This window comes from Salarias fasciatus, chromosome 17, assembly GCF_902148845.1.
Source record: "Salarias fasciatus chromosome 17, fSalaFa1.1, whole genome shotgun sequence".
Lineage (NCBI taxonomy): Eukaryota > Metazoa > Chordata > Actinopteri > Blenniiformes > Blenniidae > Salarias > Salarias fasciatus.
Window position 1 is genome coordinate 5,033,438 of NC_043761.1, and position 287,604 is coordinate 5,321,041.

Genomic DNA, 287,604 nt, shown 5'->3' on the forward strand with positions numbered 1-287,604 from the left:
GAGTTACGCATCCATGTGTGTTTGCGAGCGCGCACGTGAGAACGCCGTGTAATCCCTTCATCCGCTGCATTCCTGAGATGGCTTGATTGCAGCGTGGCTGAAGTTGACTGCGAAGCGCTGAGCCATGCCGCCCGCTATCTCCTCCTCCGGCGACATGCGCCGCCCGATAAGGACTGAATGATGGCGGCGAACCTGAGTCGAAGGGCTTAGGGATTAATCTCCATGTTTACGTGCCACTGCGGCGCCGAGCCGAACCACCGGCGCTCTTCATTTACTGTAGATCTGCTGCCTAATGGCGCCTGCTGCTGCCGCCGCTGCTGCACGTCTCATACATGGCCAGTCACCAGGAGCTGCGTTCAACAAGGAAAAGAAGAAGAAAGACTTTCTGATTGGGCGACGTTAAGGCCCACAAACTGAGACTAATGTGGATTTCAAATAAGAAACACCATGTGTGCGCTGAATTGAGCTAAATCTCACTTTTCTGAAGAAATACATCTCTTTATTTAGCCTAAACCCATTTGGGAGAGCGTTCTAACTCAATTACCTCAATTCGATCCTGGCTGGCCGTGGTGCAAGAATACCATTTTAGTAGTATGAAATCAATGTGCCTCTGTTGGATTCAATTTTCATCATTTTTAAGTGTTCTCAGTTCATTTTCAGTCTGTTCTGTCCCCGATCGACACCGCCTCTGGATCCTGTACTTGCAGCCATGTGAGCGCGGGCCTTCCCACGTTCCTCCACAGCTGCGAGCGGCGGGCTGGATGGAGAGAGCGGCGGCTTAGAGAGCACGCAGAAAGAAGGAGGGCACAGCCAGATTACAGGCTCCCATCCATATGGGCTGGAATACAGTTTTTTTTTTTTTTTTTTTTTTTTAGAGGTGGGATTAATGCTGCCATGCTCTTAAAACCCTCCAACTACAAGTGAATTGATTTATGAAGAACTGCCACTCCCACAGACCAGCGTGTCGGGGGAGGGCTGGAAACTCAATCACTTCCTGTTAGAACTCACTGGATTTAATAAATCTGCTCAGAGGAAGAGTTTTTTCTTCCCTTCCAAAGGTTGGATGACGGCGGTGTAACATCCTCACCAAATCAACCAAACTTCCCCATTTTGTGTTTCCTTTTGTTCCTTTTTCCAGTCACTTGTTAAAACACTTTCATTTTCTTTTAACTGTCTGAAAGTTTCACCACAGATGATTAACTGAGTTTGATCTCCAGACTGCGGGCTGGGTCATACAGACTGGACATGGAGGTCATGATACAGGGATGGATGGGTGAGTGGATGGATGATAGATAAATGATTGGATGGATGGATGATAGATAAATGATTGGATGGATGGATGGATAGATGATTGGATGGAGGATTAATGGATGAGAGATGGATGGCGGGATGGATGAATGGATTTATGGATGATTGGATGGATGGTGGGGTGGATGGATGGATGGATGGATGGATGGTCATGTGAGTGGGTGAATAGATGATTGGATGGATGATTAATGGATGGTGGATGGATGGATGGATGAATGAATGGGTGGGTGGGTGGATGAATGGATAGATGGATGGTAGGATGAATGGGTTTGTGGGTGGATGGATGGATAGTAGGATGAATGGGTTTGTGGGTGAATGGATGATAGATAAATGATTGGATGGATGGATGGATGGATGGATAGATGATTGGATGGAGGATTAATGGATGAGAGATGGATGGTGGGATGGGTGGATGGATGGATGGATGAATGGATGGATAGATGGATGGATGGATAGATGATTGGATGGATGGTGGGGTGGATGGATGGTCATGTGAGTGGGTGAATAGATGATTGGATGATTGGATGGATGATTAATGGATGGGTGGATGGATGGATGGATGGACAGATGGATAGTAGGATGAATGGGTTTGTGGGTGGATGGATGATAGATAAATGATTGATGGATGGATGGAGGATTGGATGGAGGATTAATGGATGAGAGATGGATGGTGGGATGGGTGGATGGATGGATGGATAGATAGATGATTGGATGGATGGATGGATGGTCATGTGAGTGGGTGAATAGATGATTGGATGGATGATTAATGGATGGGTGGATTGATGGATGGATGGATGGATGATAGATGATTGGATGGATGGTGGGGTGGATGGATGGATGGATGGTCATGCGAGTGGGTGAATAGATGATTGGATGGATGATAGATAGATTGGATGGATGGATTATTGGTGGATGGATGATGCATGATGGACAGACAGTCATACTTCTCGTTCACACGTGAAGCATTTTATTTTGGAAGTCTTGTTAAATAATGATTTTCTCTCATATTTTGACTAAAACTCCTTAAATCAACTCGCCTTCACCGTCAGAGCACATTTAAAATACATAGAATTAATTATTTGTGCTACTTAAGCTTCTTTTATTTTCTTTCATGTTTTGTCTTTTCTTATGCTCGGTGTTGGTCTCTCTGAATACTCTGGTTTCTTCCCACAATCGAGTGACGTGCATGTCGAGAAATGACGTCCATTTCTATCACGAGAACAATTAGAAATGTGCGTCTCACAACACGATGAAGATATGATGAAGTTTTGCAGATGAGGGACACAAACGTCTCCAGTGAGGCAACAGTCAGAATAAATAAATGACTGTCAGTACACAACTCATTCCCTCCCCTTAAACTTCACGAGGGAGCAACTGACAGCTGATGAAAGCACAGCTCAGAGAGAAAAAAAAGGTATACAGGTCTTAAAACTGTAGTTATTTTTTTCAACAAGACAAGTTGATGCAACAAATGTGCAATTTTCTTCGCGGGAGCTGGAAGCGAGGTAACGCCGGGGCGACAGCCGCCCACAGCTCCCAGTGCCTGCTGCCGCTTGGTGCAACTTTTATAATTAACTTTCACAGCTCAGGATGTTCCCCGATTGGAGTCTCGCTCACAAACTGCTAGATATTTAGATTTTATAACCAGATTAAAAAGTCTGAATCGATATTTCTCAACTTTCATTGAATTAAAACCAAATTGAATGTGATGGAACGTCAGTATGACACAAAAATATAGAAAAAAATGTAATTATAGATGAGAGAATTAACAGCAGAGAGGGAGATGTCTACTTTAAGGCTCAATTCTTTCTAACTTCTGAATTTTTAAACTCATTTCACTGTGTTTCATTGATAAATATGACATCTAAAATGAATCTTAACAGCGATTCCTGACATTTCAGCACATATTTGCATTTAAAACACACATTGCTGTTATCAGTTCTCTTCGCCACAGCGAAATTCACATCATATTGAATAAAACATAACTTTAGATGGATATTAGCTCGCAGTTAATTCAAAGTGAAGCAAAAAAAAACTCTATATTTCCTCTCATTCATTCTAGATAAAAGCGCCACCCTGCTGTTTATTTGACAGTAATGACATGAGCTGCAGCCCTTCACTTAAAAATCCGTCTTCATCTCCTCTTCTCCTGACTGCCGTACATCAGCGGGATAATCAAGCAGGCAGAGTGGCGCTCACCTGTGTTTACCTCGCTAAATAATTAACTGTCATAAGCAGTTTATGGATTCGGCGCCGCGGCGATTCCTCAAAGCAGAATTCATTCAGCTGCAATAAGCCGTTGTGATGTATCACTTATTTTTTAAGCTGTGGATAATATTGACTCAAATAATTCACAGGCCTCTCTGACAACTGCCGCATTTCCAAACGTTAAAAAAGAAAAAAAAAGAAAAGGCCGTCGTTATCTTCAGACTCATTCGATTAGGAATTCATGTTGCGATTCTCCGAAGCGGAGATGAGTCGTTTGGAGATAAAGTTGAGAAATTGCCTCCAACTCTTTGAGGAGTGCAGTCGGCTGACTGATGCTGCTGAGACACTCGCAGGACGGAGAGGTCGAGACGATTCCAGAGAACCTTAGAGTCTGCTCTCTTCTCCAGAGTGGAACACAGAGGGCGTTTTGAAAATGATGTAATTAGCATGCCGGGCGAAAGCATCTGCTGAGCATGCGCAGGACTGCTATTGTGAGCAGGAGCAGTAGCAATATTTCAGAAAAGTTGAGTTTTCTCTGGTTTCCATGGAGACAGAGTTGAAGTTTTTCCAAAAAGTTGCGATTCCAGTAACTCCGAGTGTCGCCGTTCTGTAAAACGACACTAAAAATGCAACAAAAGTGTTGCTGTTCCACTTAAAAACTTGGAAATCATCAAATCATTTGCTCATAAGTCAAAGAATTTCACATTATTTCGACACGATTTCAGTGTCTGATTTAAATGATTTCCCTTCATATAATGTGGTTGTTGGATAAATTGAAAAAAGTCTCAAAAAAACAACAACCCAGAATGTTCTGGAACAGATCCAGCAGCTATGAAGCCATCAGAGCATTTCCTGGAAAGAGCTTTTTCCTCCCAGAAGCATCTGATGGAAACAGAAATAGAAACAGATAACTTGAAACATCAGCTGGATGTGTTACTCAACGGGGGCTCCTCACGGCCAGGGGGTCAGGTCAGGTGGATTATGGGTATTTACCAACAGCTTGCATGCTGACGGAGTAAACAGGGTGGAGGTCATGTGGCGTGACCACTGTGGTGGAGAGGAGAGGCGCGCAGACTGACTCAGCTGATCGAGAGTCTGCTGAACATCTCCGATCATTTCCACAAACATCCCCCGGCGGTGGGTGGAGGCGCTTCGTGATCAATTCAGCAATTTGCATTTTTGTGAGGATCCCTTAGATTTAATGCAGCTGCGGGTAAATTTAGCTATGACTGTGGATTTTCACATGGATTATTTCTTCTTGTTTGGAGGATGAGGAACCCTCTGTGTGATTGTTCTGCACTGCAGATCGGTGATCAGGGACAGTTGGAGCGTTTTCAGAAAGCTGCGTTTTCAGTGGCTCCACAACACACAGTAGGGATGTGAAATATGCAACAAAAGCGTGAAGATACTCAAATCCCAACTTAGATCAGAGGAATTTGATTTAACTTTATTAGTTTTAGTATTTTGTCAGTTAACTCCTCATGAAATGATGCTATTCAGAAAATGAGATACTAAATAACAATTTAAATTTTTTTTTATAAATGTTCTCACAGTAAATATGAATGAGTCTTCACAGCATGAAATGAACTCATTGTAAACATCTTCAAAATAAAGAAATATGACAATATAAGCAGAAAATAAGGTAACATTTACAGAAAAAGATAAAAATAGACAAGGTTTCACAGTGATTGTGTCTTCTGGGAGTGCAGAGGTTAAAAAGAAGAAAGAAAAAAAAAACCTTCATTCCTACTTCCATACAGACATTTCCCTCCATACCATGCAAAGCAAACTTTACTCTGTCCTGCTCTCGTACTTGAAAGCATGTGACTCGTCCACACGTGCTCTTCTGGTTTGAATGGAGACTTTTTGGCCCGCTCGCGGAGCGTTGCGTAACGGAGCCGAACAAAGCTCCTCCTGCAGAAACTACATCCAGTTCAGAGTTCGCCTTCTCCTGAGGATCCGTGCAGGAGCCCCGGAGCGGCCTCGCATGACGCGGCTGAGTCCTTCACCTGCCCGGAAGAGGGAGGACAGCTGAAGTTTTTCCCTTTTTGGAAAGTTACGCACGCGGCGGTCATGCACTCCGCCGTGCGTCGTTGTCACTACGCTGCGCAGCGGGGCGGCAGGAGGCTCGCGAGGGCTTTTTACGCACCGCAGGAGGCTCGCGGAGGCTCGTGGGCTGCAGGGCAGCATGCATCTGCAAGCCCGGGGACATGCGCGGCCGCGCACGGCTGCAGGAGCTTCGCGTCCGACGCCGCGTACGGACGAGCGTTCAGCGCAGCCAGAGACCACCCGGAGAGCTTCTGGGAGGGGGCCGCGCAGGACGTCAGCTGGTTCAAACCCTGGGACAAAACCCTGCGCGTGGAGGATCCTGTGTTTCCAAACTGGTGGGTTTCAGAGGGAAGCATCTGCAGCCTCAAACAGCTGGGACAGTGGGAGAAACGATGGATCACAGTGAAGAAAGTGTCTCTAAACACAAGTTTAAAATCAAAAAAGTGCATATTACACCTTCAGTATGCCACTGCCGTTGAAACAACAGTGGATCTTATTCATTCCCGATTACACTGAAGTGTAATCCACAGTTTTCCAAAGGGAGTTGGGAAAAGTTTGGGGAAAGATTCATCAATTTGCCTGTAGTTTATCTAAAATTCCATGAATAGCAACTGACAGAACTGACAAAAGTAACCAATCCCATTGCTAAGAAGAATCACACCTACGTTTAGGATAAAAATACTCGTTAAAATGATCCAACTACATAAGAAAACAGGTTATAAACTGGCTGATCTTCATATAAAATGTTAGTAGTCAAGATTTGACAAAAGCACTTGCAGTTTTTACTGAAGTGGACTACTTCAAGTGATAGTACAGATACAGAATCTAGTTAATCTTCAACTTTCTGGATGGAGGTTGACTTTTTAATGGCACATTGAACCTTTTCACACCTTTGCTCACATTCCACGTGAAACAAATTTAATTAAATCACTAAAGAATCAATAATTTTACAACAGTAAGATCAGATATATGGAGCGGTGCTGATTTCTTTGAAAATGTTTTCCATGATGAGATCAAGATCATATTTAAAGTATATTTTTTTACAGCAAAAGTTAAAGAAGTTCTTGTTTATCTGTGTTGAAGTCAGTCTCTCATTCGAGCAAAAGACGTAAATACAGGTCATTGAGTTGATCGCTCCCAATTGGAAACTAACTTCAAGTAAAAAATACTTAGGTCAGATAGATCATTATTATAATTTTTAGTTTTCTGACAAAACGTGTAGATATACATCGGTTTTGATAATGAAATTATGAACTTATTTTTTTCAATGAAGTCTTTTTTAATCTCGACTTTTCAAAGTCATAATAATTAAAAATGAAGATAATTTAACCCTCTATAGAGCTCACAATGAATTATGTAGAGTTTTTAAGTCTTTCATTCTTTTCATTGTTATGATTTTAACTTTTCTGAGTCACTGTAAAGAAAAAAAACACATTTAAATGGTCTTTATACATTTTAAACGATTAAAGTCACTTCTAAACTCAACATCTATCATAAAATATATCTGCCTTTTCATATATTCTGTAGCTATTATTCGCTGAAAAGAAATAATTTGTTAACATATATTCCCACTGGCAGTGTGTTAAATGTTTAAAAGTGAGTTTTGGCTTTGATCCTGGCTGTGGAATATATTTGCATGGCGTTAATATTAGATTACAGATGCAGTGTGTCTGCTGCGCTGTCATTTTAAGTCCCCATGTTTTCCAACTCTTTCGGCTGATTGCCAATATATGCACATATTTTCCCCCCTCTTCTCTGGCGGAATTAACATATTATAATTCACTCTAATGCAAATGCTCATTCACAATGCAAAATTATTCATCTGGAAAATGGGAAAACGACTTTAAAATATAGGCTTAGAAAAACATTACGCGTTTATTTGGATGTAAATTTTCTTTTTTAAAGTATTCAAACAAGCTGAGATTATGTTCTCCTGACATATTCGGGCGTAATTTAGACACACACATATACAGTGAATGTAGAATTACTGTACTGCTGCAAGTTTATGCTGAAGTTTGTATTACTATGGTTGTATTTGAAGTTTTATTTGCACATATTGCAAACTGTTTTTGAGCTTTCAGGACGCTTCCTCACTGAAACTCACCTGTTAGATAGTTTTTTATATTATTGGAAGCATTTTTCTCATTATTGCATGAATTAGGTGGAAAATCTCGTCTTACCATCATTAATGTGTTGTTAAACGAATCATTGTGTTTCCGTCAGGTTCGTTGGAGGAAAGCTGAACATGTGCTACAACACCGTGGACCGCCACGTGGAAAGTGGGCGTGGCGAGCAGCCGGCGATCATCTACGACAGTCCGGTGACGGCGACCAAACAGATCATCACGTACAGGGAGCTGCAGGAGCAGGTGAACCAGCTGATTAACGCCTGGACAAGAAGTCCAGTCATTTCCAGACTTATCGTGAAGTTGTGAACAGTCCCTGATGCGGTTCAGCCCGTTATGTTGAGCCGTCCTCGGTGTGGTCCTCCAGGTGTCCAGGCTGGCAGGAGTGCTGGTGAAGAACGGGGTTCAGAAGGGAGACCTGGTCGTCATCTACATGCCGATGGTTCCTCAGGCCATGTTCACCATGCTGGCCTGCGCCCGGATCGGCGCCCCGCACAGCCTCATCTTCGGCGGCTTCGCCTCCAAGGAGCTCTCCGTCCGCATCGATCACGCCAAGGTGAGCGGAGATCCATCCGTCCACAAACTCCGAACCAATAAATCCCAAATTAAAGACCGTGAAGCGTCGATTCAGGTTCAATGAATCATGAACAGGGCCACTGAGTCCACATGCAGAATATGAAGAGTGAGTAAAGATGAGCGTGATCATGCAAATGTGACTGTTATAATAAAAGTGCGACCTCTGACCCCTGAGAAGACCAGAAGCGGGCCAGAGGCTTCCATTCTCTGGTCTTCATGTGCCGTCATCAACGTTTGTCCTTTATCCTCAGAAATATTAGCGATCTGGGAAAAAGACGCCCGAGGCTTCTCAGTTTCATTAACTCCTGACGAATCGTTGACAACAGAAATCTCTCCGCTTGCTTTTCCCTTTTCGCAGCCGCTGACGAAGATGTCACTTTCAGCCGCCATGAGAATATTTACCCCGGCGAGGGTTGAATTAATAACCTGTGCTGACATTTCTCAAGATAATGATTTTATTTATTCTTTCGTGAGTGATATGTTTTCTACAGATATTAAAGAAAAAAACAGGCGAAACGGTGTCATTTAGGATCAAGTGTTTAAACTTTAATCCTCCAGGTACATTCTACTATTTCTCCCTGAATTACTTTTTGATGAAGAGCCGCAGACAATTTAAACATGATTTTCTGGTTTCTTTCTTTTCTTTCAGGGGACTGTAATCATCTTTTGGTGCCAGCTTGACCCCCCTGGGGGTATTTCAAGGCTTTCTTTTGCTGCTCTTTTCAGCACAAGCTCACTTGCGTGACTTTATAGTTCAGCTTAAAAGTCTGAAACCTGAAAGGCTAAAAGTTAAAAGACTGAAAGGTTTAAAGCCTTAGCTGTTGGACTTTTAGATTGTTAGTCTTTTAGCCTTTTAGCCTTCAGACTGTTTCCCTTTTCCATTTCATGCACATCTGCAGTTTCTGCCTGCAGCATTTCAGAAAAGAGAAAATTCATGGCTTTGGTTGATTTGTAGTAAATTTTCCTTCATTTATGTTTTATTGTGACAGACTTCTACAAGGCAGCTGCCAGGTATGAAACCAATCAGGCTGTCAATCAGTTAACATTTGGAATTAATTGCACAATTAAAAGAAGAGGAAAAAAGTGACCTCTTTTGACACTTGTTAGGAGTAAATCTCCCACAATGTGGTTAAAATAAACGAGTGAGCGTGTCAGTGTTCCACGGCGGGACCAGGAAGTGACTCTGAAGTCGCATGGAGTCTCCGTCGAGTGCACCGAGGCTGACGGGACAAAACTGTCAGCTGGAAATATCCGTGGTGACTGAGTGGGTGTCAGGAGGGCGTCGTCACCTTTGCATTATTGAATTAAATGCAGACAAAGCGGCGGTGACCCTGCGGGAGCGCCTCGGGCGTCCTGCAGCGGCCGCGGCCTTCTCCAGCATGTTAATCAGGCGGATTCATTCCACTAATGCCTCTTTAAAATGCAGCGAAAACACCTTTTAAGTGAGATGAACTCTGGAAAAGTGCAGAAGAGAACCCTCTCCTGTGTAATTAAATTCTTAAATGGTGATTTTCTTGCAGCCCAAGCTGATGGTCACGGCTTCGTTTGGCATCGAGCCGGGGAGGCGGGTGGAGTACATCCCTCTGGTGAAGAAGGCGCTGGAGCTGAGCTCCCACCGGCCCTCCAAAGTGCTCATCTACAGCAGACCCAACATGGTGACAAACTCCCACTCCTCACACCAATCAGTGCAGATCTCTGTGTATATGTTTGTTTTACCTGCATGAAGAAGAAATCTGCTCTCTGCGTTCTGGAGCCAGCAGGTCGAGGTCGAGCGCTTCTCGACGAGTCTGGCTCGGATCTTTCATTGTAGTCAAAAAGCAAACGTATTTCAGGAGGCCGGAGGCTCGATTTGCCGCCTGTCTCCACCTTCAGACTCCCGGGGATGTTAATGGTGTCTGAAATCTGGACACTTTTATTGAAACCAAAGAGAAAAGGTGCTTTTGTCTCCCGGTGTGATTAAATATTAATGAAATCTCAGGTATCAAAGAGAATTGTAGCTTGAAATGAGAAAGAATGTCAGAGTTTGGAGAGGAATTAGCATAAAAGCTAAAGGGACTGTGGTGAGAGATGGGAGCATTGCTGCGATTTATTCTCCAAAACAAAGATTGAAAGAATGCTTGTCTGCTTTTACAAACTGAGATTCTTCTTTTGGCTGCTCCTTTCAGGGGAATCGTCTTCCTCCATCTTCCGTCTTCATGTCTTCCTCCTCTTCTTCGTCTGTAGCTTCCTTTGTCCATCGTCTCTGCCGTCTCTGCTCGGCACGAACCAGACCATCTTAGCCGTGATGGCAGGTTTCACCTTTAACCTCTCTGTCCTGCGATCCTTCACCCCCTCCTTCACACACCTGTTGTTTCTGCTGACCTTCGTAACTCCAGCTCAGCCCTTCTCTCCAGGTTTCCATCCTGCCAGCTTTCCAAAGTGAAAAACAAGCTTTTGAGCCATTAAAAAAAACCATTTAGAGACATATCTGGCATCCAGCATTTCAAAATTTAACAGTAAAATTGATTACAACTTTAATTTATTCAGAAGTCTTTAGGCCTAAAATGCACCTCTGAATGCTTCAAAAGGTTTTAAAGTCAACTGAACCATCAGGAATATATAAGACTACCAACTGCAAGGAAACAGTAAAAAGATATAAAACATGCAACTTTACAGTAGCAGATGGAACTGAGTGAGTAGTGGTTAGGAAGGAAATTCAGATTAATGCTGAAAAAAACCTTCATCAGTACAGTGTTTTCCAGATTTTAAGGTTAAAGTGATATTTATCTTGTAAACGGCCGTTTCTTTTATCACTAAATCTGATCCAAGTGTGATGGAGACAAATCAAAATGATAAAATGAACCTTGGAAAGTTCAGCTGTTGTTTGTGCCTCAATAGTTCTCAGCTATAATGAAGAAAATGAGTTTGTTTATTTGAAAAAGAGGTTAAAATCATCTCTAATAACACAGGCGATGCGATGCTGCTCCTGCTTTATTCTTGTTTGAGCTAAAATTCCAGCAGCTGACCTTTAAAGAAGCTGTAATTCATCACTAGTTGCAGTTCCTAAACCTTTCAATGAGGCATCACGGCTGATTCGCTGTGAGGAAACCGAAGCACTGATGAGTGAACGAACCCGGTTTGTGTGTTTGTGTTTCAGGAGAAGGTCTCTCTGGGCCCCGAGCTGAGTCTGGACTGGGATGAGGAGATGGCCACGGCCAGACCCCACGACTGCGTTCCTGTGGCCTCCAACCATCCACTCTACGTCCTCTACACATCTGGAACCACGGGAACGCCAAAGGTGCCGTCTTCACGGGGTCGGAGTGTGGAGAAATGGAAATGCCTTGAACGTTGTTACCTGGGTTACGGTTAAGCGCCAACCTGCTCTCCATGCTGTGTTTCTAAAAAAACAATTACCCACTCTTCATTTCCCATTGACTTGCAGTGATATATTAGGAGCGGTGTGTGCTTCTCAGATTGTTCACAGTTCCGCCGGCGGAGGCGGACGTCACTTTGACAACAGCCGCCGAGCTTTGGATTGTTATTAAAATAGAGCCGTGGAGGAACGTGACGTCAGCCCCGTGCGGACGCTCTGGGTGACTCATCTGATCTTTCGCTCTGCAAAAAAAACAATCCAAACAACACCAGCACCACATTCAGCGAGACGGCAGACGTCCACGGCGGGGGGCGGGGCGTCTCGCAGGAGGAATCACCTGCAGGCGCTTCACCATGAAGAATCCCCGGCTCTGCTCAAACAGCATCATTTCGTCTTTGACCAACAGATGATATAAAACATCCTCCCGCTGGATGCTTTCTGCCTTTAATAGTGCAGTTATTGCCAGTTTCCTTTCTTCCCCTCTGCGAGCTGCTGTGAGTTTCTTCGCTCATTGCTGCAGGGCAGAGCGCAGATTTAAGAGGGAAGACCAACAGTTTTAGGAATGTTTAGACAGCAGCAGCATCATCTCATAAAAGGAGGCAGATAGTGGCGCCGGTTTGAGAGTCAGCCGTTCGGAAACAGCATTTCCCCCCCCCCCCCCCCATTCAGAAATTGATATTAAAGCCCTGCGTCTTTGCTTAGTGCAGCACCTGTCAGCGGAGTGATGTTGTCCTTATCTCTCCCCCCAGGGTGTGGAGCGAGACACTGCAGGCTGCGCCGTCATGCTGAAATGGACCATGTCAAATATTTATGGACTCAGTCCTGGAGATGTAAGGCCATAAAGCATCCTCCTCTGAGTTGGTGTCATTCTGGAGAACAAAGAGCAGGGAGTCATGGAGGGGGGGGGGGGGGGGGGGGGGGCGAGGGCGAGCTCTGCCCTGCAGAGACCCTCTCATTTCCATTTAATACACAGTCATGTTTCCTGCATGCGGAGGTGGCGTGAGGACGTCCTCCTGTCCGCCGTCCAGACGTGTGACTCTGTGTGTGGACGTGATTGGTTGCAGGTTTGGTGGGCGGCGTCGGATCTGGGCTGGGTGGTGGGACATTCCTACATCTGCTACGCTCCCCTGCTGCACGGCAACAGCACCATCCTCTACGAGGTGAGTCGGCGCCCGGAAAACTCTCTCACGCCGTTGCGGGGCAAACACAATCATGCACGACTTTCCTGAAATGTTGAAACAGCCAGCATCACACACTCAACATGCTGACCGCAGAGTTTTCTCTGTTTCTGCCATTTCCGTGGAAACGGACAAAGTTTCACTCCTCTGAAACGACAACGCAAAAAATGTTGTCATGTAAACTGATCCTCAGTAAAACTCTTCACTCAAAATTACAACGAATATACTTTTATTTTGCTGGAGTTGCACAAACTTCCACTGAAATCAGTTAGCACACATGGCGGCAGATTCCTTGAGCTACTGTGAGGAAAATGTGCAATAGATGACAGTTATCTTCACATGGACTCGCACTGAATCACTCTACATAATTCACATGAATTTTTCTAAAATGTTCATGAAACACAGTCTGAATTTGTGCAACTGTTAATTTTTCATGTTGAGAGGCTGAGCCTGTCTGTCCAATGGTTTCATAGTTTTTGATTTGAAATCATTTCACAGCCTTTTTTACTTCATTTTCAAAAAACACTTAATGTGACTGAAAATATGTAATAAATTATTACATTTTGAAAATGGTTTTATTATCTTTATTACATTGAAAGTATGTCAGTATTGATCATTGACCCAATTTAAGTTGTTTCTATTAATAAATTCCAACTAATCTGATCTTTCTCATGATATTGTATAAGGTATTTTTCATTTCAGCATGAGGTTTGTTGTTTTTGTCCAGTTGGGGTTAAAATCTGGGTTTCTATTAGTCACTCATTGTATTCAGTTTGTGTTTAGATTTAACACTGGGGCTTTGGGGTTTGTGTTAATACTTTCCCAGACTGGCAGTGAGTAAATATTTCTGCCGTATTTTGTTGTAAAACAATTTTTCCAGCATCCGAGTAATAAATTTGATTAAACTTTCCATTAATTTCTGGATTAAGCCACCAATTAGAAGCTGAGAAATGAGCCTTCATCAAAGAGTGAATTAGAATTTCTGTTATTTGTCCTTTTCTGTTTTAATTAAAAGCGACTGTCAGGTTTTTCTTTCTCTCTATTTTCTGCATGTTTGCATCATTTCGGCGCGTCGTGTTCTTCCCTCGGAAAAGCGTCTCGCTGGTGAAACTGCTTACGACGCCACGTGTGTGCAGATGATGGAGAAAGCGCCGGCGCACGGCAGCACATGCATCTTCTCGAGACGTTAATGGCGACGTGCATTTTCATTTTCCACTCGGCTGATGCCGTCAGTTTGCGCCTCTGTTAAGTAAAGCGGAGTTTCCACAGTGTGTGTGTGTGTGTGTGTGTGGAGAAGGGAAGATGCGAACTTTCATGTTATGTGAATTCGGAGTGTCCAACCTGGTTTACAAACTCCTTACAGCCTGTTTCGTCCTAATCTGAGATTATATCATGACTGAGCTCAATCCGTGGGTTTGAAGAGGTTGTATTGATTCTGTCAGCTTGACGTTGGGAGCCACTGATTTTATTCTATCTGGCTTCCTCTCACCTCGGAGGAGCGAATTAATGTGCCGTTTCCTGCGGCTCTCATTCAAAAGCGGCCCGTGTGTTTTCACTGTAACCTTTTCACTCGCCTCTCTGATCGCGACACACAAACAAATATTTATGCGGCGCCAAGTGACAGCCAGGGCTCTCCGCTCGCCGTTTGCCAATCTTCTTCATCCGCGGTTGTCTTGCTGGGACCGGATCGGCAAAGACCAGAGGCACGGTGGAAATTGCTGTCTGAGGTCTCTGCCTGCAGGCTTTTCTTTTGTCTATATCTTATCTCGGCGGCAGATAGTGCCCCTATTGTTCCAAGCCGCACACTTTTGGCCCATCTGTGTGGAAAACAGCCTTTTTCCCCCCGTTTTAAACAGCTGCTCCATGAATATTAATTACTTTTACTTGGCGCTGGGGTGCGTTAGAGAAATATTGCTGTTAGGGTTTTGGGCATGAATGATAATCTCTTTATTTGATTTGGAGTTTTCATAACTGATCGAGTGGAGCGCCACGTCGCGTTGGGAGCTAATCGGCCGCCGCTGTGCTTCCAGGGTAAACCCGTGGGGACTCCGGACCCCGGGGCCTTCTTCCGGGTCCTGTCCGAGCACGGAGCGGCGTCCATGTTCACGGCGCCCACGGCCATCCGGGCCATCCGTCAGCAGGACCCCCACGCCGCCATCGGGAAGAAGTATCCCCTGACCAGGTAAACGTGAGGGATATTTCACACGGTGACCTCTAGTGGTGCATGCAGGTGTAGTGCTGTGACAGTACAGCGGAAAAAAATCTCCATTATTACTGGATTTGACCATGTTTCGTGTAGAATTTAAAGTGAAAATGAGTTCGTGAGAAACTTTATGCGGGATTGAAGGAATCCAGAGAAACTGTTACCATGATGAAGACAACAAAGAAGGCTGATTGTGGGATAAAAGTTTCAACATTTACCATGAACATGGAAAGGAATGCATCTCAGATCATAACGGATTGTTTTTTCCTCTTCATAGTGGATTGATGTGACTCATACTAAGGTGGAACAATTCAAAAACTATAGAAACTATACAAGATGGCAGTAAAAAAAAGATCAATTAAAAGACAGAAGAATCAGAACATGAGAATAAATAGTTCAGAAATTCAAAATGAGGCTTTTTATAATGCATTTGGAATAGTACGTTTTGTGCTTTTCACACATTGGTATGAAATTGCGCCATAATGACCTTTAACTTAAGGCTTTAAAGTTTTTCTTTTTTGTGCCACAGAAAATATGTGATGACAATGTCAATATTTTCACTAAAGCAAAGAAATGCTACTGAAAATAGCTCCAATCTCAACATTAAGCCAATTTCAATGACAATTTCTGGTGAAAAATACACTGAAATGACCAAAAAAAAGTTATTTTTCCCCTCCGATCTCCCCTGACAGCACGGCTCTGAGGCTAGTTCCCTGTCTCAGCTTGGCTCTCAGTGTTGTGTATCGATGTTTTCGTTTGTTTTCTTCCATTTTGACACTCCTGGTGTGTGTTGCATCTCACCTGGGAAGAATAAATGTGTGTGTGAGATTTGAAATTTGGAAATTTACCATATATGTGCTGCTCCAACAAAGATTTTGATTCTAAAATGCAGGTTTTTACATAAAAACCTTGCAGGTGATGTTTATTGTGAACGATTGCTGTACAGTGTGTGCACACACACACAAACACATACACACAGTGAGTATATAAATCTTCATCTTCCGCCTCTTTGACGATGATGGACACTCCTGTCAGGACGCCTGATGGATTCCTGGATGGAGACGGAGATAATCTGTTACTTTCTGATGAAGTCGTTCTGTGAAGTGAGCAGACAGCAGCCGTGGGCGTCGGCGCCGGCGCCGTACGGAAGCCTCTCGGGACGGATGGCGGTGCGCCGGCTCCGCGTATTTCACCGCCATCGCTCGCCGTCCGCAGCCCGGCCTCACAGTCATGCAGCAGTTGGTCACGTGGATGAACTCTGACCTCTGTGAATGATCCTGGCCTCGTGTGTTCATTCCGTGTGCCGTGCTGGATGTAAAACCTCGCCGTGATCGCCGACAATATTTCCGCTCTAAATATTGCCGGCGTTCGTTCGTCTTCTGCGCTGAGCCGCGATCCGTCATCTCCGTGTTTCTTATTCATAATGTGTCCTCTCCCCTTCAGGAGAGCCGAGCTGCTGAGCGATCGCCACGTTTTATTTCCTCTCTGAACAAAACATGTCACAGTGATACAGAGGCGGCAATAAAAAAAAAAAAGCAGCGCTGAAGCATGCTTCCATTTTTTCCTCGTTTTTATCGTCTGAGCGAGACGTTTTGACAGCTGATGGAAAACTCATACATGTATGCATGGGTGTGTGTCTGTAGTGAGCATTTTGATGGAAAAAAGCTGAAGATGGAATGTATTCAATGATCACATCTTGTGTGGCGTCTCGCACTGACTTACTCATTTAGCAAGTCCTGAGTTCCATCAAGGCTCTGTTTACACGTTTTGAGGTGAAAATGTCAAACTTTCGTTGTGTTTTGGGTGTCTGTTTCCATGACAACGGTGATTTGAGTCACTGAAATTGTAACAATTTAAAAATGTTAAGACTGTCTCCATGGAAACGGGAAAATGGAACTTTCTGAAAACACTGGGGCTCCTACATCTTCTTCGTCACGGTACAGTGAGACACGGAGGCCGCCATTTTTCTTACCATCTGTCTACTGGGCATGTGCAGAAGACCTTGGATGTGGTGTTTTTTTTTCCATTAAAACTTTCAGGTAGTCAATCACATTTTTTGTCAGGATCCATTGCACTTGATTTTTTAATTCATATTTAAAATTGTGTATAGGTTCGAATTTGCACAGTCAGCCTTTTTGCCAGAACCGTGCTGCATGTTGCAGTAACGCTTTAATCGGCGTTGGTGCAGCCCTTGTGTGAACTCGGGCGTCGACCTGTGGTCGTTGGTCACAGAAAATCACTCTTCGTGCACGTGGACGAAGATCATTGAGCTGAGGAGAAAGATCAGGGTGTTTGGAATAACTGGAATTCCTTTCAGTTTCAAATTACTTCATTTTAAAGTTAAAAAAAAAAAACACTTTAAGTGTATATTTTCACGGTGGGCCTGGGGTCAAAGCCTTTTTTTTTTAAGAATTACAGTAGAAACAGACGGTGCCCTCCGTGGTGTTTTGATGTTGTGTCCGACGAGGCAGGTAAATATGCGGGCCTGGACTTCCTCATGCGCGTTCACGAGAAGCAGAGCTTTGAAGCGCCGCCCCTCGACCAATCAGGATAGAGCCTCAGGGGCTCTTCTGATTGGTCAAACATACCGGGAGCGGTCGAGACTCGTTTTCAGCTCAGAACAGAGACAGATGGAAACGCTGCGCCCTCGCGGTAGTGCAATTATACTACACTCCTAAAGCATTATCAATGGATACTCTAACATTTAATCCAAAGAAAACAAAAAAATTAGCATTGACTAGCCAAAATCCTGCCTACGGCACCTTTAATGAAATGTTCTTGTTTGAAGTGGGCGTGTTAAAAGAAGCAGTAAAACCTCTCAGAGCCTCGGGTTACCTCTATTATCGCGCTCACGCTTTCACGGTGGGGAGACTTGAAGTGGTCATTTGGCGCAGCTCACATGCGCCGTCTGTAGTTTATTGACGCGGAGTAATTGACTCCCAACGTGAGTCCATCCAGAGATAATGGGCCTTATCAATGAGTCGGAGGCGTGTCGCCGGTTGCCATGGATGTGGGAGCGCACGGCGTGCACGGCTGCAGACGCCGTGTCAGCTTTATAGATTTATTTTGACTTCTCTAAATGCTTCACTCATAACAGTGACGTGGATTTATATCTTTAGACACGAAATGTGTTTAAATCAACAGGTGGTTCGATTCTCCTTCAATCCCCCACAGTGACACATACACGTGCACTTTGCCACACTAACCTCCTGCAGCATTTCAGCGGTTTGTGGCCTCAGATTTTGACCTTTGCCACCAAGAAGTGGCCTTTATTTTGGCTTTAATTGCCCATTTCAAGGCTCCCGTGCACAGATCAGTGTTGCCTTATCTTTACAGATCAGCCTGTAAAAGCTGGTTTTCCTCTTATCGTTTTGTTGGACCGTGACTGGACAGCCTCATTATGCACGTGGACAGTGTGCATGAGTAGTTTTTGAAATGTAAGTCTAGATGACCTTTTTGTTCACATCGAATGACATTTCCAGCAATAAAACTGCAGTTTCCAAACAATACTATCAGGAAATCATTCCTCGTCTTCTATACTGCTTTATGTGAGGGGAATATGTGGACTAGAACTATTTATAACTATTTTTACATCATGATTCTTTAATTTTTCCTTTATTTGCCTATTGCGTTGAGAATGTTAAGTTATAATCAAATTATACTTCTTTTTTCTACCAAAGGTGACACAAGCAACATAAAGAGCAGATCCAGTTGCTTCTTCTATTCTCTTAAATTAATAGCCTTTGCTATTAATTTAAGAGAATAGAAAGGGTTTTACATTGACAAAGATAAACCGGGGAGGGCCGGAGGGTGCTGCAGAAAATGAGTACAGGCTAATCTACATAGTTTATAAATGAGCTGACTTATAACCAAAACAAATCTGTTAAAAGTCAAACTAATTAAACATAAATACGACAGCACCCTGGCTCGTGTGTGTGTGTGAAACACCCTGAACAGGCCAGCAGTGGAATATCCAATGGAAGTTTATCAGTAAAAACATCACTTTTATAAAACTCTATGCTGCCGTTCATGAAATCCAACAAACACATTTTTTTAAATAACATATTTTCCTCTGCATATGTTTGCCTCTTCAAATGGTACAACGTGACATTGAAGCTGAGTTTTTTACAATCTTTGAGAAGGGTTATATTTCTGTGTGTCGTCTCCAGATGTGTGCAGCCGTCCCTGGAACCGTGGGAGAGAATACTGTGGGGGAAGTCAGCGAAGCGCAGAAGATAGAAAATGTATTGTTTTGGATCACTAGTGGGTCACGGAGGGAGGATTTTATTGGACTCAGGGAGTCACGGTCAGCCAAACCATTAAGAATCTGAAGATTGCAATAATCACGTTGCCTTGGACATTGGAAAGGAAACTCATTGGTGTTGCAGAGAAGTAACAGAACATCTGCACTCTGTAGACGTTAGAGGTGAAGGTTCCCCGTGGCTGCTGTACATGATGGTGCGTTGGCATCAGCTGCATTTTATTACTGCTTTTTGAAGCACAAGTTTTGGAGGTTTTGTTGAGGTTAAATTTCTCTAACAAAGCAGACACGCTGAAAGTATCCTAATTGTTATTTAACTGGAAGTGTTGTAAAGCTATAGTGACGAGATTGTTTCCACAAAACGTCTCAACAAGTATGGTGTAGTCAAAGACTACCACTTAAGATGTTTATTTTACTGCTCCACAAAGTCCAGTAACATGAAAAAAAAATGTGCAAAAAGAAAGCATTTGCAGAAGGCTTTGGTCTTTTCTGAGCTCTTCCATTTCTCCTTGATCACAACCAATAAACTCAATATTCACAGTCAGTTACCTGCATCTGGACATTCAGTTCACTCAAACCCCGTAGAGCTCTGCCCAGCTGTGTTGAACTCTCTTTCAGCAGCCGACATGGCTGCTTTATCCTCCCTAAGCTTCTCCCACTGGGCATAGCAAACAATATAGTACATTTACAAAAGGCATAATTGTGGCCCTTAAGTGAAAAGAAAATCATATTAAACAAGTCTGAGAGAGAAATAATGAGCATCTCGTGAGTATAGGGCGTCTCTCAAGTTCTTATAGAACACTTAAATTACAGAAAATATAGATAATTGGTCCGAAAATTCACAGCAGCTGGTCGGGTGGCCTTTTCCCGCCCAGTGCCCCTTTAAGACTGAGGCTGCAGCAGCGCCTCTGTTTGGCCGACTGCTGCTAGAACACCCGGAAACAAGATGGCGTCTGGTGAGTGTTTCTCCTCCGAACCTGAAATGAAAGAGTAGGACTGTCCAGTGTGCCTCAACTGACCTACACAACTGTTTTAGGGAGAATCATGGTGGGAGTTTTGCAAGTGGCGTCGCAAACGAGGAAGTAGTGAAGGTTGTAGTCCGTGCGTGTGTGTGTTTTTTTTAACCTTTAGATACCTCAACATTAGAGAGATAATGGCGCTTTTCCACCAGTACCCACTTGGCCCTACTCCGCACAGTTCGGCCCTGGTATTTGCACGTTTCCATTATGTTTTAGTACTTCATACCACAGAAACCATGGACGCCTCTTTCACGCTGCTGTGGATTGGAGCCGTGTGCCTGCGTGGCGCCGTCTTGCAGCGGTGGACCTGGCTTCCACAGCACATTGAGAAATGACAAGTTTCGGCATTAAAGTGATCACAAATTATCAGTTTCCAACTTCTCTTCAGGTTTTTTTTTTTTTTTATATATATATAAACTTCAGACACGGAGGAAACAAAGACATGAATGGAACAAAATGGACTCTTAAATTGTTCAGGCTAGAGGTTTTTATTTAGAGAATTGGTTCAAGGATTTGTATTGTACTTGTTATTGATATCATTGTATGATTATGATCATTATTATTGGATTGTTTTTTTATATATACATATATATGTATATATGTATTACCATTATTAAAAGTAATATTGAAATTTGAATTTGAATTTTATCACTGTTATAATCAGTATTGCTATTTTCATAGTTGTTATACTATAGGTTATATTAACTTTGATTCATATTGATTTTCAACATGATAAATACCATAAAAGGAGCAACATGCGTCTCATTAAAACCATCTGCATATCTATGAAACCCTGACATTATTTCACTTTGGGAATTGTGCTATTGCCCATTGATTGCACGTTTTGTTCTGGCCACGGTGTTCAGCATTAGCATCTCTCATCCATCTTCTTCCCAGTACATCTTCTTTTGGTCAAGTTTAGCGTCCATTGAAGTCATCCACCGTTATGAGAAATTAAAAGCTACTATTCAACAATTTTAATGTGGAAGAAAAACCTTAAAAATCTCAAAATGTATCAGAATGATGTGATGATTTGGTGTCAGTTTTTGGGATTGATAATGTTCATGGTTTGTTGCAAAACATGATCAGTAGGATGAAGCAATTCATGTACTTAATGAATTTAAGCCAAAACAGGGTCTCCACTAAGTTATTTCAATTCCAGCATCTTTTCCAGTTATATTGTGTTGGATTTTGCTTTTAAAACATCCAAGCATTCTGTGTCATAGCTGCATGTGTGACATTAACAAATCATATCATTTAGAAATCTATGGAAAATTACAGTTCTTGTTTGTCGCATAAAAACTCTAGTTTCCTGTCGCGTTGCTATGATGACACCACCCGCACCAAGCCGGTATTGCCATATGTATAGCGGAAAACAACAGGGGCCAAGGGAGGCCAAAGCCAACCGTGCAGAGTAAGGTCAAGCAGGAATGAGTGGAAAAGCTCCAATAACAGAGTCCTATAGTGGGTAAAGGTATATTTACTGAACTAAAACAAGCATCCAAAGGGAAATACAGTTGAAAAATAAGTAGGGGAAAAGTGCAATTCCCTATTTTTTCCCCCAATGTGACATTTAAAGAAAAAAAAGTCAAAGTGCTGCAGAATTTGTAAAAAGAGACGCTGCTCAGAGCAAACAAGGACTCACCTCATGTGCCCTGCCAAGTTTGACTGTAAGGAGATAAAAAGCGTTCCAGGCGGGTTCTACAGTGATCCCTGAGTCAGCAGGACGGCTTCAATTTATCTATCTGTCCAGACGAGTGGAAATGATGCTTCAGCCTCAGCCAGGAGCTGAGGTGTTACTGTCTTGAAGACTGAATAATCAGGATGGAGAAGCTTTTCCCTTTACAGTACTGAAGCATTGAAGTCCACGAGACCATAGGAAATATAGAAAATCTCAGAACTATTATGATTTCAGTTCTTATAACACAGAAAAGTTCATGTTAATAAATGATCCACCTTCAAACCGACACTTAATATTCACTTTTCATTGTAAAACATGTTGAAAATCTTTGTGGTTTTATAAGTTGCTGCCAAGTGTGCTTCTCCCAGTCCGATGGCGCCTAAAATAAATATTGTACACTTCAAGCAGTTTCCTCCTGTAATGTCACTGTGATTATAAAGGACTACATTTAAACTGATGCACTGACCCAAGCAGCAGTGTTCTCCATCTTTTTTGCAGCTGCAGCGTGTTACACTGCTTTATAAAAACATATTCAGATCTGCTGTATGAGCGCATTAAAATGAAAACACCTCCCTCCACTTCCCCATTGCCACTGATGTTTTTTTTTTTTTGTTGTATTTTTAATGCCCAATTTCCTTGGACGATTGACTCAAAAGGTGAGGGATTGTGACAGCAAAAACTTAACCATCACTAGGATTGAATTGGGAACAATCAGAACCAGCTGGAGGGTCTTGGACTGTCAGAACTGTGTCCTTGCGGCGCTTCCTGCTACAGTATCTGCTTTTCCAGATATCCTCAGACACACTGCGGCACTGTGGGTGGGCTGTTGCTGGTTTGGCCATGTGTATCCCTGAATGCTTTCTATTTGAAGATCTGCTGCTGCAGACTGTAAACTTTCCCTCTGTGCGCGCTGAAAAGACGTGTCACCCGTCAGACGAGTCTTTATTTCCTGTCAGAGCTCTCAGAGAGAGATTTGGATGTGTGCTTCAGGGGGGGAAATAAAATCCTTTCATCAACGGACCGGATCTGAACTCATCACGTCCGCTCCTGCGAGGGACGAGATCTGTCATGTTTCCCGCAGGTGATTGACAGGTGTGTTTTCTCTGTCCTTGCAGCCTGCGCTCGTTATTCTTGGCAGGAGAGCGATGCGATGTGGAGACTCTGGAGTGGACCAAGAGGAGCTTTGGGGTTCCTGTTCTGGACCACTGGTGGCAGACTGGTAGGAAGGATTTTCATTTCAGAGAAGTTTTGTGTTCACGTACGTCCTATTTGCTTTGTGCTTTCAAGCCATTTTCAGAAAGTGTTTTATTTAAATTGATCTTCTAGCTTCATCAGCGTGCAATAAGTATAAATGTGGATTTAATTCACCCACTGACAAAAACTTGACCTTGACAGAAGTCATAACTCTCCCAGGAAATCACTTTCATACAAAAAAGGAAGGGGGAAAAAAGAAAGTCATCTGTCCGTCTGGGGCATATTTCATCACACACTCGCCTCTGATTAATCCCTTTAATGTTTTGGATCACAGGCCGGGGGAACAGGCCTCTTCCTGCGGGGTGATTATTATGGTTGAGTCTGCGCATTTGAATTTTAAAGCTTCTATGAGAACCGATTAATTCCCAAGTGATTTGTCATCATATGCACGAGATTTCTGCACCTCGGGCAGAGTTAGACAGGAATATGCAAACATCGTTTAACCTGAAACATCATCCCTACACTTAAAAAAAAGTGAAGAGAAAAGATTCAGATAGGAAATATGCACCAGCAGCAGGACTGCACTTCGTAAATCAGATTAATCTAAATATCATGGAAGAGTGAGAGAACTGGAATGCTGTGAAGAAAGCTTGATATCATTATCGCTATCGTTACTTCAACAACCAACAATATAATCAAATATGACATGTTTACTTCATATTGTGCAGGCCTTTGTATAGATTTGGAATTCTGTAGATGTGAAACGTAGTGTGAAACCAAGGTGGGAATGTGTCTTGTTGTATTGATTGTCTTAAACCTGATTGGTGGTTTATCGTACTCTCATCTTGTTGTGGAAAGTGACCAAAACTTTGCAGTTTGGCATAAAAATGTGGCGTCCACATTCTTTATCCTCCAGCTGACTGACTCCACATGGCAGCTGTGGCCATCTGTAATTGTACATTTTAATTCTAAGCCTCATTCTTGAGCGGTTGAGACGATCCGAGCCTCTCGCATTGCAGGTTTCCATCATTCCAGTGTTATGCCCCCAATCTTCCGGCACGTCTTTCTTTCCCGTGTGCCGGGGAACAATGATAAATGTTTCGGCCGCGGTGAAAGAGGACAATTGGATGTGTCTTTGTTTTGTAATATCCTGTCTGTGCAGATGGAAGATCAATGCTGGACAAGACCAAATTTCTGTGTTAAATATGGAATCAATACTGTTGGAAGGCCATCGACTTTGAGCGTTTGCACGGGCGATGCACTCGGATCTGAGCGCAGATTAGCCCCCTCGGCTGATTGGTCTGGCCATCCTCTGTTGGAGTGCCTGGAGCTCAATATTGCAATACTGCAGAAGTGTGATTCATCAGATTGGTCTCTTGGGTTCAGATTGATGACCTTACAGTCATTTCATGTTCAAGACCCATTTAATACACCTGGAGCTTCTGCCTTAGCTCCCAACATACACTGAAAGCTAAAAACGGCACTTTAGAGTCAAGTTTATAAACGGCCTTATCTCGATTTTGAACATGTTTTGTGAAAGGTTGGTATAAACTGGTTGTTTTGATCAAAATGATGCAGTAATATTGAAAGATTTCAACCATTCATCACAAATCCCATAAAACAAAGTTTCGATACCAGGTTTGAGGTTTGTGAATCAACACAAAGCAAAGCTACTAAAACTGTGAATGGTTCCACATCTTCACCAGAACCAAATGAAATCTCCTCTCTTCTCTGGATCATGACTGTTATTGATCAGAAAAGATATTTTTTTGCTTTATTAAGCTGTGTAAAAGAAACTTTTTTGTGCTTTGTTGAATATCTGAATGCTCAGGAATTCACTAAATTCCCAGGTGTGACTTTGTCTGAAACACTAAATAGCACTTGGCAAAATAATTACCATATGTGTCAATATATTTGTTTTTATTTGTTTAATTCCTTGTTTTTTCCCCACTGGCACTGAGCTTGAGATGTGTTTTGCAATCAAGACTTAGTCAAGGTAGTCTAAAGTCTAAAAGTTAAAGAGAAAACTATAAAACACAAAGAAATTAAAGTTAAAACCTGAAAGGATAATCAAAGATACACAGGGTGCAGGATATGAAAAAACAGTTTTTCATCAGTTTGGCACCTGCAGGAGCTTAGCTGGTAGCTTGAACAGAGTTTCAACGAATCAAGGTTTTCTTTCGCAGTTTACCCAGCATGCATGGCTCTCCTGATAGCCTGGCTCACTGAGAGGTCTTTTCCTGCAGATTAGTCTGAAGAGGTGTTGTTGACTCCTTATATGATCTCTGATTCTCTACTAAGTCTGTGCTTCTCTTGAGCATGTGCTGGATTTGAGTTGGACCAGTTTTCCACGTGGACCAGGACCCCGGTTTGACCACTGCTCTCGATCTCATAGAATAAACACTGTGTGTGTGAGAGACTTTGATATAAAAAGTGCATGGAGTTGTAGTTGGACTCAATTAAAAACGAATTAATTAAGGCCTTTCTATTTAATTACTTCCAGTTAATCACATTTTAATCTTAATTTGCAACATTTTCCAACTGAAATGGCTGAAATAATAAAAAAGCTTACATATAATGGTTGGAATTACTGTAAATGGTTTGAATAAATTGATCTTTTTCTTCTTGTTTTTTTTCACCTGTTTGCTTGCTTTGTGCGTTGGTCAGCCTGAACTGAAAGAATGATCTCAGGTGTATTGAGGGACATTTCGAGTGTCTCAGCACGTTCTTTTTTTCTGTAATTAGATGACTAAATGATTGTGTGATGAAGATTTCTGCCGTCGTGAAGACACAAATGGTTCGTTTTGACCGCAGTGATGCTGCTGTCCTCGGCTCGCCTGCTGTTTGTGAACTCTGTTCTCAGATATTTTCTTAGATGACATTTTCGTCCTTGTGGGGACTGGTGATTTGTCTTTGATGACACACATTGCTCAAAGAGCCAAACCCCCCCGCCTTCGACTAACACAGGGTCCAACACTGATGAAATAAATGTGATATATCCGCTCAACCTTTAGAGCATGTTATGACAATACATTCTTTCCTCACAGCTCATCCCACACATGTCTGTAACGCCGTGATTCACCACTTTGTCAGGAATTCCGGATGACCTTTCTGTGTCCACTTCTGGTTGGGAGAGATAGACGACCTCTCAAAAATGCCAATATTTCGTGTCTCGGGGAGGACAGGCTGTCTCGCCGGAGACGAGGGGTTACGTTGGGTCTGTCTGCTGATTGATGCCCCCCCGGGTGGCGATCATCCCGCCGCCGGGTTGGGCCGCAGCTACACGTATATTTGCCGATTAGCAGTTTGGTCACGGAGGGTTTAAATCAGTCGTTTTGTGCAGAAGTGCAGCGACGACAGTGACGCTCCCCACGCTGATCTTTTCTCTCAATGCTCTCTGCTAAGCGTCGCCGTTCATTCTAGCGGTGTGAAAGTTGATGAGTGATCAACAGGCAGCCGTTCGGACACCCAAACACAGCTCTATGGCATTTGTAAGCGCGTTGCAGCTGTGTGATTTAGCTGTTTACCCGCTTTGGTGCACGGCATGCCATTGCTCTTATGCCTCCGTGGTGGATTGAGTCTCCCAGGCAGCGCACGGAAAACACACATTCAGCTGCTGATTCCCATCTTTCCCGTTCTCTGCTTTCACTGTTTGTGAGATAACATTTCATTTCACTTGAGTGCATGGGTGTTTGTATCACAGTGGAGTTTGAACTCCGCTTCCTCTCCTCTCAATTCACACGTCCAAACCAAATCCTGTCACACTCTGTGGCTATCTGCGCCGGGTGATTTATTGAGTTTGGAGAAAAACCTCTGGCGCCCTCTTGATTTCTGTCTGGATGTGTAAATCCCATCGGGTTCCTCGCCCTCCTCCCTGCTAAACTCAATAACTTGGCAGCTGGTGGCCAGCGCTGCAATCCAAATGTGTTCTGCACTTTTTCACGGTGGAGTGGCTGGCTCGCCACTTCATTCACTCTTGGTTTCTTGGACGCCAGTCGACTCCGAACGGCTGAAAGAGACTCTGCCATGGCATGCCTTATGCATTATGTAATCATTTGCAGGGAGAACTTTTCAATTTTTTGGTAATCACCTGTCTGAGTTGCCCCGTCCATCCTTGCTGCAGCTGGATATCTTCCGAACAGAAGAGAATAAATCAAGAATTGATTGCTAAGTGGTTCTCAAACTTTCACCATTCAGCTCTTCCAGGGAAAAATTAAGACTTGCCCTAATAGCAACTCGTAGATGACAATGGAGAGATGGATGCACCTTATTTGAGGATTATTGATAGGCAGACATGTCTTTATCCTTCATAGATACATAGATACAGCCAATGAAGGATACGGTTTTGTTTTCAAATATTTCATGGTAAATTTTGTACCATTTTGTTTTATTAGAAATTGAAGCTATAGAAATATAGTTGACTTTACTCCAGTGGAAACTTTCATACGTTATTTGGTGCCACATGTTGGGAATCAATGATTTTGTGTGTCTTTCCTAAACTATTAATTGACGAAGAAAGTTGAAAACAGCAAGAAAAAAGTGTTTATAGTAACATTAAATTGTTGTTTCACCATCTTGTAGCAAACCGTTTGTCCGTCCGTCCCTCCATAACTCTGCACTTCCATCCATCCGTCTTCATGGCGTTCTAATGGAGAATTCTTTTGTACACAGAGGTCAAATCAGGTTGTTTTCATTTCGGAGGACTGAATGTCAGTAAAAGCCGTAAAAGTCCAGGCTCTGACCGGGCGCCCCTGGTTTTTACGTGGCTTCCTCCCACCTGGGCTGAGTTCACGAGCCGACCTGCGGGGAGCGTCACGTTGCGCTGTTGCAACTCCGGAGACATCGATCAGGCAACTTTCGGCGAAGTGGAGGCCTTGACAACTCTCCTTCATCTTCCCCTCCAGCACAGGAGAAGAAAGTTGGTCAATGGAAAGCAGTTTAGCATTCAAGGATCATTTACTTCAAAATGTGCATCACTGAGAGGAGAGAGACAGAGGAGGAGGAGGGGGGGGGGGGACTCCTGGAGAAACTCATTACAATCAAAACGCTCCAACAACAAAGTTTGTTTGCATGTCTAATCTATCCAGTCCAATCATTTTCTAATGCGTGACATTTCTTTTTCAAGATCTTGTTGTGAACACTTTTTTTTTTGTCGTCCTTAAATATTGATACATCTACCTCGTATGAGGCTCTGCTTTTAGCCGTCACCTGACAAATGGGTGGAAATCGAACAGAATCCATCACCTGTGCTGCGGCTCGTAAATCTCTCCAGGTGCAAGCCCCTTAATCCAGGAATGTAATATTCAGCAGCCGAAAGCTGTAATCGATGGAGAGAAAACGGGCGCGGTGAGGGATGATGGGACGAGGAGCCGAGGGGGAAGTGTAAGCAGAGTTAAATGGGCTCCCTCTGAGTGTCGGCGACGGGGTATCGACCTACCTGGATGATGCACAGGTGGGGTGGAGAGTTATGTGCAACTTGCTGGAGGTTTTTAAAACTGCAAATAAAAAGTCACTAGTTACTAGAGAGCGGTTCACACTGTGTGGATTACTCAATAGTGAAATAAAATTATTCAGTATTGTGGTGAAATTTTGGTGATCAGAATCGGTTGGATTCCATTGGAGCTCAAAGTGCCATATCGCATGAAAATGAATATTTTAATGCTTTTTTTTAAGCAACAGCACAGTTCATGAGATGAAGGCTTGTTGGTCGGTGAAGGTACACAAGCAGGTTCGTCCCAAGGGAGGAGAATCAAATACCCGTCTTTGAGTCTGCAATCATTTCTTTGGCAGAAGAGCAATAAAATCCACCTCCCCTGGACGGCGATTAAAGCTGCCTCACCGGCACGCCGGGGAAACCAGTGCCAAATATTAAGTGTTTATTTGGCTGCTGCGTTTTAAAGCGGGTCAACGCTGTAACTCACTTTTTTTTTTTTTTTTTACACGAATCCATGCTTCAGGATCCATGGCGTTGCGTTGCCATGAAGAGAGGAGGTTTCCAAGTGGACGACGGAAGGATCGGCACACCGTGAAAGTGTCAGACTGTCATGAACCTTTGACTCTGCGAAGTGGCACGGTTAAATGATCAAAGGTTATAAATAACAGCTCAAAAGACAGTATATTTTAAGAGTGTTTATCGAGGATAGGTCTGAGGATGGTGAGTTCAGGCTTCCAGCAGAGCTTTTACGCTCTTCAGGGGGAAGAAGCTTTTCTCTCGCTGGCCTCATGAACCGAGTCCGCCGGAGGGGAGGTGGCAAAAAGACCAGCCAGACCTGAACTCGTTGGCTCTGCTTCTCAGAGCGAATATGTTCCAGCGATGGGGATCGGAAGCAGCTGGAAACGTACAGATTGGGGTTCTTCTGTGATGAGCAGTCTCTGAGTGGGACGGAATGTAGGAAAACTCACTTTAAATGTGAAAAAAACCCACAACTGTGTTAAAATGTGAGATTTTTGATAACATTTGGATCAGTGCCCTGCGAGCTTTGGTGTCTGACGGAATATGAGAGCCCGTTCTCCATCTCCTCGGTGTAACGCCGCTTTATGATCGCCGTGCAATTCCTCATTTATCAAGCAGAATACATGTTTGCCAGCGAGCGCCGAGAGATGCATGGCCTGATTCATTGTCTGCGACACCGTCTCCCGCCAGCAGCAACAGTTCATCAGCTGCGCTCGGCTACTGCTAAAGATTAAAAGCAGCTCGGGGTTTTGTTCATTATTCCATCGGTCCCTGGAGGCTTCCCTCCACCTTGCAGCCGGCGGCGCTGATTGGTAAACAGTCGCTCGGAGAAGCCGGAGTCTCTCTCGCTCTCTTCAGATCTGGGGAACAAAATGAGAGGAAGCTAGCAGACACTAACAGCTAGTTTGCCGTGACGGCGCGTCACAGACAGGAGGTCACAGGTCTCCCTTTCTCGAAGATAAAAGCTTTTTCCAGCCCGGCTTCAGATTAGGCCGATTTCAGGAGAGGGGACAACATTTTCAAGTGTCTGAGAACTTTGTCCACCAGACACTCGAAATGCAACCAGAGTGGCTGAAAACATGACGGCAGAAACGACACCAGTGGTTCTTCTGCACATGCTCGGTGAGGGATCCTCAGTACCTGTGATGAATTAAACAAGAGACAACCTGTTGGATTCATGTCAGCCCTTTATTCATCATGTTGTAAACCAAAGTCTGGTCTGAGGGCCCATTACGGCCCCAGCTCAGCCTTTCTGCGGCTGTCTTTAGAGTTTGTGTATCATTTATGTCAACTGCTCAGAGCAGGCTGTTTTTCCTGAGGAGACTTAAATCCTTTGACGTGTGTGGTGACATGCTGTACATTTTCTACCAGTCTGTTGTTGCAAGTGCTGTTTTCTTTGGGGTTGTCTGTTGGGGTGGCAGTATGACAAAAAGAGACAGCAATCGGCTGGACAGACTGATCAGGAGGTGTGTGTCTGTGATGGGGAGGAAGGTGGACTCTGTTGGAGCAGTCTTGGAGAGGAGGATGGGGGCTCTAATGCAGAGTATCTTGAGGAACTCCAAACATCCACTGCACGACACAGTTGCAGCTCAAAAAAGTGAGCGGAGTAACAGGCTCCTGTCATTGCGCTGCAGAACTGAGCGCTTCAAGAGGTCGTTCATCCCCTCAGCAATCAGGCTGTATAACAGATGTGCCTGAGCCAAACTAAGTACAATCCGAGCACTTGTATTTATTGTACTGTTGTTATTTATTTGCATGTGAATGATCTGTGTGCTGCTGGACACCGGAATTTCTCCCTTGGGAGATTAATAAAGTTTTTATCTATCTATCTATCTATCTATCTATCTGCCTCTGTTGTAGAACAAGACGCTGTGCTCTCACCCAGAGTTGAGTGTTTTTCTGAGACAGAGCCACAAAGAAGCGATGCCGGTTCATTGTCTTTCGTGTGCAATCCTAAACGTCTCACATTCTTGCCATGGAGGTTTTTCGTTCTGGCTAACAAGCTCGCTGACAAGAACTTTGACTAATTCCACCAATTTAGCCCCTGATTGCTCTCAGACTGTGGAACGCTCGCCGCCGCTCGCCGCTGCACCAGAAATGAGCTTTCTGATCCGGGGCGGAGGTGATTGGTGCGCTTGTTATTCCCGTGTGCGGCGGACTCCATCAGTCCTCGGCCCCCCTCCTGCCCTCCGACGTGCTGATTCATCCCGCTCCGTCAGCTTCTCCTCCTCCTCTTTTTTTTTTTTTTTTTTTTTTTACCTGCACTTTCCATCTCTCCGCCTCCCGCCGGGCGCACAGCTGTAGACACGCGAATTAACCGAGCGGCGGCGAGGCGCGCTCGCTTCGCGCTCCTCGAAACCACCTGATGCGGGCCGACGGCCCCCGACGCGCACACGTGCACAGAGCGCCTGCCACGATGAGCGCCTGATAATAATCTGTGTGCTATTTTAGGAGCCGAGTGCCATCGGTGGCGGGGGCGGAGGGGGCCGGCGACGAGGGTTGCTGATGTCACCGCCGTTGCCTGGCAACAAATGTGCGTTTCCAGTCCGCGGGTTTCGGCTGCGAGCGCTGACGTTTTGACCCGCGGCGGCGTTTCAGGTGGTCGGCGCTCGGCGTTCGAATCCTCCCCCCCCCCCCTCACCCTGATGACGCCGCATGCCTTTCTACACTCACAATGGTGTTTTATCAAGAAGTGACGCCGACGTGCTGTAAAGCGTCCGTTTGGCCTTTCAGGGGAGGTTTCCTCTCATCCCTCTGGTAGCACAAAGGTCTGCGAACGGCCAGTTTAAAAAAAAAACACCATCCTTTCTCCCTTTCTTTGTGTCTCTGAAGGAAAACAGCCCAGCATTTACTGACTTTAAAGACAGCTCTGCACCGGATCAGCGGGGTTAATAACAGATCTCAGCCTGAACTGGAGGGGCTCCGCAGGAACGTCGCCGCCCGCAACAAGCCGATTTAAATCTGAATATAGCTCAACCTGTTTCACTGCGGGTGAAACGGTTATGTTAGTGCCGCTAACCTTTTCATGGCTCTCCTGAGGACGGCGCTTTGATGGGGATAATAGAAAAAGACGAGATAAGTTTTTCTTTGATTCCTATCTGTCGAACATCCGCGGAGCGACGCGTTAAATATGAGGCGGTTTTATAGCTGCATGACAGAAGGTACAGTCTGACCTTTCAGATGAAAAGATGCATTTTACTTTAACCAGTCGGATGGACAAAAAAATATTCAGTCTTAAAGATCAGTATATGGTTGTGTGACGAAAACCAAACTAGTTTGTGTTGCTTCCATGAAATTAATAAAAAAATGTTTCCGTTTCATTCCGTTTGTAAGTTCATTCTGAAGACGTTAGTCTGGGTTTGCAAACATGAGTTTAAATTACTTCCTATGACATCTGTCTGGATTACCTGTAACTACATTAGTCTGGGTTGGTTAGTTGTAACAGTCTGCATTAGTTAACAATATTCTCATATATTGAGAGGAAAAATGTACTTTTTTTTTTTGTGCTGCAGCAAGAGCTCCACCGTCATTCCTGAGCAGACACATGTATCTAGTTTCCATCAAGTTTTCGAGGCATTAGTTTCAGATCGGCCTGTGATATTGATATAAATGTCAGGAACGGCGCAGCAGTTCAAAGATGTTTTGAAGCGCAGTTTTTTGATGTTTGATTTGAGTCAGTTTTCAAGCTCGGCAGCCTCGACTTTACACCTCGTGTCATTCTGGGAAAAGCGTGCCGTCGCTCCCTCGGCCTCATTAAGTTGCGCGGAGACAGTAGCGCAGATGTCGCGGCTCCTGTAATTACATCTCGGAGAGCCGCGTCGGTGTTGCCTTGTTGTTGTTTACTGTCATCTGCTCTCTAACCTGGGAGTGTGCATCAAATTCAATTTGCAGGCACTGTTGAATTTGTCTGCCGAGTTTTCTTTTCTTTTTTTTTTTTTTTTGAAGGATCGAGACAAAGGTCTTTCATTAGCAATTTAAGCAGTGGATTTGTATGCAGAAACTTCGTGTTGAACTAAAGAACTGCACTGTTTGAGAAGAGATAAGGGAAGTGAAGGCAGAGCTGATGGGAAAGTGCTGCTTCTGGAAGACGAGTGGTTGCAGACATGTCATTTCTCTCTTTACCGTTTCTGCTGTTTCTTACTGTTTCTCACTGTTAATGAGTTGCTGCCATGAGCCATTAGCTTTAGCATTAGCATCCTCTCAAGCTTTTATGCTGACAGTTTTCATCAACTCCTGCTTTGAAGTAAAATTTTTTTAGCAATATTTCTGAAATAGGTGTAATTTTTTTTGGTCTGTTTTAATTTTTAAAACAATTCGTTAGAGCATTTTAACTTCAGTCTGAAAATCTTGAATTTCTTCACCTAAAGCTGAAGGATGCAAACCTTCGTTTCCAAAACCAGTTCAGTAAGTGTCCTCATAAAGGATTTACTTCACCGTTTACTCTTCCACACGCGTTTCGTTTCCTTTTCTACGTCTTTACTTTCTGTTTCCACGCCGGCGTTGCTTGGCTGGCCGAGCTCGGGGTCTTTACCTGCGTTTGGACTCACCAGCCGACTGCCAATGACGGTTTGAGAGCGAGCAGGGCTAAGCCGTGCTATCCGGCTCAGGCCGCTAGCAGAACTAATCCCACAGTTTTCTCATAAGAGTCGTGTCTCAGTTGTTCACGAGTTTCTGGGAGAAAGTTGCAGACACCTGCCGGAAGCGTATCTGCTTCAGATCCACGCCGCCTCTTGGTTATCTTGATTGCATTATTATAATCATACAGAAAAATGATTTTTTTTTTGAGGGGGTGAAAGCTTGAAATTGATTCCCTCCTTTTGTGTTTTCTCACACGCGCCGTCTTTGAGTCTGACCTTGGGTCGGCTATCTTTTTCAGCTCCTGACCAAGTTACCCCAGCAACCACACATCACCAGGACAACCTCCGGCGCCGCGGCGCATATGTATGATTCACAGAAAAATCCCCCCCGAGCCGCATCTGACAGGGCTTTGCCTCCCGCACATGACACATTAAGTGCTTTCAGTTTGTTTGTGCCGTCGCACGCCACTGTAGGTAAGAGTAACCTTCCCCGCTGACCTTCACAAATGCACTTTGTTTCTGGTTTTGCATTCATGCCGGCGCTCGAGGTACTCATCGCGACGGGTCTAATAGGAGTGGAAAGCACGGATCTGTCCACGGGATGCGCCGCTCACCTGACCGTGACTCTTGAGTTGCATCAGCGCAGCAGCGAGATTAAAAACAGGCAAAGGGCCGGTGCAGAGGCGGAGATCTGAGGCCACTTCAGGGGATCGGTGAGAGCTCCGGCACGTTATCGCCCCCGGGGTTACGCGGTAATCTTGTCTAAACGTGTTCCTAATTAGGCCCTCGGAAAGAAGCAGCGCAGGTATGCGGAGCCTTACTTTTCAACCAATTTAGTGCCATTTTCAGCAACAAGCACTGTCCTTGCAGCTCTCCTTGGATCTGTGTCCGTCCCTCGAGGCGGGGTGTCTGCGTGCTGCGTTTCCCCTCTCCGCGTTTACACCCTCATTTCCTTTGTCTGCCTGCCATGTGAAGGCAGCGGACTCGGTGTTTATGCTTCGGCACCTTCGCGTGCCGTGTCTGGAGGCAGTATGATCGTCCGCCCATATGCCCGTGCCGGACCAGCCTAATTTCCTCAGTTTATACTGCAATCACGCTTCCTATCTGGGCAGATATGAAACGGATTACTACCTTAAACCCTTTATATTGCGCTCCTGTAAAGACTCCACCGTCGCATCCCCGGGAAAGGCAAGCCTTCATCATGTGTTTTTTTGGTTGAGTCTTAATGAAAGGTGACTTCTTGATATCCGCCCTGAAACTTATCCCAGAAGACCAGATGAAGCGCACAATCTGCATGTAAACATATTCGGCCAATCAGACCAAACCTGACTGCGCCATCATGTACTTGCCTGGAAAAACATGAAGACCCTGATCATTTCAGGACAAACATCAACAAAAAAACTCAACTGAAATCAACAAAGCTAACGAACTACTCCTTGTCTGAACCTCTGCTGGTGCGGGGAAAAGAGAAAGAGCACTGTTTTTCTGGAAGAACGCCTCTCAAAGCACGAAGACATTCACATCATCTACGTAAGTGGTTTTGTGGAAGCATCTGATCTGACCCACACGCCGCTGCATCACCTGCAAACCAAGCAGAGACGCCCAGAGGAGCGGAAAGACTGAGTGCCATCTTTGTTTTAGGTTTTTTTTTTTTTTAGGTTTTTGTTGTTGTTTGTCTTCCCAGAGCAGCAGTTCCTCTCCAACCTTCTCGTAATGAGCACGTCTGTTCGATAGAGCACCTTCCGAGTCGGAAAAAGGTGCCATCGTATCGCCTACCCCCCCCTCAGCCCATTCATCACACTCAGAATGCCTCTCACTAGCCCAGCTCATCTCCAACAGGTCGAAGGAAGATTGATTTGTTTGTGTACGGTGTGGAGGAGAGAGTGCGAAGGCGGCGAGGAGGAGCAGCAGAAAGGGGAGAAAAGAAAAGTGGGGGAAGTGAGAGCGGGCGAGAGTCTGATGACGGCGAGGACGGATGTGTGCGCTCGACAGCAGCCTGCAGATGTTTCCACTCCTCTTCCCCCCCCTCCGGCTCTCACTCACCTGTCTCAGCCGGCGCTGTCTGCCGTTCTTATCCAGCATATTTAATCTCCGGCGCGCAGTGTGACCGGAATAGTCAGTGTTTTGAGGAAGATTTCATCTTGACCCAGGATGGTACATTTTAGACGGATAAGCCTTTTGGAGCAAGTTGAGTTTTTCAGTGGAGGGGGAAAAGTAGTTTATGATCCATGTTCAACACGCGGCGTGGTTTTCTGAATTTCACTTTAAACTCTGAAAACGTCAATTTTTTGTTTGAAAAGGAGATTCAGCTGGCTTCCCATCACTTCAATTTGCAGACTTTATTATAAGAAATGTTGTGCTGTGTAACTCATTCCGTCAGCCTCCTCCAGGAAGCAGCTCCAACTCCATGTTTCCGTGCTCGTCGGCGCTCCGTCTAAACGTCGCCATGGTGACGACAAGCAGATGAACCTGGAAGCAGATCGCTGCGCAAAACAGCCCCGATGCATGCAGAAGCCATTTTCAATCACACATGCAGTGCATTTATATGAGCATGCGTTCTAGCACTTTTATCTCTTTGAAAATCAGGCCCAGTGCTGGCACCAATGGCAGCCATATTGGAAAATGGCTGCCAATCGGAAACCTCTTTCTGTGCCAGTTTTGATTTTTTTGCATCACATTTTGAGCGTTCCTCCGTTTATCTACATTGTCAAAGCTTATGCTTTGTGAGAACCACAACATTTAACATGTAAATATATATATATATTTGCCTTTATTAAGACCAGAAACAAGCGTAAAATCTTGAAAATGTGGCGTGAAGACCACATTTTCAGCGCTACAGCGCGACCTTCCACTGTTCTATGATGTCTCCGTCCTGGTGCCTGACTCGGAAGAAATTAAATGTCTTTGTAAACCTCTGAGTCAGCTGTGGGAAGCCGCTGCAGAGCCCGTCAACTTCCTATAACTCATGTGAATTGTGAGACCAAATGTCGAAGTGATGCATCTGATTATCAGTGCAGAAATCTGGGCTCAGTAAATGTTTAATTTACAGCCTGGAAGCCGCTCGGTCCATCCCGCCCACCAGCATGACTTGTAAAATGTCAATGCCAATTACATTGTCTTTTTCCATTTGAGTTTTGAATTTACTGGCTTGGCGAGTCCGGGCGCTCGCTGTCGACGCCAGGTTGAAACGCTCCACTCGAGCTGCCGCGATCGGGCGCTGGAGCAGAGTGTAATCGACACGCGGCGGAGCTTTTAAAGCAGCATTCTGAAAGAACTGAAAGAACCGGCGATGTAATAGGTTCCTCTCAAAATACCACGAATGTGTAATCACTCCTATACTGACATTTTTGCATTTTTGTTTCAGAAAAGTTTTGCGTGTCCAAATAAGTGACAGTAAATCTTATCTTAATTCCTAAATGCTCAAACGGCTGTAATGAAATCAGCGCTGATAAATGTACAATGGAGCCTTTTCAATTATTCCATTCTGGAGGAATTTCTCTTCACGTTCATTCAGAGCAAATTGGCAATAATTTCTCATTGAATGAAGTGATTCACTCACTGCCAGATTAGATTGTCTTCGTGCTTCAGTCCTCAAAATGTCGTACAGAAAGAAAGTGAAACCAGATAGTTTGTGAAGCACAAAGAGATCGACATCTCCAGAACGAAGACGACAACAAACAGCCAGACTTCTGTAAAACGGGGGTTAAGATGTCTGAACAGAGAGCAAAGCTTTAAAGAAGCCAAGACTTCCCCGTCCTCACCGGCTCTGCCTCCGGAGAAAAGACACACATCAGGGTGTCAAACTCAGTTTGGTTCAGAGGCCACACTCTGGATCGGTGAAATTCGGCCATGACAGCCTTTAAATTGAAACTTTACAGTTTATCTCTGTTGTGACAACGTGTTCAAAATGAGTAAAACCAAACAGCTATGACCAAATATGACTCCAGTCTCAACATGAAACCAACTTTAATGAAGCAATGTTGCATCATGGGTGTCTTTCCAGACCCCCTCAGACAGCATGGCTTTGATGCTAATGCCAGTTAGCTAGCTTTAATGCTAGCATTAGCTTCTAACCTGCTTCCAATTAATGGTAATAATAATAGTAATGATCTCAACAAACAACCAAAACATGCAATAATGATCAAAACAGAATGAATGGATCAATCAAGAAACAAAGAAAAGGAAGAAAAGTGATTTTTATCCTCGTATCTTATGAAGATCATATTTTTTTTCTTGAACTGTTTCATGTTTGGACATTTTCAGCTCATCATTCAGACGGTTCCAAAGTTTCACCCCCCAGACAGAAACACAAAAGCTTTTCCTTGTACTTCTTACTTTTAGATTTTCAAAATAAAATAATCCCCATGATCCCCCTCCCTCTGATCGAGCACGCCCTGAATATTTCCCGGTTAGTTGTTTGTTTCTTTTGCTTTGAACCTGATTTGTTTGATCTTCTATTTGATCGGCGGACTTGAACAAGATTTCAGGTGGAAATGGAAATCTTTGGTTGCGTTTCGGGTGTGTGTGTAAGAAGTGAAACGGTGACACTGTGTGTGTGTGTGTGTGTGTGTGGATCCCAGCGCAGGGCGTGGTGAGGATCCCAGACGCTGCCTCGGGGCGGCCCGGCGCCTCCTGATGGCCTGCCAGCCTCGTCTGGGCAGGAAGTGGAGCGTGGTGCAGCGGAGCCCACAGCAGCCGTCGTAGTTCCGAGCCGTGCGGGTTAATGCGGCTCGCGGAGGCCGCGCAGCGGGACGCCTCCACTGCTCTGACCGGCCGCTGTTTCAGGCTTTGGCATAAAGACGAGTGGAAGGAAAAAGCTAATTTCTTTGTCATGTTGCATCAGCGAGGCCGCCGGTCTGATGGAGCCGGTTTGTTCCTCCCTCCCTCCTGATTAAAGACATGAATTTTAATGAGGCTGCTTCACATCTGTCTCCAGAAACGGGCTCAGCCATCACCTCCTCCTGCGTGGGGTTGGGGAGCTCGCTCACGCCCCCCGCTGGCCAGGCGGGGAAACCGGTTCCAGGGTACAACGGTGAGGAAAACTCACGCACGCACGCACGCACATCCTCACTTCCAGTTCCACCTCCTGAATATGAATATGAACCGTTTTCTCCAGTCACCGTGATCGACGACGACATGCGGGAGGTGAAGCCGAGGACTCTGGGTAACATCGTGGTGAGGTGAGCTGGGTGGACGTCTTCGCCTTGGTTTAATCTCATCCGTCGAATTAGAAAAGAGCTTTAAACACACCGAACCTGCAGATCGAGTCTTCAGACTCATCTGGATTAATAAAAACCCGGATTATGTAATCCAGAGCTTCTCTTTCAGACTCGGATTAGGACCATCAGGACTCGGATTATTTGTTGTAAAACAAATCGAGATTCTTTGTACCGTATAAAACTGTCAGTTATTTTAATCTAGAATCTTGTTAAAGTTGTTATTCCTCTTTACGTATCATAATCTCTTGGTGTTTCGTGAGCTCAGATGATCTTCAGGTTTGGGTTTCAGTGTTTCAGTCTTGGTTTAACGGGCTGAAGTTTGTCCTCCGGTCGTCAGGCTGCCGCTGCCGCCCGGCGCCGCTCTGTCGCTGTGGAAGAACCGAGATCTGTTCAAGGAACTCTACTTCTCCAAGTTTCCGGTGAGTTTCCTCTGCTAAAAGACACAACTTTATTCACCTATTCAGAACATGTCCGTGTTTATAGTGTTTTTATGGTGAAGGGAGAATTCTCCTGCTGGCGTTTATTCACTTATTTGAGGAGGAAATAATCCTTGGTTTTTTTAATCTCAATCAGAATTTAAATATTGTTATAAAAGTGTTCATTTACGACAGGCTGCCAGATGTTCTCCAGTGTTTACGTTCATTGAAACATTTAAAATGATCTTGCTTACATGTCCTTTCAAAACCGTTATAACATTTATATTATTTTCTGCTTTTTCAACTTAAATTATATTTTCTTTTTCAATAATTTTATTAAATCTTATATATTTGTACTTTTTTTTATAGAGTATTGAGTGAAATGTGATTTTAGTAAGTTAGTTATGTGTGTTTTCTTTTCCTTTTTGATCATCTTATCATTTTCTGTTTCAACAATTTCATTATATTTGAAATGTTTGTTTTTCCGTCTGTTTTTGACTGTCTTAAATGATAATAACTTAATTGTTCTGGCACTTTTCAAAAGCAATTGCAAAGTGCCTGACAGTGAAAGAAAAATGAAAAACAGAACATAAAATAATAGAATGAAAATGAGCCGTCAGTTAATAAAAAGCCATATGAAAATAGAAAAATATGATGCGGTCTGTCTTTTTTTTTTTAATTTTTGTCTTAAAGTTATCTTTTACACCTACAGATTTTCTTATTCAGTATTTTTCTTTCAATTATTTTGATGTAGATTATTTATGTTGATGCATTTTTGATCAGTTTTCCTTCTTTTTCATTGATCATTGGAGTCAGACTGCTGCGGCTGTCTGGCGGTGCTGTTGCAGGGCGCCGGCGCCCCCTGCTGTTGAAATGTGGACATGGACCGCAGAGCTCTGAGCTTTCAGTGCAGCTGATGCTGACAGATGTTTTAAAAGTTAAACCGCGCCCCCCCCCCCCTCCCCCCTCCCCCCTCAGGGTTACTACGACACGATGGACGCCGGCTTCGTGGACGAGGACGGCTTCCTGTACATCATGTCTCGCTCCGACGACGTGATCAACGTGGCGGGACACCGGCTGTCCGCCGGAGCGCTGGAGGAGGTGCGGCCGCCCCCGCGGTCAGGTTCAGCTCTGAGGAGCTGTGTTCCTCACACATTCAGGTGTGTGTGTGCGTTTGCAGGCGGTGCTGCTGCACCCCGCGGTGGCGGACTGCGCCGTGGTTGGCCTGGACGACGCCCTGAAGGGCCACGTGCCGCTGGCGCTGTGCGTGCTGAAGCACGGTAAAGAGGAGGACCCCCGCTGTGAGGAGCTTCCTGTGGACGAGACCGTCCGACTGACCGTCTGACCGGCCGCCGCCGCTCGTGTGTCTCAGGTGTGCAGGAAGCAGAGGAGGAGCTGGCGGGTGAGATGGTGAGGCTGGTGAGGGACGCCATCGGGCCGGTGGCCGCCTTCAGGAAGGTGCTGTTCGTCCAGGGATTGCCCAAGACGCGCTCCGGAAAGATCCCGCGCTCCTCTCTGGCCAACCTGGTCAACGGGAAGCCCTACAAGGTGAGTCCAACCTGCCGGGTCCACCCGGCTGACCTCTGACCTCCACTCTCCAGATCAGTCTCATGAAGCTTCAGACAGCTGTTTTTGGAAATAACATGGACGTGTTTTCATGCGTCTCTCCAGTCTGCAGGTTAGAAAACCTATTTATCAATATTTATCAATTTTCATTAATATAGCCTTACCTCTTATTTCAGTTGAAAGTTTTTTTTTTTGCAAGTTTCGCAGCTTGATAGTCTTCTTTTAAAAAAATGTAATCCTTTTTTAATTTTTTTTTCTTGCAATTTCCCCTAATGGATAGTCTTGATTCCTTTTTTTTTCAATTTATTGAACAAATTTTTGTCCAATTTTTCAGTCATTGGTGCTCTTACCATAGCTGTGCCTCCTTCACTCACTTCACACGTTAATTTACTTGTTTCTCTTTAGCTTTTTTTTATTTATTCAACCTTTAACTTTACTCATTTCTTTCAACTTTTTTTTTTTTTACTTTTTTCAGCTTTTTCAATTTTTTTCAGCTTTTTTCAGCATTTTTTTTAACTTTTTTTTAGGTTTTTCAGCTTTTTCCAACTCTTTCATCCTTATTTATCTTTTTTCTGCCTTTTCAACATTTTCCAACTTTTTTCAGCTTTTTAACTGACTTGAGCTTTTCTTCTCGAACTTTTGCATTACAGCTTAGCATTTTCATCTCAGCATTCACACTTGCATTTTCTTCAGGAAATGCAATTTTTTGTAGTACTATTGTACTAGTGTACTATTCTACTTTTTCAACTTTTAAAGTTTTTTTTCTTATCTTCAGCTTTCTAAATTTTTTTCAACTTTTTGGGGTTTTTTTTTTCCAACATTTTCTACTTATACACTTCAGGGTTTTTTCAACCCTTTTCAGCTTCAACTTTTTCAACTTTTCTTTAACTTCTTCTGCGTTACAGTTTAACTTTCTTTAGCTCAGCATTCACACTTGCATTTTCTTCAGGAAATGTAAATTTTTCTAGTTTTCTTTGCAGCCTTACCTCGTTTAATTCAAAATATATATTTTCATAATTTAGACTCATTGACATCCTTACCACCTTTTTAAAATTAAATCAAGATATTTTTCTTGCAAATTTCCCTTACTAATGCTCTTAGTCTAGCCTCCTTTTTTTGTTTAGATTATTTTCAATTGTTTGGTGTATTTCACTAATCAACACTATAACCTTGCCTCCTTTTATTGGTTGAAATTATTCCCAAAAAATTGTTCTGCAACTTTTCACTAATGGATCTTACTGTAGCCATACGTCCCTTTTTTAAATGCAAGTTTCACTATTTTACAAGTATTTGAGCTTGCTTCACATTTCCGACAACAACAGAATGTGCAGCCACTCTACCTCTTTGTGGTTCTTCTGCTTGTTTGAGAAAATGTTTTTTACTCCTTTGCAAAGATTTTTCTGTGAGAATTAAGTAATTACTACACAAGCGGTTCCACTTGATGTTCCTAACGAATTTCTGTTTTCTGCAGATCACTCCGACCATCGAGGACCCCGAGGTGTTCGGCCACATCGAGAGCCAGGTGAACGCCGCGCTGCGACCCGCTGCAGCCTGATGCCACCCGGCTGGACGAAGCGAAGTCACTCCCTTTATGACCAGAGCTGCTAGCGTGAGCATTTAAGATCAATGATTCTATTTCAGTGTAATCTGATTACTGTGAAACGGCTGTCACGGACGTTAGAGAATGAAGAAAACTGACACAATAAGTGTTTTTTTTTTTTTTTTTTTTTTATTGACAATGAAAATTTGTTTGATCACCACTTGACCAAAATACAAGTAATAAATAAAAAAAGAAAAAAAAAATCAATATGGACACGAAATAAAAATGATTCATCGTTCGTGCAAATCGAAGATGTAAAAAAAAAAGAAAAAAAAAAAACTTTTTGCCATCGGAAATAACTAAAAGACAGAAAATGCGGGCTGTAGGAGGCGTCGCCCCGGAAACCAAGAGTCACAACGAATGGAAGTCACAGCAAGCAACAGCGTTTTTTAATTTTTCTTTTGAACTTCTTCACCTCACTTCAACATGGTCATAAACACTCGACACACACTATGAGCTAAAGCGTCTGTCTTTCAGTTATTTCTTCAGTTTTCGGAGCGGATGGATTGGAAGAAAAAAAAAAAAGGCTGAAAGTGAACCGAACAGCACAACCAGTGATTCCCACCAGAGTTTATTTTTTTTATTTATTTTTTTTTTTGAGTCCTTGGCTACTTCTGTTTGAAGCCGCTGTTTGAAAGTGCTTATGGAGCTCCTTTGATGACCACTAGAGGGCGGCGTTGTTTCCACATCGTCTTCATCATCAGCACAATGAAAAAATAAAACCATATCTACAAACTTGACGTGGAGGTTCGGGGGACGGAGACTTTAAAGAGCAGCATATATTAATCTATGGTCCACTAAATGAGGTGGCAGAGACGATTCTTTTCCTTTTTTTTTTTTTTTGCACAAACTCTGAACATCTTTTTTTTTTTTATACATAGATGTGTGTATATATTAAAAATGACATATTTATAATAATTTACAGATAACCTACACATCTCCTGTAGAAGAAATACACAGTACATTATGCTCCGACAAGTTACTGTACATGTAAAAGGTAGAAACGGGGCGGCCTGCGGGAGATTAGCACCGGCAACTGGTGCCCACGTTGGAGGAGGGGGAGGAGCTTCAGGAGGAGGAGCGCAGGGCTTCTTGGCAGTGCGTGTGGTCAGACTGGGTCTCCCCTCGCCGGTCGCCGTTCAGAACTGCACCTGAAGAGGAAACGGTGAGTTTCAGGCTCGGCTGAAGCGGCGATTTCGCCACATTTCCGGTGAAAATGAAGCATTTCTGTGTTTTAGTTTGATTAAACTTTTGCATACATTTCAACGCTCTGGAAATCAAGTTTTGGAATCCAGTAAACAAGAATCTGCATGAAAAGAAAGAAGTTTTTTTTGCAAACTTCCTGTTTTGTCAAACAGCAGTTTGTGAATTTTGGGCCCGTCTTGACGCCTCTGAGCGACCGATCGAACTGACCGGAGCAGACTCCCAGAGTTGAAATGTGCAAAACACTCATTTGCAGATGCAGCATATTTCAGACCAGAATTTTTCACACATTTGGAGTGAAAATAAAAACTTTTTTTTTTAAATTCTTCAGAGGTTTTAGCATCTGCAACGAAGACGCTTCAGCTCGTTTAAACAATGTCGGCGTTGAAGCTTTTTCAAGCTGCTGTGTTTTCAGAGACTCCGAGGAAAGTTTTGAGTTTTCAACATTTCGCTTCAACTTTCTGCCACCAGAGTTTTGAATTTCATGCAGGACGATGAGAAGGAACTCTCCTGGAGCGGGTTTTCATCCAGGTGTGTTGCCATGGTAACCGCTGCCTGACCTCTGACCTGTTGATGCATCATGGCCTACTTATATTTAAGCGCAGAGATGGCCAACATTGCCTCTAAGTTTCTAAATTTGATAAATGTTGCACCTCAAGATGTTTTTGAATAAAATCATAAATTCTTGAAACAATATCTATTAAAGAAAAAATGTTTTACAACAGAAAAAGTTCTAAAATACACTCAAATATGCAAAAAACGAATTAGGATCCACTTCTCTCGTAATGCCACTTTCCCACCACTAGATGGAGTCAGACACTTGAGCTTCACTTGAGAAAACAAACTACAGTGTTTTGTGTGTGTGGGAGTAAAACACTGCAGGAACTTCCACGAGATCAAGAGAGAAAAAGTTTAAAACCGACGATTTCCTCTGGTTCCAGGCGGACGGTTCAGAGTAGAGCTTATGTTTATTTCCAGCTTTAAAAATGGAACTGAAGCAGAAAGACGGGATTTATTTGATTCTCTTTCACTGAATCTCAGTGTAATATAACAGTGAAAAAAAAGACCAAGTGTCTTTGTGATGCCTTCGTGGTCTTTTAAACCTCTTGTTCTGTAAAATCCATATTGTGTCTGTTACTGGTGTTCTACCAAGTTACCTATAATATAGGCTGATATACTGTTTCCGTATAGTTTAATTCACGGGTGCGAGGCGCCGTGGCGAGGCCGCGTCCGTCTGCGTCCAGGACGAGCGGCGAGAGGCCCGAGTGTGTTCTGAGGGAAAGCGGTGTGGTTTGGCATGGCGGAGTCTGTGTGGGGTTACATACAGCGTACAGTTTAAGCTGGCTCTCTTCCTCCTCTCAGCAGGAGTAGGTTCTCACCGTGGAGCTGTCCAGCCGCTGTACCGTCGCCGGTCCGACTGTAGGGGGAGACAGTGAGGGACATGGTCAAACCCCGGCGGCGCTCCCCTTCTCGTGACCATCGTTTCAGGTGAAAACGCGTTGTGGGGGCGTGTTTACACGACAGCGGCGCAGGGAGCCGCTGGAAATGTAACTTTTTGAAAACGTCAGCGAGACTTTCTGGAAATAGCAAAGAGTTCTTCTTCACACGCAGAAGCAAATAACAAACAAGGCGGCCATATTGGTAGTTGACAGTCACTGTGATAATCCCACTGCAGATGTTAAGTGTGTGTGTTTTTATTTTATAAAAATCCAACAGCCTGCTAACACATTGTCTCTGCGGTCGAACATCATTTTTAGAATGTTGTTCAATACAAAAACATGCGTTTTCACTTGAAACGTCGTGTAAACGGGTCCCAAAGCTCCACCTGCATCAGATTCCCCCCCTCCCACACACACACACACACACACACACACACAGCGGCGAGTAATTTTGGCGCCGCCCTCGGGCGGGGGAAGCCACGGATCACTCATAGGGAGAGTGTGTTTTGAGTGGACGGCATCAGCGGTCGGACCGGAGTGTGTCGTGGACGCCACGGGACCGGGGAGCACAGAGAGACACACACACACCGCCGTCGGGAGCACTTGGTTAAAGGAGAATGCCGGCCGAACCGCCGGAGCTGCAGGATGATTTCCAGCCGTGTATAACAACCCGCTGATACACTCTGCATCCTGCTGAGGGGCCATTCGGGTTTATTACAACACACTGCTGCTGCAGAAATCTGGTTGTTAAGGAATATCTTCACTTTACATAGAGTTTCTGAGAATTATGGCCACTGATTTACTAAAATAAACGAGAAGAGATTATATATTTGAATGTATTAACTTCCTGTGAGTTAAAATGCTCTAATTGGGGTGTTAGGTGTCCCTCCTGGTGCTGTACTCGGCCCACTGCTGTAAATCAGTGTTTAGTTTTAAGGACAAGTTGGATAATTAGGGCTTCAGCTTGTGTGGTTTTTGGATTCCAGCTTTATCATACTGATATCCTATATTAGAAAAAAAAAACATTAGAAAGTCCTGCCATGCCTAAAAAGAACACTAAGTTCTGTGAATATCTGTAGTTTGCTCAGCGAAAGTCTTGCTTTTCTGTTTTTAATTTGCAAAGTGAGCCCTTCAATCTCTGAAAATTATGTCCACTAATTTAATAAACAAACTCTTTAAAGGTTCTATATTTAAATTCATGTTAATTAGAATGTAGTAATTCAGTGTTATTGGGTGTGTTGTGGAGTTAGGCGTCCCTCCTGGTGCCTTACTTGTCCCACTGCTGTAAGTTAGTGCGAGTTGTACCTTATGGTTTTTGGATTCCAGCCGTTTACAGTAACATCTGATATGAAAACATGAAGTTCTCTGAATACTTCAGGCTTCTTTTTCTGTTCTTTGTGGTCGAGAACTTTTTTTTTCTCAAGTATGAGAAAAATTTCCATTTTTTTTTAAATAACATTAAATCATAGTTTTGTAATAAACCGTCATGGCCCTTTAATAAAACCCCGTTTCAGCCGGCGTCCTCTTTTAACAGCGGAGGGAGGGGATGAGGGGCGACAGAGTCAGAGTTTTAGTTCTGGAAACATCCAAGACGAACTGTTCACCTATGTAAACCTCCTGATTCAGGCCCACTTACATAGCGCCGCTCAGCCACCTGCACGTTCTGACTTCTACTGAGTCGACTGGAGGGTTTGACCAGCAAGCATGGCTGCTCGTCCATAACTTGACCCCCTGTTGGTTTATTTTACGACCAGGGAGGCAAGGCAACTATTTTGCAGCTCTGCAAAACAACACCCTTGGAGTTGCGTTTTAGGACAGATTAGTAGAGAAAGAGGGCGAGTGGCGAAGAGGAGGGAGGAAGACGACGCTCAGGGCTGACAGGCCCCGAGCCTTCAGGAGGGGGGTGGGGGGGTGGGGGGGGCATAGCTGACCTTGAAACCAATCCAAATACATGTCGTCGGGACTGTCGTCCAGCGCCTCATAGAGGACTGCAGAGCAGCCGTCACGGAGAGAACAAGAGACACAGTCAGAAGCAGGAAGCGCTGCTTTAACCTGCCCGGGCGACGGCCGCACGCCGCTGCCGCTCGGCCTCGGACCCGCACGTTTCAGCAAGCGCCCGCTGCAGTCGAGCTTCGGGATCGGGGGCGGCGGCGGAGGCTCACCGTCGGGGGGCAGTCTTCGGGAGTGGCCGGACGTCGCCGTGAGCCGGAAGCCGGCGGGGAGCGTCTCTGCCGAGCCGGGCATCATGCTGATGCCGTGGACGTCCCGGGGAGGGAACTGCCGCCGCCACGACGGGCCCCGGTAGCCTTTATCGTCACACTGAGGGGGAGGCAATCAAACCGTGTGAGAAGAGAAACTGTTGTGTCACATAGTTCAACATGGAGCCGCTTTGTTTCTCACCTCGTCCAGTCGCCTGTCGGTCCCCAACGCCAGCAGATTATTATACTCTCGCTCCAGAATCTGACGTGCCTGAAGGGAGGGAGCAACAGAAAAAAAAAATGGAATAAATAAAAATACAATCTCATTTTCACAAGGCGGGATATTTTTAGCGTCGCGGCCACGGAGGCAGCTGACAGGCCGCGTTATTCCTGCAGCGGATCCCATTTTACCCGAGTAAAGACGGGACGAGGCGCCGCGCCAGGCCGACAGTTGGCTAATCTGCATGTTCTGATTTAGATTGCAGCGGCTTCTGAGGACTGATACCCACATTCCGCTATTTCTGGACCCAAAGCTGGTGGCTGGTGGTATTTCTGTGCACGATTTAAACCTTTTAAACTGGCAAAGACTGAACAAAAAAATAAATAAATAAAGAACAGTCATCCTCACAATGAGGATTTTCTATTTTTAGCCTGGAAAATCTGTTGAGCCAAACCTTTCATGATGATTGAGCTTTAAGGCTGAAAACGTGTTGCTTTACTGTATTTCTCACAGCAGAACTACATGAACACTTATCATGAAATCACTACACACTGGATGATATTGACCAAGTTAACGCTCACGATATGACGACTTTATTTTAAATCCTTATTTTGACTTCACTAATATTACTTTGCTGCTCATAAACACTTAACTAATTAAATTACTTCACATTTTATATTACATATATTTATTTAAAGCCCAAAATATTAGTGCAGCAATTAAACTACTTTACAAATTATTTGATTTTGCAATTCATATTATGACTTTTCTATTCCTAATACTGCTTCACTACTCTCAATATTCCTTATATATTTACTTAACAAAATGCTGCTGATTGTTTCAATACTTCATGATTAGCACGTTAATCGCAATAACCGCGATTAATTTTCTAAATTGTAATTCAAGAAATACAGTTATGGCTTTTTTTTAATTTAAAATCTGAGTTTGAGGTGGACTTTTTTTTATGAGTTTGTCTAAACGGCACTTTTTGAAAGAAAATATAAAAAAAAGAAATTCTCTGTTTATTCGATTCCCAGTTTTGAAATACAAAACAGCAGCATCTCAAACAATTCAAAATTTGATTAACTATGGAAACTATCCAATTAATTGCAATGAGAAAATTAATCTTTTGACTCCTATTTATCTACTATCTTGACTTCTTCTCTATTCTTTTTTCAATGCAAACCTTTCTGACTCTCCAGTGCTCTCGAGTTTTTCATTTGGTCAATCTGTCTCACCTGAGTGTTTTGCGTGGGGATCTGGAGAAGTAGCGCCAGGCTGCTGTAGTCGAAGTTGTCGTCGAGGGCGACCAGAGCGCCGTGCACGCCGCTCTCCAGCAGGATGTTGGCGTAATCCCTCAGGCCGATGCTCTGCACCCAGCGGATGACGCGCTCGTTGCTCCACACCAGGACGTCTGCGGGGGGAGGGGTCAGAGGTCAGATGTGGCGGGGGATTCGGATTAGGACAGGCTGGACTCTACTCGCCTCTCATTTCGTGCTGGCTGTGCTCTCGACGTCTCTCCAGCTCCTTCCGGTCGTAGTTGAGCTTCTTCAGACACATGATGCCGTACTGTAAACTTGTTCTGAGGCCACACAGACACACGCCATCAAGGTTAGCCACAGACATGCTGACTGGGCTTCTTTCCTCACAAAATGCTGGACTGAAGATGATGAAGTCATCTATTTTTTTATAGAAACCTGCTGCAAAACACAATCAAATGTCCAAAAGATGATTGGACGTGGGTGTTGTCCGGGTGTGAGGGTACCTGTGGAAGCTGTCCACCATCTTTAGATGCACCCGCAGGTCTTTCTTGGTGAGGTGGTCCAGCATGCGGGCGTCCACGAGGCACTCCATGAAGTAGCTGCGGTACTGAGGTAGTCCTAGACTGGGCAGCCACTCGTTCCCGATCCACTCATGGTTCATGTCACCATAAGCGAGAGTCTGAACGGGAGAGAAGGACCGGGATCAGAGCCGCCGTCGATTCAGGCGCAGCTTCAACACTGCAGGAGTCCGTCTGCTTACCTGAGCCCAGCTGCCTTCTTCAGACTCGGATTTCTGAGGAAAGGAGACAAAATGACAAAATAAGAGCCTCTATGTTGATATGACGAGTGGATCGGAGCGTCTCCCAATCCGTGTTGTTCTTGTCCGTCTCCTGAGCGTGTACAGAACTGATATTCGCTGCATCGACGCTCATTTCAAACGGTTAAATTATGTTAAACGTCATTGTTGTCTTTCTGAAAATGTGGATAATGCATTCAGGTAAATTTCATAAAATTCCAATGACAATGCAGTTAAATAAAGTGGCTGTAAAGTAACTATAATAGCCTTAGAAAACTTTGTTTTTGATTTTCACTCGTCTGCACGACACTAGTTAAACGTGATGAAGTTTTGTTGTATTCAGAGTTGTGATAAATACAAACACGTATGCAGATGATGTTAATGTCTTGGTGCAACGTTGTATTAAAAATACCTGTTTGTTCTCTTGCTCCCAGTTTACATTCGATGTATTGTTAATTTTGTAGTTTTTAGTCGTTTCCCTTTGATTTTTGGTCACAGTGATGTTTGGATAAAAGTAGCTTCATGAGCACGGCTGACTGCTAATAGTTTCCCATTCAGAGAACTTGCTTCTCATCTGTGATTTCCATATCATGTCAGATTTAAGGAAGATCTCAGCGGGGTGAGTCAGAAGAAGATCGTTAGTCGAGACCAGAGTTGAAGGGTGGAGTTAAAACAGTTACAACATGCTTCCTCAGTGTCAGGACAGAGCGGAGGGACTGACCGTTTTGGAAGGAGCTGCCATGGTCTCCATCTCCTCATGGGTCACCCATACGTTGCCCGACGGCTACAAAGGGCCCGAGGGAGAGAGCGGCAGCGGGGCGGGTAGTGGAGGTCCGGCAGGAGGGGCAAGCAGTGTTAAAGAAGAAGAGCAGCACCACTGTAAGCCAACAGTGTTATAGCACCACAGTCAGAAGATGAACGGCCCCCAACGGAGCCCCGTCGCCGGGGGGAGAGGGGGTGGGGTCGAAGGGCAAAGGGCAAAACACAGGACAGCATCACAACACACACGACAGCAGGCATGCACAACACGGGACTGAACGGTTAATACATCAACATCAACACACACACACACACACACACAGGTTAGCTGTTAGCATGCTAGCGTCAGCTAACGGACGGCTCCTTTCAAAGTAAGACCTCCAGATGGCTTTCCGATACAGCAGATGGATTATTGTCAATATTCAAAAATCCATTATTTCCATCTACATTTCGCTGATGGCTTCATTTTAGACAGCTAATTGGAATATCACAAAACATTCAAGATGGTGTGATCTGTGATGAATGCAGATGTTGACAGTTTGGTTTGCTCTTAAAAAATATAATCAGAGGAAGGAAAGAAAATTAAAGGAAATACAAAGAAATTCAGAGAAAGTACAAAGATAATCTGAAAAATACTTCAAGGACATTTGAGAAATAAAAAATCTAAAAGGAAGAAGAAAATCAAAACTGAGAAATTTGAAAATCTAAAAGAAAGATCTAAAACAAAACTAAAAGGAAAAGAAATCTGGGGGAAAAAAAAACAACTTAAAATCAGAGAAAAAAAGAATCAAACTAGAAAGAAAATTTAAGAAATTAGAAAGAAAATCAAAGAGTAGCATTAGCACCACTTAGTCACAAAAATGATCATTTATATTCTTTCGTGAGACAAAATGACGATTAACAGTTGTTACTGCTGTAGCCTGACTTCATTCTTCAAATGTATATTGAAGCTACTTTTTTTTTTTTTTGAGTTACTCTTTTCTGTAATTAAAAATAGGAATATACACAAAACCAAATAAAAACACTTGCTTGGGGATGTTTTTGTTATAGGTTTGATGGAAATGTGGAAAAAGCTGAAGTTGGAATGTTTTCAGCTCAAGAAATGTTCACTTCTCATGTTTGTTGTGATTACTGAGTTTTGTAGGTTATATTTGGACCTTCTGGGCTGTTGGGCTACATTCAGCCTCATGAACGATTCTTTTGCTCATGCCTGACAGGAAGTGTGCTATTTTTCTTCCCCCACTTGTGGAAACGCGTCGGCCCTGCGCCTGCGGCGAGACTCACGGTTCTGGAGGTGGGCGGGGCCGACGGGCTGGTGAGGGAGACCATTTCCTGGATGGCCAGCCGCAGTTTGAGGCGGTGCAGAGGGTTGCTGATCCCGATCTCTCTCTGGATCTCCGTGTCGGACAGCGCCGACATAATGGCGCCGCTCTTCACGTTGGCACGGCACGCCGCCACGTACCAGGCCGGCATCCCCAACCACAGCTTCACCACACGCAGAGGGACAGAGGAGGTCAGAGGTCAGCAGGTGTGCTAAAACGTACGGCACATTTCTGACACCTCACACATTTGCTCTTTATTTCCTGCACAACTTACGAACTTCGAGGATATTTTAAGCACAATAAAAGCCTGCATGATTTTTAGTGTTTCCGCCGATTCCATGGAAACAATGAATTTCGAAACTTCTTTGTTTATTGAATTCTCCCCTGCTGTTAAACTAAATATGACTGTACCTCAAAAAACATGGTTAAATAGTACACAAACATGAGCATAAGTTAGATACTTAGAATTAAGAATAAGAGCTGCACCTACAGTCTTTAAATTATGCAACATGAGATCCAATTATGTACAATATTAGCAAAGGAAAATGATAATCTGAGGGATAAAAGCGTCATGTTTGAGACCCGTGTTTACAGGGTTAATTGAAATGTTTGTGTTGAGGTTTGGTGGAGTCGTGACGGGTGCAGACCCTCCGCCAGACAGAAGGGGGCAGTGTTTCTACATCTAGACTCTTCATGAAGACTGACGGCTAAATCATCACCCTTCCTCCAGACAGAGTGATTTACCTCCAGCCAGGCGACGACGGTGGGGCCGTCCCACTGGGCGAACGGTAAACCCTTCCTCCGGGCCTCCTCCAGGAGCTCATGTCTGAGGGCAGAGGAGAGCTGGCATGAACACACGGACACACACTCGTCCTACAACACACACTTGAGCAGCCTCTTGAACTTCCTCCACAAGTTCGCAGATCCCCGCAGGTCTGCGTGAACAGAACAGGAGAGGACGTGCAGTTTACTGTCAGTCGAGCCTGGACGGCCACACACACACACACACACACACACACACAGACACACAGCACACACACCTGAGCCAAGGACTGGCTGAATCTCCCTTCCCTCTAACATGAACATTTCCTCAGTTTCAGAACGTCTTCATTTAACGTATGATTTCATTCAAGTCCGATTTCCGTGAATGTAGAGTGCTTGGCACTTTGTTCCGGCTGTCACCCCGGACGCCCGGAACAACTGGGTTCAGTGGCTCAGCATTCGGCAAGACTGTTGTCAAACCATCAATAAGTGAAAAATTGGGGGGAAAAAAATAAAATTTTCTCTTAATATCGGCTTTAAAAAAGTGGTAAGACCAATTTTTTTGTGTAAAATCAACAAAAAAAAATTCTTTATTTCTACTTTCAAAAAGTGGTGAGACCATTTTTTATGAAAATTGGCAAAAAAAAAAAAAAAAAAAAAAATTTGACTTTAAAAAAGTGGTACCATTTCTTAGTGCTGTCAGGCGATTAAAAAAATTAATCTAATTAATTACAGGATTTGTAATTAGTTAATCTAATTAATCGCATTTTTTAATCTCATATCTGCTTAAGGCCCCAAATAAAGAATTTAAATTCTAGGACATCACAAAATGAATTGTAGTTCATGATTAATCGAATGAATACACTAAGAAGAGAAGATTTGTAAATCCACATATTTATTAGCTCACTCAATACAGAAATTCTAAAATACAAAAACAATGTCTTGTTTCTAAATAAGGCAACATCAAGATAAAAAGTCATGACAAACATGACAATGTTTCCAGGAGGCTGATGCAAATCAAAAACTCCAGTATCTGGTGCAAAACTGTAAGCGTGGGCTGTCGCAGTGAGCTCACAGAAGCACTTGGAACATTAATACTGGAACTCATCCGGACGTGTTTGGCTTTAAATGATACTTCAGGCTCGAGCAGCTTCGGTGATACGAAAATTCTTTTTGTACACAAGCTACAAATAACTGTGTTTTTGTTGACGGTCCCGTCTTCATTTTTCTTGTAAATAAATTTGCCGTTCAAAGGTCCTTGCAAAGATGTGCTTGCTTCTGTCCCAGGGTCCACGGAGTCCATTCCTGTAGTCACCGCGGTTTGTATTGTTTTGACTGGCGACGCATGCGCGAAGCGACGTACCACTGCCATGTATGGGTGCTGCGAAGGGCCAATATTAAAATGTTCACGTGCTATAATTACCTCCGCCAAGGAGGTTATGTAATCACGTCGGTTTGTTGGTTGGTTGGTTGGTTTGTTAGCAAGTTTACAGAAAAAGTAATGGACGGATTGCAATGAAACTTTGTGGAAAGGTGGGTCTTGGGCTAACTTAGAATCCATTAAATTTTGGTGATGATCTGGATCACTGTCTGGATCCAGGAATTTTTTAAAGGATTCTTATCATTGAGCGAGAGGGCAGTGTTTCACATAGTTGGCCAGGCCCGCCGACAGGGGGCCTGTGCGGCATGAGCGCGCCGCGCCGCATGCATAATGTTATTTATGTGCTTCGATGTGCACCTGGCCGGGCCAGTGTTGAATGTTGCTTGAGCGTTGCAGCACGTAGTGGGGTAAGAAACCGGGAGTTGTGGGCGTTCAATGGTGTTAGCATTCGGCTAGCGGAGTTAGCATTCGGCAAGCGGTGCTAATGGCGGCCCGAACCTGTTTGTCACTATTGCTCAGTGACTTACAACATTGGCAGCGGCGTGGTGCATGGTGTCGATCTATTTTCAAGTATTGCACTTCAAAGATGACAGTTCATATTCACTTTATGAGCACGGGGAGTAGGCGAGTAGGCGCAAGGCATTCTGGGAAATGTAATTTTTGACTGATTTCAGTCGTCATTGTTATTTAGATAGATGTTGCAAACTTTATTTGCTTGAATAATGATTACATTCAAGTAATTGTATTGTGATGGTTTATTTTTTTTATTGTATTTCAGGTTTATGACCTGTGGTCATTTTGGTTGAATAAACAAAAACAAATGACAAACACGAGTCACAATATAGTGTGCATCCTGTTATATATGGTGTTCTTACTGTTGATGGTCACTGATTTGACCTGTGGCGGAGGTCTGCGCTGAGTACCAAATTCTAGTTGATCATGTGTTAAATTTTATAACACGTTAATTTGCGTGGTAATTAATTAATCTAATTAACGCGTTAAAGTGACTTCCCTACCATTTCTCATGAAAATTGGCAAAATATTTTTTTCTTAATTTTGACAAAAAAAAAATGGTAAGGCTATAGTCAGACCATTTTTCATGAAATTTGGCAAAAAAAAAATATTTTGTCAATTTTGACTTTAAAAAAGTGGCAAGCGTATAGTAAGACCATTTTTAGGAAAATTAGCAAAAATAAATTTTTTTCATAATTTTTACTTTAAAAATGTGGTAAAGCTATAGTAAGACCATTTTTATGAAAATTGTCAAAACAAATTTTTTTTCTTAATTTTCACTTTAAAAAAGTGTAAAGGCCATTTTTCATGAAATTTGGCAAAAAAAAATATGTTCTTTATTTTGACTTTAAAAAAAGTGGTAAGGCTACAGTAAGACTATTTTAGGAAAATTGGCAAAAATAAATGTTTTTCTTAATTTTTACTTTAAAAAGGTGGTAAGGCTATAGTAAGACCATTTTTAATGAAATTTCGCAAAAAAATATTTGGTCAATTTTGACTTTAAAAAAGTGGTAAGCGTCAATGGGACGAGTTGGCAGCGGCTGTGGTCGAGTTGGCACTGTCTGGGTGCTCAGAATTTTTCTAAGAATTATGAAATTATGAATTTATGAAAATTGGCAAAAAAATGTTTTTTCTTAATTTTGACTTTAAAAAGGTGGTAAAGCTATAGTAAGACCATTTATCATGAAATTTGGGCAAAAAATTATTTTGTCAATTTTGACTTTAAAAAGTGGCAAGTGTATGGTAAGACCATTTTAGGAAAATTGGCAAAAATACATTTTTTTCTTAATTTTGACTTTGAAAAGGTGGTAAGGCTATAGTAAGACCATTTTTAATGAAATTTGGCAAAAAAATATTTTGTCAATTTTGACTTTAAAAAGGTGGTAAGGCTATAGTAAGACCATTTTTAATGAAATTTGGCAAAAAAATATTTTGTCAATTTTGACTTTAAAAAGGTGGTAAGGCTATAGTAAGACCATTTTTATGAAAATTGGCAAAAAAATGTTTTTCTTAATTTCAACTCCTAAAGTTTGCTCGGGGACTGTCCGCGAGTATAAATTGAATGAAGTAGATAAGAGTTGAACCAGCGACCTCACACACCAGAGACCACTGCTCTACCAAGTAAGCCACGAAGCCACGGACACAACACCATTCCACCTCAAAGCGTTACAAGACCATCAATGAGTGAAAATTAGAAAAGAAAAAACACAACTTCTGCTGAATTTTGATTTAAAAAGAAGGGTCAAAATGTACTAAGACCATTATTAGTGAAAAAAACCTAAAAAAAATTATTTTCTTAATTTGACCTTTACAAAAGTGGTAAGGCTATAGTAAGGCCATTTTTATGAAAATTGGCAAATAATTTTTTTTCTTAATTTTTAATTTTAAAAGGTGGTAAGGCTATAGTAAGACCATTTTAGGAAAATTGGCAAAAATAATTTTTTTTAAATTTTTACTTTAAAAAGGTGGTAAGGCTATAGTAAGACCATTTTTATGAAAATTGGCAAAACAAAAAAAAAAAAATCTCAATTTTGACTTGAAAAAAGTGGTAAGACCATTTTTATGAAAATTGGCAAAAAAAAGTTTTTCTTAATTTTGACTTTGAAAAGGTGGTAAGGCTATAGTAAGACCATTTATCATGAAATTTGGGCAAAAAATTATTTTGTCAATTTTGACTTTAAAAAAAGTGGCAAGCGTATAGTAAGACCATTTTTAATGAAAATTGGCATATAAATTTTTTTCTTAATTTTGACTTTAAAAAGTGGTAAGGCTATAGTCAGACCATTTATCATGAAATTTGGGCAAAAAATTATTTTGTCAATTTTGACTTTAAAAAAGTGGTAAGGCTATAGTAAGACCATTTTAGGAAAATTGGCAAAAATAATTTTTTTTAAATTTTTACTTTAAAAAGGTGGTAAGGCTATAGTAAGACCATTTTTATGAAAATTGGCAAAACAAAAAAAAAAAATCTCAATTTTGACTTGAAAAAAGTGGTAAGACCATTTTTATGAAAATTGGCAAAAAAAAGTTTTTCTTAATTTTGACTTTGAAAAGGTGGTAAGGCTATAGTAAGACCATTTATCATGAAATTTGGGCAAAAAATTATTTTGTCAATTTTGACTTTAAAAAAAGTGGCAAGCGTATAGTAAGACCATTTTTATGAAAATTGGCAAATAAGATTTTTTTTTCTTAATTTTGACTTTAAAAAGTGGTAAGGCTATAGTCAGACCATTTGTCATGAAATTTGGGCAAAAAATTATTTTGTCAATTTTGACTTTAAAAAAGTGGTAAGGCTATAGTAAGACCATTTTAGGAAAATTGGCAAAAATAATTTTTTTTTAAATTTTTACTTTAAAAAGGTGGTAAGGCTATAGTAAGACCATTCTTATGAAAATTGGCAAAAAAATGTTTTTCTTAATTTCAACTCCTAAAATGTGCTCGGGGGCTATCCGCGAGTATAAATTGAATGAAGGAGAGAAGAGTCGAACCAGCAACCTCACACACCAGAGACCACTGCTCTACCAAGTAAGCCACGAAGCCACGGACACAACACCATTCCACCTCAAAGTGTTACAAGACCATCAATGAGTGAAAATTGGAAAAGAAAAAAACACAACTTCTGCTGAATTTTGATTTAAAAAGAAGGGTCGAAATGTACTAAGACCATTATTAGTGAAAAAACCTAAAACAAATATTTTCTGAATTTTTTCAGAAAATTGGCAAAAATAAATATTTTGTCAATTTTGACTTTAAAAAAGTGGCAAGCGTATAGTAAGACCATTTTTAGGAAAATTGGCAAATAAAATGTTTTTCTTAATTTTGTCTGTAAAAAGGTGGTAAGGATATAGTCAGACCATTTGTCATGAAATTTGTGCAAAAAATTATTTTGTCAATTTTGACTTTAAAAAAGTGGTAAGGCTATAGTAAGACCATTTTTATGAAAATTGGCAAAAATAATTTTTTTTCTTAATTTTTACTTTAAGAAGGTGGTAAGGCCATTTTTATGAAAATTGGCAAAAAAATGTTTTTCTTAATTTCAACTCCTAAAGTGTGCTCGGGGACTGTCCGCGAGTATAAATTGAATGAAGTAGATAAGAGTTGAACCAGCAACCTCACACACCAGAGACCACTGCTCTACCAAGTAAGCCACAAAGCCACGGACACAACACCATTCCACCTCAGAGTGTTACAAGACCATCAATGAGTGAAAATTGGAAAAGAAAAAAAACACAACTTCTGCTGAATTTTGATTTAAAAAGAAGGGTCAAAATGTACTAAGTCCATTATTAGTGAAAAAACCTAAAAAAAAAATTTATTTTCTTAATTTGACCTTTACAAAAGTGGCAAGGCTATAGTAAGACCATCTTTATGAAAATTGGCAACAACAAAAAACTCAATTTTGACTTGAACTAAGACCATTATAGTATAGCAAGACCATTTTTGAAAATTTATCATTTTTGAAAATATGAAAATTGGCACAAAAAAAGTTTTTCTTAATTTTGACTTTAAAATGTGGTAAGATTTTTATGAAAATTGAAAAAAAAAAAAAAAGAAAACCTTTTTCTCAATTTTGACTAATAAAGTGGTAAGGCTATAGCAAGACAATTTTTCATGAAAATTTGAAAAAAAAAAAAAAGTATTTTCTTAGTATCAGCTTTAAGTAGAACAGTCACAGAACTGGCCGGTCTGGTCGTGGAGGTTCTGGGATGAGTTTGGCCTGGAAGCGGTTATATTTTTTCATTTCCAGACTCTTCAAAATGACAGAGCTGAATGCTACTAAATAAAACGAGCACAGGTTTTGCTCTACTGTTCATCTAAAATCTAGGATTCTTCTTCAGATCTGCGGCCAGAGTTCTGAGAACAGCGCTTCCTCGACAGAGCCGCTGTGTGTGCCGAATACAGCACACACACCTGGAAGGTGAAGTGCTGCAGTATCGGTCCACACACAACTCGTCCCGGTTCAGCTGCTCACGCTCGATTCTGCCGAGTCAGATCTTGGTTTGCAAGTGGAACGTTTCCTCGTGTTTTCTGGGCTTCGTGCCATGGATTTGTGTGTGTGTGTGTGTGTGTGCGTGCGTGCGTAAATTGGGCCCGACATGCACGGAGCGGTTCGCATTGTGCCGAATCCTGAGTCCTCCTACACACGACGGTCGACGGAGAGCTTTGATTGAACCACCTCACAAACGACGGGACCGAGTAACACACTCACACACCCACACACCCACACGTTAACACAAACAAACAACAAAAAAGAACACTTCTTATTCTAATCTGTGGACACATTTCATAACAACAGCAACAACAAGACAAGAAGCGAGCCCGGCACATTCCCCGGGCCGGCACTAAACATGATCCATGTTGTTCTCGGAGCGCTGAAGGCCTCAGTACAGTGAAAGGGCACTTAAACACAGCACGGCCTCATCCACACACACCATCAGCTACATTCACTGTCTCATCTATCTGGCACATGGAGAGATAGCTCATGTTTTTATGTTCAAGTCAGGAGAAATGCGTCTAACTGAACATAGCTGGGGAAAGGGAACAAGGAGAAAACGGTTATGACAAATCATAGCGACGGAAAGAGCCGTCGACATTCCCATAACCAGATACTGCGGCTGGTTATTTGACACAGATAGATAGAGACACATATAAAGGAGGAGGAAGACATTCTGGGTATAAAAAAAGTAACGGGGGCGGGGTGGGGGAAGAGAGGCCCCGGCACATTCTCTGTCCAGCCATGGACGCAGCTGTGAAAAGGGGGGAAGAAACGTCTTCATGTGGTAAAAATGAACGAAAGAAAGAAAGCAATGGCGTCGTTAACGGCCATGAAGGATAGATAGATAAGAGGCTTCGGCTCTGGAGGTGGTCGATTCGATCGGGAGGAGAGACGCATGGCGGACAGACAGGAGAGATGGCTCACAGGGCAATATGGCTGAGACAATGGTCAAATATCCAGGAGGGCAGTTACACATCCTCACAACTTACCCGCTTTGTGTTAGAGTCAAAGGATGATGAGAGGGAGAGGAAGAGGAAGAGGAAGAGGGAGAGGAGGGGAGGGAGGAGAGAGTCAGAGAGCAATACGAGAGAAAGAGAGAGAGAGAGAGAGAGAGAGCGACGGGGAGACAAAATACACACGTGTTAATGAGTCAAAAAAGGCAGTTAAAAAACCCTACAAGACACGAAAACACATGCACGCACGCGCGCACGCACCCACACATGAGCACATTCGTCTGGTTTCACAGGAGCATCTGTAGAGCAGGATCGAAATGTCGTCTTCTACAATGCAGTCCTGAACACATCCCGTGCAGCAAAGAAGAGGATGAGAGATGCAACCGGAACACACTCCTCCAGCGGCCAGCGGTACATTCAAATGCCGGGGCACATTCGGTCGTTACCGTCGCCGCGATAACAACAACAACAACAACAACGACAATAACAACGACGACGACGAAGAGAGAAATAAAAACCACACGGAGGATGAGCGACCACAGCGGCACTGATTGGGTCAAGATGCTGAAATGGAAACAGAGCAGGCAGCTTAATGGCATGCAGTGAGGAGGAGGAGGAGGAGGAGGAGGAGGAGGAGGAGGCGCCAAGATGCAGGGTGGAGGAGGTGGAGGAGGAGGTGGAGGTGGTCTGAGTCCCGGACACTGCTATGGAGAAGTCAGTGCAGTGGAAGGAAAACAACACATTTGTCAACAAACAACACTTTCTATTGACCAGACTACATCATGGGAGGCAAAGTTATTGGTCATGACAACTCAATGTGCACTTCGAGCAAATGACATTCATCATTTGGCACCGGGGCATGGCAAATGTTCACTCACACACACTCAAAACACACGCACAAAATATCTCCAACACTACTGCAGACGGGCCTCTCCCTGTGTGTGTGTGTGTGTGTGTGTGTGTGTGTGTGTGTGTGTGTGTGTGCTATAGGTGGGCGTGTCGGGAGAGGCGTCTATATCCTCCCCATCGACACGCGGACGAACCTTTGTGAGATTAATTGGCTTCTCGGCCTGAATCGATGGAGCGGCTGGGGCTGTGTGTGTGAATACAGTGAGGCTGATCTGCTGCTCTCTGCCTCCTATCGATCCGCCGCCCGCCGCCGGTTATGCTACCACATACACTACAGGAAGAGGGTTCCAGGTAAACACGGCAGGGCGGGGGCTGCGTGTCAGGAGGTGAGGCCGAGTCTCTGCTTCTGGTGTGTGTGGTGAATGGACGCGTCTGCAAGTGTCTGCCTGAAGCTACCGCCGACGGGGATTAACGCTTACTTCTTTTTCAATCTGCGGTCCTTCTCAGCCTGAGTGCCCAGCTTGCCCACCCCCATGTCCTGGCCTGCCATGTCTGGGTCCATCAGAGTAGCTGTGGACAGAAAACACACACACACATCAGGAAACACCACTCCTTCAATACATGTCAGACTGAATATTTTGCATTTTCTGCTATTCTTTTGCAATGGTTCTGAACTCTCCTCTCGGTTTGAGCGGAGGCCTCACCTTGTGGATCCACCATGACCTGTCTGTGTGCCAGATGAGCCAGCCGACCCTTCTCCTTCTTCCCGAACAGCCGTCCGATGGACGACTTGATGCCCTTCTTCTTGGGCTGCTTGTGGAGGGAGTCCTGACTGCTGGCGACGCTGCTGAGGGCGCTGGCCTCGGCCTCCAGAGAGGCCACGATCCTGGAGACACGAGACCCAGAGCGGCTCAGGGCTGGACCAGGTCTCATCTCATTACTAAAATGTGTTCACTTAAACCACTGTGGCATGAAAAGACTCTCATTAGGGGCTTCATATTTATTTTAAAACATCATTTTTAGGAAGAAATTGTGGTGGAAAATGGAAAAAAGTGTAGTTTACAGGAGTTCCAAGAGAAAATATAAAATTTTTGTGTTTTTAGTTTCAGGAAAGTTTCTTTTTTACGAGATGCAATTAATTCACCCCATATGCCAGCATTCAGAATTTTATATATGTGATTAAAAATCTTCAATTAACTCTCAAACGACACAAAACTTTACAATAAAAATGTGAAAAAAAATCGTTTTCTTTTTTTGAAATAACTTAAATTTAGAAAAATGTTCAGGAGACGAATCAGCTGTTCAGTTAGAACAAGCTGTCAGAGTTAACTGCATTAATTGTGATTAAAGAAGGGATGACAAAAAATTCCTTTTTTTTGGCTGATTAATCACGTAATTAGTCTTAGGGCTTCTTTCAGTTTGGAAACTGTATTTTTATTATAGACACTGTATTAACTTGATCTACATAGCGCTTTATTTTAAACGAAACTCAAGATCCAAAAGGAAATTGTTTGTGTTTGATTCCAAGTCAAGACGTTCTGGTCAGAAATCAGCAGATAATAGAAAACAGTGAAGCAGAGGAGAGAAAATCGAGTGTGTGTGGTGAACCTACCCCCGTGCGTCGTTGTGCGAGGAGGCTGGCAGTGTGTGCGTCATTCGAACCGTGCGCGGCGTCGGCGGGGGGGACGTCTCACACTTGATGGTGGCCTTGTCTTCGCGGCCGTCCTCCTCCACCGCTGCGATCTGAGGAGGAAGGCGTCACGAGTCGGCGGCGGTCATTACGGCCCGTTCATCAAAACTCAAAGAAACGTATTGATCGACGCTGAACGCACCTTTCTCCTGTGTTTCCTCAGATCGCTGGGCTGCGGGAAGAAGAAAAGAAGCACAAACGTTAACATGTGCTTGTTGGTAATAAATGAAAATATCGGCTTACGAGGCTTTGTCCAACGCCGCCGTGTTTGTCTGGAGACTGATGCTGAGGGACAAAGGACGCCATTTAACTGATCGATAAAATCAAAGCCTCATTCCTTTGAAAGCCTCCCGGTAAAGACGTCGTTCGCACTCGACACCCCTCCCTGGATTAAACGGGCATTATAGGAACATTTTTAGATTGGTATTGTTCCTGGAGGTGGCCACATCTGGAGCGGTTAAGCCTCGAGCCGTGTGGAGAGTTTACCGTTTGTAGGATCATCAATCTGTTTCCCTGCATCAGATTCCGGATGTTTTCCTGGTAGGTTTCCACATTTTCTGTGCCGTACAGTAGAAAACTAAAACACAAGCTGTGTGGCGACTTCATTTTAACAACTGATTGTTTGGCTTGTTTAACACAATCACTACTTCTCAAAAAGTTTTACATTCAGTTGTCATCTCAATGAAAACATGCAAATGGGGCCTCAGATCGAGCCCTGTGGAACTCCACATGACAGAAAACCCAGAATGAGGAATGTTCACAGAATGTCTGACAGGCAGGATCTCAACCAGGACAGAGCTGAACCAGAAATTCACACAATATCTTCAATATTAGAAGCTAATTTCACAACACTTGTGGCTTTTTTAATAAGTTATGAAGAAATGTGACTTTAAACTGAGCACTGAGTTCAGACAATATCAAATGAAACAACGTTATCGCCTTCATTCTAGGACTGTCCTGTAGTTTATTTCTCTTGGTTTACAATTCCTATTTTAATCACGACTCTCTCAGATCTTTCTGGATGTGCAGAAGACTTAAATCTTTCTCATCCCACATTCAAACAGCTTTGTTTCTGAATACGATGATGGAGAAAAGACTAAACTGCCAGCATGCTCCCAGAAACCGGTTACATAAACTGTTATTCAATTGGAGAAAATGTGTTTCACTAACCTAAAAGAACAGAATAAGAAAAACTGAGTCTTTCACTGAAATATTTGAATCAAATATTCGACTATTTGTGTGTTGATGAAGTGCAGATTAGCGTGAGACTTAAATAAGATAAATGTATATTTGTGTAAAATGAACAGAATTAAGAAAAACAGTGAGATGTGCTACTGTTACTGATCCCCGTCCCTCAGTCCTTTACAGGGGGCGAGCTCACCAGTGTCATGACCCCCATGCGCTCCATGTCGCGGGCGGGGCTGCGGGGGTCCAGTTTCGGGGTGGAGTGTCCGCTGGGGGGCGAGGAGGAGGCCAGGGAGGAGGCGGTGGCCGAGGCAGTGATGGAGGCTCCGTGGTGGTGCATTCGGGCCAGGTTGAGCCCCTCCAGGCTCACGCTGGCCACACGGTTCTCGATCTCCTCCGCCCGCAGCTCCGTGGACTCCTTCTCCTCTTGTATCAACCTGAAACCGAAACACACGACAATCCAGAATAATCCTGCTTTTTGTTAATTATGCATCTTTCAGACGATCGCGGCTGCGGGACGGATTTGCATAACCGAGCTCCTTAAACACCTCCAGTGTGAAACAAGCTAATTGCAGGACAAACCCGAGCGATAAAACGGCCAGAAGCCAGGTCGTTAGTCTGAACCACACCCAGGATCCAACTGAGCAATTAACCCAGAGCTCAACGCCGCCGATCCATGATCAGGGCGTGAAGCGGAGGAATTAAATCCTCCCGCGCCTGCTGATGGCGAATTAACGCAGAGGCCACGAGGCACGCTAACTAACAACCCTCCAAACGAAGACGGGAGTTTAGCCGTGTGTGTGTGTGTGTGTGTGTGTGTGTTATGAATACCTATCAGCCCCAGATAATTAAAGCATTAGGAAGCAGAAGGCAGTTTGCATTTAATCAAACATTAAATGCATTAAAAGTTTGGATTACAAACTAAAGAACAAATGTAAAGACTAATCAACTACTGTGGCCACCACACGTTTCTAATATAACTTCAGCATTTTCAGTATGATGGATTTATACTAAAACTTTAATATTGAAAGGATTTTTGGGTGACATGCTAATAAAGGCTTTTTTCTAATTTTCTTGTTTTGCCCAAAATAGTAATATAAAGCAGAACTACAAGAAATAAAACACGACTGTTCGGCAGAGGAAAGAATCCCAACGAGCTTCTTATAAGAAATCCTTCCTGTCAATAAACATCCCAGTAATGAAAAAAACAAAAACACAAGTTACAAAGAGATAAATAGTTTTGCCTTTAAAAGGATGAAAGAAGAAGTTTCTATGAAAAGACATAAAACAACCATTTTTCTTGTGATTTTGCCAAAAAATCAGCTGCTTTTTTTTTTTTTTTTTTTTTTAACCGGACTCAGGACATCAAGCCATTACAACCGTACATCAGCCCCCCACCAAGGTCAGGATGTGAATGGATGCACTTCCGTTGAGAAATATTGATTGATTCATCGATTAGAAACTCGTTTAGGAACAATAATGACTCAGACATTCAATCTCAAAGATATCAAGTGGCAGCTGGGATGCGGGCCTCAGTGGAAAAGCATTGGAAACCCATGGAAGTGTCACTGAGGTGTGTGTGTGTGTGTGTGAGGTACCGGATCTCCTTGTTGATGGCGTCCAGCTGCTCCTGCAGCATCATGGCGAGGGTCTGCGCGTCGGAGTGGCCGCCGGGCGACAGCAGGTCCATGGAGCTGAACAGCGTCTCCCGGTCGTCGTCGTCGATGTCCGACATCTCCGTGTCGCTCTCGAAGTGGTGGCCCCCCAGGACCCCCAGCTGCTGCGAGCGCCACTCGTGCTCGCCCAGGGATTTGGCCTGCGGACACCGAGACGAGCGGACTTTAGACGGATGGACCGACTCCCGCGCATCAACCCGGCCTCGCCGCCTCACCTTGGTTTCCCGCAGGCCCATCCTCCCTCTCCTCGGCCGGCGGATGACCTTGGCCGAGCGGTAGTGATCCGACTGGGTCTCGGCCAGAGATCCCAGAGAGAAGCGAAGCTCGGCCGACGTGTCCAGGTGAGACCTGGAGGCAAGGCAGTGACAACATCCTCCTGATCAATCAGTACATTGGTTTTCTGCGTCTGCCTCCAAACTGGAAACCGTCTCACACACACACACACACAACTCTCCTTTAACAAATCCTGCCTGGGGAGCTTAAGTTCACAACCGAGGAAACAAAAGATAATAAAACGCGCACACACGCACACAGAAGTTACGCTGATAGAATATAAATCCAATCATGTGCGGGGATTCCTCGGGCGAGCAGAACAGTCACAGTGATGAGGCGCAGAGCGGAAGATCAGAGCTCGTTATACATGCTTTTAAAATATCTGTGGAGAGGATTACGACCGTCAACACACGAGCGGAGTAATATTAGAACTCCGTGCAGCATGAAATGGGAGACAGAAAACATCCAGGAATAGAGAGATCAGTGATACCGCCGTTTCTAACAATAGTGCATCAGAGCGATCGGCAAAGGATAAAGTGACAGCGAGGCTCCAGGAGCGAGAACATCTGGATGCTTCCTTTATTTCCTGTACCTTACTGCATGTGTGGCCTTTTATTCGATTCGTTAGCGCTCATGCTTGAGGGGAATTTCTGTGTGGAGTTTGCATGTTCTCCCTGTGTGTGCTCAGGAGCTGCTACAGGATACGGTAAACCCCGTTATGGCCTCCTGTGAAAAATCCAGACTGGAGTCGCATGTCTGAAACAAAGAATTGCTAATATTTCCCGTAGGAGGCGGCTTGAAGATTCAGGTGACACAATGACCTGCAAGAAAACACACACACCAAACACACACAGAGGCAGGCGGCCTACCGTGACAGGGTGGGCTCGGTGAGGGATCCCGCCCTCAATCTGAACTGGTCCAGCTCCGACCTCAGCTTCTCAATCTCCTCCGCCAGCTGCGACTGAATCAAACAGTTCGACAGCGCCATTACAGAACTGCTGACCCCTTCACCCTGACCGCCACCCACCGGAGGACCGCCACCCACCACCGAACTCACAGTGTGAGGATTTAAAATGTCCTGGAATTTCATCTCATTAACCTTTCTCATTTCAGGTCTTATAAATATTCCAAACAACCAAAATGAAAGCTCATTAATGAGGAAACTTGATGCAACCTACTTTTTCATGGATGGACTCTTCGTACTGTTTCCTGTAACCTTCCGAGTCTTGGATCAGCATGTTCTGCGGGCAGACGGAGAGAGGAAGCGGTGAGCGGAGTCCGTCTCCTCCCGACCTTCAATGGACTCTTTGCCGGGCTGCGGCCATCTTCCACCTTCTCCTCCAGCGCTGCCATCCTCTCCTTGAGGTGCAGCTGAAGGCGCTCGTTGGACTCGGTGAGGAGTCTGTCCACCGTGTCCGAGAGGCGCTTGTTGTGCTCTTCGTTCATCTTCTCTCTCTGCCGGGCCTGCGGGGCGAACACATCATCGATCCGCCGGTGAATGTCTGCTTGCCGTAACCTCCCGTGTTTCCACCTCTGATGTGATAATTCGCAGGAGCTGCTCTTCAGTACGTCGCAGCATGAAGCAGAATAAATAAAGACCTGCCCTACATACCACCGACTCTTCCTGCTAATCAATGCAATGTGCTGCTAATCACGTTGTTATGGAAATGAGCCTGCAGGTACATGTCAAAGGTCACAAAAGGGCACGAGCAGGAAAAAAAAAAAGCCCCAATTATCAGGAAAAACTATTATTTTGATTGGTGTGTGCTGATATGATACGATGATAATTTATTTCAGGCACATAGATCAGGACACTATTTTATAAATACATGTAGATTTATACACTATGAGGCACAGTTAGCGTCTGCTACAGGCGATGTGATGTGTGAACAATCGCCAAGTGTGTACCACATGACTTCACAGAGCCCTTCCATCGGCGGGTTCGCGTGATAAATGAGCCGCGGCGCCGCCGCACTGACTCACCCTCAGCAGCTCCTGGTTCTTCTCCTCCAGCTGGCACTCCAAGTGCCTCATGCGCTCCTCGATGCTGCCGTGACGCTCCTCCGCCTGCAGGCGCATGGAGATGGAAGACAAAGGAAGAAAAAGAAAAGGAAGGGTGATCCGTGTGTCTGGCGGCCTTGAGAAGAGCAACAACACAAGCCGAAGCCTCTGCCCCAGAGACGGAGATCTACTGTCTGGAAGCAGAGGGTCGAAACGAAGCAGAGGAACGAGGACAGAATGAAGGAAGAGGACAGCGAGAGCAGGATCCCAGAAACAAACCACTAATCAGAGAAATCTGCTCTCTACAGGCGCTGGCTGAGCTGCGAGGCGCCACGACGCTACCTTCCTAAGAATGGAGCTCATGTCTTGGAGTTTAGCTTCCAGAACAAAGTGATAATCAGAGAAGGAGGAGGAGGAGGAGGAGGAGGAGGAGGAGGAGGAGGAGGAGGAGGAGCTGGAGTCGGACTACGCGGCTGAGGAAGAGGAGGACAATGTGGAAAAGGCGCCACATGCAACCCAAGACAGTGCTGTGTGTTCACACACCTGAGTGTGTGTGTGTGTGTGTGTGTGTGTGTTACCTTGGTGAGGGCCGCTATCCTCTGGGCCAGCTCGGCCTCCACCTCCGGCAGCGTCTCGGCCTTCCTCATGGTCTGCTGGAGTTTCTGCTCCGCCAGCTCCAGCCGCTCCTGGAGCTGCCGGTTCTTCTCCTCCATCTGCACACGACACCACAGAGACGGGGGTCTGCAAGAGCTTTGGACTTGAGGAACAAACGGCCGTACGGCGGTGTAGTGGATCACCCTCTCACCTTTTACTGACTCTCAGTTTGAGTCCAGGTTTGAATGATTCTCTTAAAAAAATGTATTCATTCATAATTGAGTCTGTTTTCTGCTCAATGAGCTGAACTTAAATAAACATCAAAACTCGTCAATAACTTCTGCCTTTCTTAACAGGCTTATCAGCGTTTTCATTCGCAAACGACTGAAAAGTCTTTTCAAAAAGGCTCAAAATCAGCAGCTTTAGCTGAGAATCCAGTCAGTGAGTCAATAACAGAGTCTCGTAAAACTATTCAGTCACTCCTTTCAGCATTAATCATCAGGCTGAGACAAGAATCAGAACAATTCATTAACAGACATTTTAACAGACTGTGTTTTCAGGAAAAATACAGAAAATTAAAAGTAAAACTACTTTGAAGTATTTAAAAAAAGCTATATTTATGTAGATATAGGTGAGAACCCTCACTGGACCTGAACCAACTTTGAGGAAAATCATATTTCTTCAGAAGCAGCATTTAATCACCAATTCAAAATAAATTCAACCAAAAGTGAAATTTAAAAGGATTCAAGTACCCAAAGTTAACTTTTCTTTAAATGATCTTCGCCGGAGGTCAACAAAGCAGCTCTCACTCTAATGCCTGATGAAACTAGGAATCAATGCAGAGCTGTTCATGTTTTCACCTCCTGACAAGAGTTTCACAGATCAGAGTGCAGAGTGTGTTCAGTGGAACGGAGCTGAGAACAGTCACAGGTGAAGGTGGAGCTGTTCTCACCTCAGAGCTGCTCCACAGTTAGACTTTCTCAATCTGAACCCAGAAACAGTTCTGAGTCTGACCCGAGTTTCTAACGTTCAAATACCAAAACAATCACTGTGTTCTTCTTCTATGGTGTCAAAGGATGAGTGTCAACCTGCATTACATGGAATTAGCACCTCCTACTGTTGAACAGACCTTCAGGATTTTTTTTTTCCCTGAACTTCATTTTCTCCTGGAAAAGACCCAGAATCCCTGCTTTAAATGTCTTTGCCGGTCAATATTAACTATTGAGTTAAAATGTAGAACAAGAAGCTTCTTCTGAATCCTTGTGGTGAAGCATTAACGTCAGTAAATGAACTTACTTGCCTTTTTTTTTTTTACAGAATTTTGAACAAGTATGCATTGTAAAATATGCGACACTATTTCCTTTACTTTACTTAGAAATTCAAATTTATTTAGAGATGAGTTCATCTGGGAAGAAGAACCAACCTGCTCCTAATCCATCTGATAGAATTTGGACTTAACTCAAAAGCACGTCTTTAAACGCGCACAGGGGGAACATGCAAACTGAAACAGAAACCCTTACATTGCAGCAAAAACCTACTGATTAAAATTTGGATGTGAAATTTCTCCATGCTGCAACAAGGCCAATTTAAATAGTGCTTCTGTGTCTCCACACTCGTTTCTGCTCATATGAGTTTTTTTGCTGTCGTCTCGGGACTCAGCTGGAGCTGAAGCTTCTGCTCAGGAAACCGTCAATCAATCACCTTCCACCAGGAAATTCATCTAATTGGGCTGAAGGAAGAATGAGTCTGCGGCGTGGTTTGATCCGGCCGTGGAGCATTATGTCAATTATTGAGATGACTTTGAGGCAAGTGCAGAAAACACTGAAGCAGAATTATGGAAAGCATTCCTTCTGGAATGATGGAGTTTGCATGTTCTCCCTGTTTTTCACCCACCTGACGGAGGAACGCCTCTTTGTTGGCCAGCTCGTTCTCCAGCTTGTCGTTGATGTCGTGCACGGAGGTGGACTCTCGCTGTGCGCTCAGGTAGCGTTTCTCCAGCGTGACGATCCGCTCCTCCATGTCCTCCTTCTGACACATGGCCTGCGAGCAGACGGACGGAGACCGGTTAAAAACCGTCAGCAACACTAAAAGACACTCACAAAAAGATCACAAAAACCAACTGAATAACTGCTGTTGCTCCTCCGTTTCTCTTTTGATCAGAAATCACATCCTGCTTGACTTTCCAGCCACAACCAGCCTGTTAAATGTCAAACATGAGGAACATTATGATAAAGCATAAACACGTCGCTCTGATCTCCTCCTGGGCGCTCTGCAGGTGTGTGTAGAGAAACATGTCGAGCACACGCTGTTTAAAAAAACCCTGCGGAGGATGAATTAACTGCGGCCCTCCTGGGAGGCGGCGTCGGGTAATAACACCGGGTCGCCATGATAAGGCCGTGTTTGCCGGGACGCAATAATTGCCTCTGCCTACATTGTTAGCAATCAATAGCAATTTCAGCCGAGGGGCCAAAGGGGCATCAGCTTATATTCATAACCCGTCCACTCCACCGGCGTTCACCCCGCTCAGACGAGTATAGAATGGCTCTGTGATTGAGGCTCTTAACCGCCGGATCATCACAACGTTCCCCATCCTGCCACGGCGCGCGGCGCAACCATATCGTTTTCAGAAGGTTGCCATGGAAACGGGAAAGCCACTCGTTTCCACTTGAGATGCTGTTGTGTAAACGGGGCCTGAATAAAGACGTTTATTCATACAGTAATAAAGTGGAGAGCGTATGCTAATAGGAGCTTATTTAGGCCGCCGCTCGCTCCTTTGATGCCTCCCTCGCTACTGTTATTCTGGTATAACGTGTGTGTGAGTGCGTGCGTGTGTGTGTGTGCGCTGTAACCTCTTTGATGTCCCTCTGGTACTTGTTGTTCATCTCCTCCGACTTGATGAGGTCCTTGCGGGCGGTCTCCAGCTCCTGCTCCACCTCGGACACCCGGGACGAGAGGGAGGACATGCGCTCCTTCATCTGGGCCAGCTCGTAGTTCTGCTTCTCCAGCAGGTCCTGCAGCTCCACCACCTGACTGGCCTCGTGGGCCGACTCCAGCGAGCCGTTGGACAGACGCTGGGGGAGGGGAGAGCGGGTTAAGAACCGGCGGAACTTTGAATTGCAAACGTGAAACACACGGTTAGCATGAACAGAAATAGTCTCCATTCAGGGGAATCGGCTTTTTCTCCCAGCTGTCTATAGAACAACACTGCACAAACATACACAAACTATCAGAGCTGAGATTTCATTACAGGATCGTTTCACATATTCTATTGTTTTCTTTCTGTGATTCATATATTCATTTTGTTGCAAATGTTTTAATTTGATTGTAAATCACATTGCAAACTCTGCGCCTCATAATTAAACTCATTAAGTTACCAGTAAATGGAGCTATAATTATCATCGCTGCATCACTGAGTGTGTGGGTTTGAATCCCGTTTGCAGCAGGAAGGCCTCCAAATGTGAAAACAGATCAAGTCTACAGATTATGACTTTCTAATACTGTTATTACTGTAGTCACCATAAATACTCCCACTACTCTGTTTTCATAAGGATATGCTGTAAACATACATTTTAATGCAGCTTGTTACAGTGAAATCACAGAAATCTGCCACAAAACGTCTCCTCAGCTCTTCCAAACTGTCACATCTGTTTAAGTTTTCAGCTTCAAAAGAACCAAAACTGAAGAAAAAAAAAAAAGAGGCATTGACAAGATGTCAAATAGAAGCAGGAGTTTGTGGTTTTGACAGGAGGAAAACAGAGAACTCCTCTGGATTCCTGTCATGTCCTTCCTTTAAAGAGGGCCTGGAGAAACCAGCGTTTCTTCCACTTCAGATAGCGTGCCTCCTTGAGAGAATTACACACATTAACACACATTACGAATTCAGGTTCAGGAGCTCCAGGCTTTGGCTCGGTTCCCTGTTTTCGGTTTTACCGGACGGCGACAAAAGACAGTGTGACTGAGAATCACTCCAGACTCCAGCGGGGAAATTGCTTTGACACTTGCATCAGCAATCTGATTGGGTTTCTCTCTGTGTTCGGCTCCCCTGCTCTCTGCATGAGGTAGATTAATGAGGGGGGATACAAGACAGATTACACACCGTTTTGGAGCCGGGAGAAGACATGAGAGGACGACTCTGTTATCGCCGCCGAACGCCGCACACTCACCGAGAATGCAGATTTAATAACAGCCCGGCTTTTTGCTGTATAAACAGGCGGAGGTACTTTAAGTCGAAGGTGATTGACAGAAAGTGGCCTTGTTGTTTTCCAGAAGTCTCATTCTGATTCATCCATCTGTGAGGAAAAACCTCAATGTGCTTTGGTGCCTGGTGATCAATGGTTTCAATAATGATTTAATACCAACAGCGGATTCATTTTCAGATTCATTAAAGATTCGGCTCTTATTCATTATCAAATGAAGACTAAGCTATTAAAAAAAAAAACAAAAACAAAAACAAAAAAGAACGTATTCCTTCTGGAAAACTAGAATGTGTTTTATCACGATTTTCTCTGTCATCCTTTTCTTAGTTTCTCACTGTTTCTCATATCACAAGAAATTTTTGTTTCAGAATTTCGTATATTTTAGAAATTATTAATTACCATTAATTAAATACTTTAAAATAATTATATTTTATAAAAGATTTAATGTTTGTGAATATTCTAAAGTACCTGTTTTAGAAAACAAAACATTAAATTTGACATTATTATTAGCATCATTATTACAATTATTTAAATTCAATAAGCAAATTCAAACTAGAAAAATTTGCATTTTCTGAAGAAAATGAATGTGTGAATGCTGACATGAACAAAGTTAAACTGCAATGCAGAAGAAGTTGGAAAAAAGCTTTGAAAGCTGAAAAAGGTAAAAAAGAAAAGTTAACAAGCTGAAAAAACACTGGAAACAAAGCTTTAAAAAGTTGAATCAAGCTTTAACAGTTGAACAGACACTGCAGAAAGCTTATAAAGTTGACAGAAAGCTGAATCAAGTTGAAAAACTTGAACAAAGCTGAATGACGTTTGAAACGGGAAGTTAAAAAAAAGCTGAAAAAACCTTAAAAGTTGCTTTACGCTGCAGAATTCAGACATTAGTTAAATATTTTAGCCTCCGTCTATAGTATTTCACTAAATATTTCATGTTAAAATACTTGATGTTTTCTGTTGTGTACTTGTTACTCTGGGTAGTTCTGACAGCTGTATGCGCAGCAGATTGACTTCTAGATGAGAAACTGAAAAGTTCCGTCTCGTATCCATCGGCTGGCTTTAACTGCTCTTGGAGCTCGTCTGCGTTTGTGTTAAAGGGTTCATCTTGACTCCATTCCCTCCACTTGACGTGACCCCTCGGTGACCTCTGCCCACCTGTCACGGAGCGCGTGCGTGGATGTCGTCAGTCCGCTGAATGAGATCCTATAAAAGCGCTGAAGTGACGCCGAGCTCTTATTGAAAGCTTTCACGTCATTGAATCACATTAAAAAAAAACCTTTTAGAAGCACAAACACGTGCAAAACACACATTTATATTCCACCTCCCAAGTCCCCTTCTTTTATCTTCACAACACAGAGCAGATGATAGCTGTCTGCTCATTACCCCGTCCCTCAGTATGCGCGCTCTTCATCTCTTTAGTCCCGACATCCCCCCCCCCTCCCGAGCGCCTCCGCCCTCCTCCACCAGCCACGTAATAGCATCTCCATTGATCCGCCCAGGTATCCTCGGCCGCGGTCTGCATGTGAATCTGCTGCAGCGTCTGCGGCTCCAGAGCCGGCTGTCTGCTCCCGACTGCCGACATTAAACAACATCAGAGTAATCAGGTGAAGGCGGACGCTGCTGCGCTGCTGTCTTTAAATTAGTCATGACCGCGGAGGGAGATCTGTATTCAGGACCAACACACGCGCCCCTGAACCGTCTCCTCCTGCTTAATGCGAGGGGCGGAGTTCACAGCAGGGGCCTTCATCCGACTCCCAGCGCACCGTGGAAAACCTCGTCTGCTGGTACAGACGGGCTGTGCAGAAAATCTCATCATGAAACAACTCAAGCTCACTAAACATCCTCTTTTACAGATTATTTCAGACACATTTTGATGCTAATACGCTCAGTCTCACTCTGTCACGTTGGGTTTTTTTTTTATTCTAGCCATTATACTCTGTTTTTACTGGTTTAAACAAAATTACAGTAACTGAATAAATAAACCAGTAACTGGTTTACTGAGTCGACTCCTCAGACGACGCACTGTCAAATGTCAGGAGCTGTTCGAGAGTTAAGAGCTGATATCAGAGCTGTTCTCCAGCCGGGGCTTACTTTGCCGTGGACCTTCTGTTGTGCTTCGCTGCCCTCCAGAATATCCTCCGCTCCTTCTCCCGATGCCACTTTTCTCTGGATGTGAGCATTTTGCTCCCGTAAGGCCACAATCTGCAGGAAGGAGAAGGAAGACAGAAGTGAACCACTGGAAACACTTAAACACATTATTTAGATGCACTTTAGATTGGCTTGAAAGCTTTCGCCAACTGAGCTGCGGCGAATTACTGAAGGAATTCAGTTTGGTTGGTCTTTTCTTGAGAAATAGTCTAAACTTTGCTGTGAGTTTCAAATCCGTCCGCTCCTGTGAATGAGTCCAGAAGCTTCCACAGTTCTTCATGAGTTTCAATTCAATTTACGTCAAAGAATGACGGAATGGGGACAGAGCCTCTTGTGGGCCTGTTTTGGCCCACAGACCTTAGTTTGACACTGTTGTGCAAACGCCAGTTGACAGTCACTATAATAGTCCAACTTGGTCGTCTGTTGGCAAGATTAAATAATTTTCTACACCTTTTCATTCATGTAAATACAGATTAGCAATAGTTTCTCGTTTCTTCATTCCTTCAGATACATTGTTTACCTTGTAAAAGTGAAGCTTCCACTTGAAACGCTCCTTCGTGTGATTGACTGCAAGTGAAAACTGATCATTGGTTTGTTTTAGACTGGCTGTACCCTGATGAGACATTACTGCGTGCATCAGTCAACAGTCATTTTCCCTCTCAACACAACACCAAATTACAGGATGCTCCTGCGCGCAGGAATCTCTGGAACGCGTCTTTCGCCCGGCGGGAAGCCGAACGGCTCGAGAGCGCCGATACAATCACTGTAATTATCACGTTCTCTGGACTCGGCGCTCATTTCTCCACCTCCAGCAACGAGTCCCCAAGTCATAATCCTGTCAGGCGGGTGACCGGCAACAACAATAATTAGCTCCTTCCTTCTTCAACACGCACCGTGTGATTAGCACGACACGGCAGAGGGAGGGACGGCTGTGCCGCCACTGATACTCGTCTCTCTTAAACAATGCGCAAAGTTTAGCGTTTTCACTCGAAGACGCCGACCGCAGCGAGCCGCTCTACGTTTCACTCGACTCGCCTCGGAAAGCTTCCCCCTTCGTCACTTTTAACGAGGGCACAATTATGCCTCCGTATGTTCTCGCAGCATTATTCCAAGATTGTCTGTAACGTCTCCAGCACGGAGATCAAACACCAACGCCACCCCCGATGTAGAAAAGGCACAACAAACGCCGAATGGAGCGCGACAGATGAGACTCCAGCTCTGAAATTACAGACAGGAGAAGCTCGCCAGATCCAAAATGAACACAGCGCCCATTATTTCCTTTTGATGCCGTCAATCCACCTCCGATCAAAGGCAAGGTGGAGGACGGGGAGCCAGGATTTCTTTATCTCCCTGAGATGATTTGATGAAGGAGAAAGTGGACACACGTGACGAGGAGTGAAGGGAGAAGTGTGACCGCTGGGAGGACGGAAGATTGATTATGCCAAGGTGAGGATCAGAGCATTGATGGTTTACTGCAGAGCATCTGAATCGCAGTCAGCTTTAGAGAAAAGACGCGTGAAAAACAATAAATAAAAACACAAACTATGTGCCAATGGTCGGGCTCCTTACCAATAAGCCGGGAGAAAGAGAGCACGAACGACGCCTAAACCAACAGCAGACAAACTAACACTAGCCGCATCGCTAGGTAACAATAAACTGGAAAGACAATTCACAGCGCTTCCACCAGCAGCGTCCAAGCTAACAGCCACCCCATGGCACACGGCACTTTATTTTGAAAGAAAACCCAACAAGAAAACAAAGGAAATTCTTTCTTCATGTTTGATTCCTAATCAAGACGCTCAGGTAAGAAATCAGTCGCTGCAGGAAGTCACCATGCCGAAAGTTCAAATCCAACTTTCGAACTGATTGTTTATAGTGATGAGTCTTTTATTTTATGGGCTGAAAACTGCCTTCAAATGCTAAACAACACAATTTACAAAATGCAGTCCAAAGCACAATTTATCATGATTAACTATGGAATTCATTTAACTAATCGTGGTTAAAAAAAAAAGTAATCTTTAGTCAGCCCTGATAACATTTCACAACATTTCCCATTGTTGTTATACCTGATTTTAGCAGATTTATTCTTACTTTTTTAAGCATTTTCAGATAATGTTGATATTTTAGAATGAAATATAATACTTTATTACTCCCAGATGACAATTTCTTTCAGCATTGCTCCTTCAATATTCAACAAGACAGAATGAAAACTAAATAAGTAATTCTAAAAACAATATGTATACAAGGTTTAACCGTGAGTTAGAAATTAACATAGAAAACACTATTAGATTTGTGTTTTTTGGTTCAGTTTGAGTTTAATATTCATCAATAAGTTATTTCTTTTCCAAAATTGATTTTCCTGTTGGTCCAAATTAGTGCCATTTGCCACTTTTACATGACTTCTATTTGCAATGCGCCTGTGTTGATTAATGTTGATTGTCCCGGACAAAATGATTCATCAGTGCTGATAAATTCCAGCAGAGCCCAATATGGCTGAAAACTGCAATCAGGACCAGTAATCAGAGCGCGTCCACTTACACACCTGTGTCTGTGTAAGGTCGAAGGTCGTTGATTTCATCAGGCATGGCCGTGTTGTCGAAATCCCCGCAGGGAGGAGCGACTCACACCAGACCTCCATCCCAAATCAATTACCGGAGGCTCGGCCCGCCTCCCCGGAGCCGAGCCGCTGAAGTGTGGACATTTCTACTCACACACACACACACTTTCCACCGCCTCAAGGTCCAATCCCTCATCTGTCTGCAGCTCTGAAGTGTGGCGTTAAGCATTTATGAGGGACAGCCTCACAGATGTAGCGTACAGTCTTTCTAACCCCGGCTCTGTGATGTGAGAAAACGTTGGAGAGTGTTAAATCCTCCACCGATACACCCGTCGGTTTGTCTAAAATGCAGGAGTCAAACTTATTCTAGCTGGAACACAACGTGAGATCTGACGACGAACGAGACGGATTAGTGAAATGGAAACAGTTGAAGAAGGTTCGATTTGCAACAAAAGAGGAAAACAGTAATGAGGTGAGTTTGCAGGTTAAAGTCGAGAGCGCTGCTTGACATCAACTGTTCATGCTCAGAGTGTTTTGCTCGATGCAGCGTGTGTGTGTGGTTGCTAGCTACAATGTTTTCATCATTTCTGCTGCTCCTGTCCAAACAATCCATTCATTACATAACCACCGTTGTTATTATTTTGTGTTTTCATGCTCGGGTGTCGTGTAGAGACACTTCCTGACATTCTAGTTTTGGTACCAAAGAACTATGCGAGACAGTTTGAGGAGCTCGTCTCACTCCTCGGATCGTACAGCGTCTGGATTCTGACGACTCCCCTCCTCCATCCCGTCCAAACACGTCATTACAGACAGCGCGGCGTTCTCCAGCCTCTCGTCTCCAACACTGTCAGATGTTTTTGACCAAGTGCAGCTCTGCACTCTCATTCGCGCGCGCACACACACACACCGCCTCTGCTTTCCCACCTGCCATTACTATTTCCATCCTCTGCCTCTCCGCTCTGTATTTTGTTGCGTTTCCTCCTGCACCCTTTCACCCCCCTCTCACTCCTTCCTCTCGCTCTGCTCGCTGGCTTTTATTCCCGGCCTGAGTGTCAGACTGGCGTGTCTGACAGGCTGTGAAGTGGCCGCCCGAGGGGCTTTTTCTCAGCTGGAACGGGACCATCTGCAGCGTGAGCGGAGGCCCGAGCCGGGAGGCGGCGGAGGAGGCGGAGCGAGGGCCACCTCGGGAGGAGTGGACCCTCTTCTGTCAGGGCCGGTCGTGTTTGTCCTGGAGCTGTGCGGTGGTGATTTCGCGTCGAGGAGCTGATTCATTTTCAGCACCTCTGGAGCCATTTCAAGGCACAAATCACACTAACAAGCAGCGTCTATTCCTGAATGCAAATCCTGTGAGTTTGAATAAATTCAATCATTTCCAGACGAGCATGCAGCTTTCTGTTCTGTTTTTAACAGGCTAACATGAGTTCACTGTGCTCTGAATTGACAACTTCACTGAATCAATTAAAAGTCTGGATTTGTTTGGTAGGAAAGCAACTTTTAGAACAAACATGAGGCGTGTGGGCCGAAACCGACCCGCAAGAGGCTCCAATGTTACCAAAACACCAATAAAATGGTGCTTAAAATAAATTTCTTCTGTCGCAGACTCCACACAACAGTGAGATTCCAGCTGGGATACCAGGGATGCTGCCATGAAAAGCTAACAGACTAGCATTAGCCTCAAAGCCATGCTGTCGCGGTGTAAAAACATGCAGAATGCAACAGCTATAGTTGTTTATTTTGGACCATATTCAGTGGCGTAGTCCCTGGAGAAATGGCTATCCTCTCGATATTTGCCTTCTCTTAAAGAAGCCCAGAAACCACAACCTTCTATTTAGTGAAAATCCATTCATAGTATTTGCTTATTGCGACAGAAGCTCGATATATTTCATCAGTTATCGTGAGCCGCCCTCCTCTGCCTCTGACTGGCTCATCAGCTCTCATGCTGCACAGGAAATACTGACATGAACCAAACATATCAGGGAGTTCTGGTTAAAACAGGTAGATTATACAGCGGAAGGTCATGAATTTATCATCCTATCTGGCTTGTAGATATTGCTGAGTGGTGCATCATGGGGGATTTGAAAGTATGTGTGGTTGTACTAGTATTTCATTCACCTGCTTCCATTTCATTTGTTTTCTGTATTTCCTCCGATAGTGTGAACCGTAAAACAACAGCTGGATTATCCGTTTGTGATTATTCATCATTCCAGCAATTGTGCTGCCACTCGACGGAAACAATCTGCTCGCAATCACTTGCTATTTATGAGATCTCGACCCACTTAGTATCAATTCATACGGGCGGCGTATTCCTCCACCATCAGGGAGGGCGCGTTGCCACGGAGGTGCAACCCGAGTGAGAGCAGATATCTTTAAACACAGTTACTGTTACCTCCTGATTGGCTGCTGTGAGCTCCTCCTCCAAGGCGGACACCCTCTCCAGAGACACTCGTAGTCTCTCCCTCACCTGAAGAGAAGAACGGCGTGCATGATTTACCCTGGATTTTTAACATGCACTCATTACTATTGAGAGGAAATGAGAAATGATGTTGTGGTTGCTGTTGAAATGGAGGGTAATATATAGAGGAGGCGGGTGCTGCGGTTTCCATGGAAACAGACATCACTTTCAATACACTACAGAGTAAACCGGATTCACTTGAAGCATTGTCATGTAAACGGATTCTGACATTACAAATATCTCAGTCTCCATCCTATAATCTGTGTGGACTCACCTTCTCATCGAGGGCTTTATGGTGCTCGAACAAGGACTTGAGTGCTTTGAGGACCTCGACCTCGCTGGACACGCCCGACGGAGACTGAGCCTGTCGCTTCACCACCGTCATGCGCAGCGAGCGCTCGTGCCGGGACACCAGGCACTCCAGATGTTCCAGCAGCAACTGGAGGAGATCACAGGAGGAACCGCGGTCAGGGCACGGAGAGGCAGGCCGGAGGAACAAGGCACAGATCAACACATGAATGACGAGAGAACTGGACACGATCCTGCATGAAGTGGGTTGAATTATCGAGTCAGCATGATTGTACATCAATCCATTAGAAGAAACTCATCTCTGTATTTAGCAGGACGTTGAACACACCATCAAACATGAAGGCAAAGGCGCTAAATAAATAGCGCATGTTATCTAATGGATCAGCTTCCACGTGTGCGTGTAAATTTAAAATCTACCTGCAAACCTTTGATAAACGAGGCCTGTTGTGTTTTATATAAAGTCCATATATGAAAAACAATTTGTGCAGCATGAAGACACAAACAAGATGAAAGAGCCTCATCGTATGACTGCAGGAGCTGCCTTTCAGCACACGTGCACATAACAGGATTACACTGATGGAGCTGGCTGGGGAGCACGTCAAGGGGAAACAGAGCAAAAAGACAACAGCAATCAAGAAGAGGAGGCCAGTTTCTCTTCCGAGATAAAACAAACGTTATATTTGGCTGTTCCAGCGTGAGATGATCATCTGCTTTCATTTCCCCTCCGCACTCAGCGCTGCTGCTCACTGTGAGGCGATGCAGATCTCCACGCTTCATTCCCTCCAAGGAAATAATATCATAACGTCAGGATAACGATCTGCTTCCAGGGTGAAGGTTGCAGCTCCAAATAATTTATGTGATCCTTCCTGGAGAATCTTCCATCTCTATCCGCAGCGTAGCTGCACTCCCGCAGACGTTAGTCTGCAACTCGTCTTTAAAGAAATACTGAAGTGGAAATGCATGAAGCAAACGGTGAAGGTGAGCCCGGAGGCATCCATCTGCTGCACCCTTCATCCACCCCAACGGTTCAGGGTGCTGGAGCCGATCCCAGCTGACGGCGGGTGAAAGCGGGTTTAACCCGGGACAGGTCGCTGCTCACACTGGCGAAGTGGTGTCAAAGTTCGCCTGGAGTGCATGACATACCAAAGTCGGTCGATCAAGACTCACATGACACTCATCAGGTAATCCGATTTAGTGGTAACAAGCACATGGATGGAGAAAGAAAGGGTTTATCTTCACAGGTCAAACCAAAAGGAGCTCATGAAAGAAATACAGGAGCTGTTTAAAAAAGGCTGAAAGACACTGAAGTATCGCCGTTTTCATTGTTACATAAACAGGATTGAAGACGGAGTCAGATAATTTTGTAAAAGTTGAATTTCAGTGACTCACAGCTCCTAAAACGCAACAAAAGTCGTGTGTTTTCACTTTAAAAGATGCAAAGAGTTCCTAAAACAAGTGATCTGGGTGCCATGTTTCTCTGTATCAGACGGCCTGCAGGACAGAGTTAACGGAGATTCCTTTCTGTTTGCATCAGACTCTGTCGATCCGATGCCGCCGTCGCTGAGAGCTCTGTCTGCAGCCGCTGCGTCTACGTGCGCGCTCAAGAAACTGCCGAATCCGCTGGGGAGACGAGCTGAGATGACAGCAGCGGCAATTTAATCCCCATCCGGCACGAGTCCTCCTCCGTGTAATTATCCCAAAACAACCGCTAAACTTCACTCGCCATCTCATCTGCTGCCTGCACGTACACGCCGTACGCCATTTAATTATAGACCGTGGAAAAAAAAAAAAAAAAAAATACATAAACCGACAAGAAAAAACAACAATGTTAATTAAAGTTCGGTTAATAATTCTCCGTCTGAGGAGCAGAGGTGATAATGAAGTGAGAGAGTGAAAATGACTTGAGTCTGTTTTCTGTACAAAACTGTAAATCCACACTCAATCAGCAGTGGGAAGGAAAACACAGGTTTATCAGTGAACAACAGCTTTATAAAAGGGCTTTTTTTTTTTATTTTATTTTTAATGGAGGACTTAATAAAAGTCAGCGGAATGCCTTCAGTGTGTTTCCAGAGTCTGTGAAGTGGACACTGAGCAGCCGTCAGGTTTTTCACTGTTTGGAGTTAACGAGGTGTGTGTGTGTGTGTGTGTGTGTGTGTGTGTGTGTGTGTGTGTGTGTGTGTGTGTGTGTGTGTGTGTGTGACCACTGGAAACTGTGTGTGTGTGCACGCTTCAGTGCTTCCACCCAGCGGAACGCTGCGCCTTCTTCCACTTGACTTTTTTTTTTTTTAATTTGGGAAAAGTTCTGCAGGTTTGGAAACTAGTGTGTGTGCGTCTGTGTGTGTTTGTGTGTGTATAAAGAGTGTTACAAGTGTTTTCTTTTCTGTTGGCTGGAGAAAAACTTGGATTTTGATAAAAGTCCATAGACTGGAAGATTTTTTTTTTTATCAGTTTCCACAGGATTACATGAACCTAAACCCAAAAACCATGTTTAAGCTTTAAATTGAGCTTCAGAATATTTCAGCTTTACAAATACATATAAAACAAATAAGAGTTCAGATGATGCCAATTAGCCACATAACTGTTACACAGATCATTTCATTCATGCAGTTTCTGGACAGCCGCTGGTGTTACGGGCGGCTGCGGCTCAGTGAGGCAATCATCTCTCAATCAAGCACAACTGAAGAGGTTCAAACCAGCAAATGAGACCAAACATCTGAATCATAACTCTAAATTTAATCGCTTTCCTGTTTGCTGTCTTTATTTCTCCACATCACAATAACTCGATGGATTTATATTCTTCCAACATCTTATTTTTTAAAAAACTTTATTTGTAAAATTTTGATTAAGGGTCGTCACAGCAGCTCACTACAATTAGAATTGTAGACTGCAGAAGTTTTAAGACTGAATCTGAAGCCACTGACCACTCGGGGGGCTGGTTTACTGGTTCGATCCGGTGAACGTTTGAAGGTAACTCACCCTGGTGTTGTTCCTCTCAGCCTTGAGCTCGGAGATCTCCTCCTCCTTCTCCAGCAGCTGCTCCCTGCAGGCGTTCAGCTCCTTGGTCAGAGCAGCAAACTCCTGCAAAACCCAGGAGAGAGGACGAGACAGGTTAGAGTCACTCTGTAATCCGAAACTACTCTGTGAAATACACTGATCTGGTCATACAAGTTGACTTTAATCTGAGCCACTAAAAAGAGCTGTGTGGATGTGATCTACACTGATTTCAAAGCACTGACACAAAAATCACATCTGTCATGCACTGAAACGTCTCTGTAAAGGACGATTTACAGGGAGAAACATAACAAGACTGTGTGAAAAATCCACATTTCAGCCGGCGATGGCCAATGAGCAGAGAAATGAACCGATCATTCAAAAAATACTGATATCTTTAAACAAGACATGGATAGCAGCACGTCTTTCACCCACAGGGAAAAAATAATGAAGCTGAAGTGGTTTCAGTGGGATTCAATTTTTTCAAGTGCAATTCAAACTGTGTAACTGTATGCTACACTGCATGTATTTCATAATCCTTGAAAACAGAAGTACGATTTGAATTTGAACATTTTTATCCATATTTTTAAAGACAACGCTGCACATGAGAAGGAGAAAAATGAGGAGACAAGAGGAGGAGGAGCCCAGGCGAAAGAGAAGGTCAGGGAGAAGAGGGAAGAACAGGAAATGGAGAGCTCAGCCGGTTTGAACATTAAAATCAGCTCACCTCGGAGGTTACAAAGAGCACATGCAGCACTAAAGGGACGAACCATTACAACTCTGCAGAAAACACACCTCCATCGCAGCGGGTTATGCACCACATCTCCTGATAGATACTGACAGAAGGATGACTCCACGCCTGAACTACATTGATTCACCAATTACAGCTAAAAACAATGTGCCGCTTCTCTTTCTGAACGAGCAGAACACAAAGGGCTTTATCTATCATCCTGAAGTGGTCGGTCGGTTTGGGCCCGGTCAGCAGCAGAGCGGCTGGTTTAACGGAGGATGCTCAGGCTCAGTCTGCACACGGCTCACATTACACTGAAACAAACCGTCTCCACATCTCCCTCCGCAGTGAAGACCCATCTGCCAAGCAGCAGTGAAAGTGGCAGCGGACGTCTGGGACTCATCATGAGCTGTGTCTCATGTACAGAGTGACTGAAGGACTGACACACTTGCTGCATTCAAACACAAACTTACATTTTACACTTCATTACTTGGATATTTGTAACATTTTCAGGCTTCAAATGAAGAATCGAGTCCTTATATCACACTTGCACTGCACAGGGGTGAAATTGTTGGTTTAATATTTAGAAAGAGGCTATTTCAGTCTTTATTTCAGAACTGTAGGTTAATGATGACTGTATAGGAAGAGATTTAGATGAAGACAGACACACGCCGGCCTGACAGAAGAGCTTCTGCAGCGCTGTGTTGAGCTGGAGATGCTTCAGTGGGACAGAAACCTTCATCAGCAGAGAGATGAGAGACAGCCGCTGTCACTCTGCAACACTTCAAAAATCCCTCCGGCTAATTTAAGCACGTCGGGAACAAAGGCGCGTTCGGAGCGGCTCACGTCTGGCCGGTACAAAGAAATCAGAGGCGAACACGCCTGCCCGGACGTCACCGCTGTTTCAGTTCACATCCAGTGGAAGTGACACCACCGGTCTATATCATCCAGCAAGCGTTTTGTTTTTCTACCAGCTAACAAGTGATCTGTCTGCGAGAGTCACATTGTGATTCTGAAGCGATGCGCCATCTGTCCTTCAGGAGTCATGAACAATAAGTCAGTGTTACAGACAGACTCCGGGGAGCGCCGCAATATTGTGTCTCACTGCCACGGCGGCACAGCAAATCCTTATAGACCTTATAGAGCCACAAATCCTCCCAACAAAAGCCCCGCCGAAGCCGTAAGTCTCACTTTGTACTGTGAGAGGAGGAGTCGAGTGAAGCGGTGATCAAAGAAAAGACTTGAAGGTTCACACAAGTCAAACCCCGAAGCTGCCGTCTCACCGGACAGCTGAAAATACAGGAAAATACATGAACAACCAGCTGTTTTCACTATAAAACACACTGAACTGACACTTTGTGTATACTGGATTCCTGTTACAGGGGATAAAATTAGAATGTATTTGCATTCATGACTGTTTCAAAGCAAAAAAATCTCACGCAACAGACGCAAAACTGTAAGTTTCTTAATGTGTAAATACAGAGTTTCTGCGCAGTTTAGCAAATGTTTTGCGCGTGCAAAAGAAGAAGAATAAACTCCAAAAAATACCTGAAGACAACACAGACATGCCAGAGGCTCATTCATTGCAGTTTTCACCAAAGAGAAACTAAAAAAGACTTTAAAACATGTAGAAAAATCACAAATGTTCTCAGATATTCTGGGAACTCCTCCGTGGATTCTCTTTGAGACGAAGCAGTTAAGAAGAGGAAGATCAGGAAGAGGAAGATCAAGTCGAAAATTTAAGGAAAAGAAGAAGCTGCAGGTGGGATCAGCATCTCATCCCATCAGCTTTCCAGTAAAAATAGATCAACCATAAACACTAACATAACAGAAATCAAGTAGCGTTTTGGATATTTGGGAATTTGAACACAGTTCAACTCATAGTGAAATATATTTTGTCATAGTTATCCTGTATAAATATCTTTTTTTCCCCCGCATATTTATCATTAGTTCTCTTTTGCTTCTCTTGTTCCTGTCTTGCTGCTGCAACAATGCAAATTTCCCCACTGTGGAACAAATTATCTTATCTTATTATCGATTTGTAATTAAAAACAGTTTGATTTGACTACACTGCATGCCTTCAGTTTTTCCATTGAATTTACAGACTAAGCTTTCAATTTGACATTTCTGTTTTATATCAAGATTACTTGAACAAAGCAAACCGCAGAAATGAAATTTTTCACTGGCTTTTGTTGTTTGTATCATAAAGACACTTCAAATATGGATTTTTATTTTTTAAGTTAAAATAAATGAAAAGCAACACATCATTAAATAAAACATCAAATGGCCGAAAACTGTTATTTTTTCTTTTATAAAAAATCCCCTTGTCTTTATTTCCCAACGAAACTATCCACACTGTGTTGACTTTCAGATCAGACTCTTTATGCATTTTGTCTGAAGTTTATTACCAGTTTCTAATACTTTTTTGATCAACAGCCTCCATTTGTGTTTCAGGAGAGCTGCAGTTTGCTCAGTATGTTGTTTTTACTCATTCTTGGTTAACTTAATCGCACATTTTGTCAGGATTAATCATTCTCTCCATAAATATTTGAAGTATTGTGTGCTTGCAGAGGATGAATTCACAAACACAACACATGAGCTCTTTTTCCAGTCTGTATATTGCTCATGCTGATGATGTGATAATGAAGTATTGCAGTTTCAGTTGCACACTTTACAATTATTTTCACATTTGGAGAAGCTATTTATACATTCTCTGTTGAAACAATGTTGAAAGTTTCACATATTTAGAAAAACCTGGTCCAGATTTCAGAAGTAGCTCCAGTGTTTTTCAATGTAGACCTGGTCCAAAGCAGTCCAAGTGAAAACACAGTCAAACATGCACTTTTTTCCCCACACATCGGAAAAATGTTTCACAAATCAGAAACAGTGTTTTGATGAAAGTTTAACATAACCTAGGCTCGTCCAGATTTGAGACGTTTTGGTCCAGTTTTCCATCTAGACCTCCTTCAAATGTGTTGAAGTTATGGAGATTACTGTTAAATATGCTTTTTTTATTTTCACAAATAAAGATTGTAGATATTCAATATTGGTTGTCTGGCAACGTTTTCGTCTCAATTAAAATGTTAAACGTGGTTTAAAGTTAATACTTAGTACAGAGAAGGGATAAATTGCCTCTCCAAATGTGAAAATATTTTTCCCTTACATCCCGAATCGGAAGCTAACTTCAGCCTAGTAAACACGAGGCTGAAGTTACATGGCATTTCTACAATGTTTATATGTTTGCATGATGTTTATTTGATGTTCATGTGACGGAGCAGCCTCCATCACGGACTGCGGGCAGTGCACGTAAACACACCCACGCTCACACACACGACGACAAACTTCACTACTTCCTCGTTTGCGACACGACTTGCAAAACTCCCACCATGATTCCTCCTAAAACTGTTGCTTAGTTCAGTTGAAGGTGTCCACTTCGCAGCCCCACTCCTTCATTTTAGCGCGCAAACATTTCCGGTTCGGACGAGAAACACTCACCAGACGCCATCTTGTTTCCGGGTGTTCTAGCAGCAGTCGGCCAAACAGAGGCGCTGCTACAGCCTCAGTCTTGTAGGGCACTGGGCGGACCAATTATCTATATTTTCTGTAATTTAAGTGTTCTATAAGGACTTAAGAGACGCCCTACACTCACGAGATGCTCATTATTTCTCTGACTTGTTTAATATGATTTTCTTTTCACTTAAGGGCCACAATTATGCCTTTTGTGAATTAAACAGTCATCTTCGACTACGCCGTATTTGTTGAGACGCTTTCTGGAAAAAACCCCATCACACTCATGTAAACTGAAGCTAATGTAAACTAATCTCTAAAACACAACAGAGGACATCTATCACATTGAAGACTGCAATTCATTTCTGTTCATGGTGTAACTTCTGGATGTAATGAATTGTATTTATGGATCCGTAATTCCCAGAGGTGATCATCATTTCACACCGTTTTAAATTATCACAGCAATTATGCTTTAATGAAGCTCTGGTGTCATTAAGGCACGCGCTACTTATTTGCCTCTGTGTTTTCCAAACTTGTTCGTAGTAGGCCAGGCAAAAAAAAAACAAAAGAAAAAAGAAGACACTTAAAGTTCATAAATCTTCCCTCCCGCAGGAATGCAGCTAATCAGAGTCACCTCCTCGGAATAAAACACCCTGCTTGAAATTGCACCATTTGCTTTAATGCTCGCCGGAGCCGACAATAGGCCGCTTGTGCTGCAGCTTCCCCGGCAACACACTTTTTTTTTATCCCATGCATGCTCTCTGAACCAGCAGTCTGAATAAAATCCCCGGTCATACAGTGAGAGGGTTCTGACGGCTGTAGGATCACCTTCAGACTGAGATCGTCCTCACAGTCAGCTCACATGAACAATAGAACTACAGCACTAAACATCCACAGCAGAATGTCAGCAGTTTGAATTACGTACAGCAATCCACTCCGTTATGTTTTCTGTGGAACAGCATGTTCATTTTTAGTTTGATTTAGATTTATTCAATAAAGATTTCAAATTCCAAAAGATTTAAAATGTTGGATCACATCCATGTTATCCGTCTACTTTGAGCTAAAAATAATTGTTCACTTCTTGATTTGGCTCATTTCCTGGATGACGTTGGGATTAAACTAACCTCAAAGTCATGCTGTGAGAGGCATTTTTGGACATTTCACCGTATTCCGCACCAGAATGTTTCATTAAGGCTGTCTTTTCATTGAAATTGTTGTCATTTTCACTGGTGATTGTTCAGTTTTGCAATAATGTTGACATTTCTATAACACTAACTCTGCAGCACAACAAAGAAAAACTTCAAAGTATAAATTTAAAAGTTATTTTTGCACTATTTTACCGGCCCTGAACTAAAACGTATTGTTTTAAAAGAAAAATAATGATCAACTGTTAACAAAGTCCTCATGGGGTCATCAGATATCATTTTGAATTATTGGGATTCTCCAGGATGAAGGATGGAGACCCGAACTGGGCATCCTCTCGCTGTGAGCTTAGAGTGCTAAACACTGCAACATCACGAGGCTCTTAAAGACACAATGACACACACCAACGAAATGCCCATAGAAGTGGAACTCACAAAAACTCCTCCTGGGCTAGATTTGAACCGGGGTTCTTCTCATTATGAGCCACCAGAACTAACTACTACCAGGCATGAAAATGTTGATATGTGTGGTCATGATACCCAACGTGGCTCCAGTCCACGATGCGTTACGCTGGATCTACCTGCACTGTCACTTAAACATGACGTGGACATTGGACTAATGAAGCCAACGTATCGATGAAGCAGCGGTGAATCTGAACCGGAGCCGTTTACGGCGCTGAATTATTCACAGCCAACAAAACGCGGCAAACAGAGGTTAGTTTCCATTCAGCGAGAGTCCTCCGACTCCATCTGTCAAGGAAAATACAACCTGGTGCATTTCTTATTCCCGGGAAACGCAGCAGCCTCCGGACGACGCCCTCATAAATAACAGGGAAATGGAACAAAAACCAACAAGAGGTCGTTTCGCATGGCCGGGAATGAGGAAAGCTGGAAAAGAAAAAAAAAAAGAAAAGATGGCAGCATCTTTAAGGCGAGCAGGAAGTGCCGGTACCGTCGGACACTGAGCAAGGCTGGAGACGTGACGAGAGCAGTCCTGACACTTCATGATGCTTTCAGCACGTTTCACAGGCGCCGTGGTTCAAAACAACCATCAGGTCAAAACTGACACCCTTTCAGAGTTTACTGGAAAAAAAAAAATACTGAACTCAATGATTTCACTCTGAATTCTGATTATTTTCAAAAAGGTGCACAGAAAATCCAGTATTTGGAAATTCAATATACTGTTCTTGACTGAATCAGACAATCAAATGAGTCATTTAAAAGATAGAAACTCTTTATTCCTGCTCTGAGTCATTCAGCATTCTGCCGTTTTCATGGAAAAAGGCGTCGTTTTCAAAAAGTTGCTACATAAATGTGAAACTTTTCTGAAACAACAATGCAATAGCAATATGGTTTTACTTGAAACCTTGTCGTATAACTGGGGGATTACAAAGCAGAAGCAGAAAAGGATGGAAAGGTAAATATTTGTTGTGCATTTTGGGTCAGTTTGTTGAAAGTAATGATATTTTAAGGTTAAATAATCACAATCAGGGTAATTTTCTAAAAAAATATCTGTAATAATTGCAACAAGATGATTTCTTTTTGGAGCTCTGCTCACAACTGAGAATCATTAAATTAACTTAAAAAAGTGTTTCTGAACAGTGGGAGAAATACATAGTACCCTGAAACAAAGCCAACTATGCACAGGGAGAATATGCAAACTCCACGGGGAAAAGCCCGACACCTCGTCCCGTCCACGCTTCCGGAGCGCGGTCCAATGATAACCGGAAACAGACGAACCAGCAGGAACCTCGAGGCGAACTGAGCTGCTGTACGGACGATTTGATCCAAGGTCATTTGAGGAGCGGCGGCTCCTGACGGACGGTCACCGCTTTATTTTATAGTCCGTTCAAACAGCCGGGAAGTAGAAAATTCCACTTGGTTGAGCTCAGGTTTTGCTGGGAGCCTTTCTCCAGCACTTTACCCATGACCTGCTGTAGCACCACCACCCCCTCCATCCCCCCGGTCTTTCTCATTACCTGGGCAAACTGCCTAGCACTGCAATATGTCAGACAGTGTGTGTGTGTACGTGTGTGTGCGTGTGTGTGTGAGAGAGTGTGTGTGCTAGAAGGTGAACTCTAAATGAAATGGTGGACAGGGCCTCGTCCCCGAGTGGCCAACTGTTGGCCCAAATTACAGCTGCAGCTCGCTGCTCTGTTTTCGGAGTCCTCGGTGTGTTTCTGCAGGAGAGTGAAGCTTCCAGGCCGAAAACGAAGCCTGGGCGGCGGCGCGGCGCGCCGGAGGGGGGGAGGAGACGGAGAGGAGGTGGCGTGATTGACGGCGTGCTGATTCACCGAGCCGAGCAGCTCATCTATGCCGGCTGTCTCCTGCAGCCACGACTCCGAACCGTTCAGGAGCCCAAATAGGTGTGGAGCGGTTTTTTTTTGCATTTCACCGGGAATGAATCACTAAGAGAAACCTTTAGACTTCAAGATGCATCAAGACTGGCAGGTTTTTGTTGGAGGCGTTAAGTGTTTTTTTTTTTCCTCCAGTTTCGTTTTTCTTAAAGAAAAAAAAATAAAAAAAAAAAAAAGGGGGGGGAGAAAATAAGAAAGTGAGTGTGGAAATGGAGATAGAAAAATGAACTATAAGAAAAAAAATTATAAATGGGTAAATAAGAAAAAAGGAAAAGAGAGGTAGAAAAAATGAGAGAAAAAAGGAAAACGTAAAAACAAGAATAACGGAAGAATGGGAACAAAAAAAGCAATGGAAAAATGGAGAAAAGAGAAAGAAAAAAGGAAAACAAAACATGATGCAGAAAAAAGAGGAAAAATAGGAAACAATGTAAAAAAGAATGCAAGAAAATGAAAAATTGGAAAAGAATAGAAGAAAAAGAAATCAACAAAAGGAAAATAGAGCGGGGGAAAGGAAAAATATAAAAAAAAAACAGGAAAAAGATGTAAAAAAGGAAAGAAAAAAATTGTTTAAAAAATTCAGAGTGTTTGTGAACAACAGACGAGTGAAGCCAGAATAATTCAGGAGCTGAATGATGAGCATCACTGAGATATCTGCAGTTTTATTGCAAATATGGCATCACAGTTTCAGAGAGCTCCACTGTAGCTCGTGAATATTTAACCAAGTGGTATATTTAATGTGTGGGACCAAAGGGAGGACCGGACAGAAGGTGGATATAAATAAACAATGAGACGAGCCGGCTGCTATCAACACCAACCATGCACTTCGCACCGCTGACCAATCAGAGTCACGCTGCACTAAACTGGACTAAATACCTATTTTCATCATTTTTTACACGTATAAATAAGATGAATGGAAGCTGTGTGGTGACTCTGCGATGATGCCAAATCAGTTCAAGACACACAGAAATAGGAAAACGACTCAAACCTTTTAGAAAATCTGAGTTTTCTCCATTAATTTGGCATAAAATATTTCGGAAAGTTTTCAAAACGCTCTGATTCTTCTCCATGGGAACGAATAAAATGCAACTTTTCAGTTGATACTGAGGGACTACAGTCACGTCGCTCCTCCGAGGAGCAACTCAAAGCGATCAATATCCCTGTGTTTGTCGGAGAAGAGAAACTGGCGGCTTGTGAAGCAACCGCAGGTTCAAAGAGTCACTCAAACTAACGGTATTTATCATTTCTACAGCAAGAAGATACCTCCTCGACAAAATCCACAGGAAGTCTCGCTTCCCAGGCGGAGGCCGTCCGTGCACAATGAGCCAAGCAGGAATTAATCACTCACAATTAACCGTGAAGTTAAAGCCAGCCAGCCATGCGCCAGTGAATCCTCTCAGTTGAATAATGCATCGATTTTATTCAGCTTGATTGCCTCAGATTATTAATTTCTGCTTTTGTCTGTCAAATAGTGAGTAAAAAAAAAAAAAAAAAAAAAAAAAAAATGGACAAAAATATCAACCGACATGTCGCTGTTGAGAGAGCAGAGATGAAAAACAGCCAGATGTTGACAGGAGGGGATTATATCGGGGTGAAGCTCGGAAGGGAAGAAGTGCACGGAGAGGTCAGCGAGTGTGTTGGTGTAAATATTTCTGCGTGCGAGAGAGAGTGAGGTGTGGAGGGTGATTTACAAGAACCTTTAGGGCTCCTGTCTGCGCTGGAAAGGCCCCTTCAGGTCAGCTCGTAAATCTGAGGGTGCAAATTACAGGCCGGCAGTTTATCGCCCGTCCAGAGGCCGAGAACTCATTTTGATGCTTTTGAAGTCGTCCGATCACGACGACGCGCCTCCACCTTCGACCTCCGAAACCCCAGATCACGAGAACGAGTGTAGCATCAGTGTCACAGATCCCGAATGAGGATTTACCTTTAACGGTGAAACTGACGGGCTTCATAGGATCCGTTTGACCCCGTTTGTACGATATTGCTGCATATGAAAGTGTAAATAGTGAGAAAAAAGATTAGTTTAAATGCGATTTACTTGTTATTTTGGCTATCAAGTCAATGTCCGAACACAAATTTCTGTGTCTACAACAAATTCAGTACATCAAACTGTAACCTGAAGTCGAAATGTTCTGCCTCTACATGTTCTCTGCATGTAAATGAAGTCTGTGGTGAGAGAGAGATGTGTGAAAATAGTGAACAAACCTGTCGTGTTTGGCATGAGCGGTAATTCAAGTGGCGCGTACAACAGAGGAAATACATAATGCATCGTGTTTGCATATTCAATCTGCGCCTCTTGGATTCAGCGCCATCAAATCGGGAGGAATAGCCGCTTCAGTCTGATGTGCTGTGAAAAGCAAACAACCTCCTTTTTGTACATAACAGATCTGTGTGTGTGTGTGTGTGTGTGTGTGTGTGTGTGTGTGTGTGTGTGTGTGTATTCTGCCTCTGTAGAGAGCAAGGTCAACTTAAAGAAGCAGCACAGATCATCTCTAGAGGGATTATTTAGCTTTCATTTGGGGAATGAGTCATATTAAGCAGGAAAAGACACTCATATATATGCAAACATACATCTGCTCTCAGCTTCACGCCATGCTGAGCGGCGTTTTATTCTATTACCCGAGGAGAACGCCCGTCCCCGTTCCCCACGTGTAATGTTGTGTTACACTCCTCTCATTCACTCCCAATAATGCCAGGCGCCCAAGCAGCAACAAAGCTCCGGCTCGCTGTGGAACAACCAAACAAGCGTCCCCTGAAATGTCACACCATCCATCACTCGGTGCACTCAGAGGAAAATGCTCAAATAGCCCCGTATTTCTTCTTTATTTCCAGGGAAAAGGCTGCGGCGGGACGGTTCTCCAGGCAGAGGATTCACATGACCCACGAACAGCTTAGTTACAAAGCGGGATTAGAGTTTTGTGAAGATAATTATCTAGACAGTCGACTGACCCTTAAAATCTTTCACTCTGAGCCGTCGTCGCTGACAGACTTGAAGGAGACGATATTGTCCAGATTTTCACAAAACCTCAACAATTAGTACGGAAAACTGCTGCAACATCACCACAAAACCAGTTTTAACACAAATTTTAGTCTCCAACCGACTGTATTTTCTGACATGTTGGTGTTTCTGTAAATTAGCAAAAACACCAACATGTCATCAACATATTATCTTTATAGTTTCTTAGTAATTTCTCAGCATTGATTAAAGTATTTTTTTTTGTATCCTTCTCCCTTAAGATGGTCTGAAGGCCAGACTTCATTCGTCCTGTCACCCATCGAGGTCCGGCCGTGTTCTCAAAAGGAAACCCCGGAGACTTGAAATGAGACAGATCAATTTGGTGGCGTGACAGGTGAGCGGGCTCTCCAGAGATGAAAGCCAAAGAACGTGAGCTTTGCTGCAGCCTCATAAATCTGAGTCTGGTTTGTCAGATAAGAACGGCAATTTAAGTCCCGCAGATAGCAAAGTGAACAACAACAACAACAACAACAACAAAACGGAGCAGTCTGGATGCAGCACACGGGAAACTCATCAGACGAATGCTGGGATGTGCAAAGATTACAGCAACGATTCAGTCCAGGTCCTGACAGATAACATCCAGTCAGCAGGACGCCCGCCGTGCGTCACGCGAGACCGGAGACCTGACCACGACGGCGGCGGAGATGTTCTCAAGAAGTTCCCTCCATCTCCGGACATCCGCCCGGCGACTCCTGCTCTCTTGACCGACTGACATTTGCCTCGCCCCTCGTGCTTTGTGTCCGGGCCGCTTCGTGTAAAAAAAAAATGGAGGCTGAAAAGCAGAATCTCTAATCTCCAGGGATGTCTGAACCCATCGACCCGAACCTTGACTTCATTTATAACAAGATCCTTGAAAGGAAAGTGTTCAGAATCCTGCGGATTAAACTGGGAAAAATCCTTCAGAGTAAGGCTACTGTGCAATATAAACCACTGCAGATAAAGACCATATAAGATATGTCTGAGACAGAGAGACAAACTTTAAACTATCTGCACAGTGTAACTCTGGGTTAGTGGATGGGCTCCCTGTGTAAATGCAGACTCATCCATTAACATTTACTACCATCTGATGGGACCAAAGATGTGTCGAGGTGATCATATAATCTGTAATGTGAGTTTATGATTGACTATAAAAGCGCGTCTGCGTGTTGCTGCTCTTGTTTCTCTTCGGCCGTTATTAAAACTAATGCTTTGTAAATATCAGGCAGCGTCGGTTATCATTTCTGACCTGAGGATGGCGTCTGAAAGCAGCAGCGAGGGCGAGAGCTGAGACTGGCTGGATGAAGCAGTCCAGATCCCAATCTCCCAGATTAGCAGCACCAGACTACTCAGAATAACCTTTTATTCAGCCCCTGCTGCTTTCCACACAACACCCACCCACATAATCTACACTTCTGCTGAGCGATACAGCGTGAGCATTCACAACGCCATGGTAACAGGAAGTATTCAATCTCCCAGGTGGGATGTGTGTGTGTATGAGATTCTGGGTAAAAACACTTCCAGTTGGCTTCCCCAACTTTACTTCCTATAAAACTTGTTCAGCGTCGACTTTACTCTGCAGCACATGGTCAAAGTGAAATCCCTCTGTCTGTTTGCTTATTGTTACATAATTTCAGTATTATTTATCGGTCACGATTGTTCCTGCCTCTGATTGGCTCGTTTATCCCTCATGTAAAAATAGACATTAGCCAATCAGCGAATGCAGCGAGTGCAAGCCAATCAGAGGCAGGGCAGGGCAGGTCATGGCATGCTGAGTGGTGCATCATGGGGGATTTGGAAGAGCATGTACACAATACTGACATGAAAAAAAAAAGTGGGAATAGGACGTATAACCACGTTAACAACGTTAACGAGTTGTTTTATTAGAAAGATGAAGAACGATGGCGAGCGAGCACGAGGCAGTTTGTCCATTAACGGCTATCCTGGACGGCTCCCCTGTGGACATCAGAGATTTAATCGGAACTTAACGAGATTGTGTCGGGGTTTAATTGACCGGGCATTTATTTGTCCCCGGCAAGTTACGATCATTTTAAAGTCATTTGAACTGGAATTGGCAGCAATAAAACTGATGTCAAGTGCTGCTACACAGAATGATTTAGCATGTGTGATAAACCGGAGCTGCTGTGACGCCACCGGGCCTTTCAGCTCATCTTTAAAACCATCTGATTCAAAAACGTCACCTCCGTTTCCCCGTCTTTGTAGCGGAGTGTGTGTTATCGCCGGGCTCCAGCCCTCTGCCGCGTCCGCTCCGATCACAGGATTTCCCACGCAGATTTCACGGACGCGAATGAAGACGGCGGCTGTCGTGCGCGCGGCGAGATGGTATCCCGAGCGCCCCGCCGGCTCCTCAATGAGGCGCGCCCCGGTCCATGGAGCGATTCAGAAATAGCCGCTCGTATCGGCAGCCAACCTGGACGAAGGTTCCCGCGGCATCCGTGCTGGTTCGTGGCAGCCGGATTGGAATTGAAAGGTCAAAAACACTCAGGGGGGAGCAAGGATTCGTCATGCAGCATAAACACGACAGAGAGCAGCGCTGGAAATGAAAGACTTTGGATAGTAATTGTTTCGATTGGACCGTCAACTCTGCACACAAGTAGAAGCCAGTGTAAGAGGGGTAAACACACACACTCCGACGCTGCTTCTCTGCAGGTAAACACTGAAAGTCAAATGGCCTCTGGCGCTGTTCAGAATGAATTAATGTCGAAGGCACGGTGCTGTGAATCTCTGGCATTTTATAAAAGGTCTGTAGCACGGAGACCACCGGAGAGTCAGCCTGCATTCAGGAAAACAACGCACACCCATCAAAACAACTCCCCCCCCCCCCCTTCCTGCATCAACTGGCAACCGTTTGGTCCATTTAAAGTTCACGCGAAGTCGGGCTTGTAATCGACTTCCTGTTTCTTTCTCAGTGACGTAGCAGCGTAGAAAAAAAACAAAACAAAACAAAGAAAAAACCTGGAAACCCGAGAAGGCAGACGCAGGCAGGAGGGGAGGATGCCGCTGTCCGCCAGCGAGCGAGCAGAGGTGCTGAGATAAGGAGACGGGGACGGGCCCGCGAGGCTCAGAAAATGCAACACAACCAAGTCGCCCTTCGTGCTGACTGCTCACGACGGCGCCGGAGCAGCGGTGACTCAACGGTGTGATCACTTCTCCTGCTCCGCTGATAAAGCGGCTGCGATTGGCTGCAGCGGGAGGCGACGATAATAGACTACGACGGGCTCTAAAGCTGTGAATTGGAAATGAGTTGGCGGCGAGGCGGGTTTTATTTGCCAGGATTAAACTGTTGTGAGTTATGTTGAGATAAACGGGATGTAGAGAAGACACACTGACTAATCACGCCTTCTTATTCATGTATCTCGTCCTTTACTGAGATGTAATCTCAGCTCAAAATGTAGAGGTTAAACATGTGTAAAATATTCTGGAAGCTCTGCAGAACAAGTTGTATTATTTTTAGTTGGTTTGCTAATAATATCAGAAACAATAACAAGTGATCAAACTATGGCGGGATATACTCTGTAACCACTAGGTGTCACTGTGTGACAACAGAAAGCTGCTACAGCACCAAAAAGGAGCAAAAAAAAAAAACAAAAAAACAAAAGAAATCAGTTTTGCAAAAGACTTAAAAAATTTTAAAATATTAAAGTTGGACCATTTTGAAAAAAATGTATTTATTTAGCATATTTTATTCAGGTTATTCAGCAGTTTCTCCATACAAGAGTCAAATTGTGTCTCATAATATGAAAAAATCAGAATGATGTTCATTCAACTGGTGTCAAAAAGTTCATGTATCCCGGTGAAAAATAATGAAATTTTATATACTGCTGCTTCTCATTATGCATTTGTTTTGTCTCCTTCTGAGGCGAGACTTATTGGAAGTGTTTACACAGCGGTTTGATGTGAAAACTGAAAACTTCCAGTGTTTTCAGCGTCCGTTTACACGACAACTCTGCTCAGAGTCACTGAAAATGCAACTTCATGAAAATGGCTCCCAGGGTGGAACCTTTCCATGGAAGTGTGTTAGCAGATGGCTGTAAACATACACACACACACACACACACACACACGTGTTTAGGTGCACAGACCGTAAAGACTGTCCTTGGGAGGCTAATGTCTTGGCACTCCTCTGGGACTCGGTGGACAGATGTTTCACTCTGCCTGTCCCGGTGTGTCGTTTCGAAAAGCATCCGTCACACTTTGACACAGAATTCACATGAGCACAACCTTCCCGACGAATCCCAGCCGCTGTGTCTGTATCAGGTGCTCAAACAGTGTTTTCTTTTCATTTTTAGCATTTGCTTGATGGTTTGACCGGATCGGAGCCTCTTGCGGGCCGCTTTCGGCCCACGGGCCTTCTCTTTGGCACAGAGTGACCTCCCATCGTCTCAGCCTATCCGAGAAGGATTTATTATGAACAGCCACTATTAAAAATCCCATAAATCAAATCCATCCATCTTCCAAATGGCTTCATCCGACAGTGTTGCAGGGCTGTACAGTCAATCCCAGAGGACTGTGGGCGAAAGCACACACACACACACACACACAACACACACACACACACACACACACACACACGCACACACACACACATCTACAGCCACGGGGGAGATTTAGATCCACCGATTCACCTCAAATGCATGTTTTAGGGAGAAAAGTGAAGTAAAAGATCCTCTTCCTGCAGAGTGATAATGGTTACAGTGATGTAATGCAGACTTTCTGCAGCACCTCTATCTTAAAGGGGTTCAAACAAACCATGATGAGCGTGACGTGCAGCAATGTGCTCAAACTCACTGGAAACAATCTGACAACACAATACAAACATGCTCAGGTTAGTTTAATGACAAACTCAGGAAGTTTTCTGCTGCAGTGGTGCAGCAAGGTCATGCCTCAACAGTAATGCAGGGCTGTGGTCTTCACACACACACACACACACACACACACACACCCGCCTGGTCAACAAATCTCCCCCCAAAGTGCGTCTAGACTGTAAATCTGCTTGTCTGTATAATAAAATATGCAATAAAGGCTTTTTATTGGCCTCTTCACTACATTTATGACGGAGCAGGACGGCTGAAGTTCCCGCTCGCTGCGTATGAAAAGCAGCGAGATGCTTACGCACATGTTCCTGCTCGAACAGCTCCGAGCAGGCACACCTCGACCCGACGAGTGAGATATAGCGCAGGATGTAAACAGGCCTACATGCCAGCATAGTGGGGTGTTTACCAGAGATGCACGAAGCATATATCCATCCAAATGAAAGAGAGCAGAATATATATATATAGGAGGCAGCAGAAAGCTTTCTTTCAAGTGGATCCCCAGTGGCTTCACAATGTGGTGAAAAGGTCACATCAAGGACAAAGGAAGACTCTTGAATGCACTGTGTATGAATACTATGACCATAAAACAGAAATGGATTGTTGTGAAAAATGTTCTTTTGATACAGAACTGCTGCCTCATCTTGTCCCTTCAGACAAAAAACATCATGTGCCCTCAAACGCTCATTAAGTTACTCTGCACAGATTCATTCTTAATCAACTTTTCCTTGAAAAGCTTATTAAAACCAAAGGGCATTTGAAAGGAGATACGTCTGTGCAATTAGGGACCGCATTCAAAACATTAGCAGCAACACCAGACACTGTAATTACACTTGATTATTGAGCAAAAAGGCCACTTTGAACTTGTGTTTGGACTACATATGTTAGTCAGTTTGCCTGCTCTCATTAACATGATAACTACTTAATAAAATAAGATTACTTTAGTAGTGACACGGTAGTAAATGGTATTTTAAGACATTTAGTTTGGAGGCGAGATGACATGCAAGATTTCCACTGCTGCAACAAAAAAAACTTCCACTTCCTGGATTCATACCACGGAAACATAAAGACAGCGCTGAATATCAAACCCGGCAGCTACACGACGCTTGATTAATTCAGTTTGTTGTGAGTTTCTTTGTGCAGATTCCAAAAGTGGCCAAACACGGCATGTCAGAAAGTGACCGGTGCTGATAACCTGCCAGCTTCGTCTGAAGCGCCGGTCTGCTCCGCGCAGCTTTCCGAGCGCCTGCGTGCTGCCAGATCAAGACGCGCCATGTGGAGAACGTCCTGGCGGGAGGACGAGCTGCCAGATACGAAATCTCAAGGGTCACTGGTGTTGTCAGATATGTGTCAGGAGTCTCCGGGGTCAGAGGGCTGCCAGCTCACAGTGCAGGCATTGCTCGGCTGACACACATGCATCAAAGGGCCCTCGTGCGCTGCTGGGTTTCCAGATCCAAGATGTATGCCGCAGCAGGAGACAAGACGCATTGTGACCAGTGATTTGTTCCACATTCATTGACGGAAACAGTTTTTTTTTTTTATGGGAGGGGGGGTTTCATATTTCTCCCAATAGAAATGCTGTCAATACCAACACTGCGCCACACCGAAAGAATGTTTTTGTCCAGCGGACCGCACGCTGCTCAGAGAAAAACACCACTGAAAGGAGAGAATTGTCGTCGCACAGTGTGCGACGTGAAGAAACTCTTTGATTACGCGGCTGCGGCGAATACAAGCAGAACTCAAATCAAGATAATTCCAAGTCCAAACAGTATAAATCCAACTTAAAACGAGGTCTCTTGTTTCTCCCTGCATCGGTTCTACTGTTATGCTCAACACACAGTTCTTCTAAACGCCTTCCTCTCTCCAACACTCCTTTGTCTACTTCTGCTCTATAGGAATTGGACAGGATATTATCAAATGGTAATCAAGTCATATTGTGAAATAACCTATTTAAGATTCTCAGCTAAAGCTCTATATACTCCTTTTTCGTTAAATTGGGTGCAGAGGACTTCCACTCCATGTGCAGCTTTGCAGAAATCAGAGGTAAAAATATCAGTCCTTTCCAAGCAGATGGTTTAAAAAAAAAAAACCCAACAACTCTGCAGTCAGGGGAGAAACAAGGCTGCATGTTCGAACACGTCTCTCGGGCGCAGGTTTATTCCTTCATAATCCTCACTGTTATTTTCAAACACGCAGCAAATTCAATCATAGTGGAGGCATGCAAAAACACACACACACACACACACACGTATGTATATATAAGAGGAGGGGAAATCCATTACAGTGATGATTGACTGCAGCAGGGATGGACTGACCTTGAGCAACTGTATTTTTCTTTAACTCGAATCCCCCCCCCAAAAACTGGAGGGAAGAGCGAGGGCGAACACACCTATCTGCTCGGAGCGAATCCCTGCGCTGACCCTCGAATCACACATCCTGCCAGTCTCATCGACTCCATCTCAAAGCTCTGCAGGAGAAGCAGCGGCGGCGGCGGCGGCAAACACAATATAGAAGACCTGAGGTGTGCAGGGGAAGGAATGCGTTGATCACAGCAGATGCCAATTATTTCTTTATAATAGATAACCGAACAATTTGTGCAGGTTGAGCCGGTGCAGCTCTGCTGCTGCAGGATTTTATAAGTGTTGAATTTTTACGCGTGCTGCATAAACTGTAAGAGTAAATCACCGGCGGTCAGACGCTGCTCCGCCGCTCAACAATGCAGGTCATAAATACACAATGCAACCTCCACGATTCCTGCGACTGCTTGTAAATCACTGTGATTGGGTGAAAAGCTCGATGAACAAAGGGAGAACACGGGTCTCGTTCTGGGGACTGGAGTGGCACGATGTTAATGCCGATGGCAAAAAAAAATCAGACCGTTTTCACTGTCAAACACATTTTACCAGAAGCAAAGAATCAAAAAACAACCAACAAAACAATCACTCTTTGTACAAAATAAACAACTTCAGCATTTTACTTGGGAAATGGTTTGGTTGCACTCTTCAGAAACTTGCAAGTTAATCTGAAAAATGGTTATTTAAAAAAACAATAAAATTGTGATTGTGATTTTATTATGTAAAAAAATCCCAAACCCCCACTCCTGTAGGGGAAAATTCAAAAGACTGAGATACTTCCTCCTGCAACACAAAACTTGTGTAAAATGTTTTGGATCTTAGATTTTCAGCCTCTTACGACAAGCTACGTTGGAAATGCTTCAACCTGAAGCCTCACTTTCTGTTTTCAGCCAAGAAATACGAGCCAATTTCTGGCGAGTCCCTCCTATTTCCCTGGGAATTCATCTCCCCCAAACCCCGACTCCTGTTTTTCTGCTTCTGTACTCATAAATAAACACTCAGAAAATGCAAATGCGGGCCTTTTTAAGTGTGTTTGTGCGCTGGGGATGGAAGAAGAGGCGTGCTCCTCTGCACATCCCGTCTGCGACGTCTGCATCCACAGCCACGGGAGCGTGGCGACGCTAATCAGCCGGCCTGATCCGCCGCGACTTTGGCTCCGAACCGACGGGGAATCCTCGCCTACAAAAGTTATTTATATCCCTCATAAGTTCCAGCGCTTGCCCGTCTCTTTCATCGCTGCGGCACTCCGTCAGGCAGAGTTCTCAATTAAAAGTGGGATATTTGGACGCAAAGCATCCCGGACGCGTTGTGGAATCCGTGCATGGAGGTTAAAGAGCGGAGGAGTGTGTCGGACGGTCCTTTGAACCCAGAGTGTGTGAGGAGGGCCGACATCGAGGAGTGGCGGCTCAGGCCGAGCATATAGACCAAGACCAACCCCTCCGCCGCTCCCGTTTAGACACGTGTAATCTTCATCGTTTCTGGATTACAATGCCGCACCGTGCATCATTATGATTGAGATTAAAACTCAAAAGGGATTGAAGGAAAATGTGAATGTCTGGGGATCATCCCTCCATATATTTGTGCGGCCGTTTCCTCTTGTAAACACAATATTTCACCGGATTGCACCGAACTGGTGACAGGGAACGAAATCATCTCGTGTTCTTCCCGGGAGAGTCGCAGCCGTAGCGTCAGATTAAAGACACGCGCTCCGATCCGAAACACTTGAATAATAGATTTTCATCAGGTGCATATTTAGGAACGGAAACGCCACGACCGGATGAGACGGGCGCCGGGCGGAATGAACTAATGACACGACTTGATGGAGCAGTTTAAAAAAAAAAAGAAAAGAAAATCAAGGCCGCCTTGAGGTGGAGTGCTTCTCGTCTTCGCTATTTACATCTGAAACCTACATCACCTAGGAAACAAGCGTTTTTCGTCTTGCAGCATTGTTACCATAGAAAAGCATGTGACCTCTCCCCCCTGTCGTGCTGGTAACTGGAGGCCTTCTGCATTGTGCTCCGATCGCCGCCTTCAGCAGGGATCGTTCCTCAGCTCGCTGAATGAGCCCGACTCTCCAGGTGAGATCCTGCAGCAGACCCTCGGTCAGCTCCTCAAACACACAGGCGTTCAGCTCAAGGAAAAGATTTTAAACAGTAAACATGGACCGTGAAGTCACAACTGTTGCACACTCCCACAGGGAGAACATGCAATCTCTGCACACAGCACAGATTGGATCCTATAAAAGGATACTGTCGCTATCATTTATTCCTGTTGCAATTTTATTGCTGTTTTCTGTCAAAACACGATGCACACATTTATTACTATTTTTTTTATTATCTAAAAATTCCAATGTGACATTTTTCTAATTAATGCAATGAAAATATACCATTTTTTGAATGTTTTACCTCTTAACACTTCTGTTATATGTTTGTTTATGTCAGACTACTTATATATTTTCAGTTTTAAGTTTTTGAGCTTGTTGTCTTCATTTCTACCTTTACACAGACATTTATTTGCCGGAGAGCAGAATCGAGGAGGACCACCCACCAGACTGTGTGATGATGTGTAATGAAGGAGAGAATCGGAATAAACACAGAGTAATCCGCTGTTGACAAATCAGTTTCATCCTCTGGGCTCAAAAGTATCTTATTAACACATAATCTTTAAAAACCCACGGTTGCCAAAAGAGAGGAGAGGAAGCCGGAGGATACAGTCAAGGACAATGCAGCCCCATGTTTATTATAGAAAACAATTCCTTGTGCTCCACTCGTGCACATTGCAGTGCACTACATATTTGTTTGTTTCCGAGGAAACCGTTGTTTTTTTGTTCTGTTTTCTACCCACATGTGCAGCTCCAGTCTCTCCAACCAGCCAAAACCCAAAGCAGCTCTTTGCAAATGAAGTCAAACGCAGTGAGAGAAACGATAAGGTGAAGCTGTGAAGGCGATGTCAAGGGAGAATGTCCAAACAGACAGACTGGCTGGCGCTCCTTATATCTGCTGGGAGACGTGGGAATCGAACCTGCAACGACTGCCCTACCAGCCCAGTGCCGCAGCGGATTGCTGGTTTTCCCCTGAAAAGGGACGTGAAAGTCAAGGAAACTCATGACAGATTATCATCTCCAAATTTAATCTATTGCTTTACCTGCAAGGAAAAAAAAAAAGGCCCCTAACTGTGAAGGTGAATCAGGACCGTCATGCGCTTGAATATTTCATGTCAGTATTATCTCTGAATCACCGCGTTCTAAAACCGGCAGCCGCGCCGAACTCTCCTTCCTGCAGATACTCTCGCAGGCTGCCGGGGAAATGATTCCTCTATATTTAGCGAGGCGCGTTGGAAATGAGTGTTACGCAGGTAAACAAACACAGGTGTGATGGCACGCCGCGGGAATCGAGCGGGTTGCATAAGAGGGTCTTTGAAAGCCTCATTTTAGGAAGCAAACCAGACGTTTTCTAAATTTACTCTGTGCTTGATGGGATTCAATGCTTTGATTGTTCCTGACTGTAGCAGAAATAGTAATACAGTCAGAGAAACAGTCAAGACTGCGAACGTGGTATAGAAAGCGGCGACGAATCCATAAAACAATACGCGGAGGACACCTGCGGTCCGCTCATCCTCGCGTGCGATGCAGACGCTCGGCTACACAGCAGGGACGCCCTGCGAGCTTTGATACCGTCTCCCCCTCGCCGCCGCACAGTAAAGGTCAGAGTCGGCTGCGGGGCTCGTACTGACGGAGGCGGGGGGTGAACGGCAGGTTCAGCGCTATGGAGACACGCCGGACTGCTCATGCATCAACCCCATGTTCAGCTCCAGAGGGAGAGATGGGATGACACTTGCAGCACGGTTAAATACTATGTGTGGAGCTAAACTGTGATTTTCAATTAAACAGGTTAATGGCTTTTTCAAACATGTCATTTTTATGCAAGCGGAATATCCCGAGGTTAAGGGTGTGGGTGGAAACGGCACGTTTCTGTCATTTTGCTACTTCAATATTTCAGAAAAAAGACAAGGCCAAACATCAACAGTTCTGAAGCACAGTGATTCTCAACGAGTTTTCCTTTGAGTTTTACCAAAAAAGCAGAGCGGATCTGCTCTGGATTCTGGATTTGTCTTTTCTTTAACATGAACAAGTCTAATTTCTGCTCTAATCTCTGACCCAAGGCTCGGATCCGAGCTCCAGGATGCAGCAGCGAGTCTCTTCGAGCATGACCGAGCTGAGCTTGCAAATCCAATATTCCAATACTCCCAATTTCCAAAGAGAGAAACCCGGTCAAGCTCCAGCGAGCCCCTCGCTGCTGCATTCGAGGGACGGGCGGCTTTCTGCAGCGCAGACGCTGCAACGGGCCCCCGATAAACAACGCAGAGGTTAAAAAGTTGGGGAGCGACTTTGCGTGGCGGGCTCACTCCTGGAAAGTGCCAGAGAATAATCTCCTGGAGGAGTTTTCCGACGGCAAACAAGTCTTTTCATCTCGGCTCTGCAGCCGAGAAACAACGCGGCGGCGATGACTCACACACTCTGCATTATGGAAATCCAACGTCTCTTCGTCTCTTCTAACCTTTTTTGAGCATGTTCTCTATTTTTTTTTTTTTTTTCCATGACTCTGCATTTGATCCAAACAAGCGAGCGACGCGGCGAAGGGGCTTCTGGTGCATCTGTATACTGTTGATTATACATGATCTCATTAAGTGGATCAACAACTTGCTCTCACTGGACCAGCGTCGACGGAGGAGTCTCCCAAATTTAGCCTGATGTAAAAACATGAGCCGCACGGCAGAAAGAAGGCTGAGGAATGTCTCTGCCGTCCGCCTGAGCCTGAAACTGTTATTAGAATAATCTACTGATTTAATAAAGATAATATGACTTCCATTAATGCAGGTGTGACAAATTATGGGTATCAAACATGAGGTCCGGGGGCCAAAACCGGCCGCAGCTGTGCAGCTCTTCAACTGTTTTTCCTAAAACCAACAATGACAGTGATTTTCTTTCAATTCAGGATTTCCCAGCGATGCTCTGAGGGCCGGTCAAGCACAGCCGAAGGGCCACATCCGGCCCCCGGGCCTTATGATGATCCTCTCACATGCCGTTCCCTCCATCATGTGATGGATTTCAGGTCACCGCACGAGCGGAATGAAACTGAACCCAGTTGCCTTGTTTAAACTTCACACTGTGTGTTAATTAATGCGCACGGCGAGCCAAATCCTATTAGGTATCGACTGGAATATGAAACCCGGCGCTACTCCGCTCTGCAGTCCGCTGAGCCGCTCTCATTAATCATCGACAGCCGAAATATAGATTTTACACACAGCCGTATCACTTTTCTGCCTGTAAATCATCACTTACAGCGACGTTTCAGACACGTGAGACGGTGTTGATGCAATCATGTGTGAGTTGACGGCATCGCGGGGCCTTTTAGCCTGAGCGACGTCCAGATGAATGATGCTAGCGACGGGATTTTTTATGGAATGTGAATCGAGGATGAAGTGGTGCCACGTCTGCTCCAAATCCAGGCCCGAAACCGATTCATTATGCTTTAACTTTCACCGTTTGGAGCCTCGTGCAGGCCGGTTTTGGCCCAAAGACCAATCAAATCCGCAAAAACTGGACAGATTTGCTTTATTTAATGATGTGATTGATCAAGTAATTTCAATGAAACTGCAAACTGAACAGATTTCACCAGGAACTCAGCAGCACCTCCTCGTTTCTCCTTGTTTCTGGTGGAGCTGATCAAACTGTGTGGCGTCTCCCCGGGTGTTTTTGCCTCGCCTCGACCTTCAGAGGTATTTTTGCTCATCACGAGTCAGCCCCAACATCAAAGAGACTCGAGACCTGAGCAAATACTCCAAAATGATGCTCCCACAGATGGCGCTCCCTGATACCAGCAATTTCTCTGTGGGCTTTCATGTCCTATCTCTGCTTCGCCCCAACAATCTCAGCACTGCTGTATAAAAGCCCTCATTCAGGGTGAATGGGAAACAGATACAACAGTACTTAATTCTTGAGAAGTTAAATGGCTGCATGAAAGTGGCTGAAGCCGGAGATGGAAGGGAAACGCCGGCAAAAGGTCACCTCAGACACCAAAAGATCTTTCCTTCTGCTGATCACGAGAGCAGCAGAGAATTAAATGGCAGTTCTGCACATGCTCAGTAAATAAGACAGTAAGAACAATGTTTTCCTCCAGAATGTCATGAGTCCCAGTCCAGATTCTCCTGGACTTTGCAGTTTTACAAGTGACAGTCACTGTAATAACAGTCCAACATGGCGGTCTGTCCACACGGACGTACTCGCCATCATGTTTATTGTGTGTGTGGTTTCATGGACATCGTTTTCAAAACACTGCCGCGTAAACATGACAATTTCTAAATCGACAATGCCAAAACGTTGCACATTCACTTTGAATTATCTTGTGAGTTCAATCCAAAGCCCTAGAACGGACGTGGACCGCGTGACACGAGCCAGCTTCTGCATCCACCAGGATCATCGGCGTTTGCTTCCTCCTCTCATCCTTCCAGCGTTTTCTCAGTAACGCTTACCACAGCTGATCACCTTTCTCAATAGCCCCTGTCTTCTGGATACTTCTGTCTCATATGTCCTCCTTCTCTGCTTCTATAAACCTTCAGAATGAAGGGAAGGTCTAAACCTTCCAGAGCAACTTTGACACGCAAACCTAATTTTGCGGTCTGGATGAACCCGTTTTAACACAGGGAGACAGGAAGAGGAGAATCTATGTGAAAGATGATATAACCCTGAAACATCACGTCCTCATGTATAATGGACTTTCATAATGTTATACCAAAATGACCGGAGATCAGTAAAACACTCAATCAGCTCTGTTTATCACTATAATAGTAATTATATAATTCTTGAGACGGTATCGAGAAATTTACCGCGAGCTTAATTCATATTCATTTACCAGTCGGCTCTAACATCCAGCTGCACTTAAGCCCGTAAAAAGTACAATTATGGCCCATTTGGCTGTCAGAGGTAAATTTGAGGACCTCGAAATGAATCAATTGTCAACACGTTTCCATTTTGGAGCACTTTCTGTCAGGAACGGTCTTATTTCAGACAGTATTTCTCCAAAGAGTTCGGTGAGACAGGAAAGAGTGATGGGAAAAAAAGCAATATGTTATTTCCTGTCAGCTGGATACCATCATGAAGGACGGACTGGAAGTGGATCTGTGTGAGGAATCTGGAAGGAAATGAAGACGGTGGAGGGGCACCGAGAGGCCTGCCGCCGCCGCCACCGCCGTACGTCCACGCCTTTCATCTCCAGTCAAATCACACGTCCGAACCTGTCCCGGCATCCTAATGCCATGCAGAACAAGGCGGCTGCACGTCTCCACACGTAGACGAACGTATGGGACGACAGGCAGGCTTCGGCAGTTTCCATTACAGATGAATCAAACTGTGATCCTGGTGGAGAGAAAGTGACCAAACGGCGCCCATCCCCTCCCCGGCTCCGGATCGCCACGCCAGCCAGCCTGTAGCTGCAGCTGATTGATTATGCGGCTCGTGTGTCCACGTTTGACAGTCATGAAGCAGAACGATGGAATTTTGATGTCGGAATAAAGAGACGGACACGGACAGGAAAAACACTGAAAGACGTGCAGATTGGATGTTCTACATTAGATCAAATCAGTTCGGTGATGGAGCGATAAAGCAGCCCCTGGAATGGCAGACACATTCAACAACCTCCTCCAGTCAGTTTTCTCTGCTCCCCGAAAACTGATTCCCGACAATGCGATTTATGGGTTTTCCGAAGTAAAACAAACAAAAAATTGATCACCTAAGATAAATCATCACATGATTTTAGTCCAGGATTACAACATTTTGTGCAGTGAAGCAGTAGATTAAATTACTGCGGGAGGAAAACAGCATTTTTTAAAAATATTTTCTCTCTTTCTGTCTAACATTTGTAGAAATTTACGTATGTCTGACTGGAAAGACCGAAGTGGAAAAGGGCAAACACAGTTCTCTGTGCATGGTAGTAACAGGAGCCCAGACAGACCGGGATATAAAGGTTGGTTTAATCGTGTAGTGATGTTACTTTCCCGCTACTGAACCCTGAGGTTCCCAATACTGAGAATCATTGAGTTTTCCCATAAAAATTCATTCAATCAGTCACAAAAATTAAATTATCTTGTTTAAAAAAAAAAAATCCAACGACCACAGGCAGCACCAGGTTACAGGCTGAGCTCTCGTTTGATGACGTTATCCAAAAATTAGCCATAAAAATGAATCATAGAACTGAATGTTGACGGTGATGAACGGAGTATTTGTTCTCATTCCGAATCACATGACTGTTCTCAGAAAACACATTATCATCTGCATAAAATCAAACTGCTCTATGAAGGAAAAGCCAGGAAAACATCCACTCAATGGTTTGTGGCTATAATTTGCAAATTCCAGATGTCTTTTCAAAACTCAATCATAATGCGATGATGGATAAAACATTTCATCTTCTCTGTCAGATCCCCGAATTGATCCATTTACCTGAAGTACATGAAAACTACTGTTAAACAAACATGATCACAGACAACATAAGCACAAAAGTAGAACTAATAACAGAATGTCCATACCCCCAATGATGCCAGATTAATCCAGATTTTGAGTGAAAATCATAAATGGCATAATGAAAGCAACATGAGTTTTGTCTTTAACTGTTGCTAAACTGGAACTTTTACTGAACCATTGAGAAAATGTTTTGAGCAGAAATTGTGTTTTTTGGCAACTTTGTTAACATGTTCAGGGAAAACTGTATATTCATACTCGTAACAAAGTATCACAAATAATCAGAAACCAGAAAGACAATTCAGGAGCTACATAAGGATACACAGTTGCAATGTTACAACACAGACAGTTTCATACACAGTCACATTATTTCAGAGTCACTAATGCACGTCAAACCCACCCGGTACATGCAAACTTTAAACAGAAGAGCAGAGAACCAGACCGTTTAACTGTGTTTCCCAAAGGAAAAGTCAAAGAAAGCTGAGTTTTTTTACAAAACAAATGTTTCAAAAACAGAAAATAAATGATGTGCAAAAGGGATATCTTTGTCTTCTTTCACTCCTGCTAGTAAATTTCTTAGGTTATGTCCCATTGGCTGCCAGCGAGCATTTTAATGGAGATGAGCAGATAGTGGGGAGGCAAAAAAGAAGATAACAATATCAAAGTGAACGGTTCCACCGAGGCCTCGAAAAACAACAGTGCTGGAAAAGTGGGTGCAGCTTCTGTGACAAAGCGTCTGTCGAGCATGAAATCAGCATTACGCAAGGATGGAGTAATCACTGCTGCAGCCAAGAGTGTGAAACACACACACACACGCACGCACGCACGCACGCACGCACGCACGCACGCACGCACGCACACACAATGATCAGAGGCATCTTTTCTCAACAAGTTCTTCATAAAAAGAGCGAATAAGATTTAAGATCCTCAAACTCTCTTGATCATCAAGTTCTATGAGAGGAAACTCATCCACAAAATACAACATCCTGTATCATTAAGCTCTCACAAAAAGCAGACGTCATCATCTCATCTCGTCTCATCAACTCTTCAGCACAACAAAGTGCAAACATGCATGTCTGTCCGACTGGCAGCCGGACTGCACAGTAGATTTCAAATTGACCCTGATATAAACACGTTTGATATGCATATGGCAAAACACTAATCGTACTGACATGGTTTCAGAACTTAAATATTTTATGTAGCCCATTTTTTTTTATATTTACTCATATTGGAAGATGAATGAAATAATGAATAAGTCTATTATTCCACGGTGCTGGAGAGGAGGATTTGACCGATATTTGAACCTTGCATTCAATGCAGTTTTCGTCCTGGTCCTGGAACACTGGACCAGCTCTATACCCTCCACAGGGTGCTCAAGGGCTCATGGGAGTTCGCACAACCAGTCCACATATGTTTTGTGGATTTGGAGAAGGCTTTCGACCTCTTCCCTTGGTGTGTTTAGCGGGGGGTGCTTTGGGAGTACAGAGTCTGGAGCCCCTTGTTAAGGACCGTCCGGTCTCTGTATGCCTGTAGTAGGAGTCTGGTCCACGTTGCCGGCAGGAAGTCGGACCTGTTCCTGGTGCATCTTGGACTCCTGCAGGGCTGCTCTTTGTCACCAATTGTGTTCATAATTTTTTTGGACAGAAGTTCTCGATGCAGCCAGGGGCCGGAGGGGGTCCGGTTTGGTCACCACAGGATTTCATCTTTGCTTTTTGCAGATGATGTTGTCCAGTTGGCTTCATCGAACCCGGACCTGCAGCATGCACTGTGGCCGTTCGCAGCCGAGTGTGAAGCGACAGGGATGAGGATCAGCACCTCCAAATCCGAGGGCATGGTCCTCGACCGGAAGAAGGTGGTCTGCCCTCTCCAGGTCGGTGGAGAGAGCTCAGTCACCAGGGAGGAGCTCGGAGTAGAGCCGCTACTCCTCCACATCCAGAGGAGTCAGCTGAGGTGGCTTGGGCATCTGTTTAGGATGGAACCTCCCAGACGCCCCCCCGAGGGAAGACCCAGGACACGCTGGAGAGACTATGTCTCTCGGCTGGCCTGGGAACACCTCGAGATCCTCCAGGAAGAGCTGGAGGAAGAGTTTGGGGACAGGAAGTCTGGACATCCCTGCTTAGACTGCCGTCCTCGGATGGAGGGATGGATTTATTCATATTGACTGAATGTGCTTCAAAATTTTTATCTTTATCCTGGGAGTCCGGAAAGACACATAATAATTATAATAATGTTTTTCTTGTAATTATAATCCCAAAATGTTCTATTATACTTGATATGAATTGAAGTTTTTTTTCTATTTAGCCTGTATTTACACATAAAACGAAATTTCTTTTTTTAAACATCTCTTTTTCTTGTATATCTGTTACAAAATGAAATAATAACACAATTAAAAAGTCTATATTTCTGAAATATCAGTAAGATGCAAAAACAGGTATGCAAATAAAAGTGTTGTTCATGAAACATAAATAAATGGATTGTGTGAGCTGACCATAAGTTGTGTGTTCTGGGTTGAAAGAGGTCCAAACAACACGTGGTGAAAAAAAACAAAACAAAACAAAAACAAATCCGAGAGACGATGATGGATGGGTGAGGAAGGAGCTGTTTTGGGTGCGATTCCCATCTGGCTCAGCGGTTGAGTAGCCTGTCAATCACCTCTCACGTCATGTCAGCTCCGCTCGCCGCTCGCCACGCAGAAAAACCTGCAGTGGGCGGAATCTCTCTGCTCGGAGATAAACAGCATTCCGCCCGGCGCTCGGACTCTCCGCCGCTCTGCAGCGTGACGGCACCGCGTCCCACGATGCAACGCTCCAGATATACAGATACACGGCTGACCTATCGGAGCGTCTGCTAACAAACCAGAGTCTCCTTCAGTGAGAAGAAACAAATCAGCGAGTGTCAGATGAGTTTAAGAATCAGAGCAGAGGTTTAGTGCATGAGTGGGTTCCTCCAACAGGAAATCAGGCCTCGGTGTGCTTCCAGTTAAAAAACAGAGCGAGTTCACGCGTGTTGAGCACTTTGATGCTGATCATGTGAAAGTAGCTGAAGCTAACAGACAAGCACAGCGCAAATAATACACACTTTTTCCCCCAAAGATGCTGTCTTGTAATATCACACAGCGAAATCAGAGGGAGTGTGGTGCACCGGGTGAAGTCTTGACCTTGAGGGAACTGGGTTTGAAACCCGGTTGGAGCAGTAAATCTATCCGTAGTCGAATCGTGAAGTGAAATCCCAAAATAACTGCATATTTTTCAGCAGAGGCGTCAAACACAGTTTAGTTCAGGAGCCACGTGCAGCACAACCTCACTTTGAGTGGGTTGGATTGGTAAAATTGAGCCAGAATAACCTTTAAATTTACACTTTCTTTGTTGTGATGCAGAGAATATGTGATTAAAATGTCTATATTTTCACAAAACCAATCAATTACAACAGAATGTGAACACAATCTCAACATAAAGCCAATTTTAATCAAACCTTCTGGTGCAAAATACAGTGAAATGTCCAAAACACTTCTGATGTAACTGTTGCATTATGGGTGTTTTTACAAACTCACCTTGTCAGAATGGCTTTGAGCAACAAGGTAGCTAGCTTTCATGACAAAATATCTCAGCTCGGGTCTCAGTGCTGTGTTGTATCTGCTACTTTAAGAAATCTGAAGATGGACTCAACAAAAAAACAACAAATAAATGTTGTTGTTTTAATTATCACGATTTCCTTATTGGTTTTGCCAGATTAGAGACTCTCTTGTTCCCGTTTTGACTCACTAACCTTATGTTTGACATCCCTAGGTTAAAGTTAAAAGACACTGGTTAGATTCCAGGCAGCTTGTTATTGAGTCTGCATGTTCTTCCTTAGCACACATAGAAAGCTCACATTTGAAAGACATGTTTAAATTGATAAAACACATTTTTCCTCATATTACACTGAGGCAAAAAAAAAAAATAATAATCATTACACATATTCTTATTTATGCATTGATGTGGGATCTCCACAATAAATTCTATTTAGAAGAAGAAGACTCAAACCTGATGGAGTTCACATGACTTCCCTGTGCACTGGATGATGATATTCAAATAAATTGATCATGTTATTTTTGCAGTCCAGTCACTCGACCATGGTACCAGTATGGTGGGGAAGCGAGCGCGCAGCCCCGTGTTCCCGTGGCACACTAAAAGCCTGACCATTAATGCTACAAACAGCACACAGCCCACATTTCCAGTCTGAGCTAAAAGAAGATTTATGTGTTGAGAGGAACCGAGGCTGACGCAACAGACATTGCTTCAGCGCTTTTAAGTGTGTGTGTGTGTGTGTGTGTGGGGGGCACGCGTGTAAACATGACCATAAATAATCCATTAGACCCGGATAGACAACAGCATGTCAGGAGGTCTGGATGGGCTGGCTCGTTAGCCGAGCCCTAATGAGACCGACACGCCGGGATGTTGGCCTGGTGCATCCAAAAAAGGGCCGACGGATCGATGAACAGCCAGATTCCAAACGGCAAAATCACACGAGTCCCTGCATCTTCTGCTCACCTTCAGTCAAAAAAGACACACCTATGGATGATTTACTGAGATAAATTGATTACATTCTGGTCTTAAAGGACTGCTGAAATCAATTAGTCACCAATTTTCAGCGGGGGGAAACGGAAAAACCGAGGATATCTGAGCTGAAATTGAAGAGAGCAAATTGTGAAAAACTGAAACAAATTCCTCCAGAGTAGCGGAAACGACACCACAGACTGGAGCTGAGATATGTGTGATGCTGCCATGAAAGCTAACAAACAAGCACCAGCCTCAAATTCAAATTTAATAAGGTTAATAATGCACTATTTTACCGGTGCGGCCCATTGGAGATGAAATCATTCCATGTGTGGCCGCTGAACTAAAGCGTGTTTGACACTCTGGATGTAAATACAAAGAACAAGACATTGTAGCGCTTCAAAGCGCGCAGATTTTCCCATTTGTTGCATGTCCGTGAATAATTCAGCAGAAACCATGAAGCCTGCGTGCTATTTTAAAGAATTCAGTGAATCATTGATGCAGCTGGTGTGCAGGTATGTCGACATTCACATCAGATCATGCGAGCAACCTGTAAAAGGAACTTCCTCACATATAGCCCTCAAAATATATAATTCAGCATAAAAAAAAAACCTTTATCTGTGTAAATGTCACTTCCTGTGTGGTTGTGCTTCTTTCATGCAGCGTATTGAAGAGCTTGATGTGCAGCAGAGTGTCCATCAGTCGGCAAAACGCCTCGGAACGTCACTGAAAGTGCTGATTTTGTTTGACGTTTCGGAGCGTCTTTTTAATAATGCGCGTCAGCTTTTCCCTCTTGCACTGTAATTTATTTTTAAAATCCCATGAAAGATTTGGACGTTGAAGCTGACACCAGCCTCTGAGGATGTCAGCTTTAGGAGAGGGAGAGAGAGAAAACAAAGTGTGTTTTGGGTGTTTTTGCTTCACAGCATCAACCAGAGAAGTCGTGAAAGAGCAGCTGGCGGCTGACGGCCGTGTTTATGTGAGTTAGACGAGTCTTACATAAGAGAATAAACTTTTAGGGACTTCATTTCTGCTTTTTCTTATTGCAAATCTTAACCTAGTGATTTGAAAGCAGAGGAGAAAATGTCCTAAATGTGCTAATGGCAGCTTCACACTGCAGAGCATGCCACGCTGCATGGTGCAACTCTGGAAAAACGGTGATTTCTTCGTGGAAAGTGCTGATTCAGCCTGTTTAGGATGATTTAGTATGTCATTGGACATTGGATATGTCCATTAAGGGGTTATTATTGATGAAGAACGCAACATTTTAATGTCACTTTTGCCCATTTTCCTTCAACGCAGCAGTTTGAGAAGCTTTTCAGGTGGTTCTCCCTCCTCTGCTGAGAGCCACGAGGCCCGGTCAGAGCCACGCCATGCCGGGCTCGCTGTCAGCTCGCATTAACACAGATCGCAGATCGGGCGCCGCTCGCCGCTCTGCTGTGTGTCCATATCAGGCAGGAAGCTTCTCCTGCACGAGGAGGCTCTTCAGCTTCGTGTTTTTTAGGGTTTCTTCATGAACTGCTTCCTCGAATCACAGAATTATTCCCCGATCAGGCCCTTTTGATGAACCTTTTCATTGAACAGAAACCACAGAGCGTGAGCTCTGAAGGCTGTGCGAACAAGAACAAGAGACACTCGAGCCGACACTTCCCATCGAGTGCTGCGGCAAACAGCCCCAAGACAGTCGACACAGCTCGTCTCATCTGAACAGCCTCAAGTGCCAAAAAACAAGCGGTGGAGGAGCTCAGTAGCTGCAGCCTGCAGCATGTAATCAGCCTCTCAGTGCAGAAGCAGACACTTGTGCTTCACAATCAGTGTCTGCGACCGGCCACAGTAAGCTAAAGGATCAGAAGATCGAGTGAACCCACATATTCACCTTCTGAAGGGGGGAAAAAAAGCAACGAAAACCAGCCGCAACTCCTCCGTTCTGACCTGCAAATGACCTGAAGTGTTGCCGTCACATGCTGGATCTGAACGTATGTCACCTTCAGCTCAGACTGCGAGATGAAAGCTGGATCACGCAGAGAAACCCACATGCGAGCAGAAAGCAGCTGCAAACTCCACTCAGAAAAGCCTGGAGTTGAACCCAGGAGGTCTTAAGCAAAGTCTGCACAGGATTCGAACCGTGGATTTACTCAGAGTGAGTTGAGACTGCTTTCAACATGTTGCACTGAAAAAACAGAAAGAGCCACACATTTCCAGCTGTAGCTCAACATGTGTAAACTAAATCTCCTGTAAGTACAGATCTGCACAGCAGCATCATTAGCATATCATTTGCAGGCGCGGGGGTCGGCCCGCGCCGCAGCCCGCCCACAGCTTCTGCAAATACATGTGCAAAAGCCGGGAGGCAAGAGAGCACAGCCCGGTCTTTCATTAACATCATTAGGAAAAGCTCCAACCACTCAAAAACCGTCCCGATCGTTCCGAGCAACAGGAAAAAGAAAAAAGAAAGAAAAAAAAAAACCTGTCCGATCTGCCCATGATATTTCCATGTTAATTGTTGGCTCCCGCAGCTCCGCGGTGCCCCTTCACACCGGCTGAGACATCAGACGCTGTCATTAAAAACCCTCTCAGCACAAGACCTTTTCTCTTTCAGTGAAAAAAATCCAAAAAGTCTGCGGAGAAAGAGGAGAAGCCGCCGCAGCAGGGGAGGACGTTGCTTCAGCCGCACCGGAGATCTCAGACAATTAAGTTCTCCGAGCGCCGACGCTCGCCGTCGGCCTCCGGCAGAAAAAAACCCGAGGAGCCGAGGCGATGCTTCCTCAGCGGGGGGAGTCTGTGCTCCTGCGGCTGGATGAGCCCGGGCACTTCATTTCCACGTGAGCCTGCCAGCGGATCTATTGATTCTGCATGATGGGAGGGAGGCGGGAATGCAAACACAGAAACTGCCTCTGCATGTGCATTAAAAACCGCAACATTCTGCCTGAGACACGGATCGGGACGAGCGTTTCGCCACAAACTTTACAGGGCCAGATGGACTCAATCAATCCCCCTCATTCACTTACATATGTTAGCATTCACAGCCTAATGCTGTTAGACTGCAGCAGAAACACAGCCACAAAAACCAAATCCCATTACCCCACGTTGACTTTGTTACGGACACCAGAACAGCCGCACGCCGCCCGACGTCCCCTCTTCAAGACAGGTTTAACTCTCTTTGGAGCGCCGCGCTAATTCCGGACGCCGTCTCTCGTTTGTCTATCGACTTGCGGGAAAAACGCGTTTCAATCTGCGCTAAAGGTCACCGGGCCTAATAGAATCTGGAGGGGGAGAGCGTGAAGACAGCAGGCGGCCGATTCTCCCAGATCCTGATTGAAGAGAGCTTCGTTCCAGGCTCACGGAAATAGATCGCACGGGTTTTACTAAGAACAGCAGCATGTGCAAAAACAGAGCTTTCAAAAAAATCAGTGCCTGTTCTGCACATGCTCAGTAGTAAAACGAGTGTCGTGACTCCCGGTCCAGATTCAGTCCATATAAACGCTGCATTCCTAATTTCAGTTTTCTTTTTTCTTGCTCCTGCCAGCCTAAATTACTGAATATTTGTGAAACACATTAAAAAAAAAACGATTCTCATTGACCAACATTATAAGGGGCCAATCCACTTTTGGAGCCCGTTAACTATAACGTTGTTAGCCGTATAGCCTGGGATTGCCATAATAAGTCTGCACATGCTGATAAAGCTCCACACGCAGCAGGAAGAGCAGCAAATGGACAGTGAGCGCTGAGGTAATTGAATGCAGCAGAGGTTTTATTGCCGCTGTATTATTCACAAAGGCCACTGCATCCCCGATCGCCTCTGTGAACAAACGCACTGGAAACACGCACGACGCTGCAGAGAAACAGGCCGTTTGAAAGGTGTTTCAGGGAGTCAATTGAAACAGCAGAATCAGAGCGGATCGTTTCACCGCTCAACCCGGGGACCGAGCGGCTGAAACACACGCACGTGTAATCAGAGGAGACACAGAGGGAGGCGTCGGGCGAAGAGGCCGAGACGGAGAGTTAATGATGGGATGTAGGACATCCACCGCTGCTGCCATTACCGGACACACTGGAGCTATAAAATTAAACAGCCATGGAGGAGCAGCTTATAGGGAGACCATTACAGCTTCCGCAGCGAGGGAATGTCGTTTTGTCTCCGGATACTGAGGGGGAAAACGAAGCCGCTCGGCGTCTCCGACGGAAAACACGGCCATCTTTTCACTGAGTCAACAAAGCTCTGCTGCTCATCCTACAAATGCATGTTCTTTACAAACATGAACCCCTAAAAAGGGGAAAGAAATGAGCTTTCCATTGGCATAGGATGTCTGTATCATCGCCGTGCATCCTGGATGTCCGGTCGCTCGGGGAATAAGCTTTGAATCACGGACAGAAGACGTATCGTCGATGTCTGAATGAGTCTCTGGTGAGACGATCAATGACGGTTTTATCACCAGTCATCATTCACCTTTCAAGTATCTCTCTTTTTTGGAGCCGTTGTTTTGCGAGTTGCTAAAAGGTCACGGGAAACCTCTGAGCCCCGTCTGCTGTGACACAAAGCTCGGCTCCGATCCAAAAGGCCTGACGCCTCGTGATGGACGATCAGATGGAAAACAGTCCCGCCGTTCTGCGCTTCTGCTTTGATATCGCGCGGCAGACGAAGCGCTCAGATCAATTCGCAGATTTGTATTCTGTCAAGCCGCACGGTGAAACTGTCTACCTTTAAACTCCGCATTGTCAGACACGAGAGCTCGGACTGATGCAAGCGGCCGGGCACAAAGGGTTACGCCATAATTGCATCAATGATGAGAGGCTGATGCTGCAGTGGAGCCTATTGAAGTGAGTGGTTTGGCCTCTGCGTGCACCGCACTCCACTCTCTCACCGAGTGTGTGTGTGTGTGTGTGTGTGTGTGTGGAAGTGTGTGAAGGTGCCAGCTGTATCTTTATGGGTGTGAAACTACAACCAATAACTGAATGAACAGAAGAGATGGCCACTAAAGGTATGGAACTATGCAAAATAATGGAAATTCCTCACCTTTACCGCATTAAATTGCGTTAATTTTGATGATACATTTCTGACAAACCAAAATGTCTTTTATTGATTCTATATATGATGATAAATACATATATGATGGTATCCACTTAATATAGTTATCCATTTTTTTAAAGGTTAACCTATTTCCTTCAAAGCTACTCATAGCTGTCAAGACGAGTGTGTGATATCTGCATAATGTTTCTTAATAAAAATGTAGATTATTAGCAGACTTATCATTTAATTGAACAGATGACTGAGAACTTTCTGTTTTCATCATGCCAAGCTACAATATGAGGACAATAAACTAAACAGATGGCTGAATTTACACAACAGATTAGAAGTCGTTGTGCTACTCTGGCTTTATAATGATAATAATGCAAGACTTAAAAAAAAAAAAAAAACAGTTTCGCCTCGTTATATCTAGTGGCTCCTTCAAGTAAATTTAGATTCTGTTTACACGATATTTTCTAGTGAAAACGCAAAACTTTCATTGCGCTTTGCCGGTCTGAAGCCACTGAAAACACAAAATAGATTTAAAAAAACAGGGAAAATGCAACTTTTAATCATTGCTACTTTGCATATGCACCACAGTCAGGGTCAATAGTTGTAAATAAATAATTGTAATCACAATCCAAAGAGATCGTCTGTCCATGCTCGCCTATTGTTAATGTTATTGCCGTGTTCTTCTTGTGTGTGGTTTCATTCCAAAAACAAAACAACAGCGCTGACTTGTGGCCTGGCATGCTAATGACATCTTTTTCATAACTTTGCCGTGTAAATGTGAACGTGTCCTGAAGCAGAAATGCAAAATCGGTGAAATGTTGCAGCGTAAACAACGCCTCAGTTCACTAAGATTCCCCAACCGCTGGTCATTTTAATTTCAACGTGGAAAAAAAAACCTTCTGTAACACCTAGCCACTCGGAGCCACCAGTGGGTCACAGCAGCACACACTCTTCAAGCTTCCTCGCACAAACACACAACCGAGCGTCCCGGTGCACAGGGGCCTCTTGCTTTCGAAAGCTCACTCATCCTTTTAATCGGTGTGGAATCCATCAAAGTGGGTCAAACTCCCTTCCCCATCTGCCCGGGCCAGATTTTAAATGCACGAGGGCTGATTAAAAAAAAAAAAAAAAAAAAAAAGACCAAGAAAATAGGGCAAACGCCTGCGACACACTCACTGTACGTGTTACTCCGGGGACCGGCTGGGGGGGAAACCGATACCGTCGGGGCAGGGAGGGGGAGGGGGAGGGCACGGTGGGGGTGTCCGGGGGGGGGGGGGCACGCAATTACCGTGTGCCGGTGTAACGAACAGAAAGGTCAAGCGCTTCGACTTCAATCTGCTGGCCGTGCGTCAGTTCGTCATGTTTGTGCTAATTTGCATTGGTCACCTTTTTCTGTTGCTTCAACGCTCCGTGAACACATGACCTGGGGGGGGCAGGAGGAGGGGGGGGACAGCTGGGAGGATAAGCTCGCTCTCACAGCTGGGCTTTATTACTGAGAGACTGTGTGTGTGTATGTGTGTGTGTGTGTGTGTGTGTGTGTGTGGATGATGGCACTTGTTTGCTTGGGTTTTCCTCCCATAATCACCGCGGCTGCATCGGCACACTTCAAAAATGCCCAAAGATGCACAGAGTCCTGGAAATGCTCTCACAGAGATCAACCCGCCCCCCTCCGCCATCACATGACCAGCCTGTCATGTGATGGCGCCACACGTGACGGGATGGAGACACGCTGCTCGAATGGGGATTTCCATGACAATTACAGTTGTTTACACCGAGCCTCAACAGACATTGACCTTTTATGTGATTTTTTTAGGCTTCCATCTAGCGATTTCTGCTGAATTTCCTTGAATTCATCAAACTTTTTTTCAGTTTAAACAGCTAAAATCATTGAAAATTACATTTTTTTTATGAATACATCTGAATTAAACCAAAATGCTCCCTGTACAAAGTATTAATATTTGCCCTACAAATGTCTCTCACGGTGACAACGATTAGAACAAAGCGTCTTTCTGAAACGAAGCTCCAGACGCAGCTCAAACAGCCACTGAGCAGCGACGAGAATCAGCTGGCCGCACGGTTCGCACTTCGTCCTCGCGCTTCCCCTCCCCTCTCTCGGCCGCTTCGCGGTCATCAGGTGTAAGCTGCTCCGCCATTTGTCCGTCTCACACCGTCGGCTCAAGTGAGAGAGAGAAAAAAAAAATCATGCTTCGTCTTCTTCATCACACAGATAATGGGAAAAAAATGAAGTACTCGTATGTCGTGGGTTGAATGGTTTGTAATGTAGCTGTGATGTTTTTACCCCTTTTTTCACAGAAAAATCACATTTTCTATATTTTTTCTACAAAATAACAGTTTCTTCAGTACCTTTCAAAACAGCTCAAGGTTAAAAAAGTTATTATTATTCATAACTGCAGCCCAACAATAAACTAAATACTATTTATGAGTCCAGTGAGGATCAGTCTCACTGTCATTCTCTTCAGAAAAAATGGCAAAAAAAACGCAAAACCTTCTTATTTTTGATGCTATAAATAAAAAAAAAAAAATCTTTTCCTTTTCGCTTGTAAAAGGTGAATAAATTCATTTTCAGTTGAGAGGTTGTCTGATACAGTTCAAGGTCAAACACACAATGAAAGACAGGGTAAGAAAATTCAACTGCAGTCCAGGAGGAAATAAACGCAAAGAAAGAGAAGAAATAATCAAATGTCAGATAACGAGAGTATTTGCCGCTCTAACATGCAGAATTATCACGTTAGTATTGGAAATAATGTGTTTTTCTAGATGTTTTAGATGTTTAGATGTGCAAATGATTTTAAATTGGATTTGCTATATTTTAACAAGGGATGGAGAGTGTTGTGTCGCTGAATGGATGTGGTGTGTGGATGGTGTGGATGGTTGGGTTTGACCCAACGGGGGACAGGGGTTGGAAATTAGCCATGGTTGCAATCCTGTGTTTTGTAAAGTCTGTGCACAACATTGTACACTTGCTTTAATTTCAAACTGCATTGTCCCCTTTACAAATAAATGAAATACAAATACAAATGTTTTCAACTTAAAATCCTTCATAAACATTCCAGTTTTCAAGTGTCACTGTATTCTTTACTTCCAAATCTGCCAGTCGTACACCTAAAATATTCTATAAATAATTGTAAAAAGAGAGAAAAGTGAAGGTAAAACAAATGTTCGGTTTCTTTCATGATCAAAAAGAAAGGAAATATTAGATTTCCTTCATGTCAGTTGTAGATTTTCTTTCTGAAATTGGTCAATGTCAAACAGAACAGCAGACTCAATTCAGATTTGTCACAAACTTTTAAAATAGATGCAAAGGAAGACTGTGTGTCTGCTGGGAGTCCAGTGCAAGTCGGAGCGGGCCGAGAGCTAAAAATAAAGACAAAGGTGTCGACTTGTCAGTCAAACTGCTGTCTGGTGTGACCGGAAGGGTCATCCTGACTCTCTAGAGGTCAAGACGTCTGATTTGCACGGCGCCGTGTCAGTAAAGCTCAATACGCATTATGCAATGGGAAATAATCAAAGTTAAACGTGTCCATCTGGCCGTCGTCTCGCACACAAACCCAAACCATGAACAGAAAGACTCCTGGAGGCGTAACCCTCCCGAACGCCGGATTGCTGCAGACCAGAGGAGAGGATTACTCTCTGAAGGAGGCGGAAGAAGTAGTTTATTTCTCCCGAAAAGCCAAATGGCTTTCAAAACTTTCCCCTTCTGACCGTGTTCAGCTGCCTCTCCTCCAGGAGCCTTCACTGCTGGAGGTGTCGCCTACATGGGGAAACGAGGCTGTTCGGACACAGAGAGGCTTTCATGGCACAAACTCAGCCGGATAATCACACACAGCGCTCATTTAAAAAAACCAAGGACAAGTAGTGGGCAGCAATTAAGGATCATTTTTCAGGTAGCTCAACCCTGGAGTCGGGTTCGATGAATATTAAACACAAGGACACGGGCAGAAAGAACAAACCAGGCTTGAGATTAATTTAAAGGAACATTTCTTTAAAAAAGCTACGTTTGAGTTTGGAGAGCGAACGAGAAAAGTCGCAGAGGGATCCGAATCACAGCGCAGCGTCGTTTCGCTAACAGACTTTCATCAGACGTTCAGCAGAAACGACGACGTTAACACGAGCGCTTCCGGCTGTAACAACCGCTCGCCGTGCGTCCCGACGCGACCGCCGGCCTTCGCAGAGCGGAATGGACGTCGTGCCGTTTGCTCCGGGCGAGAGGAGTCGTGCCACTTCAAAGGACAACTCCCGGCTGAGGCTCGGCTGTGAAGCGGCTAATGCGGCCCCGGCGGGTCCAGAGCGCTGCCAGCCGGACGCTTCCCGCCGGACGGATTTCAATGAATGTCACTCCGGCTACGGCGAACTCGCACACAAACACACAGGCCGCCGTCGCCACCGCCGCCGCTCCTCCTTTCACCTCAAGTCACGGGATGAAGCACGATATTCAAGGAGAGTTGCTGTTAAACATAACGTGCTTCATGCTCCTGATGTCCTTTGCTATTTTTGTAGCTTCTGTACAAACTCAGACTTGTACTTTGGGAATTTTTACTTCCAAATAACTCAAATTTAGAAGAGGAGCAGTTTGGTGACTTGCTGTTTTCAGAACTTCTTACTTTCACTTTATGCGTTTGTGTTTCTGATTTCTGGAGGTATGAAGCGATTCAGGCGGCACCATATTGGAAAAACACTTGTACGTTCAAACAGCGCTACTATGCATCTCCTTCAGACTCCGTCTAAATGACAATATTTCATTTTTGCTTCAGAAAAGCTTTGCATTTATACCACAACGTTTTGAAAACAATGTCCACTGCAGTGCAGTTTTCAAGTATGTCCTGCAGTATTGCTGCACAGGCACTGTAGCAGTGGAGGAGTGTTTTTAAAAAGTTTCGTTTCCAGTGACTCCGACTGACGTCGTCGTGTAAACAGACCCCAAAACGCCGCTAAAGCTGAAACCATTAGCTTCTGAGGCATTTCTTCGCCTGTAATTAACCACAAACAACACGTCGGGACAGAACTTCATTCTCCCCACGTCGAAACGCCATTAAGCAAATCTGGGCGCACGTGTGGACGCCGAGCGGCGCTCCCAAACCGAGGCTCCACGTGAGCAGAGCCTGGAGGTGAATACTAAAGGGAGGCGAATAACTTCATCACCCTGATGGAGTGGCTCAGGCTTCATAAGGAACCTACTTTGCAAGTTAATTCAATTTGCCCCCGCCGATTTATAATTGCAAATAAGAAAAGGGCAATCGGATGAAATGAATGTCATTAGTAGTTGGTAAACAACGTGAGAGGACTTGTGTTCAACTCCTGACAAAGTCCTGTTCGGGATCATTGGAGTCACGCGCGTTTCCACCGAAACCAGCATGAAATATTACATTTACAGCGTAACCAAATGCATCTCAGCTGACTGAGGGTGACGGCAGGGCGCACACCGGACACACCGCCAGGGAAAACAGCCACCAATTCACCTCCAGTGCATGTTTCTGGACCAGAAAGAAGACAGAAAACCTGCAAACTCACAAAGCAAAAAACGCCCCCAAGCAGAACTCCTCTGCAGTGAGGTGAAGGCGCTAATCACTGCTCCACATATATCACATCAAAGACAGCAGGGAAATGAGTTATGAGATGCTTAACAGAGGCTTTCCCGACAATTTATTATTATGGGGATTTCCTGAGCCTATAATCTGAAAGCAAGAGTACCTTTGATTTTGCAATATCAGAAGAGCCTCTCTGAGTGAGCGTGGCCCCCGGGGAGCCTTTCCCCGCTAATGATTTGACATGAAAAGGCAGAGAGAGGTTATATTGCCCCTGACAGGCGAGGATGAGGCGATGTCTTCAAAACGTGAAGGTCAACCAATAAAAAGGTGATGATAGTGTGCTTAAAAATTAAAAAAAAAAAAAAAAAAAAAAAACAGGCAAAATCTATCAAATTCAATCTGGGCTGGGAGTCACGGAGGAAAACACTGTTCTTACTGTCCGGTGTCTACTGAGCATGTGCAGAAGAATTACTTCCTGATGCAGTGGTGCACGTGTGCATTTCAGTCTGGAGCGTTTCCAAAAAGTGTTGTTTCCGCCCGTCGTCGTGTAAACGAACCCCCGAAACGCAACGAAACTTCAGCATTTTCTCTTCTGGAGCGGCCCTGCAGCTCCAGAAGCGAAGCGCTCTGCTCTCAGCTGCAGAAGCAGCAGCTGCCGAGGAAAACATGCTGACTGCACCTGGATGGGAACATTTCAACCCGCCACCGCCTCCCCTCTCAGGCTCTCAGACCGGAGCCGCTGCGGAGAAGGATGCAATCTCACGCGCTCAAACGTCTCTTTCCCTTCTTCCACCCACCCACTGCAAAACAGAAAGTACTGGCTCGGTTACAACCGGAGCATGCTCTCAATCAATATCCACTGACACGGCTTCATTGCCATGCATGAGCTGCAGGCGCAGCTGAATTATGCACAGGATGTGTTACAGTAATCATTGCGGGACACATGTGTCCCTTTTTTTTTTCTCCTTTGAAACAAGTCAGAGCAATATTCAAAGACATATACATACATCCACACAGGAAGGGGTGAGAAACTAATGAATGATTAAACATTTTCATTCCAAAGCGTGAATCTGCTTTCAGATGTTTTATTTAATAAGTAGAAGCTGATTTTTTTTTTTAATTTACATATTATTCTAGTTCTATTTATCACCAGTTCCATATGGAATTCAAAAAGCACTTCTGAATTCACTCTTCCTTCGACTCAGAAGGCACGAGAGTGTATTTCTGGCCACATCTCTTAAAGCGCAACGAATCCCAGGAGGATTTCTGGGTTATTATCCGGGAGTTTGAGGGACTCAGGTAGGAAACACCCAGCTGCCTCCGCTCCGCAGACATCCACGCACACTGTGCCACAATCAAAACCGCACAGCAGCGTTTAATTAATGAGGAGAAAAAGTTCAGCATTGGCAACACCTGCAAGGAAATGCGCATCTGGACGAGGACGCGTAAAAACGCAGCAGACTTGCCTGGAAGGTGTAAAACCGGGTCCCGTTCGGCGGATGCACCTTCGGGGAGTTGGTCCCCGTGCTCATGTCTGAGAAAATCATAATCCCTTTGAGGGGCAAGCAATCCAGAACTGATCCGTCAGTCGAGCGTGTGGATTTCTCATGAAAGATCCGAGGCGAGGACTCGGATCAGCGGCTGACCCGACGCCGCGCTCCCGGCATCACAAGGCGGATAAAAAAAAAAAATCAACAACAAAAAGCCACCAAAACCGAGGCTTTGTTCTCTGCACTCGCATGCAGATAAATGTAGTCGTGTCCCCCCTATTTTTTTTTCCCCCACTCAGCGGTGTGAAAGGAGAATCCTTAAACCCAGCGGATCCATGGTCTCTGGACGCCCGCAGCGCGCAGCTCTGCCAGCGGCTCGGATGGATCCGTCTGCGCACGGATTAACATCCTCCCTCCTCCTCCTCCTCCTCCTCCACCAATGATCAGGCAGAGCATCACAGCCCCGCTCAGCCAACAACACGCTGGGTGCCCAAACAGGCAGCAGAGAAACACGCTCACTGTTTGGGCTGCAAAAATAACCAGAAAAGCGTCTATTTATTGATTATAGGAGGAGAGCTGTTCATACGTGTGCGTAACAATCACTGTTTATGTAATGGCATCTTTAGTGCCGTCTAGAATATATCTGTGTATCAATGCGTGTTTTAATTCACACTTGCGTAATAGATTTGGGATGGAATACGTTTAATCTGTGCGTTCTGGGATTTGTGCGCTTCTGAAAGGTAACTGTGAGAATCAGCGCTGATTGTGCTGTTGAGATTTTTTTGTTTTTTGCAGACTTTCAATAAAGACCTGTAAATGTCTCTTTTGATTTCTTTTTCGTTGGATTTTTCCACGTGAGTATGTAAAACGCTTTTTGCACTGCCCAAATAATGGATCCTTAATTAGTGCTAAAAACAGGTTTCCAATTCTAAAAGCTAATTAACAGACATCATTCAAAATGCAATTTCGATCGATTGCGACCATTTCATGTTAATTTGTACTGAGAAAATGCGGACCGACTGAAGTGTGTTTGCGCAAATATCTGATCCATTATTTGTGTGCATTCGGTAAATCACGCAAATTGCACAAAAGCCAGTTAAACACATAAGTCTGACTATCATGAGCCTGGAAGTCAACCTCCTGGGGCAAAGAAAGCCCTATTTTCCTTCTCCTCTTCTTTCTTTATAATTGATTAACCATGTAAGAAATCAATTAAAAGCCTTCATAAACATTTTGATTAAAAAAAAATACTTTAACTAGAAATCTTCACAAATCTTGTTTCATTTTGCTCATTTTTTCAGGGTTAGATGTCACATCTGAGCCGTCGGCCTCGTCCAGGGATGAAACCGATCGGAGTCGCTGAATGAGCGTCTCCTCTGTTGAAGAGAAGCGCTTCACCTTCACAAGGACCCGGCAACACTTCACAAAGCGCCTTAACAGCGGCTCCAGCTCGCGTTCATCGGGCCCGGTCAACCGAAGCGCTCGCATGATCTCAGCACGCTCCGTGGACGTGCATGAGCGAAAAGCATGAGAAGCATCGCTTTTGAGTTTTTGTTTCAGAAAAGTGTCGCGTTTAGACAAACAGTATTCTGAAAACGACGTGAGGAATGCTGAAACTGATTAACAGCAGTGATCACGCCAGGCCACAGGGAGGCGCTGTTGGTTGGGTTTGTATTGAAAGTCCAGTTTTCCCTGTTTCCATGGAGACGGAGTTCGATCATTTTCAAAAAGTTTGTACTTTCAGTGGCTCTAACCACACACAGACGCACAAAAGAATAACGAAAGCGCTGTGGCGTAGCGCTGGACCCTCGTACAGGATCCTAGTAAATCAGCTCCAACCGTTTTCATATGATTCTCTTCCACAAACGACCCTGAAAATGGAAAACTCCCCGGCCTTCCCTCCGGTCAGCGGCCATTATCGAGCCGTCTCCCGAACATTTCCACTGCTTCTTTCCAGCTCTCGCCTCAGAAACACGTCTCCAGAGCCGCCATGCAGCTGGAATGTATTGATTTCTTTTTCTCGTTTGAACCACTTAAAAAAGAATGAAACAGCTCCACTTCAAAACTACTTGATTGACTCCATTCAGCTTTTGTCTGCAAATTTCATTCAAAGAAAAGCACTTCCACGTTGAAAGCTTTCTGACCAGGAGTCTCCATTTTTCATCCAATTTGCTCTCATCGAGTGGCCTTTTCATGAGACTGATCCACATTTACTCAATGGTTTTAATCCAATTCTCTTTCCCAGCGACCCAAAGACATCTCCAGATAAACACTGGTCTGGACGTCAGCTCTGGGGTTCTGAGAAGTGGACTGGATCCTAAATCGAACGTGGTTTTGAGGACCCGAGGACAGAGGAGGTGCATGATGGGAGCACAGAGGAAGAGCAGCTCCAGATGGTTGCAAAAGAGAAGCTTCTGATTGGCTAATAAAACAATCAGAAGCACCCAAGGTACTGCTTCAGAGGAATGAAAGAGCGCAGATAAGCAGACCTCGCTGTAACCCTTCTCCTCACAACATGGAACTTTGCTTCAAACGGCAACGTTTCGCCTGTCTTCTGACCTTTGAGGCGGGCGGATGTGCAGGGTCTCTAGCCGTCAGGGGCGACCACTAAGCCCTCAGCGGACGCTGACGCGGCTGTACAGATGTGCAGTGGGCGGGGCTTCCTGCCTCCGACAGCCCATTGGATGGAGGCTCTCAATCCTCTCGGCGTTTTCTCTCACTCTGTCTTTGTCAGGCGTCGCAGATATGAAACGCACATTAAACCAAAGGCTGGCTTCAGAACGATTTCTTGAAAAAAAAAAAAAAAAAAAAAGACTAAACCTGAGCGTGTGTGTTTATTTGCATCTGGTCATGTCCCCTCAAATGCACATCCCTCCTTCCATCCAAATCCTTTAAGAAGAAAAACACACAGTCTCCTTTCATCAATCAAAGAGTTCAAACAAATTGATTTTTCCCTTTGAAAGGCCGTGTTTGAGCAGTCTGCAGGCCTAATCTCTGGGAGCAGCTCGAGCCTTTGACACTTACATCAGATAGCAGAGGCGATGATAAATCTGGATACGGGAGGCGTCTGTGGAAGTCCTGCTCAGCAAAGATTATATGCATTTAGGGGGTGGTTTGCAGGACATCTTGTTAAAACAGATAAGACAACTTTAACAAACCTCCAGCTGATTAAAAAAAAAAAGAAAGAAAGAGACGTCGGAGTGTGAGGCCACATTCGCTGCGCTAACCTGAGGATATTTACGCAAAGCGCCCGTCCTCATGTGAGCGTGTCCCTGATACTTGGTGAGGATTTTTGCCGAAGGCCTGTTTGGTCAAACAACCACTTAAACTGCAAATGAGCTGCAAACAAGGAGCAGAAAAACGAGCGGCGCTCGCCGCATACGCAATGAGGATCGGACGACTGCAACTTCATCTCGCAAAAAAAATGAGACGGAAGAGCGTTAACAAAAGACCGAATACACTCTGGTGTGTCTGGAGAATGCTAATCACGCCGCTCCGCTCAACTCCGCTCAGCGCCAGGTCTTTTCCAGCTGAGAGGCTGAATTAACCGGTTACGTAAAAATACTGACAGCCTCCCGAGGGGGACGGACGGATGACGGGAGGGAATTATTCCGGGATCGGCAGTTATTAAAGTCTTTCCTGACATCCGGAGCAAAGAAAGTGAGCGCCGAGCTGTCAGAGCGAGCGGGGCCGGAGTCGTCTGAGGTTAACGCTCCCGCAGCGGGAAGGTTCGAGTGTCGAATGGGGAAGAAAAATCTCGACTGGGCGAGAGTTGCAGTGACCATGTGCTGTAGAGCGTTCACACGACGACGTTTTGAACTTTCTGACATCGGATTCAAACGCTGGGAAACTCCTGGAATGAAAAAGATGAGTTTTCTTGTAAAACTCTACACTTCAGTAAAGGTTTTCATCATCTGAGGTTTTAATGTCTTAAAAACAACCAGAGGTTTTGAGGTAGAAGTAACCAGAGGAGTTGATCGCACGTGTTGCTCTCGCCGTGAACCTCGCAGCTCTTTTCTCTTTCGGCGGCTTTGAGACGTCAACGTTTGACACGCGGCGCCGCGATGCGTCCTCGCGGGGCTGCGGCTCCGGGGACGCTCCAGGGACACGGTGGCATGTCGGAATTAGCATACTCTGTTGTCACGGGGCGTCTCTCACACACACACACACACACACACACACACACAGGCCTCTTCAAGGCGTGTTGTCATGTGCCGCAGTGCCTCCTGTTTCCGCCAGATCCCCAAACGGCTCCGCTGTCAGCTCCGTCAGACGGCCACTCTGCATCTGGAGTCGGATCACAGAGGACGGAGAGGAGGATCTACCGACTGGCTTCGCCCAAATCCGATGTTTTACCAAAGACTTTCTGCTGTCTGGTGTCTTTTCGTGAAGAACGCTGCCTTCTCTGCTGCCTCCCTCCGTGGCTCAGAGGCCCCTTCGGGCTCCGCAGCACTGTCACCTTGCATTAGCAGACTAGTCACTGCCTAATTGGGTTTTTCCCAGCTGCCACATTCTGAACCGCATTCCTCCAGCTCCTCACACTCGCATAAATACATAAATAAAGACCTGCAAACCACAAACTGCATAATTCCTGGTAAACAAAGCAAAATTTCCTTTCTAAAAATGGAGCTTTATATTGCTAATGCAATTGATTTTTTGGGGATTTATATGATAATTCAATGCTACTAAAACTTTGAAGTTTGCATGTTCAGTTCCAGTCAAAGGATTTTCTAGCATCGCCGACTGAAACTCCGGTTAGATCTGCTGCCGGCTGGAGGTCGGAGTCCTCCTCCCTGCATCGAGGCTTCCTAAAGGGACCGGCAGCAGCAAGCATATCGATCGCGTCAGCGGTCATACGTGTGGGCCGACGGCTTTAATGGACGCGGTCCTGTCGCAGCTGAGGCATCGGGGAGCATCGTGGGGGACGGGACTGAACATCCCTGTGGGTTTGAGGGGGAAACTCAAACATTCTTTCAACCAGTTTATTCCATCCGGAGCTCAACATGTGGCAGAGCGAATGAGACGCAAAAACGAGGCGTTTTCACTTCAAAACGTTGTCGTGGAAACGGCGCCTGACACATACTTATTAATAATAGTTATGGTTTTCAGGTAGTCAGGAGGTAAAAATGTGAAGGAATGAAAACTTTAATTTTTTTAAGTTTACACTAGAATTTGTTTGATTATACGGTGAAAGAAAATATAAACACAACATGGCGGTTTAAGAGTTAAACATCTCTCCTGTGATTCGACTCCACGCTTGTATCGTGACCGCTCACGACAGTTATTTGTTTTCTCGCACATAAAATAAGAGAAGCGGAGCAGGATGTACATGAAGATTCCATCAGAAAAGTAATCACACTGGGAATCGAGCGGCGGTGGCGGCGGCGGCGGCGGCGGCGGCGGCGGCAGCTCTTCAATCATCCCACATGGCGACCGCGCGACTGTTCCCCGCGCCCGTCCGGAGCTCTGGCGCGCTCAGCACTTCTGCAGAGAACATGCTGATCCGGGGGCCTGAGCCGTCAGTCAGCATCTCCGCCGGAGTTACTCATGCGGTCGTGCCGAGATTCGGACTGTATGGAAACAGAATCTGGTGAAAAGATGGAGAGGAAGTCGGAACGGCACAAAAGAAGCACCAGGATCTGCATCCTCGCTGAGGAATGTCTTCATATTTTTCTGTGTCTTACATTACGCTCTCATTTTCCTGCTCCGGCCCAAAGTGAGATCAAATTGGACTGGAATAACTCCGACACCCACGGCGCCGGAGAGCGTTAAGACTCCTCAGAATCATTGGAAACACTCCCACTGAAAGATGGATGTTCATGAGGGACAAACAAAAAGTTAGACACACACACACACACACACAAAAAAAAAGAAGTACCAACATAATGGCTGAGTCATAAAATACAGAGTGCTGATGTGAAAAACGCCCACATTTCATTCTCCAGCGTCGGCAGCGGGGTCTCATTAGAGTGTCATCAAGCTTTTTGTGGATAGAAAACCAAACTTAGTATGCAGATTTGAGCACCAACAGCTTGACATTATCCCTTTTATGCAGACTGCAGCCCAGATGCATTATTTAAGTTGAACGCGTTGAGATGCTGTGCGTGGGCCGACGCAGAGACACTTAAGGAATCCTGTTTAAATGTGAGCAAAAACTTCAGGAAAATGCAAGAGAAACATTAATCCTGTATAAAGGGTCTGTATCATCTCACCTCTCCGATTTTACTGTGAAGCATGTGGCAGATTTATTTGTGCACCCGATGAACAGAAAACCACAAAGACAAAAAAAAAAATCTGCAGAGTTTGTCTTTTAACCGATTTATTGCTGATCTTGAGGATGAAAATCACCGAGAAACTGACTCCAGCTTAACACTTCCGTGCCTTAACGATGCTATCGATATCCAAAACGCGGCAGTGGAGGGAACATCCACGGCGACGTGGGCCGGCTGACGGTTTAATGAGAGCCCGTGCGTGCACAGACACACAAATACACGCTGCTGTCAGTCAGCGCGGCTCCGAGTGTGGGCGGCCGATGTCTTGGAAACGGCGTAAAAGTTACAAAACGAGTGTTCGGTGCATACACCTGCACCCTGAAACACAACAGAGACCGTATCCTACAGTGAGCGAGTGTCACGCTGTGTTTCACTACATTTCGCCATCACGGTTCAACGCCATTACTACTGACTGAAAATGTAAGAGTAGGATTAATTCCTCTTGAAAGATCATTTCACTGCTGTGAATTTCAACCGGTGAAGTGGGGAACGTCTTCGGCTGCAGCTCAGGGCTGATTCCGCACCGCAGAAAATGACCCTGATATTGACACAATCTATCTTCCACAAGCACATTTCTTTTTATTTGCTCGATGTGTGTCTCCCTCCTCCTCCTCACTCACCCTTCCCACTTGATTGTTTTTTTTTTTTTTGTTTTTTTTTTACTTTATTTGCAAGTTCAGGCTCATCAGTCTTCTCCAGCAGCGCATGGGGGAAGAAACAATCTCATAACTCTCTCATTACCGCCCCCAGCTCCACGGAGGAGACTGCTGCTGCTCACAGATAACAACAAAGTTTCCTTTCGGGACGCAAAATACCTTTTTTTCTGCAGCGGTCTTTGTTTTTTGCGACTCTGAAACTCATTAAGTAACCCAATAACACGACCAAGGAAAATAGGTTTAAAGTTCTCGTGATTAAGAAAAAAAGGGCCAAACGGAGCACATGTGATATTTAGGGTGAGGAATTGAGGACACGACGGCGGAAACTGAAAATACAACGAGCAATCTTGTTTGATTAGGGCTGAGCAATGACCCAAAGTTTGCATGAAGCTGAGAAAGTGTGCACGCAGGTGAGTCGCATGAAGGCAGGCCTCAGTGTTTCACTGGGAGAGTTCATCCTCAGAGACCCAGCAGTAGATGCTGGAGGCACCTGGGGTCAGGGGTCAATCTGCACGGCCGGGGTCAGCGGAGCGACTCCTATCTGTCTGCACTGAAACTCGTTTCGCCGAAACCGTCGCGTTTAACCTGATAGAGATGATTCTGACGAGCGAATCTCTCGTGATTCATCGCTTTGATTCGTCCTTCACCGGAGAGCCGATTCAGATCGGAGGACTGAAGAGAAGAGATGAATAGATGGAGTTTGAAAGTCACATACGATAAGCTGTGAATTAAACATTCAGGGATGAAAGTTGCTGCTTCATGAGGTCCAGAAAGCATCAGACACTTGTTCTGTGGCTCCATCTACTGGAAACATACGTGCATGTGCATGTGAGAAAACCTCAGCTTTCCTGAGGAGTTCACTGTTTTTAATCACTTCAGTGTTTTTCTACCTTTCGATAGAGCAACGAAATTTTTTCCCATTCACACACATTTTATACATTTATTCCACACATGCCATTCAATCAATAATGAGGGGTCAATGCACTTGATTTACAACTTGAAAAATATCACTGTAAATTCTCTCTTTAAAAATTGCATGACACTGTATCAATGAATGTACCTATATATTTGTTTCTGTGTTTTTCTTTCTGCCAAGTCATTGTAAATGAGAACTCAACTGAACTGCCTGCTAAAATAAAATCTTCAGCAGACACCCTCAGAAAGGTTTCAGCCTGGATTCAGAACTGATTACAAAGAAGTAACGGTACAAACCACTGTTCCACCGTGCCTTTATCACAGTGCATTCAATTTAAGGACGCGTCAGTGTTAATTATTCACAGTGGAATAAATCTTATTAAGGATTTGATTTTTGTGAATCAAGTACGACACTCTGAAAGCTGCCACTAAATGCTTTTTTTTGAATTATTATTTTGGACTATATTTAATCATACGCACTAGTCCAAAATTAACTCATAAAACTAAAGATCTCCACGTTTCTTTTCTTTGAATTTGAGTCACAGCACTCCCTGCACTGCCTCTTTTAACCAGCAGATGGCAGGATCCTCAAAGTTAAGCTAATTCATGAATTCCACCTTAGGAAAATGTTCATTTTGACTGTTATAAAGCAGTACAGGGACAGCAGCCCCCTTTCCTGTTCAGCTACTATAACACTGTTTACATACCAACTTATTTAGTTGAAATTAAATGCAGTAAGTCACTATTTTTCTTTTAAGACAGTTTAAACCCAATTGCTTTCTTGCTTTCTGCTTCCAATGACAGAAAGTCAAAGTGTGTGTGTTTCGTGTAAAGGTGTCCTTAACATTTTGTGCTCTCAGCGCTGCTTTCCGTCGTTTCCTGTGCCGGGAGCAACTAATGAGTTTTCAGCCTCCATTCAGGAAACGGCACACATCTCCTGTACATCCTCTCTCCGATCAATACGCAGCAGCAGTCATCACCAGGCCTTGAGAGTGAAGCATCCTCCCACACTCCAACCAGCCGTCGAGGAAGCAGCAAATTACAGCAGCGACTGTGATCCTGAACAACAGGGCCACAAAGAGCCAGCTGCTGCTGCTGCAAAGAGGCGACTGCTGCTGCAAAGAAGAGCTGGCTGCTGCTGCAGCATTCATCTATAATCGTGAGCCAAGCCCAGGTCTCATCAACAAATAAATCAAACTTCATGTTTTTGACAGGAGGAATCAGTTAAGCCATCCGGTAATCAGGAGTTTGGAAAAAAGTAACCATTGGAAATAAATCAACCAGTAACAAGATCACAGGATATACAGTATAATTGTATTTATTTTTAATAATGTTGAATTGATGCTGTAAGTAATGTTGATGAAGCGCCACATTTCTTTATGCAGCATTACTTCCATCGCTGAGAGGTGAGGGATTTGGATTTTGAACGCACGGCTACACATGATTTTATTGCCTCAACCTCAGCTTGATAAAATAATTCAGGTAGTAATCTGAACCTCAGGTGTGCAGAAAACGTGCACGGCGGCCATCATGTGCAACTGCAGCCGTGTCGACTGATCTGAAGCCCCAAGATGTAAATGAAGTCCAACTAGCACTGAAAGAACCTGAAAACGAACACCGCCCTCAGGCCGCTGGAACCACCGAAACTCAGCCGGCGCCGTTTCTCTTTTGTTGTTGTTGTTTGTTTTTTTTGCTTTTCCTGTGCATTAACGAAGTAGAAAATAACCTTTAGCCGTGTGACATTTCACAGCTCCTGCCGTCGTGTGGGATTGGTAAAATGTTCTGAGAGGACTGGACCGGAGTGGAGCGCCGGCCTGGAACTCCTGCTTTACATTTACACGTTCACATACTTGTGCTGGGCAGAGCCAAACCTTATTTTCTAATCCCAGAGCAGCATCAGATTGATGCAGGTCGAACGGCTGCAGAACGTAATTCACTGGTTTTAGTGGTTGACACTGAAAAGGGGCTTGAATTCATCACTTCTGGCAGCTCATTGCACAACAGTGACGAAGCCATTCGCAATCTCGAAGCAGACGCGGTGATTGATTAGGCTGCGAGAAACCAGGGTTATCAAACATAAGGTCCGTGGGCCGAAACCGGTATCCCTCACTCCCAACCCCGCCGCTTCCAGCTGAGATGCTAATGAGCCCGCCACACTCAATTTCCCAAACCTATGCGTCTCAATGCGGCTTCTGCAGGAGCTTCAAACAGGTGTGTACCCACGATGCATTTCTCCATAAGCTCGGCTGTGCTCTACGGAGCTCCGCCAGCTCCACTTCTTATCTAACAAACCCCAAAACACGACCTGGGAGCAGCTTCCCAAGACTGTGTTGAGATAAAAAAAAAACAACTGCAAGCCACAAAGATTAGGCTGCTTCAATTATTATCATCATCCATTCAGACCCAGTTTACATGTTTTAAAAGAAAATGCATCATTTTTACGTTTCTGAGCACAATCATCATGTAAACTGACACACGAAACATTCAAAAAGTTTCACGTTCTCGCTTGAAAACGTCATGTAAACAGGATCTTCTTCATTCCAGAGCACATCTTCATCAGTCTGACTCAACATGAAGGCCCTGACATTAAAGCACAAAGGTAAAAGTTTTAAGTTTTGACAGCTACACTAATGGTTCCCAAACTCCGAAAACTGAACATTAGCAACCCTGTTGATCATCACATGGAGTTTCACCCGGTAGGAACAGGCGCCGCTTGTTCAGCGTCATTCACCCAGAGACGCTGCAAAGAACCCAAAGCCTCATCATGACAAGCGCTCACAAACATCTTCTGATCTTCAGGAAATTAAAGGAACCTGACATTCTCCTCCTCGGACACCAGAGCCAGCCTTCCTACAGATTCTCAATGTCCCACACGTTCCCAAATCCATCTCCACGTACATTTCCACGAGGCGGAATTTGCCCATTTTGCACAAAAACACAGCAGGAATGAAGCCGTGAAAGGGGAGCGTTATTTACCTGGTGGCGTCAGAGCGTGACCGAACCGGGAGGCCGCGGTCCGGAGAGAGGAGGCAGCAGCACCGAGAGGAGGAAAGGAGAAGGAGAAAGCGCAGTGAACGATCGGGTAAATATTTGTAATGCGGGATGTAGTTTCACAAATAGACGGCTGCACTATGACGGCTAAATTAAGGACGCGCCACTGATCTGGTGTGAGTGACAATGCGCTGCCAGGTAATGCGCTAAAGCAGCTTTCACAGCTCAGGGAGATGTGGAGGGGTTCAACCGACACATGTAATGATACTGTACACAAAGTGCAAGAATCTCCCCCAGCGATCATCCTTCCTCTCATGGCCGTTTGAGGCCGGGCACGTGAGCGACTCTCACAGAGATCCGTTCTGCTACAGTAAAGTGCCGAGAGACGACTGAAGGGGGATCAGCTGAGAGGCTGCTGTGGTTCCGAAAATAACTCTTCTGAGCTCACTGCTATCAGACTGTCTTGTGTTTTATTTCATCTCCCAGCTTTCTGCCGCCGCAGTAAACTTTGCACTCCTAAGACAGACCCCTCCCCGCCCAAACGTCTGGTAAGTGCTGGTCTGTGACGGCGGGCCGGTCCACTGGGGACGAGAGCGACGGGATGGAGAGGAGAGCAGAGAGAGCAGGAACCCCATTCACCTCTGAGGACCCAAAGAACACAAACCTCCGGTGTCTGAGCGGCGGTTTGTCACGCAACACAATCGCCCTCCCCATCTTCCTCACCCTCCTCATCCTCCTCTCACATGTTACTCTTGCTTTGGGAGAAAATGAGGGCAGAGATCCAGACTCTGGAGGTGCAGAGCACTGCAAACATTTTGGACATCTAGACTGTTGAAGGCCTCCAAGTTGACTGTGTGTAAAGAAAACCCACATATGCAAAGGGAAAACATGCAAACTCTGCACAGAAGAGCCCCAGAAGGCGTATTTTTTTTAAACTAGGTACAGTATGCAAACAAAAAGTAGTGCACAGTAATTAGGTAAAAAGTTGATTTTGTGAGTCGGTCAGCTGTTCAGGAGTCTGATGGCCAAAAGAGTCAACAAAAACAAAATGGACGGCAAACTTCTGCATGCAAAAGATGCATTTCCCGAGTCCTAAAAGCGTATTTTTCCTGGAAACATGCAGATGAGCTACATATCCCAGGATGCATTTCTCTCCACGAACAGCTGAATAAGTATCAGCGTTTAGATTTGTTCATAACATTTTGGTTGGCAGCTACTCTCATCTGTCATTAATAATTTGTAAGCTAATATCTTTCATTAAAAGAAAGATGTATAAATTATTCTGTTTTGGCAAAAAGCGCTGTCATTTTCATGAATTTTTAAACCACAGTTTGGAAAATAAAAAATATTCAGTGGAATTACAGTTTTAGGCTTTTTGCATCAATGATTAGAATCTACAATTCAACAATATTAATTAATGCAACATGAAAAAGACGTGAATCTGCATTAAACACAAAACAATCAGACACTTTCATATTGAAAGATTCTGTAGGAACAGAAAACACATCAGGCGGACTCTTCGCTGCAGCTTCACCTCTTTCCTCTCTCTCTCTCCTCATCCTCATTAATGTCAGTGTTCGCCATCCGATGTAATCGCCTCGTGTGCGCCGCGTCTCTTGGCATTTAAATACCAGTGCTGAAGCACATACCTGAGCCGAGCTGGTTGAGATGCAGCGTTGATACAGATTGAGCCACAGTGCATCGTGGGAAGATGCGCAAAGTGCATAAAATATGCATGTGGACTCACAGAATTTGCACTCTGATTGCTTCAATGGTCAGTTTTGAACTCTAATATCTCCAACATGTGCCGTGAGCCAGTTCCACTGATGGTTTTATTGTTGTTGTTTTAACAAGTTTACTTCAACCAATGAAATTTTGTTCTTTACACAGCGTATAACTGAACAACAATAAAGTTCTGTCTGAGTCAAAAAGGACTCAGATCTTCCTCAAGCAGTTGAAAGAGAGAGAGAGAAAAGGACTCAAACAAAATTGCCTCTTTTGAAAATATACTTTGATCCAAAAACAGAGTAGCAAGATATTAAAATGGAAGTTAAAAAGCAGAAATGTGAAATAATTAATGCGATAATCCACTGAAATGCACAATATATAATTAATATTCTGTAAATGGTTACATATAACAGAATATACCCAGAGTGTTCAGTATAAACTGAGACAGCTGATGTTACACTTCAGGCTTTCAGAACTCATTGTGGATTTCATCTTTTTTCATGTCAGTGGATCAAACCAGCAACCTCCTGGGTGTGAGTTCGCGTCGCCGACCCCTGCTTCCCCACCGCCGCCGCAGACGTGTGCTAGCGGCGGCTTGAGGCCGGAGACGAACCGAGGCGTGGCTTTCTGAGTGTTCCTGGAATCATGGACGTGAAGCGTAACGGATGCAGGAGCAAAACGACCACATGTGCACGAAGCAACAGACACGAGTGAGCGTGAGTGTGTGTGTGCGTGTGTGTGTGTGTGTGAGAGAGACGGGGACAAAGACAGGCCAGTGTGCTTTGTGCTGTGCCCTTGTTGAAGGCAGAGATGAGCTGAGTCTACACAGAGACGGTGACATCAGTTCTTGGCAGGCGGCTCGAGGCGAACCACGGCGCTCGGGCCGGCGACACACACTCATCCAATCACAGGATGAGCCACTGTATCTGTGTGTGTGTGTGTGTGTGTGTGTGTGTGTGTGTGTGTGTGTTGCATGCTGTGACCAGGTCATTCAGCACATGCCTCCCATTGCTAGTCCTTAATCAAACAGAGGGAGGTCAACCCACAGGAAGAAATGGGAGCGCGGTGTGTGTACCTGTGTGAGCTGACATGTGTGTGTACCTGTGTGAGCTGTCGTGTGTGTGTGTGTGTGTGTGTGTGTGTGTGTGTGTGTGTGTGTGTGTGTGTGTGTGTGTGTGTGTGTGTGTGTGTGTGTGTGTGTGTGTGTGTGTGTTCTGTCTTACTGGGATACTTCAAACACGTTTTATCTTTTACAGTCGGCTGTTTGCATGTGTGTGATCTTCTGCAGTAACGTGCTGCAGAGCCGCAGCTGAGGATTTTTTTTTTTTTTAAACGTGTGTGTTTCACCCAGAGAGAAAGTCCATGAAGAGAAAAAAGAAGCATGTAGTAAATACTATGTTTTTGTTTTTGTTTTTTTTTACACAGCTGGAGTTTCTTTCTTTGGAGTATTTTTTGCCATTTCTCCTTCCTGCCTTTTATAAACAGTTTGATACAAATGGAGTCTGATTGATTGATTGAAAGTTGGATTGGGGTTGTTGCAGGTGTTCAGAAAATAAATGTCGGTAAATCTAATCTCCCACAAAAAAAGCACAGAAATGGTGCGAGCATGCGTAGAAATGAAAGCGAGGAGTGTGAGACGCGCGCGCGCGTGTGTGTGTGTGTGTGTCTGTGTGTGAGGGAGCGATAGTGCTGGCGGTAAGGTGAAAAGGATAAAGACAAAGCAGAGTAGGGGAAGGGTAAAAGCAGGCCGTGTCTGCCTCAGCCTTACGTAACTCGCAGGTCTGAATAAACTCCTGCAGGAAATGTAGAAAAGAAGCACAGACAGGACCAACTCTGGATTAAATGTTTGGCTGAAATTAATAAAAACTGACCTCATATATGGTAATATTCTCTTTTTGTTAGTAATTATTACAGAAAGGTGAAAAAAAAAGGAAAAAAAAAAAAACACCTAACCCCAACCCTGAATAAAGATATATGTAATCCCAGCTTTCCCAAGAAGTCACAGGCAGAGAAGGACTAAATGTGCCTCATCCCATGTGCAGCACTTCAAAAAGTCCAGTTCTTTTCTATTAGGGCCCCTCGCTCAGCGTGGCGTCAGAGATATAAAAGGCACGGCGGATTACACAAACTCTCATTAGCCTGTGAATGCGAGTCGCCGCCGTACGGCAGCAGTCGATGTGCGCAGCGTGCACGCTGACTCACGTCGCAGCTGCCGCAGGTTTTGCGTCAGATAATGACACTTCTTCGACCAAATTAGCCACATTGTAGGCTGCATCGGGTTAATAGAACAAGATATTTTACAGGTGGGAATACAAAGACAGCAGAGACAAAAATGACATCTGTTATTAAAATGTTTTTCAGGTGATCAAACGCCTTCAGAGCTGACCTGACTTTACAGCGTTCAGGAGAAGGGAACACAGATATTTAGACTTTCGATGAGGATTTACAGAGCCTCAGCTGGCAGAGCGGTTTGTCTTCTGATCCAAAGGTTGGGGGTTCGATTTATCTGGTTCTGCCCATGCGGCGAAGTGAACTTTGCGAGTAATTACCGGAACATATTATCACAAATGTATCGTCACGGTGAAATCGGCATCCGTGACACACTGAACAGATCCCGAATGACTGCAGGGAATATTGTTCCCATGTTGTGTATGTCAAGATATTTAGTCGGTGGTTGAACTTTTACATAAAAAGCTCAAAAATAAAGTGAAAATGATGAAAAATAAAAAAGTTAATAACTTCTGAAACACGGCAGGAGGTCGGTGCACGTCTTTACAAAGCAAACTGACTTATAAAATACAAAACTGGATCCAAGAAGAGGAAGAACACTGTTATTAGGAATAACAATGCATTAATTCCCAAAGCAACGAGAGACATTATCGTCTTATAGGCGACACTGAAATGCACGTTTCTTTTGGATGTGATGGCCAGAGTTTTTTTTTTTTTATTATTGCAAAAAGAATCTAAAGAAATGCCACAATTACCGTATTTTTCAAACGATAAGTCACGTTTTTTATTTGCATGTAGAATATGAACTTATATATCAAAATATAAGCCACATGCCATCAGTGACCACTAGATGTCCCCGTATGACGAGCGAATGCTGCTACAGTGGTGCAGAAGTCATGAAATATGCAGCAGAATACGGAGTCCGGAGTGTGAAGAAACTTACGTTAAATGATGAAGAAAATTAAGAAAGTCAACCCTCTCATACACCAGGGTGAATCATATATGTCGGATTTTTTAACATACAGGGGCTTATATATAGTCTGGAAGACCGTAGTAGTTAAAGGTCACGGACAGATAAACCATGTTTTGGAAAAGCATCAAGGCCAAAGACTAGATGTGTTAAGAAAGTGCATGACGACTGACACAAGTCAGATCTGACTGGAGTCATTTCTAAAATGTCCTTTCAGGTGACTGCAGAGATGTGTGTGGTTTTATTACGGTACAGATACTTCTCTTCACTTGATGCTTCATAATTTCCGTTTATCGGTGACATAAAATCAGTGATTCTTGCAGTTTTAAAGTCTCTGTTCGACTCGCTCCTCAAATCCTTCGACACGTGTCTTCCATCAAAGCAGACGGCGCAGAGTTTTCTCATTTTCTTTTCTACCTGTTCCGTCAGCGCATTCATCACGGAGCCGGGCGGCCGTGCGCGGGAGCGGCGTCCACTGCGACCTGTAAGCGGGCCCGGACTCCTGCGGCGACTCCGTCGGACGACACGACACGCCAACGATTTCTCATTCCCGTGATTAGTGCAGAGGCTCTCAGCATTAAAGCCCCGGGTGAAATCAATGTCTGCGTCTACGGAGGGCAAAATGGAATGTACTGTGGTTCCTGCAGCCGCTGCACTTTGAAAAGCAGCATCAATTAAACTGACAAACTAAACCTGCAATAGCATCATAAAGCGCACTTGGTTTCTTTAAAACCCTTTATGTTTGAATTAGTTATAATTACACACTTCTGCATCCTGGATAGACATGACCGTCTCACCCACACTGTCTCCTAATCTCATCCCTGTGGTCACCTTTAACGCCTCTCCGGGACCCCAGGCGGCGCTCAGACCGCCATAAAGACCGAGCACATCATCAGATTACAGAAATGAGGATGCGAGACTTCAGGAAGCTCACTCTGAGGCTCTGGTCTTTACTTTACCGTCACCATATTCGTGATGGACAAGATAACTTTTGATGCAAACCGTCTGGAAAGTTTCATTAAACTTGGCCACATCTTGAGATTGGAGTCGTTCTCCAGAGTAATTGTATGTTTTTGTGAAAATATAGACATTTTCATCACACACACTACATAGAAAAGATTTAAAGTTTATATTCAAAGGTTATTATGACAATATTTCACAGAGATGAAATCACGCTGCATGTGGCCCCTGAAATAAAACCTAGATTTCTTTTTCCCCCTCTTCTTCCTTCACAAATAAGTCCTGCAGAAGCGCGTTGACGACAGGAAACGGCGTGCGTGATTCACCGTTCAGGAGTGGAAAAGCGAGCTCGGCGGCGAGCGCAGAGGAACGAACATCTGTCAGGTGCGGCGCCGCTGAAAACAAAGAGGCTCGGTTCCTCTGGTGGATGTAACGGCCCGTGACAGCCCGCGAATAAAGACGTTACCAACTTCAGGCTCAGTCACTTCAAAGCCGTCTGTCTTTTTTTAGGCGACGCTTCAGATGAGGAGTTACGAAACAACAACAGCGATTATCAGTATGATAATTTCATGCCACTCTGCAGTAGGTTGTGTGTATTTATATTTATGTGAAAACACAGATTCCCGCTAAAAATACCCAGGCGTGCCCTCCGCCTGCACTTAAACGGTTCCACTTTGTGTAAATAAATGAATGCAACCCTGACGCTTTGCGTCGTCTCCCGTGTTTTCATGCTGTTGTGAGTTTGTTAAAGTTGTTTAAACGCTGCCGTCTGCTTGTTCGGTAGCATTTACAAACATTCTGCATATGAAAAAGGAACGGTTTGCTTTAGCTGAGCCTCCCACATGCAAATAAATCACACAAAGGGCACATTCCTCACATTTAAAATGATAAAAAAGCTTCATTTCTCACCAAGTCTGTAGGTTTGGTGAGAGCAGCGATGAGTCAACAACGTAATATTTTTAATATTACATTTGAAAGATATTTGTGGGGGTGGAAAGCAGAATCCTAATGTCTATTGTTTGACATTTTTGAGAATATTAATCCTTCAGAGATATTAGGAAAATTAGAGGAAGCTTGAACGTTGAGCAACAAGCATTGGGTGGCAGTAATGCGACTCCAGTTCAGCTTGTGTAAACTTAGAATCAGTTTTGAAATCAAACTAAAAAAAAAAGCACCTTTTTTGGGTTAGGAATTTTTTAAATGCTTTGTTTGTATCAAAGAAAATTTCTTTCAGAAGATAAACCTGAATCCATGTTGCAGTTGCTGGGTTAGCTGACTGACTGTTCCTTCTCCCTTCCTGTCATCTCTTCCCTTTTTCCTCTTCTTTGTTCCTCTCTGACTTTATTATTTATCTCAAAATATCTCCCTTTTGTCTTTCGGGCCCGGAGGAGGACTGTGATATTGCGGTCACGTGGCGTTGGCGACGTGTGGAGGTCAAGAGGGGACAGAGAGAAATGGCGGCGTGGCTTCATCTCAGGGGAGCGGATAAAAGCAGAGCCGCAGCCACTTCTACATCCGAAGCCTGTCATTTAGGACGGAAACAGGACTCTGCTCATTCACAGGGTCGGACATCGTGCATCCTGATTAGCTGACTCATTGCCTAATCTGAAGCGGCGTCCAGCGTTTATCCCGAAAAGCTGCATATTTCAGGTTTTCTCGAAAACGAGCCGATCAGATATAAATTAACAATCCGGGGACCCTCCTCCTGCCAGAGTCTCACCGGGGGGGGGGCAGTTGGCTGCGACCTACTTTGTGCGGGTAGAACTGGAGCTGTCAGTCACGCAGCTGTGCGTCACATCGCCTTACCGAGCGCCGTATATACTGCTGCATCACTCTGGCCCACTTTCCTCGCCACCGCGCTGGAAGCTTCCACGCCAAATGATATTTTCAGCTCGGCCCCTCTGGCTCTCGCCGCTGTAAACAAGACACGATAAGTGGCACTCTTTCTGAAAAGCCAGGCCGCTCTTACGTAATGCCACGGGCAGGATGTCTGCCGGCCGTCCACTGGCACCTCGTAGGTAAACGACTCCCGAGGCCTCGCTCCTGTCCAGCGGCTCCATTAGAGCAGGAAGGTGGCGTTTACGTCCATTAGCTCTAAATAAACGACGGCTGAATTATTGAGACCATCAACCTGGCGAACGACTAGCAATCCATTAACTAAACAGAGTCTGGGTGGAAGGACGCCGCTCCGAGTCCGCGCTTCTTTTACATATAGCTGCATTTATCTCCATAACCGACAAAGCTTAATGGCACCAAACGCAGGCGGACATATTGTTTTGTGGCCATCATGCTCCATCATAGTTACATCCTCTTGCTCCTTGAATACTACACCATCTCTGAGCAGAACAGTCATTAATCCATCTTTAACCAGTAATATAAAATATCCAGACTAGAAGGAGTTTGTCCAAGACAATCCCAAGCAAAAGGCAGAGCTCAGACTGGTTTGAACTGGTCTTAAATGTGGAGATATGTCGCCAGTCACACACCTGCACTGTACCGATTCACAGAAAATCAAACCTGCACAGCCTCAGATCTACGGCTACAACTCCAGCATTCGGCACTGCTAGCACGCTAACAGGTGCTAGCATGCTAGGATCCAAAAGCAACTTGTCTGCAACCAGCAGCAAATCAACATTTATTGCCACATAAAACACATTATCAGTTCAAATGTGAACGGTACCCGTCCCTGCAAATAGTAAAAGGAAAATGCATAAAATGAAGAGTTTTCACTTGAAATGTTATGAAATACAAAGTCATTTCGATTAGTTTCACACTCCTTAGCATACTTTCATGCAACATAGAAGTTAGATTCACTTGCGTGTGTGTATTTATGACATACTATGAAATGAATTTACGTTCTTCAATGAGAGCAATATAAAAGGACTACAGAGGAAAAACCAGATAAAAGTATAACATTTCCATCACTGATAATGTGGTCAATAAGATTTCTTTCAACTGTGACTCACTGGTGTTTGATTTTGTGTTTAACCGTCATGAACTGATGAGCGAACGTCCTTCTGTTCTGCTGGGAAACGTCAATAGTTTTCTTTTGTATCCACCTTCCACAGGCCAGGCTTCGCCTCGTGGTAGAAACGCTGGCGAGTAACAAACATTCATTCATCTCACAACAACCTTGGGTGAGAGAGACTTTGCGAGAGGACGAGCATGAATGCGGGACGCTTTCTGTGAATGAGCAGTGTGGAGTGTGAGGAGAGGAGGGGCACCGGCCCGAGGTCGCCAGGTGAGTTACGGCCCGGATTAGCCCTCGTCTGAGCACGGGGTGATAAAGTGTGACCTCCGTGTCACGTGCGGCGCGTCACTCCCCTGCCGTTTCGCGCCCGTCGCTCTCGTCGCTCCTCTTCCCCCGGCAGTCGCCTCTCAATTCCAGTCCCGCCTGGTGTCGCCTTCCCTCTGGTTCCGCCCCTCCCTTTGTGCGCGGGTGAATCACGAAGCCGCGCCGCGGCACGAGGGAATCATCAATTAGCACATCGACGGCCAAATATAGACACACGAAGCAGTCGTAGAGATATGTGTCATAACAATCGCACATCACACTCAAAGACAAAACCACAACACCATCAGTCACGTTCAGGGCCGATTGCGTTCTTCCAAACCCTCAGGTGTTGAAACTATATCTCAGATATTTCCATTCAGCACTCTCAAACACATTTCATAGCATCCCGTATGGGGATTATGGACTATTAAGCAGTTTGATCTGTTTTTCTTTAAATAATTTGTTCCAGACATGTCAAAACAGACAGAAAACACAGATAAAAATGAGAGAGACTTATTAAATGCAATCCCTTCTTCAAAATGTAATCATCATATTTTAAAATCATCACGCTTCCTGAATCTTATGGAAAAAGAACATCCGTCCATTCATCCATAACCTGTCAAATAAACCAGGAAACTGTCAGAAACACTGCGGCACGATGATCCCGTGCTGCTCATAAAATGGCTGAATATCTGATAATAGTACGTATTTTAATTATTCAATCCTCCGATGATTTCTATTGATATATGAATGTATGTAAATAATGCAGAAGATTATTATTGCAGTCTTCATTGCAATAAATTAAATAAATTCCATTTGCAGCTAAGGGCAAGTGCACATGAATTCATTATTTCATGTTTTATGCATAATTATTGTTATTGCATTTATTATAAATATTAATTTCTGATGATACACAGTGAGATCAATACAGCATATTTGTACGATACATCTTTGGTAGTTAAATGTAATTTAAACACTAAAGAGGAAAGTATTTGCAAACACAGGTTTAAAAACAAACATGCATCCACACACACAAACATCAGATCTCTCCAGCTTCACATCTGCATGACGATGGTGACGTATTCTTTTTGTAGAAATGATCAAAGCATGAGAAAGATTCAGGAAGATTTTATTCTAAAATTCAGCACCAAAATGATGCATTTTCAGTTTAAATGGTGCGTAAACAAAGCCTTTCTCTCTGGAGTCGTCATGGTTGAAACTTTCACATGAAGTCAGTGTTTAAAGGAGGTCAGAAGTGAGCCTACATGTTACCGTGGTAAAAATGTGAGGGAATTCAGCTGATTGCTGGAATCAGACAGGACTGTGAAGGCAACACTTCAGGCAGACAGCGTGTCTGCAAGTTGCATCATTGCTGGCTATTCTTAGAAAAACGGCTTTTCAACTTCAATAAATGGATTAAATTGATATTTTACCACAGATCAGTGACATCAGTGAATCAATCAACTCATCAAATTGCCTCGAGGTTTTCCTGAAGTTCAAACTGTGATCAAAACACGGCAGCCTGCGACCTCAATCAGAGCGAGGGCCGTCCAGAAACGTGTCGGTAAATATAGCTCGCGATACGAACAAAGCGGCTGACTAATCCGAACTCCAGGGGATCTGTGATCAACCATGCATTTGTCTGCATTTTACATGACTAATGCTGTCAGAGACGGAGGGAGATTGCTTCACGTCGGCCAATCAAGATGCTAATTAGCCGCGTTAGGCATTTCAGTCAGAAGCAGCGGGAGAAAATGAGCCTCAGCAGCTGATCTGCATTCTGTGTGCATCTCCAGAGGACGAAATAATAACGTACATAGTTATAAACTCCCAGAAATGCTTCAATAAAATCTGCTTTACTGCCCCCGAGGCCCCGGATCCTTTAAAGGCATCCGTAAAGCCTGAAACCTGTGATCCTCACATGCTCCAGCGGCGCAGGAACGCTCTCTCAGTCAGACCAGAGCCCAGTGGCCTCCGTCAAACGCCTCTTTGTCGGGAACAATGAAAACATTTTACTATACACACAGACATTCTGCGTAATTCAGTTACTCATGAGCTGCATGAATGGGTCAGTTTCTGCAGCTCTGCAGCGCTATCACAACACACACACACACACAAACACACACATATATAGCTTCACTGTAATACGAACAAATCTGTAGCGAGACGTTTTCAATGATCGGGCAGTTCAGAGGACGCCACGCCATCACAGTCCTCCTGAAACCTCTAGAAGGGGTCCAGCTCTAGATGTTTATCCTCAAAAGCTAAACCGGGGGTGGAAATCGAGTTGATGAGCTGCACATTTGCTGGTGATGACGCAAGAGAGGACCGAGTGCTGTAACTGCTGGAACTCAAGGCTTTAATCTGAAGGAGATTTCCACAAGCCAGCGTGCTGATTGAGATCCTTCATTGTTTTGCATTTTCATTTCAGGAAAGTTTCCAGTTCAAACATCGACAGTGCCCGTTTCGAGTAGATGGACATTCACAAGTTCATGTGCAGAGTGGGGGAAAAACAGTGAACTGAGATAAGCATTAGTGTAGGAGAGGAAAACTGCCAATAAGACTGCAAGAGATTTACTGAAGAAAAAGTTTTTTTTTTTTTTACCCAAATTCAGATGTAATTTCCTGCAGTGCTCGTGGCCCATTAGCATGTTAACCTATTTACCAATCCGCCTCATTGGTTTGTTTGTTTGTGTTCTGGTGAATCCTTTGTTTCCTCTGCTGAAGTTATTCTAAACTCTCTCCTGTAACAGTAATTATCCTGCCTTCTGTGCCTCTCTCTGGGTTCAGGCTCCGACAAGGCGCTCTGTACTCACTGGTTCTTTCATTCAGATGCTGTTTGGACCAGAAACAATGACTCAGTGCAGCACATTAAACATGTTTCACACCTATTTCAGCACAATGAATTTCTGGAACGCTGTTCCAAATGAAGAGCATTCATATTTCTTTACGCTTTTAATCTCAACGTCTGACTGATCAGTGCAGAAATGAGGGCGACTTGACTGCGGCCGTGCGGCGGTATGCAGCGTGCCCTCTCCGATTCAGGTGATAGACGCTGGCCGGGCAGCAGCTGGCAACAAAGAGGGGAGCAGCAAAATGACTGCCCTCATCTCGGGGAACACAATAAGCAGCTGCTGGAGCGGTGGGTGGGTTGGCCCTGTCTTTGAAGGAAGCCACACTGTGATTATCTCAGTGCAATACCAGGCCTGCAAACTGCCGGTAACACAACCACGCCAGCTAACTAGCGCCCGATGCTAATTAACCGCCGCCACCTGCGGCGGCAGCTTCCTAATCCCTACAGTGAGTGAGACGTCAAGCTATTCATTACACGCTGCTTATCTATTTTAAAGACAGATTGCATAGCATTACTGGGTTTTTTTTTTCCCCTAGAAAGTTCAACGTTAGCATGGTTAGCATGAGCATCAGGAGCGCATTTCAGCCTGTGCACGTCACTGGCCCTTGAGCCAGCACATGATAGAGGGTGAAGTTGCCAGTTTGTACACAGTGCACTTTCTGTTCGCTGCGCTTTGTTTTGAGCTTGTATTTACCTTCCGGTGACCACACCGGTGCAAACAGTTTAATCAGACGGCAGCAGTGCCGGTAAATCATTCGGTACCGGACAAAGACGGAGATAAAACTCATCCCTGCAACATGACGTGTGTTTCTCAAGGCTGCTGCAGGATGAGCCTTGATGCTTCATTCAAAGTGCATAATAAGAGAAAGTGCCTCATGGAAGATTTAGTAGCAGTAGTAAGGTGTAGCACAAAGGTTGGGGGCAGTTTTAACTTGGATTACAAATCGTAACCACGCTGGTTCTACTCCTCGGACTTTGGGAAGTGAAAAAAAAAATCGCTTACGGCCATTCTCATCGGGCGTGGAGAAACCCCTAAACCCCCAAATGTTCTCCGGATGCTGAAGCAGCAGATGCTGATCAATAAAATAATACTGCAAATATCCAGACCACACAGGCGTAAAAGGGAACCTACGGCGGCCACAAAAATACACCCAAGGTCCTCACTGCAGCCAGAGCTTGGCTGGAGATACAGCCCATAAAACGCATTTCAACCTGTCAGTATTCAAAGTTTTAACATCTGGAGCCAAGAGATGAACTGAATCTTACACACTGCAGTTTTAGAGGTTGACAGTGGAATTTCAGCTTCGTGCAAACTCTGCAGAAAATAATCATGAGGTGATAAAGACCTTTTCAATGAAAACTTCTAGTGCAAAATACAGTGAAATGTCCAAAACAAAACAAAAAAACCCAAACAGCATGGCTTTGAGGTTAATGCTAGTTTTCTATGTTTCATGGCAGCATCATCGATGCCTCGCTTGGGTCTCAGTGTTGTGTTCGCTGCTCTTAAAATGAAAAAAATCAATGTTTTCTTTGAATTTTTTTTACATTTTGTTTGGTAGTTTGGGAGGGCGGATTGGAGAATCTTCCCTGCCGGTTTTGGCCCGCAGGCCTTATGTTTGACACCGCTGATGCGATTAATGTGAACAGCTAATCGGCCGGTCAATTTGACGTCACTTCATGAGATTTACACCTGCAAGGAACACACAGGCGAGGCGGATCAGCAGTGAAATCATCAGATAATGACCTGATTCAGGCAATTAGTGCACGATGACCTGCAGCAGCGCCCACACACGATCGGACTGCATCAACTCATCTCCTTTAATGATCACCAGGGACATCATAAAGTGCAATGCTGCGATGCCAGGAGGAGGCGCACGGCCCACCAGGACACCTGAGTCACATCACATGGAGGATCTAAGCAAGGCAGAGGTGGGGGGGGGGGGACGGTGCCGGGAAGCCGCCGTGTCCGCCATGCGGGGAGGAAAGATGCAGTTGTGGGGAAACACATGGGAGTGAATCCCTAGAGAGAGTGAGTCATTACATTTCACCTTGAAGACCGAGGATTTTCTTCCCCTGTTATGAAATGCTTAAAAAAAAAAACATATATAGGTCATCAGTGGAAGCTAATTTAAGTGGCTGCTTATGCTGTCCCAGTAGCTGGGGGCAATGGGGGGCAACTGCAGCTGGCACGCTGGCTTCAGAGAGCAATATTTAACATGCCAAAGAGCTGTAATTCCTCAGTTTTGGATATTTAACTCTAAAACTACCAAGTCCAGGAGAATCTGGACTCTCCCCGTTCCCGCAATCATTCTGTCTTTTAATGATGAATAAGTGAATTAATGATGCTGAAGGCGTACTGAAGAAACGCCACGCGCTCCATGGCGTCATGTGATCGCGGGCATCCGAGGCTCCGAGGCGAGCGCATCCACGTGGGGATTGGCTCCCGCAGGAGTCCTTGAACAAGATTCCCGGTCGGTGCCAGGAGTCGTGAGATCATGAGTCTATTTCTGGCTGTCAAGTGGAGCATTCAGAGGCTAAAAAGTATTCATTAAAGAAGCTCAGCTGCGTGGTCAAAACCCCCCCGACCCAGACCGGAGAGCCGCTCCGACGAGCTGAAAGATTCCAACATGTCCTCAGGACGTCGTGTCAGAGAATGGTCCGTTCAATTCCCGTGCAGTTGGCCCACATTAGCCCGTGAGTTTTGGGTTGTGCTTCGACAATCTGTCAGGGAAAATTTCCAGCAGCTGCAGGAAGGAGCCACCGGTAAATATTTGTCGATGGTGGGTTTTTTTCCTAAAGGAGCATTACGTTTCCAGGTCGGCGCAGCAAGAAGCTCTAAATATTGGTCATAACCTCATTTCACTCTGCTCACTTAAGTGGCTCTCCAGGGACCAGTTCTCTAATTCATTCAGGCAACGCCAGCAAGAAGAACGAGTGTGTGTCTCCGTGTGTGTGTATTCGGCTGTGTGATCTCAAGGCTGAGTGTGTGTGTGTGTGTGTGTGTGTGTGTGTGTGTGTGGAGTAAGAGTTATAAAGATTCAGTATTTCACGCCTCAGGGTCTGACTCATGCCCAACTTCTCCCCACAGTGATGCAAACCCTCGCACAGCCCTCCACACACCCTTCCCTCTCCACGCCACCTCCACAGCTATATGCTCACACACACACACACACGCACACGAGAGCACACACACCGTAGACCATGACATCAAAGTAACAAATGCGTCGGCATCGCTGTCCTCTCTTAAACGTTTGTGATTCACCGTCAAAGGTTTTTGAGCAGACCTTTAAAAAATCAGGAAAAACCACCAAATCTTCTGCGGTGCATCTCGCGGTTTACCGAGAAGTTTAGAAAAATAAAAAATAAAAAATAAAAAATTCGACCTTATAAATTGCTGAATGCACACAAATCAGAAGCACGGGCACATTACAGGAAGTGTGGCTGAAGCAAGATTATGAATAAACATGCGTTTTTCAAACGAAGCAGAAAAAGTAAGGAAAGGTCTACTTTATAGTTAGGTAAACACAATATGATGATATGATCTGCAATAAAAACAAGAACTTAACTTTTCAAGTAAGAGATATATGCACCAAAATAACAGTGCTTTTTCTCTCGCCCCTATTGACACCAGCTGTGACTGAACGACTGCTTCCTCTTTACCTTAATCACACATGCACCATGTTTCTCACCAGCTGCACTTCAGAAACTGAGAAGTTTGTTGTTTTTTTCTTGATATTTGTGCTTCTGACTTCCTTCCTGAGGCCACTAGGTATCAAATAAATACGGTCGTCTATCTTTCGACTTGTTAAATCATTCTATTTTTTGTTTCAATCATGATTTAATCACATTTTTTCTTTCCAGAGGAATCTAAACTTGATTAGAGTGTGTTTCCACTGCGTGTTTTATCGCTTGTTTTCAGAAGCCTCTCTTGCTTGCTCCTCTCATGAGATCTGGCGACACGCCGACGGGCCGCCGTTGAAGTTGACTCAGTATTCACGCAGCTGCTGAAGCCTTGTTAGGCTGATCTACTCTCCCTGCATTTCCCCGACATTTACAGCACACTGGTACCCCACCGCGCTGTTCATTAGGGAGATAATTACATCTGCAGGAGCTCCTTCTCCGCCGTCTTTGTCACCGACCGAACCGCAGCCGGATTCTGATGTTACCCCACGCCAGGCCGATGTCAGACGGATGGTCAGCCAGAATCTGGCACCGGCGGCGATGATTCACCCAGAAGGGTGCTGGATGTGTCTCGCTCGTCAGGTTCTAACCTTTTCAAGGGTATTGATCAGGGATTCTTGTCGGAGCCATTACAGACACTCGATGCATGCGGTGCACTGAGTGTGTGCCAGCGGCTCCATCGCTGCCTTTGTCAATCCGGAGAAGATTAAAGGGAGAAAAGAATTAAGGCGAGAAGGAGGAAAAACAAGGTTTTGGAGCTAAATTGAGCAGAAAAACAAGAAAGGCTTGACTCTGCAAGTCAAGTAAACACCACTGTGGGTGTTTTAAACAAGAAGGAATTGAGCATTTTGCTATTAGAGCATGGAATTTTCTGTGAAGCTTGTCAAGTGAGGGAAAGCCGTCGTCACTGATGGACTCCTCTGCAGCTCCGCTGTCTCTGCACTCTCTCCTCCTCTGTTCCTGCCGTGCATCAGCCGCACATCTCGCCTCCGGGCAGCATGAACTGGGGCACAAACAATAACAGTAATCATGGAAAATCATGTGCTGCTCTGGCGGAGGAGACCAGCTGACTGGCGGACTGCTGGAGCCCGGAGGGCCTCCTGTACAAGCAACAGAGAGACGGGGGGGGGGGGGGGGGGGAAAGAAACCAAACGCAAAGAGGAGAAGGATTCACCTCTTATTCCCTCCCCTCAACAAGCTTAGTCATCTTCAATTTCCACACTCTGCCCCTGTCAGGGCGCTTCACCGTCTCCCCTCCTCGTCTTCAGCCTCCACGCTCCCTTCATGCACCGCTCACCCCCGCCGGGATCCACAGAATGGTACAGTCCAAGACCAGTTTAGCGATATATGCAATGGATGAGCTGCTCCTGTGGCCCTAATTTTGAACAGACTGCAGCGTCACGTATGACGAATAAACGCGGAGACATTATCGACTCGGACCGGGACGTCGGCGACCAAACACCGGAGGCGTTACACGAATACTCCATTACCGTCACAGATTTTAATCTTTAAATTAAACTCTAATTGTTATCTGAAATCTCAACGCCTTACGGAGCTCAATGGCATTTTTCACCGTCCCACTGAAGCCAGTGGGGCAGTCGTGAATGAGCAAGCCGCAGATCAATGGGATGTTCTATACAGTAATTTAGTCCAGTCTTGGCTTTCGCTGTAACGCCGGTGTCGGAGTGATCAATGGGATGGTATCTCATTACGGTCTGTCTGGACAGAAAGAGCACTCAGATCAACATCTGAGGATCCAGGGCCATGCTGCTGGGCCACAGGGTCCAATAAACCATATTTACATGTGCACATTGTCTCACGGGTCAATATTATCCAATCACAACGCTCCAGACAGTACATAAACACAAACACCGTTAGAAATACAGGATTTCTGAGAAGGGAAATATTTCACCTGTAAGTTCAATCAAACCTGCCAAAACACGACTAAACATGTTAATCCACACGCTCAGTGGCACCAGCTGCAACACACGCCACTGGGAGTACCTCGGAGTTCAAGCTTTTCCCGTCGGACTCTTCTGCTCGAACCGCCACCTCTGGGATCAGAAGGCAGCCAGTCTGCTCACAACCAGCGGCCACCACAGACCCTCTCCTCACAGAAGAACAAAAACAACTCGGGGCCTGTTGATGCAAAAACCGTCAACTGGAGACTTCGAGCGTATCAGACAATTCAAAAAAGCTGAAAATCTCTGGAGACGCTATGTTGCAGTTGACATGTGTGGCCAGATCAGTTTTTTTTTTTTACATTCCAGTTCAACAACACGCACTGAACAGTTGTGTTTCCTTTGCGCTGGGAAGCAGCTGCACGACACGATTAGGCCCCGAATCTGTCTTGGAGGCGGCCCGTGTGGAGGATTAGCAGGAAAAGGAGCTAATGCGGCGAGCATCATCAGCAGGCAGGAGCGGCCTCCACGAGACCGTTTGGCAACAGTAAACAAACAGCATGAGAAGGAGGCTGGAGCGTCCCCCCCCCCCATCCCCCCCCGGGGTCCTTCCAGTACAGTAAGGCACAGCTGAGCGCCGCGCAGAACGCCCGCCTGTCTGCCAGCCCGCCCGCTCGTGTCACGGCATGGGCGCTGTTGGTAGGGGGGAGGATGGAGGACGGTCACATGAGCGCCGCCGCCGCTGCAGGCTTCGGCTTGTCTCCATGCTCAATGTGCCTTTCCTCTGAAATGAGACTATCGAGTACTAGCAGGGATTCTACATCCAGAGGAAACAAGGCGGACGACTGCAAGACACGCGTGGAGAGAGGGGGAAAAAAAAAAAAAAAGGTTTTCAGATGACAGTGGCGTTCCTGGTTTCCCAGTGAGGCTCGTAGTTAGAGGCGAGAACAAATTGCTCGCAATGTGCAATGAAACGCGAGTCGCATCAGCGGCGGAGGAGTAGTGGAGGGTGAACCTATTGTTTTATTTGCTGAAAAAAGATAACCCAGCTGTTAAATATGTGATGGTTCATCGCATGATTATGATATAAAAGTGAACGATTTGGCCTGAAAGTGGCTGTTTTGTTTTGTTTTGTTTTTTTTAAACGGGGATCAATATAAAGCAGAAACAAGATTTCAAATGAATGAGAGACGACTCAGAGATTCACACTGAGGAAGGAGGAAACCTCGAGAAACGCTAACCACTAATCACCACACATGATGATGAACCTTCATTCGAAATTTTTACATTATTTTCAACATCTAGCTTCATATCATATTCAAAATGAGCTGATATGTTTCAATAATTAGTTGACCAATAAGCATGTTTTACAGGTTGTTGATTAACTGTTTTTAAACTGAGATTCTTTTACATAAATATGCATTTTGTATGTGCTGCATGAACGATACACATAATGCCACAATATGGACACACAATTAGAAATTAGCTGCTACTGAAATTCCTGTGCTGCACTGAAATGACATGATGACAAGTGGAAAAAGAGACGACGAGGGGACAGTGGGTGAGGAGAGGAGGTGCACCAGGGACCGCCGGTGCTGCCAGATTGTTATGCATGTATGGGAGGGATGAAGCTATGCTGGGAGCGTCGAGCGGGGACGGCAAGTGTCACTCCGATCAGTCGAAAGTGTCACGACGAGCAGTGGAGCTGTGACCTCTGAAGGAGGGAGGAAGGAAGAAAAAAAAAAAAAAAAAACGAAGGAAACAAGACACAAGGCGGACAGAATGAGGAAGGCAGTGACAGCAGAAAGAGAGGAGGAGTAAAGAGGAGGAGAAGGCGAAGAGAAGTTTGTGGTGGGCCAACATCTAATCCTGCCAGCGCTCTGGGCTTCAGAAACAAGAGGAGTGATATCAGTAAAGACACATTCACAGCCTGTCGACTGCTTAAACGAGGCCAGAAAGAAAGAAAAAAAGGAAAAAAAAAAAAAAAACAAGAACTGCTACTCTTTTCTTATTCATCGCCTCCTCTGCAATCAGAGTGGAGATAGACCTGGAAGCTATCTATTGCCCTCTTTAATAATCACCACTATCTGAGCATTATTCCACACGGCCGGTCCCCGAGAACTGCTGCCAAATGACGTTTAGATTATTCCATACAGTAAAATCATTACAGGCCAGTCAAGTGCAAAAGAATTCATAACGCACCAGGACAAAGGTGAAGACGACTTCTGCGCAGCCAGCTCATTTTTAATGTTCGAAAAGGCAGAAGCTGCACATTAAACCGAAATACAGTCCTTTTATTCTTTGATAAGAAAAAAAATGCCCGTGCGTGATTACCCAGATCTAACAACTCTCATCATAAACAATTACAGCGGCGTTGACGGCAGACGGGCCAATGAAGCGGCGGCGCATTAATAAATGGAAGCGTTTGTGGCGAGGAGGATCCCACTGACATCTAATTTAAGCCAGATGTCAGGGAAAGCAGCGCAACAGTACGTCGGCTTCTGTCATTACACAATGACAACCCATACATCAGCGCTGAGCGGGACTGCCAGTGGACATCAGCAGGACTGTGTGATAATGGAAATGTTATTTCACTTTGGCAGCTCTCAATGTGATCCCCGTTCAAATCCAATACTTAAAAAAAGATTGGGAATGCTCGTACGGGAGAGGAATACAGGAGTGTGATGCCATATTTGGTATTCTAATAAAAAAAATTAAAAAAAATGAGAGAACGCATGCATTCTCGGTATGGACTGTGCAGACCAATGTGCATGTAGCCATTATTAGATGTGCGTGCACATTACATACAAGTGTGCATGTTTTAAATGCGATGCATGTGCATGCTGAGATTTGCACATGCCTAAAAGAGGTAGTGTCTGTGATCACATTTTTAAATTGTAATCACATTTGTGCAATTCTGCAAGTAGCAGCAAAGGTCTGTTTTTTACACCTATATGCAGCTTTGTTTGCCCTCAGTCTAGACTTGCAGGCTCACTGCTCCTTGTTTTGAACCGTTTGAGGGACAAGCGCAGTGCTACTTCATGTTATAAAGGCTCTGGAGCTACACACTCAAACGTCTGCCATTATAGTGTCATTTTTATTTGTGCATGTAAATAACTATATTCGTGCATGACATTTATGTGAACGTACTTAGATTTCCTCAGATTTATATGCAAGGATGCATCAAAATGTGTCCAAGTGTATATTCGTTGTGAAAAATACAATTTTTCCATGTAAAGTCTCTCAGTGTCATTTTCAGGTCCTTGTAAGCACACAAAATTTTCAGTATGCATAGATCAAACATACTGCAATTCACATTACAGACATGCAGACGGAAATCTCCACCCACCATATGTGTACAATATTCATGTCATGAGAGACATTATGGCCCCGACTGAAGCCTGGCAAGAGGCAATTTGCACAGTAGATTTTGGGAGTTTTTCCTACAAACGAGTTTCAAGCCATCGAATTTCAGGACTTCTTTTCATGACCTGGAACAAAATCCAACTGAATGGTCCATATGAAGCTCACACCAAACCTTTTACACACAAATCTAATTACGCTCGCCAACGTTCAGATTCATTTACAAATCCATGAATACATGAATACAAGTATCTTATTACGGCCGTACAAATCTCACGATGCATACACAAATCCAGACACACACCTACACAAGTCGTCCTGCTGCCACGATGCAGTCTGCCTCTCTATATGTTGCATTTCTATTGGCTCTATTTCCACTACTCTGTCCCGTTTCCTCAACCGTATTTTGTGCCAGCTGTGTGACTTGTGAGCGTGGAGAAAGCCCCGAGGCTAAAGGATGAGCTGCAGACCACATAACCCCGAGTTACAAATCTACCAAAAGAGATGAATCCGAGATAGCAAAGAAAGTCTAAAATCCCATTTTTACCATCCGGGACACAGCCCGTCAGCGCCAAGAGGTAAAAGTAGGTTAATTCAAAATATTCAAAAGGCCAAGGGGAGAGGAATGTAATAAGGTGGATAGATTCAAAATATTGCGTATTATTTAATGCGCCAAAGTCCTAATGTGCGATCACAGCAAAGCTGATGCAGATGCGTTGGACGCCTCCGAAACCATGTGGATTACTGCGCTATCGGCAGGAACAAAGTCCTCCTCTCTCCACGAGCAAACCTCCAGAGTCGCCTGGAAACGCAGCGGGGAAAAGCGTGTGACTGGAATTACTGACACACTTTCAGAAAGTGCTAATCTCCACAAACTGTAGGAATTATTACATAACCCCGCCGAAATTTCAACCTTTCCAGCACTGATTTGACTTCAAACAAAGGCAAGTTTAGTGAGTTATGCAACAACTGCAGCCAAATGCACAGTGACTGTTGTGAATATGCTCAAACACAGCAGTGTTGTACCACTGAGCTTAAAACAAAAGCTTGTAATAACCTGCCATTTCTCATAAGCCAAACAAACAATGACAAGAAATAACTACATTCTCAACATAAAGAGAATTTTAATGAAAACTTCTGGTGCAAAATACAGAGAGTCCTATAGCTGTTGTATTATGCACGTTTTAACAAACTTATTGGTTTGGCCGGCCAGATTGGCCCCACGAGCCTTATGTTTGACACCTCTTCTCTAAACTTTGTCTTGCAGGATCTCATTTGGTGTTAGTGAGAACCACCGAGATGGAAAATTCCACAAAGCAGCGGTTACTGTGCGACACCATGTTTGTGCCATGTTCACTTAAGCATGGTCAAGTGATGTACTGGAAATTAAAAGATAATTACGCCCGTCTGAATGAGGCGCGCTGCTGTGGGAGAATTTATCCTGCGCTGCTCACAAAGCCACATGTGAGAGAGAACTATGTACAGGCGCAAAACACAAAAAAAGGAGATTAACTGATTGCAAAAAAAATGCATGAATACAGTCACACATTATTGTAACTCCACTAATAAAGCAGTCAATCGTCCTGGTTTCTTTGAGGTTACGACACGATGAAGCGACAAAATTGCAGCAACGGAGACAAAAGTGCACGTCTATCATCTCTTCAGATCACAGCAGTGCCGTCTCAGAGCTCAGCAGGCTCTCTGTATCCACAGAAATTCAACATTTTCCCATTTGAAACTGTGAAAGACAGTAAACCCTCGACCAGAGGCGTCCAAACAGCAGCCGGTGGTCCAAGTTTTGTTTGTTTTACTAGATTTACCCAAAATAACAACAAAAAACAAGCTGGGAATAAAGAAAATGTTACTTCCAACCAAACAAATGAAAAGTGAAGGTAATAGGGTGGAAAATACCTGAGAATATGAATGTAATTCATGAACGTCGTGATGTTAGTATGTGTGTGTTGTGTGTGTGTGTGTGTGTGTGTGTGTGTGGCTCTTAATGAAGAGCTCTAATGGAACCCCTACCCCACACAGGCAGCCAGTAAATCACAAACTCACACACAAATGTTAAATGGTTTTCACTTATATAGAGCTTTTCCATCATGTGAGCGATCCCCAAAGGGCTTTCCACCATTTCTCTACCAACAGGGCCACCGACACACACAAACCCACAAACCTGGACCCCAAGTAAACAAAGCAAACCGCTGCAAGAAAACCAGCCGACGGCGGCAGAACCGGCGCTACCTGCGGCAGGGCGGAGCTGAGCTGGCGCTGCAGCGAGTCCCGGTCGTAGATGACGTCCTGGAGGTGCTGCTGGGCCAGTCCCAGGCTCTCCTGGGTCTCCCTCAGCGTGTCCAGCAGCCGGTCCCTCTCATCCAGCATGTTCACCATCAGCTGCTCGAAGTGGGAGTCCGGGTCCGAGGCGCTGCTCTGCGAGCCGCGCTGGCTCAGCGCCGTGTCCTCGCTGATGGTGGGCATCACCTCGCACATCATCTTGGCGCCGCTGGGGAGGGTTGAAAAAGACAAGGTTTTAAAACTCAGTTCTTAATCTAACATGGTCATAAAAAAGAGAATAACACACTGCACTTTCACTTGAAATTGTTGCTGTGTAAATAATCCCCAAGGTAAATATCTCTCATGTGACCGTTTCATCTATATGACTGGGTCTGACACACTTGGAGCTCGGGCCCGGCGTCACCTCGGCGCTGCGAAGCGGCAGAGACGTCTTGGGATGCTGGGCATTCTGCCCTCGATTTCACGCTTGTGCTGTTTAATGGGCCAGCCCAGATCCACTTGCATAATACACCATATCCATGCTATAGTGGAAACGTGAAGCCATATTCCCACTTCCCCCTCCCGCTATACCAGTTCTGAGGAAGCTTCAGGAGTCTCTCTGACCGATTCTGAGTCCAGGAGATTAAAAAACAGGAGACGTCGGCGTCACATGTGACAAAGCAAGAAAATCCAGAAAAGGCTACGGGTCATAAAGATTTAACGGGATCAGTATAAACCGTGAAGAAAAACAATGAGCGGCTCCACGTAGAGAAGCTCGGCTCGAGAAACCAGAGCGTTTCAGGTCATCTTTTCTTTCATATCTAAAATTCTGTCATTCTGAAGGTGCAGGGCATGAACGCACAGCATGAGCTGGGTCAGTCGGTCTTCTGCGATAAGAATATCCGGTAACACTTTACTTGAAGCACCCGGTATAACACATTATAAGAAGTTATAAACACTCATAAATAATCAGAATGCTTTATAACCCACTATACAGCATAGGGTTAGGGTTAGAATTATGGTTAGGGTTAGGTTTAGGTCCTGATGTTATAAAGCATTGTGATCAGTTATGAGTGTTTATAACTATACAGTGCTATAATGTACTTATGATGTGTTATACAGGGGTGCTTCAAGTAAAGTGTTACTGAATATCCTGTATATCTTTGAAGAAAGATACACACGTTTATTAATCTTAGCTGGAATGCAATGACATACACTATTTCAACTGAATATTTTTTCGAACATAACGTATGAATCACCTGGGTTTTCTGCGTATAATGAGAAATACTCATCAAACATGTCTTTTTTTAAATCCATGCAGAGCTGTTACATTTGCAGACTTTCTAAACTCCCTACTACAGAGTCACAATCTGTGTAAACCCACAGTTTTATTTCACTGATTGTTGTCTCTTTTTTTTTTTTTCTCTATTTGCTATCCCATAAAAAAAAGTCAATACAGCTTCTTCTGAGTCCAGTTCTGCCAGCAGGTTGAGCCTCTGTGTGACGGAGGTCCACCATCTACCAGTAAGAGTGAAGCAGCTCATGCTATATGCAGACGACTTCACTCTGTGGGTCATGGGATGTTTAGTGCCCAGGCAACAACCGGTTGCCTATTTCAAGTTAATAATTCATGTGTTTTTACCGACTGGTCAGAGTTTGTCAGTGTGATGGCCCAGGCCAGCAAGAATTGAATATCCCATCGCCCAGACTCAGCCCCCTCTGGGAGGGCTACAATGCCAGGTTTGTCCCTCAGCATGTGCTGGCAGTAAGACGGGGTATATTTTCTCCAGGCACCTGGCCAGGCACCCCCCCCCCCCCCCATCCTCCTCCAGTTCACCATTCAGGAACCATCCGCTGCCGTTTAGCCCAGAGAGACTGAGGCGGCACACCGCTTGGCCGGACACACCGCAACATGCCGGCCTTCGCTGGGAGAGCAGGAGGCGGGCTGGTGGGCAGGCCGCGGCATCCGCCGTGCATTTCAAGTGGGAAGAGGTGATTTATCCCCGACTGAGGCTTGAGTTGTGAAAGGAAGGTGCTGTCGTCATTAAATAAGAAAAAAAAAATAGGCTGAATGTATTGATATTACTATAACCTGCAGTCTAGATTTAATGAGTTTTTTTAGTTCTAGCATTAAACTCAGCTGATATGTTTAATTGGTTGTTGGAAATTTTGATGCGATTTTGAAATGACGAAGTTATTGCTTCTCATGCCCAGGAGAATCAAATCTTATATTTTGTTTTTAGTTTTTAATGATGGCACTTCATCTCACGGTCTCCCCAATGCACAGATAAAACAAACGCCCTGAAATGTGTTATTTAAAGGCGCTTTATTCCTCCTTCAAGCCGCGTGGAAAGCAAAGTGTATTAAGGATGTTTTTCTGCTTCATGGCCGTTACAGTTCCCTTTTGTCCTCTTCCCGCACCTTCTGCTTTGATCTCACCGTGACTGCCCCTTAAATCATTCCGACTGTCTATGAAAAATCAATCGATACGCAGTGAAAGTGCTCCGACCGAGCTTCTATTGTCTGCACTCTCAGATGTAGAAAACAGGCCGGCTGAGAAGGAAACAAACCGTACCGCTCGGTGAAATCCCTATCTGCTTAATTATGCCATTAAAAAGAAAAGACATGAGGCAAGTTAAACCGGGCACGACACAAATACACCTCGCTGGTACCAACTTACATTTATTACTGCGCTCAAAACACCGTTCCTTATGGCAAGGTTTAATACATTTCTGGGAATGTTCCTCATATTTTGGAGCACACACAAACACACACGGCAGCATCCTGAGGTAGGTGTCCAAAGTAGGACAAATCTGTGCCTTAATGTTTTTTTACACCAAATTGTTCGAGTCTGAGGATCCTCCCTGAGGCAGTCTGCCCTTCCTCCCATGACTTCCGGCTTGAGAAAGAGAAATGCTTGACTGTCTTCTACTTTTTGGATGGCTCTGTCATTTCTAATACCCAGTTTGACCTTAAATGCATCGAGTGTGAAGTCTGCTGCCACCCGATTGGCTGATCTGTGTTGACGAGCAGTTGCAGAGGTGTTTTTAATGTTGTGATCGGAGACTGTGCATCGTGCATTTGCAGAAGAAAGGGTTGAAAAACACCCACCAACTTGCCCAAAACGTCCATTTTATGGCAAAACATTGCTCCCCTGTGTCTCAGTATTTGCTCTGCTGTTGAAGACAATCTTAATGGAGGCCATGTTTGTGCAGCAAGTCATTAGTTTCTCTCTAGAGTGAAGCGGGAGCGATGACAGGTAAGATTTAGTGTGATCCTCTCAGACAGATAAACACAAATCACCCTCAGTGGGAAATATGGAGAACATGCAAGCTCATATCACAAGCTGCTGTCTGGATTCCCCTAACAATGACAGTACTATTTCCTCATAACTGGAAGGCCACTTCCAGCGCTAACACAGAAGGGTCTGCAGGATACGCCGCGAGTCGGAAACGGAAAGGCATCTCCCATTATGATAATGCACGCCGGGAAATCTGCCTTTAAATTTCAGCAGCGTTTGAAACTGTGGCTCGGCATAAATCCATGTCAAACACTGAATAAGATTTTACCTCTCAGGAAGACACTTGCAACAAGAAATGGATGTCTGTAGAAGAAGAAAGCAGACGAAGGCTAAACGACTGGATGCTAAACGTGAGGCTGAACGCAGGCGGGAATCACGAGGGGGGATAAACAGCAACACGCTCAATCGGGCGCATTGTGAGCCGCAGACTCGATACGAAGACATGCAGGGATCATTGGGCTTTTTTCCTCCTCGCCATATGCCAATCAATGAATTATTCAAAGAGGGTAGGAGGATGGTTTTCTTCCCAATCAGTGCACCAAAATCCACTTTTTTTTTCTTCTTGCCCTGCAGCCTCATTGAGGCTCAGACACCTGGATGGAGACTCGCTTCGAACCAACAGAGCCAACACCTGTGAAGGAGGCAGTAGCACGTAGACAAAAATGTTACTTGATATCTATCGATGCAATTTTAAGAGTCTTGGGGAACTTTTCCCTTTTCCACTGCAGCGATGTGGCCCTCTGGTCGCTCTGATCATTTCCTGCTATTGGCTGCTAGCAGCTGTGGCTCGTAGCAGCAGTCACACTGTTCGATGCAGCGAAGCGGCGAGAGAGATTTCTGACACCGTCAGAAAAAACGTCTCACGCTGTCTGTGGCGGTGACAGCTGCCGTCCGCCAACCGCCTTCCATCTGCAACAGGAATGAGTGGTGAATGGCCCATTTTACTACCTGAGCAATCAAACTATCACACCATAACACACACACGTTTACGCAGCAGTGGAAGAGATGGGAGTGCGAACGAAGCCCAAGCCAAACGCAGCCGCAGATGACAGATCTGAAGCCACGTCTTTGGTCTGGGACGGTTCAAATCACAGCGTCTTCAGACAGGGAAGGAACGTCCCCACATGACGATGCCGAGAAGCAAAACATTTCCCGGCCATGCAAAAATCACAAGAGGAACGTTTGAAGTTGTCGGTTCAGAGAAAAGAAAAGGCCGACGGACACGTCCAACAGGAGGCTTTTTATACGCTGAACTGCGTTTCAGAAGCTTTTTCTTGATCAAAGATGATAAATCATGTATTTCTATCTAAAGAGAGACTGTACTTTCACTCTGCTGAAGTGTGTGTGTGTGTCTGTGTTCACTTCATCTAAATCATCCAAATTTAATGACCTCGCCAGTTTGAAAAGTTTTATCACTTCAGAAGGAGGAATGTCCTCTTGTGCCAGTTTGCTGAAAAAATGTGTCTCAAAATGTAGCCGAGTGGAAATAATGAAGGGTGTGTGTGTGTGTGTGTGTGTGTGTGTGTGTGTGTGTACGTTACGTCTATAACTGTCACACAGGACACATCCATTCATGACCCTCCATGAATGCTTGGCTTTCATAATCGCCATCGTCCCCTAAACCGCATCATGTGTCGTAGCACCGAGACGACAGCCAGAGCAGAGCCCCTCATGCTACATCCAAATACTTTGCACATATGAAAACAAATGGAAAATTGTTACTGCACGCACGAACAAATGTGCCGTCGTGAATGTGAAATATCAGGCGTGTGGAACCGGTCACACTGAGAAGAGTTTATTCTAATCAGTTCAGTGAAACACAGACTGTGATTCACAGCGTCTGAAGGCATTTGGCTTAATTAAAACTATATAAAACTAAAAGCAGGATACAATACTTACTACAATGAATGCATGAACCCACTTGCATGAGTGTGCAATCTAACATACTTTATCCATGATCTTAGTAATTGGACTCTAAAGTGTTGGTATCTGTACAAACAGCGTTGCTGAATGGTTCAGAGGAAAAGCCGCCGGTCCCAGTGAAGGGTTCGACAGGATGATAGTACCATCGGACATAACAGACTTCTGGAAAAGTCTATGCACAAAAACATCAAGTTAAAGCCCGTCTGTGGACGTCTCACCTCTGCACTGAACGCTCCTCAATCGATCGAGGAGCACTTCATCTGCACCAACTATCACTGCTAAATACTGCTGCGGCTGCCTGCTGCTCTGAGAACAGGGACGTGAAAAACACATCTGGGGTTCAGGAGTAAAGTTTTAACATTCATGCTGAACACTACGGTTTGAACTGCAGGTTAAAGCTGATTCACCTGTGGAGCTAAAAGAAGATGTGAAACAACCGTGTTTTAAAATCACGCTGAATGAGAAATCCAAACACTTAAGTCTGCGGTCACATTCTCTGCCACACATGCTTCGTCTCAAGTAGGAATGCTTGGCTGAACGCCAGACTCACTAATTTCTTCTATTCTCAAAGATAATGTTGTTAAAAGAGACCGGCGGCCGGTGGAGGGCTGCATGCAGCTTTAATCAGCCGGGATCCGCTGCAGTTCCCTTAGATAGCCGACGTAGCCGAGACGATGGATGGATGGGTGAATGGATGGATGGATGGATGCTGTAATGATCCATTCTCTCTCTATTATCCACCAGTGGCGTCACACATTTTAGCTCATGGGCCAGACCGCTAAAGTGTAAAACGTTACCTTAAAAACCTTTAAATTTAAACTTTAAAGGTTTATGTTGTTGTCACGCAGAGCACACTTGTCAAAGCGTCTATATCTTTTACAAAAGACAATTAGTACTGAAATTGACTACAATCTCAATATAAATAACTATCAGGCAGCAAACTGTGTTTTGATTTTCACTAAAGACGGAATTCTCGGACGGCTTGCCCAAAGCCATATATTGTCTATATTGAGATCTCTTACTGTCTGATTTTGGTTAAAACCATCTTTTTTCACCATAATGACCACAAAAATCCACATTTTCTCTTCTATTCCGGTTTTCGATGGTCACTTTGTAACGAGCAATATGACTGGTCGAGAGATGCCACGCGGTACACGCCCTTAAATGGTCTGATTCGTCCTTAAATGGTCTCTGATTCGCTCACTTGATCCAGCAGGAGATTTAAAGTGGGAAAAATTGATTAAAAAAAATATACAAAATCGAGTCTCCAGTCCAAGCAAAAGTGTGAGGGGAAAAAAGAAATATATTTGTGTAAAAAAAGCTAAATCTAATTTCACTTTTCATGTCCAACTTGATATGTAGAAAGCATTACAATACACCATTTTAAGGAATTTGTTTTTTAATAATTTCTTTGAAATTTTGACAATTTTCTAGGTAGCTCAGCTGGATTGGAGCTTCTTATAGGTCCGTTTTGGCCGACGGGCCTGATGTTTGACATCCTAACTTTACACCTGAATATCAGCAAAAACCCACCACACTCCTCCAGTACTTGAGAGTCTTCCTGAGTCAGACTCCGGCAGGCTGTAAACGGCAGTATCTATACGGGACAGATGTAAATTTCTGCCACTTGTGTCGAACCACTTCATTTCAGCGGGAACGAATCAGCAAGCGGAGGCTAATTTCCTCAATGTCTTCAGTTAATCTCATTAATGGGAACAATTGTGCGAGCAGATAAGGAGCGGCGCACACGACAGCGGCGTGTTCCTGAGCTGTATACGGCCGAGCGAGGCAAACTCAGCAGGATTCGCCACCTGGGAAACATCAAAAAGACGCGTGGAGAGCGAGCGCGAGCGGAACGGGCCGAGGACCGAGCGCCACACTCTGCGGCTTTGGAGATAAGCGGTACCACGGTACGCTTGTTGAACTGACTTTGAGACGGACTAAAATAAAAACCGGCGTTATTTAATAGAGTGTTTAAGGCCTTGTTATCATCAGGCGTGGATTTGCTAATGCTTTGGCTCATTATGGAAGGAGATGGTCGTTTAAAAAAATGAGCGAAACGAACCTAAACCGAACCTTTTCTCTCAATGCGACGTCAACTTTTTGAACGTTTGTGACGACCTATTAGTCTCATTCCAGCTCATTTCCTCCAAACATGAAAACCAGATTGTTGTGCTGATGAAGCATCAGGACCAGAAGCAAGAGGCTGATTACACGCCGAGGGATCTGACTCGTGGGAAATTCCTCTTTTAAATTGTGTCTGTTTGATTTGCCAGCGTGCGGCTGAGCCCAAAGTGCATCCACCGACTGCATTGATGGGCTCAGAGGGCGACGGGAAAGCTGTCGCGTGGACTCGCTCCTTCCTGCTTTGGCAGCCATGTTGACGCAACAGGTGGGTAAAGAGTGACGCGGCGTTTTTTTTCTTTTTTTTTGGTGAATGGAGCCGGCCAGATTGCACGGTACGGCTCGTAGTGCTGAGCAATCTCACTCATATGGCGCCTGCGCCACACCACAGACTTCTGACAAGCAGGAGACGGCCTGCCAAGAGGAACAACAATTCAAGTCTATTCTCCTCCGTCAGACGCAGAACAATAGCAGTGAGGCAGGCGCCAGTCCGCCGCCTGGATGACGGAGAGTTAACTCAGAGCTGATCTATGACCTGCAGCGCCGGGAAAGCCCTGTGTGGAGCAGCGGGATTGTAAAAACACACCTGGTTTACACTGCAAGTCTTGATGCTCGTGTCGGGCTTGCTGTCTAAATTTCATTTTTGTGATTATTTTATCAAGCGGCGCATATCGATTGCACTAGAAACATCGCGCCTGCGCACTTGGAGCATTTATAAAGTTAAGCCAACTTATATTGTTTTTATATACATGTGCATTTATTGTTCAGATTAGTCATACTTTCTATATTTGTGTGTAATATCAACTATGTCATACTTAGTTAATATTAACATTTATAAAATGTTTAATGCTTAGTGATCTGCTCAACCAGTGCAATCATGATATTGCACAAAATCATTTATTGAAGCCGATCCAGTATTCTCCTGCTTTATATTATTTTTACGAACACACACGATGTGAAGCCGCGGTCTATTTGAGAGAGCAGCTCAGCATGCAGGAAGAATCAGCCTCTTCTTCTTCTCATCGCCCCTCACTAAAGATGCATGATCTTTACACTAAACCCAATAAACGGACCCCAGATGTTCGATCGGAGTAGCATGAATAAACATCAAGTTTGCTGGAGGAAAAGTGAATAATCGACACCTGTTCCCATAAAATATGACTTCTTCTTTTTTTTCTAGTGCAGAAAGGTGCATGGTGGTTTACTGGTTCACACCCTTGAATCACAGCTCCTTGATACCCTGTTTGATTCTGTGAGTACGGACTTGCCATAAAGTTTAATTAATTCTCCATACAGACACAATGCATGAAAACTATATTTTAATGCAAACCACCTCCGCACAGCCTGGCATCAGTATCGGCGTGTCGATCGTTGATATTATTCACGAGGTTTGAATTAAACCTAATCCCGCCGTTAATACCAATTGTTGCTTTATCTCCTCCGATTCTCCATTTGTTCAAACCCCAGCATGTAGGAGGAATCCTCTGAGGCTGGTGTAAAAGAACATCTGCAGGTGAAACAGCTCCTACATGTGGATATTATCGCCGAAATGAAGCCTCCTTTCCGTCATCCTGCTCTCATTGAGGCTCTCACGTGAACACATTGAGGAGTAAAATGTGAATGAGGCAGAGGATGGAGAGGATGGAGAGGACGGGTATAGAGTTACATCCAGCCTGCTGCCATTAAAGGCTGAGGAAGCTGTGCACCCAGTGTGTGTGTGTGTGTGTGTGTGTGTGGTCTCCATTCATTTTGAGAGCACTCTACCTCGACTCGTTGCTGCAACTCCACGTCAGCCTTCTGATGTGTGTGTTGCATGTGTGTTCATTGGCCGTGTGCTCGGCCGAAGACAAGTCTGCGTGCGGACATGAAAGGATGAAAGGACGCCTTTAACATCGCCCACACTCCCCCCCCGCAGCAAGGTCATGCAGACCGTGAATCGATGGCGATACGGCGAGGGAGCACAGCGAGGTGAAGGGAAGAGGAGGGGAGCCACGGAGCTGGAGTTGCACCTGATTTGAACCGTGCCGCCTGTCAGCGCCGCCAACGTTTCAACTGCATTTCACCCTGATCATTAGAGGAGATGGGGAGGAGAGTCGAGCCCGGCGTGCACGGGCTGCCCTGGAACCATGGTTCTGAGATCCTCTGCCACAGGTAGCCGGCTCACCTGAAGGCGAGGAGCTTTGTCTGAACACCAGACGCATCAGTCAGCGTGGCCGAGCTGCATCACAGGAAAGCGACGCTCTTCCGTTGCATTAAGCACCGACGCGAATACTGTCCTGTTATTTTTTTCACGAATGACTCAACCCATCAGGAGGATCTACGGCCATTATAACCTCCTCCCAGCCACACGTGTGGTGAATTCTCCATTCATTCATTCATCCATCCAGTCGTCCATTCAGGTGGATGGGACGGACAGCCGGCAGAGGCTGCCTTCTCTATAATAACCGGAATAATGCTGTTTATAGGAGGGGCAGCTGTTCCTCATATGACAGCTCCTCCTTTTTACTGTTATTAGCTGCACACACACACACACACACACACACACACACACACACACACACACACACACACACACACACACACACAGAGGCGGCCTGACTGCGCCTCTGTACCAACTCCTCCTCATCCTCTGAAATGATAATTGGGGGAGAATCCTCGGCTATTGTCTCAAGTGCATTACATCATGCCAGCTCCTCAGTCTGCATCCCGCCTCCCTTTAACTCTCTCCTCCACAGTGACAGACACACGCATCTCTCTCTCTCTCTCCTTTTTTTTTTTTCCTGCACAAGGTTACATCCAGCACGTATCCTCCATGCACTGTATGTAACACCACCACCAGCAGCAGCAGCGGCGGCGGCAGTCCAGAGTTGGGGGGGGGGGGGATGCAAAGAGCGCACCGCATGAAAATCACCTTGAGCGCGCGGGAGCGGGGCAATGTAGGTCACCCCGCAACAGTGTGGATACTCACAATGTCTCCCTTCACTGTCGGACGAGGCTGTGGCGAGCGGCTCGGTGGCGACTGCGGTCTCTCTCGCGCGCGCGCTCTCTCTCTCTCTCTCTCTCGCTCTCTGCCGATCTCACACCATGAAGCGGACGGTCCTCGAGGAGGCTTCCTCCGCCGACGGTCCGATCCGAGAGGCGCGGCTGCGGCTGCGGCTGCGGCTGCTGCTGCTGCCGCTGCGCGCCGCGGGCATGCTCCAAACACAAAGCGCGAGGGCGCACGCCAAGGCAGCCGCGGCGGCGGGCAATGACATCCGATCGACACACACGCGCTCTCTCTCTCTCTCTCACACACACACACTCACACAGACACAGACACACACACGCACACACGCGCCGGGCAAAGAAATTATGGCATGTTACAAATTCTGCTGTGATAAGCGGAGCTGGAAAAGACCACTGAAGGAGCGGAGGGGAGGAGAGAGCAGCCTTAAAGTTGCAGCTGTGCATTTCCTCCTCCACTCTCTGCTGTCTAAGAATAAAAATAATAATAAGAATAATAATAATAACACTCGTGGCGTCATTCGTTCGTGTTGTACTCAAAGCAACAAATTCAAATTTTTAAAAAAATCTACAAAAAGGCACTATAATTACTGTATTCCTTCAAAATTTAAATATAAGGTCGCAAACAAAAGCAATCTTTAGCACTCAGTTTTTTTCTTCTTCAGCATTTAGAAAAATAAAACATTTATTTTATTTCATTCTCATTTTTTTTCCTTATCGTCATCAGAGTGTCCTCCACCTTCTCTCGTCGCTCCTTTGGTCTCTGCCAGGATCCAACTGTTGTTCAGGGAATTGCTTTGACTCATTGACTCAACATTTGCTGTGGCTTTTACTCCATATGTGTTTGGAAACGGGGCATGCAGCATGGAGACTGTTCAGCTCAGTACAGATTAATACAAATCTTCTGGAAAGTGTGATGCGCTTGTTTTGTTTTTTTATAAGTGAATGAATGTATCCTGTTTTAAAATCAAGTGATATTTTATAAGGATTTAATAGTCAAAATGTCAGTGAGCTGAATTCATCAATGGGATGATGGTTAAATCCCTTACCAAACACCTGCAGGAGGAAAGAGTGCTGCTAAAGCATCCTTTACTGTAATCATTGTCAGTAAGATGAATTAAACTCTATACTTTAAAGTCATGATTGCAATGTGTACTGCATAAGTGAAATTATCTTTTCTAAAATCATCTGTTGTCTCTAACAGTAAAGTGATTATTTGTAATGTGCTATTATTTTAGTTTATTTTATCTTAGATTTTTTTTTTGCTACCTCATTATGCAACTCAAAGAGTTATCCAAATGTGGGAATAAAGTCAAATTGTCTTTTATATTGAAAGGGCTCAATCTCTGGAACAAATGATGAAAATGATTAAAAATTCAAAGTCACATTACAATATATTAGAGCTGTCAAAATATGATTCTGAATTACAATTAATCACATAATTTCCGGAGTTGATCGTGATTAATTACATTAACATGTTATTGTTTAAAATTCTGTTGCTTTGCATTTGAAGGCAGTTTTAAGACCATAATGTAAAGCATGCAACAGCTGAACATTTGTTCAATCATCAAGCATATTTTCTTGACATTTGCATGTTTTTTCTGCTTTATAGGTTACATGAAACTGACCTCTCTAAGTGTGAGTGTGTGTGTTGGAGTGAATATTCAGAAGATGGATGACTGGACGTTGAGAGAGTTCAGCTTCTATAACCTGACAAGTAAATCCAAAACACCTGAGGCAGTGACTCTGAATCACACTCCACTTTCATTCAGTCCAACAAACACATCCATTTCATGTGACTATAATCACAAAGCCACAAACTACCAAGCTTTTATTTATTTATTTATTTATTTCCAATTCGAAGGTTTATTATTGAATAATTGTCTCTTCTGGAAGAAGTCAATCAACTGATTGATGGCTACCATGGGAATGTTAAAACACATTAATGCCATTTAATCGTTCCACTAACCTGCAGCGACACATTACATTTAAATTGAGTGTGGAATAATAACTTCTCCTTTTTTGCTCATCAAATATTGAAGAGCCTGAATGTGGCAATACACCAGACATGACTTGTGAAATCAAACTTTGAGACCGTGGCTATAAATTACTATTTGGTGGCCTCAAATTCCATATAACAGCAATCAATTTGCACATAGTTGTCGAGTCAAACGGCTATTTTGTCGTTACAAATTACTCTTTCACAATCACAAATAACCATTTCCTGGAATCAAAAGACTGTTTTCTGGTATGAAATTACTATTTCTTGGCCCCAAAGTAGTATTTTATTTGCAAAAATTACCATTTCTTGGTTACATATTACTATTTTATGGCCTCAAATTTCTATTTCATGACCACACAATACTACAAGCATTTGTGGGAATAGTTTCAAGCTTTATAACAGATTCTTTTTGGATCGCAAGAGCATAGCTGTGTGAAACGAATATGTACAGCAGGATCTGAACAAACAGAAACAAACAGATCTATTAGAGATCTGCAACACTGCTCTTCCTCTTCATCCCCTAAAGGACAATAAGCTTCATGGAGTCTTCTCCACATCTGCAGCTCTCCACATCACAGGCTCATCTGTTGCAGCGCTGGGCTGCTGATTTTATCCATCCTAAGGTGAATTTTTTTGATCCTGTCTTGCTAAATTGTCAACACATTGCCTCGTTTTACTTCAGAGGACTGCAGCGTTCAGAGTAGAGTTCACAGAAAGACGGTTATTTTTAGTTGATTTTAATCATTCTTCATTCAATTCGATCTTATTTCTGTAGCACCGTATACAACCCAGTCACCTGCAGGCACTTTTACAAAGAAACAACAATTCTATATGAGCAGCAGAGGCGGCAGTGGAAAAGAAAAACTCCTTCCAAACAGGACTAAACCTGCAGAACCATACCATCGACAATGTTGGTACTGTTTGGATTGAATGCCAGAGATTGGAATTAAATGAACATAATTTGCACAAAGAGAAGAGAGCTGGACATTAAAAAGAGCGGTGTATCATGCTGGGTCCGGGGTGGAGGGCATGTTTCGGGTGGTGTTACGGATTATAAAGTTTAACAGTGAGCAGGAGACGTTGCGACAGGCTGCCAACCTCCATGAAAATACTCAAAACACAGAACTCATAAAGAATGACTGAGTGATCAAATGAAACAGTTACACTGATGCAACATAATGACGCCAAACTGGACACGAAATAAAGACATTTTTCTTAGAAATAAAGACTAATGACCAGAAATACTGGAGGATTGATCGCTGGTGTCAGTATTCATGCAAGCTGAGGTTTTTGTTTTCTGTTGTTTCATTTTACATCTTTATTATTACCCTGGTTTGACAGCTCTCTTTCCCTCCACTGAGGGTGTCTTTTCCAGCTGTCCTCCATCTTTTCCCAGCTGCTGCTGCTGCTGCTGCAGTGTGGCCTCGTGACAAATCTCAGCCTGTGGACTGTCCGGAGATTGATGCCGCTGTCCGTGGTGCTGAATGCTGGATGCTCTGCGGATGCACTGTGACTGCGCTGCACGGCTTTGGCACCACACTCCAGCTGCTCTACATTATTTTGATGATTGTTTTGAATATCTAATCTCTCCATTTACAGGGAGTCTGGGAAAACATCCATTTTTGGGGGGATTTATCTCTGTGCTGCCTGTCTCTGACTTGGATATTTAATTAACACACAATGTGTACTAGCTTGGTGTGTTTGGTCTCAGTTTTTCTTTTTAGCAGGTATTGAATCCCATCTGGGGAAAAAAAGGCTTTCAGATGTCTTTTTTTCCCTCTGTTGTAAACCCAGGTTTGCTCCCCCTCCTTCCTCTTTTTCTCTTGTCTGACAAATTAGCTAAACAAACACAAAGCTCAGTGGTGGAAAAGACTAAAAAAAACACTGTGAGTCTTTATGGAGGCTCCAGAGAGAGAAAATATCTGTAGAAATAGCAACAAAATCCAAGCGGTCATCAGTCAATCAAACTTTATTCATTGCTTATTGTGAAATTCACCATTCTACGGATTAATTGTGTATCTCAAAAACACACAAATAGAAAAAAAGAGGAGAAAAAGAGGTGTTAAAGGAGTGATTACTACAACTTAAAATAAGAACACCTTGATGATGATAAAAATATCTGAAAAAGGAACAAGTTATCTAAATGACAACCAGCATTTCAAATTACTTTTGACAGATTCCTTCATTCTGCATTGATTTGGAAAGGCACCATTTTTCCACATATACAACCACTGTTACTGGCCTTTGGGAAGCAAAGTTGTAAAAAAAAGTCCAAAGTAATCTTGCATGCATGTTTCTGGACTGGGGGAGGGAAGCGTCTAGAAAACCTGAAATCAAACTGAGGATTTTCTTGCTGTGAGGTGAGAATGCGAACCACTCCACCATCAGGTAGCCCCGGATTGCTGTAAATCAGACGAACTACTCCTCATTTACCATGAATGGAGATCCTAATGTGAGAGTTTCAAACAGAAAGATCCGTGTGATTTATGCCCAGATAATTCATGCATGAACGCTGATCCTTCCTCATGACTAATAAATGACAACAATATAATGCAATTGCCTGTTTGTAATGCAGCCGGCTGCTCACATACCGTCCCTCCCACTCCACTGACCTACTGTGTGGCTGCTCTGATACCAACGCATATCGCTCAGTAGTTCCGTATTAATTTCCCCAGAGGAGTCGGCACAAGTCTTCTGCATATAAATGACAATAATTCCTGTAGGTGATACAAATGAAACTCTTCTCGTATCAAAGTGCCTCAAAGCTTTATACTCGCACGTTATCGACTGGCTTGTTTCGGAGTCAGGCGCACAAAATCTGATTTGAGGAGAGGATCTTTTCACCGTGTCGTCACCGAAAACGGTGCCAAGAGGAGCAGCAGTTAAAAAGGCAACGATAAAGAGGATCTATAAAAAGACGCCTATAAAAAGAAAAAAGAAAACGAGACCTGTGACGCTGCTCAGATCTAATCCTCCTCCTCATAGCTTGACATGCTCGATGTGTGAATGTCATTAAGACAGTCATCCCCTCCTCCTCCCTTCCTCGTGCAAATGGCTCTCCTTTCACAGACATGCAAATCTCACATCAAAATCTCAATGATCTCAAAGCCTGAGCGGTCCAGGTCCTCACTGCCAATTAAAAGGAAACACACACTCACACACACATTAATTGGGCCGCAGGAACGCTGATGCAAATATTTGCTCAGGACGATGGAAAGACTCTGTGCTGTGGTTAATATTAATGAAGAAATGTTCACTTAAACCACCTGACTTGTATTGTGACAGCTGAGAAAGTGCTCTTATGAACTCTAGGAGGGACAATGTTCAGGTTTTTTTTCTGTTTTTTTTTCCAAGTTAATTCACAGAAGATTAGAGCAAATTGTTTTTCTTCAGCATTCTCCAGTCTTTTGGCATTGCCCTCCTGCCTTAGTCATTATCTTTTTTTTCTCTTTCACCAAGTCTTAATTGACAGTTATCCTGAATTTCAATATACCTGAGCTGTAGTTAATGACATCCAACATATTTATTAAAGTTTACACCTGAACTTGCTGTTATTGGTATTTTCACCCGTCAAATAAACAGATGTACGTGTGGACTTTGGAAACATGAGGGGCATTAATCTGATTTTTGTCACCTGACAAGACGTATCACCGTTCTCATAACTCAAATGTTATGAGAACTACTAACTCCATTAATCGGATCAGATTCTAGGTGTGCATTTCAATGAGCAACTGATTTATTTCCTCCTGTTTTGAGCAACATCTCCACATGGGTTGAAACACACAGGAAGAAATGAAAGAAGAAAAAGGCAACACGAGCAGAAAGTTGTTGAAAAGCTATCAGAACCAATCGGTGAACTTGTCCGATTGCTCCCGCTTATCGTTTTTCTTTAATGGTGAAGTAAATGGAAACGTAAAAATGAAAATCTGCCTAAAGGTGGTTTTGAATGTTTTCACAAGACTTCATTTCTATCTTGTAAACAGCATTTTAAAGTTAGTTGTGAATGCCATCACACAAAATAAAAAGCAGTTGGAAAATCCAAAACTGACAGAAATTGGAGATATTTCGACATTCTTCCTCCCAGATGACTGAGCAGCTCACTAAAACATAAAAAGTGGGGGGAAACTCATTTCAGCCACTCCTCTCCGGGATATAGTTCTTTCAGTAAAAACCCAGAGTGTGTGAGGAAAGGGATGCAGAAGGTCCCAGTAAACAGAAAGCTTTAGCGGTTCGGCTCCCTCTTCTTCACAGCAGTTCATTATGGTCTGTATACGACCACGTTTCAAGTGAAAACACACCGATTTTGTACAATTGTTTCGGAAATGAAATCTCACACATACACACACGGACAATCGTACGGACAGACGATGAAGTTGGATTGTTACTCAAGTGTAAACTGAGAACGGACAATAAATAATAAACTAAGAATGTATATACTAAATTTTCTGTATCTAATATGCAGTAAACAAGCTGATAAACTTAACTGTAACTGACACTTTGGAGGAAATAGATAAGTTATATGTTTTACTGCCTAATAAAGAGTTAAAATCGATCATTTCTGCCCACCTTAGTAGGATCTGAAAAAGCATCTTCTGATTTACAGCCTTCCTCCTGAAAACAGCAGAGGCACGAACACAGAGTTTATCGGCGGCAGTCTGTTCAAAGCCGGCGCTGCCAGGACTCTGCTATCTTTATGACATTCTTGTACCTCTGTTTTCCAGCCTGTCTCCAATCATAAATGAAGCAGGTTGCCAACCTCGTGCTGCTTGATACACTGATAACAGAGATGAGCTCGGGACGGGGGTGCGGAGAGAGCGAGCAGAGAGGGATTACAGGTGTCGGGGATCCTCTAAATCTTTATATCTCCCAGACCTGCACCCGGAGAAAACCGCGTTATTGCGTCGCGACACACATCTTCTCTGTCTGTCAGCATGGAAACACAAAGAGCCTTATCTCCACCTTAAATACGGACGATGCCTCGATTCCCTTCCTCCCTTTTAAAGCTGAAAAACAGATTGTTTCAAAATCCTCACTGCTTGTGGTTGAGTGTCCTGAGTTTGACTTAAAATGCAACCAAAAAATGAGTGGACTGCCTCTTTAAACCTGCTACATCTCTAGTAAGTGAAGATTTACACATGACCATATAAACATGTTTGCTCTGATGCTCAGATTTGATTTCCCACGCTCGAACAGCTGCCGGTGATTCACGCTGCGTTAAGACTTGACCGGCGCTCTCTGCGGTGTAACAACTCATACCATAACGATTATTACTCCACGGCCATATGCTGCCGTAGCCTGACAGCTCGCGTGCTTCTCATCATCAGCATTCACTGGGAGATTAGAAAGTTCGGGTCATTTTCACATTTATAGCCATTAAGAGTGGCTTTTTATGTTTAATGACAAATTGTGAGACAGTTTGGAAAATGTCTCTGATGGTGATGGTAGGAAATAGAAGACAGCAGATGGCATCTCTGAGTTATTCAGTGAGGCTGGAGTTACCACCCAGTGCGACGTGTGGCGGATAAACTGGATGTACATATGTTTTAATAAAAGGTTGCTTCAGAAAGAAGTGAAAGAATGAAATGCACATCAAAACCTTCCAGTCACTATGTAGGAACCATTTATACGACAGTTCGCTAAAATGCATCATTTTTCTTGCGAATATAAAGCAACACTTTGAAAACGATGTTTGTTTACACCGAAATGCTGAAGAACTGTTTACCGCGGTCGTGGCGTGCTTGAGCAGCAGCAGCATTTTCACCATTTACACAGAGACGGAGTCTGAGGGTTTCCAGACTGTTGTGTTGTGACCGTTTCCATCAGCACGTTTTCATTTTTACGGAGGAACCGCTCCTGTTGTCCAACAAGCACTGGAGGTTATTCCATCATGATGTCCTGTATGATAACTTCATAAATGTCCGATTTCTTCTGTTTTTTCAGAACAATACAGAACAGAGATGCAGCGATATATCCTGGCTTTAGCAAATGTCCCAATATTGCTGCATAATAGCCAAGAAAAATCTTTGTGCTATAAATCAAAGTGCATTATGAAGCTGGTTCGACAAGTTGCACAAAGCACGTAATCCATCACAAGTTTCACGATACAGGATCTGCGCTTGAGAAAAACTGCAGCATCAGTTCTTTTTGTCTCAGATTCCTCAGAGAAAAATCCAAAAAAGTAAGAGCGTGGTGACTTCTGGGACCGTATTTATCGACAAAATCACTCATAATATTAAATCATTTGCACATAAAGTCCAAAGAAATGCATGCAGAAAAAAAACCTAAAGCTGCATGGAGGGGAAAAACATGGACTGTTGCCATCAGCATGCATAAACATGTCATCGTGTCCAGTCGCCATGGAAACGTGATACTCCCCATGTCGTCATGCTGGGTCGCCATGGGAACGTGATGCTCCACGAACTAAACCAGCAACTTCAGTCTGCATAAACCACCTTTACTGTGGCAACACCGGCCCGGAGACCTGCAGCCCGGGAGGGAAAGTGACTTGAAGGTGTGGGAGAGCGTGAAGATGCACTCTTTGGCACGCTCGCAAGCAAATGGCCGCATCAGAAAATTGATCTCTGAAGCTGGAGGTCAGCGTCGGACTTGGTACTGTACGCTTCGCTCTCATCAGCGCACGGGGAGACAAGTGCAGTGGCAGAAGCCATTAAGTATTAATCGAGTGTGCTCCTTCACAATTTGAAATCCAATTGACTTTCTGTAGCGGAGGGTGGGGGGGGGGGGGGGAGTCACAGTCGTCCCTGGAGCTCCACCATCACCGTTTCTGGCAACGCCTAATTTCATTTGCATAACCTGTACCTTCATTACCTTCAGAGACTAATTGAGATTCACAAAGTTCGTCTCTTGAACAAACTGTCGGCGTTGCCAAAAAGCTCCATTTTCATTTCATGCACCCACAAAACATTTTCCCAGAGTTGCCTGTAATATCTCGAACTTGCCAGTGAAGAACATGCACAGCATGCTGGGAAATCAAATCTTAAGAAGGCAATTAAATGCAAGGAAAACTACCAGAGCTGAATAATTTTATCAGAGTAAGACATGCATTTAAACTCTTTTGCATAATCGTTCGCATAATAACCAAGTAATATAAACACAGAGTGAACACATTTATGGTTTCTACAAATGAAAATATAGAGGAAACTGTTCCAAGAAACTGTTCCTGTATGAAAACGTGCTGCTTAATGCACACATGTAGAATCAATCAAAACATTGGGATCGTTTAAAAAAATGTTCATCCTAAGGCCAGAGCCTGCAAAATTCAGGAGTTTAGTCAAATAGTTCCAAAATTGTGCAAGAAACTGAAAGAAATGGGCAAATTTTAATGGCTTGAGCAAACATTTCATCAGATTACAATAACTTGTTGCTCAGTTGGATATTTTTTAAAGAGATGTTTCATATTTCTTTGCATTATTAAAGTGCAATTCAAATTAGTCAAATTCAAAGTATTAAAAAGTGCCATACGCCTATATTATCCCAAGTATTAAAATAAGAGTGAGTGTGTGATCACTGTGCACATCTGTTAAAAAATTTAAGATCATTGTAATCTGGCTATTATTACTATTATTGTGCACTCAGTTGTGCAAAGACTCCAGACTCATAAAATAAATACTACACGTTTTAAAAAGCAGATTTAAATGACTGAACTGAAACACAATGCCAGTAAGAACATTTGCTTGACCAGTACCCAAAACTATTCATTTCATTAAATTGAATCACATACGGTCCAGAAAGATAGATCTGATAACGTCACAACTTTGAAGTTTTCTTAGTGCTTGACAAAATGAGCATAATTCCTCCCTAATAATGTACTTTCTATTGGATAATTTCCAAAACAAACCAAAATTTTAATGAAAAACTGAAGCACTTTGCTGTGTTCGTATGTAACGGAGGTCTGCATAGTTAAAATCTATCATGTCTGAAGCTCATTTTTATAATTTGTCCGATTTCTTTTTCTAGCTTTCATCACGTTATCATGTATTATTGGTCTTATTGTGCTGTTGAAGCTCCGTTGTGACTGTATTGTTGTTGTCTTTGAAATTATAACATTGTAGGATGAATAAAACTGAAAATCGGCAAAATGTGTGAGAGAAATCAGCATCAAACACTCACTTTGCTCATAACCAGTTTGTATATTTGTGTGTGGAGTTTGAGACGTCTTCCCAAAATCCAACCCGGATAGTTTATTTTTTCTCTACAAAACCATTCTGCAAGATGAAATGAAATAAAAAAGAGAATTTCAAACCTGCAGATACCCTGAAAAACCAGTCTCTTAGCAACATGAGTGCAGGTAGACGGTTAAAAAAAATGAAGATCCAAGGATCTGCTCTTTATTTATTTGCAATTCATCAAGTGAAACCAGTGGAAAAAGCGCCGCTGCCATGCTTAAACTCAGCATGACAGATGGAGGAACAATAAGGCAGGGAGGAGAATATGTTGGATCAATGAACTGAGAGGGTAAGAAGCCCGAGAAAAGGTGGAGGGAAGCAGAACAATGTGTCATATCGGTCCCCAGAAACAATGATGCATTGCTCGCGCTCCTCCAGCTGGGCCATTAGTTGATGGTTAGAGATGATTCACCGAGCGCGGGGACAGTTTCTCTAATGGTCGCCTTTACCGTCTTATCTACAGGTGCATTACGTGGAGCAAATGGCCTCAGGTGCTTATTTATGACCACGGGCCACGGCGAATCCAGGAGGGAGGCTCTGCCCTTTGCTTCACATCGGAGACGAAGAGCGTGTCTCACTTCTGCGTGGTGAGAAGAGCCGCCGTGGGATTGGCGGGTTTTAAGGTTTCTGAGACATGGCGGGGCCGCGGCGACTCCAGCGCCGGTTAACGCTGCTGATCAGCTGACTGGCTCGCTCTCAGCGCCGTGAGGACGTGCATCTGGACTGCCCTTCAAATGAATGACACTGAAGCAAAATCAATTGAATTCGAGGACAACTCAACCCCCCCCCCACTTCCTCTCTCTCCCTCTCTCTCTCTCTCTCCCTCGTGTCAAGGATAAAACTCCTGTTGCTTCCGGTCCTGATTGGCCGAGCAGGGTCCCAGTTGCCAGGCAACCATCCAGCGGTGTATGGGTCCTATCTGACAGACAGCTGCTAATGAAGCCGGGAGCGTGCTGCAGCACGGCGCTTTGCAGCCCTGCTCTCTCCCGCCTTGCACATCCCGGGGTCCTGCTGCCGTGGAGGCTCACATCGACCCCCCCCCCCCCCCACCCCCCACCCCCCACACACACACACACACACACACACACACACACACACACCAGTCCTCCCATAGCAGGGCCGAGTGCACTTCTTTAGTCATGCAGTCACGTCTTAGTCAGCCGGTGTCACCTCCCCCTGGACACACGGTGACTAATGTTTACCCACCGCAAACGACGGCATGCATGACCACCGCCATGCATGTTCAGGAGGCAGGAGAGAGAGAGAGAGAGAGAGAGAGAGAAAGAGAGAGAGAGGGAGCGAGCCCGAGTCCTTTTAGAGACGGAGGTGTAAGGACACAGATGGCATCACATGCAAACGTGACAAGCACAGAGCCGAGTGTTGATTGCTGTGCATGAGTCACACTCAGGTCACACATACAGATCCTTGCACAGCGAGCGTCCCGCCCAATCTGGACACACTGAAGAGTCAATGGAAGAGACGCTGCAGCCAGACCAAGTGGGACGGCTCGTAAAACGCAGGATAAATGTCCACAACGCTTAATGATGTTTTTACTTTGTGGCGTTTCATGCATTCTCACGGTTTTGCACTTTATTGTTTGCATTAATGCTGCACGTCGCACATTTGAGTGGCGCCTGATAAAAATCCATGTGCTTCTAGAACAGTTTGTCTGCAGACCGCCGCCACTGGAGCGGCGAGGCTGAGCTGCCAGGCCCCCTGTGTCTCGCCCCTTTACCTGTTCACCGTGCAAATGGAGCGCACAGCTCAGGTCTTGGACAATCTCTCTCTGCTGGAAAAGATTGTGGTTTTTAGGTTGTTTTTTGTTTGCTTGTGAGATTGCCAATTACTATACAATGTTAGAAAGTGAAGGAAAGGGTGTCACACACATTTTAGTTCAGGGGCCACATACTGTCAGTTTCATCTTGAGTGGTCCAGACCAGTAAAACAGTAAATTGAATCTTTAGAGCTTTTCTTTGTCGTGGCGTGAAGCATGCCTGATTAAAATGTCTATATATTCACAAAACCAAACAATAACTACAGAAATATGACTAAATTCTCAACACAATGGCAGTTTTAATGAAATATTAGGGTACAAAATACAGTGGAGTATCAAAAGAAAAAAAAAAATCCTCCTCCCACAGCTGTTGCATTATGGGTGTTTTAACAAACTCACCCTGTCAGCATGGCTTTAAGGCCAGTTTGACAGCAACCAGGTAGCGAGCTTTCATGGCAGCATCGTCCATCATGAAGAATTTAACTTTGGGAATTAACTGAACACTCCGGCCAGAGCTTATTTCAATATAAGACAAAACAGTAGGTTTTATGCAATACTGGTGATTTGTTGCATGAAAATGGTTCATTTTTACAAACTTGAACCTCAAATTGCACATACAGTACGTATTCGATATTTTAAACATGAGATGAAATATTTTGACAGTTTCATACATTTTTTAAATACGTCGGCTATGAGAATATGCCATAAAACATTATTTCAAAATAACGACTAGCGTTTCATAAGATCAGATTACTTTTTTAGGTTTTTTAACTAACGGACAAAAAAAACTACATTTCGCTCAAATTCTTTTAAATCAAATTTATTCAGTCATTTTCTGTTTTTATTCGAATTTTTCAATAACTAAGTCATGAAACGTTTGGTTCTCTTGGAACTTCATGCCTTTTAACATTTTTATCAATTCTTTGTATTCTTAAATTTTACTTTTCATTCAATATCGTAACACTTTAATAGGTTTTTCCATTCTTTACACTTGTAACATTACATTTCAAAAGGTGTAACACACAATAACAACAACCACTGTAAATTCTTGTAATTGTGTGCTTCTCTCTTTCAAACTACTTGCTTAGAATTAAATATTTTTTCAGTGACAGCCTGTTGCTCTTTTCGTCACTGTTGCGCCGTTTGCCCTTGAAATGCTCCTTGAAAGGCCGCGCTGAGTCCTCATGCCTCTTTGAAGGAGGCGGAACACAAGCAGAAGCTTTTCATGTCGGCACATCTTAACCTTTCTCCTTAACATGGCCTCTAAGTGCATTTCTTTACAAATTAGAAAGAATAAAATGAGATAATTAGCATGTGTGAATAAGTGTAGGCTTTTCCTTTAAGGCTTTGACGTGGACGTACTTGAAAGTCTGTTCACAAGTCGCTAAAACGTCATCAGTTGAGTCAGTTAGTAGGAAGTAAAGGGAGGGAAAAATAATTATTTGAATTGATTTTGAAATTCCCATTAAATCAAATGAAGAATTGGAAATTTTGCTCAAAGTTCTAACCATCAATGACTCTCTCGCCATCTGTGTTTGTCCTCTTTCTCATCAGAGTCAGAATATCGTATCGAAAATGACATTAAAGTCATTTCTCATTGTTTTTTAACCTCCAGCCTGTCAATCAATTCCACAATTTTTTTTTGCAGACGCACCCTGAACGCCTCACCTTGTCTGACATCTTCCATATGCAGTGAGTCTTCTTCTGTGGAATAAACAAGATTCTCGGGTCTCTGGAGGGATAAGAACCCCCCCCCCCCCCCCCAAACACTCACTTCAAGGTCTTCCAGCGGTCTCCTCGGGCGACGGCTGATTGATGGAGGTCCATGAAGCTTTTATGAGGCCAATGTCAAAGGGCCTTGTACTCTCACCTGAAGTGATTCCCATGTTGTGAATGATGGCCCACCTGCCTGGCTTATCATGGGAATACGTGCAGGGGGTGGGGGTGGGGGGGACAATGGCTACCGCCTCAACTTGCCCCCTACATATGAGGAACTGGGGTTTTTTCATTCACAGTTATTAAGAATCCATGCAGGAAATTCATCCACACAGCTGAAAAAAAAAAGACCCTGAGGAGGGTTTCTATCTGTTTATCGAAGAAAATGACTGTTTAAAATGTATAAAGTGCCAGAGTGGCAGCGTCCTGCTGTCCTCTGAACAATGCATTATTTCCTCTGAAGGGCTGGCCGCTCTCCGATTCGTAGGTAAAGCGTCTTGGACCTGTTGAGGGGCCAAATAGGCAGAGGCCATAAATAATTCAAGGCAGCGGATACACATACGGTCCTGAGAGACTGGAGGCCAGCAAATCTCACCAGTGCTAGACTGGTTATTTGGGCTGATGCGGGGCGGGGAGAAGAGTTTCAGTGTCTTCCTCATTTGGGATGAGCTGATTCAAGAGTGGAAATAATACTGAGAAAAATTAAATCTCAGGAGAATCTAAACGGAATATGAAAAAGAAAGGCAGTAATTGACTCGGCTTGAAGCATGATGGAGTCTTTTCTTTGAGGTTAGTGGAAAACAAGGTGTAAATGTGGCTAAATTCACAATGCAGGTCACAATAAATAGTTGCAATATAAAGTTTCTGGACTGAGAGCGGCTTGTATTCAGCCCTGAAGCGTTGGAGGAAGTTACCTGGAGTCAGGGATGCTGCGCTTCTTTGTTCTCCATGCTGCCCCTGCAATCCCAAATGGACGAAACAAGAAAAGGAGATGGATGAAGACTGGGATGATGTACAGCTCGACTGAAAGAGATCCTCCTGAAAGAGCAGGAGCGCCAGCTGAGGAGCAAAAGGTGTAACCATTTAATGTGGAACTTCTCAAAATCCACCTCCTCTCCTTGTCCCGGTGGACTCGAGAAAAGAGTTTTAAATGAAGTTGGCCAAAGACAACAAAATGCTCAAAAGCATGAGAGAAAGAAAGAGATGAGGAAGATAAAAACCCAACGGAGCAATGAATGAATCACTGAATTAATTAATGAGCTGATAATTAGGATTCATCTGCAATGCCAAGAAAACATTCCTCGAGTCCGCTGCCAAGGAACTTCCATTCCCCTCCAATGGACCTAAAAAGTACATCCCTCCTCCAGCACCAGCAGCGCTGGACACTATATTTAGTGCTCTCAGCGGAAGTATAAATAACACACCCAGGCAGGCTGATTAAGTCTTCTGAAGAGTGGAAAAAGTTGAGAATTAAAGAGAAAGGCTAATTAGCCAAAGCCTCCGGGCATGAAATGAGAACGAAGCCGTACGATCTGCGACTGTGTGGACACGCGTGCACACAAAACCGCCGTCGACATGGAATCGAGAGATACGGCGGCGGACGGCGATCTGCACTGGCGGTACGCAAATGAGCAAGACAACGCCATTCCAGGCTTCGCCGGAGGAGCGCTTTAGCTTTCCAGACAAATATACCAGCCACCTTTCAGCCTGGCTTTCGTGATCTTAAACATTTTACTTCATTTTAAGGTGATGGATGAATTTATTGACATAATATTGTGGTAGTGTCAAGTCTTCAAGGAATTCATCACTTTGCAAGGCATGTTGCAAATGAAGTAAAGTTTTTCATAAAAAGCTATCCAATTTAAAAAAATAGAGCAAAAAAAAAAGTGATGTATCTGTTAAAATGTGTTCTGTCAACATTTTTACCTTTTTCTTGATATTTTCTCCATATTGTCACTTTATACCTAAAATTCTGACCAAATTGTTTTGCTGATTATGCATGCAGAATGTGGCACAATGGAATTTTCAGTGATAGATATAATAAAAAAAACCTCATATGACCTTAAAGTCTGAGAGAAATCCCAAAAAACTGCATGTCCTTGATCAAATTAGTGTTTTAAATATATTCATCAATATTGAATTTTACAATAAAAGCTACTAAATGTATTTTGTAGTGATTTTTTTCCCAGAAACAGCCAATTTTCATCTTCCGTATTGTCATTACATTAAACCCAAGCATGAGTTTGAGCTATCTGGCTGACATCTGCGATTCCACCCCCCCCTCTTCCGGCTGTCTCTGGAGCTCTTCTCAACGTCTGCGCCAAGAATCTGACAGATACTCTGGGCTTCGATTACTGCCTCGGACTCGGCGCTATCAGTCACCTCCCAGTCAAACCCCAGCCTCCCTCGGCCATCAGTCTGGCTCCGCTCCAAAGGAGAGTTTCAGAGTTTGATTCTGAGAGGGAAATGGATTTGGAATTGTTCAACTCACAGTCGCCTATAAAACCAACACGGTGATTGAAACTGCCTGAAAAGAGATAAATCAGGAAACACTGCCGCAGACGGGCTAAAGGTTTAACTTGAAGTTAATGGCTTTGGCTGTTGTCATGCGCTCAAATAAACTGAATGACCAATGGCTTAAGTATTTAAAAATGTATTTAGAAAGAGAGAAAAGAGGAACTTGGTGCAGATTTACATGTTGGGAAATTCATTAATTTCCAAGCAGCTGTGTCAAAATGAGGCCGAGTGCTGAAACCTCAGCTCAACACAAGCTTCAAAGTCATCCTCCATTGAGGAGGAAGGTCGTTCAGTAAGTCCCTCCCCCGAGAGCGTCCAGGAACACGGCGGGAAGAAAGTTAAATGCATTTTAAGGTCCTGAACATTCTCACTTAATCACGGCGGGTCAGACTTCATCGACCCATGGCGGCTTTCCTCCAGGGTCAGGCTCATTCCGCTGGATTTACACCCCTGGTTATTGCCTTGTAACTCTCCTCCGGTCCGTCTTGACCAGACTACATCCAGGATGTTATTGGGTGCTGATGGCATTGATAAAAAAGGCTGCGCCTACGGCTCCATGACATATTTTACTGTTGTGATTCATGTCTACATTTGAATGTCTGACGGCGTTACGTTATTTTAACGCCAAAGCGTTTAGCGTTGAGTGGTATGTGACATTAAATTATCATCGTCCTGATTTAGCTCCCCGACTGTGTGCCGATCCAGACTGCTGGCTGTGGTTCAAGCGTTCAGGCCAAGTGGACGCGCGAAGCGCCGGGAACGGGATAAGATTGACTTTCTCCTCATTAACGGCAGAATAACATACGGAGAAGCAAAGGTCGGCCTCAGTGGCCAAGCTGAATGTCAATAAACCAGCGGCGCACTCCAGTCCTCCACCGACACACCCGCTGAAATCTGCCGAACAGAATCAGACAGCTCGCCAGCTGAGTCTGCAGCTCGGGAGCAAACCTTCAAAGCCCACAGATCAGAGGAGAACAAACCCGCCAAGGCTTTTAGGATACCCATGCTTAAAGACTTCCGAGTGTGTTCAGTGCAGAAAGAGAAGTCAGGTTTTATGCTTTCTGTTCACCTGTAGAAATTTCAGTCCTCATTTTAAATTTTCTTTCATGCACTGCTGCTCTATGATTTATTCATGAACACTTTCTGGTCTGGTCATCCTCACAGGAAGGCCCGGAGGAGGATCAATAGAGGCCAGCCGGAAGAAAAGCTCTCCCCTTTGTCTCCAAACATATCCTCTATCTTCAACACTGAGGGATGTTTGGCCAGAACACTTGATCCAAGCAATAACAAAGCATCTCATTTGAGATTTTGACTTGACGGACACTGATGTTGGCTTGAGGTACAAACCAACTCCAAAAAGCAAAAACCTTAACCTACACATGAACATGATGCAATGATTGGAAACTCTCATGCACCCATATTTTATTCATGACAGAAGTTCAAAGTATGACATTCCGCCATCCATCCGTTCTTTATAGTTCACACTTGGTCATCATCAGCTAATTGCCTTCTGAGCTTTTGGTATTACCCCCATATTCCACTGGAGGCGCTGTGGCTCTGTTGTGGCTATGCAGCAGTCTTGGGCCAAGGTCAGCAATTAGCCTTACCCGCATAATTTGCAACTGTGGGAGGAAATGGGAGAACATGCAAACTCAGCTAAAAAGACCTGGCTTTACCTGCTCTCTGCGAGGCCCCCATGTGGCCCAGACTGAATCCAGGTGCCAACTTGCATTTGAAGCCATCTCCTGAGCGTCTTTAATAGGGAGCATCTTCAGTGCACCGAAACCAACAAGTTGAAAACAAGCGCCTCATTTTTCAAGTCTCAGCGTAACTCTTCACCGCTGCTGTCGGCGTGCGTTCACGGCAGTTATTTGATGCTTAAATGTGTTCTGCCGTTTCACAGAATCAAAAGGAAATGCTGACTTTAGTATTGATAAGAGAAGGACACACTGAAAATTGTATGAAATGCAGGTCAATCTTCAGCTGGTTCCTTTTTTTTATATATATATATAAAGCTTAAGAGTGAAAAACAGAAAGAAAAAAACTGGTGAATTTGAGTTTGACTATTGGCTGGAAATGATGCAGAATGTTCAATTTCAAAACAATAAAGCAATCCAGCCAGTTCCCTTCGAACTGTACGTCACATTTAGATTCCGATCGTGGATACGTCTCGCCATCTGTCCACCAGGCTGCATGTGCTCCATTTTCCCAGAAACCAACAGTGCGGACGGACAGGTAGACAGACAGGAGCGTCCATCACCCCGGCCGGAGCAGACAGAGATGGAGTTCAAACAGCTGCGTTATTGATCTGCCGGTGACAGCTTGTCATCGAGCCGAGACGGACAGCAAGGACAACGTAGCTCAAAAAGCCAAGAACGTGTGTGGTTAAAGACCGCCGGCGGGAAGCTGTCACAATCAGAAAATGTCCTTTTCAGCTCCACGTCAGCTCCTATTTTCTTATATTTCACAATCATTTCTGTGGCAGTTTTTACAGTTGGGCTTCCTCCTGAAAACTAAGCACAGTCACATGCATCGAGAGATTTAACTTCTGGCGAATTCTTCTGTTTCCAGACACAAACTGTGTGATTCTGTGAGTTAATAGTAAGTTTTCGGTTGGAAGTCCACCCTTCTGTTTGGACAAGGTGGTGATGCTGCAATGAAAAGTCGGTTTTATTCTGTGGAGGCTGAGGAAGAAATGCAGAGACATGACCAAACTGAAAATGGCTTTGCTCTGGATCACAAAAAATGCTCAACAAAAATTAAAAAAAAAAGTCTTCTTTCCTACAGCAACAAGGGAATAAATGAACATAAGTTAAACAATTATATATTTAACCATTCATCAGGTGACTGACCTTATTTGCTAACTACTGTTATTGTTTCTTTTAAACTAAATGATCATGGCCATAATGTAGAAGTAGAATATATAGTAGAAGTTTCACATTTACAGGGCAACATTTTGAAAATTACATTCATTTATATAGAAACACCGAAAACAATGTAGTTTTCATGTCGTTAGGAGCACCGTTGCCGAGCGAACGGCCCGCCGAAGCAGCTCCAAAGTTTTGCGAACTCACTTGACAACGCTGCAAACGTGGCCTCAGAAACTCTGGTGGGAATCCGGTCGAGATTATTTCTTATTGCAGCACTATCAGGTCTCAGTTCAAGGGATAAGATCGTATTTGAGAGGGATTTCATATTCGACTGTCTTATCTTTTTTTATTGGCTGTAAAGATAAAACATCTACTTTGTCCATATTTCAGATGTGAGCAAATCGCTGTCCAGACACGTGAAAGCTAAATGCCCTTTTCCTGTCGATTAATTGATCATTTCTCGGTGTTGAAAGTTATGACCGGCGAGCATGGCCTGTGTTTTGTTGCTGTTGTTTCCAACACAGACGATTTAATCTGTGTTATGAGGCGGCGTGTTTAATACTCTGGCTTTTATGAGCTCCGTCCTCCACGTCGGAAACATATTTCATAAATAATCTCTGCGGTGTCTCGGTCAAATAAGAGATAATTTACCTTCTGTCTCCTGTCCGCGTAATCAAGATGAGGAGCTGCAGTGGGAATATAGTGTTAATAAATACGAGCTATACAGACTGGTTGTGTGCTTGGGTGTCATCTGATCTCCACACGGTTGTGTGGCGCTTACACTCTCACTTCACGGCGAGACTGAGTTTGCATGTTGCTCCAGTTTTATTCCACGGCCCAAAAAGTGGCCATAAATGAGCAGTTTTGGATTTTCCCACAGGGTGATGATACCCCAGAAAGCTTTCCCTGCAGTTTATCCAGCAGAGATCATAAAGCTCCTCTTCCTTTCACAGCCCGGCTGCAGAACATGATGATGCTGCAAAACATCTCCCCATATACCAACATCGTGACAGAGCTGGATTGGGAAGAATTGAAAAAAATCAGCCCAGACAAAAAGATGCCAAAAATCCTGTATGTGGCAGCAAACTGTGGTTGAAACAATACAATTTACAATCCACATTGCACCAATTTATCAAATTCTCAATGTACAAATGTTCTATTGCATATTCTGTTTGCACATTTTAAACTGTCTCGTATCTCTTTTGACAAATCTCTCCTTAAAATAAAGTTTCCAGTCGCTATATTTCAACAGGCCACGGAAGAAAGGCGTCTTTTCCCTATTTATAGACAGAGTACGCTTTAAAAACACTGCTCTATGGAAGCCTTTTTAAAACTGACACTTTCAGTGACTCCAAATGTAGTTGTGTAAATCAAAATTCAAGAGACAACAAAATTTCATCTTTTTCGATTAGAAAAAAAAATCATGTGAATATTAGAGTGTCATCTGCAAACGTTATTCATTAGGTTTAGATCTGCATCACTACATTCAATATCGATATTTTCAGACTCAAATACCAGGATGGATGGAGGAACTCAGGAAATCATACTACTTGGAATGAGAAATTGTGTAGTGTGAGTTTAAAGCTGTGAGTTTCACACTTTAAATTATGTTAATTCGGAGTCATTTTGTCTGATCTACTGGCTCTGTCGTTATGCAGTGTGGATAATCTTCTCCAGAAGAAGCAGAAACAGGGGATAAGTAGACCTGAGAGGAGGAACAGGACCACAAAAGTTCAATTTCCTTTACTTGAGGGACAATTTATCACATACTACTTAATTAGACATGCTAATTTAACAAATAGCTAACGCGAACAGCTGTAAATCAACATTACTGAACCAAAATGCACGCATTTGGTCGTTAGTTTAACAAATTGAGGAATAATTACAATTCATTTTGGGTTCATTTGAGGTTAATTGGCTTCCCTCTCCGCAGCACCATGCTGGCCACATGTGGCTGCTGATTGCCCATGCTTGGTCTACCGTACACCGTACAGCTTGCATGTCTAAATAAAGTGCGCTTCATTGTGATGCTCTCACACACACACAGAGCCCAGATATCCAGGCCTGAGAGCAGCTGTCTGCTCACAACAGATTCTCAGTTGAAGCTTCTGGGTCAGCCTCTTTCTCTTCCTTAGCAGAGTATTTTGGCAGTGTGACGGCTCTCATGAAACGACAAAAAGATGGAGATTAATCCAGCAAATGCGAACAGGGGGAAGTTAAAACTAGAGAACACAATCCCTCCAATCGCTCACAAAATAAACCCAGAACAGGTACAACAGACAAATTCTAGTGTTTTGAATTGACTTATACCTCGCTTATCATTCTTGGCAATAAGAGCTGTTGATTATATGGCGGACCCGTCAAATTAATGCAGCCCACTAAAGCAAAGCACTTCATCATGTAGGACATAAATTCCCCGGCCGGACAGATTTACATTGATTGAGCACACCGAGATGAGCAAAACACGCCCCTTTAGGTAATAAAGTGCCACAGTCAATCACCCATCAGACTCCCATCACAGCTGCATCCCCGCTACCGCCGACCATCAGCCAGCTTTCCCCGCAAGCTGTCCGGCAATATGTGGCGGAATACAAACCCCGGGCAGGCGGAGCAAACTCCGGGGAGACTGGAGGTTAAAGCCGGTGGAATTTATCTCCATTAGGACGGAGGCGCTCTCAAACAGTCATGGGAAAAATTATATTCTGTCATGTTTAAGTCGTCTGAGGCGTTATCTTGATGAAGTCTATTTCGACTTGGGGCTGAGAGCTTTAGGCACTCTGGGATCAACTATTCAAAAGAGCAGCTAATTGGTGCATGTGGTGCTTAATAATCTGAGATTTTTCAAATAGGAAGGTGGAAAAAGTTAAACTTAATGACAAAAAATTATGTGACACTTGAATAGTAGTATAAACTTGTGTGTCTTCCCTGTTTGAGACTGTCTGAATATTATTGTGCACTTCACAATGGAAAATATTTCTTTCAGGTAAGTTATTGAGCCCACCTCTTGACATTTTTATTGTGCTAATATAAGAATTAGCAAATGAACTGTAGAGTTTCCTAAACTTGAGAAGTCATGCTGGGAAAAAGGCAGATAAAAATTAATGAAAAGGTCATTAAAAGATGCAGGATATGTCTGATCTGCAGGCTGCTTTCACTAATTCACATCCATCAACGCCAAGACAGCGGCGAGGCCGATACATTCACATGATTAGAAATGGAAATTGTTTCTGTGCTAGCAGATAAATGTCTGAACAAAGCTCCAAGTTTGCTCTTGGGGTTGAATTCCCCTCCTTCCCTTGTGTGAACAAACAGCTTCTCCAAGTGCTCCCAGTCAATTTTTATTACAGCGCCTCACAGTTTCATATCGGCCCGCACTCCATCAGCGCCTGTGTAATACATCATAATTACAGTTTTACTTCTACCTAATCAATAACTGCTGAATGAGAATTAGCTCTGATGAGCTATTCATTGTGTTGCCATGAAACAGACACTGAAGGTTCATCGGTCCAGGGGTCCTCCGAGAAACGATCCGACAGACGGTTTTGTTCACGTCAAGACAACAGAATGAAGCATATTTGCATATTTGGAATAAGTATGCCATCTCTGTTGTAGGAAAACCACTTGTATGCAGATTAAGATGCAAAATGTAAAATTTTAACCTATAACTAAGAAGCAAAGAAAGAATCAGATGATGGAAGAATATTTCAGGAGTTTATGACCACTGGGTTCATGTAGTTGCTCTTTCACCACTTTTGTATTTTTTATGGCTTGAACAGTCCAAATTCAGATTAATTTGCTGAAACAATCTGACATCTTCGATAACTTCCCCCACAAACAGCTCTACACATAGCCCTCCTCGGTGAGCACAATCGAATCAGCCAAGAAGCGATATCTTTTCCATCTTTCTCGTGTAAACAGGCCCTCATTTAAATCCTCCTATTTGTGCATGAAATCACTCTTGCTGTTCTAAATAAATCACCAGCAGAACACACGCGAACATGAAAACGTAGTCCATATGCGTGAATGGCGTGATTTATGCAGGATCTTTATAATTCAGCCCTGTTCTCGACTGGAAATTGATCGTAGGTTAGAGTGGCTGCTTTTCTGTGTCTGCTGTATGGAAAAACATTTTGTGTCATGTATGAAAGCTGTACAATACTGTTTGTGTGTTCTTTAGACTGTAATGAAGTGCTCCCACAGCTTTTCCCGGATGCCAACAACCGACAGACCCAATGCAGACACATGAACGATCTGTGACGCCTCACATTTTCTGTGTGAGACTGTCGCGTCTCCGACGCTCCGAGTTCTCCGTGCAGGTGTAAAGAGCAGTGTCCGGGCTCGTACGACGTGTTGAGGATCTTATCGTGACCGATGACGCTGATCTGGGCCGATAGCAGAGATGTGATCGCCCCGCACAAACATTTAGACGAGCCATTTATGTCCGTAATTGATGCTTCACTACAAACAACTGCAGTCATCCATTGCATCTTGAAGGTGATGAATTATTGCTCGTGCTCATTACCCTTTGATGAATACTGATCCCACCGGCTTTTAATCACTCTCTTTTCATCAGAACTGTTGGATGTTGAGTGATTTACTTGTGCAGCTTTGCAACATTAGTCAAAGCGGCAAGAATGCCACTTTTTGAGACGCCACGGCCAAACGAAGATAGGCGGTTTAGGCATGACAGGTGGGTTCACGAGAAGCATCCGCCAGTCGGTTTGTACGACGGCCTTTCTGATGAGACTGAACCAGACCGTAGGATTCTGACCGAGGAAGGACAGAAAAAGAGAGGATGAAATGGGGAAGAAGAGGGGGAGGGGGTTCTGCAGCAGAGAGGGATTTTCTTCTGGGAGCCTGTGAGTCAGACAAGGATGATGTATTGTTCTTTTTTTTTTTTTTTAGAGTGATTTTTTTTGCCGTCTTGGCTTCTGGACAGGGGGTCGGTATCGCTGAGCTACAGAGCTTGCAGTGTTTATTTACACTTCAGATAAAGGGCAGCCTTCAATACCTCAAGAAAGGCTTTGAATCACGGCTTTTCTTGTTTGCGCACGAGCTTAAAGAACCTATGGCATCACATTTTTGGGGAGAACTACTACAAAAAGCTGCCTTAAGCTAAACACACTCCAGAAGTGGTGCACATTTCTGTCCTTTCTGCCTCTGCACGCCTCCCTGTCTCGGGCGGAAATGTAATTTGAGAATGCATAGCAAGCCGTTTAATCAAAGAGCAGGCTGGAGCACTCTGCTGTAGATTGGTTTTATCTATATGTAGCATCACCCAGCCCCATCTGTCATGCGTAATGCACACATCCAATGAAAGGATCTTGTTTGACACATGCTGCACGGCTCGTATCTGAGGCACTCTGGTCGGAGGGTGTGAGGTGGGAGGGCACAGTAGGATGAATGGTCAGGTGGGTCCATAATTGATTAAGTCCTTGGACAAAATTCCTTTATTGTTCCCATTTGTGCATCCAAATAAGTGTTTTAGACAACTCCAGTCTATATAACGTCAAGTAAACCCTGCACTGACTGTGAGAGACTCAGGGTTTAAAGATACACCTTCATTTTAACATACAGTGAAAATCAAATCAAGGGATGAAAAAGTCAACTTTACAGTGATGAACAATCGAAAAAATGTGGTTAAACCTGAGTAGCCTCAGTAAATAAAGTTTTAAAGTTAACTGTATACGACTGGAGATGGACGAAATGAAGTACTGATTCAGAAATGGATTAGTTATCAACTAAAACACTATAAGAAAATAAGATGACTTGACTTGCCCAAGAAAAAAAATGGCTTGATATTTACTTGAGACTTTCACGTGTGTGACTTTGTCCTATGTTTGCCTCTGGACAGTGCCAAAACTCTAATTGTTGGGTTGAAGGCAGACTCGACGCTACAGGGAGTTTCCATTGCCACCAATACATAGAGAGGGATTACAATGTCGGATTTCGTGTCTGCTAAATCAAAGCAGTGTTAGTTTAGCCTAATGTCAGTTAAATTATGTCAAAACTGTAAGACAACCATCACCAGTGAGCTGAGCGTCTCCCTTGGTTCCCCTGCTCACGTAAATCTGATGCTAGCATCCATTAATGGACATACACCCAATGTATATTATATATACGTATATATATATATATATATATACATAATACAATGCATGGAGGGTTCCACCCTAAGGCCAGCATACTGAAGCTATACACCAAGAGAAAGGAGGGAGGTTGAGGACTAGTGAGTGTCAGAGCCACTATCCAGGAGGAAACCAAGAGCCTCCATGAGTATACCAAGAAGATGGCTCCCAGTGATGATCTGCTAAGTGAATGCCTCAGACATCAAAAGCCCAGTAAGGAGGAGCCAGAGGAGCTATCATGGACAGACAAAGCCCTGCATGGCATGTACCACCGACAAATTGAAGAAGTGGCTGGCATTGGGAAAACGTACCAGTGACTGGAAAAGGCTGGACTGAAGGACAGCACAGAGGCACTAATCATGGCTGCACAAGAACAGGCCCTTAACACAAGATCAATAGAGGCCATGATCTACCACACCAAACAAGACCCCAGGTGCAGACTGTGCAAAGAAGCCCCAGAGACAGTACAGCACATCACAGCAGGGTGTCAAATGCTGGCAGGCAAGGCATACATGGAACAGCACAACCAGGTAGCAGGCATCGTGTACAGGAACATATGCACCGAGTATGGACTGGAGGTCCCAGGGTCAAGGTGGGAGACACCTCCAAAGGTGGTCAAGAACAATCGAGCCAAGATCCTGTGGGACTTCCAGATCCAGACTGACAAGCAGGTGATGGCCAATCAACCTGACATAGTGGTGGTGGATAAACAGCAGAAGACAGCTGTGGTGATAGATGTAGCAATCCCAAGTGATGGCAACATCAGGAAAAAGGAGCACGAGACGCTGGAGAAGTACAAGGGTTGAGGGAAGAGATAGAGAGAGTGTTGGGCGTGAAGACAACAGTGATACCAGTAGTGATCGGGACACTGGGAGCAGTAACCCCCAAGCTGGGAGGATGGCACCAGCAGATACCAGGAACAACATCTGAGATCTCTGTTCAAAAGAGCGCAATCCTAGGACCAGCTAAGATCCTGCGCAGAACCCTCAAGCTCCCAGGCCTCTGGTAGAGGACCCGAGCTGGAAGGAGACAGACACAATACAGCTGGGGTGGCGAGAACACAGTTTATATATATATATATATATATATATATATATATATATATATATATATATATATATATATATATATATATATATATATATATACACACACACACACACACACACACACACACACACACACACACACATCATGTATAATAAGTCATGCTAACTGTTATATTATTTTCTACACCAACAACGAAATGTAAGAAAACAGTAATCAGAAGTGCACTGAATGTTTCCACCGAATTATATACAGTATTCCAGTGAAGAATATCACCCTGTTATATTGATTTTCAAGCCAATTATAAGCAACTATCTGAGATTTTGTTCCAGTTTGTGAACCTTTATGACACAGTTAGACATATATGTACTGAATGTGAGTTATTCCAGATCTGGAGGATCTTTGGGCCTCTGATTTTTCAGAAATTGACCATTACCGTGTACTGCTGGACACAACGTTGGTATCAGTATTTATTCATGCAGTGCAAATTCAAATTGAATTTATTGGATCCTTCACAGAATTAAGGATTTCTTTTTTCACACTACTTTTTAAAATGAAGACAGTCAAAGCACTTTTAGTTCTTTAGCTGTTATCACTTCCATTGGTCAAGGACTAAATAGATGTTGCAAGCAAGTCTTGCATGTATGGAGTTATGGTTTTATGTATTGATCATTGCATTGCATTGATCATTTAATCAATTTAATCAGACATCAGCAATAACATCCCCTTTATTTGCTGTAAATTGAATTAAGTTGAATAATATCAACATACACCTCAAACGGCCGTTCATTCATAAATTCAGGGGTTTTCTTTTCGAGCCTGTTCACACTGGTTGTAACAATAGTAGCACCGGCTGCCTGTATGTGGGCGTGAATTTATTTTTGGATGTTTTCATATCAATGAAACCACATAGGGATGTTTGTGTGTGCTATTAGCCTCCACATGCTGCTGCTGCTGCTGCAGTGTATCTGTATGAAGGTTAATTAATTCCCTGGACAGAGGCATAGATGGGCTGATTTTTTATTTTATTTTTATTTTTTTTAGATAATCGGGCTTGTAATTGGGCAACTCAAAAAGGCAGATCTTGTTCTGTGTATGAAAAGACCTCAGCTGGTTGGCAAGGGTGACATTTCAGGAGAATGACTTGTCTCCTGGACATGGAATCTGGAAGGGGGGGGGGGGGACTGAATAACATCAATGCATTTTTCTCAAGACATCGAACACGCTTTCGTGCCACGTCAGGCCACAAAGAGCCTTTTTTTAATTCAACTCGATGTTTAACTCACTGCTCATTGTCATTCATAATTAAGATCTCTGTTAAGGGGATTTAAAAACACTACAGTGAGGCACTGTTTCAGCTCATTTTGACAACTGTTGCTTTAATGAATAGAAAACAGCTCCAGATCTCTTCGTATCTGCAGGTTTACCCACAGAGACAGGAGCTAAACTCCATCCGGCCCTGGGATTTCACAGCGTCAGGCACAAGATTTGCGAAGACCGGTTAAAAAAAGTCTCTTTTTCGGGTTCCGGATATGACGTCACGCTGAGAGGAGCTGAGCCTGATAGCTCCCGTCCGAACTCCCGATAAAACTATGTTTTAAATTCAAATACGTGTTTTTCGATTAGTACAGTCCACGTCTAAGAACTTGCGGCGATGTCTGGTAAGGATACAGCCTCGAAGAACACTGATGAACAGAAGGCTCAGAGAGATACCCGCCGTGCTGCCCATGCTAATCCCGATGCTAACACCAAGGATGGCGAAGCAGCGGATGCTACTGCTAACGATCTCAAACCGTGCACTCAAACAGACTTGCCCACTCTAACAACTGAGCTAACAGATAAAGTCACTGCAGTCATTGACAAGGGAATGGTACAATTTTCTACTAATCGTGTCGAATGGCCTTACTTGTTCTTAACTCTGCAAAAATTTGGGCTGGGAGCAAATTTTATGGAGCTCGTGAAATTGCTATACCACTCTCCAAAAGCCAGTGTACTGGTCAATGGTGGTAAATTCTCTGAGTTCTCTCTGGGTAGATCAACCCGACAGGGCGACCATATCTCACCTTTAATTTTTGCATTAGCAGTAGAACCTCTGGGTGAGGCTATCAGATCTCATAATAGTATTAAAGGATTCAAAATGAATAATAAAACTTCTAAGGTTGCACTTTATGCGGATGACATTCTGTTGTTTGTCTCTGATCCTGAAGTATCAATACCTGAACTGATGACAACAATTCAAAGCTTCTCGATACTTAGTGGCTATAAAATCAATTTAAGTAAGTCAGTTGCGCTCCCACTTGGTTATGTAAAGGACCCTCCATCTTTAATTGACTTTCCATTTTCCTGGTCCATTTCAGGATTATCCTATCTGGGAATAAATATTTCTCCATGTATCGACACAACATTGAATTCTAATTTTCAGGATGTTTTTAAGAAAATTCAGAATGACCTTACTAGGTGGAGACTTACCAATATCATGGATTGGCCGAATTAATTTGTTAAAAATGAATGTTTTCCCTAGAATTTTATTTCCCTTACAAATGCTACCGATTTATTTATCAAAGAAAAGAGTTATAGAAATTGAAAAGGTTTTATCTATTTTCATCTGGAAAGGTAAAACACCAAGATTGAAGAGGGCTCTACTAAAATTGCCAAAGGAAAGAGGAGGTTTGACTCTTCCAGACATCAGGATGTACAATTGGGCCTGTCACGGACGAATTATTCGAGAATGGATCCGGTCCCACCTAAATGAAGAAGATGACCCTACAGAATCATGGTCATGCACCCCTTATAATCTTTTAGGTGAGATTACAGCCATCAAAATTTCACGTGATGTACATCGTAATCCCACAGTTTATAATCTAATGAAGATCTGGAGGGATATGGCTGTGCACTTTGGGCAGAAAGGTTCTTTTTCATTATCATCACTGCTGGCTAATAATCTCCTTTTCTCCTGGTGTGAATAGTGCAGTTTTCCGGGATTGGTATAAATTGGGGGTTCGTACCATTAAAGATATTTTTAGTAAAGAGGGGACTCTGATGTCTTTTATTCAGGTAAAGGAGGCCTACGGCCTGTCTAATAATGCTTTTTTCGCTTATCTACAAGCTCGCCATTTTATTTGTTCCCATGTAAGAATCCAGCATGCAAATTTGCCTTTGCTTAATCCTATTGAGAGTTTTATGACTACCTTCAAATTGTTAAAGGGGTTTATTTCACGTTGTTATGGTGTTCTACAAAAATATACAAAGGATAGTGTTGATGGAATTTTTAGAAAATGGGAGGAAGATTTTGGCTTCCCCGACACTGAAAATGACTGGCTTAAATCTATTCGCGATATTCATACTGTGTTTATAAGTAATACTTTAAAGGAGCACAGCGCAGTTTTAAATATTAAATGATCAATTATTCACAACCACACACGTTTCCACCTTTTCCTGATGGGCAGCAAGAGCTATTTCTGCAAGATCGCAGTCGCTCCTATTTTCCTGTGCAGGGCACTGAAGGCACAGCGATATGAGTGATTCGGGTACGAATCGCTCTGAGCTGCGCGTGTACGCTGTCCTGTCTGATAAATGTGTATTCGCTGCTTCGCCGACGACGACTGCCGACCCCCTGCCCTGTATATATTTATATATATATATATATATATATATATATATATATATATTTTTTTTTTTTTTTTTTTTTTTTTTAATTATTTTTCTTTATCTTTTCTAATGATGGACAATGTGTACCCTCCCTGCTCAGTGTTTGTGTTGTTTGTTCATTTATATGTTTGAAAATTAATAAAATCTTATTAAGAGAAAAAAAAGTCTCTTTTTCTTAGTTTGTCCAGCCACATAATAGAAAACTGATCACTAAAGTACCAATTTGCTAAGTTTATGAGATGTGTCTGGCGTTTGTAAATCTCCTGGAACACAAACGGCATCCAGCTTTGACTCAGCTGAGTTAAGAGTTTAGTTCCATCTGCTGGAAAGAAGGAGAAATACCAGCACAGATTTTACAAGAAATACTGATATTTTAACAGCGATTAAATCACAGAGGCTCCAAAATTACTTACGTTGCCGTCTTGATTTTTTTTAAAAAGTTGCAGAAATCTTTGTTTATCAAGGCTCTTTTCAGACTATACTAATATCCAACTTCAATGAATTATTCAGTCATTTTGGTAACACAATAAGTATTTGTTCAAATGGAACGAAGACTGAATTTTAGCATTTGGCACTTAATTTAGCAGTAATAATGAATTAAACCATTCAGTTTCACCGTTTTTGTTGTAACCTTGACATTTTTCTAGCATCTCTTGAGTGTTCCTTTCAGAGATTATGAACAGATCTGTAAAAATCAAACTTCTGGGGTGTCAGAGTCACCTCAAAGTCATGCTGCCAGGGTGAGTTTATGAAAACACGCAAAATGCAACAGCTGTAGGAGAAGTTTCTTGGACATTCCACTCTATTTTGCATCAAAATGCATCGTTAAAATCAGCTTCATGTTGACACGGTAGCTACTTTTCAGAGTAATTGTTCGATTTGGTGAAAATAAGGACCTTTTCTTCACATACACTCTGCTCCACATCAAATAAAAAACTTTAAAAGTTAAGATTTAAAGGTCACTTTGGCACTGTTTAACCAGTCTGTACCTTCCCAGCAAAACAAACAGCTGACATGAGTGAGTGCAGCTGCCTGCCTCCCACCGGTCTGCTGGAGAGAACAGTGTGTGGAGAAACGTTCACACCAGAGCTGATGAAGTGAAGCCAACGTCTCCGCGGCGAAAACAACGGTAAGTAAACCCCTCCTTGGCTTCTTCTTGATCTGCCATCGCAAAACTGTCTGCAAAGTTCAAACACTTAGTGTTTTCTTCAACAGCTAAGAGTTTAAAATCTGCACTCAAGGCTCCAGATTTACTGCAGGACAGGAATATCAGACTGGCTGAACTTTTTTGAAAGTGGCCCTCCTGCAGTCAGTGCAGCTGCTTCCACAACAATACGACCCCCCGATAGAGCCCCCAAAGCCTCGGCCAAGCTGAACACACATACAGTACAAAAACACGCGCACACGCACAAACAGCACCGAGCGGGAGAAGTGTTGAGCCTCTAAACTGCTGTAATTACTTGCCGGAGCTTGAGTGCTGGCTTTGTTCCCTGCTCGATCAGGGCGGACGGAGCGTGAGCCAATGAGAGCAGAAAAACACGCCGGATCGGGGGGACGGGAGGGAGGGAAGAGGGGCGGGTCGTGACCTGAGTTTGTTCCTTTCTCCCACATCTTTCTGCACTCTGTGACGAACGGAGGAGATGCACATGAAGGACGAGGGGGATAAGGAGAAGGAGAAGGCGCAGGACGAGGCGGTGCGCCTCCACCGGACCATCGGGCTGCTGCCCGCCGTGTGCTTCATCATCGGGACGGTGGTGGGCAGCGGGATCTTCATCGCCCCGAAGGGAGTGCTGATGAACAGTGGCAGCGTGGGGCTGTCTCTGCTGGTCTGGGCGCTGTGTGGCGTCCTCTCCCTGTTCGGTAAGACTGGAGGAATTCTCACTCATGTGTCAAACAGACACACTTACAGTGACATTACAGTCTTGTCATCTTAAATGAAAGAAAGCAGTATTTAGTGTTTATATATTAAGAAATCTATATTAGATTTTAATGTATGAGGAAAAACTTTGCTTCAAGTAGCTACATAGTTACACGTTTTCTAATATGAAGCCATGTTTGTAACTTTCATGTTGTCTTCAATGGCACAGTGGTTAACCTGCATGTTCTCCCTGAGCTTGCTTTCGGTTTTTATCTGCTTCCTTTTCAGGTCAAAAGACTCATATGTAGGATTTATTGGTGTTTAAATAAGCAACGCACCGATACCACTTTTTTCTTTTTTTTTAAAGGATGAGTAGGAGTTTTGCGTTACAATGCAGACAGGACAATAGCTGGCACCAATCAGGCGCACTTACAGGAGCAATCGGCTAAATAGATGCCATGTAGGGACTGTAAGCACCAAATCAGTGCACCTGCAAATGAGAGCCTGCAGTACCACCGAACATGGCATTATTTAACCATCCGTCTACAGAAAATACGATCAGACATACATCATCAACATCAACATCATCCCAGGAGAGAGTTCATCCCTGAGAAAGCTTTTCTATGCTGTATTTTGTTTCTGAAAGGAGTTTTAAAGTTTTATTGTTCTGTGGTTGTAGATTCTAATACTGTACTAATGTTTGCATTCTTTAAAAAAGAGTTATCATTTGTCTGTATATGTGAGGACATCATTGCAACTGCATACGGATATGCTAGATATTTAGATTTCTGCATTCTAAACAATGTTTATATTTTTAATTTGAAGATACTTCTTACATTTTATTGTTTTTCATATCTGTATTTTTACTGTAAACATGTTTTACTTATGCAAACACTTTCAGAAGAGCACAATTTTCAAGTTATTTGGTAATTTTGTGTGTTTGTTTTTTTTTACTTCCAGTTTCTGACCTTTTCTGTTGGATTCAGGTTCTGGTCTATTATGTCTCATGCTTGTCACAGAGGGGCCCCTTAGGAATGTTTGCCTGGGGCCTCAGAACATTATAGACTCGCCCCTGGCGGACTGACAGCCTAAACAACACCCCCCACCCCAGCCAGTTCTGTCATCACTGAAAAATTAACCCAGCATCTCACCTTCATCTTGCCCAGGAGAAAGACGCCTCGCTCGGCCTCTCGTGCTTGTTTTTCGCTCCACGTGTTTCTCACCTGGTGAAAGTGCCACGGCTGGATAACTTGCTGCTGTTGTGCGAACTGGCTTCCGCCTCCTCTCGACGTTCTGGCAGAACATAGTTTACAGCCTGTCGAAGTTTTCGCCATTTAGTATTAAAGAACCGCCAATCCGTCGCTCGTGCTCGCTTGCGTACCTGCGGGTGACGTAGCTGACGCACGACGTCACGTAGTCATCACCTGGTTGCGTGAAGGAAAAAAAAACATTTTATTTTTTTATTTTTAATCATGCACTTTTAGGGTAAAAAAGTAAAACATTTTTGAAATACAGCCGAAATACAATATTTATAATAAAGTCTAAATATAATATTGGCAATAAAGTGGACAGGTCTCCTCTGGTCCAACACTCCTCCAGAAAGGTGAGCAGTGGAGACCTTCACAGTCCTGATAATGAAAACTACACACTGCATTGTGTTTGGGAGCTAAAAGAGAAAGAATTTCTTTGTTACTAAAGCCGATTCTGAAATACAATTTCACCACTAAGCAGTCACATGCACTGATCAGTGTAATCTCAAAAGGTTGACTCTTTCTCAACAAAAATCTACCTCCTATCTTTTTTTGTTTTCTCATGAGAAAACCCAACACTCCTCCATGTCTGTCTTCGATCAGGGGCCTTATGCTATGCCGAACTGGGCACCACTTTCACCAAGTCCGGGGGTCACTACACATATCTGCTGGAGACGCTGGGGCCACTGCCGGCTTTCCTGCGGCTCTGGGTTGAATTTTTCTTTATCAGGTAAATGATTCTGAAAAAAGACTGCCTTAAAGTCTGATCAAACACAGTCACTTCACGTCTCATCCGTCTCATCCGTCTCCAGGCCAGCTGTGGCTTCTTATGTGTCCCTGGCTTTTGGACGGTATGTGGTGGAGCCGTTTTACGCGCCGTGTGCAGCTCCTACAATCCTGATCCAGCTCGTCAGTATCCTCGGAGTGAGTGAGTTGTTTCACACTTTCAATTCTCCTTTTTCTCTATTCAGTCTTTTTTGTACGTTTGCTAATTCTCTGTGTATATATTTTTTTTCTTTTTGTTTCTCCCTGCAGCGTTTGTGATCGTAGTCAACTGTCTGAGCGTGAGCTTGGCCTCTCGCACGCAGGTCACCTTGACTTTCATTAAGATGGGCGCTCTGGTCCTCATCATCGTCCCCGGCACCATCGCATTAGCCAACGGTGAGATGCTGTAGCTTTTTAACTCTCAGAAATCCTGATCGCTCTCTGACTGCTGCAATCCTGAAACTCTGTGTTTGCAGGGAAGACCCAAAATTTCCAGAATGGTTTCGAGATGCACGCGTTGACGCTGGAGAAGTTGCCCCTGGCTTTCTACAACGGCCTATATGCCTATGGCGGATGGTAACAACGGAATTTTTAAAGAAGTGCACCACGCAATGAACCTTTCAAAGTGTCATTATACATTGTGTTTTCCTTTGTTTTCCTCCAGGTTTTATTTGAACTATGTCACTGAAGAGATCATAAACCCAAACAGGTACTGTGCACGTGACGCCTGCTCTTTCCTTGCATTGCTTTCAAAACGCCGTTATACTGTGTGTGACGTCTTGTCAGGAACATCCCGCTGGCGATCATCTTCTCCATGGTGACGGTGACCTTCTTTTACGTGCTTGTTAACGTGGCCTACTACACCATGATGACCCCCGCCGAGCTGCTTCTGTCCGACGCCGTGGCCGTCGTCAGTGCTCCTTTTGCCTCGTCTTCATCCGAAACGTGTCGGAACGGCGCCGGGGCGATCTGACCCGACTTTTGGTTTCTGCGCAGACGTTTGCCCGACGGGCATTCCAGGGACTGTCGTCCGTGATCCCCGCCCTGGTGGCCCTGTCCTGCCTGGGAGCGATGAACGGCGGCTTCTTCGGCGTGCCCCGGATGCTGTTTGTGGGGGCCAGGGAGGGCCAGTGGCCGGCCATCTTCTCCATGATTCACATCCGGAGACGGACGCCTCTGCCCGCCGTGCTGTTACTGGTAAAACAAGCGCAGAGCTAAAAGCACACGCTCCTGTTCAAAAGAGACTTCCAAGAGTTGTTGAGACAGCCGTGTGATTTCAGTACCCCTTGACGGTGCTGATGTTGACCAGCGGAGAGATCTACAACCTCATCAGCTTCGCCTCCTTTTCTCGGTGGTTCTTCATCGCCTTGGCAACGCTGGGGATGCTCATCCACCGCTACCGCTTCCCTCTGCACCCGAGGCCCTTCAAGGTCCGGCGTTCGATTCTGAGCTGCCGCGCGCCGACGCTGGACTTGACTTTGTTGTGGTTGACGACCAACAGGTGCCGCTGGCCATCGCCGTGGTCTTCACGGTGGTCTGCTTCTTCATCGTGGGCCTGTCCCTGTACTCGGACCCCTGGAACACCGGCTGGAGCTGCTTCCTGACGCTCACCGGGATCCCGGTCTACTACCTGACCGTGCAGCGATACCGCCTGCCTCGCCGATGGAGACGCGTCTTCAGTAAGTAAAACCAGGACATCATGTCTTCACAGGATAGTTTGACTGGATTTAAGCTACTTGAGAGCCAGTTTTGGCCCACTGGCCTTATGTTTGACACTCCTGACCCTATATGACCTCTCTCTCGCTCTCGTTCTCAGACTATTGCAGCAAGCAGCTTCAGATTCTTCTGGAAGTGGCTCAACAGGAAGTCCAAACATACTGACGGCCCCAAAGAATACCCAGAATCCCCATCTGTCTTCTCGAAGCCACTTTGACACGTTTAAGGGAAGATTTAGAGATTTTACTTGAAAAATGGTTCATGCTGGAAACACAATTCCACTTTTTTTGTAACTTTCGTGTGAAATGTAGAAGAGACACTTCTAGAATTTTTAACTCTACTTAATGTAGATTTTTAACAACTAATAAAGTTCTTTTGAATCATTTACGTTCCTGATTTTCACAGACGACACGCTGGGCAGAGGTTTGGAGGAAGTGTAAACTTTTTTGCAATCAAAACAGACAGAGAACTGATCTGTTGAAAATAGATGGGAGCCTTTATGTTGTGTGAGAAACCAACCAATTTATTGAAGTCTGACACATCAAATTAGAAGAGCTAAACCAAAAATGCTTCGACAGATTCACGTCATTCAGCACAACTCGCGCCGAGTTCCTGCGCTGCAAAAAATAAACTGAAATGCCGTCATGTCACCAGACATGAGGGGCTTTTTAAAGATATCACATCATCTGATGTCAACTTCAAACATTTCCTGTGAAGGAAGGAAGGAAGGCGCTGCAGAACAAGCTCAGGTGAGAGTTCAGTATTTTGCATGTGAGCAGATAATTTTTCATAGAAATGAAATAAATATAGGATATTTTTTGCTGAAATATTGTAAAAATGCGCCATCGGTTTCGGCACAGTGTACTAAAGTTGGCTCTGATGCTGCAGAATCATCATTAGAATGTTAAAAATTACAATCACCATACAGACAAAAACTACCGATGTTACTGCTACTCGACATCTTTTGACATTTGCAAATGTAAAAAGCTAATATATATATATTAAAGTGTGCAAATCAACAAACGCATACAAAGTCATTCCCTCTCATTCAACAGTAGGATTAAAGGTGAAAAAAGTGTTTTGGGCTGTGAAAGAAATCCAAATGAGGGTTTAAAAAATTCACCTGGAAACTTATTCTGACTGTAACCAGAGTGGGGCTTTGTATTTATATATAACACCGATATATATATATATAACATCTTCCAGACAAAAGACTGATTAAATTAGCAGCCTGTTGATAATCCCAATAAACCCAATTTTGTCACCTGTTCGTAGAGATACGAATGTGAATTTTGTCTCGTGGAAGGTGTCAGACGTCTTTCTTAGTGTTTCCGTTTCCCGTGAACGGCGCCGTGTCCCCCGCCCGGGTCTATTTGAGCTGAGGGAAGAACTCGGACCAGCTGATGTTGGCCATGCCGAGGTCGTCGTCCTCCAGGCCCGTGAAGCTGATGTCCACCAGGATCTTGCTCAGGCTGTCGTTCATGGTGTCCAGGACGAAGCCCTCGGTGATGGAGCGGTTGCCGGGCGAGGCGCCCGGCGGCTCCGGCGCCCCCCCGGCGGTCGCTCTGGGGGGGGCGGACGTGAGCAGCTCCCGGGGGGAGTTGAAGAGGGGGCAGTCTTTGAAGGGAGTGCCGCTGAAGCTCAGAGCGGTGAAGTCACAGCGGGGGGTGAGACTGGCGCTGCCCGGCGTGCGAATGGGGCTGAAGTCCAGGACGGTTTGAGTCCCTTTGCCCACGGGGGTCACCTTCCAGGGCTCGGCTACTGCGCCGCCGGAGGGCTTGCTGGGGGTGGAGGAGGCCAGGTGGCTGCTGCTCTTGATGGGGGTCTTGAAGCAGTACTCCCGGTCGGGGCTGTCCGGCCGCTGCCGGCTCCTGTCCGGCCTCTGCCGGCTCTTTGGGCTCCAGTTCTCGTCCGCATCGGCGTCCCGGACGTTCTGGAGCATGGAGGATGCGTCGGAGGCCACTCCAGAGTCAAAGAAAGTGTTGTTGGGGCAGAGGAGGACGGGCTCTTCGTGGAGCGACTGCACCAGGCGCTGTTTGCGCCGCGACCGGCTGGGGTTTGTCTTCGGAGCGGCTCTGGGAGTCTCGCAGGAGACGCGAACGTCCACCGACTCCTCCTTCACTTCCACCTTGACGCTGCTCTGAGGAGACATCGACACATCCCGGGCGTCACTCTGAATCACCTGGAAGACACAAAACGGGAGTTTGGTAAGTCTTCAATAAGTCCTGATCAGCCCAACGATAAATGAAGAGAAATGACCAAAAGCAGCCGACTGGCCGGCGTTTCGGAGCGGCACCTTGGGCGCGATGCGGACTCTCTTGGCTTCCCGGGGGCTGCTGCGCTTCTTCTGGGGACACGGGGCGTGGAAGGCGGGCGACGCGGAGGGCAGGAAGATGGAGGCGGGGACGGGGAGCTGGATGGGAACCAGGTAGGACTCGGTTCGAGGAAGGAGGGGTTTGATCCTCCTCTCTGAAAACAGAAGGAAGGAAACGGCTGACGGCCGGCGAACTTCTGCCGACTAGTTTAAAATCTGAACATCTCCACTTACCGGAGCCGACCGGAGGTTTCCTCACATCGGGAAGAATCCTCTTCTGGGGCTGTATAGAAAAAAACAACCCGTCACATCGTTTTGAAACCAAGCAAACATAAAAAAAAAAAAAAAAAAAAAAAAAAAGTGTGAAGCGGTCTTACTTGATGAGGACAAACAAGCATTGACACAGGAACAGGAGAAGTCATGGCATCACAGCCAGGCTAGAGAGCAAGATTCAGAGTGAGAAGAAAGATAAAATCCAAAATGAATCCTTCAGAAAACACATCTGGCAGTGAAACGTCGAAGATGAAGACACTGCTGTACATTCACAACGTCACTCACCTTGTACACCTGATCAAGAGTGAGGCATCGATTAGCCTCCGGTCGGATTGTCCAGAAGGAAACTTTTCCATCAGGCGACGTCTCCCGAATAAACATGTCGTGTAGAGAGAGGTTATGGCGAATGGAATTCTGCAGATGGAGGAAAAAAAAAAAATCTTAAACACACATCTCCTCAACAGCTCTGTCGTCATATTGTGATTTGATCCCAGAGTACCTTCCATCCCGGCTTGGCCAGGTCTCTATAATAAGGAAAATGGTTCTCAATCCACGTGTAGATCTCCTTCAGGGTCATCATCTTGTTCTGCCTGCTGTTGATGGCAAACTGGATCATGGCCATGTAGGAGAACGGCGGGCGCCCGCCCTCCGAACCCACAGCGGGTTTTTCTGCCTGTATGAGTGTGTTGAAAAGTCAGTTCACTGGGATTGGCTCCAGCACCCTGCAGTACGGACGATGGACGGAACCGAACAGCTCACCTGATTAGAATCCGCTTTTTGGCTCTCCTTGTCCGACTTGCTCTGAGCCAGATCCGTCTCCAGGACAGACGAGTTCATTTTGCCCAACCACTGGATGTTGGTGAGGCTGTCATCTAGAGGACCGCAAGGAAGATCCTTGATCACTTGTCAAGAAAAGAGATGAAACAGAGAAAATGTAAAGATGTCCAATATCATCAAAGTAGATTAAAACTGGAATATTGTCTTTTTTCCTCACATGGTCTGCTTCCCGGCAGTGATTTAGCATCGGGGGTGTCTTCTTTTTTCACCACCAACAGTCCATCTGCAGGTCTGCTGGGGAGGTGGACCCCCTGGGCGGCGGCCTGAGCGGAGGGTTCGTTGTTGGCACTCAGCAGGATGAACTTGTTCGGACCCTGGACGCCGCTCTCTTTGCCTTTCACCGTCAGGGCGCTGATCACACTCTGGAGGTTTGCAGTTTTGGGAATGACGACCACCTGAGTGCCGGACATGGACGGGTGGTCCATGACGCGGACGCCGTCCGGGACGCTCTGGCTGGATGGACATGTGGACTCTGGCTCCGCAGGCCGGTTCTGTGCTTCAGCCGCTTCGCTCTGGTGAAAAGGCAGTTTTCTTCGTTTGAGGATGAGGGGTCTCCTTGGGCTTCGCCTCATGATCAAATCATTGGAAAAGCCTCTTGAATCTGTATGAGATGAAGACAAACACAGATCACATTAATTAAATATGGCTTCTGTTACAAGCCATCAACTGACTGAAAACATTTAATATTATGCACACAAACCGTTTTTTAACAACTACAAAAAATAAAACACCAGTTTGGACGCAGTGTACGCTTTCTAAATGTCGTCCAGGTGAATTCGGGCTGATATTTCTCTAATTCCCTCATTAATCAGCCGTTAAAAGCCACCGGTTGTTGTTTGGTGTCAACTTCAGGAGCAGTAACGTGTCTCCCGTCGGTTAATGCTTCCCTGTTTAGGAAACGTCTGTTGACCTGGAAAACACCCGAACGCATGTATCGCCTTCATTATTAACATACAAGAACATTTATTACTGATTTTATGTGAATTTCAGGAGCGAATCCACCGCATATCTTTCCTTTAGAACCTCTCCGTGCGCCATAATAAATGCAACAAAGCATTTTGACCAGCGCGCATTGACAAAACGCGATTATTAACAGTGGGATATTTATCGCAACACCGCACAAAAACGACAAATGTGTCTGGTTTAAAGCAGCAGCTGTCATGTAACGTTTAACTTTAAAGCTTTTGTTTCAGAAGAATGGAGAATCCCCCCAAGGCTCCATGCTAAGCTAAGCTAGCTTCGCGTTAGCTTCGAGCGCTGTTGTTACGAACAGCGGTCAGACCTTCATATCACTGAAATCCCTCCGGTATGTTGTCTCCGACGAGCAGCGGGTGCGATTTGCTCATAGCAGCCCGTAAATCCAGGAATCCGTCCTCGGAAAGTGTTCACATGAAGCCTGTTTGACTCGCAAACGTTTTGAATTTTGGCGCTGTGAGCGCTACTTCCGGCTAGGTGGTCACGTGGCAAACCGGGAAACGAGTGAAACCAAACAAGAGAGAGCGGATAAAGTTTAACTTTTTTAATGTAGATTTTTAAGTCAACAATATGTGTGTGTGTCACGAAGAATAAAACGAAATCAGGTAAGTGTGATACAGTTAAAAACCGCTTGTGGATGTTTGAATCGGGATTACTAACTGTGACAGTATGATTTAATCCAACAGGAGCTCTGGATTTAGATAAATTAATGCCCCGGAAAGCGAAGAAGACAGCCAAACCTCCTCTGTTGTTCCTGGAGCAGCCTTCAAGTGGATCCAGACTGAAAAATGTGCCTGAAGTCCGAGCAGCTCTGAACCCAAAAGAGTTTTTCTCAGAGGAAACAGCAGGGAGCAGCTCGGCTCTGCACGCATGGGTGAGATGCTTCCAGCAGGATGATCAGTATATCCAAAATACATCAATTTATTCAGCAAGCATGTGGTAAGGACTGGCTGAAACGTGGTTAAATTGACTTGCCATGCAGTGTGCATGAATTGATTGAGACCACAACAGGTGACCTCAGAGGAAAAGTCAAGATTGTCCATAGTTGATGCAGAAAATGGGATTCTTAAAGTATGATTCATTCAGTGATATTCCTGTCACACTTTGGACAATTTGCATTGAAATTTGCAGTAAGTAAAACAATAATGTGATCAACATAACTGAAAATATTTACATACAAGTTGGTATTGATTGGTGATAGACCACAGATGTTCTTATTGCACAGAATAAATGAACATCCGGATGCTGAAGAGGACAGAACAGTGAGTCCGATTGTCCAGGTTTGGATTGCAGCTCTCAGGTTGGAAATGAACTCTGTTTTTCTCCTTCCAGGTGAGCCCACAGTTTGACAGGTCAGCGTTCGCCGCTCTTCCAGCCAGACGAGGGAGGAGGAGGTGCCGGTCTGCTGCCAGCATCCTCGACTCCTGCACTCAGCCGCCCAGAAAGACCAGCGTGTGCAGATACCCGGCGCTGTCGTTTCAGACCAGGCCAAGAGACCAGCGGGCTGGCGTGTCCGGGACGGGGAACAAACCAAAGAAACCAAGGTGCTCTGACACACGTGAAAGACCGACGGACTCGGTCAGGAAACGGAGACATGAGGCTGAGACGAGCTGCAGGATCCCAGCAGGGGCCCCTCCTTCCACGCCTCCCGGCGCCGTCGACCCCCCGCCGGATGTGGAAACTCCAGAAGTCATCCGTGAAGAGAGCAGACGTCCGCCGCACGCATCCGGACACTTCCTGCTGAACCGGCCGCCCTCGCCTCCGTGCGTCCAGCCGCCCGACACTTTGGCGGCCGACACTCCGGAGAGGGATTATGGGGTGAAGGTGACATGGAGGAGGAGGAGGAGGATGATGGAGTCCCTGAGAGAGAGGGGCCATCTCTCCGAGTCCGACACGCTCATTCAGAACATATAAACAGTCCTCCAGGAACTCCATAAAGTTCTCTTTGTACACCGAACAACTGAGTTTTGCTGCTATGTTTTTATAAACGTTCACAATTATTGAATTTGAAGTTTGACACTGAAACATTATGTCTCAACAAACGGTATGAATTAAATCTCACAAGCTCTTCAAAACCAACAACAATGGAATCATGTAGAAATAAAAATTTCAGCTCACTTCAAATTATATTTTCTGCTTAGGGGTTAAAATCCACAACAGATTTAGAAGCATTTCTTAAATACTGTGCAAACTATTTGAATTTGGTTTGTGGTAAATGTGTGACTCATGTCTGGCAAATGAAATAAACCTAAATGAAAAGAAAAAACTTTATTCTTAGTTTGTTGTATCAACAGCGTTTCATTTCCTCTTTATTTCATGTTGCACAAACTGAGAAATGTAGACTATGAGATGTTTCTGTATATCTGTAGATCTCCGACCGGATTGTCTCCAGGAACAAATCTGGAGAAACGAGCCAGAAAAAGGAATTCTTCTTACACACACGGCAAACTCCTGGCTGAGCTCCAGCTTCCTGTGAATTTATTATGAAATTTTGAATGTAATTACTCAAAACTGCATCGAAATGGCATTGAAAGTCGAGGCTATTCTATGCCCAGGGTGAACATGCAAACTCCACGTAGTGAGTCCAGGAAGCATTTCCAATGTGCCACTTGGATCTTTCTGGAGTTTTGAAATGAAAAAATATCAAACTGGGCTAAAACGATGGTTGGAAGAAAAACGGAGGTGCATCAGATGGATGAGTTTTTTCTTTTCTTGTCTTCAGGCAAGTCAGCTTTTTTCTAAAAATCTTTTTTGACATCTGGTATATTGAAACAAGGGTACCTGCCTGAAGAAAAGAAACTGATAAATCAAAGGAATAATGAACCTAAATGAACTTTTAGAGGCTGAAACAGCAGGAAGTGAAACTTTGAAAATGGATTTTTTTCTTCTTCTGCAGCTTCACTAATTCTGAACTATTTCTTGAAAAAAAAAAAACTTCAAACAAATGAGTCCAAATCCAACATCCACTTTTTATTTTTCTTATAAAAATGTAGACCTTGTGGACAGACAAGTTCACCAAAAAAAAACAAAAAAACACTAACTCTAAATACTCGGACTCGTTGAAAACAGCATCACAAACACAGAGTCTTGAACCAAGATTCGCTCTCATACAGAATTTGTTCCTTAAAAACAGTAAAAGGTGCCTCTCGTCATGGTGATCGCCAAGAACAAACAAACTTTACAAATGAACCATGAGAGAACAACAACAACAACAACAAAAATAAAAAGATTTTTTCCAAAGGGAAACAAAAAAAGATCTTAAAGCATGAAGCTACAAATACATTCTTCTCCCAGCAGAGACAAACTAAACTTAAATAAGCACTTTGGTCTTCCTCCTCCATGATGAAGATGACGATGATGCTGAGAACGTTTCTCTTCACGTACCGAGTGGGCTTCACGTCAGACGACGCACGCTTCAAATCTGAGCCGCGAGCGGGAAAAGCTGCTGTTTGAAACCGGCTTTAAAGTGCGGAAACCAGGTTCGAATGTTTCGGTTTTTTTTTTTTCAACTGAATTTTGATTCCAACGTACAAAAACATCCAACTGTACATTCAGGAGAGGAATAAATTCAGTATTTTTTTCAGATTGTCAAGATTAGAAGCTTGAGGTGAAAAATGAAAATAGTCTTTTGTCATGACGCATTGAGAACAGATCTATAAAAAAAAAAAAAAAAGAGTGAAACAATCGATTCATACGAAAAAAAGCATCAGTCGACATCCGAAATACTGTTGAAAGTACTGATGTGCATCGTGTGTGTGTGTGTGTGTGTGTGTGTGTGTGTGTGTGTGTTTTTCTTCTCTGTGCAGTAAACTTGCCGCTTCCATGACTTTGGGAACCTGTGCGGTTTGTGTCGATGTCGAAGGGCTCCCTGCAGGAATATTGCTTCTGAGACGAGGACGATGAAGGTGACGGTCTTGATTTTTTTTTTTTAACGAGAACTAAATCCTGTAACACGTCAAACCACAAGCGCGAAAGCAGCTGAAGAAGAAGGTAAAACGTGCTGGGCGTGACGATCAAACGCAGAGACGGTGCGAAAAACGAAAATTCAGAGTGAAAAATCTGAGTCTTGTGAGCTGAGCTGAAATGTAACATCGTGAATCTTCAGATTTCACTTTCCTCCACCGGACTGGATCCCTGTTCTTCTAATGTCCACATCAGCTCCTCTTTTTTAAGACCAATTTCTATTCAGTTCACTTCTTTCTACACATGTGGAGCGGCAGTCTGAGTGAATCGCTGGGACATTGTTTTCTGAAGATTTGTTCTTCATGCCTAATCACATTTTTTTTTCCACCTGGAAGCTAAAACTTCGGCATTGTGTGAGATTTCCCTCCAGTAAATCTTTTAGAAACTCATCTGGATGAATTCAAGCAAATAAAAACAGGCTTTATAGTCGTGAAAGTAAAGTTCTGCTCAGCGTATAAATAAAAAACACAAAATAAAAGCACATTAAACGACTTCACTTCGCCTTCAGTTTAGCTAAAACGTTGAAAAAAAAAAAAAAAAAAAGAAGAAATGCAGCTGAGAACCTGAACCATCATCATTCATGTTGGTAATAATACTCACACTTGTGCGCAGGCGGGTAAGATCTGGGAAACGTCGCCTCGGTGTCACAGAACACAACGGAAATAAAACAAACTAGAATTCAAATAAAGCCTAAAGTAAAAACACTGAGTGGGTAAATAAATAGTTTGTGGATTGCACAGAGTGGGAAGGTTGAAGGTCAAAGCACGCTGATATGTAGAGACTGACGTTCAGTCCTTCAGTGAGTCGACCTGCAAGTCAGTCAGACGGGCGTTCAGTCAGTCAGTCGGTCCGGGAGGGGGCGGGGCTTTCCACGCCGCCGCCGCCGCCGCCGTCCACGCTCCGGTTCACTGTCACGATTTGATCTTCCACAGCTGAGAAGACAAAGACACGCAGGTGACTGTGCTGTTTTCATATGAGCCCGACGGAATCAAATGAAATCTGTCAGGAGACGAGTTTAAACATCGGCGTGAAGCGCGCGACCTTTACCTTCAGGTTGAACCCCAGCAGGTCGGATATGACCCCCGACACGGCCGACAGGATGACCACCTGCGTGATGTTGTACAGCAGAGGGTTCATGGTCAAACCGTAGAGCCTGAACGGCGTATCCAGCTCCTGCAGCGGCACGCAAACACCGGACACCCATTAAAACCAGAACACTGAGAGGGAGGGTCGACGCAGCAGACAGGAAGTGGTTTGAACCTTGAGTAGCTTGGTGGCCAGTTTCAGGACGTTGTTGACCAGCGTCAGCTCCTCCTTCTTGTTTGGCTTCTTCTCCATCTTCAGATACAAGTTGATCTGCATCGACAAAAACTGTCTCAGGAACGTTTTCAGGTGAAAACTTAAAACTCCCGCTGCGTTCTGGTGGCCTGTTCACCCGACGGCGGCGCAGTGGCGCGTCCGGCGTACCTGTTCGGTGAGCAGGATGGAGGTGTTGCTGTACTTCTTGCTGGTCTCGGAGCCCAGAGTGACGAACCGGAGCAGGAACAGAGACAGACTGGAGCACCAGATCACCAGCTCCCAGTTATAGTGGCACTCCAGGAAGGTCTCGTGCACGTGGAGCAGCTGCAGGGAGAGCAGGGCATTGGGAAAACGTCTGAGATGAACTGAACAGAAGCAATCTTCATCACTGAGATGAAGAAAATACAGAAAAAAGAAGATTTTCAGAACAGAAAATGGAGTGATTTAAAACAATTAATGCCAGTAAAAAGCAGGACTTTAAGACTGAATTGTTCTGTACTATGTAAAGCTGGAGTATAAATAATGAGATCAACAGGATATAAAATGTTTTTAGACTATTATATAGTTATAAACGTGATAAAATCCACAATTCATCCAGTTCTGCTTCACCATTAAAGTAAGAGACGCTCCAATGTTGCATACTATACTGACCCCTGGTGGCCCAGAGTGTGAACTACAGTACAACGATTAATGGATGTTTTCTGTCACAACATCTGAAGAACATGAGAGTCTCGAGGCGTATAGAAGCTCAGTAATGAGGAGTTCATCCACAGCTTTGACTCAATGTCCTCAGAAGCTACCTGAGCGCAGCAGATGAAGACGACGGACAGCGTGAGCAGGAAGGCCGACGACACGATGACGTCCACTGAGCGCTGAGGGCCTCGTCTCTGTGGACGCAAAACAAAAAAACACACTCCGGTTCAGCCACACACACTGCAGTTTGATCTCAAGAGGACTGGAACAGGAAATAATAGATCTCTGTCTTTCTTTTAGTGCCACAAATTGTTGCTATAGCAGGCCAGTTCACATTAGGACCAGAATAAGTTCATGTCCATCATGAAGCCTGGTCTTCTCGCACCTTCAGGTAGGAGCGCAGCGAAAGCCACATCTTGATGTTCTGAACCTTCTTCAGTCTGAAATGAGGGACTTCAGACTTCCTGGCTCTGCGTGCTGAAGTCAGGTGACCAAACAGTTTGGCGAACAGCAGCCTCTGCAATGAGAGAGTCCGGTAAACACACCGGAACCATAACTGGAACCAGAACCGGAACCAGAACAGAAGCACGAGCGTTTCACCTGTTTGTATGTCCTCTCTGCCACGCTGAGCAGGAAGAAGAAGAGCCATATAAGGCAGACGCGGACCAGGAAGCTGAGCGTCACCATGGTGATGACCATGGCGCCGGATCCGGACCCGCCCCCCAGAGCCACGGACAGCAGCTCATTGGCTGAGAGCGTGGTCAGCTGATCCAGCTCGCGGTACTGAGCCAACCTGCAGGGGAAAAAATAAATAAATGAATAAATTAGATCATAGAGAGAACAAACAGGGCCTGAGTTTAATGATCTGTACCTGTAGGCGAAGGGAGTGAGTCCGAGAGTGACGGCAACCAGGTTTCCAAACACCTGATAGCCGATGCCGGGAGTGTAGAGGTTGACCTGGACGGAGGGACACGGAGCGTCAGCCCGGAGCGCCGGCGAGTTCGTTCACGCGATCAAAAACAGGAGGTGGAGCTCACCCTGTTCATGATCATGCCGCTGATCTCCAGCACCGACATGTCGGCCTTCTTGCACTCGTTCCCCTCCCACACGATGGCGCTCACCCTCTCCAGGCCGGGGTTGGAGCTGTGCAGCCAGGGAATGTGACCCTGTGGGAAAACGAGACGAATTCACATTTAAATGAACAGAAAGGAACTTTAGCAATCAGGATTTTTAATTTGAAATGGTCTAACCTGATGGAAAGGGTCGTCTCTGTATTCCTTCTTTGCAGGCGGACACACCGGCGTTCCCCCTCCTTCGCCCTCTGCACAGGAGAAGAGTGACGGCGTTGATTCGCAGTCGGTAAAGCCGGGCGGCGTTGGAATGAGAGCCGGGGTTTCCTCTGACCTGTTTCCGACGTGCAGGACGACCGGCACTCCGCGCAGTGCAGGAAGTCCTCCCACATCAGGTCCTCCGTCTCCGACTCGTGCCGAGTGCTCTCCGAGTCCTGGGTCCTCAGACTGGAACACCTGGAGCTGCAGCTGGTGCCGGACTTCGGGACGTCCTGCGGGGCGAACGGGCGTTTAGCTCGGTGGACGTTCCACAGCGGGGCGGAGAGGAACCGAGGAACTGATCGCCCGTGTGGCGCGCTCACCTCCACGGCGTAGTGCTTCTTGTAATGGTGCGAGCTCTTGCGGTTCCGGAGCGTGCACTCGCTGTTCATGCGCTCCACCCCCCTGCGGAGGGCGCTGTAGGACGCCTCGGGGTCCTCCTCGCTGGAGGCCTCGTCCGACGCCGGCTCCTTTAAAAAAAAACACAAGCGGCGCGTCAGCGGAGCTCAGCGCGGACGGGGTGTGACGCTCGCCGGGCGATCCCCGGGCGGTCGGTCACCTTGGCGCCGCCGGGCAGCATGAGGCCCGAGCTGCGGGCGGCGTGCGCGTGCACGGGCTGCACCAGCGAGCTCCAGCACGCCTCGTCGGCCCGGTTCAGCAGGTCGCAGCGCTGCTCGTGCAGCTGCAGCCCCTCCTCGCTGCTGCGGTTGGTCACGCGGCCGTCCAGCGACACGTAGCCGTTGTCCGTCTCCGTCGACTTGTCGATGGAGAGCTTGGACTTCTTCGACCTTGAAGGGGGGCGGAGAGAACGGAAGAAGAACAACAAGAAAAGAGGTCGACAGGAAAAAAAAATAGAGAGAGATTCAGATTAAAAAGGAGGTGAAGCAGCTTTCGGTTTTAACAGCAGGCATGCAGCACATCGATCACAGCGTGTGGAACATTCATGCGATGGTGAGGATGAGGGGGGTGTGAAGGGGTGTGATGAAGAGTTCAAACGGCGGTTAAAGCGTGTGGCAGACGAGCGAGGTGATGGAGTATGAAATGTTCCACAGTGCTACGGTCGGCTGAAAGCCTGTCCAAACAGAAGCACGGGGAGACGCAGTGCTCAGAAGAAAAAGACAAACTCAACAAAGTGATAAAAGTAGAGGAGTCTGAGCCTGTGAGCTGCGTCCCCGTGATTCTGTTCAACATCTGTCAGATCAATCCCCTCCCTGGACAGTGAGAACAAGTCTCTTCTTCTAAAACATCCGAGAAAAGCTCCCAGGAGCAGCAGGAGAGGGATTGATGTTCCAGCTAAAAACAGCTCAGATCTGAGCCGAGGCTGGCCTTCAGGAAAACACACAACCTTTGAAGCTAAATTTGAAGTTGAAGAAAACACGAGAGCCAGAATCTACTGAAAATACTGAAAGCGTGAGTCTGCAGCACTGAAGGCCAGCCTCGCCTCTGCACGGCGTCTGGTTTCAGGAAGATGGGAAACAAAAATACACACCCAGCTTTACAGATATCATGCCAGAAATCTTGGAAGAAAGCGCCCAGGCTGTATGTGGTGCTGGCTGAGTGGGAGTGTGGCGCCCCCTCCTGTGTGTTATCGGTAGTGCTAGACCCGTCGCCTTCCCTATGCACCTCCATCTGAGATGCCTTCCTCAACTTCCTTCAGTGTGGAAAAAAAACGGAGGGTGGAGAGAGACTTAGAGCGGACCCGGACACTCGGAAGGTCTGCAGCGGCGCGTGTGCAGCAGGTACCGCGCCGCTTTCTCGCTTTTTAGACTTTAAAACAAACGCAGCACGTCAAAGTTGGTTCCCCTGCTGCACACCGACGCTGACAGAGAGAGACAGAGAGAGAGAACAGGCAAATTCTGATACAATCCCAAAAGGTTATAAAAGTTCAAATATGATCAAACAAAAGAAAATGAGAAATCAGAAACAGAGAAACATTCAGACCAACAGAGTTACATCACTTTAGGCTTCATGTGATTTTGCCTCTTTAAATAGAGCTCTTGTTTCATTACGGAACAGAAATCGTTCCAAAACTTTGGCATGGTCCAATTTTCTACCCGAGAGAGGGGAAAGTGTTTGTCATGCGCCTGAGATGCAGCCGCTCACTCAAAAACTGCAAATCTAAGCACTGCAAGGAGACAGCGACTACTCTACTGTCACACACACACACACACTGAAAACTGTCTGATTTTAACCAGGGAGAGATTTCCTTCACACATTCTGGTGAACACTGAAGAGTTGGGGAATAGATTTTAGTCATAGTTAAAGAATTGGGATCGCTAAAGTGAAATGAAACTAAATGCAACCCATCAGGTGTGTGATTTTAAAGGTTTAGATTTAGGAATTCTGGAAAAATCTCCTTGATAAACCGTTTTTTGCTCTCCATCCCTCCCTCATGTCCACATTTCCTTCCTCCTGCCGTACCTGCGTCTCTTGCCGCCGCCGCCGGAGGCGGGTTTGGGCGTCCGGGTGGAGACGATCTGACAGTGCACGGTGCCCAGCAGCAGCATGAGCCAGATGGCGCCGAACACCTCGGTGGCCGGGATGCCATGAGGCTGGGAGATGGTGACGTACAGGACGGCCGCCGCCACTGAGAGACGAACGGAGACACAGACGGAAACATGAAACAGCCACACAGCAGACTCCATCCAGAGCGGCCTGGCAGGTGCGGAGCAGGTCGTGTAAGTCTCTTTAAATCTGTGGGAAAATCTGAGGACGCATTTATCAGATTTACTGAGCGGAAATGTCATTTTCCCACAGCTTGGCAGTAACGACGTAGAAGTTCTCATTTAAAGATTCACTCCCATTTCCTAACTTAAACCTCTCCCGATGCTTATCTCTTCCTGTTGTTCCTACAGCGTGTTTCCTGACGTAACGCACACGAGGCTTATTACACAGGCCTGTGTGAACGCCTCCCTCCCCTGAAGCTTTAGCCGAGTCCCCTGCATGAATTGTTCTCGCTCTGCATTGTTGCAGATTCAGTGGACCTTTACAGACTCTAATGTTCTGCAGTTTGACCTTTAAAGCCACAATCCGGAGAGTGAATTCAGTTTTAGAGCTCTGAAGATGGGAGTGATGTGACGGAGAGGTTTCCATCGGTGCTTCTTCAAACAGAAAATCAATGTTTTGAGGGGAGAAGACAAATAAACCGCCACGTGAATCTGTGTGTGTCACAGTCACGCTCACACCTACCCTGCAGCAAATAGAGAGCCAGCAGCAGGAGGAAGATGGCTCGGGAGGTGACCTGGATCCACCAGCGGTAGAAGAACGGGAAGAAGACGACCCGGACGATGCCCTTCCTGGTCAGCGACGTCCACGGACTCTCCGGCTTGGCTTTAGCGAAGGCGGAACCTGAAGATGGAGGAGCGCAATGAGGGCGAGCGAGCGCTCGTCACGAGGAGCTCAGACTCTATCTCCTGATCTCTTCCTCTTCCTTCCATCTGCCTCTTTCAATCCCTCCGTCCATCCATCCATCCTACTGCCTTCACTTCCCTCACAACGAGGAGGAAAACGGACCGTTGTGATGAATAATTGAGAACGTGACGGATGCCAGAGAGAAGAGGAAAAGATGGGAGCAGAGATAAGAGCGGCAAAGACAGAAAGAGAGGGACCAACAGTGACAGGAGGTTGGCACGGCGGCGCTGGCATCCCCAGTGAGTGTGTGTGTGTGTGTGTGTGTGTGTTTTATGCAGACTACGCGGCGTGCCTGATGAGTTCAGCTTGGGCACAAAGCCTGTTCCAGATCTAATCTAATCAGCCTGATGGAAAAAGGGGCGGGGCCGCAAAATACAAACGAGTTCACTTCTCTCACCTCGGACCAAGTCCACGTCTATGAGATCCGGTTTCACGTGGCCCGTCTTCTTGGGCTTGTTCCTCAAGCCCTGCAGGAGACACGAGGACAGAGTGAGCGAGGAGACACACACGCGCACACAGACGTGCACACACACATGCGCTCGGTGTCTGAGGAGTCATGCCGTGCATTCACACTGCTGCTCACGTCGAGCAGGGTTACTTCTGAATGTCGTGAAAACGCAGCAGGCAGACCCTGGATCAGCTGCTCTGTTCACTCTCGCATCCTGAGAATGTCGCACGCTTCATTTCTGAGAATCCCACTTCCTCAAACGTTGCACACCACAGTGTGTCTACAGATTCCCTCAGAAAATTTACGTATGTGTTCACACACTGTCTACATTGTTTGCTTTACATTGTGGTTTAGGTTTCTGTCTCGCTTTAACTTCTGTCTTGCTGTTGTTTTAATTCAACCTTTAAGAGCTTTCATGCATTTCCCCACTTCTCTTTAGACCTTTACAGGTCACTTAACACAATCCTGCTGTTACTTTCTGAGCCTCTAGGTGTATTTTTAAATATTTTGTCTGTTCAATACCAGTCATGTGGGCAAAAAAACACTAAATGGTCATGTTAATTATTTTTATTGTGAGTAATTGACAATTTTTTGACAATATTTCAACTCTACAGACCTCCACATCATCTATATTCTGCTGGTTCAGCTATTGCTTGTAAAAATAAAGCAGTATGTCTCTTTTATGAAGAATGATCTAGTGGATCAAACACAGGAAAAATAATTCACTCGGTGTTAATTTTAGATCAATACTGATTAGCATTTATGGCACCCGTGACCGAGGGCAGTCGCGTTGATCCCCCCTTTCAGCTAAATCCTGGACAACTTGCTGCGAGTCGATTAGGAATGTGGCATGAGAATCCAGACAGAGGCTTCAGGTTCACACTAATATTTACATTTGGGATAATCAAGTTCAGGGTTATCAGTGAATTTTGTGATTGGGAGGCTGTATGCAGGCTCTTATCTTTAAATAGCACAGTCACTGAGTTAATACTGTGTGTGTGTGTGTGTGTGTGAGAGAGAGGCTAAAAGAAGCCGATCGATGGCTTCCTCTCGGCGGGCGGCAGGTTTATTGCTGCGGTAAAGTCCTCCACAGTCGCCTCACTCTTATCTCGGAGCTATTCATAGCCGTTCCCACATCTTTGCAGACTCATTGTTGTCGTGGCGACAGATTACTTGTATGGTCTCCATTTGTTTGCTTAATTAATTAAACCCAAATATTAGCAACAAATATAAACAAAACCTTTACATTTTAAAGAAAGATTGCTTGTTTTATGGGTTTCCTTCAGGTATATTTGTGAGCGGTGTAATTCCCGTACAGGCCAGCAGGTGGCTACAGGCTACAGCGCCATGTCTGGATCAGGAGCCCAGCAGGAGTTTATTCTGTCTAATAGGTTTAGACACTGCTTTGGGAGCAAGTGCTTTCCTGTCTTTCCCCTTCCAAAAAGCTTTCATGAGAAAGAATCCAAATCTCTCATTTTTCACTAAATCAGTTCTTTATATAATTTAAAAGCATTTATCAGGAGGAAGATCGCTTCCAGCAGAAGCATGAGCAGAGTAACAAAGCTACTCCATCTTCTCCTTATTAAGACAGGCAGCCGCTGCTAAAAACAGAACTGGAGCGCCACATCGGACTGTTTTTTTGAGAGGAAAGTGTAATTCATCCTTCAGAGGCGATACGTCCAGTAACCATAATATACCCACAAACAAAGTGTGCTGCCAGCTGTACGGACCAACTCTGGGAAACCATTTACTTGGCAGAAGTGTCAAGGTCACAGGCGGTGTGTGTGTGTGTGTGTGTGTGTGTGTGTGTGTGTGTGTGTGTGTGTGTGTGTGTGTACTTTGAGCTCATTAAAGAGAGTGTTTCTCGCCTCTCTGTTTACATGACACACGGCACCGTACAAGGCAAGGACGGAAAACAGAGCGGAGTGGAAACCTCTCATCATTAGCACGTGAAAAAAGTGAATCAGCACAAAGATTTGGTAAATTCTGAACCGGCAGATGTGAATATGAAGCTGTTTTTAGTCCCTGGTCTGAGTGAGCTTCCCAGAAGTCGGTCTAATTCGACAATAAGCCTCTCTGGTGCTGATAACAGACAGGCGTGGGGTTAATTCACACAGCTAGACTCAGCCACCAAACCAACCAAACACCGTCTACCGGGCTACAGCGTGGGTGAGCAGACGTGCACCCCGCCGGGTACTCACCAGAGAAATGAACTGAAGAGAGGAGGAAGAAAAGACGGGTGGAGGAGGAGGAAAAAAAAACAAGAGGGCGGAGGTGAAGAGAGGAGAGGAGGGCGGATGACGGCCCAGCCAGGAGGGCAGAGAGGAAAGAGTTAAAAGAAAAAGAAAAAAAAAAAAAACAACAACTGGTGGCAGCGTAAAAGACAACACGAATGAAAAAACAAAAACAACGGCAGAACAGATGGAGGAGAGAAACTCATCCAGCACACAGAAAGACAATAAACAAGTGGAAGACAGAGAGGAAGAGGAAGACAACAGAGAAAATAAATCAAACTGTGGAGCGAACAGACCTTTATTTCTCTCTGCTCCACCGATTTCTCCCATATCTGCTGGTCGTAGGCGCCGATCTGCAGGGAGAAAACGCACATCAGAACATGTGGGGAGTCCAAAAACACTTAAAAAGGTTTATTCCTTCTTTCTTTCATACAATAACAGTAACAGAAGCTTCAGTGTTTACCCAAAACACAACAAAAGCTTCATTTCAACTCTGTAATTTCCCCATTTTCGAACCAGCAAAACTGTAATTTCGAAACGTTTTCTTTCATTAAATCCCTGAAAGGTGCCAGAAAAACTCAATCAAATCCTCTGACGAGTCTGCAGAGAGAAGAGCCGATTTTACCGCGAGTGCGAGATTAAGATTGAAAGCTTCAAACGGTCACAATCTCATAAATCGGACTCGACGTGAGAGCGAAGCGTTAAATGAGCGGCGGCGGATCGCAAATTAGGATTCTGAAAAGTTTCATCCTCAAACTCTGCAAACACTTCTGCTCACTCAGCAAGTCCGAGAGGCTTCAATTCAAATGTCTGATTTCTTCATAATCCTAAAATAGAAATTGCCGTGGAAGTGCCAGACAGAAGCGGCCGCCGGGAGCAAGGCTCCCTGCTGGGTTTATCCCCACATGTGCTTCAGATTTGGGCTGAACACGTGCGAGCGATTCCCTTTCTGGAGCCGAATTCCGCCCAATGATCAGACGAAACGTTGGCGGCGGATTGACGGCAAATGAAGACGCGTTAACGGCGAGTGAGCGAGAGCGTAAAGAGAGCAGTGACCTCTCAACGTCGCCTGAAGGGACGGAGGTCATGGGGGTGAAGAGGTCAATCCTACAATACGCTTTCAACTGGTGGATTGGAAAACCTGTGGAACTGGTCCAAAAGGGGGAATCTCTGCCAGTATTTATCCTCGTCTCACACACACACACACACACGCAGAGAATGAGCTGCAGGAGAGTGTTTCAGGGCCAGACAGGCGTTTATTTGAGATTTCTGACCTGGAGAGACGCTCAGCAGGAACAAAACTGAGGCTCTCCGAGGTCAAACTGCACTCAGTTCGCCCCGTAGGGGGCCTGTCAGCTTCTCGAGGCTCATTCTGATTATTCCAAGCAGGTAAAACGTCTGACACCGGAGCAAGAGTTGTGGTTTCATCCTTCGTTCGCGTCAGAGACGGCAGAGAATCGGCCGGCGAGCCGACCTCGGCAGATCGGCGTATTCAGGCTGGGAGGCCGGGTCGGCCCCGCGGCCTGCCAGTGGAAACTCTGCATCTTTAATGACAGTTCATTAAAGATGGATCGAAAGCGAGGAAGAGAGAGGTCAAAGACAGCCAAGGAAGAACACAGAGCAGAGAAAGTGGTGCTGAAGTAGGTTAGAGTGTATTAACAGACTCTGGGAGGGTGCGAGTGTACATTTTCTCTCCGACTTCTTGACAGTCTCCAGCATTGTGTGTTGCGTGCGTCAGAAGATGCGGGTCGAGCGGCGCGTCACGCCGCTCTCGCCCCGTATAGCGTGTCCAGTCTTTCACTGCAGCACGAGGCTCCACGGATCACGTTACAGTCGCCTCCGTCCGCATCGGGCCTCAGCAAGACCCTGTGAGGAATTCCTCAGACGCGCGGCCTGTTTGCATCAATTTGGAAGCAGCTGAGCGCCGCGAGGCTCTTCATGTGCTCCGACATTTCCACATCAGCCCCCCCCCCCCCCCCGTAAATAACAAGCTCTCTGTTGTGACTCTGCGGCTCTGGTTGGTTTGTTTTAAAGAGCCCGGAACATGTTTTTATCCTCACAGGAGAGCAACAGACCAAATCGAGGATCAGCACCTGGAATATGGACGCCATGCTCAATGCCGCCTGTCAAGGCCAAAGCAAGAATGAAGCAAAATACGGCGTTTTTATTTTTAGTTGGTGCACCAGGAAGTGACTCACCAATTCATCAGAAACATCCTCATAAAGAATAAAGGCTGACTTTCCCACGTCGCACCGTCTGCCGTCCCCCTGACTCATTCTGAACCATGGAACATCAACGGTTCAGTCAGAACACTGCTTTATTTGTTCTTCAGTCGAGTCTGGTCTCTGATGAGGCATTTTACATAAGACGACGAAAAAAACAAGCAAAAAAAAAAAAGAAAAAAAAAATTCAAGCTGAACTGAACACCGAGAACAAACCGCCGGTCCAGGAAGTGACGCACATTTCTATTTCCGGTCTCTTCTGGTGGATTCTCCATCAACACTGACTTTTGTTGCATTTCGGGTGTCGACAACACAACTTTTTGAAAACGCTCCGATTCCATGCACGGACTCAAACTGGAGACTCTCCTGCTGTGAGGCCAGACTGCTAACCACTACTCCACCGTGCAGATATCCTAAAAGCTCCGGATGGGGCTAAATCTGACGTTTGACCGATTTGCTGTGTGACTTTCGGACTGGCAGCTTCATTTCACACACTGCCCCACCTACTGGACCATACACACCACGAAACACACACACACACACACACACACACACACACACCCGGAGAGGAGCTGGTTCGTGTGGAGGACAGCTGAAGGGCAAACGAGACGAGGCTCCGGAGCAGCGAGAGATAAAAGGAGGAAAGTGGGCACGGAAAGAGAAAACACACACATACACACACACTGTTGTGGCGTTGTGAGGTAACTGAGATCTGACAGAGTGGAATTAACGCTTAATCCTCTTACGCTCGCAGACACACACACACACACACACACACTGATCTGCACATCACCGCCTGCTCACTCCCATCAAACGCTCCGAACGCTTTCAAGCAACAAAACTGCCGTATCAGAGCGGGGCTGTTACCGCACTCTCAGGGATGACGAGTGTGCCGCAGCGGCGATGCTGGTGTCGCCATGGCGACGGGTGGAGGGACGATGAGGAGGAGGAGGGTGGCGGTTATATAACCACTGGCTCTGCTGTCGGGGGCATCAACACGTGCAGCGATGCGGCGGCGCTGCTGGAGTGCGCCTCTCCAGATGGACGATGAACAAATCGGCACAAATGTCGGCCGTGAATTATCGACCCCGTTCATCAGAGCCTCATGGCGCCCTTCAGCCATCAGACAGGGTTAAGGAGACCGGGGGGGAGGGCTGACTCTTTAAATCTGCTTCACTCAGTGTTTCTAGATATGATGGGAGGTGGAATCTTCACCACAGCTCCCGCTAATTTTCATATTATCCATACAGCTAATGCAGCGTCGCTTTTGCGTTCTCACGTCTTTATGAAATATGCAGCCGCTTTCTGTCGACAAGCGTTCAGCAGCCAAAGATCAAAACATTACCCTCGCTAGGGCTCAAAACTGTGACTGAACGGAAAAAATGACTGGCAGCTTGACGTCCGCTCGGTAAACACAGACCACTCCAGACAGCCGCCGATGCTTCTCTCCGTCTGTGGAAAGTGTAAATTAACTGCCAGCGGGTTCGACATGACGACTTTGACAAGTCCAAACGTCAGAAAATACGATATGATGAACATAATTAAGTGATACTGGAGCTCCCGGTGAACGGGCATTTGACGGTGAAATCCGTTCAACTCATTCAATTAACTTACACAACTTTGACTGTTAACGAAATACAGTCAATCCAAGCTGATTTTTTTCGAGGCTGAAACGTGAATAAAGTGTCACTGCTGCTGATTCAGGGCAGAAGTTTGAACGCTGAAGCCATTCCGTGCCTCACTGTTAAAAATTCATAAACCTTTCCTGCTTCCTTCCGGTCGGCGGGCGTCTCTACGATGAGTGGCTGGCAGAGATGGAAAAACCCTGACCTGTGTGTGCGAGTGTGTGTGTGAGAATCACATATTTGCACACATTTGTCTGGGTGTGGTTCAGTCTCACACAGTGACAGCACAGACACACACTTTGGTAAATGTATCCGGATACAAAGAGGCTTTCTTTGATTCTAGGTAAGGGGTGTTGAACGTTCCAGGTCAGGGGTCAGGGGTCACATACAGTCCAAATTCATCTCCGGTGGGCCGGATGGGAAAAATGCTGCCATAGTAGCCTTTACATTTAAACTTTAAAGTCATTCATTTCCCAGCAGAAGCAGCTCGGAGAGGCGAAAGTGTGCGTTTGGAGCTCAATGTGCGACAGTTGGCCACCCTGGATTAGTCGGATAATCTCAATTAAAATATTCGTTCAGTCGACAGAGACGTTAGTCACGAGGAACATCCTGTACACGCAGCAGGAGGAAGATGCTGAAGGAAGGCAAAATTCAAAATATCTCAATCTTAACTGAGGAGTGTCTGGAATGTACAGAAAAGGACTGAAATCTCCAAAACCTGCAGTTTAAAATAATTTAATCACCGATTTCTTTCAAATTCAACTCTTCTATGATTCAACCGATTTCCAACGGGAGGAGAAATGAGACAGCCGGCCGTGGCGTGGAGATTAACACACCGTCAGGTGTGTTTTCAGCCGCGGCCATGGTAACACACTGTTGGAGAGTGTGTGGGGTTTAGTCTCAGCTCACACAGCTGAGTGTGTGTGAGTGTTTGAACAAAAAGGTGCGTTCATGCGTCAGCATTTTTACAGGAAAAGTCAAAATCTGTAACTATAAGTGAATTATTTACCAATCTGTTGATTCTAATCATGTCAGTGGAAGACAGAGTCACGAAGAGACTTCCTGACCTTGTAAAGTCATCAACGTCCACAGACCTAAAATATTAACTGTGTCACTTTCTCAAAATAGCCCTAAACCCGCCGTGCAAATGAGACCTAAGCTGATTTGCTCCAGTTCAACTTTTCAGGCTTGAAATCTGCCGCGGCGGCCGCGCAGAGCGCATTTTTATAACAAAACGCTCTCGATAAAGCCGAATAATCTCCACAGGAAACTGGCAACGACTCCCTACTTGGCAACAACAAACACTGCGTCAGACATAAAAAGTCAGGCCTGTCTGGCGCCGCTGCAGATACAGACCGCCGGGCTGCGTGCGCCTCGGTTGTGATACGAGCCCTGGCGTGGAGCTGTGGTGAGAAAAAAAAAAAAAAAAAAAAAAAAAAGGGCAGCCGGCTCTATTTTTACAGCCCGTCTCCAGACATAGCTCCGTCAGAAATACACCGTGACTCAGGAGGGCGGCGGAAAGCGGGAAAAGCAGCCAGATATGGACGTTTCTCCGCAGAGACGCCGCCTCGTCCAGTGAGAGTTGTCTCTAGTTTCAGAACGTCAGAGCATTCTGTCCGACTGGTTTATGAAGCTTTTCTTTGTTAAAAACAGATCCACATATTAATAATTCAGTTTAATCCTCAGGACTGTCTCTTCACTCCCATCCAGGCCCGAGTCGCTCATTTCCATTTGGAAAGAGGAGCAACGCCCAACTCAATCAAAGCATTACTGTTTCCAAACAGTTCCAAAGAGCTGCGCCGTCAGCGACTCTGAACACGGATGATGTGCAGCTTAAGACGCGGCGAGAGCTCAGCATTCTCACTCAAAAACACTATTGTGCAAATAGATAAAAGTCGCAAACTCTGGCAGCGGCGCGCTCGTTTTATTAACTCACGAGAGCAATTAAGAGATAAGAGGTGGAGCGCATCGACGCCGCCGTTCAGATACGCCGACACCGATCATGACGTGCAGCGAACCTGATCCGACCTGTGGCGAGACGTTCAGCGGAAATCAAAACAAACGCAGCGTTTTTCTGGAGAACACAGGGGGCCTGAGGACAGGTGTGTGTGTGTGTGTGTGTGTGTGTGTGTGTTTTATTCATTCATGACTCAGCTGTTGGCGTCACAGGTCTGCTTCTGCCCAGACAAGCTCAGCTAGACTCAAACACACACCGCAGACGTTCTGCTGGCGTAGCTGTTCGATTAAACTCTTGTTTGGCGATCGGAGAGGCAGAAGACGGAGGAAATAAGAAGCGGAGGAGGCCGTGACGACCGGACGGCGGCGGCGGAGGAGTTTGTAAGCTGAGAGCTGCAGGGGAGAGCGGCGCCGCCGTCCAGCGGAGGATCCGATATCCGAGACCATGGAACAAGAGGACACACAACACCGGCGCGGTGGCACAGTGTGCCGAGCCGCATCGGGCGCCGACAGCCCTGAGGAGGTCACCCAGGAAAACACACGACCGTCTTGGGCCGGGTTCACACGACAACGCGTTTTCATGATATAATCATCAAATCAGCCTTCAAGCATCGAAGCTGAAGGCTCCGTCTTGGACTGAATCATTACTGGGCACGTGTGTGTGTGAGTGTGTGTGCGCAGTGTCCACATAGTAAAAAGCCTTTCTGTTTTATGTCCACATCTGTTAGTGGCAAAGTACAAAAAGACGCCCGCGTAACGATGCTGGTCCAACAGATTTTACAAACATTTCTATCTCACTGCAGGGTGATTACTTCTGAAAAGTCAGGCGAGGTTACTGCCCGTCATAAAAGAGATAGCAACAATTTACAGACAATAGGAATGATATCATGAACCTGTTTGACTTTTCAAGTTATGTAAGATAAACAACCGCTAATTGGTGGAGAAACTTTCTTAACAAGGCTCCGGGCAGGAAGAGCAGGTTACAAAACAAAGAAATACACAGAAGAGTTCAAGAAAGGAGCCATGCAATGCAATCCACTCAAGCATCAAAACATGAACTTTTTTTTTTTTTTTTTAAGATAATTTTCTTTATAAACCAAGTGTGACGATGGCTGGAGATTCTGACAATTATCACACAAAAGGAAGGAGCGTGCGGACGTCTTACCTTCTTCTGGTACCACACCACGGCATCTTTCACCTTGGAAGCCATTTACATTTCCCTTCTCCCCGTCTAGGGCATCTTAGACTGGAAACACAGAGCGAGGGAGGGAGGGAGGGAGAGAGGAAGAGAGCGGCGTGAGTAATGAGCGGGAGACGAGGGCGGCCGAGGGCTACACCTGGGAGGCAGGTGTGACGCCGAGTGGGAGGAACGGCTCAGCCCATTACAGCGCTCAACACACAGCTCGGTCCGACCGGAGCTTTCATATCTCCACGCCGGAGAGATGCCAAACGCATGAGACGTCAAGTTTGTCAGCTTTCCAGCTGCTGTATCGTAAAAACAGCCCGGCGAACAATGACGGATTAATACATTAATCCTGGCAGGTAATCCAACTGAACCACATTCCAGGATAAACATTTATTCACTCTGACAGGAAATGTTTCGGCTGCGGATTAACGACGAGTCGCCTGGGTCTGCGCGATACTCATAAACCACATTCTGTCGAGACACATCCAGGTGTCAAACATGAGGCTGGTGGGCCAAAACAAGCTCGCAAGAGCCTCCAAGCTGGACAAACTACAAAAATTTCAAATAAATTTATGACAAAATCAATGTATTTTGTAATCAAAATGTAAGCAGTTCTAAGCTAACTGCTTATACATACATACACACACACACACACATATATATATATATATATATATATATATATATATATATTTTTTTTTTTTTTTTTTTTTTTTTTTTTTTGGTATCACTATTTCCTTCGTGGTTTGGCCGGATTTGAGACTCTTGCGGGCCGGTTTTGGCCCACGGGCTTTATGTTTGACAGTGCTGACTGGGCAGGATACATGCAGAACTCACTGCATGTCTCCGTGATCTGATCCGTACAAACTGTCCAAGCAAAATATGCAGGTTTATAGGCAATAAGGAGGAAGAAAATTTCAGAAAAGTTCAATGAAAAAAAAAAAAAAACAGGGTTTCATAATCGGGGCGAATCATGATTTCATTTGCTCAATCGTGTCTAAATCTTGCTGGATTAGTAATATGTGGGTCACTAATGGAGAGCACACCGGAGGAAGAACCAGCAATGTCGTCAGTGCGTGTCGTTACAGAAAGGAGATCCTGCGGTGACGTGAGCCGCGCTGGATCCTGCAGAAATGTGCATGAACACCGCTCCAGCCAGGGCTTCCTTTATTTTTAATCGGCTTATCCCACTTTGTTTATGGGCAAATTTGGTGTTAATAAGGAGACTGTGGCAGATTTGACTGGCAAAAAGAAAATAAATAAAATCGGGGAGGTGGAGGGAGAAGTCAGCGAGCGGGCTTCTTGGCTCCCCATCCCTTCCTGTGTCTTTCAGCCCGTCTGCATCTCTTTGCTGCCTCTGTTACATAAGCGCGGCGTTGTCCTGCCGAGTGTGTGGGAGGAACGGAGGGCTGATTCACAGGGTAGCTTTCCCTTTCTTTCCTTTTTTTTTTTTCTTTTCCCTCCACTCTGTGTGCTGAATTTCTGAGTTCTGCCACTCGGTTCCACCTCGAGTCTTGTGCTTCTCCCCTTCGGGCTCGTTGCATTTCATCCTCGACGTCCTGCTTTGCATGTGAAGGCCTGTCCGTGCTGCGGGCCTGAGTCAGCAGGACGCCGGATCCCCCGCGTTTTCACTTCCACGGCATTTTTCTGAGCCATTTCTGAAACGCTTTTTCATCTCTGACTGCTGCTTTGGAGACAAAATTACGCCGTTCTGTTCATCCTGCGCCCGTCCAGCCATTCACCCTGCAGGAACGTGCTTCGCAGAAACAGACCGTCGGCTTATCTACTCAATAACACAATGCAGACGTTTACACACGTGACAGAGTTGCCACTTCAAATAGAGGAGAAATGTGTGTGTGTGCCAAAGTCCAACTCGTGTGTCAACAGCGTGAGAACGTGCGGCGAGAAAGCGGGAAGGAGAAAAAAAATAAATAAATAAGAGAATCGACTCAAACCGAGTGTGAACAATGCAAAACAAACGGCGCTGGAGCTTCCAGCTGACTAACGCTCAACACCTACAAACCGAAAGCTGGCAGCAGCGCTGCACAAACACGTCTGGATGCATCGCGGCAAGTGCACGCATTTCTCTGGCCCCAGGGCAAAAGACATTTTTAGCAACAGGAAGAGTTACTTTCTTGCTTTTGTCTTGTCGTTACGATCGCCGCTCCTCCCCGCGGCCCGCGGTCTCGCCGCCGCACGCGCTTCCTCGCAACGAGGAACACACACGTTTCTTCTGCATGCACAGGAATCAAGTTTAGCAAGGATGGAAAACACAAACAGGAGAGCTCAGATCAGGGGTGTCTTTAAAAAGAAGCGCGTTCTTAAAATCTTCTCGATGTTTTAGCCATAATGTGGGCAGGTTTCTGTCCACGGGCCTTATGTTTGACACCGATATTGATAATAGCACAGGCATATGGTGCATCCCTGGTTAAAAACGCCTCCCAAACTACCATGACACCATTCAGAGAGATGCTCCAGTGAAGTTACTTCACAGCAACAGTTGCTAAATATTCCTGCAGGCGAGACGCCCGTCATTAGTGGGAACCAGCAGCTCTGTTTTCTGTTCTGCAGCTTCAAACCCGCAAATCCTCCCCGTGCACGGACAGCCACGCAAAACAATAATAAGACACAGGCGGGTCCTCCCCGCTCAAAGCCTGGAAGATCCCATCATCACACCTGGGTGCGATGCCAGCGGCGGCTCACACACATTACCCGGACAAAAACACCCACGGAGACGCACATCATCCCCTCACACACCCTCATCCAGCGGATTAGCTGCAGAGTGCAGTGTTATTACTTGTGCTGGAAAACATAAGGAGATATTTCCAAACACACTTCTCACAGTGTGGTTTTTCCTGGTGGGTTATTTAGGGAACACCGCCCAGACAACACACACACACACACACACACACACACATTACAGGTCAGATAAAGCAGAAATCAGCAAGACTGAGAAGAAAGCTGGTGTCAACAAGAAAAGCTTCATTCACAAATGTGTCCTATGACACAGCTCCCAAAGAATTTAGCAACTTCCATAACAACACACACACACACACACACACACACACACACACACACACACACACACACACACACACACACTTCTGCGGCCAAATCCGTCTGCCCGCTGCTGTCTGAACTGACCCATTTACAAAGAGCGAGCAGTGGACTCAGACAGTGTGTGTTATGTGGGCCGCACAGCGCACGAGGACTCCGGCGCTCGCCGCCGTGTTTGATAGCGTCGCGTGAACGTGTGTGTGTGTGTGTGTGTGTGTGTGTGTGTGTGTGTGTGTGTGTGTGTGTGTGTGTGTGTGTGTGTGTGTGAGCCCTGGCGTTAACGGGATGAGTGCAATTAACCATATGTCTGTGGCAGCTCCTGCACGGGGGACGGGGCTCACGTGGGCACTTCAGGTCCTCAAGGCAACACACACACACACACACACACACACACACACACACACACACAAAACAGTTTCTCCTTCAGGAATAATGTTCATTTTGAGCAAATTTTCCGTGAAAAACACTGAATACCTGAGTCACCGAGGATAAATTGACTCCGGTCACGTGGAAACGCACAAACCTGGCCTTGTTTACACGTCCATGAAGGGAAAAACGCCTCTCAGCCCCGTCCCTCCAGCCAGAGACCAATAAAGGTGAGGAGAGCGAGGGTGTGTGGCCAGCATGAATGTGTCTCTGTGAGTGTGTGTGTGTGTGTGTGTTGGAGCCTGACGACGAGGACTTCATTCTCATGATGGTTAAACGGTTACACAACTCGCCACGCTGCAGCTTTTCAATCGGGCGAAGCAGAGGTGAAATGAATCACGTATGAACGAGGAACCTGGACACACGAACCGACAAACACACACCGGAGTCGCACCGACACCGAGGCTGCCGCAGCTTCTCAGACACACTGAGGGAAACTTTTCACCTTCAGTCTCCCGAATATAACTTGAGGGATTAATCCCGGGGAGATGGAGGATTTAGATGAGAGGATTGAGATTGCGCCTGATAAAAACTGTAACTTTGAGGACTCGTGAAGGGCGGACGCCGCTTCGTCTTCCTAGAAGTACCTTCGCCGCTGCCGCCGCCGTATCTGTGCAAATGTCAGGAGCTCAGCGGAGCCCAGGAAAGACAAATAAAGGTCAGCGGATGGCGTGTTTGTTTCCAAATCCTTAAAACGCCGCATCCGAGGATGACATGACAGGTGATGCACGCTTAAATTCAGTGGCGTGAGGGTTGACGGCGCACGCCAAGAGAGCCTGGGTGGCCGCCTCTGCAGCGCAGGAAGCTATAATTAAGAAAAACCGATTCCTCGACGTGGATCGTGTTTCGTGCTGCACGTGAATCGAAACAAGGTGAAACAGTTCTGAGCGGCGAGACGATCAGCTGACGGCTCCCCGGGGCGCCACGCTGACCGCTGCGCTCCATCTCCGCTCCGCAAGTCTCCAATGAGTCTTTTCAAAGTGAGGATAAAAAACAAACAAGGAGGAGGAGGAGGAGGACTCGTGACGTGTAACTGGAGCCGTCCGCTCTCGATCTAGGTCCTCCATTTTTCATGACGGTCGCAGGTTACCACCGGGTGAGGGGGCACGTGTGTGTGTGTGTGTGTGTGTGTGTGTGTGTGTGTGTGTGTGTGTGTGTGTGTGTGTGTCTACTGGAAACATGAGGCGTTGTCGATAAGGGTCGAAGGTGTCAGAGGGGGATCCAGATGAGTGTGTGTGTGTGTGGTTCGTGTGTTTCACCGTGTCCTGCGATTGTCTCCCACTCTCGGGTGACACCACACGACCCAACGCTTGACCTATATGGCGGCTGAATTAGTCATGCACTGTCTCCTCAATATTTTAAGCGGTCGAGCCCCCGGGAGCCCATGGAGACCCCGGGGACGCTCGGATTTGTCACCGCAGAGCCTCAAACGTGTCAGCGACCAGCCGGCAGATCACTTCCTGTCTGCAGAAACGCGTTTCGTCGCCTCGCTGTGACTCACAGGACGGGTTCACCTCAGCTTTGAGTTTGTTTCTTTGAAGCCAAACCAGCTTCTCGGGTCTGTATCATCCACTTTTATTTATTTCTGTAAGGAAACAGGACTTTGGAGATGAGTCTGAAGGCCCCAACAAACCCAGAACAGCCACAAAAACCCCATCCAGTGGAAATTCATCCATTCATTCAGAGTTTTAAGACATGAACTGAAAGACATTTCCTCAATACACCGAGGGAGCAAAAACAAAAAAAAATATTAAAGTTCAAACCAGAACTACAACTACAATGTAGGACACCAGAAGGAACCAGCAACCACAGAGCAACTGCAACAGCCGAGTGATGCAAGCTGCTGCAGACAGTCGACTGGCTTCACTTCACCACACACACACACACACACACACACAGAAACACACACACACGCCTAAAAAAAGAACTGTCTGTTGCTTCTGAGCTCCTCTTAAAAGGGAAGTTGGACGGGTTTTTTTTCACACCGTCATATTTTTCCATCCGTCTGTCTTATAAAGATAAACTGAAGTCAAACGTGTGTGTGCGTGTGTGTGTAAGCTGAAAACGGGGTGTTGAAGCATGCAGCACACAAACAGAAACAGCGTGTGGATTCTGCGAGCGGCCGATCGCTCCATGAACCCCGCTCTGATCCGACGGCTCGTCATTTGGGAAACAAACGACTGTTCAGACGATCCGCGTTTGAGATTCAAATCATGTCTGTTTGAGGCGGGCAGCTCGCTGGAATGCCAAACGAAAAAGAAAAAAACAAGAAAGACAGCGGATCTTAAACGACCACGTAGAGAAAAGGAGAGCGTTCTGCTGCGAGCGCCGTGCGATCGTCTCTGGCGCGGCTCCAGGTGCCGAGGCCACGTCGCAGGATCCGGACAGCGGCGTGACGGGAGGACGCTGCCTGCAGGCTCGCTCCCAATTCCCTGAAACGCTAATCATTAACCACGCAGACAGTCGGCCGTCCGTCACCGGCGCAGCCTCCACCGGCAGCTTCCTTCAGGACGACCTTCGGCGTCAGGCGGCCGCCGTTTGTCTCAATCGGCAGCAACTTTCCAGTCTTATTTCACACATTATTTAGTACTTAATGTCATTTTTTTAGGAAGGTTTTCAAAGCAAAGTCCAAGTCGGACACCGTGGACTCCAAAACTACCAGGACCAGGCGGATCTGGACTGGGAGACGTGACGCTCTGGAGGACAACACCTAAAATGACGACTTCACGTCACATTAGAGCCACAGATTATCGATGGATTAGAGGAGCGATGACGGGATTCCCAGAGATCGGGCTCACATTTTCACCGTTGAGGCTGCGACCCTCCATCAGTTCCGCCGGCTCGCTGCACGCCGTCCGATGAGCCGGCGCTCCGGCGCGTGACGTAACAATAATGCAGCTGATGATATAACCAGAAAGCCTGAGAGCCGGTCGCAGGATAAAACACACACACAGAGGATACAGAAGCAGTGTGTGTGTGTGTGTGTGTGTGTGTGTGTGTGGGGGGGGGGCGCATGAGTGTCTCACAAGGTCACTGCACTTAAAGATACTGAGAGACGTGCAGCGGCGAGCGGCGGCGGCGGCGCAGAAGCTGCTGACTGACGGGAACGACCTGCTCAACGCGATATCCATCACTGTCTCAGAGGCATGCAACGCCAGTGTGTGTGTGTGTGTGTGTGTGTGTGTGTGTGTGTGCGTGTGTGTCACATGAGCATCCCGGCTACTGGAGCCACTTTATTCACCTTTCAGCAGAACCGGATTCAATAAGCAAACAATTAAAGCTTTGCTTCACTGTTACATAACGGACGTTCCATTCTCAGAAACGATGAATTGAAACGCTGCAGATGCTCCAGTTCGAGACGAAAAGACAACGTTTCAGCGTTTTCATTTCAGGAAAACTTTCACGTTTTCAGAAATGTCTCAATGTCAATTCAAAGTTATTTCATTAATCTGGTGAGTGAAGGCAGCAGTAAAGAGGCTTAAATGATATTTCTAAAGAAAATACGTTGACGCAAAGAAAATTAATGAAAAGCTTCATTCTAAAACAAATCCCTACATAAACTGCTACAATAGATAAAAGTCAAAGACAAAACCAACCACAGGAACATGTAAATTAAATAAAACAGTGAAACATTTCAATGTATCTATATAGAGAAAAATGAAATGCTTCATTTTATGCATAATAAATCTAAACAGTGCATCATATTTCTAATAAAGACACTGCCAGACAATGATCAGGAATAACATAAAGGGAGATTAAAAGGTTTACGTCTCTCACAATCTGGAACAAGGGAGCAAAATAAGTCAACTTAATGTAAAGTCACAATGGTTCATTTCGTGAGATTTCTGCTATTTAGCACAAAAAAAATCACTTAATTTTTTTTTTTAAATCTGTACTCAACTTCTGAAACTGATTGAGTTTTAATCTCAACTGTCACGAATAAGTAAAGTTGTGCAAAGTCAACAAAAACTTTAAATTAGAAGTAAAATTAATCCTAATCTCACTTCAATCTGCTATATTCAGTCATTTCTGTCAATCAATAAAGGCACCTGAGGCTACATGTTTTGCTGGTATTATTCCTCCTTTTCCTCCTCAAGTCTTTGGGTTTTTCTCCTTCAGACAGTTCGCAGAGAAACATTTTACAGATTATTCACTGAAATTACAGATTTAACAAACCTGATGCACATTTCAGAAGCATAAAAAGGCTTTTTATGGATATTTGTTGCTAATTTTATGAGGCGGGGTGAGTAGAAGGTGAAGGACACGCACATTATGGAAGATAATAAAGTGAAATAGAAGAGATAAAAGTAGAAAAAGCTTCATTTTGGGGGTTTAAAGTACAGAAATGTTGAATGTTAATGCTAATGTAGCAGCTAGCTGGATGCAGCAGTGTAGAGTCTTCCTCCTCCTCCTGCTCCTCCTCCTCCTCCTCTTCTCATGCTACACTTTTAGCTTGAAGCCCCCTGCAGCCACAAACTGCCCCCGCCTCCCCCTCAAACTGCCCCATCTACCCCCCCGTCTCCTCCCTCGGCTGCTGCCCGCTCTTACCTCCGGCACTGCGACGGCTGCTCCGTGATCCTCCCGCCGCTGCGCTGCGCTCCGTATGGGGACTCCGAGCTGAGCCGAGCCGAGCTAGCCTGACCGCTCCATTGTGTGGAGGAGATGCTGAGTGTGTGTGTGTGTGTGAGAGAGAGAAGTGGAGAGGGAGAGTGTGTGTGTGTGTGTGTGTGTGTGTGTCTGTGAGCTCTCTCCTGTCTGAGCTGAACCTCCAGCTTTCCCCTCTCTGCGGCTCTCTGTAAAAATACAACTCCTCCAGCCCGCAACCGTAAAACACCGAGGAGAAGCGCAGTGACATTTCAATGACTGAAGCTGAGATTAATTGCAAAAAAACAAACATGTGATTTAAACTTGTTTTATTTCTGTTTAAAAAAATCTTGCATTTGTTTTGCCATTTGTGCAAATTGCACGACGCTTTCTGTGTTATCTGTAAGATATATTTATTTGACATACAGTAAGTATGATGCAGGAATTTTCACTCATTTCAATTGATATGTGTGTAAAGGTCAATTGGACTGAATTCTAATCATCAGTTGGAAAGGTCTGAGTTGAATTGATAAAATTATTATCATTTCTTTTATTGCAGTTGTCTAACTCTTTAGAGATGTTCAGTACATTTCAGCTTATCAGGTAAAGTGAGTCACTTTGATTCTGACTGAACATTCTAATTATAATTATTTGAAAAAAAAAACATGACTAAAAATAAAAAGAACATCCATCCATCGCCTCAGCTCCAGTTCCCAAACATCCTTAAATAACTTGAGACAACTTGTTTCTCTGGTAGTGAAGACAAAACATCTAGAAACTGACAGTATGACCTTATTCAAATATGCTGTTCTGCAAGCATTTCTCTAGCATTAAATATCACAACAGTGCATTTTTTATTTTTCATTTTTGCTAGCATTTTTATTTTAATCTATTTATTCATTCTATTTTTATGAAGTACTTCTAACTTATTTTAATTTTTTTTTTCCACTTTATAATCTTATCTTACTATTAACTTCGTATCATGTCTTTTTATGTTTTTAGCTGTTTTAACTCCAGTGTTTCCTCAGGGGGGGTTCTTCACACCGGGAGTTGGTCCTGGTCCTCTGCTGGGGTCACTGCGCTCTGGTCCTCTGGTCCTGGCTGGCCGGGGGGGCTCCACACCTTGGTGTGCGGATTCCCCTTGGTCTGGCGGGGTCGGGGGTCGAGCGCTGGGGCCCCAGTATTAATGACCTTCGCCTTCTCCTGGTGTGAGGGGCCCCACTGGTAGTGTTTTCCCATGATGCTTAGTGCCATGCCATGTCTCCTCTGCTGTGTGCAATTGATTCAATGTGTGTGTGTGTGTGTGGTGTGTGTGTGGTGTATACTTACTGATGGTGCGGGTTTTATTCTTTTGTTTTTATGACTGTTTTTACTGTTCAGCACTTTGCGTTGTTTTTATAAATATGAAAAGTGCTATACAAATAAAGTTTGATTGATTGATTGATTGATTGCAGCGAAAGATCAGAATTTTAATAAACCCCACCAAAAACTTGATGAAAGCAAACATTTTGCCAAATAGTAATGGTTCTGTGAAGTACTGTGAATCTGTGGCGTAAGATAAAAGAACAGCTTTTGGAAACGTGCCATTCAGAAATGTAGAATTGTGACTTTGAGTAGGTCCTTGAAAAAAACAGCTAAATGTTATTCATCCACTATAAATTCAGCATTTGACAACTTATACTTTAAAAAAAAAATTGCTAAATTCTCTCTGCTGTCTCACAATCACCACATGCTACTTGTATTTCCTGAAAAATGTACTTCTATCAAGAAAATGATGTGCTTGTGTTCTTGTTCATCTCTCCTAAAATTAAAAAGGAGCAGGAAGTGAGAGAGCGCTGTTATTTTGGGGTTTTTGTTTATAGTTTCGCACATGACATTTAAGGATGCCTGCACCCCCTTGAGAACACATTTCATAATCATGTCACTGTCGTTGCATTTTCCTCAAAATCTTCACAAATATAAATAAAAAAGTTTAAACTATTTCTAGAGCGTCATTAATCACATATTAAACACAACTACTCCCTCTGGTGGCCAAAAGCAGTTGTTACATCAAATAGCCAGAATCTTTCTGCGCTTGGCCAGCGGCTTTACGGTAATGGATCCCCATAATGATTGACGTCTTTAAACGTGCTGACGTAACAATCAAAAGCACCAATCAGCTTCTGAAGGGGGCGGGCCCAGGCGCAGATAACGGACCTCCGTGGTAATGCTAACGGAGTCATATATTTGCAAATATGTGACATTTTTTTTGAATAAAAAAACGTGATTCAAACGTGAACGTTTGGTGCCAAAAGGAGAATAAGATGCTGGCGGTGGAGGTGGAAACACTCTGAGGTGAGTCGGAGGCTTTCAGTCAAACTGATTAGCAGAAAAAGCTAGTTAGCTAGCTTATAATGAAAGGTTAGATTCATCAAAATCAATAAAAAGCATTTTTTAAATCCGTTTCCATTCACTATTTATTGAACATTATGAAAAAAAAATGTGTGAATGCCATTCCAGTGATGAGCATGAGAAGCTATTTCAGGCTTGCGAACTATTTATAGAAGCTTGTTTTGGTGCCTGAATGCCACACCTTTAACATGGATGATCCGTGTGTGACCTTTGACCCCCTGCAGCTGTCTCCGTGCTGATCTGATCTGGTGTGCAGAGATGTCCCTGGCTCAGAGGGTTTTGCTGTCTTATGTCTTCACCCTGGTCTTCCTCATCATGGTGGTCCTGAAGCTGGATGGAAAGGTGAATGATTGATTATTTGTTTTCACACAGTGATGCATCAGGAAGGATCTGCAGGTATGAATTCATCATCCCCTCCTTCCTCTCCCCTCAGGTGCAGTGGAACTGGTTCCTCATCTTCCTCCCGGTCTGGGTGGTCGACGGCATCCTCATCCTCATGCTGGCCGTCAAGATGGCGGGCCGCTGCAAGCCCGGCTACGACCCGCGCAACGGCTCGCCGGACCTGCGGCTGCGCAGCTGGTACCTGACGGCCATGCTGCTGGAGCTGGGCTTCTGCCTGACGCTGTGCGCCAAGCTGGAGCGGCTGGCCGACGTCAAGCTGAGCGTGGTGTGCATCCCGCTGTGGGCCATGCTGCTGGGGGCGCTGGTGGAGCTGGGGATGAACATCTTCCCCGAGAGGAGAGAGGCCTGAGAGGGGTCGCGACCTTCGACGTTCGACGTACCAACGAGACTCAAGCAGAGCTGGAAATCTGCTGCATTTTGTTCCTTTAAATTTTAATTCTGTGCATCTACTGTGGAGCGAACACTGGACAAACCTCCAGGACTGTTTTGTATTTATTCAGGAAGTGAAGGATATTCTAATGGTACTTCTGTATTCAGTACGATGTGTCGTCCCGTTCTTATTAAATGTGGCCAAAGTGTTTTGAGACCACCGCGAAATGCTTCAGCTGGTCTCTTTTTAGTTTTTACGGTCATCCGCTTCCGATTCGTCATGAGGCAGGTGTCAAATTACCAGCAGATGGAAAGGAACCCTTGTGAAAGAGGCTGTTCGAGGCGAAAGGTGTTGAGTTTTGATTACTTCAGTGTAAATGTGAGTTATTTAAAGTTTGTTTTAATCAGAATTTTCACATAAATCAGACTGAATGTGTCCAAGTCTGAAATCCAGCTGTATAAATGTATGAAAACAGATGAAATTATCAGCATTTTAAGTTCTTTGATTCTGGTCTGTGAAGTACGATCGATGAAAAGTTGCCTAATTAAAAAAAAAAAAAAAAAAACATTAAAAAGTGAGATTTGCTCCATGTTTACGACCACGCTGTGGCATATTTTGGATTTCTTCTCAGTCTTGAGCTAAAATGTGACCTTGAAGAAGAAGAAGAGGAGCGTCTCGGCGCGCCGCCTCCTCGGCCTCAACACAGGCTCTCTTTGTGCTCGTCACATGTCTCTCCAGGCTGGAAATGCTGGGAGATTTCAGGATATTTACAGGATTTTTGTCAACATAATGAAACCAAACTGCAGAAAACGACTGGAAATCAGATTAAAAAGTTTGAATTTTGGTGAAAAATGAGACTTCCGCTTCAAACTTTTAAAGGTTAGAGGAAAGAAAATCTAAAATTTAAATGAACTTTTTCATATTTGGAGCCACAAAGTAAAATACTGCAAATAAAAATCAGAAAAGAAGGAAAATCTTAATTTTAGAAGTGAAATAACATTTTTTAGAATACATTTTGAGAAATTAAAAAAAAAAAAAAAGGTGATAAAACATCTGTTCTTCTGTTCTCTCTCCAACACTGACCCCGGTGTGTAAACGGTGTCGGATCTTCTCGTCTCCACATTCAGGCGCCACAGAACCAGATCCGCTCGTCGTCTTTTCATACACTGAACCTTTTATTAGCCGGGCTCATATTTAAAGTAGAAACCACAATACAAGTTCATTTTTGTTATTTCTTCCTCCCGTCTTTACAAAACCTCTTCTGTACACTACAGTGCTGAAAAGGACAGAAAACCACATGAGAGATAAATAAATTATCTTCTAACTTTTTTCTCACAATTTGTACAAAAAATATAGAAGTTCCTGTCGTGTTTTTTTTTTGTAACAACTCAAACGGTCGAAAAGCTTTTAAAAAGAAACAGAAACGGGCTGCGGAGCGCCTTTCCTCTGGTATCAAGTGCTTCGTTATCACCTCCGGTAGTTCACAGTTAAAGACAGGCACTGGGGAAATGTCGAGGGCTACATCAAGCGAGCGTGTTGCTCCAACATCCACGATGAGACCGAGACCGCCGGGCTCCACCGAGCCCAGATAAATACAGCTAAGAAACAAGAGCTTTTTTTTTTTTAATAATTTATAGTTAAAAACACAGGAGATGTCCCTGTCCATCCCTGCTGGATAAATAAAACAGTGCTTTGGGAATGAGCTCCGAGCAGCGGGCCGTCTCTCCACGCCGCCCCATAACTTAAAAACAAAGAGGATCGCAGACGGTTTTTAGTGTTGGAAGAACCTGAAAAAGCCCCGTCGGTCGTCTTGAACTGAGGAACGGTGGAAAGTGCTGAGGAGGGTCACGCGGGCGGGGGGGGGGGGGTGGGGGGGGGCTCTGACATCCGGGGAGGTATTGCTCTTTGAACGGCTTCAGAGGAGATTCGACATGATGGAGTTCATTCACCACAGAGTGGAAAGAAAATCCGTTCGACACGTGAAAACTGCAGACGGAAGTGGAAGATTAACAGAAATAAAGTCTGGTCTGACTCCGGTTCTGCAGGTTTCTTCCCGTTTCTCCATTCCGTCTCATTTTGCTCATATTGAACTGTTGTTTTTTTTTCTTTCCTTATTGTATTTGGAGCTACAGAATCGATTCGAGAGAACAGAACATGATTCTAAACGCTGGAGAGGATTCTGGGAGCTAAAAACAGAACTTCCTGTGGTGAATTAAACTTCTGTAACAGAGTCAGGAGGAGGAATTTCAGGTCTCATCTGGGACTAATTTTGAGAAGAAAAACAAACCTCCTCGTCTGGTTAGTGATTAGAAAACTTATTGCAGAGCATTATTGCTCAAAATACACCGGCGGGGGAAAAGTTCTGTGACATAAGTGTGTCGATCCGACGCAGCGGAGGAAATGGAGCGATATCACGGAGGTGTGTGACGTCGCCGTCTGACCCACGGTTAGTTTCTGAAACAGTCTCAGGTACAAAGAAAACACAAACAAATCTGGAAGCATTTAGCTGCAACTCTGACAGAAAGGTCAGGCCCGTGACCTTTTCCTTATAAATACGGTTCTTTTGTCGTCTGAGAGTCAGAACGGACAGCAGTTTGGCAGAGGTGGACGACCCGGAGCGCCGACGGCATCCTGGGAGTTTCTGAATGGGTACAATCCGAGCCGGTTCGGGTTTGAAGAGAGTCCGACACTGTGTCCGAAACGCCCGTCGTCAACCGTCTCTTTTTACACAATATTACATCAACGTGAGCGAAAAAACCGAAACAAGCAAGAAGGCGACTTTATGTACAAAAACTAGAAAATCTGCTCCTCGTCATGCTGCGGAGGAGGGGCGAAGGCGGAGGGGGGGGGGCGGGGGCGGCAGGGGGGGAGGCGGCGGCGGCGGGGAGGACGAAGGAGGCGGCGGGGGGCGAGGGAAGGGCTGCGTGGGGGGGAGCTGCACCGGGCCCCCCGGCTGGTACTGGGGCTGTAACGGGTACGGCGCCGGCGGCTGCGGGAGGAAGGACTGGGGGGGCAGGTAGGGGTGGGGCGCGAAGCCCGGGTGCTGGGGGGGGTAGAAGGGCTTGGCGTACTGGTGCGAGTGGGGCAGGTGGGGGGGGAGGGACTGGGGGCAGTACGGCTGCGACTGGGAGGACGGGTGGGGCGGGGGCAGGTGCAGCGGGTGGGGAGGGGGGTGGGGAGGGGGAGGAGGGGCGCTCTGGGTGAGGAAGGAGTTCAGAGGAGGGGTGGGGGACGGGCTGGACAGGGGGCCGGGGGGGAGGACGGGGGGTCTGTGAGGGAGGTGGGAGTGGGGCGGCATGAGGGGGGAGTAGGAGGGGGGCAGCATCTGAGGGAGGTGGGGAGGGGGAGGCGGAGGCGGGAGGTGCGGGGGCGTGTATTGCTGCATGTAGATCCCCGGCCTGGAGCCGTCGTGTGGGGGGTGCAGGGGGGGGTCCGCCGGGGACCTGCAGTCCGAGTCCCGCCTGTGAGGCCACGCCTCGGGGACCGGGTGAGTCCGCGAGTCCGGGTGAGACCTCCAGTCCGGGTGAGTCCTCGAATCCAGGTGGGACCTCGAATCGTGGACCGGGTAAGGCCTGGAGTCCGGGTGGGCCCTCGAGTCATAGACCGGGTGAGGTCTCGAATCATAGACGGGGTGAGTCCTCGAATCGTGGACCAAGTGAGTCCGTGAGTCGGGATGAGTCCGCGAGTCGTGGGCCGGGTGAGGCCGTGTGTTCTGGACTGGGGGAGTCCGCGAGTCCAGTGGAGTCCGGGGTTCGTGGACCGGGTGGGTCCGGGAGTCGGAGTGAGTCCTCGAGTCTTGGACCGGGTGAGTCCGGGTGTTCTGGGCTGTTGGAGTCTGGGAGTCCAGCTGAGTCCGCGAGTTGTGGACCGGGTGAGTCTGTGACCCCCCTGGAGCTGGAGCGGCCTGTCTGTGGGTCCGGGCCTTGGGTTGAGAACCGGGTGACTTTCCGTCCACGGTCGGCGTGTCTGAGCGGACGTCTGTCCTCAGCTGGACGGAGTCTCCGGGCTGATCTGCCTGAGAGGAGCGAGGCAGCGGAGAGCAGGAGGAGGAGGAGGAGGAGGAGGAGGAGGAGGGAGGGGTGGCGGAGGGCTGAGAGGAGGCTGCAGACGAGGAAGAGGAGGCAGGAGGATGAAGAGCTGCAGAGGACGACGAGTGGAGGGAAGGAAGAGGAGATCCTGAAGGAGAGGAAGACTTGGAGACAGGAGCTGCTTTAGGAGCATTGGAGGAAGAGGAGGAGGAGGAGGAGGAAGATGCTCTGCTCTCCGACTGATGACGCCGGTGAGGATGATGATGCTGCTTCGGCGTGGCTTTAGGTTTGGAGTCGTGACCGCGGGGGGCGGCAGGAGGAGGCGGCGTAGTCGCAGAGGGAGGCGGAGCTTCTGTCTTCACCTTCTCAGGAGTCGAACCCTGACCGCTTCTCTCGCCGGTCGCCTCCTCCTCCACTTTGATGGAGGTCACTGACGGAGGAGGAAGAGGAGGAGGAGGAGGAGGAGGAGGAGGAGGAGGATCCTCCTGCTCCTCTCCTCTGGGGGGCAGCAACGTCCTGTTTAGGGACACCTCCTCCTCCTCCTCCTCCTCCTCCTCCTCCACCTTTATCTGCTCCTTCACTCCTCTCTCAGCTCTCTGTTCTGTGATCACCTCCTCTTCCTCGTTTTCCATGGCGTCTGACTCCGCCTCCTTCAGCTCAAGCTGCTCTCCTTCTTCTTCCTTCAACTCCTCCTCCTCTTCCTCTTCTTCCTTCTCCTCCTCCTCCTCCTCCTCCACCTGCTGGTACTTCCGGAGGCGGACGTGCCAGGCCAGGCTGCAGACGGCCGACACCGTCTTGAACTGGTGGACGACGTTGCGGGGGATGAAGTAGACGTCGTCGTGGCAGAGGCGGATGCGGGCGTAGCGGATCCCCTCCCGCCGCAGCTGGTTGAGTTTGGCGTCGTCCACCCACTGTACGCACTGCGGAGAGGCCAGAGGACGCCGTGAGCGCACGGGATTCAAGAACTTTAAAACACATGATCACAGTTCGGAGAAATGTTGAGAAATGTTGATAAAACTCAATCAGTGAGGCTTCCATATGTTTTACTTATTATACATAAACTGCAGGATTCCTGACATTTTTTTGTTTTATTCATTAGAGATTTATTTTAAAAGTCACTGAGGTTGAAAATATTCTCAGTATCAGCTGTTCTGAACATATCTGCTACAATCAGATTAAAGACGAGATTATTTTTCCCTTTGCGTCTGAACTTACCCGCCGGCGAAAAATCCTACTTTCATTTCACGCCGCAACAACTTCGCCAGACAAAAGCCGGGCATGTAAAACCGATCTTATAGTGAGACAAATTCAGTCATTTGGAGCTCCTTTTGAGGGCGGCGGACTCGCACAGCAGCCTCCTTCATCTTAATAAGGAGCCAAACAGCCTGAGAAAACAAATAGACGCTTCTCCTCGTCCGGGCGCCAACTCGATACGGCGCTTCATTTCGTCTTCATTAGCAGCGGCGGCAGAGGACGACTACGGCGGGGATTAAAGGAGGAGAGGGGGCATGCTTCATCCCAACAGGCTGCTGCGGACAAATATTCTGCTTTAATATGGAAGAGAAAGAATCTAGTCTGCAGCGAACGTGAATATAGAAACCCAACTGAGATTTGAATATTACTTTACATTAGCATGATTGCTGTAATGGTCCAAATATACAGAGGACATCTCTTAGAAGTATTAAATCAACTAACATAAACTCTTAATGTTTTGCATGTGCCTGATACACGATGAGAAGTGAACTAAAATCCATGTTCCAAGATAAAGTGTGGACACAGTCTGTGCTTCAGACGGAGCAGGTGAGCAGTTCGTCCACCAGGGGGCAGCATGCGTCATCAGATGACTTGTCAGTTTAGCACTTTGGGGGTAATTTTGGATGAACGGTCTTAAATGCATAAAATCCGGGTTATCAGTGAAATACAAAGAGTCAGCACCTGGGACAGCGGCGGTTCGTGGAGGTCCAGCTGCAGCCTCTGGACCACGTAGGGGAAATCTCCGGCGTGGAAACACACCACGTCTTTGGTCACTCGAGGAGGCTCCTTGCTGAAATGAGGGGAGACGGTGTGATATCTGAACACGGCGTCTGCGTGGCAGGCAGCCCTGCGGCGGACGGCGGGCCGTGTTCTCACCCTTCGGCGGCGCACACCGCCTTCAGCACCCCGACGGCCGCCGTGGTCTCGCGCTCGAAGCCCTGGCCGATGTGGTCGGCGTGGGCCCGGGTCCGGTCCTCGAACAGCATCTCTCTGGGCTCGCTGGTCCTGGGCAGCGACTGCAGCAGGTTCTTCACCTCGTTGGTGGAGCTGTGAGGCAGAGAAACACACACACACACACACACACACACACACACACGAGAGCCCGTCTTAATTCTTGTTTTTCCAATCCCACCCACGATGAATCAATGAATAGACTTACAGGGTTGAATGAAAACATGCAATTGAGTGGATAATTACACACTTTCATGTGTCGTATTCAGTTAATATCTGACACAACAGGATATTTTCAAGGACATTTCTTATGTGGATGAGAGCTGCTCTGAATACTCCAGCGATAAAATGCACAGTCCATCAGCACACGACAAATCATTACAATAATAAATGCAAATCAGTATCATCCTTTAGTGTGTGTGTTAAAAAAAAACAACAACTACATATTGAATACAGGAGGATAAAAAAGGAATAAACAAACATACACACACACACGCTGAGCTTCACACACACCGAGTAAAAGCATTAAAAAAAACAAAAAAAAACTGAGCCGTGCAGCCAAACAATAGAAGCACTGCAGTCAGCTCACCACTGGATCAGTGACTCACACTGGAGCTGCAGTCAGATACACACACACACACACACACACACACACGCACACACACAGCGAGAGCTTCCTTCGAGAGCGTAGCACACAGACAGACTGAGTTGTGCGTTCATTCATTCAGAGATAAGAGGAGAGAGGCATGAGCTGGTGGGAGAGGAAGAAAGGAGGAGAGGAGAACGAGAGGGGTGAAGGGGGAGATGAAAACACACACACACACACACACACACACACACACACACACACACACACCCTCACACGGCACAGTGTGTCTGAGCTGACAGTAATAAATGTAAAACCAGGGAAGCTGGTAAGTGAAACAGTGAAAGGGAAAAAGAGGGAGAGGAGTGCTGAACCAGCACGTCTGGAGAGATACCGGAGCAGTTTCTAAAAGCTCCTCTTGAAGCGACGCCTGGCGTGTCGGCGCTGCTCGGCTCCTGGATGCGCCGGGCTGCCAGCGCGGAGTGTTTCCGGCCCATTGAGTGGCGGACGGAGGGCGGAGGATCAGGAAAACAAGAGGAGAAACGCCTGATCTGAAAGCACTGCTGCTAATCGACTGCATCGATTTGGAGACATTCCGCCTTGAAAGTTCATGTTGTCTTAAATTAGACCTAGAGATTAAAAGCAAAGGTGAAGTGCGGATTTATGCAAAATGGAGACATCACACATGACAACTAATTACTGGGTTGTGCTCCTCGCCTGCTCATTAGTGGGCTTGTAGAACTACTTGAACACACGGTACACGTGTCTGAATCGGCAAACGCCGCAGCTCATCCCCGATGCAACAGGCAGCCCCACGAATCCCACTTATCTCCAGGAGTCTGGTTCCTGACAGCTCCTGCAGTCTGTCCCGCTTTCAGCCAGCGCCGCCTCTGCCTGCTGCTGCAGTTACCGTGCAATTACTGCAAATCGCTGCGAGCGCCGCGCTCCTTTCGCCAAAACGCGGAAATATTTTGGTTTCCTCTTCCTCGGCTGACCTCTATAATCAAGCTGAATTCTCAGACTGAGAGTCTGGTGGGAGGGCACGGCAGCTTGACCTTTTCTTACTGAAACCGACAAAAAAAAATAAAGCGAAAAACGCAACGCAGCTTCCCTTTCTACCACGACCACCGGAGCCTGAAAACAACAGCATGTTAACTTCATAATAAATCAAGAGGAGGACGAGGCAGAGGACAGGTCTGTGGGGAAAACCGGGGGAGAATGAGGAATGATGGACCGACCGGGCAGATCTTCAGAGGAACCAAGGACAGAAGACAAGGACAGAGAGGACGGCTCAGGAGATCAGGTGGAGACGAACCACATTACTGAGGAGCGTTGATCTCATTGTTTTATCATTGTTTTAGATGTTCTATGAAACCATTCGACGGGACAAGAGTCAGAATAACAAGCTAATTGTTTGAGCATCACTTTCTCTCTCTTTCTATCTGCATTGCGAGAAAGAACAACAACAACAACAAAAAATCCTATTCGCACAGCCCCAGCTGTTACGCAAGTGTTTCTGACAGCCACACAAACACACACCGTCACACACACTTCCTTCAAACACCGTCGAGCCGCTCTGCACCAGCAGAGACGAGATATGTACCGATGTGAAGCGACGTGAGGATTGGAGCCTGAAATAACACGGGGGAAAAAAAAAGAAAGAAAAATCTTCTGTTTATGCAGTTTACTGTTGAACGTTTGGACCCTAAAATACCGACAGCATGAGCCACCGATTCCAAGAGTGTGTGTGTGTGTTACATTGTTCCTGAACACGTATCTGACATAATGACAAACATCACACACACACACACACACACACACACACACACTCGCTCAGTGTGACAGACGAACAGAGGGAGGAGTGACCGTCGGCTACGACAAATCCTCAGCAAAGTGTGTTTTCTCACCGCTTTCCACAGCCGGGGCGGAGACACACGAACCAGCGGGACTCACCGTTTTCTCTTGAAAGGAGACTTTGGTATATCGGCGACGGGAATCATCTGCTCCCCGGGTCTGACCCACATGATGGGGCCGTCGTCGCTCTCGGTGGGGCTGATCTCCCTCAGACTGGAGAACGTCCCCCACGGGAGGGTCCGCTGGAGGGAGGAAAGTCACAGTTCACATCAGATCTATATATGATATAAAGCATTTCTTACCAGAGTGTCTTAATTGGGATCATATAAACACAAAGAAAGAATTTCCTGTTCGACATGTTGTTTTCTTTCCAAATAAGTGTCCTGCAGACCAACTTAATGCAACGTCTACGCCAAATACAGTTTTCAAATACAAAAAGTGAAATGTAAACCCACTTTCCTACTTCATAAATACATCTTAAATGAAATACTTTTGCTATTAAGGGGATTAAAGTAACTCTTTGAGAGATCCAATATGTCAGGTGACTCTTTAATGCCACTTCAATAATATATATTAGCACCATGAGCAAAACAACCATATTAATCCATTCTTGAAATAGAAGCAAGCAGGTGATCTGCAACACAGAACCATAGAAAACACAGACGGCCACAGGAGGATATTTGTTACATTTTCAAGCTTGAAATGAAGAATTTAATCCTCATAATTCACCTGAACTGCAGGCGATGAAAACACAAAACAATGTCCCAAACACAGTGAAATAAAATGGACAAAAAAATTTTTTTTTAATACATTCATTAACCACCCTACTTCTTCGTGAATCCCACCTTGTTTTCACTTTATAACAAACTCATTATTTATTCCAGAGACTTAAAAAAAAAAAAAAAAAACGAAGTTTGGTGTAATCCTGTTGAAACTCGAGATGCTTCGCAGCGAGCCGGAGGAGGACTGGTTTTTGATATTCGGCATGCGACGCCGCTCCTCCGCACTGCATGCAGGAGATTTGAAGTGTCAACACAGAACGGCAAACAGGAGACGAGCGAGTCACTGCTGCATTGTGGGGACGGCGGTAAACACAGCCACTGCTGCACGCACACACACACACACACACACACAAAGCAGCACTGTGGCTGATGAGGACTCTGCTGTGTCTCAACAACAGGATCCGACTCCTCTTTGATCATCGGTTGTCCACGCTCACCTTGATGAAAGGCGACTCCTCCAGCATGGTGAGGAACTCTGGGAAATAATCGCCGACCTCCTCGTCCACGGCTCCCACCAGGCTGATCTGCCTCATGGCCCCGGCTCTGTAGGTACCGTGACTGTACGTCTTCTTCACCTGCGGCAACGAAACCACACACACACACCAGATCACACACGGTGGCAGAGCAGAAGTGAAGTGGATCGACAAGTTCCGAACACATCTTTCACTTGATTCAGGAGATTTCTCTCCATCTCTGACCTTCCAAGTTCACACTTGATTCATTTCTGTGGATCCACAGAATTTTTTTAATTCCTTTGGATCCTCGAGGAACATGAGGAGGAAAAATACACACACACAAAAAAAGAAACACACCGCATGGTCGCAGTAAATCAAGTGTCAAAACAGGCACCGTGTGTGTGTGTGTGTTCTGGCGGTTTCACTTGATGTTTCAGCTCCACCGGTTCCACTCAGACTGTTCTGCTTTTCACTCGGCTGACGGTGCGTCGTGTGCGCGCATGTGACCGTCTCCAACCCCTCTCTCATACCCTCGGCCCCTCAACGGCGTCTTTGTGTGTGCAGCATGTGGCCTCCATGCTGTACTTTGGCTAATCAGGATGTGTGTGTGTGTGTGTGTGTGTGTGTGTGTGTGCTGGCCAAATCCTTGGCTGCACGCCTCCAGTGAGTCACCACTTGACAACGAGGCAGAGATAAAGGGAGAGAGAGAAGGAAGAGAGAGAGAGAGAGAGAGACGGACCGGAGGGGGGAGAGTGCGGATACACAGGGGAGAAAGAAAAAGAGGGGAAGAGAGACAGATGGAGGGAAGCGGCGAGGAGAAGAGGGAGAGAAAGTTGAGGAGGACAAGCTGTCAAAGACACGGAACAAATGCAGGGGGGACTGAGGACACCGAGTCGGAGGGATAAAAACGGAGAGGAGGTTGGAAATAACTTAAATGGGACGAATCTAGACGTCACTGCTTTTCTTAGGTCTGTTTAGGAGAAAGTAAACAAGTGGAAAAGGGAGACATCAGATAAAACCCAGTGAAGGATGGAGACGTGAAAAAAAAAAAAAAAAAAAAAAGATTCTGACAGGCTGGAGAGAAAAGAGATGAGGGCAGGTTAGAGAGGACAGGTGGAGCGGAGTAAACCCAGACGGACTTAATAAACTGTCAAAAGACTGAAGGGAAAGGTGCCGGGGAACTCCCGGGTGCATCTTTGACCAGGGCAGAGGAACCTCGACCAGACTGCAAGCTTGTAGCGCAGCGTGCTGCGGTATCGAGAATCACTCAATCTGTCGGCGCTGCGGGTCCAGGAAAAAACATTTAGAGAAGGAAGATTTGAAGAAAGTGAAATCGCTGAAAATTGGTGTGTCGACATGAATAAAACAGCTGCCAATCGGGTGTTTATTTAATCTATTCAATTAATAAACCGGTGGGCTTATCATGCACGGGCGTGCGCTCACTTCGTTCCACTGCATCTTTTAATATCCTCCTCCTGGAGACGACGACAAAAACGAGGACTGAAAGCTGGAAACACTGGCTGCACACGCATCGACGCAACTTCAAACCGTCTGACTGAGAGGCTGACCTACATACCGGGAGGAACAATGTGTTTGTGTGCACACGTCGAGTCAAAACGCCGTCACGCTTACAAGGAACTGCTGGCTTTCCTAGCAACAGAGCATGAGACCGTGCGTGTGTGTGTGTGTGTGTGTGTGTGTGTGTGTGTGTGTGTGTGTGTGTGTGTGTGTGTGTGTGTGTGTGTTTACATCTGCATAATTTAACAGTTGAATAACCTCTACGTTGCTCGCACAGAGAAAAGTCTGTCACGATCACCCGAGGAGTATTAGATTTATCTGATGCATCAGTCGGCGCTTCATTCACACACACACACACACACACGAGCAGGTTTTCTATAATAAATGAAGGCAAACAGGAAATGTGATGGACTTCCTCTGAGCTGAGAGACGCTCTCGTCACCTCGGCGTTGGTACATGCTTTATATTTCTGTGCCGTCTCTCTGCAGTAACATCCGCCGATTAAAGCGCCCTGCTCTCCTCTCTGCCTCTGGATAATTCGCTTTCTCTTTCTTTCATGAAGTCGTTCCTAATCCTCCGAGGCCGAGTTCATGCGGTGCCGTCTTGTGACCTCTCCCTGACCCCTGCGTCTCTCTCTTTTACCCAGCACCGTGTTGCAGTTCCCACGTCACATCAAAGCCTCTGCTTCGAGGACGAACGGGCGCGTTTCTTTTGTGGCGTGTTCCTCGGCTCACCTCCAGACAGAGATGTTATAATTCAAAATAAAGTCCTTGCTCTCCATCTCTGACCCGTGCTCTAGCAAATATCTACAGCTTGATTTGAAGACGGTTCAGAGAGCAGGTGTTGGGTGTAGACGCACACGGTGGAGCAGTCAGAAAAGCCATTGACACAATTAGCGGAGCAATGGGCGGCAGTTGATCCGTGAACTGTACAGATTACCCACCGAGCGGCGGATTGACCATTTACTGCTCTTGCTCCTTAATTTCTGAGGTAATGGTTTTCCACCGTCTATAAAAACAAACACGCGGGCGACGACACACTGTTGTTCAGTATCATCAGTACCCAATCGCCAATGCATGAACCATCAGAATTAACAGTACGCCAGTATCCGTACGCTGTATGGGTGGGTTTATTATACAGTATGTGGGTCAGAGCTGCAGAGGTCAGCCAGCGATTAAAGCTCAATCAATGTTTGGTTCACCTCCTCAAGATTGAAATAAAACAAGCTTTGAATGATCCAATCTTGTTTTTCCACCGTTCTGAACACTGGGATTGGACCTTGCACAGTGCATGACAACATAATTAACTGCAGTGTTTTGAATAAAGTGACATACTGTACAGTCCAACTATTGACAAGATGTTCAAGCAACAATGAAAAGTTGAACAAATAAACTTTAAATACCAGCACTGATTTACATCAGACAATGAATCACTGTCCAGATATTAACAGGTTTTGATTTAAGCTATTTTAACCGCTATGGAACCGATGTAAGCAGATTACTATCATCTGTTTCCAGAAAGTATAAATCTGACTTCTCCTGATCATTTAAATAAAGTTTACCGTTTCATTAACCTCGAATTCCTTTCTTTGCCCATTAAGGCCACTGTTTGCGCCAGCTCATCTGCATATGAGGCATAGTTGCAGATACTTTCATAGAATTTCAAAACCTGGAATGGAAACACAATATGAGGAGTGATTAAGGTGCTGAGAGAGCTGCCTTCATTTCACTGGCTTTGTGTTAACCGTCTGATGTTGTAACTTCATTATTAAACTCTGACTAACCGAGAAAGACCAAAATTACCTCCCGGCCCAGGCACATGGTGTATTGACTGTCAGGCTGCACTTGCCCTGAGAAAATGGAGTGCTGTAATCTTCCATAATCCTTACCAGCACTGAAAATGGCTCCAGACAGGTGCTGAATACAAATACAGCCACACAGCCGGAACAGCAGCAGCAGCAGCAGCACAGCAACTTTTGGTGCCTGCAGTACCGTCCTGAAGATCACAAACCTGCTGTGTCACACGCCGCTCTTTACCCGTCGCTGCCTGCAGCTGACCGCTGGGGCAGCGCGCCGCCGTTTCTGTTTTAACTGAACTCCGGGAGGCAACACGTTAAATTTTTGTGAGGTGGGGGGGGAGAAATAAAATGCATCGCGAGCATCTGCATTATTCCCTCCCCCCCCCTTCCCTCACCTTCCTGCACACAACACGAGGAGCAGCGGGGAGCAGTCGAGTTGTTTACGGTTCAAACACACAAGCAGACAGATAAAAGAGAGAGTGATGGAGACGCACAGATGAAAAGAAGAAAGAAAAAAAAGACGTGGATGATGAACCACTGGTCTGCGGCCGTCTATAAATTATCAGTATGCAGGCTCACATCTGTGTGTGTGTGTGCGTGTGTGTAGACTGTACGTCTACTTTCCAAGGTCACTGCTGAGAGAGCTGTGGAGGGAGGAAAAAAAAAAAATTAACAAGACCAGTGGACAATGACGTTAGCCCTGCAAAGAACATTACTCTTAAAGGGACAGCCCGGGACACGGGCCTGCAGGGGGGGGGTGAGGACTACATTTAGACAGTGGAACGATAAGATGTTTAATTTGGATGTAATTCACTCTCAATTGTACTGAGATCGAGTGTGTGTGGAGTTAAAACGAAAACAGTACAACATTATGAATTTTTCATGGGAGAGAGGGAAAAAAAGGGAAAATAGCCAGAAGGAGGATGATAGAAAGCATAAACTACTCTACCGCAGTAGTACCTCATACACACACACACACACACACACACACACACACACACACACACACACACACACTCACACACACTCACACACACTATGATAGCTGCTGCCTCGACTCACGTTGGAAAAGAGCAGGCAGTATCTCAATACGAAGCCACTCAGGAGGTTTGAGGCAACAAAAGGCTTTTCATTAGAGAACTACAGACACGGCACAACTCTCAATGAAGAGGTCTAACCGTGTCGCCGTGCAGACTCCACCACCAGCGAAGCCACCCCCAACACACACACACACACACACACACACATCTTGTTTTTCCAGTTGTCCTGAAAAGGCTGTGTAGTGTATTGAGAGCGAGCGAGGCGCCTGTGCCTCTGAAAGGGGAAGAAGAAAACAGCTTTTTGTGGGGTTTGACTCTCTAACTTGACTTTCTGTGAACCTGCCTCCTTCCTGACAGCAGACGTCTCTCACTGCTCCTCTTACCTTTCATCCCTGCAGTCAACACTCTTCTTTCATCACATTTCATTTCCAGAGCCTGTGCCGTTTCGAACTTCTTCTCCCTCTCTACCGAATATATTCCCCTGCGTTTTATTTCCCCCCCTCCGACGCCCACCTTTAATGACGATGCCCAGATGAGCACTGTACACACTTCAGCAGTTGTTGATAATGTTGTCATTTCACTCGAAGAACTCGGCATAAAGAGCAAAAAGCTGTTTAATGCTGAACAGATGGAGGCAGATGCTTCAAACAGATGGTTAAAGTCACTCAAAGCAACTTTTTCGTGTACCCAGCAGTGTTTTCTTAATGATCTCCGTCCTGTTCCGAACGCAGAGCTGAACAATTCATCAAATGAAAATTGTAAATAACCCCAACGGCAAAAGAAACTGTTTGGCGGATTATTCCTTTGTTGTATCGACGCGTCGTTTGTTGACTCGCCTGTAAAACGGCACCACACTTGTGGGATGAGTGCTGTGAATAGTTTATGTTCAGGTGTCTGCCGTGTTTTAAATGCACCACGCTGCATGCGCGCTCACATGAATTACAAATACTGCTGCGTGCGAATACCCTCACGTATTCACATAAGTACTGCAGATAGTGAACAATAACGATGTGGCGCGGCGGCGCGAGGCAGGCAGGCTTCGTACTGAACGATCGGGAACGGGTTTTAGACAGCACAGACTGTCACGATACATTCAGGAAGGAAAGAGAGACCATGGGGAATGTCTCTGAACACATGAAATGCCAGATGGACGTATATGAATTCAGCAAAGGTAAGCAAGCCGGCCAGCTTTTTTTTTATGTCCGACATGTTAAAACGGTGATTTCCTAACATTTTAGAATTCACAGCTGTTCAGAAACACCGGGCACACGGAACAAGTCCTGCCTTCATTCAGTCTGTCAAATACATGACTACGAATCAAACTGTCTTTTACATCTGATTAGCAGAAGGAATTTAGGAGACTCGGTGGGAAAAGTCATGCAACTATATGTCAAAAAATCAATTTTTCCATTAAACTACTTGGACTAGAGCCCAAAACATCTCCTTAAAAATCAAGATGATGCAGTTTAACTCATACAGGTTGTCAAACATAAGGTGTGTGGGCCAGTGGCGCAGTGTGATGCTTCGGACGGCGGCAATACAGGCAGAGCCATAAAGAGCTACTGGCAACCAAGAGGAACAAGAAGTCCCTGGAACAGATGGTGTGGCCCCCACAGCGCCCAGATCTCAACTTCACCGAGTCTGTCCGGGATTACAGGAGAAGACAGACGCAGCCCAAATCCACACAAGAAGCCTGACAAGTTTTCCAAGATGCTCGGAACGGCCTGGAAAACTGTGTGTGAAAATACACACAGAAGTGGAGGTAAAACCAAAGCAACCGTGATTTCAAAACCAAATGGTTTGTTTTGAATGAAGTCAAATATGGATGTGTTTTATTTTAGAGGCACATTCGCTTTATTTTAACATCACAGTGCTTGATATTAGTTTCTTGAGTTGTGGTGGCGTACAGGTAAAAAGAAAGCCAGACTGTAATGATCCATGAGCATTTGCTCTGATTGAAATTTTGTGAAATTTGTCCTAAATTTAATGATGTGGATCACAGATTACAACTGATAACAAATATGTGAAAAACTGTATGTAAAGAGACACTGCATGTCAATGACCTGCTGCTAAGAACTGTTCCTAGAAAGCACTTCAGCTCACAACAGCGACAGATCCTACTCTGCATGGATTTGAGCCTCTTGCAGCTCTGCTTCAGCCCATGAGCCTTATGTTTGACACCCTGAAAAAAGGCTAAAGGATGCACCAGTCTGTGTGCATGAGAAGAAATTGAAAAGCCTGGGATGCGTGCCTGCGTGTGTGGAAAATCTAACCATGCTGTGTTGACTGTAGATCTGAGGCGAGCCACCACCACCACCACCACGCTCCTCCAGATGTCCTCAGATGACCCCTCAGAACAAAGCCTTGCTCTCCGGCTTGGCCACTCCTGCATCAGCTGCAAATCACTGAACAGGAAGTCTCACTTTACACTTTCTCAACAGGTCCTGTTTTGGTGCAGTTGTGATACTCAGCCCGATATGGAGGACACAGACTTGCCGGGGGAGCTCTTAGCCCGTGCTATTTTAGACTTCACACACTTTTTTTTTTTTTTTTTATTCTTCATGTCTGATAGCTAACCATCTGCTCCGTGGTGATCTGGCTTTGCAGCACCAGAACATGCAGAAACATGGTGCAAATCTGTTTATCTGAGCGGTAAATTGTCAGCATAGTGTCGGCGAATGCTCCAACTTTAACAGTTTAAAGTGGACACCGAGGGTACAGTTGTGCCATGAATTCTGACCGATTTCTTACAAATCACACCATCACATGCTCTCTTTCAGGCCACTGACTTCCACCGTCTTAATCCAGAACCCAAAGTTAAGTTCAGACGCTCTCCATCTCTGCTGTCTACAGACCCAACGGTCTCAAGTCTGACAATCCAGTTCTATAACAACCCCACGCATACATGAAGTGAAGAAAAAAATGAATATTTAAGACAATTAAAAACTCTGAATCAGCAGCATTGGCCAAGAAACTCAGAAAGTTAATGTCAACTAGCAGTCTAGAGTCAGGTGGCCGCAGGATATGCTTTGGCATGAGAACAAAATCCGAAAACACACGATCAAGACAGGACATTGACATAAACTGTGTTCATACAGTGGGGATGCAGGTGAGAGCAGAACATCCCTGCTATATTAATCTTTTCTGTCGGACTGACCTGAGAGTAGAAATTAGCCATCGTTGTGGTTTCTATGTCCTTCTTCCCCAGTATTTCCATTTTGACTGGCGCCGAGGGGAACTTGGCTGAGAAATAGTCCAAGAAGTCCGGTAAATAGCTGGCCTCGCCGTGGATAATTCCCATCACGTAATGAGCTGCCTGCAAAACACAGTTCAGATAACGTTCATATCAGACACGAGTCTCTAAAAACGTCCTGCTGAAGCGTCGGTTCCAGCTTTAATCACATGCAAACTAATTATGTTGTGACACATGTTCCAGGATGAGGTGAGTAACCGAGTTCCAGAACAGCAGGTGTTTAACTGCAGCTGCAGGACGCCGCGCCGAGCTCGACATTCACGGATCGATGCGATCAATATGCGCGCCGCACCTGGGATTTGTCCTCGCTGAACGCCAAGGTGACGAACTCCTGCGCGAAGCGCTGCCGCTGGTCGGCCGAGAGCGAGCGCAGCTGGGAGGCGTAGGCGTGGGCCACCAGCGCGCCGCCGTTCGGCTGGTTCTCGATGTGGATGAGCGGCGCGAACTCCAGGCGCGCCGTGCCGGGATAGGCGCACTGTGGCCGGCGCCGGGCCGGCGGGGGAAGGCAGGGCTTGGCGGAGGACGAGTTGAGGACAGCGGAGGCGAAGAGGGATTTGGAGGCGAGAGGAGGCGAGGAGGGCAGCAGATGAGAGGCTTTGTTGTTGAGCGGCGGGTAAACGGGGAGCGGGGACTTGAACGGCGAGAGGGAGGAGTGGAGCGCCAGCTCAGAAGACGGGGACGAGGAAGAGGAGGGATGGTGGAGGAGCAGGCCGGCGCAGGCCGTCTGGCAGGAGCGGTGGTACATTTTCACCCGCTTGTGCTTCTCGCCTTCTTTGTGTTTCTTCTTCTTTTTCTTTTTCACCTTTTTGATTTGCAGCTCCTCCAAGCTGATCTTCGCTTTCTCCTTTTCATCTGTGACGAGAAGAGAAAAAGAAAAAGGAGGAGAGGAGTCTATTACAGGAGCCGGAATTCTCAAAACTTCAATACAAAAACCTGAAAAAAAAAAAAAAAAATCATTTTAAAAAGGCTTGAAGGCAGCTTTTTAACAATCTATCACGTCTCGATTTTGATGGAACAACAAACCAAAACTTTCCTCCGAAACTCCCGGCTGTGAGGATAGATTTTTTTTTTCTCTCTCTCTCTCTGAACCACAATAAATGAGGGACTTCTTCAATGATGACAGCTCGGAAGAACTTTCCAGGTGCTTAAAAACGGCGGTGAAAACCCAGAAATACAGTGATGGAGGTGCTGCAGCAGAGCAAGCCGAGCACAGGGATTAAAAATAGAAACTGCATCCAGATAAGAAACTAACTTTCATTTCAGATTGTTGTAAAAACACAAGATAAAATAAGGAGTACTAACTATTTTAAGCGAGTGTAGACAGATGAGTCAGTGTTTGCGGGGTGGTTTGCATCTCCTGCGGTGTGTACATAAAATAAATTGAAGCGCCCTGAGATGGAAATCCCTTGAGAAAAGCAGATATGACTAAGCCGGGGAAACGAGCTTTCTGAAAAGAGATAATACTGTAAAAAGTCGTCCATCTCCTTTACACCCGAGGCGGGACAAAGTGGAACATGCAAATTTATGCATTTAGTGCTTCTGCAAGTGAGCTAAGTGTGTGTGTGTGACAAAAATAAAAAAACGTTCCTCTTGACTTTACGGTCGGTGTTTATGTACATGAAGTGGGAGGAAAATGCTGAGGAAGCAGGACGGCTAACAGCAGCCGTCACCTTCCCGGCTCTCTTCACACGCAGCATCAGTCCGGGCTGTAGCCCACACACGTCTGATGCCAGATAAAGCAGGGACGACGGGGGGAGTGAAACCAGAGCAGAGAGAGCGACACAGAGGAGGCGAGCGCCGTACAATACCCCGGCTACTAATCTGAAAGCTCTTTAACCCACAAGCGACCCCCTCCTCCCGTTCACACACAAACACTGGACTGACTGATAGAGGAAAAACAGGCGACATGACGGTAATGCATTGCTGCAACAGTGATGTGAAACGCACATTTTAAACAGGCCCCATTTCTATGTTTTGCCTATTACACATCAATTTATGAGCTTCACAACGTGTCCTCTCACATGATTCATTCTGATCCCTAAAGGCAATACTGTGGATACTGAAAGATGCACAAAACCTTCGGCCTCAGCAGGGAGGCTGATGTGAATAATAAAATAATCTGAAGTAGCAAAACTAACTATATCACACTGGTTCTAGTGTTGTGTTGAAGTCTGCTTCTAAGTTACACACCTTCTGTTGTTCAAAGTGAATGGATAACGTATGATCCAATGGGAAACCAACTTCAGGGGAAATACAACCGGCTGAATACAGATGAAAAAAACAAACAAAAACAAACCTACATTAATTTTAGAAGAAATATATTTCTGCGTGCAATTCTGAGTCATTCTAAATTCAACAGGAAAAATGGAATATGGAATCACAGATGTTTCCCACCTGGTACAGGGTATTTATCGTTTAATAGATCAATTATGTAACATCCTGTTGGAGGTTCACCTGGAGAAACATCCATAAATGGATAACTAATATTCTTTGGGAAACCTTTTCTGGATTCGTACAGGACTGAGCCGCTTGCCTTCACGGTCATGATCAGTTTAAGGTCAAACACTCTCGCATTGGGACATCACAGCCACAAACCAGCATTATCAGCGATAGTAAAGCAGCCTTACGCTCAAATTGCTCGTTTGCCGCTTATTGATTTCCTATACGCGTTTCCACTGGCGGCCTCGCTCGGTGCCGTCCTCTTCAATTGTAAACTTAACACTCCCTCGCTGATTAAATTTCTGACTTTCCCCTCTCGGCCTCTCCGTCACTCCCAACATTTGCAAATGTGATACCCTGATTAAAAGCCGCATTCGCCATTACTCAATCACATTTGGGTGTGGTGGGGGGGAAGCGTCCCTCCTCTCAGTTCTCCCTCCTCTCAGACATGAGCCATGGATTTCACCGAGTCTATTACTGTAAACACACATGATTAAATAGCACACTCTCTCGCAAGGATTAACCCACGCCGACTGGATCGTGTCGTTTCTCGCTCCTTTTCCAACCCGATGCTGAACGAATGAATCAACGTTACGAGCCCGCCTGTCCCTCCGAGAGACGCCGGGAAGATTTAAACGGCGCACCAAACGATTTCTCTTTAATTCTCAACTGCAGCCACCGATCACGGGATGTAGCTAAAGCGCCGCCGAGTCCTTGAAATGTCACAGTGCGGGTATGACATACCAGCAAAAGAGGCAGCGCCAGTCTGACAGGAGCTTTAGAACAAATCATATCAAAGAAAATAGAATCGACATTCACATATATGTGCCGGCGAGCGGGCTCTGGGTGTACGTCACCCTAAAAGAGACTGAAAACTGCCACTGTTGACAAACGGCTGAGCTCAGATTACCCACACACAGAGAGGAGGAGATTACAGTGGCGGGGCCCTGCGAATAATTCGCCAGTGTCTGAAGGTTAACAATGAAAAGCGCCACTGCATTCATGGAGCGTACGCGCAGCGGAGTGCGGCGGACGGCAGATTCCTGCTCGGGGTTGTGTGCAACAGCTCTACTCACACACACACTGAAAGCACTACTTTCCAAATTCCAAAAACGCTCGACTCCTGTCTCCATGGTAACAGGGAAACCGTAACGATTCTGAAACAATGAGGTGAAACTTTTCTGAAACGGAGAAGCAAAAACCTTTATTTTGGTAAGATTTTTGAAGATAAATACCTTTGATCACATGTTATACCAACACTTTTTTGGGAACTTTTAAAACGGTGTTCTGGAGATTGCTGCAAATTTGGCTGTGGATCATTTTGATCTTGTGTTTCTCCTTCTGTTACTGAGAGACGGAAGCTTTAAAATTAGCCTTCAAAAGAAGACTAAAATGTAGTCGTGCCTCTGAGCATTATTTTTCTTTTGTAGATTAATTTTTTGCACACCGAGATGAGTTTTCTTACATCTGAATTTAATCCACGGTGAGGGGTGACCAGCGACGACCCCGCGAGGCGTGAACCGAAACCAGAAACGGCGCGTTCCCAGGCCCGGGCTTGTCTCCTGGCTTCTCCTGTTACCATCGCTGCACCCAGACTCGGGATCAGAAGGTCAGATTCTCACCAACACACAGATAACGTACCGTACTCGGTCTGCGTTTTGTCGCTGCAGAGCGTGTATTGAAACACCCACCGAGAAGCCGAGTGTGTGCCGCGTGTGTTACCAACATAACGATGATTTACTGTACAGTGGAAGTGGGTCATGTTTGGCTACTGCAGCAGCAGGGAGCTGAAATCTACGCTGGAGGTTCGACCAGCTGCTGCCAGACGGGGAATTTTGTACATAGCATTCTGAAACGATCTGAAATCATACCCGACATCTGTAATGTGATTTTTCAGAGTGCTCTGCATGTGCGAGTGTTTCCACCAACCTTTAACGGGCTGCTTGACTTCTCCGTTCTCCCTCTTGATCTCATTCATCACTTTGTGCTTCTTCTTCTCCTCCTTGTCTCGCTCCCATTCTTTGACCTTCTTCTTCTCCCGCTCCTTCGTCTTGTCCTTGGTGGAGTGCTCTGTGGGAAGCAGGAGGGAAGGCGTCAGGTCTGGAAACACACCCACTTAACTTTCCGTCGACAGGCCCTCCGCTGCACCTCACCTCGGCCGTCGCCATTAACTTCTAATCTCGTGCATCTCTCAAAAGTCCCGTTTCCATAAAGCCTCTGATCTTATCTGCTGTTTTCTCAGAGTGACGGTGACCTTCCACTTGAGTTCAGGACAGCAGGCGTCACTCTGTAACTTCACGCATAACCTCAAGGCTCCAGCTCGTCGGGACACACCTCACGTCTCTCCTCCAAACTCAGCCTCTCCCCGACATTCTGCCTCTACTATCTTCAATGTGCTTAAAAAGACCTCAAATCCTCCCTTTCCTTTTCAGCCCATTTTATTTCCTCTCCCAGCGCTCCCCCCGTCTGACAGAATCGTTTAAGAGCCGAGGAGCACGACGGACTGAGAGGCTGGAGTGCACCTTAATGCAACGCTTACTGCAAGTCGCCGTGGCTGAGAGCACGGGTTTAAAATGTAAATAAAAATAGCGCGTCACGGCGTCACACCTCCTCCGCTGCTGGAGTGCTTAATGAAATGTAACGCACATCTCGGTGTGTGCAAACCTATTTAAAAACACCAACAAGTTAAGATTTCTTAAAATACTTCCCACATTATCAAACAAGGTATTCTTGGCCTTCTGATTTTTTTTTTCTCCTTTCATTTTGTCATTAAAAAAAAAAAAGATTTTTTTTTTTCTTTAGTTTCTAGTCTTCACTCTTTCCTTTCCTCTCCAAAGAAGTTTCTTTCTTTGAACTCTGCCAGATCCGTCTTTGAAAGGAAGCTGTGTTTTCAGCCTGTTGGCTCTCCTGCGGACGTGGGGAGAGGGAGCGTGAACACAGCACGACTGGACTCGCTGTTTGCAGGATCAAAGGAGGAAATGCTTTGAAAGTAAAAAAAGGCTTAAAGGAGCTGCACGAGAATTACAAGTAAGACTGATGCGCTCCTGCAACAAGAATCATTCCAGTGAATACCCTTAAATATATCTCTCCACTCTTTACCCCGTAGTTAAAATGAGGAATGGCAAAAATGTTGAGTAACCGTTTCATTATGCAAATTTACGACACTGTAAGCTGCCTGGAGGCACGTTTCGACCAATCACTTCGGCTCCCCGGCTCGCTCAGATCGACTGCCAAATTCAGAAAAACATGTCACGCCACGTCCAAACAGCAGCATTCACAAACCTGAAAATTAGAGGCAATAAATTACTCCTGGTGACCAATCAGGGCGAAAACACACCGCTTTATTCCAGCTACAGAGAGAAGGGTCTTCCCCTTTAAAAAAAAAAAAAAAAAAGGTGGGGGGGGATCTCTCTCGGAATAATAACCACAAAAATACAAACTGTCTGAAAGTGATTTTTGCAGCCAGAGGGTTTGGGTGCAAAAGTTCAAGTGACAAATGTTCATATGGCGAAAAGACAAAACTAGAAGTATCTCCTTCCCCTTTTTATGTCATTTTTACACGAGAGTTGCCACATTAAGGCTGCGTTTATGTGACATCTCAACTTAAAACGCACCGTTTTTGTGCTTTCCTTTCAGAAAGGCAAGCGGGATTGCTATTCTGGGTGAGTTGGTGTTTGTTTTCTTTCGACAGGACATTCCATATTACTGAATCTCATAAGTTTACACTGGGTTGCTGGATTTACCACCAGGCTGATTTCCTTATGTTGCTCCAAATATAAAAGAGAAACATTAGCAAGTACAAAAACAAAACGAGCAAAACAAAGATAAAGATGATAAATTAATTGTGACTGGGTTAATCCTACTCTGGAGTGCTCGTATTTCAGTGAAGTGCTTTCGAGGCAGAGCCTGTTATGCAGCGTTTACAGTTCAAGTGCCTGATTTTCTCAATGCTCACAGCTCTGATTGATAACGAAACACCCCGAACACCTCTGAAGGTAAAGTCCTCCAGTTTGTGCAAATTTTGCTAAATAAGGCATTCTGTGCAAAGGAGGACTTTCTAAAGTTCACTTTGCAATCTCAACTCTGAAACCGCCAGGTTCCAGGAGAACGTGGACTGAGAGTCATGACACTCTGGAGGCCGCCATGTTTGTTATTGTCCATCTAACTGAGCATGTGCAGAAGAACCATTTACAACAGCCATGGTACGGACGCGCAGTGGCAGCGTTTCCAACTCCATCCTCAACAAGCTTTCGGTTTAACCATCACCACCTCGTCTGTCTCACTTTCCCCACCCAACTCTTCATCCCAGCCGACTGTCCTGTGGACCTTCTCCTCCAACCTTTTCATCGCAGATCACGCTGAACGCCGGGTGGTCTCCATTTAGTCTCCCCTGCGTGAGTTCTCTTGCTCTCATTCTGAAATCATTTGAGTCCGTTTGTTTTCTGACTTTATTGCAGCTGCCAGTTTTGAAAGGGAACTCAGCAGGTGGATTTCTCACAGTTGGAGTGATCACAGGATTGATAACTCCTAAAAAAAAAAAAAAAAAAGTTTCCACACTTCGCATGCAAGGTTCACAGCTGGGGAGGAGAATCAAAATTTTCCAACAATGAATGGAGTGTTTGATAACCTTATAACTCTCAAAGCCAGCGTCCTTCAGTGGCTTACCCTTGAAATTCACTTTAAGTTTATTTTCAATTCAATTTTATTTGTATAGCACGTTTTAACACGCTACCTGGAATAAAGCATATAAAAACACTGCAGCATGATCATTAAGCTTTATATGTTTAGGATACAACATGTTCCTGCCTCTCACAAAACACTATTTAAAAAAAGATTAATGATTAAACAGAATCATGCAAATACAGTACTGCCGGGAAAAAACAGACAGAATGAGTGTGACTGACAGCAATTAATGCAACAAAAAAAAAAATGTTTTTCCCCTCAACAAATATCAGTAAAAGTAAGTTCAACTTCAGCTTCTGACTGTATTTAGACCTAATGCCCAAGGACCAGATCCCCCACCCACAGTCGACTCTTGATATTCAAATATTATTATGCTATATATATATATATATAGAATTTTTTTTTTTTTTTTTAACACTTCGGGTCTGTTACGATCAGAAGGGGCTTTTTCTGCCCATCTATCCATCCAACCTCCTCCTCCATCATATTCAGGCTGACAAGGTGCTGGAACCAATCCCAGCTGACTGTGGGTGAAGGCAGGGTTCAGGTAAACACAGGACAGGTCACCAGTCCATCAGACGACAAACACACAACCACACACACCGGGTGTTTTCACACCAGGATAGTCTGGGGACTCGACTCGTGAGGCAGCAGGCTCTGAACACATGAAGAATTCAGCAGTACCAAAAGAGTGCTGTGCCAGAAAGACTCGATCCAGGGATCTTCTTGCTGAGCATGCCACGGAACTGAAATGAGTTTGACAGCTCTGCTCGAGACGGTCAGTCCGCTCTGTGCTCCGCTGAGATAAATATCCAGCATTAGGTCCATTCCGTTAACCTGAAATTGCACGTGCAGACTTAAGTGTCTTGTATTTTCGGAGAGCCCAAATAACAGTAATTTCATTAGCTGCTGACGGCAGTTAAACTTCATTTCCTCCTCGCAGTAATCGGCCACAGATGTGCAGCTCCAGACATGTCCGGGACTGCAGTACCACGGCACATTTGCATCACCACAAATAAACTAATTACGCGGCTTGTGGAAGCTCCGACCTTTAACTCTTCACGCTGGATGTAAACAGTGAATCGCCTGCCATACCGTCCTCTTTGAAAACACGGCGGCTTGCATCAGCTGTAATCTCTGATTTATGAGGCACACATGTCGGAGGAAAACATCTTGACTGCAACTTCCACTCCAGGCAGATTTCTTTAAACATGTGCTACCATCACTGCTGGATTTATTTAGATTTATTGTGGGGAGCGTAATCCATTTAAGATGTTTACGGCTACATTTATTTGGAAATCCCCTGTGTTTGATTAGGAATTAAACTCCAGACTGCATGTAAATATTGTGAGTGTCAACAAAGGGTCACCCAGCAGAATAAATAAGACTCACTGGAACTGCTGTGTCTTGTTTTCTAAAATAAGCCTGCACTAATTTGCCTGCTGAAAGTGTTGTCGGACTCATGTCTCTTATTATAGTATGAAACATAAGCAGGAGTCGCGGCTCCCTGACACTGGCTTTCAGCCTTGCTCTGACAGCGACCCGACCACTAATAATATTACTGCCATGATGTGATACTCTTTGGATCCCTGTAGGAAAATTCCTTCCCCACAGGAAGGTCAGAGCGCAATTCAGCCTCAGACTAAAGCTGACGGCGAAGCGCTGCAGGCTCAAGGACATTTCCAAAGTATTTCCATAAAAAGAAGAAGAAGAAAAAAAATAAACCAGCAGCCTGTCAATTTATCAGTTTTAATCTTTGACACATTTTGCCGAGGATTACTGGTTTCTCTGAGATCTACATTCACGCTTCTCCATCTTGACAATTGAAGCTACTCAATATAATTGCAGTTTCTTACCGCTGGCCATTGAGCTGCTCACTAAAGCAAAAAGAGGTTCGGTGCCTCAGTCACAGTCCTGTGGAAGGAGTGGCGTTACTTACTTATGGCTGCATATAAATTAGGCCTGACAGGCTCGGAAAGGAGAAGGCTGCAAAGTAAAGAGTGCTGCAGGAGCGTCGTCAAAGTTTCCTGAATATACTTCATAGAGATTCTTTAAAGATGGACACCTCTAAAAACATAAAGGTTTACACTCTGCAACTTCTCTCGACATGCAAACACGACCTGTTGCCGTTTGTGTTTTCAGGGGCGCGGGCCGACCGACGACCCGTCTCGTTCTGCATCCTACCTAATTGACGGCGGTGGCTGCTCGGTGTGTGTCATGACCTCTTAAACTAACCAACTGGAAAACTGTGACACCGTGCACCAACGCACACCCGCATGCGTTTGTCCTCCTTAATGTCAAAACACACATAACAGACGCAACAACCCGTTTCATCGGGTTAGGTCCATGACAGCCCATCTGGGTAATGGTTCACATACAAGACTTGAGCATTATTTCTCCCACAAACAGCCCATTTTAATCTTAAGTGGATAAAATAGGGACAAAACAGCCTTTAAATTTAAACTTAAAAGATTTTCTCCATTGTGGTGCTGAGTAAAGGTGATGAAAAAGACATTTTTCCAAAAAAACAATGTTTAAGGAAGGCAAGCAAGATGTAGCGTGATGGAAAACCACCTACAAAAACACTTCCTCCACTAAGGTGCTCTCCAGGTGATCCATCATTTCTGTGGCCATCAAACTCTATAGTTCTTTGGAAATAATCCTTTTTACTGACAGGCCCCTCTCTGTGTATACCGCATGTGCTCTCCAGCCTTAACATGAATATTTTATATTTTATTCCATACACTATTAGTCTGTGTGAAGCAATGCTGTGAAGAATTCCCCCCAGGATGAATGAAGTATTTCTAATCGTTTCAGTACTCTGTTCAAGGAGGTGAGAGATACAGAGCAGGGGTGTCAAAGAGGCTCCAAACTGGCCTGCCAAACGACCAAGAAAACATCGTTGATTTTTTTTAAACAGATTTCTTTAGACAACACTGAGACCAGAGTTGATAAGTCAGTAATGTTGCGTGAAAGATAGCAAACTATTGCGTAATACAACAATAGTTCTAATTTTTGAAATATTTCATTGAATTCTGCAATTTAAAATTGGTTTTATGTTGAGATTATAGTCAATTTCAGGAGTTATTGCTGGATTCTTGTGAAAATAGATATTTTCATCGCATATACTCTTCAAGAAAAACTTTAAAGCTTAAATGTAGAGGTTATTATGGTAGTATTTAACCACTCCAGCCCACTCAAGATCAGCTAAAATGAGTCTGACACCCCTGATGGATGGAGGAGGCAGTCAGAGGATATTCAGGTCAATACATTGATTACTCTCTTTTTTGAAAATGATGCATTATGAAGATTTCATTGACACACCTCCACCTCCAGAGAGAAAAGAGGACAGTCAGATAGATGATGAAGGTTTCCACCTGTGTGGATGAGGAGGACCGGGAGCTCCGTGCCTGACGCCCCCAGCCCGGGGTAACAGAGGAGGTAGCAGAGGGGGGCGTGGTGCTCCACCAAAACAACACTTACCCCATAATGGCGGGCGGCTGTCATATTGCTGTGGCACAAATGTGTCTTTTAAAACACATTACGAGCAGATCGATAACACACCTTTCTCCCGGAGCTGTCTCCACCTTTACGTAACCCCCCGTTTGAGGTGAATCGACAGTAAAACTGGATTTATTCCAGTCGATATCGTGTAACTGCGTAGGACCGTGTAAACACGGATTTACATCAGCGGGGTCTCACGGCAGCTTCACCCCACGTAAACACGTCTAAAAGCGGGTAAGTGTTCAGAATCCCGCCGCAGATGGAGGATCGCACCGGAGCGGGTCCAGGCGGATTTAAAAGGTGGACCACATGGAGGTTGGGTCCGCCTTAACAGCACAACTCATAAACAACTTTATTAATCCGATTAAAGTCGATTAAAGACATAAATAATGGCCTACCCTGGAGTGGCGATACGACATCCCCGTTCTCCCTCTTCACCGCAGAAATGTTGTTGAATCTGCTGATGTCGTTGTTCACGTTCGCTCCGGAGGTCAGCAGCAGTTTATGTTTCTTTTTCTCCTCTCCTCCTCCTCCGCCTCCTTTCCCCTTCTCCCGCTGTTTATCTCTGTTCGGTTTCTTGGCTTTGTGCAGGAAGAAATCGCTCTGTTTGAAGACTTTGTGGACGCCCGTCGGCGGCTGGGCTCCACCGCAGGCGGCGGCAGGCAGCGGGGGGTTGCTCGCCTTGCCCGGGCTGAAGCCCCACAGCCCAGCGCCATAACTCTGCTGCTTCCCGGGCTGCTGGGGCTTCTCTCCGCCGCCTCCCACTCCCCCGTCCCTGCTGACTTTCTTGGCTTTCACGCTCCTCTCCTCGACTCGGACCTTCTTGGACGGCGGCGGGTTGAAATCCCGGCAAGGCTGGGAGCGGCTGTCCGGGGCTGGCTTGGCGCTTTTGGCGGGGGTCTGAGCGGGGTGAGGAACGGCGGTAGCAGCAGCGGCGGCGGCTCCGGAGAGGTGAGCGGTGCCCTGCGAGGCAGCCATCTTGAGGCTTCTCTCTCTATTTACTCTCTTCACCAACGGCCGCTGCGAGCAGGAAGGGGGCGGGGCCTGCTGGTGATTGACAGCGGCGGGCCGAGTGGGCGGGGTTATAGATGATTGACAGGTGTAGAGGGAAAAATAGAAGGCGGGGTTTAGTGTTTTATTTATAGGTATTAATACCAATCTCATTACCCGTTTATAGTGATATATATATATATATATATATATATATATATATATATATATATATATTCTTAATTATTATTTTTATATTTGACAACCTGAGGGCCATGCCAAAATTCCCACCATCTGAAGAGATTTTAGTAGATTTGTAGACATTTTTAAGTGATTAATCGTCATAATTTACTGATTCAATTCCAACAGATTTAGAATTTTTTCCTAATTTTACAAAAAGTCAAAACGTATGAACAATAATCAGGAAACATGTGGAAAATTTTCAGAGCTACATGAGCAGTTTTTATGCTATGTTTAGTACATTATCATAGCTATTTAAGTACATATATTTTTTAAAAAATGTTCAGTATTTTTGTATTACTTATATTTTCGTACTAAATTCCCAAAGCTTTTTAAATCCCTTTTTCTTTTTTTACTCTAGGAACTCCAGAGAAATCACCCTTCACTCGTCTAACATAACTTTACTAAACAACTTTTTCTACATTAATTGAGCTCAGCTACTCCCAATTATATCTATTTATGCCTTGATGATTTTCATTGATGGAATTTGAAACTGCAGCATCAGAAAATTATGAAAACGCACCAATTAGCCCTGAATCCTGAGTGATTACGCTCACGGCGATATGAAACATCTCTGCCCCTATGTGCTTGATGAGTTGTGATTAAGCTATAATCAGAAATAAACTGGCGATTAAGTTTGTGTGGGTGGACTAATCAGTTTGGTACAAGACTTCATTGAGAAAAACAAAACACAGCTTTCCAGTGATGTCTGTTTTTCTCCATGAAAAAAGAAAATCAGATTTTTGATAAATCAGGAGTGTGAAACTCATGTCTAGGCCAGAAAAAGATACCATGCTAACACATAAACAATGCGAAGAGGTCAAAGTATGTGTTTCAAACCCATTGAGTATCAATGGCCAAAATGATCACGCTATTGGGACTTTATGTGTGGAGTTTGCATGTTCTTCCATTGTCTACAACAGATCAAAAGCTTATTAGAAAGATGTGTTTCGTCTGTGCAGGAAGTTGGAATCGATAAAGCAGTTAAAAATGTGGCAGTATCTTTAGCTCCTTCTCTATTTCAATCCTCCCGTTTGTTTCTTCATCTGGTTTAATCTGGATCCGAGTCATGACAGTAGACTTGTTGGATCTGACAGCTGTTGGCACAATAAAAGTGTCTCCAGAGCGGCTGAAGAAGTAATAATCCGACACGCCGAGAGGTGCTGCACAGCATACACACTCTCCTCTTCCCTGCTCGCTCAGGAGCGGCAGACCAGCTCGCCGCCGGAGGCGGTTCACTGTCCACAGAGGTGTGTGTGTCCAGTGGAAATGGAAATCCTCCCACTGAAGGGATAAAAAAAATGAAAGCGTTCTTCTTTCATGCAAGTCTTCACGAGTGGATGAGCTTATCGCTCTCATTATACAGTGTTGTGAATCCTGTTTACAGTTGGATTCATCGAGATGAAAACATTTTCTCCAATCAGTCTGACAGAGTCCTCAGTTACAGCGTGTGACTGCCAGGCGTGAACACTAAACATGATTAGCAGCTGCACCGGGCGGATTGTGAAGCTGCAGCCGCTCCATAAACATCATGACTGGATTATTCTACGACCACCGGATGATGTCCTCTGCATCCTCCACATATATGCGACAAATGCACCTGAAGTCAAACATCTGAAATCTTTAAACTAACACTGACACAGTTTTCACTTGTGCAGCCTGCTGCTCACACACTCTCACACACACACACCCAACACCGACTGGTTATATTTATAAGTCATTACATAACATGTTAAAACTGCTCGCTGGGGAAAGTGTGGTGACCCATTTAAGACTGCAACCTGGACACACGTACAACAAATTGTTCAGAGGAAGACAGAATAGAGGGATATCTGTGTTGAATTTGTGAAAGAAAGAAAGGCCGATGTGAAGAATTACTCAGAGTTGTAATGTAACGTAACTTACTGGCAAAAAAAAAAAAAAAAAAATCATAGCTACTTTTTAAAACTCACAATTCAGATTTCTGAGATGCATTTGAAAGACATGACTGAAGTTGTACTTTTCCCAGGCCTCAATCGCTTCTTATAAGTTGTATTTAACCACTTAATAAGACAGCCCCAAGCCGCCTCTGCTCCGCAGCAGCAGTTGCACGTAAATTGACCGTGTCATGTTCCTATAATTAATCTGAAAATGAGCGTTAGCCGCGTGCGAGCGCCGGCGAATAATTACAGTAGGAGCGGCCTCCTGCTGTGCTCCTCTGCGTGGGGAAAAGGCAAATTCAAGAGGCTCCGGCTCTCGGCGTTAAGGCGGCCGAGCTGATGTGGGTTTTCACCACCTGCTGGGATTAACTGTCATATTGGCGCACGTGGGCGCGCCGGATCAGTGAGGCGCGAGAGGATTTCCCGCCGCGACACACTCCTGAAGTTCAGTGCCGGCGGACGAGAAGGCCTGGAAAAGCCCGTTTCACCCAAGAATAAAAAGACAGAGAAGGTACGTTTTTACTTAATGTTCATTTTTACTGATTGATTTCTGCAACATACAAACATTTTGTGTGTGTTTTAAGTGTGAGGAGGTGGGTGGAGGGGGCAGAGGGGGGCGTGGCATGATGAGAGTCCCACAGGAGGTGATGAGCAAGCAGCAGCGAATCGCGTCGCTCACGCCACAAACGATGATCGGAGGAGGCGGGGCGGGGGCGGGGGAGGGGCGGCTCTCTCCTAAAGGCACAGGTGGGCTCTTTACTGAGATCGAAGCGAAGAGTGAGCGAGACAAGAGGGGAGCGAACGGACGACAGGAGGCCGAGCGGGACCGGCCAGCTCCCGCTCTGACGCTTTCAACCGCTGGCGGCAGGTTAGAGGCGCTTCGGGCCCCGTTTCCACGACAACGCCTCAATTTTCGCTCCAGAGGAGTTTCGCCTGGAAAAGGCGACGAAAACAATGTTGTCATCCTCGTTTCCGTGGAGACGGGAGTTTTTTTTTTTCTCGAAAAGTAGCATCTTCCAACCGTTCTCATGAAGTCAGAGTGTTTTCTAAAACTTCCACCGTTTTTCAAAATAAGTTCTCCGAGCGCCGTTGTCGTGTAAACGGACCCCCAAAAAACACGCCACAGGTTTCGCGTTGTCACTTGTCTTGTAAACGGGGGCCTCGGATAAGTGAAGTGTTGATAGTGACATTAAAAAGAAAGGCAGAACCGGGGAAGGGATGTGAGGAGGAAAAAAAAAAAAATAATAAAATCACGACGGGCTCCTTGATTCCTCTCGGTTACACGTCTTTTCATTGAAGGGACAAACGGAAGGAAAAGGAAAGTGTCCAGACGGAGAGGTGGAGAGAGGATGCCGGGTGAGTCCGTGACGCAACAAACAACCGCGTATACAAAAATAACTTTTAAAATACCATTTACAAAAAAAAAAAAAACAACCATTTCTATTATTATCATCATTAATATTATTATTACAATCTTTTTCAGATCCCGGTGTAGTTTTCAGAAGGGGAGGGGGGGGCGGCTGGCAGTTTACTCTTTTCCTCTGCCAACCCGATAAAACCACACTTCTTTTCTCAATTAGTTAAGCATAAAATAAAAACAACCCTGAAATATTTGCCAGAAGCAAAAAACGAAAGGGCAGCAGAATAATTTACAGATTCGGGAAAAAGAAAAAAAAAAAAAACATGGTGGAGGGGAGGAATCGTCATCATGCACAGACTTTCTTACATCTTCTGTTAATAGGAACATTTAAGAGACAGCAAACCAAAAAAATCTGAAACATTATATACCTAGACTGCCCTGTACAGTTCTTGATCTGTATAAAACAATGCATATACTGTAAAGTCATGATAGCTAAAGGAGGAGGAGTCGACGATGAGGAGAGAACAGTAGTCCTGGAACCGAAGCGGGCCGGATGGGGGGGGGGGGGGAGATTCAAGTGTTTCAGGTGAGGTGTAACATTCATACTCCGAAACACTGAGGTTTACCGTGAGTAAAGACGACCGTCAGACGGCGGGAGGAATGGGAAAAACAAAGTGGAGGACAAGCGGAGTAAGGCAGGCTCATGGTCCCAGCAGTGAGAGCCGGAGTGCAGCGGCTGAGCCGAGCTCGGCCACAGAGTCACTTTATCGCCTTTCATCTTCTTCACGTTTCATTTCTACCTTGCAAATATTTCACGTGTTGAGATTTCTGTCTTTTTTTTCTGGCCTGCATTGTCTTTCAATTGAATTTCAGGCCCCCATGTACTGGAAGACATTTCAAGCGAAAACGTGTTTTTGTTCCAGAAACGTTTGACGCTTACACAGGAACGCTGAAAACCATGAATGGCAGGCCACCAGGTGGCGCTGTTTATTTTTGTAATGAAACCTTCTTTAAGATGCTTCGAAATGCGCCAAAACGGCATGAAATCAATTTTGGATTCGGCGATTTACGGTCGAAATCCTCCGATGAGTGATCAGATTCTGCGTTTGTACAGTTAACAGAAACTAAAAACCCTGAAGACAAAAGTGAATAATGAACTCTGAAGGCCGAACTCTGTTCACCTGCGACTCCAGCGAGAGCGAGAGAGAGAGAGAGAGCGAGAGGGCGAGCGTAAAAATCTAAAAATCCTGAATCTGGTATCACGTCGGCGAACACGGGAGGTGAGAAACAGGTGAGTGTTGGTAACAGTCGGCTCGAGCTGTTTCTATGCAGATCTTTTAAAATGTAGCACCAGCACAAAGAGAGGAGAGAAGAGAGAGGAAGAGAAAGAGAGAGAGAGAGAGAGAGAACCCATGCAACCTGTACAGACAGAGGGTTGCTCCATGGGTGGCAGATTATCGAAATTCGCTTTGAAGATTGTTGCTAAACCTCAGGAATCAGCCTTTTTCTGATTGCAGATCATTCCTGGTCGAGGACAAAGAGAAGTGAACTTTCTTTTCATTTGGTATGAAACAAAGCGCTCATCCAGAACGCTTTTCATTCAACGAGTTGGGAATTACTCCTGGAATCCCCTTTTTGTTTAGCCTCGGGAGGAGGAAACACTTTGATCAGGCAGGCAACGGGGCCTCCTCCGAGTCTAGCCAAAAAGGGAATCCTCCGGCGGCTGGCGGGGGGCTAACCGGGTCGGCGTGGAGAGAGGAAGGACCCTCCAACAGCAGCAGGCTGAGGACAAAAACACCAGTCTGTTTCTGCACAGTGAGTCTGAGGAGGAAGCTTTCAGTCTTCAGAGTGTGTGTGTGTGTGTATGTGTGTGTGTGTGCACGCCGTTACACAGAAGGAGTTTCTGTGTGAGAGTGTGCGGCAGGCGGACTGTTCCTGATCACGTCCACTCCAGGGGGGGTTCTCGGGGGCCTCTGGGCTGAAGGCAGCGGTTACCGAACCCTGGAAGGCGAGAGGCAGACCGTCCGGTCACGTCTCTTGATTGGGTCAAAACACTTTCAGCACGCGCAGGACGAGAGTGTGAAGCCGACTTACCCACCCAGCTCTGGCTTGCCGTCCGCCGTCGTGCTGCCGGCGCATCCCGAGTCGGTCAGAGACGACTTCTTAACACAATCTGACACGTCTACACACACAACAAACACACACAGATACACAGGTTACAGCAGCTCCAGACCCAAAGTTTGGTGAAAAGATCACATTCCTTGGATAAAACATTCAATGTAATTTTAACCGCATGTCGTAGAACCTTGCAGTTTGTTTTGACTGAAAGCGAACAGCTGTGCCGTTCGGTGCGATCGCAGCTCTTTCACAGACCGAGATATAACTCCTGGAACATCGAGAAAAAAACATTCGCAGCCACCTGGATGCAGTTGATCTAATATTTCCTGTTTGTGAATCGTTAGCTGTGTGTCTGACAGTTTATTTCTCTGTTATAACTTGTAAAAAAATACTTGAAATAAACATTTTTCACTTGACTCTGCATCACAGAGATGTACTTACAGTTCAGGCGCTCCAACAGTGTTAAACTCACTTTACTTCAGCGCAATCTGATCTTAATAGCTACATTATTATTTATGAATAAGTCGAACTTTAACTCAGTTTCAGGGTTAATATATTCAGAAGTCCTCATTTCATGGACTAGCCTTTGCTATTTGAATGAAAGAACTGCAAATTCAACAATATCAAGCCTCAGTTCACCGTACAGAACACAGCGGATTTTTATTCACCATTCAAAACCTGATAACATGTTTCTACATCATGCTGTGTCTGTGTGTGTGTGTGTGTGATGGTGAAATGGGAGTCAGGCTGACAGAGAAGCATTTGTAGAGAGAAAGTTGCGCGGGTCTTGACATTTAAAGCCCGACATTTCAATGAAAGCGCTCTCTTTCGCTTCCATCTGCTGACTGGCAGTCGGTTACATTCACAGGCAGAGACAATCAAAGTGAATTAAAGCCAAAGCTTTTCATGAAGCCGTCATAGCAACAGAGAAACTACTGGAAACAGTCATCAGACAGAATCTGGTGTGTGTGTGTGTGTGTGTGTGTGTGTGTGTGTGGGGCTGTGAACTGCTGCAGGAGTGTGAGCAGGTGAACAACACAGGTGAGGTCGGAGGTCAGCGGTGCTCGTACCTTGATGCGAGGTTCCCCATTCAGCCGCCGCAGACGTTCTCACCTCCGAAGGGTCTGACGGAGGACGAGAAGACGAGTCAAGATCACACAGAGGGGAGGTGTTAAAACCACATCAACAGGATAAACACGCACACTCGGAAATCTTCCACCCTAAATGAGCTGCTTCGCATATTTAACTCCTCTGGAAATGAAGCAGCAGCACGAAGCTTCACAACACTTTCCTCTCCTTTTAATATCCTCTCAGCGTCAGATATTTCCACATCACACCCAGAAAGCAATAAAACAGGAGCCAAGGCAGAGTTTCGAATCTTCACCCTGAGCTGAGGCAGACAATACTGACCTCTAGTGGCGCTAAACAGACACACACGACCCAAAAAAAGGTTTTACAATGCAAGTAAATATACTACCGCTTTACAAATGAAGTAAAAAAGTATAAAAGAAGAAGAAGAGAGGATCAGAGTTGAATTACAGAACAAAGAAGAGCAATTTTTATCACAGTAAAAGCCAAAAAATATGTCCTATTTAACTAATTTGAACAGAAATGAAGACTGGATCAACAAAATTAACTCAAAGACACAGCAAAGTGGCTGCAAGTTAAAGCAAAAGAAACATTTTTAAATATGAAGCTAATTTCACTGCTGCCAGTTGGATTTCATACCTGCTGTATATATCCAGATATCCAGTTAAAAAAATCTAAATTATCTGACCTTTAGGAGCTTATTTTGAAAAATTGTGAGGATGAGAAATACTGCACTGTCAAATCTGTATCACTTACGAGATTAATTCATGAAAAGAACAACAAGATGTTGAAATATTTCAGTCCGAGTGTTAGATGGAAGCGTTGAATTTTTCAAGATAGGTCCATATATGTAGAAATGTAAATTCATGGTTTTTAAACAGAACTTAAAATTGAGAAATATCAAAGGCGACGTATTGAATCTTCAGCTGTGTGAATATTTAACTCAGTTTCACCCAAAACAGATCGCCACGCTCCTCCTGAAGCAGCTCAGATCATGAAATCAGACCGCCGCCGAAGCCGCCGCCGCCGCTTCTGATTCCCATCTGAACCTCACAAAGCCAACCGCTGCCATCGCCGAACCGAACGGAAGGTCCCCGGATTCACCACTGACGCAAACGCACCTGTGGCCAGTATGAAGGACTCGGGGGTTCTCTCGGGGAGGGGGGGAGGGGAGTCGTCGCTGTCCCAGCAGTCTGGGTTAAAAGGTCAGAGGTCAAATGAGAAGCAGGGTTAACGACTGGCCGAGAGGAAAGAAAACAGGAAGAAAAAAAAATTAAATTAAATGAACGTGAGCTGTCGTGTTTGACGAATTTCTATTAGGAGGTAGAACAACTAGTTTGAAAAGCACAATGCATTAAAAAATATATATATTTTAAGAGATTCAGCTTTATTTATATATAGTTGGGTTTTAGTTACGGCTACTTTTATCATGTGCGAACTTATCACAATATTAAAGAATATTATGACGATATTGAATCAAATGTCTTATTTGCACCATTTCAGGCTTTATTACATTTAAAAAGTCAACATTATTGCAGTATTAGTGCTTACAGAATGTATATTAGCCTGTTTTCTACTCTTTTTTTTGTTCCTTTAGAGGCCTGTTCGATGACAAAACGATATGAAAATATCTCAAAATGTAACAGAGTTGAATGTGAGTCTAATAAAGATGTGGGACCGTTTTGTAAAAATAAAACAAATATTTCTCAGTAGGTTGTAAAAGCATTTAAATTGGTTTAGAAAATAATCCATGTTTTAAACATTTTACAATGTTTTTGTGAACATTACAAACATTGAAACATCTGTAAAAGTCCACCAGTCCGATTGAATATTTATTTTTGCAGCTTTATAAAAGACTATTCCTACGAGATAAAGTGATGACGTCCATCGACGTTAATGTGGAAAATTACACTTGGATCATGAGCAGAAAGAGGAGGCATAATTAGAAAAATATATTTAGTGTGAACTGAAGGTTTTACATTTTCTATGACTTTTTAATGTAATGTAGAGACGAGATGCTGCGTCTCAGCTGGTTCCTCTTCTGCCGCCTGACTTCACAACAGATCTCACAATAATCATGGAAACTTTAAAGGAGAGAAGATAATTAGCATTTTCACTCCAATATCTAATGGCCTTATTTGATTGGGTTTAATTGTGATTTGTTGTGACTCTGTATCTGATACGCCCTGAGTCTCATAAAGCATGTTTGAACCGCTCCGACCTCAGCGACACGTTCAATTAAACAAGCTGGAAGCGATTCACTGCCGGTGCAGCCAGAGACGGGACAAGGAAAGAAAGGAGAGAAAAGAAAAAGCAAGCAGCCGCCAGCTTCCTCATGACCGACCGCAAACACCAGCGCAACAAGTCAACAAGCAGTCGTTAGCGTCTTCGTCAGACAGCAGCCAGTAGCTTGGTTTGTTTGTTTTAAATCCACACCGAAGCGCTGCTACAGCCCCAAAACAGGCGGTGAGCCAGAAAGCCAAGCAGATCCAAACCGTCAACCGCAGGACCGAGACACAAGGATCACCGCATTCGGATTCAAATATTGGATTTAAAGACTGGAGAGCATGAAGGAGGACTTTTAAAAGACTTGAATTTAACTGAACTAAATTAATTTAACTGAATTTGTGGGATGAGCAGCAGAGCTGATCTTGGTCTCTGTTGGTTTTTATGACAACATTCTCTACGTAAAGCCAATTTCAATGAAACATTCGGGTGTAAAATACAGTAAAATGTAGTTTTTAGATCATGCATGATTTTACAAACTCATGGTTTTGATTAATGGGTATTAATGTTTGACACTCCTGATTTAGCACAACTATCAAGCTCCAAGAGATAAAAACTGACCTGTAGTTACCTCGATAAGAATTTTCTCTTGATAAAAAATTAAAAACTTCTGTTTTTTTAATTATATTATTTCAACTTTGAAATGCCAGTTTGAACAACTGCTCCACTGGTCTCGGTACTTAAAACAACCATGAGAAATTCAACCAGTTTAGATGTAACACTGTGATTTTAATTTGAAGGAGGATTTCCTCGTGGTAGCCCGAGGGCCGGTCAAGCAGCACTAAGGGACCACATGTGGCCCCCGGGCCTTATGATGCCCACCTCTGCTACAAATAATTATCGATTCCAGTTGCATTTTATGCAAATATGCTACCAATCATGCATTCTCTCAGTTTAATCCAATATCCAAAAAAAATGCAGCTTATATTAATGTCAACAAGCTCTGAAACCATCCAATGTTTAAAAAACCCCTCCAGCTCAAATCACTTCACATCGGCGCCGATCAAAGCCCAACATCCGATTTCAGAATCTGCAGATTTTGAAATCAAGAGATGAAGCAGAGGCGATCTGCACGACCCAGAGGATTGAAACCAGGCGGCGGCAGCGGCGGCGGCGTCGTGGTGATCACGGCTCGGACAGTGTGACGCCGCTCCGCTCAACCCAAAACGTGCACAGAAGTGGCAGAAGTGCGTTGATCAGTATCATGCAGTGTTGATCCCTCACAGCTATCCGACATGCGCGCGCGCACACACACACACACACACACACTCCTCCTACTGATTCACAAACGAGCTGAAAGAGGAAGGGAGGCGTTTCTGCAGCATTCCTCAAACCAACAGACATTAGTCAGTCATGCTTTACTCAAGACTTTTCTGAAAACCCTCACAACTCTCTTTTTGTTTCTGTTTCCTCTTACTCCTGCCGTTTGTTTCGAAACAGGATGTGTGAACAGACTTGCTGGCGCGCGGTCTGTCTGCGACCTCTGACCCTGAGAAGAACCCTGGTTTTGCTCGGCTGCTGTGAATTTCGTGAGTCTGGAGAACTGCTTCTGGCGGGACGCACGTACTTGCTGTGGTGGGCGAGGGCGTGGTCTGCCCGGCGATGGACATGGGCAGCACCTTCCTGACCGGCGGCTGGTCGCCGTGGAGGGCGGCGGCGGTGACCATGGCCGTCGCCGTGGATACGTTCGTGTGGTAGCCCTCCTTGGAGCCCGTCATCTCGTCGTTCCCTTCCTCGTCCGAGTTGTCGGAGTGCAGCGGGTTGGTGAAACTGAGGGCAGTCCTGACGGGGGTGGAGGAGGACGAGGACGAGGACGAGGACAGGTGGGAGGAGGAGGAGGAGGATGGAGCCACGTGGTCGGAGGAGGACGAGGACGAGGACGTTTTGGGGAAGAGTTTGTCCGGGCTGCTGCAGGGCTGCGTCCACGCCGCGTGCCCGGCCTTGGCGTCCGCCTTGTCGCCCGCCGCCGGGTCCCCCTTGTCTCCGCTCTTCACGGGGAGGTGGTTGGGCCTGGTCAGGACGCCTCCGTCGGCGTGGCCGTCCCCACAGCCGCCCGCTCCTCCCTCCGTGCCCGAGTCCTCCGACAGCGAGGAGCTGGACGTGAGCTGCGATTGGCCGGAGCGGGCCTTGAAGGCGTGGCCCCTCTGCAGCATGCAGCTGCTGCTGTTGGCGCCGCCGGCGACTCCCAGAGAGGACGAGGTGTCGAAGCTGCGAGGCCCCTCCTGCAGCGGCACCTTCTTGATCTCGATGCTGAGCTTCCTCTCGATCCGAGGAGCGCCCGAACATTCGACGGCGGGGGAGAGCGGCGACGAGGGCGTCTGAGTCTGACTGTGGCCCGAGTCGGACTTGGCCGACGTGGAGGACAGTTTGTTGTTGTAGTTGTCGTTGAGGTCCAGATTGGAGACCTGAGTCTGCTGCTTTCGGTTGATCAGGTCCTGATCTCTCTGCTCTGAGGGGCTGCTCCGTTTGTCTGGACTGGGCTGGGACTCCTGCTGGTCCACTTCCTTACTCTGGAATGGAGAAAGATTTAATGTTAGCGGACACATTTTTCCAAAACATAACAAAATGGCTCATTTTACATTTAAAGCTGATATAAAACTAACTAAATCTCTGACACTGATGAACATGTTTCAAAGATAACGACTGATCAGAACAATCATTTGCCGCAGCTTTGGATGAATTATACTTCTAATTGCTTTCTTCTGTCGCCTGCTGGGCAAACAAACGTTTCAATTGTCAATGTGCTCAGAAATGTTCTCCAGTTTTTGGGCTTGAACGAGACGTTTCGTTGCACTTGAGACGCTTTCGGTGAGCTGCATGTCTCTGCCGTGGCTCGCTCACCTGCGTCGTGTTGTTCTGTGCCGTCGCCAGGACGTGGATGACCGGTTTGGGGTGGTAGCGATCGTTGTCCTGCCGCACGTTGGTGACGGTGGGAAACGCCGACGGGGGAGACGGAGTCAGGATCGGGGGTACGGGGTGGGGCTCCGGAGGCTGGAGGATCTCCTCCTTTACGTCACCTTCGACCTGGGAGCTAAAGAGAAGAAGAGAGCGGGGTGATCACTCCAAATGTAAAACAATCAAAAAAAAAATACTCACTGAATGTGAGAGAAAAGAGCATTTCATGTTCAGAACTAGACTTCAAATGTTACAGAGCTATAATAGAGTTAGCACATCGCCAGCAAGCGAATTACCGCTTTGAAAGCTGCGGTTGAGTTAAAGTTAATAAGATTAAGAGAGCAAGAATTTCATCAGGCCGATTATACATCTTTCACAACAAACGTGGACGTCTGTGTTTAAATTATTCTCTCTTTAAAGATGAAGATGATGCAACTACATCGTTTCATCATTTATTTCAAACGTCAAACACTGAAAAGGAGTTCTGTAGTGTCTAATTCACCACTAGATGGCAGGCTTTTTACAGCTGAGCGGAGGTTTGTCTGGTGTCAGACAGCTTCGAGTTCATGTTGGACACTTGAAAGTCTTTATGAGACGGGAGGCATGCTGTCAAGCCTGAATCTGCCGTACGTCAAAGACGATCGATTACATAACAGACGAGCAGAGGTGAATTTCGCCGATGCACAACCACAGCTATAGATGCAGAGTAGGTGTGTGAAAGGTTTACAGGATGCTGAGGTTTATAACAACAGAGGCGTCGAGGCGGAAAGTGTTAAAGACTTCGTCCCACGCCGCAGAGACATACGTTTACATGTATGTATGTATACGATGCCGTCTGGCATGGAGAGGATGTGGTGGTGTGCCAATTCCAGAGCACATGACTGCAGCGAGAGCCAACGCAGGACTGGGTGCACATGGTGTGTGTGTGTGTGTGTGTGTGTGTGTGTGTGTGTGTGTGTGTGTGTGTGTGTGTGTGTGTGTGTGTGTGTGTGCGTGTGTGTCTCAGATGCACAGTATGTAGCAAAGGCGAAAAGCGTGGGGGATTTCCTTTCTGTCACACACCACACACACGTCTCCCTCATAAAAAGCTGTCAGCTGACGCTCTTTCCTGAAAGAGGACGAGATCTGTTGCTTTTTCAGTTTTGTTGATTTTTTTTTTTTAACAGCAACCGTATTGAATCTGCAGTCAGGATTGAGCGCTGCAGAGCCGGCGAGGCTGTGGTGAGACGGACGGTGAGCTGGTTACAGTGCAGACAGCAGCTATAACTCCTACATAACCCCCACATAAAATGAGACTGCATGATATAATCTGATAGCATTTGCATTGTTTGGGTTTCTACTGACATTTGAAGAATGAATTCAGAGTGATTTTCTTGTGAAAATTGAATCTTGTGACACCCGCTGGTGTAAAACTCCCATCAAATATAACAATAAACTACCCAAGCAGCAACAAGTCTAATTGATTTTCCAAACTAATAGCAGAACTTTTATGTCTCCTTACATAATAACTCCCGGCGGGGAGGTCAGAGGTGATGATTTGCTGGAGAAACAAGAGAACAGCAACAACTTCCAGCAGTGTTCTTCAAACAACTACATCCTCCACATCCTCTTATTGCCAGTTCCTGGTCTCCAGCCGACATTACTTAAACAAGAGCTCCATAATCCCCTTTGCTTCTTTTGATGAAAACACTAATTACCCCTGAGAATTCGTTCCTCTGTAATATCTATGCTGCCTGAGCGGGCCGAAGATATAGTTAACCAAAATACAGATGATGGTTTCCGTGGGGATAGCAGTACTCAGACACCACATAGATTATTAACACCCTATAGGATGAGAGAAGATGAAACTTTAATGACTCCTGAGGGGGAGCTGAGCGGTTATGGGAGCAAACACTAATAAGTCACGGCAAAACAAACAAGCAGTATCAATGAGAAGAGCGAAAGAAATGAGGCTGGAGGGGGGAAAAAAAGAACCGATGCACGGTAAAGTGAATCCCTACGTTGCAGCTCCATCAAGGAGAAGAAGTACCACAAGTAAGTTCTGTTGTTTAAAATGAAACATCTAGATTCTAATTTTCCTGTTTCTGTGCAGCAGGGACAAACGGAAAATATTAAATCAAGCTTTTCTTCCATCCTTCCTCAGTGCAGACTTCATAAAACAACTCCCACTTCATCAGAATTACCCAGCATTGAATAATAAAAACACATTCTTCAGCTGAGATGACAAAACAGTGTGAAAGTATTGTTTCTTTTTGTCAATTTCAACCAGAACTTAGTCATCCGTACACACAATCATAAAGCGCCCGTGTGCACATGCAACCTTTCCTCCCACGCGCTTAACAAAGCTCACGAAAACTCACGAAAACTCCAAATTTTATGCAATAACTTCACCCACACTCATGAATAAAAGCACAAACACTGAAAACAAGTGCACTCTCCACACCCTATGTACAGTATGTACTCCTGAAGGGAAGATGCTGCAGTTTTAATCAGCGTTGCAGGATGACCGCCCTGCGCTTGTCAGAGGTTCGACAAACACTCATTATTGCATGATGACCAGCACAGTCGGTACACGTTCAGATTAAGGATATTTACTGCAAAAGTATGCAAGAAGACAAGCAGTGCAATATATAAAAAATAATTTTTGTACTTTACTAGTATGCTTATTTCGGAGAAGTTTTCAAACTTTTGCAACACATTTTAACTGCGGCCTTGTTCCATCCAGACTTGGCTCCACTCAGGTGCATGTAAGCCAGTTTCCACGGCGCGTAACGAAATGCCACATTTCACCACGACTGAGGTTTGATGTTGCCTGATATGTGGCTGTGCGAGTGTAAAAGTCGTGACTCGGCGTCTCCCCCCACTCTGCTTGTTCTCTCTCTCTCTCACACACACACACACACACACAGCAAACCAAAAAACTTCCTCTGCACACTCTCAAACCACTGAAGTGACCCAGTGGGAGTGTGGCCGGCAAAATGTGGTTTGTGCTGGTAAAAATAGCTCTCGCTTACTCCCAGGCACCAACTAGGCCTCGGCATTATTTCTAAAGAGGCAGAGTGAGGGCACGGGGGAGCGGCGACGCATACTTGGACTTAAGACGAAGACAAGCGGCACAAGAGAGAGAGAGAGAGAGAGAGAGAGAAACCCGTCTATTTCTGACTGTCTGCCGTTCTGTCCCACTTCTAGGAAAATCTTCCTATTTTGGCAGCATCGCCGGGTTCAAATGTGCACGTTTTCCTGAGAACAGGAAAGAAACTATTCAGCCAGCTTCTCACTGGTATCTACATCCTAGACTATTTGTTTTCCTTTCAAAACCAGAGACGACACAATAGGAAAAACCGAGAGTTTGGCAATTCTGGCGCGTTAAAAGGATTGAGCTTGACTCAGTCTGTCAGGATGTTCGGTGAGAATGAAGTGAAGTGTGCGTTACGAAAGATCAGGACATCTTCTGTGCAGAAGTATAACTTCTAAGCTTCTTTTGGCCTTTGTAATTGCAACCATGTGGAAAAAAAAAATCTGTGATTCGCAGCATTAGTACATAAAACGTTGTCAAACGGGACATTTTTAGACAGCACTTCCAACAACAGGTAATTAAGCAAGACGGCGTCTCCTTGGCAACAAAGCGTCCCCCGTGACGGCGAGGCGTCCGCGCGCCGAGGCATCCATCACGCTTGTTTAAAACTTGCAAAGTCTACGCACTGCTGCATTAACAGGGGATGAGGGTCTCGCCTTGGTTGGATAAATCATCAGAGGAGGGAGATGGGGAGTGAAGATTAACTGGCTGAGAGAAAGTGGAGCATAACCCCTGCTGGGCACGGACTGTATGGCAAAATTAAAAAACGAGCGTCGGAAGAGAGGGAGCACGGAGGAGGCAGAGGAGAAGAGACAGACTTATAGAAAGAGAGGCTTGTGTGCAAATATCTGCGTGGCAGATAAAGAGTATGAATGCATTTTGCACAAAAGGCTGTATTTTTTTTTTTTTTTTTCTCTCTCAAAGAGGCGAAGATAAAAGACGTAACGGCTCCTCTTCAACTAGCCTTGGGTTGCGATGCGTTCAACGCGACGCAGCGTTGCAGAGTATTGCAAAGTGTTGCAAAGTGATCTATAAATACAGCTCCTCCGCAGGCAAACAGAAGTTAACTTTGAGCGGAATCTGTGGGCTGATGGGGATCCGAGGTGTCGGGGGACTCTGGAGGGAGGGGAGGGAGGGGGGAGCCGCGCCGGCTGCTTTTGTTTGGTCAGATATAAAAACAAATTGCCACGAAATTTGAACAAAACTAAACACAAGAAAGGCACATTCATTCATAGATGGTGAGGAGAACTGCTGTTTGCTTTGTGATGTTATTATCATCGTCCTCCCACACCTCGTCCAGTGAAGCCTGCTACTCCACCTGAGCCGTTCCTACCTGCGTATGCGGGGAGGCTTCGGAGGTGGCGTGTCCCACCGGTCGTCGTCCGACTGCTGGCTGGCTTTGTCCGGACTGCTTTCATCCTGGAAGCACATCAGTGGCGCGGCAAATTAACAACACGCTCCCAGAATGCGCTGCTGTCATGTCGCCGCATCAATAAACCGACTGACGAGGCGCGTCTCAGATCGTTCCGTGTTTAAATGTGAAGCACTTCTCTCCATAACCCAGTTAACACGTCGAGACAAAACTGCTTGACGAAAAGATGAAAACTGTGAGTGAGAGCAGCCCCCCCCCCCCCTTCTTCCCCTGTGACTCATTAATTTGACGCTCTCCCCACTCTGATAATGAGAAGATGACAGGACAACTCCGGCTGTCAGAAACACATGACAGAGGGAGAAACTGGGCCACTTCAGCGCCGCGCGTTGAACAAACTTCCCTACATTCAGGTTAAAACAGATTCCCACGACAGTCACTTTGACTCGGTGAGCACGTCCATGAATTACGCGAGAGTCGGGTTTTATATGAATGCCTCCTGCGAACAAT

The 287,604-nt window shown here is 45.1% G+C and overlaps 9 protein-coding genes and 2 long non-coding RNA genes across 20 annotated transcripts in view; 6 read left to right on the top strand and 5 right to left on the bottom strand.

Moving 5' to 3' along the window:
* Positions 1–5,480: 5,480 nt before the first annotated feature.
* Positions 5,481–42,986, top strand: acss3 (acyl-CoA synthetase short chain family member 3). Its single transcript, XM_030113370.1, has 16 exons — positions 5,481–5,900; positions 7,789–7,933; positions 8,058–8,246; positions 9,787–9,921; positions 11,403–11,543; positions 12,368–12,448; positions 12,683–12,778; positions 14,827–14,978; positions 23,076–23,179; positions 38,621–38,716; positions 38,801–38,864; positions 39,241–39,322; positions 40,298–40,420; positions 40,500–40,599; positions 40,692–40,867; positions 42,357–42,986. Exons 1-16 carry the CDS (start codon positions 5,590–5,592, stop codon positions 42,438–42,440), a joined length of 2,079 nt encoding a protein of 692 aa, XP_029969230.1. The 5' UTR covers positions 5,481–5,589; the 3' UTR covers positions 42,441–42,986.
* A 459-nt stretch (positions 42,987–43,445) lies between these two features.
* LOC115404074 (uncharacterized) lies at positions 43,446–60,411 on the top strand. Its single transcript, XR_003933299.1, has 4 exons — positions 43,446–43,532; positions 53,182–53,186; positions 58,772–58,776; positions 60,396–60,411. It is a non-coding gene; the product is annotated as an uncharacterized LOC115404074 (long non-coding RNA).
* Positions 43,546–170,141, bottom strand: ppfia2 (PTPRF interacting protein alpha 2). Of its 5 annotated transcripts, XM_030113209.1 has the most exons (33): positions 170,102–170,141; positions 159,756–160,011; positions 82,695–82,796; positions 79,684–79,848; positions 79,344–79,418; positions 74,344–74,454; positions 70,906–71,127; positions 69,950–70,096; positions 68,041–68,175; positions 67,445–67,528; positions 66,794–66,925; positions 66,640–66,702; positions 66,331–66,422; positions 65,404–65,536; positions 65,111–65,328; positions 63,709–63,949; positions 62,470–62,499; positions 62,250–62,380; positions 61,342–61,523; positions 61,117–61,207; positions 59,825–59,827; positions 52,429–52,510; positions 51,647–51,847; positions 50,325–50,387; positions 49,568–49,600; positions 49,311–49,486; positions 49,030–49,127; positions 48,784–48,959; positions 47,528–47,596; positions 47,290–47,446; positions 47,059–47,115; positions 45,014–45,105; positions 43,546–43,636 (listed from the first exon to the last, which is right to left on the bottom strand). In XM_030113209.1, the coding sequence occupies exons 2-32, from the start codon at positions 160,002–160,004 to the stop codon at positions 45,047–45,049; spliced, it is 3,777 nt and encodes a 1,258-aa protein (XP_029969069.1). In that variant the 5' UTR covers positions 160,005–160,011; positions 170,102–170,141; the 3' UTR covers positions 43,546–43,636; positions 45,014–45,046. The 5 variants fall into 5 exon arrangements, with proteins under 5 accessions (XP_029969069.1, XP_029969070.1, XP_029969071.1 ...); XM_030113210.1 differs by lacking the exon at positions 59,825–59,827; XM_030113211.1 differs by lacking the exon at positions 47,059–47,115.
* Positions 170,142–201,664: 31,523 nt separating this feature from the next.
* LOC115404626 (cystine/glutamate transporter) lies at positions 201,665–205,978 on the top strand. The gene is made up of 11 exons (XM_030114032.1): positions 201,665–201,884; positions 203,736–203,862; positions 203,945–204,060; positions 204,168–204,293; positions 204,374–204,473; positions 204,562–204,606; positions 204,684–204,807; positions 204,894–205,094; positions 205,178–205,327; positions 205,399–205,576; positions 205,714–205,978. The coding sequence occupies exons 1-11, from the start codon at positions 201,665–201,667 to the stop codon at positions 205,776–205,778; spliced, it is 1,452 nt and encodes a 483-aa protein (XP_029969892.1). The 3' UTR covers positions 205,779–205,978.
* Positions 205,979–206,200: 222 nt separating this feature from the next.
* On the bottom strand, positions 206,201–210,470 carry foxm1 (forkhead box M1). The gene is made up of 9 exons (XM_030113225.1): positions 210,320–210,470; positions 209,195–209,638; positions 208,960–209,102; positions 208,700–208,873; positions 208,486–208,614; positions 208,305–208,364; positions 208,162–208,210; positions 207,910–208,082; positions 206,201–207,795 (listed from the first exon to the last, which is right to left on the bottom strand). The coding sequence occupies exons 2-9, from the start codon at positions 209,607–209,609 to the stop codon at positions 206,983–206,985; spliced, it is 1,956 nt and encodes a 651-aa protein (XP_029969085.1). The 5' UTR covers positions 209,610–209,638; positions 210,320–210,470; the 3' UTR covers positions 206,201–206,982.
* Positions 210,471–210,490: 20 nt separating this feature from the next.
* rhno1 (RAD9-HUS1-RAD1 interacting nuclear orphan 1) lies at positions 210,491–212,240 on the top strand. The gene is made up of 3 exons (XM_030113226.1): positions 210,491–210,617; positions 210,699–210,886; positions 211,345–212,240. Exons 2-3 carry the CDS (start codon positions 210,722–210,724, stop codon positions 211,924–211,926), a joined length of 747 nt encoding a protein of 248 aa, XP_029969086.1. The 5' UTR covers positions 210,491–210,617; positions 210,699–210,721; the 3' UTR covers positions 211,927–212,240.
* Positions 212,241–212,961: 721 nt separating this feature from the next.
* Positions 212,962–238,634, bottom strand: LOC115404080 (putative homeodomain transcription factor 2). 4 transcript variants are annotated; one of them, XM_030113221.1, is made up of 21 exons: positions 238,409–238,634; positions 230,357–230,437; positions 223,685–223,741; positions 223,356–223,367; positions 221,104–221,173; positions 220,485–220,643; positions 219,717–219,882; positions 218,785–218,946; positions 217,855–218,083; positions 217,619–217,765; positions 217,372–217,528; positions 217,218–217,288; positions 217,005–217,133; positions 216,839–216,924; positions 216,568–216,760; positions 216,353–216,484; positions 216,075–216,161; positions 215,443–215,598; positions 215,236–215,331; positions 215,023–215,148; positions 212,962–214,907 (listed from the first exon to the last, which is right to left on the bottom strand). In XM_030113221.1, exons 2-21 carry the CDS (start codon positions 230,399–230,401, stop codon positions 214,887–214,889), a joined length of 2,301 nt encoding a protein of 766 aa, XP_029969081.1. In that variant the 5' UTR covers positions 230,402–230,437; positions 238,409–238,634; the 3' UTR covers positions 212,962–214,886. The 4 variants fall into 4 exon arrangements, with proteins under 4 accessions (XP_029969081.1, XP_029969083.1, XP_029969084.1 ...); XM_030113223.1 differs by lacking the exon at positions 223,356–223,367; XM_030113224.1 differs by lacking the exon at positions 218,785–218,946.
* Positions 238,635–240,631: 1,997 nt separating this feature from the next.
* LOC115403938 (transmembrane protein 60-like) lies at positions 240,632–242,297 on the top strand. Its single transcript, XM_030113013.1, has 3 exons — positions 240,632–240,778; positions 241,060–241,177; positions 241,269–242,297. Exons 2-3 carry the CDS (start codon positions 241,094–241,096, stop codon positions 241,584–241,586), a joined length of 402 nt encoding a protein of 133 aa, XP_029968873.1. The 5' UTR covers positions 240,632–240,778; positions 241,060–241,093; the 3' UTR covers positions 241,587–242,297.
* A 466-nt stretch (positions 242,298–242,763) lies between these two features.
* On the bottom strand, positions 242,764–270,743 carry LOC115403936 (uncharacterized). The gene is made up of 9 exons (XM_030113009.1): positions 270,151–270,743; positions 263,495–263,635; positions 259,419–259,978; positions 259,031–259,189; positions 251,500–251,637; positions 250,380–250,522; positions 247,766–247,936; positions 247,571–247,679; positions 242,764–246,555 (listed from the first exon to the last, which is right to left on the bottom strand). The coding sequence occupies exons 1-9, from the start codon at positions 270,728–270,730 to the stop codon at positions 244,420–244,422; spliced, it is 4,137 nt and encodes a 1,378-aa protein (XP_029968869.1). The 5' UTR covers positions 270,731–270,743; the 3' UTR covers positions 242,764–244,419.
* LOC115403939 (uncharacterized) lies at positions 263,415–270,232 on the top strand. The gene is made up of 3 exons (XR_003933275.1): positions 263,415–263,637; positions 264,701–264,705; positions 270,158–270,232. It is a non-coding gene; the product is annotated as an uncharacterized LOC115403939 (long non-coding RNA).
* A 2,676-nt stretch (positions 270,744–273,419) lies between the features above and the next one.
* Positions 273,420–287,604, bottom strand: part of ptpn12 (protein tyrosine phosphatase non-receptor type 12) — a 36,504-nt gene continuing 22,319 nt past the window's right edge. Inside the window, exons 12-18 of one of the 3 annotated variants that reach the window (XM_030113010.1) lie at positions 287,059–287,144; positions 282,596–282,785; positions 281,322–282,264; positions 278,590–278,661; positions 277,450–277,503; positions 276,360–276,443; positions 273,420–276,262 (exon numbers count right to left, since the gene is read on the bottom strand). In XM_030113010.1, the coding sequence (XP_029968870.1) occupies positions 276,201–276,262; positions 276,360–276,443; positions 277,450–277,503; positions 278,590–278,661; positions 281,322–282,264; positions 282,596–282,785; positions 287,059–287,144 (1,491 nt within the window). In that variant the 3' untranslated portion in view covers positions 273,420–276,200. Of the gene's footprint in view, positions 276,263–276,355; positions 276,444–277,449; positions 277,504–278,589; positions 278,662–281,321; positions 282,265–282,595; positions 282,786–287,058; positions 287,145–287,604 lie in introns of all 3 variants that reach the window. The other 2 variants (XM_030113011.1, XM_030113012.1) reach the window with 2 other exon arrangements.

Excerpts from the sequence above, each read along its gene's own strand:
- acss3 (XM_030113370.1), top strand. The coding sequence starts at position 5,590 with ATGCACTCCGCCGTGCGTCGTTGTCACTACGCTGCGCAGCGGGGCGGC. Across the intron at positions 23,180-38,620 it reads GGACCACTGGTGGCAGACTG|AAACGGGCTCAGCCATCACC; the intron begins GTAGGAAGGATT and ends ATCTGTCTCCAG. Across the intron at positions 39,323-40,297 it reads TCTACTTCTCCAAGTTTCCG|GGTTACTACGACACGATGGA; the intron begins GTGAGTTTCCTC and ends CTCCCCCCTCAG.
- ppfia2 (XM_030113209.1), bottom strand. The coding sequence starts at position 160,004 with ATGATGTGCGAGGTGATGCCCACCATCAGCGAGGACACGGCGCTGAGC. Across the intron at positions 66,703-66,793 it reads TGGCAGCGCTGGAGGAGAAG|AACATGCTGATCCAAGACTC; the intron begins GTGGAAGATGGC and ends GTCTGCCCGCAG. Across the intron at positions 49,487-49,567 it reads AAGAAGGCAGCTGGGCTCAG|ACTCTCGCTTATGGTGACAT; the intron begins GTAAGCAGACGG and ends TCTCCCGTTCAG.
- LOC115404626 (XM_030114032.1), top strand. The coding sequence starts at position 201,665 with ATGCACATGAAGGACGAGGGGGATAAGGAGAAGGAGAAGGCGCAGGAC. Across the intron at positions 204,607-204,683 it reads GAGATCATAAACCCAAACAG|GAACATCCCGCTGGCGATCA; the intron begins GTACTGTGCACG and ends ACGTCTTGTCAG. Across the intron at positions 204,808-204,893 it reads TGTCCGACGCCGTGGCCGTC|ACGTTTGCCCGACGGGCATT; the intron begins GTCAGTGCTCCT and ends GTTTCTGCGCAG.
- foxm1 (XM_030113225.1), bottom strand. The coding sequence starts at position 209,609 with ATGAGGCGAAGCCCAAGGAGACCCCTCATCCTCAAACGAAGAAAACTG. Across the intron at positions 208,874-208,959 it reads AAAAAGCGGATTCTAATCAG|GCAGAAAAACCCGCTGTGGG; the intron begins GTGAGCTGTTCG and ends ACACTCATACAG. Across the intron at positions 207,796-207,909 it reads GAGTCCGCATCGCGCCCAAG|GTGATTCAGAGTGACGCCCG; the intron begins GTGCCGCTCCGA and ends TGTGTCTTCCAG.
- rhno1 (XM_030113226.1), top strand. The coding sequence starts at position 210,722 with ATGCCCCGGAAAGCGAAGAAGACAGCCAAACCTCCTCTGTTGTTCCTG. Across the intron at positions 210,887-211,344 it reads GCTCGGCTCTGCACGCATGG|GTGAGCCCACAGTTTGACAG; the intron begins GTGAGATGCTTC and ends TTCTCCTTCCAG.
- LOC115404080 (XM_030113221.1), bottom strand. The coding sequence starts at position 230,401 with ATGGCTTCCAAGGTGAAAGATGCCGTGGTGTGGTACCAGAAGAAG. Across the intron at positions 223,742-230,356 it reads TGGTGTGGTACCAGAAGAAG|ATCGGCGCCTACGACCAGCA; the intron begins GTAAGACGTCCG and ends TTCTCCCTGCAG. Across the intron at positions 216,761-216,838 it reads CTCACTCCCTTCGCCTACAG|GTTGGCTCAGTACCGCGAGC; the intron begins GTACAGATCATT and ends TTTCCCCTGCAG.
- LOC115403938 (XM_030113013.1), top strand. The coding sequence starts at position 241,094 with ATGTCCCTGGCTCAGAGGGTTTTGCTGTCTTATGTCTTCACCCTGGTC. Across the intron at positions 241,178-241,268 it reads TCCTGAAGCTGGATGGAAAG|GTGCAGTGGAACTGGTTCCT; the intron begins GTGAATGATTGA and ends CTCTCCCCTCAG.
- LOC115403936 (XM_030113009.1), bottom strand. The coding sequence starts at position 270,730 with ATGGCTGCCTCGCAGGGCACCGCTCACCTCTCCGGAGCCGCCGCCGCT. Across the intron at positions 263,636-270,150 it reads TGTCGTATCGCCACTCCAGG|AGCACTCCACCAAGGACAAG; the intron begins GTAGGCCATTAT and ends TGCTTCCCACAG. Across the intron at positions 251,638-259,030 it reads TGGCTAATTTCTACTCTCAG|GTGAAGAAGACGTACAGTCA; the intron begins GTCAGTCCGACA and ends TCGTTGCCGCAG.